The 218,883-nt window shown below is 42.9% G+C and overlaps 5 protein-coding genes across 5 annotated transcripts in view; 1 reads left to right on the top strand and 4 right to left on the bottom strand.

Annotated features, from left to right (window-relative positions):
* Window positions 1-5,278: 5,278 nt before the first annotated feature.
* Window positions 5,279-57,653, bottom strand: VWA3A (von Willebrand factor A domain containing 3A). The gene is made up of 34 exons (XM_021686830.1): window positions 57,566-57,653; window positions 56,177-56,255; window positions 55,760-55,889; window positions 51,575-51,699; window positions 51,398-51,475; window positions 49,507-49,561; window positions 45,379-45,477; window positions 43,631-43,737; window positions 40,856-40,981; window positions 40,441-40,549; window positions 40,141-40,206; window positions 37,141-37,266; window positions 34,661-34,796; window positions 34,448-34,551; window positions 33,054-33,134; window positions 32,541-32,635; window positions 30,627-30,746; window positions 26,245-26,319; window positions 25,937-26,081; window positions 25,098-25,293; window positions 21,541-21,611; window positions 19,026-19,178; window positions 17,412-17,502; window positions 16,598-16,708; window positions 15,473-15,570; window positions 14,480-14,617; window positions 13,451-13,559; window positions 9,925-10,069; window positions 9,061-9,205; window positions 8,491-8,642; window positions 7,639-7,762; window positions 5,840-5,937; window positions 5,556-5,650; window positions 5,279-5,291 (listed from the first exon to the last, which is right to left on the bottom strand). The coding sequence occupies exons 1-33, from the start codon at window positions 57,651-57,653 to the stop codon at window positions 5,599-5,601; spliced, it is 3,627 nt and encodes a 1,208-aa protein (XP_021542505.1). The 3' UTR covers window positions 5,279-5,291; window positions 5,556-5,598.
* A 15,677-nt stretch (window positions 57,654-73,330) lies between these two features.
* Window positions 73,331-136,756, bottom strand: MOSMO (modulator of smoothened). Its single transcript, XM_021686837.1, has 3 exons — window positions 136,645-136,756; window positions 79,084-79,296; window positions 73,331-74,187 (listed from the first exon to the last, which is right to left on the bottom strand). Exons 1-3 carry the CDS (start codon window positions 136,748-136,750, stop codon window positions 74,003-74,005), a joined length of 504 nt encoding a protein of 167 aa, XP_021542512.1. The 5' UTR covers window positions 136,751-136,756; the 3' UTR covers window positions 73,331-74,002.
* Window positions 136,757-143,660: 6,904 nt separating this feature from the next.
* Window positions 143,661-155,935, top strand: PDZD9 (PDZ domain containing 9). The gene is made up of 4 exons (XM_021686829.1): window positions 143,661-143,691; window positions 145,521-145,700; window positions 150,020-150,209; window positions 155,539-155,935. The coding sequence occupies exons 1-4, from the start codon at window positions 143,661-143,663 to the stop codon at window positions 155,933-155,935; spliced, it is 798 nt and encodes a 265-aa protein (XP_021542504.1).
* Window positions 155,936-156,725: 790 nt separating this feature from the next.
* Window positions 156,726-180,704, bottom strand: LOC110577487 (cytochrome b-c1 complex subunit 2, mitochondrial). Its single transcript, XM_021686817.1, has 14 exons — window positions 180,559-180,704; window positions 177,933-178,016; window positions 177,686-177,835; window positions 176,672-176,736; window positions 174,705-174,761; window positions 174,340-174,464; window positions 172,216-172,313; window positions 169,508-169,565; window positions 166,702-166,797; window positions 166,154-166,353; window positions 164,458-164,538; window positions 161,958-162,034; window positions 158,331-158,484; window positions 156,726-157,047 (listed from the first exon to the last, which is right to left on the bottom strand). Exons 1-14 carry the CDS (start codon window positions 180,589-180,591, stop codon window positions 156,964-156,966), a joined length of 1,362 nt encoding a protein of 453 aa, XP_021542492.1. The 5' UTR covers window positions 180,592-180,704; the 3' UTR covers window positions 156,726-156,963.
* Window positions 180,705-204,177: 23,473 nt separating this feature from the next.
* LOC110577498 (phospholipid-transporting ATPase ABCA3-like) overlaps window positions 204,178-218,883 on the bottom strand; it is a 172,571-nt gene continuing 157,865 nt past the window's right edge. The window contains exons 27-28 of the mRNA XM_044915268.1: window positions 204,691-204,764; window positions 204,178-204,318 (exon numbers count right to left, since the gene is read on the bottom strand). Of these exons, the coding sequence (XP_044771203.1) occupies window positions 204,178-204,318; window positions 204,691-204,764 (215 nt within the window). The remainder of the gene's footprint in view (window positions 204,319-204,690; window positions 204,765-218,883) is intronic.

The following is a 218,883-nucleotide window of genomic DNA, read 5'->3' as shown; positions in this document are numbered from 1 at the left end:
CCCCCCCCCCCCCCCCCCCGTGCAGGTGGCTGGCAGTATAGGTCTGTCCAAGCCCTCTGCTGGCTTCAGGGTCAGGTGCGTGAACCCTGGGGTCCGGGACCGCGGGTCCTGCTCTCCTCACTCCAGACTTCAAACGAGCCAGGCTGTCAGTCACTATCACCATCTTCATCCCACCCCACCTCCTGCTCCACCTGAGGACAAGGCGTACACTAGGGGTCAGATCATCATCATTATCATCATTAATCATGGCAGCAACCAGGACTGGTGGGCCAGCCGTTTGTCAGGCCCTGCGGATACAGAGATGGTGTCTCTGCCCTGCATGATGTCTACTGGCTGTAGAAAAGAATGGGCACTGAGTGACTGAGTGATGAGCCCCGTGGTTGTTGTTGCTGGTGGTGTCATGGGGCAGGGACCCTGACAGCTATAGGGACTGTATCTTTCGGTCTCCGTTGTCACTGCCCTGTACTCCAAAGTTCCAGGTGAGGGACCCAGTCACACCCCGCACAAACACTGGCACTCACGGGTTTAACAGTGGGGAGACACCCCAAATCCGAGTCATCACAGGGGATGAGTCTAATTCCCCTGTAGGGAGGGGAGAGGATGCAGCCCCACAGTGGAGCCCTTCTCTACCCAGGACTCTGTTCTGGGGACTGGTCTCTGGGACCAGAACCATCTTGCTAGTCTATGGGGATGCTTCTTTTTGTGATGAAGACTGGGTGTGCCCTTAGGCAAAATCCTTAAAACCTCACTGCACCTCGGTATCCACAGCTGTAAAATGGACCCAAATAACCCTGGTGTTCCGTCTACCTCAGGGGATGGTCATGAAAGACCAGATGCCAGAGCCCTTGGCAAAGCACCGGAAAGCGTGCTCCAGGAGGGCCTTGTTCACTGCAGTGCCCCCAGCACCTGGACCAGCGCTGGGCCGAGCAGGTGCTGAGTAGCAGCTGACTGCATGAATCCGCTAAGAGCTCTTCTGCATCTGGGAGCGCCGCGGCTGAGCACGGGGCTGACCCCAGCCGCCGCGGCACTGAATTCTGGCAGTCCTGAGCATGAGAGGCTACTGTTCCCATCACCCAGAGCTGGAAACAGCTCAGAGAACATTCGCGAACTTTGATGGGATCTCAATAAATGGGTCGGCCTGGATCCAGATCACTGGGGACCCAAAGTAGGATTTGGTGAAAGAAACTGGGGGACGGGCGTCAGGGACCCACCCCGGCCGCATCGCCTCACCGGGGCGGGCAGGAGAGGGTGTCCCCGACTGAGAGCAGCCCCGGCCCCGGCAGCTCCGGGCGTGTCCTCTGGGCACCGCCCCCCCCCCAGCGCGCCCCCTGCCCACGGAGCCCCCGCAGCCCCCCGCAGCCCCCGCTGCGCTCACCGAGCCGGGCTCCCGCGGCGCTGCGTGCTCCCGGCGGCGCTGCGCCCACGGTCTCCGCGCTGCCAGGCGGCCGCCTCCCGGGGCGGGGCCCGGCTGGGCTCCGGGACCGCCCCCGCGCCCGCCGGGTGCCCGCCCCTCCCGCGCCCCAGCGTTGTTTGGGGCGGCGGCCGCAGGCTCTCACAGTGGGGAAACTTAGGCCGGTGGAACAGGGAGGGGGTGCAATGGGTCTAGCTGCGGGTGGGGAGAGGACGCAAAGCCCCTGCGGGCCGGGCCTATCCTGCCGCACAGTGGTCCTCGAACTCCAAGAAACTTCTTCACCCCCTTCCCCATCCGTCTGTTCCCCCACACGTTCCTCTCTGGGCAGCCTGCCGCTTCCTGCCTTCCCGCCCCTCTTCCTCGGCCACCTATTCATCACCCCACCTATTTTTCCATCCACCTCTTTGCCTATTCATCCATTTCCCCACATATTTTGTGTGTGTCGGTTCATCCGTTCGTTTCTTCATCCATCCGTCGTTCTGTCTTTCCACCTATCCATCCAGCCTTCCATGCATCCGGTTCATTCCATGTATCTTTCTTGCCTCCCGTGCACCAATCTGTCTTCTTCCTTTCTTGTATTCTCCCGCCCATCTCTGGGTTCATCCGTGCTCTGATGCGGTCATCCCACGTTTAATGGGGGCTTCTTCAGTGCTGGCCTTTCCCTTGCGCTGGGGCCCCGCTGGAGCACACCTTCCCTGGAGAAGCCGCGGCAGAGGGCCAGGCAAGCGGCCCACAGCTGGTCTGCTATAGTAGCGCTCTGAGGACTGACTCTGAGCCAGGAACACCGAGGCCTGGTCACTTCGGTCTGAAGAGGCTACTGGAAAGGCTTCACCCTTTGGAGCCTCCTCCATGAGCATAGGTGGGTGTGGGGAAGAGAAAAGAAACTGTTAGCCAGTACATGCTATGTGCCTGGTGGTAAGGTATCTTGCTGAATCCTCACAGCTCCGTTTTGGCCCAGTTTTAGAGGCGGGGAAACAGGTTCAGAGAGATGAAAAGAGGCTTGGAGTGTGGTGGGAAAAGGCCATGGGGGTCAGCCCTGGCTGTATATCTTGGCTTTGCCACTTTCTTGCTGTGTGTTTCTGGGCAGCTACGAGGCTCCACGTCCTCATCCGAAAGTCGGAAATGGCATGTGCTTTACAGCTGGGACGTGGTTATATGCGAAGAGTATGGTGCCTGTCCAGTCAGTGCTCAGCCTGTGGCAGGTGTTATCATTATAGGAGAGGTTGGGATTCAAACCCAGGTCCTGTGCTTCATCACTTCCCAAACCATGTCCAGACCACATCCGTCACTCCATTCCCAGAGACCGGCCCCTCCTCTCCCACCAGCCGGGCCTCGGGACTCATATCCCCCCCAGTCCTGCAGCTGCTGTTGTCCTGCCAATGGCATAGTTTCCAACACCATAGTCATAAGTTGAATTGTGTACCTGCCCCTCCCCCCCATTCACATGTTGCAATCCTCACCCCCAGTACCTCCGAGTGTGATCTTGGAGATAGAGTCATTGCAGATATTGCCGTCATTAAAGATAAGGTGATAGAGAGCAGGGCCTAGTCCAGTACGACCAGTGTCCTTATGGAAGTGGGAAATTTGGACACAGACGTGCACGCAGGGAGGGCATCATGTGAAGATCAGAGTTACGCTGCCACAAGCCAAGGAACTACAAGGAACCAGGAGGGAGGCCTGTCACAGATCCTCCCGAGCGCCTTCGAAGAGAGCGGGGCGCTGGCGGGACCTTGATCTCAGACTTCCAGCCTCCTCAACTGAAGACAATCCATTTGTGTTGTTTCAGCCACTCGGTGTGTGGTACTTCATGACAACACCAGCAAAGCAATACAAACACCAGAGGCCATTTTCTCTGTCTGTGGAGGTGACACGGAAGGGCAGCTACCCAAGGCAGTGACCAGACTGAGATCTGCTGAGCAGGGGCTGTGGTCCCTGCTGCTTCCCTGGGCCCAGCACGGAGCCTGGCCAAAGCCGGGGCTTGTCAAGCCTCAGGGAACTGTGGTTTGTTTGTTTATTTGTTTTTTAACAATTGATGAATTTTTACTTCCTAGATGAAGATCTAGAACATTTCCAGCACCCCAGATGTCCTCAGTATGCCCTTTACCAGGGTAACCACTGTTCTGACTTCTATTGCCAACAAGAGTTTTGAACGTGATATAAATGGAATTACACACTATGTACTCTTTAGCCTGACATTGTTCCCAAGATTGAGGCATCTTGTTGAATGTAGTTGTAGCTCATTTTTTTAAATTGACAGTGTAGAAATGTACACGGTACAAATGTCTCACAAATGTATCAGACTATACAAATGTATCACAATGTATTTGTCCATTCTATCATTGGTGGACTATCTAGGTTGTTTCCAGTTTTTAGCTCTGATGAATAAAGCTGCTATAAACATTCTCCTATATGTCTCTTATGGAACATATGCACCTGTTTGTCTTGGAGTGGAATTGCTGGGTCATAGAGGAGGCATACCTTTTCCTTCAGCAAAAGTTGTCACACAGTTTTACAAAGTGGTTGAAACAATTTACACCCCCCCCCCACCAGCAGCGCATGAGAGTTCTAGTTGCTCCATATCTTGATATTGTCAGTCTTTTTACTTTGTGCCATGCTGGGCATGCCGTGGTATATCATTGTGGCTTGAATCTGCATGTCGCTGATGGGTAAGGCTATTGAGCACCTTTTCATATACCTATTGTCCATTTGTACCTGTTTGAGTGTTTCGTCCATTTAAAAGAATTAGGATATTTATCTTTTTCTTATTATCTTATTATTTATTTCTTATCTTTTCCTTATAAATATATTTATCTTATTTCTTATACGAAGAACTTTTGGAGTTCTTCATATTTTATGCATATGAATCTTTTTTATCTTTTTTTTAAGATATTATTTATTTATTTGAGAGAGATGAAGAGAGATAGTGAGAGAGAGCATGAGCAGGGAGGAGAGAGAGAAGCAGGCTCCCTGTGGGGCTTGATCCCAGGACTCTGGCATCATGACCTGAGCCAAAGGCAGATGCTTAACCAACTGAGACACCCAGGTGCCCCTGCTTATGAATCTTTTAATAAAGTTTTATATCACCAAAAACTTACACACACACACAGACAAACCAATCATCACTTCAGCTTAAAAGTCATTTTGATCCTATTTAATTAAATACAAGCAATTTCTCATTTCAGGAAGTGACTGCAGGCCACATAATACATGCATATTCATCTCATATGTACACAGTAGGGCTGGGCCCAGTGGACCCAGCTTGATTTGCACCTGCTTGAACAGACCACTCTCTCTGGACTTGGCTCCAGAGCAGACTTCAATTCAGTTTGATTGAACAGGTAGGGGGACAGGTGGTAAACCCCACTTGTTTCTTCTCCCAAGATGGGCTGATGGTAAATCTGCATCACCCCCGTGGACCAGGGTGGTGGGAAGCACAGAGTGAGGCGATCAGGGTAGAAACAACACCCTCTGGCTGGTTTCTAGGGCTGGTCTCCCACAACTAAGCTGGATGCTCACAGTTTACTACGTCTGCCCTGTGGCAGGTTCTGGGGACCTAGAGATGGTTAGGACACCAGCCTCATCCTGGGGGAGCTCACAGTCAAGAAGAGTTGGCAGGAAGCAAGGAAGCATGGCATGGAGTGCTGGCATAATAAGGGCTAAGTGTCACTGCTATGAAAAGGGATGTTTGGCCAGGATGCAATGGAAGGAAGGCTGGAGGCTCCCAGCTCTTGATGGGTCTCAGGGACATCTTCACAGTGGAGTTGATACCGTTTGAGATGTGCCTTGATGGATGAGCAGGAGTCACCAGGCAGAGGGTACTAAGCAGGGGATTCCAGGCAGGGCTTGGTGCAGAGCTTCCCAGTGAGTGACAATTTTGTGGCTGGAGGGTAGGATGTGTTGGGGGACAGGGCAGGAACATTAGGGTGGACCCAGGAGGACAGAGCCTTCCCTCCCACAGCTTCCAGGGAGCCCTGGCGCCTGGGATCGTGTTTCCTGGGGATGAACTCTGGGTTACAGCTTTCCCAGGGTCAAAGTGTGCTCAGTGAGTGATTATTTGTATTAGAGGAATCATTTCTGGTCCCTCCCCATAGTTACTGCTATCCATGAAACAGAGCATAATGTCTGGCCCTTGGTGGATACTTACAAGATGGAGAGTCTGTCTCCTCCTCTCACCTGAGAACACTTGTCTAAAAAGGAGTAACATTTGGTTCTGTGTTGTTTTTCTTCTGGAGTTGGGACCTAGTGGACAGGAGATGAAGTAAGGTGGTCCCCTTGATGCCCAGGTTTCTGGGCCTGGTCGGGAGAAGCAGGGTTGGAGCTCTTGGAGGAAGGCTGCCATGACCAGGGTGGACCCAGTCTTGAGGAGGCCCAGGGTCTGGGTGGGCTGGAGCCGCGAGGCAGGTGGGAGGGGCTGCTCGAAGGGCATACCTGAAGGACTGGGCCTTCCAGAGGAAGCTTCTGGCCTTGGTGATCTCCTGGGCCAATTTCCTTAAATCATCTCCTTCAAACAGTGGCAACAGGGGATCCTCGGAAAGAAGAAATGAACGTGAAGTTACATCCATTAAATGACTGGATGCAACTGCAAATCCAAAATCTCAGCAGAAAAATTTTAGAGTTTATCAAATGCGGTCTCCCACCCAGAGCAGGAAATCTGTGGGCCTTGGTTTGCATATCTCCAGGGACAAAGAGCTCACCACTTGCCAAGGCAGTCATTCTGCAAATGGGACACTTTGACATAAGGTGTCTGAGGGTCCGTGTCAGGAGCGAGTGGGCAGAGGCAAACTGAGATGCTCACCGAACTTCACTGAAGTTGGCGGCCCCTCGCTTCCCAGCAGAACAGAAGCGGTACCTGCTCCTTATCTCCCTATTACTTGGTGAAATTTGTTCTGCCCTTTCCCTATTGCTTCTAGTAAAACCAAACTTCACAGACATGCTTTCTTTGTTATGTCAACCAGTAGAATTCCAGAGGCTAGCGTTAAAAACACAAATTCTCACAATCAGCGAGAGAATGTAAGAAAGAGAAGAAGCTGCCTCTGCCCTTGGCAGCAGGAGCAGAATGATCCCATTCTGCATCCAGAAACTATTCAAAGACTCTGATTTGTCGAGGCATTGAACCGAGGACCCTCGCAATATTGTCAAGTGTGTTTTCCTAAGTTATAAGGACATGGGTGAATATTTATTACTTTGACTTGTTCTGTTCTCTGAACTATTTGTAATATTTGTCCCTAGAAGAGGTACTTGAACAAAGGAGTCATGCAAAGCGTTTGACTTCAAAAGTTATTCCATGTCCTGTGATATGTACTTTAACTTCCAAAAAGAAATCTGGAGTTCTTGTTGTTCATCTTACTTGATAATTTGTTGCCTTGAAAATGCTAAAATTGACAGCACTGTGTTCCTAAAAGGTTTAAACATGTGCATAACTTTTCAGTCAGATCAGAAGAGGATGGTTGGTATTCTCCTCTTATCTCGTGTGGGTGACGGAACCTGTGACTTTATTAGATTTACTACTTAGATCATTTGAATATCTGTGTTTCAATGAATTGAACACAGGGAGACAGAAATATGCAGGACTCAAAACAAAGAGGTTAACAGCATGGGTATCCGGGCTCTGGCTTTACCATTTGCTATGTCCTTAGGTGTATTCCTATCCCTTGCTGAGCCTATTTATTCATCTGTTTAATGGGTATAGTAATGGTTGAGAGGATTGAAAGGGGTAGTCTATATAGAGCAATGGACTTGCACAAAGTGAGGGCTCAATGAATGTGAACTGTTCTATTATTTTTTTAAAGATTTTATTTATTTATTTATTTTAGAGGGCGAGAGTGTGTGTGTGAGCGGGGAGGGGCAGAGGGGAAGGAAGATGGAGAGGGAGAGAATATTAAGCACACTCCACGCAGAGCACAAAGCCCAATTTAGGGCTTGATTTGATGACCCTGAGATCATGACCTGAGCCAGAGTCAAGAGTCAGCCCAACCGCCTGAGCCACTCAGGCACCCCTGAACTATTCTATTATTAAACAACATACCCATGCTCTGCCTCTTTCCCACCCTGAGGAGCCGGCCTAGAGGAAGAGCATCAGGGAAACAGAACCCCTTCTAGCCAATACTTTCTAGTCTCCAAGAGAAGCAGAGATCTTTCCAGTTAGAGGGGGAAAATAAAACCCCACCTCTGTGGACATTATATTGAGACATTTGAGCAGACTTGGCTCCGTCGCTCCACAAACCTACCCTTTCGTCCACGAAGCCCCTGGTCAGCAGGCCGTGGATTTTGAGGAGTGTGTCCTCATCAACGGGGCAGTGATAGCGGCCCCCTGTGAGGGTGGCCAGGTTTCTCAGGAAGTCAGCCGCCGCCCTAGTCCAGAGAACAGAAGTGCTGGGGCCAGGCCCGCTGACTGGCCAGGCAAGTTGCCTGCACACCCCCAGCCCAGGGGGAGCTCAAGTCTCTGGGGCAGTGGCCCTCGGGCCAGGAGGCTCCGTGTCCTTGAGACCATGTGGGCATCACAGGCCCAGCCCCTGTCAGTTTATGGGCAGTGAGCGTGAAAACACATAGCCAGCACACCGTCCTTAATCTAGCCGGTGCCTGCTCCTATGTGTTAGGCCTGGCAGGGACACGGGTGTGACCTTTATGGAGCTCGTGGTTTAGACAAATATGCACCCAAGTCATCACAGTTTTGCCAATAACATTAAAGTCTTTTTCCGAAGGAGCAGAATCTCTCTGGTCTAACACATGTTCCTCTACGGTGATGATTTATAAAAATAACCATGACAATGCTACTTTAAGCTCCTTTCCCCTCAACATTCACCAGTGGGCTCCTGAGAAAGATCAGGAGGGACAATACCGCACGTGCCATTGGTTTCCAGGCTGGAGACAGGAGAGCGGGTTCTGGGAGGTCGAGAGAGGGCTTTCACTCTGCGTAACACCTGCCCAGGCCCTTCTCATTTCTCACTTACGGATCAGGGCCCAGGCAAGATCAGGGTCTACGGGGAGGCCTTGGACTGGGCGAGTTGCTCAGGCCTTGGCCCTCACACATGCAGCCCCGGGAGAGGAACACAGCTTGGAGCCGGCTCCTTCTTGCCCACCTGCCTGAGCCGTTCAGGGAAATGGTGTGCATTTTCACATTGCTTTTCTCCGTGAGTCTTTGGACTTCACTCAGAATGAGGCTGCAGCTTGTATCTGGCTTCCCGTCGGTCAGGAGGTACAATCCTTCTACATCGTGAAAACTGAAGGCTTTCTGAAAGAGCACGAGCAGGTCGTCTGGCTCGGGGACAGGCGCTCACCGAGAAACCAAACTGCCTGTTGTCCCCAAGGAAAATGTGTCTGATTGGATTCCCCTGACTTGTCCGTTAAGAGAGACCCCCCCACCCCCTCCAGCCTACCATGGACCAAGGAGGCTGCCAAGATTTAGGAGAAAGAGCACAGCCCACTTCCTGACTGGTTAACCCCAGTGAGTCACTTAACCTCTCTGAGCCTCTGTGTCTTCATCTATAAAGTGAGAACAAGAATCCCTTTCTTACTGGGTTGTTGGGAAGACGAAATAAAGTAACACTTAGTAAATCTAAAAGGCTCTTTGTAATTTGAAAGTATCCGTATAGGGGGTGAGGGTATTTCTGTTTGGCGGATGGGGGTGGGCTCAGTGGTAAAGAACTTGCCTGTAATGCTTGCAGGATGGAGGTGCTCCCCTGAGCGCACAGCTGGGTCACCCACTGCATGGCCTCGTGGCATGCTGCATCCGTGGTCTCCACCAGAGTGTCCCGCCACAGTCGCAGGTCCTCCGCAAAGCTGAGCAGGCTGAAGCTGGGGATGGGGGAGAAGAGGTGGGGGGCAGAGAGGAGGTGAAAGGGAGTGGCTAGAAGAAGGCTGGCTGAAGCAACCCCCTTGAGGACTGTTCATGCCCAGCAGAGTCAAGCCCCTACAGTGAGCCCCGCGGCCCCTCGGGGAGAAGGAGAAGGTACACACCGAAGATTCCAGATGCAGACCGAAATAGATTAACATCCCACCTTGGCTGCTTATAGGGTATGTGATCTCTGGCAAATTACTTAGCCTCTCTAAGTCCTAATCTCCTTTTCTGAAAAATGGGGATAATAACGGCAATACCTCGTGGGGGCGCTGTGAGGACTGAACGAAATCATGCACATAAAGTGCTTGGCAAGTGGAAAGTGCTCAATAAATTTTACTCTTATTAATAAGAAGGCAAGAATGAGTCCCAGCCTAGGAGAGTCTCCTGCTGTCTCCTAGCATCCACCTCTCTGGGTAGAGAAAACAAACAACCCCGAACCGCCCCCCTTCTTAAAAAATCAAGTTGAGCTGAAATCCACAATTCAAGGCCACCTGGTGGTTCCTTTGCTCTGCTTGCAATGGTCCCTGGGCCCAAGGTGGATTTCCAAAGGCTGCTTTACTTCTTTACTGCTCAAATAAGCTCTGCCTCCAGGCCTCGGGAACGGTGAAGAGGGAAGCCCCACAAACTGCCCCTTTAATCGTCCTGCCCCCCACCCACTCGTGCCCCTGCCTCTCACCTGTCGCAGTGCTTCCGCAGCTGCTCCCAAATCAGCAGAATCAGCTCCGTCTTCACCTGCTGCAGGTAGGGGCCCATGGATCCCGACGTGTCCACCAGGATGCACACTCTGCTCTCCAAAATGGTGCCAAAGAGTCGGCGGCTCCCTGCTCCGAAGTGGTGGGGGCAGAGGCAGGGAAGGTGTGAGGGGTCGCTCCCTCTCCACCCCCGCAGGGTGGTCTTTCTCACAGCAGCGGTCAAATACAAGGTCTGCCAAATACACCTGTTGCCTGACCGATCACCGATCAGATGTCAGCCCCCTAGGAAATGGCCTTTGTGGTGGTGTTGGCGGGGCGTCAGTTGTCCAAGGGCAGAGCTGGTCAGTGGTGTGGGCTTTGGAAGGTCAAGTTTTCCGCTGTGGCTTTGCCTGTGATCTGTGATCACTTGCACAAGTGGTTATAATTGCTCTGGCCTTGGGACGCCTGGGTGGCTCAATCGGTTGAGTGTCTGCCTTTGGCTTAGGTCATGATCTCAGGGTCCTGGGATCGAGCCCCGCATCGGGCTCCCTGCTCAGCGGGGGGTCTGCTTCTCCCTCTCCCTCTCCCTCTCTGCTCTCTCTCTCAAATAAATAAATAAAATCTTTAAAAAAATCGCTCTGGCCTTGAGTTTCCTCATCCCTACAGTTAAGCGATGGGACAAAGTAGTGTTAAGTATTGTTTGGAGCTGGAAAAGATGTTACGGAGCACAGAGTCCGTCAGCTGGCCAACAGAAATCAGTGGAGCCTGGCGCTGTGCCCTCAAGGAGCCGAGAGTCAGGCAAGGAAGACAGGTGTTAGATCAATGGTTCCGGCTCGGACAGTGTGTCGTGGGGCACATCATGGGGAGAACCCCAATTCCATGGGTAAGCTACCCCTGCAGGAGGAGTGGCAGCTAGTGGAGGAAAGTGGTGGAGGTCTGGAGGGAGCAGCCCGGGAAAGCCTGAGCCGCAGTTGGAGAGCACGGCATGCCCCAGCACCGAGAGAAGGCCCATGCGGGGAATCAGGACCACTGGGATGGAGAGACCTGCGGGGAGAGGGGCAAGAGGTGAAGCTGGTGACGTGGTGGAAGGATTTGGGATTCAACCCAAGGGGAAACAGAGAGGGCCAGTGGCTGGCCAGGGTCACACAGACTGGCGGTGACTGCTGACACTCATACCCACATCCTCTGATCCATACTTTAGTCAGGCGACAGCTAACCCTACCCTCCTGGCTTCCGCAAGGCTAAATATGGAGGTCACCCAGGGGAAAGCCCAAGGAAGAGCAGACGATGCATCCGGCGTTCTCCAATCACGCCTCAGAGACCTCACTGGAGGCAGTAATAGAAACAATGGAAAAACCGGCACAGAAAAGATGGGCTGTTCTCCAGGAAAAGGTGGACCGAGCTGGCTGGAGCCCCTGCCCAGGAATCCGCCTCGGCTCCTCTGGGCTGTTCTCTGGCAACGCTCGCATCAACATGAGGACAAGAGGGAGCCATCCTGAGGCATGGGACACGTTCCGTGAGGATGGCCGGCCAGCCAGCCAGTCGAGGGACCTCCAACCACAACCGGCCGGCTGATCTCTCGTGGGAGCCGGATGGTGGAAACATAGAGCCAGTCCCTAAGCCCTGTCCTTTCTACCTCCGCAGTCTCTCTGACTCTGCCTCCTTCATCCATCTCCATCACCCCCAGCTCTTCCAGCTGGTCCTAGTCTTTCACCTTCTTTTACCTGGCCTACTACGAGGTTACCTGATTCCACTCCATCCCCTCAATAGTTTATATTCCACATGGCAACCAGGGGGATCATTGCCCATGCTAACTTGATCACTTTCCCCTGATTTACAACATGTAGTGGCTTCCAACTGCTCTTAGGACAAAAGATAAAGTCCGGGCAGGGCCTCGTCTCTCTGGGATGGTCTCACCCTTACTCTTCCTCATTCTCAGCCACAAAGCCTTCCTTTTTTTTTTTTTTTTTAATTTATTTAGAGAGAGAGAGAAAGAGAGTGTGTGCGTGAGCAGGGTGTGGGGCAGAGGGAGAGGGAGAGAGGGAATCTCAAGCAGACTCCTCACTGAGCATGGATCCCAGTTTGAGGCTTGATCTCATGACCCCAAATCAAGAGTCAGATGCTTAACCAACGGAGCTACCCAGGTGCCCTTCACACTGGCTTCCTTTTAGTCTTTGTATTCAGCGTCCTCCCACTCCCTGCCAGCACCTCAGACATGCCTGTCTTTCCTCTCTTTGCCCAGCTAACATCTATTCACTCTTCAGATCTTGGCTCAAATATCATCACCTCCTCAGGAAAGCCCTCCGTGATCTTCCTGTCCAGGCCTGCCGCCCCCTTAGAGGCTCGCACGGCACCATGCCCATCTCCTCTCTACGCGTCACTGTGGTGACATTAGACTTATCTGTGAGACTCTTTGGTTAATGTCTGTCTCCTAAACCGTACGCTCCACGAGCTCAGGGGCTGTGTTGGGTGTCGCCGTCCACCATCTCCCCAGTGCCTGACAGGAGAGCAGCACATAGTTGTTGAATGATGAACGAATGAGTGAATAAGTGAAGTAGCCCTGGGTTTTGAAGTGTTGGCGGTGTTTGAAGTATGAGGTGGCACTGGGCTGTGCACCTGTATGTGAGGTGGGGACTCGGCTCCTACTGCGAAAGGAGTAGCGGCCTCTTGACGCCCTTCCCGGCAGCGAACGCGCGCTGGGATTGGAGAGAGGCGTGGGACCACGTCAGCGTCTGACCTGACGACTACACCTGGAGCTGATGGCCCCCTACAGCGACTTTGGGAAGCGCAGTCATCGCTCTACCCCACGGCACATGGTCTGTTTTACCAGGTTCTACTGGCCCAGAGGACTGGACCTAATGAATTTGCACAGGATCCTGGGGGCCCCCTCCCTAGGGACCTCTACAAAAGGCTCCCTCTCTCCTTCCTCCTGTTGTCCCAGGAACCGTCCAGGCCCCAGCACCTCAACACCCTCCCGTCCAGCGCTAGCTATCTGCCTGCCCTCTTGGACTTGATGCTTCTGACCATCTCTCGATCCCCAGCCCACCCTTCTCTAGGATGTGAGCCTGGCTCTCCTGGGCCAGCCCTGCTGTTTGCCTGCCCTGAAGGGGCCCTGGTGCTCTTGGTAAAGAAGAACAGGGGGATTTTTCTCTGTTGGGACCCCCTCCCATATCTACCTTCATGGACCAGTTCTGTGGGGTCTAATCAATACTGAATTGAGCCTCTTGAGAGTGAGCCCCTCAGTCATGTCCAGGAAGGCAAGGGGTGGGGGACGTGGCCTTGCAGGGTGGGCCTGGACAGGCCTGGGTTCTCTCTGGTGCCCTTTGGCCCATGCTCCACCTCCCTGGCATCCAGCAGCTTGCCTGACCTCGGAACCCAGAAATCATGTTGTACCTGGATGACCCTCCTGGCCTCACCCCTGACTTGACAGTTCGTGCACCTGGCCTGGGAAGGACTGACCCTGGTCCCTGGGGTTGACCTTGCACTTCCCCTCATGCCCCTCCCACCCTCCAGGACGGCAGGCAAGCTCACCAGACAGCAACCACTGCAGCCTCTGGACATAGCGCCTCATCACCTTCTCCAGGCACGTGATGTATGCTTCCATTTCCCTGGGCGTCCACTGGATATGTCTCACTATCCCCTGGGTTAAGACAAGCCAAGGCAAATTCCCCCCATCAGCTAGCTATGTTTTCAGATCCCCATCACCCCTGTAAATGGTTCGGGCGGTTGTAGTTAATAATTTCCAAAACATCTATTAGGCATGCATATATTTGCTTACAAGTTTTTTTTCTTTTATCAAACTACCAGATTTATCGTTCTAAAAGGAGTAGGGGAATTGGGATGATGGTTTTGTGGCAAATGCGGTCACTGTGATAATAAAAAACATGGCATCTCTAAATTTTAAATTAGAAAACCCTTAATGGTAGGACAGGAAGTCCATAAATGCCAAACTAAAAGATAAAACTCCCATCAAATCCTTCTGGTGAATAATTTTGAATTTGGTGGCTACTTTTGGCTTTCTAGTTTCCCCTAACATCGATAATGTCGTATCAAATGGCAAGGATAGAAAACGGGATCTTCTAAAGAAAGAACCCACGATTTGTTTTTCATTTGTACTAAATTTCTTTGTTCCAGTGTCAAAGCAACGAAAAAAAAATTACCCCAAAACTACGAACTAGAGAACACCTTCCCCTCCCCACCGGGGAGGAGGGAAGCCCCCCAGTCTCATCATCCTGATAGAACCATCAGCAGAACTGGGGTAGAGAGTTCTGGTGAGTTCTTCAGCCACTGCCCCATTCTCAGCAACTGTTTCTAATTCTCACAGCAGGGAGCCCTTCTAGCTCTGGGGGGTGGTATCAGGCCCTCCAGGGGTTGGCTTTTCTTCCAATGGGATCTGCATTTCCCTTTTGCCGAGAGCCATCCCACTTTGTGGATAGAAGCAGGAAGAGAATCCATGGCACAGACACGCACATGGAGTACCCCCCAAAACTCACCATTTGTGGCTGATCACAGGCAGGGGGTGGGAGAAAGGGAATGAGGGCAATGGAAACCACAACTCACATTGATTTCTATGCTGGGCAGGATGCTGCAGTATTTGGCTGATGCCAAGCCCTGGACTGACTTTTGATGAGCGCAGCTGGGACCCATGTATCTGGAGATTTCCATCTTCAGTTTTTTTAGCCCATAATTTGCTACCCACTTGAGAATAAAGGAAAGAACTATTATCTTGGGTAATGTAGTCTTAATTGAATGATGGTCTGACTCATCTATTAAAACCTTGTGTTTGAAATCTGTCTCGTGTTTGAAATGTGGGGTTTCTAGGTCCTCACTGAGCATCTGTTGCCTGTGGATTCCTTCCCCTGCACTGGGGAGAGATGCACAAGAAATGCGGGGAACGGGGAACACAATTTATTGAGCATCTGCTACTTCCGAGTCTGGCGGGCATTGGAAGTCTGGTTCCCCAATATCCATTTCAACTCTCTCCCACAAAATTTGAGTGGAAAGCCATGATTGGTCTGAAGTTCAGACTCTACACCAATGAGGATAATCTCAGTCTCCTTGTCACCATGAGAGGTACAATAATGGGCAGGCTCACGGCCATCAAGCGTGGTTCCGGGATCGGCCCCATCAGAACCAAGCTCAGACGTTTAATGAATGATTGTGGGAAGAAAGATGTTCCACCTTCAGGATATGAACAAGAAGGGGGATTTCTGCTGCTTGCAACCAAAAGATGGACGCTGCTAGGTGGTCTACACAAAATATACTTCAACTAGCCATCAATCCTATTAGACAGGAACAACTGTCTTCATTTTTACAAATGAGGACACGAGATTGAGTGTAGCTGAATGCCTTGCCCAAAGTCACCCAGCTAGGAAGTGGCGGGCCCAGGTTTCAAACATAGGTCTACTTAACTCTTTCCCCACCTGCCACATTAAGCAGTCATTGTAAGCAGGTTTGTCCTCATTTCCAAGTATGCCCACCTTCCTAGAAGCGGAAAGTTGGTGGAAGGAATTACTGCTTGAGGGACATGTACTGGTGCCGAGAACTTCATACCTCTTTGCTTGAGCACACTGCATCCTTCCTGGGCAACTGGATAGAAGTGCTAACCCTCCGTATGCCCCTTCCTTGAGGGTACTTCTTGTATATGGAGCCTGGGAAAAACAGAGTGAGGTTATCTTTTTTTTTTTTATTTTTTTATTCTTATGTTAATCCCCATACATTACATCATTAGTTTTAGATGAAGTGTTCCATGATTCATTGTTTGTGCATAACACCCAGTGCTCCATGCAGAATGTGCCCTCCTCAATACCCACCACCAGGCTAACCCATCCTCCCACCCCCCTCCCCTCTAGAACCCTGTTTGTTTTTCAGAGTCCATCGTCTCTCATGGTTCGTCTACCCCTCCGATTTCCCCCGCTTCATTCTTCCCCTCCCGCTACCTTCTTCTTCTTTTTTTTTTTTCTTAACATATATTGCATTATTTGTTTCAGAGGTACAGATCTGAGATTCAACAGTCTTGCACAATTCACAGCGCTCACCAGAGCACCTACCCTCCCCAGTGTCTATCACCCAGTCACCCCATCCCTCCCACCCCACCCCCCACTCCAGCCACCCTCAGTTTGTTTCCTGCGATTAAGAATTCAGAGTGAGGTTATCTTGTACACCTTCCCTCCCTCCACCCTTTCCCTCCTTCCCTCCCGCCTTGGGCTTCATGTTGCATGTTAGTTTCTCTGTCAATCAAATCAGCTGCAAAATTCCTTAGGTGCAATTTGCTGAAGGGTAGAAGGGAGGCTGTTAGGTGGATCAGGGGAACCCGGCTGCAAGCTCCGCTCACTACAGCTCAGTGAATCACTCCTGGGTACCAGCACCGTTTGTACCACTTCACAGTAATCAATGGTGGGACGGTAGGGACCCAAGGACACTCATCTCCACTCCCTTCCCCATTTCCCAATCAGCCTGAGAGCGGAGGACACTGCCTCTGATGGGTGGAGGGTGAGTGGCGTCGAGAATTTGCACGCCCATTTCCCCAGGCTGGGAGACCTGAGTGGCTTGAGTGTAGGCACTGCAGCCCATGTCCTGGGACAGCTGGAGAGGGTCTCCCTACCGCGGGGCCTGCTGACCCTACAGTCCCCACAGGGTGACAGGGCTATCCAGATGTTCGTGTAGCCTCCTACTCACCCACGTTATTCCCCGACTCTGTATAAAACAGTGAGAGAGAGGTCTCTGCTTCCCTCCATTTGGTCTTCCTCCTCCGTTCTGCAGTCCCTTCTCTCATGGGCTGGGCTGCAGCTAGGGGACAAGGGGGCTGTTGGCTGGAGCAGCCTCGTGGGGTCACGCAGTGACGCTGTCCAGCTTGTCTTAGAGACTTGTCGATTTCAGCTATGCTGTATCCTCGAAATCGGGCTCCAAGATGGCTTTGAGGTCCTTTGGGACTACCCCAGGTCTTCTGGCCTCCCCTGGAGCAGCAGTAGTTTGAGCTGCCATTTACCCAGTACCCATATAACCCAGGCGCGGGGGTGCTAAGAGCTTTCTGTACCCCTGTCTCGTGTTATCCTCACAGTGCCCCAGGTTACAGACGAGGTAAGGGGGACTCAGAGGCAGTCAGGGCAGAGCAAAGATTCCACCCAGGTCTTGCTGACTCCACCACTCTGCTCTGGACCGTTCTGCTATGTCTCTGACATTGGAAATAAGATACAAGGTCTTGGTGCTGTGCGCTGAATACTTTAATAAACATACTGAAGCCCTGTCACGATCAGCTAGCACCCGTCATTTATCCTTAGCCCCTCTGGGCCCAAATTTCCTTATCAGCAAAACGCGGAACTGATAGATGACCTGTCACACAGGAGGGATGCTTGTAAGCTTTAGATGGGACAATCTTAGCGGAAGGCCTGGCACGTGATCAAGACTCATGATCATCCATCATTTCAGTTACTGTCGTAATTAATTCACCTCTCGGCCAGGGCCGCCCCCACCCTCCACCCACTGGCCTTACCTGGTGGGGCGCCTGCTTTGCTGCTGAGGGGCCCCCAAGTCAGAGCTTGCAGGGAGGAGCTCTTCTCTCTGTCAGGGTTGTCTTTAAGGCTCTAGAAAACAGGCAGTCTTTCCCATCAGTGGCCTGTTCTCTGTGAGAGGCCCAGACAGTGTGTAGCTTACTCCCATCCCAGGGGCTGTGTGTTCAGGAGGTCCTGTCCACACAGGCACTGTCCTCATTCAAAGACCTCCACCAGGTTCCAGGAGCCAGCCCAGAGACCTCGCTTTCCCCTGCCTTCCCAAATTCTGGGATGAAACCCCAGTCTCAGTTTGACCATTAGGAACCTGTGCAGGGAGGAGCCAATGGGAGCAGAATCTCGGACATGTTTGTTCCATCTCCTGCTGCAGATTTAGAGGAGACTGTGGGTTTTGAGGTTAAAAAAAGTGTACAGGTATGTGGGGTATGTGTGCATGTGCGTGTGTGTGCGTGTGTGTGTGTGTGTGCGTATTTAACAGTGAGGGAGGGCATGCTAGGACAGCCATGGGATTTGCCAGAACTTTCTTCAGTTACCTGCCCTTCTTCCTACTGGACTGGGATTTCTGGGCCTCCAGCATGATAAACAACCATTCAGGTAAATTCTATGCCCTACTGGGTACCTTGGTTCTAAGGGAGGAGTTCTTCCTCACTGGGAACAAGGGGAAAGTGACGATGGCTGAACAAAGTCACCCGGGGCCCTGGACCAGCTCACATCACTGGGCGAGCTGTTGTGGAAAAGGCCTGGTTGCTGCCACCCGAGGGAGCCCCCGGTCCTCGTTCCAGGAGGCTCTTGGGAGGCTGAACCAGCTCAGGAAGCACTGAAGGCTCAAGAGGCAGCCCCTGAGATTTTCGGGTTTCATCCCAGAATTTGCCTCTGGGCCGGCTCCTGGAACCTGGTGGAGTTCTCCGAATGAGATGGCAGGAAGCTCCATGGGATCCGGACAGATTCCCTCACTCTGCAAATGCACTGTGTTCACAAGGCTCTGTCAGTCAGTGACGTGCTGAAGGGCTCCAGATATCTGCCTGTCTGCTCACAAGCACTGGAGTCTGGGGTCCTCTGGGGTCCCTCTGATTTCTGCAGTGGGGTGGATATTTTATGCAGGCAGATGTGACAGGCTGTGATGGGGAGAAGACACAGGTGCACCCTCAGGGTCCTATGGGCCCCCGCCAAGCCTTGGGCAGTGGTAGCAGAAGCCCAATACCCTAATACCCTAGTTCCTTTGCCCCCGAGAGACCCACCCGGACAAGCCCTCCTGCCTTACAACCGTCAGATGTCATGGTGCGTGCCAGTTCCATGAGGTCCCTAGTACCGGCTAGGGAATGAAGCTGGGATGGCCAGGCAGAGTCAAAGGTGAGTGAGAAGGAGGCCAGAGATGCCCCCAGAGCTGAGAAGCAGGTCCCCCAGAGGAGTTCCTCCCTTGCGAGGCCAGGGCTGGAGGTACCCTTGAGACACTCACCCCTGAGCACCCTGCCCCTGCCCCCACCCCTGCTGGCCCTGGGGTCTGGGGGCCTGGCCCAGGCCATTTCAAGATCTAGGAGAGACCAGGAGACAAGGTGGCAACAAAGTCCTCTGTGTGTTATTAGGGAGGGGAGTCAAACCATTCTGGCCACCAAGGGAGTTGTAGGTTTGGAAGAACAGAGTTTCTTGGGCTGATTTCTTTGCTTGAACATCTTTGGCTTTTCTTTCAGGAGGACTGCACTTTCCAGTTCTTTTCCAGACTGGTTCTTCAGGGAGGACACCAGTAAGGCACACTGCAATGGGGATTGGGAGGGTTAGCGGTGCCCCAGCCACGATGTGCCTCCAAGCAGGGGATACCCACCGCTTACACACACACACAGCAGGAGAGACTGGGTCCACTGGGGCCTCTGGACTCCTCTTTCTGTCCCTAGAATGCCTCCTGGGGCTGAGAGCACTAGGGATCAACCCTATTAATAATAAGCCCCATGTATTATTGAGATGCCTCAGGCACTGAGCTAGTCAATGCCTGGGGGTCTCAAACCCTCTTGCCAACAAGGCATGCCAACTATGCTTTTAGTCCCATTTTGCAGACGAGGAACCCAAAGCTCCATGAGTTTAAGGGACGTGCCCAAGGCCACACTACTCGTTTGTAGAGGACCTTCAATTCAAATCCAGGTGGATCTGGTTCCAAAGCCAGTGCTTTCCATACGTGGACCCAGCATCCACATATGCCCATCAGCTCACCACATACCCAGGGCCAATGCTGGCAGAACAGTGGTATAATACTTGGTTCCTTTTGCCAACACATTTCTCAACTGCCTGAAAGCTTCTCCAGTAATTCTCAAAGCATGAAGGCACCATTTGAAAGTAAGTCACGTCCGAGGCAGGGTGGGTTAATCCATTATTGCCCACTAACACTTTGTGAACGTTTGTCAGATGAGGGAACAGACTAAGGTGCACTTGAGAAGGGTAAACAAAGCACTAGAGAGGAATCGCTCCAGGGAGGGCAGCTGAGGCATGGCCAGGGTAGCCACAGATGGGCCAGCCCAGTGGCCCTGCCCTCTCAGGAGCTCACACTGTAGTCAGGGGCATGTTGCCCTGCAAATGGCTGCAATGAAAATGTGTCAGGCCGAGTCTCCTTCATGGGCTCTTCCTCCCTCCCCCTCCCTTGACCATGACCCCCTTCATGCTATCTGTCTACCCCCATGGCTTGAACTGCTCCACATCTACCTCCAGCCTCTAACTTCTCCCCCTCTCTCAAGGACCCACAGCTCACAAGCACCACAAACTCACCTTTGTCCTAGGCCCACCCTCTCCGCATCCCCGGCAGGATCCTCTCCTGTTACTTCTCTCTTGGTCAATGGCACCACTGTCTACCAGGTCCCCCAGCAAGGAACTTGAAAGTTACTCTGGAATTCTTCCCCACCCCATGCGTTCCATCGCCATAAATGTGGTCAATTCTTCCTTAAATGCTCTCATGTCCGTTCCCTCATCCCTGTTCTCATGGCTCCTCACATGACCTGGCCCCTTTCTACCCCTCTCATCTCACCCGGAATTGTTCAACACCATTCTCTGAGGAAGTAACATTTTAGAGAGTCTTGAATGATAAGGAGCAACCTATGGGCATCTGGGAGGGGATGGCAGGCAGAGAAAAGAGCAGGTGCAGAGGCCCCAAGTTGAGGAAGGAGTTTGGGAATGAGCTCAGGCATTCAAGGAACTCCAAGGAAGCCAAGATGTATAGCACACAGACCTTAACCATGACTTATAGGACTCCCATGCTTCATCCAAAGCCTTGGGTGTCAGTGGATCAGGACATGGGAGGGAAGCTGACATGGGGTGAGTTGTGTCCCCCAGAAAGATATGTGGTAGTCCAAACCCACCGTCCATGTGAATGTGACCGTCCTTGGAAATAGGGTCTTTGTAGATGTAATTAAGATGTAAGTTAATGAGGTCATACTGGAGAAGGGTGTGCCCTTAATCCAATAGCAGTGGCATCCCTTCAGGAGAAGAGATGCAGACACACACAGGGGGAGGGGAGCCATGCAAAGGTGGAGGCAGAGCTGGGAGCTGTGTTGCCACATCCAAGGAATGCCAAGGATTGCTGGTGACAAGGACTCTGTCCTTGACTGAACTTCAAGTGGGCTCCTCTGAGCGCTCTTCTTGACTCAGCCTTGACTTTGGCCTATTAAACCCAGTTTTAGCAAAGAATCCCATTCAGCCTGTTTGGCAAGAATCCCCCTACCCTTAATATCTAATTAAGTTCCTTTTAGTATATTTCTATCCACTGACCTTTTTGCTATATTGGCTATAAATGGGCTATAAATCCCCAGCTCTCTTGGCTGTATTCAGAGCTGAATTCAGTCTCTCTCCTCTACTGTAGTAGCCTTGGATAAAGTCTTCCTTGCCATTTTTAACAAGCGTCCAGTGCAATTTTTTTTAAACACCAGCCAGCACCAGAAGCTAGGAAGGAGTAAGAAGGGATTCTACCCAGAGCCCTCAGAAAGAGCATGGCCTCTCTGAAAGCTTGAGTTCAGACTTCCAGCCTCTGAAACTGAGAGGATAAATGTCTCTTGCTTTAAGCTGCCTAGTTTGTGGTACTTTATATGGCAGCCCCAAGACAGAAGTGCAGTCATTCAACCCACACCTAAGGCATACCTTCTGGGAGTAGGTGAGAGCCTTCTCCATCTCAGACATGATGGCGTTGATGTCATCGCTTTCGTAAATACCTAGACACAAAGCACATTGTGAGCATGGAGAAGGCGTGCAGATCCTGGCAACCGTCCATATCTGTACACACCAGGGCTGTGTGGAGGTGACCGGAGCTGACCAGCCCCCACCCCTACGCCATCCAGCGGTGAAGGGGATGGGCACGGACAGTGAGGCTCCCAGCAGGGGGGCTGGCCCTAGGACTCAGCACCCTGCACCCAGCCAACTGCTCTCACCCAGATGAAGGAAGGGTTAGGAGCGATGGTCCTGCCATTCCAGTGAACAAAAAGACCCACCTTGGTATTATTTAAAGTATCTAGTGTCTGTAGTGAATATTGGTGACTTATTTGAGAGGGACTGGAGTGTAATGACTAAGAAGACAGCCTCTGAAGTTGGCCTGCCGGGGTTCAACTCCTGGTCCCACCACTTATTACTTGTGTGCTTTTGGGCTCTGTGTCTCAGCTTTCCCATCTGTAAAACGGGGATAAGAGTAACCCACTTCATAGGGTTATTGTGAGGAATGAATAATAATATATGTAACAGGCTTGGAACCATGTCTGGCATATAATAACTGTTCTAGAGTGTGTGCTATTATTAGTAATAATCACCAATGATAACTTAAATGTTAATGTCCAGCACTTTTCATGGGAAGAGCTGGGTAACAGGGCCCCAGAGTTCCAGCCCCAGCTATGCCACTAACTTTGTAACCACAGGTAACTCATGTCCCTGGGAGTCATTTCTTCATTTGTAAATCAGAGAGCGTGGAATGTACTAGTGCATCCCAAACTTCAATCACTGCTGTATCCCCATCACGATTTCCCCTTATCTGCATACCACCTAAACCACTATCTCCTTTATACATTTTGTCAATTCACTTTTGTTTACTTAAAAGTATATATATATGCTATTGACATATGTTAGTTTCATGTATACAACATAATGATTGGATATTTGCATATACTGTGAAATGATCGCTATAATGTCTATCTAACATACTTTAAAAGTATATTTTTAAACAGAAAACTTAAAAAAATAAAGACAGAAAAAACTTAAGGGCGCCTGGGAGGCTCAGTTGGCTAAGCATGGACTCTTGCTCTCAGCTCAGGTCTTGATCTCAGGGTCATGAGTTCAAGCCCTTCATTGGGCTCCACGCTGGGCATGAGCCTACTTTGAAAAAAAAAAGTACATAAATAAAACATTTTAAAAAATAATAAATAGGGGCACCTGGGTGGCTCAGTCGGTTAAGTGGCTGCCTTCGGCTCAGGTCATGATCCTGGGGTCCTGGGATTGAGCCCCACGTCCGGCTCCCTGCTCAGCGGAGAGCCTGCTTCTCCCTCTCCCTCTGCCTGCCACTCTGTCTACTTGTGCTCTCTCTCTATCTATCTGTCAAATAAATAAATAAAATCTTTAAAAATAATAAATTTTAAAAAGAAAAAAATTTATGTCACTTCTGACCGCAGAAAGTTAGCACCTTTTTTAAAAAAAACATTTATTTTTAAGCAGGCTCTAGGTCCAGTGTGGGGCTTGAACCCATGACCCTCCTGACTGAGCTAGCCAGGGCCCCCCAGAAAGTTAGCACTTTTTAAAAAAGATTTATTTATTATTTGGGGGGTGGTGGGGGAGGGGCAGTGGGGGAGAGAGAACCTCTACGCAGCGCTCAGTCTCACAACCCCAAGATTATGACCCTGAGATCATGACTCCAAGATCATGACCCAAGCTAAAACTAAGAGTCGGTTGCATAACTGACTGAGCCACCCAGGTGCCCTAAAGTTAGCACTTTTTTTTTTTTAAGATTTTATTTATTTATTTGACAGAGAGAGAGACAGCGAGAGAGGGAACACAGCAGGGGGAGTGGGAGAGGGAGAAGCAGGCTTCCTGCCGAGCAGGGAGCCCAATGCGGGGCTTGATCCCAAGACCCTGGGATCATGACCTGAGCCAAAGGCAGACACCTAATGACTGAGCCACCCAGGTGCCCCTAAAGTTAGCACTTTTTAATGAAATGTTAAAATAAGTAAATAACTACTTAGGGGAGAAAAAAAAAACCTTTTCCTCTATTCTCTTAGATTTCTCCAGCTGGGAGAATAAAACTGACAAAGATTAACAAGAGAAAAACAGAATTTCTTAACGTGGGCAGCATGCACACAGGCAGGAGAAAGTAACTCAGAGGGTGTGGTTGGAAGTTGGGGCCTATATGGCATCTTAACCAAGGACAGCTTGGGGCGCCTGGGCGGATCAGTCAGTTAGGCATCTGCTTTCAGCTCAGGTCATGATCCTAGAGTCCTAGGATTGAGTCCCGTGTCGGGCTCCCTGCTTAGGGGGGGGGGGGGGGGGGCTGCTTCTCCCTCTACCCTTCCCCCCTGCTCGAGCTCTCTCTCTCTCTCTCTCAAATAAATAAATAAAATCTTAAAAAAAACAAAACTAAGGACAGCTCCTTTGTAGGGAAGTGACAAGACAAAGGGAAGGCGGTTAGGCTCTTGGGGGGGCTGACTGTGGGAAGGCAAATACAGGGAGGGAAATGAGGGAAGATACACGTTGTTTTAGTAAGGTTTGTTGTCTCCAGTGCTTCTCCTTCTCCTGGCGTGGGAGGGGGAGACACCTAAGATGGACATTTATGTCCTGCTTTTAGGCAAATGGGGGTGCAGAGAACTTCTTCACTATTTCTAAGTTGTCTTCAGTTCAAACCAATCCTTATGCCCCAGTGGCATATTTTGGGGTGGCATGTTCTGATCCCCTACAACTATCGCAGTAAAAGAAATTGTTGCTCCATGTTCCACATTTACCCGTCTTGCCAACCTCCTGTTATAAACATATCACCTTTTGGGAAATGTTAAATTAAGAGACCCTTAAGGCCCCTTCCAGCTGTGACATTCTGAAATATTTTTAAGTCAGGGCACCTGGCTGGCTTGGTCCAGAGAGCGTGCAACCCTTGATCTCGGGGTTGTGAGTTCAATCCCCACACTGGGCATGGAGCTTACTTAAAAAATAAATAAATACAATATTTTAACGTAGGCTTACTTTTTTTTTCTTTTTTACTTTAAAAACGTGTGGTAAAATACTCTTAACATAAAATGTACCATTTGAACCTTTTTTTTTTTTTTTAAGATTTATTTATTTTAGAGAGAGAGCACAAACAGGAGGGACAGAGGGAGAGGGAATCTTAAGCAGATTCTGCGCAGAGCGTGGAGCCCAGGACAGGGCTCGATCTCATGACCCTGAGATCAGGACCTGAGCCGACCCCAAGAGTCAGATGTTTAACTGACTGTGCCACCCAGGCGCCCCCCATTTGAACCATGTTTGAAGTGTGCAATTCAGTGGCATTAAGTATGTTCACGTCATTGTGTGGCCCTGACCACCATCCGTCTCCAGAATAGGAATGCTGGAGATTTCCGAATGGGATTTTCACATGCCCCTTTCCTGGAACACATCTACGGCGCGGGGAGCTATGTTGGTACCGAGACAACTTTCTGGAAGGAAGGAGGTGGAGGGGCCTGCCAACCCTCACGCACCTGTGTCTCCAAACCAGTGGAAGCGCCCAGCAGTAGCCTGGGTGACCTCGCGGTAGGCGGCCCTCGTGTCAGTGCGGCTGGCATAGTGGGCAGGGGGCGTGATGTCCATCTGAGGCTCACCCACGTAGAAGAGACACACGTTCAGCTGGAGGTCGCAGCCCCCACAGGCCTCGGCCATGTAGGCGCTGAGCATGGGCTGTGCGGGGAGAGAGGGCAGGAGGGCCCCGCGGCTGAGGGCTCTTGGAGGGACTGGTCTCAGGTCCTCTGAGCCTAATCCTCTTTCCCCAGGGCCTACTGGGTGCCAGGTCTAATACATGGCACCAAGGATAGAAAGATAACTGAGCTTGGGCCATAGTTTCTCTGTCTTAATAGGGCATGGCCGGGGAGTGGACCTGAGAGCCTGCTCATGCTGAGTGTGGTCAGGGGACCAGAAGCATGGACATCTCCTGGGAGCTTGCTGGGAAGGCAGACTCTCAGGTCCCAGGCCAGGCCTTCAGGAACAGGATCTGCATTTTAACAACAACCGCAGGTAATTCTTCTGCACATTAAAGTCTAGTTTGGAGGGGCACCTGGGTGGCTCAGTCCGTTAAACGTCTGCCTTCGGCTCGAGTCATGATCCCAGGGTCATGGGATCGAACCCTGCATCGGGCTCCCTGCTCTGCGGGAAGCCTGCTTCTCCCTCTCCCACTCCCCCTGCTTGTGTTCCCTCTCTCGTTATCGCTCTCTGTTAAATAAATAAATAAAATCTTTAAAAAAAAAAAAAGTCTAGTTTGGAAAATCAGCCTGGAGAAATCCGTTGCTAAGGCATCCACCTAGTAGAAGATGTATGGCCTACCCACCATGTCCTGGTCAGGGATGCCCCCCGTGAAGAGGTAGATGCCCTGCGACTGGTGTTTGTCTTTGTCCTTGAAGTCCACTTCCACAGCCTTCCGCAGGGCGCTGAGGACGTTCCTGCTTCCCTGACAGCGCAGAGTCAGGGCCCACCTGGGAGGTGAGGAGGGCCAGCTGAGGGAGGCCCCGGGGGTGTGGCGGGGGGAGGGCGGAGAGTCCGCTGGAGAGGGGGACAGAGCAAACGGTACCCCAGAGGCTGCCCTCCCACACGGCAGGCGCAATCTCTGACCGTCACCTACCGCCAGGGGTCACCTACCGCCAGGCGCTTTGTAGGTTTTCATGGCTCACGGCAGCCATCTCGGGCCTCCAGCTTTCAACTGTGCTTCCAAACCTTGGGAGGGAAGGTAAGAGGGCGTGTTCTTAAGCGAGAGATATATCCACGCTACACCCCAGGGCTTTGGGCTCCCCAGGCTTTCAGGGGGGCAAAATTCTGATTGCACCCCAAAAGGTTAGGATGTCACTGGCCTGGGCCATCCACAAGATTTCCTTGCTAGTCATGACGTGTCATATACATCTGCAGGGCGAGCAGAGCCGGGGGTCTCAAGACTCAGAGCCAGGACCAGCTCTGGCCAGACTTCTTTTCTGACTTCCCCACCCCCCAAAGGAGGGAGTCATTGCCCCATTTTAAATTCCCCTAGAACAGATTCAACCCCACAACTGACTTTTTTCACTCTGTCTGTACTATAGTTTTGTTTTTTTGGGTTTTTTAGATTTTATTTATTTGAGAGAGAGAGAGAGAGCGAGAGAGCATGAGCCGGCGGGGGCAGAGGGTGTAGGGAGAGGGAGAAGCAGACTCCCCACTGAGCAGGGAGCCTGATGTGGGGCTCGATCCCAGGACCCTGAGATCTTGACCTGAGCCGAAAGCAGACGCTTAACCATCTGAGCTACCCAGGCACCCCTATAGTTTTTAATAAAAAAAAATGCATCATCTCATTTTCCTATGAGACAGAATTTAAATCCTTGAGAAGAGGACTGCTCCTCTTTATCAAGGAAAAGGTGTCCCCTCTCTGGCTCTAGATGAATTCTTCCACCTGGCCTTCTGAGACTCTGCCCACAGATACCTCCCTCCCCCCACACATCCCCTACTTCTCTCTACTCCCTTCTGCCCCACTGTCTCTGCACATGTTTAAGCCTGTCCATTCTTAAAAATAACTTCCTCTTTCTTCCAGGGTCAACTTCTTTAGCCACTTCTCTTTCCCGTGTACGGACCAGCTCCCTGGAAAAACAATGTCCCTCCCTGGAAAAACAATGTCCCACCACGTCCTCAGCTTCTCCTTACTCCAAAACCCACTGCAGTCCAGCTTCTGGTAGGTTCTCTGGCAAATATTAACAATAACCTCCTTCCCCTCTCATGAAAATATCTATTGTAGTTGGATAGTAAATCCTCTATTACAGTTTGATAAAAAATTCTAACAATATCTAGAGAGTAAAAATTCCTCCAATTTTATTCCCCAGGAAAAGTTCTGTTAACTTTATATTCTTTTGGATTAAAAAAATAAAAAGCATAGGCGTGCCTGGGCAGTGGGTAGAGCATGCGACCCTTTTTTTTTTTTTCTTCTTAGCGACAGAGAGGGGCCCTTGGGTGGCTCAGATGCTTAAGTGTTTCCCTTCAGCTCAGGTCATGATCTCAGGGTCCTGGAATCGAGCCCCAAGTCAGGCTCCCTGCTCAGCGGGGAGTCTGCTTCTCCCTCTGCCTCTCCCCTCTCTCCTCTGCTCATGCTCTCTCTCTCTCTCAAATGAATAAATAAAATCTTAAAAAGAGAGAGAGAGAGAAAGACAGGGAGAGAGCGGAGGTGGGGGGGCAGAGGGAGAAGGAGAGAGAGAATCCTAAGCAGGCTCCACACCCAGTCTCTTTTAAAAGATGTTATTTTTTTATTTGTGAGAGAGAGAGAGAGAGAGAGGAGCCTGGGATCATGACCTGAGCCGAAGGCAGCCGCTCAACCAACTCAGCCACCCAGGCATCCCTGAATCTTTTACATATTCGGATGCCAAACTGGGTTGCAAAAAAAAAAAAAAAAAAAAAATGTATCTCATTGTTTCGTTATCAGTGAGCTCTACTGCCAAATTTAGTGGATTCCTTTATTCTTCCCCTTCCTGCTTTGTTTCTGCAGAATTAAACTCTGTTTCTTTCTGAGACGTGGCTTCTCAACACCATCCTCTCATTTTCCTCATCCCTCTTTGGCTGCTCCTCTCTTGTGTTCCTTTGGGGGTTCCCTTCCTCTGCCTGCCCTCCAAACATCAGTGCCTCACCAGTTCTGCCTTCAGTTGTCTTCTCTTCCCTTCACGTCTCCACAGGTGTGTTTCATGCCTGTCTCACCCACCTGACCAGAATGCCAATGGCTTGCAAACCTGTATTTCCTGACTAGAACTCCTCACCAGAGTCCTACGACTCTTGAATCTCCTCTTGAAAATCTTCAATTGTACAGGATTAAAACCATCTTCTACTTCCATGATCTGCTCCATCTGGGACATCTTCTCTTCACCATTCTCACGCCCTATAGCCAAATGGTAACTACGTGTTGTAGATTCTAACTCTCCAACACCTCTCACATGCATCCTTTTTTCCATCCCCATGGCCATGGCTCAAGCTTACTCCACGCTAGTGCAGACCACTGAGCAGTCCCAATGGCCTCCATCCCTCCAGGGTCACATCCCTTCAATGCCTCCTTCACATTGTGACATGAGTATTCAAGATCTGATCATGTTATTACCTTGCTTCAAATCTTCTGATGCCTAGACGTCTTATAGTATAAAAGCTCCTGAGCACATCCTAGATATATAAACCCTCCATCATGTTTGATTTTGTCATGCACAATCTCTTTTTCTCACCCTATTTTCTCACCGACTGAACTCCCTCATGGTCCCCCAAAGTTCCATAGTCTGTGTCCCATAGCTCCAACACCTCTATGCCCCCTGTTGCTTCCTTTACCTAAAATGCCTTTCTTCCCCACTGCCTCCATCATTCCCATGTGCTAGGTAAACACCTACTCATTTGGCAAGACTCAATGAAAGGATCATCTCCTCTGTGAAGATGTTTTCTTTTCTTTCTTTTTTTTTTTTTTTTAGATTTTATTTACTTATTTATTTGAGAGAGAGAGAGAGCATGAGTACAGGGGGGAGGGGCAGAGGGGGAGAGACAGAGAGAGAGAGAGAGAATCTTAAGCAGGCTCTACGCCTGTGGAGCCTGATGCAGGGCTCGATCTCATGACCCCGAGATCATGACCTGAGCCAAAACCAAGAGTCAGATGCCTAACCAACTGAGCTACCCAGGTGCCCCTGTGAAGATTTTCTGACCTCCCTGTGCTCAGGCAGGATAGTCTGATCCTGCCTTCTGCCTATTTCTGCAGAAAGCAGTTAATAACACTTATTTATTAACATGCCTGTCTCCCTGTACTAGACCCTAACCTCCTTGAGGACAGGTATGGTATGTATTCACTTCCGTATCCCCAGTGCAGGGATTGGTACACGGCAGGCTTTCAGTAAAAGTTTGTTGAATGATTAATGGATGGGTAAATGAATGAAAACATTGCCTAAAATATTTCTCTAAGCATTTTTTTTTTCTGTAGAATGTATTAGAAAAAGATAAGGCTCTGGTACAGAATAATATATAATATTAACTGCTGACTTAATAGGTTTAGAATACTCCCTACTTGATACGAAGTGTTATAAACATGTATAGTCTGGGATGCATGGGTGGTACAATTGGTTGAGTGTCTGTCTCTTGGCTTCAGCTCAGGTCATGATCTTGGGGTCATGAGACCGAGCCCCATGTCGGGCTCTGTGTTCAGTGGGGAGTCTGCTTGAGATTCTCTCTCCCTCTCCCTCTGTCCCTCCCCCCCCCACTCATACTCTCTCTCTAAAATAAATAAATAAATCTTTTAAGTGGGTTCCTTTTCTCTCTTTCTCCCCTAATTAGTGGAAAAGGTATGCAATTATAATAAATATATAAAACTATATATATTTAAATTATAGGTAACTATATATAAATTATACACAACTATATATAGTACATAATTTAAATATATGATGTATAGTTATATATAATTTAAATATATATAGTTAGATATAATTTTAAAATATGTATTCTATATACAATATTCATATTTTATATTTTAAACATATATATCAAATTATTTATATATAAAATATGTAATTTAAATATATATAATTTATATATATTCTATAGTTACACATAACTTAAATATATATAGTTATATATATAAATCTATATAGTTAGCATTTGGAATTGGAATCTTAAATGTTTGACATACTGTGGCTTGCTTGACCTGAATTGGGACCTAACACTGGGGCATGCCTGGGGGCCCTTCTTTCTCTTTTTTGTGTTTATTAGCTCAGAATCCAAATGGGGCAATGGGCTGAGTTACTTTATCTTGGCTGATCGAGCAGTGTGTTTGGGGGCCACTTATCACCTTCGCCCCAGTGGGACTGTCCTGCAACCATTTAATTATTCAATACCCCAAACAAGATGATTCAAGTCAGATAAACTGATGGCCATCCTAGGATGCTGGGTGCTGGTGAGATGTCATCTAGCTACCTGCCAGGAACCTCAGCCCAGCGATGGCACAGACCACAGGCAACCCCTGCCCCCAGCACCCCCACTGGGAACTAGGAACCTACGCGATGATGTTGAAGCAGTCCTTGTTGGACAACTGTTCTTCCAGCAGAAGTCGCAGGGAGTGCTGGATATGAATAATGTACATGGAATTGGTCACAGAGATATCCAGCAGTATAACCACCCTAAAAAGAAACACAAGCTTTAAGAAGAGAACTGAATCTCTCAGATAATGTTTATTTTGTTCCATTTTACTATTTAAAGTTTTTTCCAGGGGAGTTTTGCATGCCAAACTCATAGCTGGCCAAAATCTTCTCTGTGGTGTGAGGTCAGCAGGAGTGGGCTTACAATGGTAGACTAAGGGGGCCGTGGAAGTTTCTCTCCCAGGGGCTTCTACCATGGAGTAAAGTCACACGGTGGAGATGGTTTAAGAGGTGGGGGCTGCCTAGAATGATTTTCACACATTTCCCTGTTTTAAAGCACTAGCATTCACTATTATTAGAGGTTGGGGGCTCTGTAGGGGAAACAGAAACAAGGTAAGCAAATGAGATGGGGAATTAGGTGTATCTGGGCCTCTGGGGAAAGAAATGTATCTTCTGTTTCTTCTCTCTGTTTTAAGATCCCTAGTCCCATTTGGCTTTTTTTCACTACTTCAAATCAATTCCCAACTCCACCGTCCACTCTCATTTTGAGACAGCAATTATAGTTCCATTTATTTAATTTTTTTTTCTTTTTTTAGTGTGTATGCTGCCAAAGTGAGCACGAGACAGCAATTATGGAGAGCAAAAGAAAATCTAGTGGATTTAGAGTCAGAAGATCCTGGTTCAGGTCCCACTTCCTGTGTGACTTAGGCAAGTCACAAAACCTCTCTGATCCTTGGCCTATTTAACTATGAACTATTCAGAATGAGACTCCTCACAGGGTTGCTTTGAGAATTAAAGGGTGGAATAGTATGGTACTTTGTAAGTGGTAATGCATCCAATAAGGTATGGAATGGTAAGGATGTTGTAAACGCCACCAACTGTTTCTCCCTGCTCAGCATCCAGCACTTCCCCTCACAACAGCATCCTGGAAAACTCCTCTGCCTCCGTCAGTCCACTTGGATTGAGTGGAACAGACCCGCCCCAAGCTTGAAGGGTGGGCATTTGATGTTAGGCAATTAGAACATCCTACCTCCCAGGCCACAGTGAATAGTTCCTGGACAGGTCCTGCCCCAAGCCCTGGGAGTGCTAACCTGATAGAAGATAAGTGGGGAGCTCAGGGGGCTATCCTGCTACCTAGGCCAAATGGGACTAGGGATCTTAAAACAGAGAGAAGAAACAAAAAGATCCATTTCTTTCCCCAGAGGCTATCCCCTGGAAGGGAAAGTCTGCCTGACAACAGAGCCACCAGGGAAGGACGTGGAGCTGAGAGATGGAGATAGATTCTTCACGCGCACAAACCCCTGGATGGAGCCATGCCTGAAGACAGCTATCAAATCTATTTTAGAATTTTCAGTACCTTCAACCAGACCTCCCTGTTTTGTTTAAGCCAACTGGCCCTTAGTTTCTGTTGCCTTTTTTTTTTTTTTAAGATTTTATTTGACAGAGAGAGACACAGAGAGAGAGGGAACACAAGCAGGGGGAGTGGGAGAGGGAGAAGAAGGCTTCCTGCCGAGCAGGGAGCCCGATGTGGGGCTCGATCCCAGGACCCTGGGATCATGACCTGAGCCGAAGGCAGACGCTTAACGACTGAGCCACCCAGGCGCCCCATTTCTGTTGCTTTTTAACTGAAAGAATCCTGAGTAACCAATGATGACAGTATTGATTTTGATGATGGTAGTGGTGACTTCTTCCTCTAGGGGTTCTGCTGAGTGATGGTTGATCCTTAATCTGAGGGATGGTTTCTGATGCTACCAACAGGGAATTCATGAGTTGGAAAAGTGCTTATGTCACACATGGGACTCACAAAGGACAAGAACACTACTTGAGGGAAGGTACCTTTTTTCGCAGACAGTGCCCCAGATTCTTCGGCTGGCCAAGGAGAGCCACTCGATCCGTCTCTCGTACAACCGCAGAGCTCTGCTGAGCTGTTTCTGCAAACCCATGGGCCACACAGAGTGAGCGACTGACCAAAGGATGGCCGATTAAGGGGTCTGTGGGGCAAGGTTGGCTTCTAGGGATGGGGCCATGGGTATCCAGGCAGTATAAATGTTTCACTGAATCCTGGGTGAGTCTGCCACAAGACCAGGAAGAGAAGAGTCCACATATTTCATTGCCTGGAAGGGGAGAGGAAGCAGATCTTGCCCCAAAAGATCAGAGACTTTCGTTTGTTTGACAGGTCCCTGCCTGGGAAGCAGGTGGAGAAAGCTCCAGAGGTACCTGGAGGCAGAGCACAGTCTGTTTATAAGAGGAAGTTTGGTCAATGGCTTGGTGTCTCCAAATTCCATGGCACCTTCCTCTTGTCCCCTCTTCCCAAACCCCATATGCTGACCAAGTGGACCCATTACTAACCTGGTACTCACAGAGGAAGGGCAGGTCCACGTGAACATTCTTCACTGTCCCGTCATGCCATTCAAACTGGACCATTGCCCTCTGCACTCAGGTGTGGCCAGGATGGGTGGCAGGTGAACAGAGCACATGCGGGGAAGGATTGTTAAGTTTAATTTGGGCACTGGGCTCTCCAAATCAGATGTGTGAGAGGGAAATGGGCTTCGAGCACATCTGGGGTCGCATTATGCGTCCCTGGTCATGGCAGCAGAGGGCCTTCAGGACACTGGTCCCTGAGTGCACCATGCCTGAGAGCAAGCCAGCCTGCCTTCTGAGGAGGGTCTTCCAAACATCGGAGTCTTGATACAACCTATGGTTGGAGGTTTTGTAGTAGCAGAGTCGGAGACCTTAAAACATACTGGGAACCCGGATAGGCCTTCATGGGCACTTGGAAAATCTAATTTTTCATCCTCCACCAAGTCGTCATATCCACCCACCTAGTCACTCATCAATCTGATGCTACAATTATCTATCCCTCTTCTCTTTGGTTCTTCCATCTTTCCATTGACCTTTCTCTTCGCCTATTATGCTCTCCTTCCGTTTCTCCATCCTTCCATCCTTTTCTATTCTATTATGTCATTCATCCTTCCATTTTTACCCCTCCATAGTTCCATATGTTTACATTTCCATCCTTCCTTCCACCCAGTCAGCCGTCTGGGAAACATTCATCGGCTGCTTGCTTGTACTAGATATTGGGGATACAGGGTTGGAGAAGAGAGTTTGTTCTTTTAAGGTCTCCTACTGTGGTGGGGGTTTAGACATGTAATAAGTACACACGTTAACACATTATAGGAGCTAGGGCAGAAGTCTGTACCAGGTACAGTGAGGACACAAGGAGAGCAAGTGTGTTCAGAGTGCATGGAGGAAAACCTTCAAGGAGGAGGCGACTTGCTCCCTTATCCCTGACTTGCTCCCTCTTGCCCCATCTTCCAGAGTTCAGGTTCAAATCTTTGCAAAACTGCAGTTAGAGTAGATATGATGAGAGTTCTAGAAAGTTCTGGAAAGCCTGCATCCCACTCCAGGCCCTCAGACCCCAGCTCCTCGTGCTCTGACTTATGACTCTTATTTCCTGGACATTTAAGAACGGAAAGGTCAGGGGCGCCTGGGTGGCTCAGTTGTTAAGCATCTGCCTTTGGCTCAGGTCATGATCCCAGGGTTCTGGGATCGAGCCCTGCATTGGGGTCCCTGCTCAGCGAGAAGCCTGCTTCTCCCTCTCCCTCTCCCCCTGCTTGTGTTCCCTCTCTCGCTGTGTCTCTCTCTGTCAAATAAATAATCTTAAAAAAAAAAAAAAAAGGAGGGGAAAGGTCACAGAGGAGCCCCCCTGCAGAGGACTGGAAAGAACTCTGAATCTGAGTTACCTCATGGATAGTTGAAGATACTGTTTTCTGGAGAATAGGCACAAATTCCTTCACAGGAGAGAATGCATTGGGTGCCAGAACCTGATAAAGGCTTAGCTTTTTGGCTGTAAAAATAAACAGTGGTGTTTGAGATACAGTTCTTGAAGCCCCAGAGGGTTTATGCCTTTTCGTCAGTCACCTGAGTCCTGGGTTCTGCCCTCTTTGGGGACTTACCTTTTAGGCCATTGATCTTTAGCCATTCTGCAGAAGTCTTGTCCAAGTTTGGGAACTCAATTGTGAGGGGACCCTCATGCTTTGGGGGTTTAGGCAAGAGACCTGTGAGTGGACCTTTTGCAATCTCTGTGGAAATCTAAATTAAATTTAAAAGGCTTCATTACAAAATCATATTTTAGAGCTGAGAAGCCCTTAGTCTCCCCAACCCACCCAGGTCCCCTAAGTGGAGCATCTGAAAACATTACCAGGTAAATTAAAGGCAGTTCTGCCTTCCCCTCCCACCATCCCCATCCCCTTCTCGGGAGATTGCTGGAATTTCCAGGGTAAGAAGATGTCCCCAGCAACTTGCTTCCTCTTTGATTTGTCCATCCTCCTGGCCCCTCCCCACCCTTACCATCAAGATCATCACCTTGGGCTCCAAGATGGCTGGTGGCCCCTCCATGAGCTCCTGACACAAGGCTTCGAAGAAGTAAAAAGTAACTCCTACATTAGATCATTTCAGGAGCCCTGGTCTAGTCCAGCCTCCCCTCACCCACATTTACAGACTGAAAGCCTGAGGTTCTGAGATGTTAAGTCATAAGTCATGTATAAATAAGACAGAGAACAACAATTCCCAAATTTTAGACATTTGAGCACTGCCTTCATGAATTTTCCTGTATCTGAATACCACTGTACTGTTATTTAGAATTTTTAAAAAGATTTTACCCTTTTGTTTTTAAAGATTTTATTTATTTATTTGAAAGAGAGAGAGAAAAAAAGAATGGGGGAGAAGCAGAGGGAGAGAGAGAAGCAGACTCTGTGCTGAGCATGGAGCCCAGTACAGGGCCCGATCCCATGACCCTGAGATCATGACCATGAACCAAAATCAAGAGCCAGACGCTCAACTGACTGAGCTACCCAAGTTTCCCTAAAGATTTTACTTTTAAGTAGTCTCTACACCTAACATGGAGCTTGAACTCAAAACTCCCGAGATCAAGAGTTGCATGCTCCCCTGACTGAGCCAGCCAGGCACACCTAGAATTTTTTAAAAAATAAATCAAATACGGGGGCGTCTGGCTGGCTCAGTTGGTACAGCATGTGACTCTTGATCTTGGACTTGTGAGTTCAAGGCCCACGTTGGGTGTAGAGATTACTTAAAAAAAAATCTTTAGGAGTGCCTGGGTGGCTTAGTCAGTTAAGCATCCAACTCTTGATTTTGGCTCAGATCATGATCTCAGGGTCATGAGATTAAGCCCCGTGTTGGGCTCCATGCTGGGTGTGGAGCCTGCTGAAGATTCTTTCCCTCTCCTTCTGTTCCGCCCCCCCACACTCTCAAATAAATAAATAAACTTTTAAAAATAAACAAATAAATAAATAAAATCTTTAAAAAAATAAACCAAATGCGTAACATTAAAGCTTTTTAATTGTTAATTTGATCTAATTTTAAAAATTGACTCCCTTTTTTATACTCAAATAATTTTAGAAAGAAGATGTATTACCACCATAATGAGTTAGTTTTAAATACACAACATTAAAAAAAATTAATTCATGTACCACTTTGTAATTGTCTTGCAAACCATGAGTAATACATGCATTGCATTGTAGGAAACTCCTGGCTGAGGTTTTGACATCAGACAGACCTGGGTTCAATTCAAACTTCATCTGTCTCTGTTTCTGGGATCTGAGGCAAATTATTTAGCCTTCTGACTTCAGATTCCTCATCAGTAAAATGGGGGTAATAATATATCTACAGCAGACTGTTGTTGTTATGCTAAAATAAGACGTTTAAAGAATTAATCATTGTGTCTATCTTAGAATGAGCACTCAGTAAATGAGAACTCTTCTAATACAACAGTTGTTATGATTTATAGATACTCAGTAGAAGAGCTGGAACCGAATCGGAAGATTCCGGTTTCTAGGTGTGGTGTCTCTTCCACTGCGTCCAGCCGGACCAAGATGTCCTGTACGTCACAGCCATGCCTTCATTTGGTGAAGCTATAAGCGCATTCTCAGTGCCTCCTGTCCACAGTTAAGTTTTCTGCCTGATCTAAACAGCTCAGAGCTCTTATGGTGCTACGCCCATGAGCTGGCTGAGTTATTTTGCTGATGTTACAATAATCAAGCCGCCACGCAGGGACGTTTGCCCCAAATGAAGCGCTGGGTAGCAAAGACCATCTTCAAGACAGCCCACTCTGTGTGGGTGAGGTGTTCATCCTTCTCCAAATTGGGGGGTAGGGAGGGGACAGTGGGAGGTGGGTGGGGTGGCAGGAGCCTGCTGGCCTTTCTCTGAAATACATTTTTCAGTTAGAAAATCCATCAGGATCCTTCTGGCACAGTGGAAGGCCCACACAGCTCAGAGCTGTGGGGTACAGCAAAGGGCAGGGCTTTGCCTTATTTCTCTGTTAGCACATGGGGGCTTTGGCAGCTATGCCCTCAGAGAGACGGGTGAGAAAGGAGGATGGAGTGAGGCCAGCTCCAGAATCTTCCCCTACACCACCTACCTCCTTCGTCATGCTGGTTAGCTCCTCACAGGGGGTCCTGTGGCGCAAGGCTTGGATGTGGCCCAGGAGGCTCTGGGCTTTCTGGATTTCTTCCAGCAGCTGGTCCATGTCCCAGCTGGTATAGACCTGGGGGTGGTAGGAGCAATCAGCCATTAGAGGTCACTTGGCTGCTAGCCGTGGCCGACGCAGGGAAGGGCAAGCAGTCATGTCATTTCCTAAAGCTGAGGGGCGGACTGGTTAAGCCAGACGTTATAAACTAGGGTCCACGTGCCGGATAGAGCCTGCAAACCTGTTGTGTTCCATTTCTATTGTACTGGCCTGCAGTGTTATTAAATAACTGAAGGGTTTTCTAACCTTAAAGATACGAAGAAACATTTTATACCCACTGGACTGGCTATGGAAGCGTTGGTGAGGATGGGGAGAACCAGAACACTTGCCCACTGCTAGTGGGAAACAGACTGGTGGTTCCTCAAAGACGTCTACACAGAATTACCATATAACCCAGCAGTTCCCCTTGTAGGTAGATACCCCAAATAATTGAAAACGAGGACTCAGATACTTGTACAGCAATGTTCATAGCAGTTCACAACAGCCGAAGGGTGGCGATAACCCAAGTGTCCATCAGTGGATGAATGGACACACAGAAGGTTGTGGATCTAGACAATAAATCAGCCATAACAAAGAATGAAGCTCTGAGACAGGCTACAACATAGATAAGCCTTCAAAACATGACGCTAATGGAAAGAAGACAGGATACAAAAGGTGTGTGATTCCATTTATATGAAATATCCAGAATAGGTGACTCCATCGAGACAGAAAGCAGGTTGGTGGTTTCCAGGGGCTGTGGGGGAGGGGAAAGGGGGAGTAACAGATTAATGGGTACAGAATTTTCTTTTCTTTTTTAAAGATTTTTTTTTCTTTTTATTTATTTATTTGAGAGAGAGAATGAGATAGAGCATGAGAGGGGGGAGGGTCAGAGGGAGAAGCAGACTCCCTGCCGAGCAGAGAGCCTGATGCGGGACTCGATCCCGGGACCCCAGGATCATGACCTGAGCCGAAGGCAGTCGCTTAACCAACTGAGCCACCCAGGTGTCCCTAAAGATTTTATTTATTTATTTGACACAGAGAGAGAGAGAGATCACAAGCAGGCAGACAGGCAGGCAGAGGGAGAGGGAGAAACAGGCTCCCTGCTGAGCAGGGAGCCCCATGTGGGGCTCAATCCCAGGACCCTGGGACCATGACCTGAGCCGAAGGCAGACGCTTAACCGACTGAGCCACCCAGGCGCCCCAGGTACAGAATTTTCTTTTGGGGGGATGAAAATGTTTTGGAACTGGATAGAGGTGGTGGTTGCACAACATTGCGAATGTACTAACTGCTGCTAATCGTTCACTTTAAGGTGGGGAACTTTATGTTATGTGAATTTCATCTCCATTTAAAAAAATGTAAAGAAGTCACACATACATACAAATCCAGATTTCTGGCTCCTTGGAAAACCTAGCAGCATGGGGGTCACACTCCTCCAGAGCAACGATGGGGATGGGCCAAGGGCTGAGCAGAGGCGTCTCTCTAGATGGGGTAAGAGCTACCTAGTCTTCCACAGGCCCACCCACTCTCTGCTGCCCCCACCCCTCTGAGTCAGCTTAAGTTTTTTGTTACCCTTCTACTGTTTTCTGCTTATATTAAAATAAGACCATGATATTTGTTGTACTCATATCTCTATGAAGAAAAACAATAGAGAAGCCAAGAGGGCCACGGGTTTTTAGATAAAAGATTTCTTTTTTTTTTTTTTTTTTGATGGTTTATTTATTTTAGAGAGTGAGAGCATGCATGAGCAGGGGGAGGGGCAGAGGGAGAAGCAGACTCCGCACGGAGCAGGGAGCCCAATGCCAGGCTCGATCCCAGGACCCTGACATCACGACCTGAGTCGAAACCAAGAGTCAGACACTTAACCGACTGAGCCACCCAGGCTCCCCTAAAATAAAAGACTTCTTGGGGCACCTGGGTGGCTCAGTCATTAAGCGTCTGCCTTTGGCTCAGGTCACGATCCTGGGATCCTGGATCGAGCCCCGCGTCGGGCTCCCTGCTCTGCGGGAAGACTGCTCTCCCTCTCCCACTCCCCCTGCTTGTGTTCCTGCTCTCGCTCTCTCTCTCTCTCACTGTCAAATAAATAAATAAAAAATCTTTTAAAAAAAGACTTCTTAAACCAGCTGGTTTTGTTCATTTACGGTACCTTCCTAGCCCCTGTGATCTGTGGCCTCAACAAACAAGAGTTTGGGAAATTATGTAACCAGAAGGGGTGTAAACCAAGGAAAATGTTGTCTGACCTTGGCTCCTTGGTGTGAAATGCTAGACTTTGTGACGCTTGAACACTGTAAGATACAAATATTATTTGGCTTAAGGCTACCGATGGTTTCAGGTGACACAGCCTGCAAGCTGAACAGACAGTGGATTCTCAATCGGCCAGTGGTCCACATGCACACTTGCTAATTGTTACCTCCAGTGTGGACACAGGGTGTGTGATGCTACGATTAACTGGGACAAGGATACTAATGGGTGGACTGGTACAGAATTGATCGTTCATTCAGAATTGATTGCTGCGGGTCCCCTGCAGTAGCAGGGACGTATCTTGGAGGAAGACCTGAGGCAGCTGTTTCAGACTCCGCTTGGTGGGAGCAGAGGTGGTGTTGGACCCCATGGTGATGACAACTGGATAGAGATTCAGGATTCGACCAGCTAGGCTTTAAAAGGCCTCTAGGCTCACTGGTGTGCAATCCACTCATCATGCATGCTGAGCAAAGGATCTCTTGTGACTTCATGCTGTCCCTGTTCTTCCCATATTCATCTTAACCTGATTATACTTGTGCAAACCCATTGAACATGGCGGCAGGGAGGGGAAGCAAGTACATAGCATGGTCTGTCCTGGCCCAGGTCCCCCAGGCACAGGCTTGGAGGCAGGCAGGGAGGGAGGAGAGGGGCAGCACGTTGGCAGAAGGGCTTACCTCTGTTTCTGGGCTGTAGCAGTGGTAGTAGCCCCCAAGAGCTTCTGCAAGGTTCTTTAGGACAGCCTGTGGGGATGGTGACAGGGTCAGCATCCTCACCGGGGCAATGCCAGTATTCCCACAAGCTTCTCCTTGACTGAACCTCCCAACTGCCCAAAGGAAGAAGCAGGTACAAGGAGAGTCATGTTCTGGTCCACAGCTTGGTGGGGGGGGGCTATCCATGCATGGAGCCTCCAAGATGGCCCAGCTAGATCACTGTGGCCAATCCAAGGGAAACGTTGGAGAATCCCAGGTACTTACAAGGGGCACCTGATTGTTGCATTTGTAGGTGACGATGTGGGTGATGAGGCCCCTTCCCATGGTGGACTGTTGGATGTAGCTGGACAGAATTTCAGAAGGCTGATCTGGGCTGGGGAGAAAACAGAAGAAGAAAAGGGGGTGCCCCAGGTCAAATCACGTGGAGGACATTCCAGAGAAAATGGGAATATCTACCAAATCTAACTGACCACCTGTGTCCCAGGTCGCTTGGAAGATGCAAGGTAGAGTGGACTGCAGGCCTGGCCTGCCCTGGCTGCCCTGCCCAACACCTAGGGACAGACAGCCTATGAACGAAATCCTTCTCTCAGTGTGTGTGAAGGGTCCTGCGTGATGGTTTTTGGTTCTCCAGCCCCCTTTGTGCGTGTGGTCTGTTACCCATGTAGGAAAGGAGACCTACCAGCTTCCCATTATGGTCACCAGAGAATTCAGCCCCTTCAGGGTGAAGATCTTCCTCAGGGCTTGTAGCAAATTGCTGCCTCCGTCAGGCTGCAGCTTCTTTACCCAGAGCCTGAGTTCCTGGAGGCTGTGGAGACAGCAGACACCCCACCACAGTGCTCTGCTGAGGTGCCAGGCCGAGGACAGACATGAGCTCGTTTCAGACTAACAATTATTTATTTGAGAGAAACAGATCATGAGCAGAAGGGAGGAGGGAGAGAGAGAAGGAGAATCAGACTCCGCTGAGCAGGGAGTCCGATGTGGGACTCGATCCCAGGACCCTGAGATCATGACCTGAGCCGAAGGCAGACACTCAACCGACTGAGCCACCCCGGCGCCCCAGGCTAACAATAATTCTTGAGGGGAATACATTTCTTCCAATTTTATACATGAGAAAACGGAGTTAGGATTTGATCCCGTAAGCAACTGGCCAACTCTGGGATTTCAAACCAGGCTGGACTCCAGCGACTCTGCGATCAGAGGTTCTGGGCTAAGCTCCTTCTTTGCGCCCCAAGCCACCACACACTCCCCCCAATGCAGAGTTCATCCCCTGACCCTGAGGGGGCTCCAAGAGGAGGTGCCTTGGCCGTGTGGCTGCATCTCGCATGCACTGGGATGCACCCCAGCCCAAAGAGGGAAAGCGGCTTCACGCTTTCTTGGTTAAATATCTCACACCATACCAGTGAGAGAGTTCTGCTCTTTCCATTTCTCTTTCTGTCTGACCAATAAAATAAAAATGACAATAAAATTTAAAAAGTCTCAGCTCATGGCCAGTAAGTCTGTCCTTCATTATTATAACCTTTCAGTCTCCTTTCTACACAAAGGGAGAGCAGATCCCAGGCCTACAGCCTTCTCCAGGCCGATAGGTTTCAAGTTGGAATTTGATATCATTGTTTATTTGCTTTCACTGTATTTATTGTGATGACTGCATTCTAATTATGGCAAGTGATACGGGCTTCTTGTTATGGTACTGATAGTTCCCTTCAATAATACATGTAGAGTTGATGTTTTATTCTTTTTTTTTTTAAAGATTTTATTTATTTTTTGACAGAGAGAGAGACAGCGAGAGAGGGAACACAAGCAGGGGGAGTGGGAGAGGGAGAAGCAGGCTTCCCGCTGAGCAAGGAGCCCGATGCGGGGCTCGATCCCAGGACTCTGGGATCATGACCTGAGCCGAAGGCAGACACTTAACGACTGAGCCACCCAGGTGCCCCTAGAGTTGATGTTTTAAAATAGTACACGTCGGGGCGCCTGTGTGGCTCAGTTGGTTAAGCGTCTGCCTTCAGCTCAGGTCGTGGTCGCAGGGTCCTGGGATCGAGCCCCACATCAAGCTCCACGCTCGGCAGGGAGTCTGCTTGAGGATTCTCCCTCTCCCTCTGCACCGCCCCCCCACCCCCGCCACTCATGCTCACTCTCTCTCTAGAATAAATAAATAAATCTTAAAAAAACAAAACAAAATAGTACACGTGGCAGAGATATGACCAAAATCACAAGTGGTCTCTAGGAATCACTGCAGTGAGAAGCTCTTGCCTATGACCTCATGGTGACTTCTAGGTCTGACATCCCAGAGATCAGGGGTCTAACTGGAGCGGAAACCACAGGAGAAAACTGCTCTCATCACCGAGTACCGGCCACCTGCCAGATGCTTATCCCTCACCTCCTGTTCACAGGACTTGAGTGAGGGGTAGGTATCCCTGGCCTCACTCTGCTAAAGAGAGTTCAAGGACTGGTCAAGGTCACCCCGTAACTGTCAGAGCAGGATGCAGAGCCAGCGCTGTTGGAACTGGACCCTGCTCTAGCCAGAACAGCTCCTCTTTACAGCTAGTGCTGGGCAAGGGGACCTCCATCCCAGAAATGCATACAGGTGGTTTCTCCCGGAATCTGCTCCGGGCTTTGGCAGCCAATCCTGGCTCTACCACTCCGGGCAAGCGCCCTCACCTGAGTCCCAATTTTTTCATAGGCAAAATGGGGATAAGAATCCTACTGCATCTGCTGGCCGTAAGTATTAAATAAGATAGTGCATGAAAAGTGCTTAACAGGGCACCTAACACCTGCTGGGCCATCAAGGATATTCTCTTCATGGAAAAGAAATTTTTACTTACTGGCGTAAGTAGAAATTCTTACACATCTTCTCTCTGCCCCCCCCACGCCCCTCCCAAAAAACCCACAAACTAGAAGCTTCCAAATAAAAGACTAGTTAAATCACAGGACATTTATGCAGTGGAATACTATGCAGCCATTAAAAAAGAACGAGGTAGATCTGTGTGTACTGAGAGAGACTGACATTCAAATCAAGTGCAAAGTGCAAGACAGGGTAATGCATTCCTGTTTATGTTTTAGTAAAAGAGGATAAGCATACCGATGCATGTACGTGACACATTGTGGAAGTAGGTAGAAGAAACAGTTATTGGGAGGTGAGAGAGAGATTCTGCTTTCGTACTGTGTGGATTTTTAAAGATGTATTATTTTCAAAATAACAAAATTATCTTTGCTAGTTTGCTGGAGAAAAATGGTGCCTTGCCGTTGTCTTGTCTTTTCATTTTGTGGGTTGCTCACAAGGCTGTCTGCTTTGCCGAAGGTTACGGATCCCTGTGTTTCCGCTTTGTGAGTTGTCTCTTTGTACTCACTCACCTGTTGGGGTCTCGGGTTCACACTGTATTCATTCAAGAAAGACAGCACCATGTGGGGAGGACAAGGAACGAGCAGACAGCCTGGCCAAGGCCGGGAGGTCACTCACGTGGAAGAGCTGACTCCCACCGGGTCTGGCCAGAGGGCGCTGGTGGTGGAGCCGAAGGACAGGACATACAGCTTCTCCTTGTGGCTCAGCTGCTCCTCAATGAGGTCCTGACAGACAAAGGGACATACTGGTTCCCAGAGCCACAGGCCACGTGGGGCCTGGCTTCACTCCTCATGCTGGGGCTGGCTCCTCAGGACCGGGGTGTCAGCCTTGCTGGGATGGGGTCGCTTAGTGGCCCCAAGGTGACATCTGCTTCCTGCCCACTGAGTCATGTGGGGGTGTGAGATGAGTGCCCTGGCATCCCAGCCCGTGTGTGTGTGTGCGTGGTGGGGGCGGGGCATGGGCCTCAGCCCGTAGACTGGCAGACCACCCTGGGAGGTCGTGCCCTCCCTCAGTCCCAGTGACTGCACACTGATGTCTTCTTCTGGAGCAGCTCCTTCGGGCTGCCACACACTTGGCTCACAGACTAGGAGGAGGATGAGCCTCTTAGCTACCCATCTCAGATTGTGCCACCCTTCACGGTGGCATCCAGGGAGGGAGGACAGAGGTTGGGGGCAGTGGTTTCTCGCCAAAGCACAGAAGGTGGGGATGTAGCAGTGGGCACAAGGCCAGCGCATCTGATGCTCTCAAGCTGTAGCCAATGAATATCCAGCAGTAAGATAGCTCCTCCCTCGTCTTCCTGGCTAGGTAGAACTTCATCTGTCCACCGGCAACACAGACCTTGTCCTGCCTAATATTAGACCAGCCCACCTGGGAGATCTTTAGAACCTCAGCCCTGAAGACTTGTCATGAAGCACTGTTTCCTGACATCTGCTGAGACCAGGAACGGGGGACAGTTCTGGATGACTAGCCCATGTTGAACCCTATAAAGAGTCCTTGGACGGGGCGCCTGGGTGGCTCAGTTGGTTAAGCGACTGCCTTCGGCTCAGGTCATGATCCTGGAGTCCCTGGATCGAGTCCTACATCGGGCTCCCTGCTTGGCAGGGAGTCTGCTTCTCCCTCTGACCCTCCCCACTCACATGTGCTCTCTCTCTCATTCTCTCTCTGTCAAATAAATAAATAAAATCTTAAAAAAAAAAAAAGAGTCCTTGGACGATCACATCCAAAGCTCTGGGGGTTCCCATAAGAAAAGAACCCCCTTACATTAGCGCACAGAGGCTACATACAAAGTTTTTTTTTTCTGAGCACTTAGCTTGCATGAACTCCTTTCATCCTATGGCAGCCCTGGTAGGTGGCCTCTGTTGTCATCTGCATTTTACAGATGAGGTAACGAAGGCACAGAGAGATTAGGCAGCAGGTCGCAGCCCAGAAGTGGCAGAGGCGGCTGGGACTTGAGGCCAGTCATCTGGCTCCAGAGTTCTTAGCTTCTTTGTTTGGACATGCCAAAGAAAACGAAACAGCCCTTGGGTCCAGAAAAGGCCAGGAGACCTGTGCCATGCTATGCTGGAGTCAGTCCAACCGATTACTGTTCTTCACATCCTCTTTCCAGGGAACTGGGGGCCCTTGAGGAAAAGTCCAGTTAGTAGGGACTGCTGTGGTGAGGATACGAGAAGCTCACACAGGAACTGAAAATGAACTTGACATAGTTCCTTAACGGTAAGTGCTAATTAAGTGTGAACCGTTCTTTGCAGAACACCCCATTTTGCAGGTGCTACAAACAAAGCCAGTTGGCCAAGCTCACAGAGGGGAGGGGGTGTGTCTGGGGGGGGGGGCGGTTCCAGGTACTTCTTTGCGCCAGAGAGACTTACCAGGAAGTCAGTCTGGAATTCCTCTTTCTGAGAGCCACTGCTGACGGCTGACACATCAATGACAATACCAACTTTGGTTCCCTTGATGAGGCCAAATGCCTGAAACCAAAGAGGGCATGTGGGAACATCCAGCATAGCTCTGTGCTTCCCTTAAGCCCTCTCATGGGGCAGTTCCACGTGACGTGGACGTTGGAACACACACCCCTGACCTCAGAAAGCAGCAGAAGCCAGGTCCATTTTATAGAGGAAAAAAGCAAAACCTGATCCTGACTATAGTTCCGGGCATTATCTGCTCCTAAAGCCTATTCTTTACAAGTCTTTTTTTTTTTTTCCTTAATATTTACAGTCCACCCTTATAAAGTAAGCCACGGCCATTAAAGAAAATTTGGAGACCACAGAAAAGCATCCTTTGTAAAATACAAAGTTGGCTGTCTAATTACATCAGCGGATTTTATTCCATTTCTCTATATCCTTATTTGTTTTCCACCCACTCTACCAATCAAAGGCAGATGTGTCAAGCTCGCCGGCTGCTGCGGTATTTCTGTGAGTTTCTAATTCTGTGTCTAACAGCTAGCACATTCTCCGTGCCCATGCAGTCTGACTCTGCTGAGGACGGTTCATCCTGTTACAGCTGCATTGTGAACTGGGATTTTCATTCGTTCGGGACGGATGATTCTCTAGGGGCAGTGGGTTCCATTTGATGCTTTTTGCCTTAAATCCCACTTTACTGCAGGCCCAATTTTCTCTACTCTCACAGAGGGGTATTTTATATCTCTCACACCTCAACATTCCCTTTCTATGCTCCCTCCGCAGGTGAGTTTGCCTTCAATTTCACTGAGAAAAGAGGAACAAGCCAGAGTTTGGTTTTGTTTTTTAAATCTTTCCACGCAGAATCTACCAACCTGCCTGCCCCTTTGCCCACACCCTGGGCCTTTTCCCCTGTTATAATGTATCTACATTATAGAGCAACTACAGAAGCTCTAAGGCCAACCCTTTGACTCCCATCACCTGCTCTTGTCTTGCCAAATAGGGACTTTGCTACTGTAACCGTCTCTTCTCCTGGACCACCAGATCCTCCTTATCTGTTGTATGGTTTCCATCACCACACAAAGTACAAAATACTATTGCCCATCCGAAAAAGGAAATAAACCTTTCAGGACTCCACCCCTCCCTCCTGCTACCCCACCTCATTTCTCTGCTTCCCATTTTAGCTTACCCCTCGTTTCTCTGTGACTCCCTCAGAGTAAGGCTCTCACTTCCCCACTCCACTGAAGCTACACCTGTCAAGGTGATCAATGACCTCCCTCTTGCCAAACCCAATGGTCAAATGTAAGTTCTCAACGTTCGCTAATTCTGAATGGTGTAGGACGTTCTTTCGCTGTGTCAAGGATGTAACAAGTTGAAGCGTTTAATAAGTACATTTGTCTTTCAGGACATCACGTTTTCCTGCTTTTTCGTCCACTTGCTGGCCAGTCCTTCTCACCCTCCCCCACCTCCGCCCAAAGTCTGCATCGTAGGACATCCTGGGAACTTGTTAGACGCAAAATCTCAAGTCCCACTCCGGATCTGCCCAATTAGAGTCTGCATTTTAACAAAATTCCTCTCCCCACCACCCCCACCACCAAAAGGGATTTGGCTGCCATAAATGTTTGAGAAGTACAGGGCTAGGGCTCCGTCTTCCTTATCTACACGAGGGTTTGTCAACCCCTCAACTACTGACATTTTGAGCTGGACAATCCTCTGCTATGGGGAGCTGATCAGTGCACTGCAGGATGTTTGGCAGCTTCCCTGGCAACCTCCCCTCTCAGTCTTGACAACCAAACATTCCTGCAGATATCACCAAATATCCCCTGGGGGGCAAAATCGCTGCTCCCCCCTCCCTGGTTAAGAACCACTGTTCTGCACTCACTCCCTAAAAGATCTCATGTGTCTTGGGGATTTGAATACCATTTGCACACTGATGATAATCCAAGGTCCATCTGCAGGCAGAACTCTCTGGCAGCTCCAAACATATGCATTCAACTGCCTGCTCCTTGTCTCTGCCCAGATGTCTGGTAAGCCTCTCAGACTTCATATGGTGAAACCCAGACCTCTCGATTTTCCTCCACACACCTGGCCCTCTTGTGAATGGCATTCAACAGGTCCCCAGGCACTTTGGCCCCAAACGCATGCAATCCATCAGCAGTCCTGTGGGCTCTCCCTTCAAGCCATGCCCTGAGTCCACCATTTCTCCTTCCATCCACCCTAGCTCTTGAGCCTAAGTCACCACCATTCTTACCTGGCCTTTGTTCTCTACAGTCAATTTATGAAGGAGCCACAATGATCTTTTTGAAACTTAGGTCAGATCATGACACTCCCCTGCTTAAAGGCCTCACCTGTGGAATAAGATCTGTACTCTGTAAGGCCATTCTTGATTCCAGCCTCATCTCCTCCCCTTCTCCATGTGGCTCACTCTGTGCTTGCTACACAAGCCTGCTTGCCGCTTCTAGAACATGCCAAGCCTGTTCCTGTCTTGGAGCCTTGGCATTTGCTGTTTCCTCGGCCTGGAACATTCTCCCCTAGATCTCTATATGGGAGTGCCCTCATTTCCTTCAGGTGTCTGCACAAATGTCTCCTCCTTGACCATTCTATTTAAGTAGCCCTCCTTCTGGGGTACCTGGGTCACTCAGTTGGTTAAGCATCTGCCTCTGGCTCAGGTCATGATCTTAGGGTCCTGGGATCGAGTCCCGCATCGGGCTCCCTCCTCAGCAGGGAGCCTGCTTCTTCCTCTCCCCCGCTCATGCTCTCTCTCTCTCCCTCTCTCAAATAAATAAATAAAATCTTAAAAAAAATTTTTTTTTAAATAAACAGCCCTCCTTCTATCCTACTCTCTATTCCCCTACCCTGTTCATTTCTCTTTATAGCACTACCAGTAACTTGACCTTGCCTATGAATTGCTAATTATCCATTGTCTGTCCTCCCCCACTGGACTATAATCTCCACGAAGGTGGGACCTTTGTATTGGTCATGTTTCTATTCTCAGTCTGGGACCCGTGCCTGATACGCAGTAGTCGTCCAATCAATATTTGTTGGATGACCCAAACGAACGCTGAGGCCTCCCAGGACATTACCAATCCTCAGGGGCTGAAAGGAGTTCAAATCTGGGGCCAGTTCTATTCCTTTTATAATTTACAAAAACTGCCTTTAGAGCTTTTATAATTGAAAACATTCATTCTCTTAAACAGAGCCATTGGAATTCTAGACATTTATCCTGTAAAATAACTGGATAAGTTCATAAGAGGGAATTGGAGCCTGGTGATGCCAGATATTCCCATTTTTCAAGAGAGAGCTAAAAACAGACATAAACATGAAACACCAGAATTCTAAATCTTGGCAACTAACTCGAGAAATATTTTAAACTATGAGGGCCAAGAAAAACATGGCTGTGGGCCAGATTTACCAGCACGCTACTCGTTTATAAGCCCTGCTTTTCTCCTCCATAAATGTGGAAACAGACCCCCAAAGCAGTGAGGCCACTTGCCCAGGGCCTTGCTGACCGTAGTTGGGAAGTGGGCCCAGGGATGGCCTGTCCATCACCCCAGGCTGTGTCAGCACCCAGAGGACCCACGAGTTGGTTTGTGAGTGATTGCTTCCCTGGGATCTAGTCTGGGCTGGTTTCATGTCTACTCTGTAGCTCCATCAGAAAAGGTACAGTGGGGTGCGTGGGCGCCTCAGTCAGTTAAGCATCTGACTCTTGATTTGGGCTCACGCCATGATCTCAGGGGCATGAGATCAAGCCCCATCCTGTTTCCGGCTCCACGCTCAGCATGGAGTCTGCTTGAGATTCTCTCTCCCTATCCCTCTGCCCCTCCCACTCATGTGCTCTCTCTCTCTAAAATAAATAAATAAATCTTAAAAAAAAAAAAAAGAATAAAACCAACCCAGAAGAAAGCAGACCCCAGAGACAAAGAGATGACATCATCTGAGCCCATGGATACAGCTGTGTTTGGGTTTTTCATTTATGTAGGTTGAGAAATTCCTTTTTTAGCTTAGGCCAGTTTAAGCTGAAGGTCTGTCGTTTGCAACTGAAAGAACTGTAACAAGTACAGACAGAATGAGTAAAAGGGGGCGGAGAATGGAGTCTCTTACCTTCCTGCTGTTTTCTGTGAGCCACTGGATTCTCTGTTGATAGAGTTCAATAGCCCTGGCAAAATACCAGAAAGACTCATCAGCCAAGGTCCCACTTCATCACTGAATGACAGTCACTTACATACATGGGAAGAAGGTGTGGATGGGATTTTGGGGTAATGTCTTGCTCTTCTCAAATCCGTGTCTCCCCAGGTGAAACTTGCTAGTCACCTGGAGATGACCATAAATGCCCAATGGAGGCAGTTCAGCAGCAAGTTCTCAGGGGACTGATTAACAAAAAAACCCCTCAGTTTCCAAAAAGTAGTCGGGAGAACGTCTTGAACTTGCCTTATTGCAAACCAATCCAATGACTGGACAGAGAGAGCATGTAACAGGTGCTCAAGTTCAGGACTCATCACTTGAATTCAACTGAATTGCCCTCATCGAGGGCAGGTGGGATTTGGGAGCCTACAAAACGGCAAACAAGACCTCTGGATGTAAAAAAAAAAAAAAAAAACCAAACCTTTGGATGTGAAATCATGGGGCAGTGGGTAGAATTTTAAGTTATACATGAGTATGAATAGAGCTAAGAGTATGAGCTTCATAATGAGACGTGCTGGTCTTTGAGATCCAGCTCTCCAATTTACTAGCTGTGTAACCTTTCGACAGGTGTGGTAACCTCTTTGAACCTCCAACATGAAGATTATACCAGGGTTCTACCCGAGTCAATTTGCCAAAAGTCAGTTTGCTGAAAGCCAATTCCCTGAAAATCGATTTGAATTAACTGAATGGACTTGAACATTCCTTAACATGCTTGATTCACAATTAAAACCAATCAACCAAAATATTGCAAAATTCTTTAAAACCTGTTTAAACCTTCATACCTGATAAAAATTGCTATAAAAGTTACAGTTAAGAGGCCCCTGGGTGGCTCAGTTAAGCCTCTGCCTTCGGCTCAGGTCATGATCCCAGGGTCCTGGGATTGAGCCCCACATAGGGCTTCCTGCTCAGCCGGGAGTCTGCTTATCCCTCTCCCTCTGTGCTGTCTTTCTCTCAAATAAATAAAATCTTTAAAAAAAAAGTTACAGTTAAAATGTTTTGATAAATCTGGCATATTGGTCAGTTGTCAATTGAATTTTGGATATTTGGCTTGAGAGTAATGTATTTTCGGTTGTTGTGAGGATTAAACAAGATAATGCACGCAGGCCTTAGCAGAATTCCTGACACATTAATAAATGACAGGTATTAATTATTATTATAGCTTTTTAAGAAACCTCAGGCAAACAGTGATCATGGATCATAGATTGCTACATTGGGGATGGAATGTATATATGTGCTCGGAAAATCTGGTTTGGGAGTGGGTAGCCCGCATATTTTTGACATAATTTGCAAAAGTATAAGCCCAACCAATCTGTCATTGAAAGTGGTCCATTTAACTATTATACCTCAGATGATGGTGTGAGGTTTTATGCGCTCATCCAAAGGGCCCATGGATTTGAAAAGGCTGAGAAAAACCGGTATGGTCCAATCTCTTTATTTGATCAAAGAGGCCATTAGGACCAGAGGTGGGAGGGACATGCCCAAGAACCCAGAGATTGTTGTCAGAACAAAATCTCTTTTTTAAGGATTTTTATTTATTTATTTATTTATTTATTTATTTATTTATTTATTTATTTTAGAGAGTGAGAGAGTGTGAGTGGGGGGGGAGGGGCAGAGGGAGGAGAGAGAGAGAGAATCTCAAGCAGACTCCACACCGAGCACGGAGCTGACGTGGGGCTCGATCTCATGACCCTGAGATCACGACTAGAACCGAAATCAAGAGTATGCTTACCAACTGAGCCCCCCACGCGCCCCTGAACAAAGTTACTTTCGGGCTGCTGAAATGAAGAAATTCTTGAGCTCTTGTACTTACTCAGAAAGCTTGGATTCAAATTGGTGGATGATCTGGGTGGAGAAGTACACTTGCCTCATGATATTGCTGCCCTCCTCCCTGAAGAAGCAAAGTCTTAAGAAGGGGTCTCTGGGGCCGGGGAGTGGGGTGTTGCCAGGCTTGCGGGCTTGGGGGTGAAGGGAATGGTGCCAGACTCACAGCACGGCGGTGCCTTGGCTAAGCAGGTCAGCCAGGGTGAGCCTCTCAAACTGTAAACTGTGCCTGGAAAGCCAGTCTTCCGAGTCCTCCCAAGCCAAGGGTTTGGTCTCATCTCTCTGCAGCCTCTGCGAGACAGAGCCAGAGTCACACAGAAAACTGGGGAAAGAGAGGGCAAGGCTGAGGACGCCCTAGGTTCCCCCTCCTCACAGATGCCCAAGGGCTGCCAACTCCGATGGGTCGTCCCTGAACGCAGTCTGTTCAAGAACTCACCTTGCTGAGGGAACTTAGGAATGAGGAGGCCTGTGTCCTGGGCCACTTGCTCTGGAAATACCCATTCTCATCCTTCACCTCATCCCCAATATGCAGCGAGATAATTCAAGGGTCACTCACCACACCCTGCCTCGTGCGAGACCGAATATACAGTGGCCAGACCATATAGGACAACAGAACTCCGACCCATGACTTCCGTGGCAACCAGTCCACAAAACCAAACCACAACTGTAGCAACTGGCCCAGAAGGGTCTGGACTTGGTCAATGACCTTCAGTTTTCCTATTTTTTATCCCACATCCGGCTCAGGACCCACCAGAGAAGGCCAAATATGCCCTCAAAACCAATCACATGAGATGCCTGCCTTCTAGTTAGCCCACCTCCAGCTTCCTCATGCCAGCACCGCTCTTCTGGGCACACCTGAAGCTTTCTCCTTTTTCACTACAAAGCTTTCCTGATCCCCTGCCTTTGAGTCTCTCTACCAAACACAGGTGAAGGTGGCTGACTCCCTTGCTGGAAGCAAACTCGGAATAAATGGCCTCTGTTCTCATTTGGGTGCTCTTTGTTTATTTCCACACTTGCATTTTCTGTATCTTGCTATGAGTTCTGCCTTGCTATCAGTCTGGCGGGTCCTCAACAAACATTTGTTGGCTCATGGAGGAGGGAATGGGTTTATCCTGTCTAGTCCAGAGGCCAGAAGCAGGAGCACCAGGTTAGAGTTTTAAACATAGAATTTCCTCACCATCACAGGAGTCTGGCCACGAAAAGGACCACGCCCTCTTGCTTATATCTCATGACACCTGGATCACTTACACAGCGCCAAGCTCAGGATTTGGGTGGTGGCCTTGGTGGCGGAGCTGAAGTCCTTCACAGCAAGCATTTAAGATTGGGGATGCTTTCTGGGAGCCAGAAGGCAGAGAAAACTGACCTGAGGCTCTTAGCCCATTTGGCCTTGATCACCTCTCCTGGAGTCTGGCATTTCTTCTTCCCCCAGTGGGTGTTTCTGACCCCTTGTATGAACCAGGTGCTGTCATTGGTCCTAGGTCTACAGTGTGAACAAGATAGAAACGTTCTTGCCTTCTTGGACCTTACATCCTAGTGTGAATAGGTAGAGAGTAGAGAAGAGATGAAATCAGTGTATATAGTTTCAGAAAGGAACAGTTGCAGGAAGAACATGGAGCAGGGAAATGTGATAGACAGTGAGTAGGATGGAGACGGGGAGGTCACTTCTGCAGGGGCGGGGGAGGGGGTCGGAGAAGGCCGTTGTGAGCCGAGATCTGGAGGTGAAGGAGGAGCCGGCCCTGTGCATAGCTAGGGAATGCTCATTCCAGGCAGAGGCATGGAGCGGGGAAGCGGTCAGAACGTTTGTAGAGCAGAAAGGTGGCCACGATGGTTGGAGTGTGTGATGTGACATGAGAAGGGGCTGGGAAGGTGTGCAAAGCCTGGTTCAGACGGGGCTTCCAGCGCAATCCCTGTGTGATACACATGGGATGTAAATGCTGCCAGAATTGGCCAGGACTCCCTCTGGGTGTGGTACAGCATCATGAGGGAGGCCGGCTGAGTGGATGATGGAAATTGCCCTGCAGCATCATCTGATGGCTGGGGAATGGGCCTGCCCACTGTTTAACCCACCAGGAACCCCATCTATATTAGAGATGGCTGCACCCATCTCCCGGGCGCCTACTCGAATCCTAGGTGGGTGCTCCTTGGGCTTGTATCTACCAGGGTTCTCACGGTAGTGGGTGAGGTGGTAGACAAGGGGTTGAAAACTCTGCAGGTAGCTGATTGAGCTCCACTAGACAGGGTAGAGGACACAGGAAGAAGAAAGTCCAGAGGAGAGCGGGAGAGAAGAAAGGAGCGCCGTAGGTGGGGTTCTCCATCTACTTGCTCTGTGATGCTGCGCAGGTTGGTGGGGCTCTTTTTTCACCTGTAAAACGGGCGTTTGAAGCTGTAGCAGCACAAGGCCTTGAGTGTTGCTGCGTTAACAGATCCCAGCAATGATCCGTATCTCCCACTCAATAAAAATGAAATGCTGTTATTATATGCCAGCTAGATACTATTGTGTGCCCTCGGTTCTGTGCCTGAGGCCTGCCCACTGCTCTGTTTCAAAGGAGATTAGCAAGTGTTAAAGAAGTGTGAACAATACTAATGGAGCAAACATTTAAATAGCATTTATTACGTGTCAAACACTGGCCATATATTAACTCATTTAATTCTACAAAATCGTTTCCGTCATTACCCCATTTTACTGACAAGGAAACTGAGGCACAGAGAATTTAAGTAATTTTCCCAAAGTCACGCTAGTAAGTGGTACGGCTGGGATTCAAACCCAAGCTGCAGAGCTCACGTTAGCGCCAAACTGTGGCTATCCTCATGAAGGATTGAGGGGGAACTGACTAAAAAGATAATGTTCTCATATGGTTTTATGCTAATTAATGTTCTGCCCTTAAACAACACCCCCTAATATGCATGGTCCCCATCTGGCACTTAGGGAAACGCTGCTTTACATCATATGAACACTAGATGTCACTCTCTTCACCTTTCAGGACTCAACCGACTCCCTGGTTGATAACCCCTTAGACTGATAATTCACCTTTCTTCTGTTTTACTTGCATTTTAAATGATCCATCGTGTTTTAGGACATGGATTTTGTATGATTAATATTTGAAGGTCCACCATTAACTCACAGACATCATACATTTTGACTGTAGGGCATACTGATTACATACTAAAATATGTGCTTCACATGGAGAGTAGGAAGATCTTTGTGTTGGGACAGTCCTTTCTCTCTTTCCCACTGCTATTCATTTGTGAGGGAGAGGAGGTCCCAGCTGTGGCTAATAAGGGTCCGAGTGGTCCTTGTCCATCTGGGAAGTCATGTATTTGATATGAAATTAGATGAAGTGAAGACTCATATTATCAAATCTGAAATCATTGAAAGAATCACCCAGAATCTCAAGACTATTGAGATTTCCTCATTTTCTTTTAATTAAAATTACTTTCCTATTAGTGCCAATACTTGAGGAAAGTAAAACAGGACCATTTTCCTGATTGTTTGATTGCCAGCATTAAAACTGTATTGTTTTTGACAGATTGTCATCTCAAAGATACCATCTTTAAACTCTCACGTAGATTAGGTGGGTGATTATAGGCCAGGCTTGCCCCTAACTACTCCTGATCACAATAGTTTCTATGGTAGAATGAATTCTGAGTTCTAGACCACCCACCCACCATCGTGGGAAAGAAAACAGCTCACTGACACATTGAGAGTCAGCCTAAAACCACAGTTGTGGTTATTCTAGAAGTTAATTCTCTTGCCACGATGCTCTTGCTCTGATAGCACTTCCTGAAACTGATTTTTGGATCTAGGTTTTAGGGAACCCTAAAAGAAAGACAAATCTCAGAAAGGGAAATTTTAGAATTTACATTCCCTAGTCTTCAGGCTTTGGTAACACAGACAGTCTTCATATACTCCTGAATGTTTAATGATACAGCCAAGAAGACTATAAAATTTATATAAACAGCATAGGGATTCCTGTCATTTCTAAAGGCAGAGGATTAGAGATGAATGTTTAACTAATCGTTTTCTATCCCGAGAGCCTACGTGAAGAAAGAAATACCCAGAGTGGGGTGCCTGGGTGGCTCAGTCCCTTAAGTGTCTGGCTTTGGCTCAGGTTGTAATCTCAGGGTCCTGGGATGGAGCCCCGGGTCAGGATCCTTGCTCAGCGGGGAGTCTGCTTCTCCCTCTGCCCCCACATCCCCCGCTCATGCTCTCTCTCTCAGACACATTCTCTCTCTCATAAATAAATAAAATTAAAAAAAAAAAAAAAAGAAACACCCAGAGTTTAACACATTCTGCATTCCCTGACTATGATTTGTAAGCACTGTGACTCAGTTAAAGCACTGTTGTATTTACCAGTAAGTCTTGTGTCTGGTTAACATGTGTAACCAGTAGTCCATTGTCTGGCTTTTGGCCAAGTCCATGGCCATGGATGTCCTTCTGGTCCAACTGCTTCTTTGGATCTCTGTCATTGTTTCTCCTCACACTACAAAACACACAGTGAGTGGATGATCAGTGTCCCAGCACTAGACCTTGCCTCCACATTGCCAGGGTCTCCAGAGCCAACTGGGAAGGGGTCCTGTAGAGTTCTGATAAAAGGTGGACCCCAGGTTCTTAAGACATTTTATTCTACCATTTTGGTAGTGAGAAAATGGAAGTCCTCGGGCATAAGATGATGCCATGACCATTTATCCAGTCTCGCTTTGAGGCAGGCATCTCCCCCCTCAAGTTTTTGCTGTTGTCTTCATTTGAAAAATCAGAGAGGATGCTTACCAATGATCTTCCAGAAACATATTATCTTGGCCATGGCAGACAGGACTAGTATGTGTAGCCATTATAAAAACACCCAACGCTTATTTTCCTAGGGAGAAAAGGAACACCAGAAAAGAGAAAGATAAATGCAGCATAGAGACAACAGCTTTGGGGGTATCTATAGTTATCTCAACTCTTCTGTCGTTCATTCACTAATGCTTATCGAACACCTCCTAGGTATCAGGCTTTGTGCGAGGTGCTGAGGATATGATGGTGAACAAGGGAACAGAGACTTCTCAACTTTAGCATTTTTGACATTTTGGGCAGGGTCATTCTTGGTTGGGAGGCTGTCCTGTGCGTTGTGGGATGCTTAGCAACATCCCTGGCCTCACTCACTCACTAGATGCCAGTTTCCCAAGTTGTGACAACCAAAAATGTCTCTAGACGTGGCCTAACATCTCCTGAGGGACACAGTTGTCCCCCGCTGAGAACCACTGAGCTAGAGTGGGGGAAGACAGATGTTAAAAAAATTAAATATAGTCTATATAGAAATTGTGGCAGGGGCGCCCGGGTGGCTCAGTTGGTTAAGCGACTGCCTTCGGCTCAGGTCATGATCCTGGAGTCCCGGGATCGAGTCCCGCATCGGGCTCCCTGCTCGGCAGGGAGTCTGCTTCTCCCTCTGACCCTCCTCCCTCTCATGCTCTCTGTATCTCATTCTCTCTATCTCAAATAAATAAATAAAATCTTTAAAAAAAAAAAAAAGAAATTGTGGCAAGTGCTAAGAAGGATGTGAACAGGATGATACGATGGAGAGTTATCAGGAAAGGGATCTGTTTTAGCTAAGGTGGTCAGCTGAAAGCTTGACCTTGAGCTTAGACCGTCATGAAGGACAGAAAGGAGGTGGCCATGTTAAAGAGTATGGTGAGGGCTGGACTGTGTGGAGAGGGCAACGAATGACCATAACGATTTTAAGGGGGGGGGCGGGAATACTGAGATGAGGTTAAATTCTTTTCTTTGTGAATGACATCTGCACTCAAAGGGGGGACCCTGTAGCCTACTCCTTACAGTTTAAAGTCAGCAATGGACAGGAACAAGATGGATCCATCTGGGAATTTGGAATTAAGAGCTATGGGGCCACCACGTACATTCAGAAGCGGCAAAAGCCTGTCTTCAGATAAAGAGGAGTAAGTGGTCCTTCCCTGCCTTGGTTCCCCTGGGGCCATTCTCTCCCACCCTTTTCCTCCCTCTCTGCTGGCTCTTTCCTGGTCTCCCTTCCAGACTCATTCTCCTCTACCCGAGCATTTTAAGTCGGTGTTCCTCAAGGATAAATTGTGCCCTCTCTACCCTTCTCTATCCTCTTTTCCTAGGCAGTCTTATCCTTCCCTGTCCATGGCCTCAACTACCACGTACACACATCAGTGACTCCCAGTGGCACGTCAAAAATCTGGACCTCCCACTCTGATGGCAGACTGTATTCATCGACACTGGATATTTCCATCTGGAGTACCTCAAACTCAGCATGTCCAACACTGAATTCATATTCCCTACAAACCTATCCTCTTTTCAGTGTTTCCTAGCTCAGAGAAAAGAGCCACTCTCCATTACTTATATGAGTCAGAAACCTGGGAATTACTCCTGACACCTCATTTCCCATATCCAATCCATCACCTACTCTTGTTAATTTTCCCCCTCTCAAATCTCTCCACTTATCTCTGTCTCCAGTGACATTCTCTGTCCAGGCCACTGTCACCTCTGCCATAGACAACTGTAGTAGACCCTAACTGGCCTCCCCACATTCCCTCAGACCCTTCCCATCCAGTCTGTTCTCACTGAAGCCAGAGTGATCTTTTAAAAATACAAACCCAACATCACACCCCCTCTTCTCCCTCCTGGTTCAAATGATTCAAAGCCTTCCCTTCATTTCTAGGATGAAGACTAAGATCCTTTGGATGGCATTTGAGGTCTTTCATGATTGGGCTGCTGCCTACCTACCTCTCCAGCTTTTCCCTCTTCCCCCCTGCTCCCCATTCTGTGTTCCACGACCCCTCCCTTCAATTCCTAGAATGTTATGCAGTTCCTTTAACCACAGGGCCTTTTCACGTGCTGTCTTTGCTCCGGAACATCCCCTCCCCCTCCCTCAACTCATTCTTGATATTTCAGTGTGTCACTTTCTCAGGGAACTGCTCTTCACCCTCCCACTGTATTTCAGGTTCCTTTAGTGTTATGTAAACTCTCACAGAACTGTGCTCCTTTCTTTCAGAATACTTTTAATTTAGAATGATACATTCTTTAGTGTGATTTTTAAACATTGGTGTCTCTCTCCCATTAGACTGTAAGTTACAACAGAGCAGGAACTGGTAGGTGATACACATTTGGGGGAGGGGAGGTGAAGGGAGAGGAGGTTGAGAAACTGCCTTGGTTCTTTTTTTTTTTTTTTTTAAAGATTTTATTTATTTATTTGAGAGAGAGAGAACACATGAGAGGGGGGAGGGTCAGAGGGAGCAGCAGACTCCCTGCCGAGCAGGGAGCCTGATGCGGGACTCCATCCAGGGACTCCAGGATCATGACCTGAGCTGAAGGCAGTCACTTAACCAACTGAGCCACCCAGGCGCCCCTGCCTTGGTTCTTGAATATCTAAATGCTGATCTCAGGCATTTGTGAGAACTACCTTTACTTTCTGCTCTTGGGTTCCACGAAAAACCCTGTTCCTTATAATCCCCCATCTTTCTGCTTAAGTTAGCTCATTTAGGTTTCTATTACTTGCAACCAAAAAAATATTGGCTAAGACACAGCAAGTGAGAGACTCGGGGGTTGCAGCTTGAAAAATCAGAGTGTGTGTTCTTACGAAATCATTAAATAAAATAGCCTAATGATGGTGCAACTTGCTTTTCTCTCTGGGGTCTTTAATCTTTTACTCAGAGGATGCTTTGTTTTTTGGGAAGCACCAAGATAATCTGGCAATGTTGTTAATGTTAAAAAATGTTTAAAAAACAACTGGCTTTCCTTCAGGATGCTTGGCTGAGAGACCAGGGCCAGAGACTGTTGAACTAGAAATGCCTCGTGAACACTGGACGCCCCACAGTGTCCCAGTTCCCTCTTTTCAGTGAGTGATTAACAATCTAATGAATTCAGAGGCCTGCACGACTGGATTCTAGGGTGACTGGTGTGGCTGTTGGAGGAGGAGGGTGTGGTTGGCATAAAACTCAGGGCACAACGTGGTGTTCTAGAAAGCACCGGACCTTGGGTTTCTTCTGCAGAATGGAAGGGGGTTCCTAGTAACTGCCCTGCCTACTTCAACACAGTCATCAAGAGACTGAACCCCGACACTGAGAATGTCAAAGAGCTTTGTAAATACAGAGTACTATAGAAATGCAGAACAGCGTTAGAAGAATGTGCTGCTTCTTCAAGCGCTTTGGCATAGGACATGTAAACGATCACTCATCCCGTGAACATTTTTAGGATGTTTTCTGGGTGCCAGAAAGAGCTGGTACTGGGGAGGCAGAGATGAACTGGACACAGCCCTTACCCTCCCGTCTTTGCTCAAACGAAACCTCATTAGAGATGGCTTCTTTGATTACCCCACTCAAATAGTAACCCTCCACCCTGCTTTGTTTTCTCCAGAATGTGGTTTGTTTTATCATCTGAAGTACTACATTATTTACTTACTTAAAGGTGGTAACCTTTCTCCCCCACCCATCAACCCACTAAGAGTAAGATCCCTGAGGGCAGGGACTTAGTTATGGTCACTGCTAGAAGACTTTTGTGTAGTCAGTGCCTGGAACTTAGTAACTGCTCAAAAAATATTTGTTGAGTAAGTGCGCTCAGGGCACACCTAGAGTTTAGACAAAATTGGGCCACGTTGCTCTGGGGCTGGGCTCCGGTGGGGAAGAGAATATGTAGGCTGGCCCCTAGGAGATAGCATCACGGTCAAAGGGCAAGAGGTAGTAGCCCTGGTTAGTGGATAGATAAGAGAAAACCTCCAGCTAACTTCTTGGTTTGCTAATAGCTGGATTCTCCTGAACACCCGGGATAAAGCCATCCCCAGGGTTTGTATTTTGAATGGCCAAACAATCTAAGTCTTGCCCCCATCCAATCCATTTTACATTCTGCTGCCAGGATGATCTTTCTGACATGCAGAGTTTTCCACCTGTTTAGAACCTGCCATGACTCCTCAGTGCCGTGGATCATCAAGCTGAACCTTCCTTGCAATGTTTACCGTTCTTTTCAGGACCTGTTTCTTGCTGACTCCTCCCCCTTACCTCTTACCCGTCTATGGTCCCTGGCAACTCCTACTTACATGCACCTTACTATTTCATACCCTTCTTTGTTCAAATTGGACCTGCTTCTAGAAACACCCTTAGCCCTTTTCATTTGACAAGAAAACCCAGCAAGTCTTTCCTGAACCCCATTTGCTGCCCTCCAACCCCCAGGAAGAAAATAATTTCCTCCTACTGCTGCCCCCGGGCTGCCTCATACCAAGTTGTATCCGGAGCAGCCCCGCTACTTCCTTGTCTGCGGTTGCACCCCCAGCACCCAGCACAGCGCCTGGCATGTAGGGAGCAGAGGCCCACGGGCCCAGGCTCCCTAAACCTCTTCCACACTCGCTCCAGAGCTTGGCGTCTGGGTGTGCGCCACCCTCTCTTACCATCCTGCCAACCCTGTGACACTCACTCTCACCTGCATTTCTCCATTTATTTCTCCATCTTTGGGAGAGGGGCCCCTGGTCATCCCAGGACTCTGCTTTTCCTGGTTCCCACCTCTTCTAAGCTCCTCCAAGCAACTCAACAGAGGCACTTGCCCTGCCAGGAAGTGTTAGCTGGTCTCCAAGGTAACAGACTGCACCACTGCAGCCTGAGGCAGGGACAGGGGAAAACTCCCTCACCCCAAGGAAGACATTACCACTTTGTTGTTGACAACAGCCTTTCCCCAAGCACTCTGCTTTTCTCCACCCCTACAAAAGCCTGGAAGCAGGATTTGGACTTCTATTTCTAGAATCTCTGGATGAGCAGAAAACTATGGTTTGGACCAGTAGAGCCGTGGTATGTGCTACCTTCCCGTAGTAGGAACTGAAGACAGGTAGCAGAGAACCTGCGCCATGCCAGGCGGGAAAGCTGGTAACTGTCTCCTCCTCAGATTCCCTGGGGTCCCCGCAAACACACACCCTGAGACAGGTCTGGCATTCCCTCACCTCCACCAGGTCCAGCCCCACCCAAACCTGGCTAATACAGCAGCGGGCTCAGTGACCTCTTAGCGTCGGAAGAGATCATCTGCTGCCGTGCTTCCTAAACCCAGGTGCCCATCGGAATCATCTGGGTTGTTTGCTAAGGACACATACATAACATTCCCATTTGGGAGACTGATACAGAACTGTGGTACAGTGTGGGAACATGAATCTTTAACAATGGTCCCAGGTGATTATGATGTAACCAGCCCTTGGCTCATAGCTGGGGGACCCTCTTCAACATCTTCTTTTATGGAAGTCAAGAGAGATGAAGTGATGTACCCCCACGTCAACCAGCTTGTAAAAGGCTAAGGGACCTCCACTTAGTTTATCTAGGTAATTTCTCAAATGACTGTCTTCACTTTCGGGACCTTTAATTTGATAATTTAGAACATGTGCTCCTTGTGGTAATCATCATATGGCGGAGAACCTCTTCCAGTGTTGACCCCAGCAGTGGCTCCTATAGGCCACATCAGAAACAACAAAACCCCTCAAAATAGAAACTGCTTACCTACCACCAGTCACTGTGGGCAGGAGTCATGGGTTGACGGTGGCATTTGGGAGGGCGTTTCGTCAAAATCAACAAGGCAGGAGAGGAGGGAGATCAGAGAGAGGTAAGGAAGTCAGAAAAAGGAAGAGTTACAAGAGGCTGAGAACAACCAACAAATGGCTACTCTGTGAACAAGGGGTGAGGGTCCTTGTGTCCATCCTACTGGAAATCCTGGGTAGACGGGGCTGGCTAGCTTTGAGACACCATTTTGGAAGACATGAGGGCCCAAGACAGGTAGTTTTATACTTTCACAGTTTCCTTGGCTCCTGGATACACAGGGTCTAAACATTTTACAAGAAGTAAACCCCAACATTGAAAAGTCATTGTTATTGCTTTTTTCTATTTGAGCTTACATGATACACATGCTCTGGATGTATTTGTGCCAAATGGATAAAGCAGAATAAGGCTTTCAGCCTGTACGACCAGGCAAGAGGAAAGCTATATGTGGATACCATCTTTCTCAGCTCTTCTCAGTTTGTAGCTCATTTGGGCCCCACACAAGGAATTAGAGCACAATAGGAATTTGTGTTTCTGACCTTAGGTTCTTGGAACCTGATCAGGGTCAACTCACCTCTGGTCTTTATTTAAGAGCTGTAGCCTGGTCCCATTGCCCAAGATATATTGATTGTGTGATTTCCTAATTCTTCCATTAATTCTATTTTTGCTTCATGTACTTTGACATTCCATTATTATGGAATACACACTTAGATTTGTTATGTTTTTCTCCTTAAATGACCATTTGCTATGGTCTGAATGTTTGTGTGTCCCCACCCTTACCCCTCCGGAAAATTCATATGTTGGAAACTTACTCCTTAAAGTGATGGTATTAGGAGGTGGGGCCTATAGGAGGCAGTTAGGTCATGAGAGCCCTCATGAATGCAATTAGTGCTCTCATAAAGGAGGACAGAGCCCCTAGCTCTATCCTGTGAGAATAAAAGAAGTCTGCAATCCAGAAGAGGACCCTTACCCGACCATGCTGGTACCCTGATCTTGGATTTCCAGCCTCCAGAATTGTGAGAAATAAATTTTTTTAAAGCGATGTTGCAGTGAACACTGTTTTACATCTTTGTGCACTCTGAGATTTTATTTCTGTAAGATAAAGATACAAAAAGTAAAATGTATGAATCTAGGGGCTTTATTTTAAAAGTATAGACCCTAAAAACAAAGTTTTTTCTTCAGTTCACAGCAAGCTCATAAGTACCCTGTTGATTTTTTTCAAATCTGGGGAAAAAAAATGAATTCCAAAGCTCTTTTAACTTGTTGATAAATACTGTAGTGTTGTGCCATATTTAGTCTATAATCCTCCTGTGTTGGAATAAGCAGATAGTGGTGACTTTGATGATTTTATCTTCAGCATTTAAAACCCCCTTTGGGGCCGCCTGGGCGGCTTAGTCGTTAAGCGTCTGCCTTCGGCTCAGGTCATGATCCCAGGGTCCTGGGATCGAGTCCCACATCGGGCTCCCTGCTCGGGGGGAAGCCTGCTTCTCCCTCTCCCACTTCCTCTGCTTGTGTTCCTGCTCTCGCTATCTCTCTCTCTGTCAAATAAATAAATAAAATCTTAAAAAAAATAAAATAAGGGCGCCTGGGTGGCTCAGTCGTTGAGCGTCTGCCTTCGGCTCAGGTCATGATCCCGGGGTCCTGGGATCGAGTCCCACATCGGGCTCCCTGCTCTGCGGGAAGCCTGCTTCTCCCTCTCCCACTCCCCCGGCTTGTGTTCCTGCTCTCGCTATGTCTCTCTCTGTCAAATAAATAAATAAAATCTTTAAAATAAATAAATAAATAAATAAAATAAAATAAAACCCCCTTTGGTTTCTTTTTTTTTTTTTTTTAACTGAGATATGACATATAACATTGTATTAGTTTCATGTGTATACTATAATTGGATAGATGTATATATTGCAAAAATGATACCACAGTAAGTCTACTTAACATCTAATCAGATTTGTGTTTCATAAGCCACCTAGTCTGCAGTATTTTGTGATAGCAGCCCAAACAGAGTAAGACAGTATTGTTGTGCTACATATTTTTTTAGATAGATATTTAGATTTTTAGATATTAACTTGTGTTTTCTTTCTTTCCCCCATTTCAAGCCAGTAGCAGGTGCTTTTTGTTGGGTTGAAAAGTAGCCTGAAGTCAACATTTCTTTCTTTTTTGTAAAATCCTAAGCTAACTGAAAGATTAAAGTGACGTGCCAAAGCATGGGAGGTGAAGGATGTGTTTAATGTCAAGAGGAGAAGTGTGAGTGTATCAAGATTCTTTCAGTTAAAAGAGACAAACCCAACTCAAACTGGCTTAAGGAAAAGAGGGAATTTATTTGCTCAAACAACAGAAAAATTGGCTTTGGACATGGCTTGATCCAAGGCTAATATGATGTTGACAGAAATCTGTCTCCATTTTTCAGCTCCTTTCTTCTGTGATGGCTTTTTTCTTAAGCAGGCTCTTCATGAGTGGTTGGCAAACTTGGACACCAGCAGCACTCAGTTCCCCTCCCTCCCCAACTTAGCAACCCTAAAATAAGAGCACCTCTTTCCCAAGGAGCTCCAGGAAAGGCCCAGGCTTGGCTTGGTCATATGATCCATTCATTTCTGAAAAAATCACTGTGGCTCTGATAGGCCAGACCTGGCTTCTGCATCCAGTCTGGGAGCCAGAGGGTGCAATTAGCCCCTTGAAAAAAGCTGGGTTTGTTTTGTTTGAACCAAAGACAGGGACACGGGTACTAGGCAAACATGCTTCTGAGGGAAGACAAAGGGGAGAAGAAAGAGACAGAGGTCAAGAAATCAGGTATCTGAAAATCAGAAGGAGTAAGGGCCTGCTCAGTGCTTGGTGGCAACACTTTGAGATGGCAAGACCTAAGAGGAATGCGTCCTCAGTCCAGGGAGAAAGTCTTCCCAGCTCAACAAACTTCATCACCATGCCCCAAGCGTGGGATGGACACAGAACTACTGCACTATTCAGACTGGAATAGTTGATGTCTCAGCAGTGATAAGTGTAGACAGATGACAAATGACTAGAGGGGGCTTTCTAATGTTTGAACCATGGACTTCTGCACAACCCTAGGGTAACCCAGTAGCCAGTAGATTTCCTATCAACAAGGTAAAAGGGATCTAGTTAATTGATTTTTTAAGTGCTACAGAGGGGACAAGATATAGCCTGTTTGGGGAAATTTCCCTGGGTGCTCAATTCCCAAAAGGTTCCCAGTAAAATCAAGGGGTGACATCATCTAGTTTAGCAATCAGTGAAGTTACCACGTAGCAGGATAGCAGAAAACTTGACAATGAGAGAGGAATGATGGAAGATTGAACACAAACAGCTCAATAACTTACATACGTTTCTCCCCAACAAAATATATAATATTTATAGGTTGTTTCTAAGCAGGACTACCTTTTATGGTTGCTTGCATTCCACATCCAGAAGAAGCAAACCATAGATTCAGCTGCTCGTGCCTGAGCCAAGAAATCATGCAACTGGGACAAGCTATTTTTATTTCCTTCACACTAGCCAGGACAGAAGTAGTCCTCGATTTTGAAGTCAAAGAACATAGGTTTGAAACCCAGATTCAACATTACTAGTTCCTGATCCTTGGGTAAGTTATTTCCCTTTCAATGCATGGTTTTCTGGTCTATAAGATACCACCTCCACTTCACCTCAGGAGGAGGATTAAGGTGACATATGGAAAAACACATAGCATGAATTTAATATTAGTTTCCTTCTCCAAACTCTTATTGAATGCCACTGTTTCTTAACCACAATATTTTAAAATATATGTACTGCCTTTCATAGGGTAGTTGATACGCTTCAGTTAGAATGTCAGGTTATCATGGTATGTGAGAAGTTCCTGTTATCTAAGGCCTAAGTTCAAGCAGCATTATTTGTCAGAGCAAAAAACTTGGAAACTATCTAAATGAACATCAACAAGGGAGGACACACACACACACAAACGCTCTACAGCCACTAAAAACACAGAAGACTTGTATTTACTGACAGAAAGATTGCCATCATAAAGTAAAAAAGAAAGTAGTGGCAGGCATGTACAATATGATCTTGCTTTTGTTAAAGCTGAACAGGATATATATACACACGATATACATATATTGTAAATACAGCAATATATCTGCAAGAAACCTAATAAACTGTTAATAGTGGTAATTTCTGGAAGGTGGGTTGAGGGGGGATTTTTAATTTCCTATATTCCCCCCCTTTTTTTTTTTTTTAATTTTACAGACATGTTACTGTAAAAAAACAAAAAAATTCCTTTGCCCCAGTTTAGGGTTATGGTAACTTCCTTCTCCACAACAGCACTTAGGACAAGAAAAAGTTATTGATGACCCTGAAACAGCAGAAATGAGGTAAAGTGCTAAGAATGGTGTGTGTGAGTGGGGGTGACATTGCAGTAGGAGTCCACTCTGCTACTAACGACATTAGTAAAATATGAGGTACTTAAAAGCTTTCTTAGATACATGGATTATTTTTCCCCTAGAGCAATTTATTATGCATAATGGAAAGGATTTTCTTTGATTGGTTCTTCAACTGCATTTGCATTTTGCCACGGAGAACAAAGCAATGTAAAAGAATGAGTTTTTAAAATTTATTTAAGAAAATACTTGAATTGTCTAAGACAACCAAATTAAATATTTAAACATGAAAAGATTGCCAGAGTCAGGACACAGCATTTATTTTACTGACTTGCTCTGACAGATAATAGGGATTGATTTAATAGTGACCAAATAAAATGGCAGTATTTACTAAAGGGCCATAACATGGCCGCTTGGGGATAACTGCATCTACAATGAGATCAAATCCTTGAGTCCATTCCTTTTAGCAGAAATAATTAAAACCATCTTGGCAGAACTAAGTCTTTGCAAAACATACCAAATATACGGCTTCAAGATAGCTGAGAACCCAAAAGCTTGAAGAGGCCTCCAGAGAGTTCTCTCGGGATCAACTGGGTGCTTGCATCATCCTGGTCTTCTTTGCATTGGTATCAACATTGGAGCACTAGGAATTCGGTAGTAAAGGCTCTTCAGTCCACAAAGGGTCTTGAGTAGTAAAGGTCTTAGGTCTTGAATCCTAAGGAGGTCAATGAAACTGGCATATTATACAGTCAAATACTTACCAATAAAACAACCACATCTACTTACAAGGGCTGGAAGAATTTCACTGACATAATCCTGGCAGATAGGTGGCTAGGTCTCCCAGATACAGTTTCATAATTTTCCTTTGTAACCTAGCCCCAAATTTAATTATGATAATTCAATTCACATGTAAAGCAATGTGCCCGGTCTCTAAGGGAAATGAGAAAGCCACATTCCTTGCATTCAGGAGTTTATAATTTAGTGATAGGGAGGTGTTTATTAATAAGAACTGCAGCGGGGCGCCTGGGTGGCTCAGTCGTTGAGCGTCTGCCTTTGGCTCAGGTCATGATCCCAGGGTCCTGGGATTGAGCCCCGCATCGGGCTCCCTGCTCCGCGGGAAGCCTGCTTCTCCCTCTCCCACTCCCCCTGCTTGTGTTCCCTCTCTCGCTGTGTCTCTCTCTGTCAAATAAATAAATAACATCTTTAAAAAAAAAAAAAAAAAAAGAACTGCAGCAACTAACATTTGAATGCTTTCTATGAGCCAGGCACTTCCCATGCTTTCTCGTTTAAACCAACAATAACCCTATGACATAGGTACTGTTAACCCCATTCTACAGGTGAAAAAAACAAGGCTCACAGAGGCTAGGTGATTTATCAAGGGTCACACAGCGAGTATTTTGGAATGGAGATTTGAATCCAGGCAATCTACTCGCCTCAAGTAAGTTCTATTACAAAGGTATAAACCAAAGAGAAAGCACAAAAAATTAGTTATGTTTCAAATACGAGAGGGATTAGGGAAAACTGCGAGGAGGAGGTGGTGCAGTCACAGCCAAGACAAGGAGCAGGTGTAGTGCAAGAACGGAGACTAGCTGGTTTGGCTGTATAAGGTGAAAAGATACAGCAGTGGGTAAAAAGAAAAGAGAGACTGAAGCCAGATCATGAAGCTATACTAAAGAAGTTTGCACTTCATTTTGTAGAGTGGGAATGAGAGGAACTCAAAGAAATGATATGCTTTCTTTTGTGTTAAGATTTTGGTAGAAATTAGTTGGAGTAGATGGAGATTAGTTGAAGAAGTCCGGTTCAGACGATGTAGAACATGAATAGCTGTTTGAGGTCAACTGTCCAAGGACATTCTGTCACAGACATTTCTTCCTGTGTTGGGTATTCTGCTATTGTGTGACTTTGGGAAAGGCAGTCTACTTTTCTGAGGCCTTGATTTCCTCATCTGGAAAATGCAAACACTGGATGCGCTCTTTTAGATTTCATCCAGCTCTAAAATCTTCTGAGTCTTATGAAAAATCTCTTCTTGAAATTTAATCTTGGGTGGTCTCAGTCTGTGCGTGGAATTGGGGCTGAATTGCAGAAAACTTGAATGTGCTTGAAAATATCCCATTGTTTTCTCCTCCTGGGAAAAGAACTAAAACTCTAAAAAAAATAATACAGCATTATGCTATCTTTGATACCATTTATAAATACCTACTTTTATTTTGTTGCTGGGTAACTGTGACCCAGAAGAGTTGACTTTGCGTAAGAGGAACCCAGTCTTCCAGTCTTGGGTGTTTTTTCCTGTAATCTCCTCAGACAGTGATTAGAAAAGAGTTAGTGGAAGACTAAGTCAAAATGAGGTGTCTTTGGACTCATGTTATTGTGGGGGTTTTTTTGGGCTCCAATGTGGGGCTTGAACTCACGACCTCGAGATCAAGAATTGTATGCTCTACCGACTGAGGGGCGCCTGGGTGGCTCAGTCGTTAAGCGTCTGCCTTCGGCTCAGGTCATGATCTCAGGGTCCTGGGATCGAGCCCCACATCGGGCTCCCTGCTCAGCGGGAAGCCTGCATCTTCCTCTCCCACTCTCCCTGCTTGTGTTCCCTCTCTCACTGTGTCTCTCGCTGTTAAAAAATAAATAAAATCTTAAAAAAAAAAAAAAAAAAGAATTGTATGCTCTACCGACTGAGCCAGCCAGGCACCCTCACATTATTGTTTTTAAAGTTAGTCTGGGGGCGCCTGGGTGGCTCAGATGGTTAACCGTCTGTCTTCGGCTCAGGTCATGATCCCAGGGTTCTGGGATCGAGCCCCACATCGGGCTCCCTGCTCAGTGGGAAGCCTGCTTCTCCCTCTCCCACTCCCCCTGCTTGTGTTCCCTCTCTCGCTGTGTCTCTGTCGAATAAATAAATAAAATCTTAAAAAAAAAAAAATAAAGTTAGTCTGTTTTTTTGTGAGATATTACCAAAGAGAAGGAAAAGTGTTTTCTCCCACTCTCTTAGAAGTTGTGTAAGTCTACCATTACAAATTTCCAATTGACTTTTCAGAAATATTTATAGAACTCTTCAAATATCTCTCATCTGTGTTATATATCAGTGTAGGTTTGGATGGTGTGAAAATAGGGTGATCAGCTCATCCCTTTTGCCTGGAATTTTCCTAGTAAGAGCACTGAAAGTTTCATGTCCCAGGAAACCCCTCAGTCTCAGGCAAATGGGGATGATTGGTCACCCTAAGAAGATAAGATGCCTTTATGATCCAGAACTCAAGAACATCCAATTCCTATTTTGTCTTTATCTTCCAACTCCCCACAAGGTTCCTATAAAGGCCATATAAAGGAGAAACAGCAGCAAAGGGTAAATGTGGTGCTTAATTTGATTATTAGTTATTATTTGGCTGGGCTAAATCCTGAGACCCCCCCGAGAAAGCTACAGCAAAGCTGTGATGGAGCACAAGGATGAGTCTAGAGACTTAAGGCTTCTGTCTTCTCCTTCAACTCAAATTTTAAAATTTTAGAAGCTAAGATCCTTTGGCCTGCAGTGAAGTAGAAACATAAGACTGGAGCAAAGATGAATGGCCTTAGGTCTACATGTGAGGGAGAAAGGCAAGATGCCTGGCTTTGAGGGCCTTGGCTCAGTGGATCTCTCTCAGTTCATAAAAACATGATGCAGAAGAGAGAGAGCCACATATATGTGGTCTTTTATTGCTGAGTGACTCTTCTTATTCGTAAACATGGCCATATTCTGGAATATTACCGGCATCTCTTCCCAAGGAGGGAGCTGGGAGTGGAAAAGAGGGAGACCTTCTCCCTGCCTGATGCTAAAACAAAACAATACCAAGGGGCACGGCAGTGTCACTGTGTGAATATGTAAAATCTCTAAGAAATCAACTTCTGAAATGAATTTTTAAAATCAAAGCTTACTTCAAAGCAATAGAAGCCTTTTTAGTTTCTTTAGTAGACAATTTATTTTGATAAACTTGCTCAATAACAAAAATACAAGTGAAGAAAATTATGTTCATTTTATACAGTTTGTATTAACAATTTGTTTTGAAACTATTAATTGAAAAGTGTTATAACCAATTAGAAAACAATTCTTAATAAAATTTGGGGTAATATACAGACCTTGATCACAAACTCTAAAATCTCTTGAGGTGATACAACTAATAAGTCCTGTGTAAGGAATCCAACCTACACAGGCCATGTTTTTCCTTCATATATTTTTATCCTTCAAAAATTAGTTCTGAAAGACAGCTTACTGTTTTGAACTGTGAATGTAAATTTAATTTTTAAAAGAAGATCAAAGTGGGTTGATAAAGCAGTTACTAGAGTCGGAGTAACTTGTGGCTAGTAGTCTTTTAATAAAGACAAAATAAATGCAACATGTTCTTCCCATGAAGCCCACGATGCAAAATAATAGGTAAGAGTATATCTAAAGTTAGTTTCCAATACTTTTTCAGGGTCTTTCCTCTAAATCAATAGACTGTATGTCACCAGGACTATTATTTTACTTAAAGAGATTAAACAGTGAATTCACAGAACATCAAGCAGGGATATCAAAGCTTTAGGCAAAAGGGTAAAAACCAATGAAGTGTTTTGGTCATTTAGAACATTAAAAAAAAAAAAAAAGGAGCCATCCTTCAAAAACAAAACAAATGGAAGAGAAAATAGGATAAGAAGGAGAAGAGTCAGAAAAATTACATACACACATTAACAACATAGAACATGGATTACCTTTGGAAAGAATCATACTGAAATGTTTGCTTTTAATGAATTGAAGATTTTTCATGTTTACAGATGTTTAGGCATGTTCAATAGGAGCTTCCAAAAATTTCAAACTAGTTTAAGTCTTGTGCAAATAAAACCTATAAATAGTTTTCAGCAGATTTTACAGTGATGTTCTTAGGTATGAGAAGAATGCACACACTCTAAAAACAACGTTAACAGACAAAAGTTTGACAAATGATTGCACCATAAAACAGTGTTTTATATACAGTTTACAAGCTATGATTTCCTGCTATAAATTAATATTGTACTACATAGTACTCATTATAGTGACCTTTTTAAAAGCAACTGCTGACAGTTGTATATCTTTTCACTTACAGGATTTATAGGATTTTATATGAATGAATCCATTTCATTGTTTGGTCTGGAAGAGTACAAAGATTTGACTTCACATACCACTTGATGGGACAGTCTCAATCCTGGGTTAGAGTGCTGACTGGTTAGAGGGAATGTTCCCCTAGCAGCCCTTTATGCACTGGACCTCCAAGACAATGATGAAATTAAAGACAAGTTAATGGTTTGGGTAATAGATACAAATAAAACCTTAAATTTTGTAATCTTATACGCAATACCACTGTAAGTGAAAGAAGTAAACAGTGGGGAAATTCTTAGCAGCTGAGAAACTTTCTCTCCCCATGCTCATGATCCAGTTAAAAATATTCTGAGAAACTATTTACAATAAAATTCATCTTTTGGAAGAGAAAAGCTCTTGGTCATATCATAAATTAATTTGAACCATACTTTGCTAACACTTTATCTCAGTGGTATAATGGTGACAACCAAAACTTTCCTTCAAAGTGATCCATTTGACTGAGGACCAATCAAATCACAATGGGAACTGCAATCCCAAATGTCCATAGAACACGTCCAGTGGTATTTTCAGAATTAACTAGACATCATAATACTTGGGGAAAAATAGTCTCCTTCAGTCATTTCCCAAAAGGTTTCTTTGACCCTGGGAAAGAAAAGTGTGACATTCCCCCAGAACACTCAAGGAATGCACGACAGTGGTGGTTCACCTCTTACCTGACTCCTGAGTGAGCTGAAACACTGGGGTTTTCTTTCACAATAAAATACTGCTGAATTAACAGTAAGATATATGAATGTCAAACAAGCCAGTGTGAAACACATCAGGCTCCTCCATTTTATACTTTGACTATCTGAGGAGGCAGCCCCATTTCTGAAGTAATCATTTTATAATTTATAATTGAGCTTTCAAAAAAACAGTGCATTCATTTCTGTTTGTGTGAAGCATGTACTACATGGGACTCTAACTCTACTGGGACATTTGGGTTGCTGGTTTCACTAGAAAGAAGAAAAACAGCTCCATTGCCAAGAAAGAGCCTCCTGCCCCACATTTCAAACGAGATTATCTATAGTGTTCATCTGGAAAAACGACTAAGCACTGATATGAAAGCATGGAAACGTGGAGAAGAGAAATACTGTATTTTAAAACTGTTTGTAGATTCGAGCGTTAGCGGCAATGCTTCTTCTAGGAAAAAATGTAAAGCTGTGGGTTTAGTACAGCCCTTTAAAGTAAATGCAAAAATGTTAGCTTTTAGCAAACAAAGGCATATAGCATATAAAGAAAATATTGTATTGCTCAGGTTTTTGATAAAGGAGATGTATTAATAATGCTTACAGATGAAAAGAACATAAATTTAGTTTTTATAGCAGAGTGCAGTTAGTGTTGTAGATAGCCAAAATATTATAAATTGGTATTACTAGTGAACTTTGTATTTATGTAAAGTTGTGTGCTTAAACATAGAAAATGCATTATTCATGTAACAGACTGAGCCAGTAGAAAAAGAGAACCTCTGTACAACAGACGACAGTTGCCAATAATTTAAATAGTGTCAGATTCCCCAAATTATAAGGTTTTACATGATCTTACCTTCTACTATCATATACAAATAAATTAACCCTACAAAGAATTTTAGCTTAACTTAAAATTGGACCTAGAAAGGTATGGGATTATTTGTACCTATTACAAAAACCTGTTAAAATCAAGGGCTGCTACAAAGAATGAGGTAAACTGAAGACTCTCTCCACTATGCAGCCTTCAGATAAATGGCTTTTTTTTTTCTATTGAGTTCTAGGTTTGCACACCACAGTGTTTTGCTAGCAAAGCATTCAGAGTTCTCTTCCAGGAACTGTTTGCATGTGTGTGTATATAAATTTACACACACATACACACACACATATATACACACTGTATACTGCATCAGCAAAATATATATATTATATATATATTTATATAAATATAAGGAATATTTCCCCCACCCACCCACCCCCAACAACATGTTTCTTAGTGTTTGATTTTTTTGTTTTGTTTTGTACACAGAGAATAGGGAATTTCAGGATTTTTACAGACATTTTAGCAAACAAGTTTTGATCTATTGGCTTCTTGGTGCAGTAATGCAACAGCAAATCATTCTGGTGCCAAAGGCTCATATCATTACAAGGAAGCTATGAACACTAATTTCTTAGGTGAGGCCAGCCCCACATGAACTTCTCTTGTAACCCTCTGGTCCACCATGATTCATAAATACTTAGACTTCTTTTCCCCTCAATTAATCATTAGACGTTAAAAACGGAACAACAGAGTCACAAAGGGCCACATGCTTTTCAGTATAAAGCATTCTCCTTCACTAGGTTGCTATCACAGTGCAGACCTGACTGCGCCTGAATATGCTCAGGAGATTTAGTCAATATTGTCTGTATTTGGTTATGGAAAAGGCTCTCATTTTTGTTTGTTTGTTTGTTTGTTTTGTTTTTAAATCCAAAGTGCATAGTGAGAACAAATCAAAGCATTTTTTTTTTCCTTTTCAGCATCAATTTCATCTAAGCATCTTCCTATGAGAGGACTACTTAGATGCCTTGCCTTTGTCCTCCCCCCTCCAAAAATAAAAAAATAAAATAAAATAAAAAATAATAAAAGAGTTGAGCAATTTAGACATTCATCAGCCCGGTAAACAAACTTTGCCAGCAAATAGAAGTCCTACTATTGTAAAGAAAATTGATAAGACAAAAAGTACATATGATGACCCAACTACTGTGTTGTTGGGTAATTTATAAGGTTGACCTCCGACTTCATTGATGTAAAATCCTATCGGAAATATTAGGGCAGCCATACAGAAAAGGATCACTGTAAAACAAACCAAAACATAACATTAGTAACATGGTTTGGTGATTAAGAAAACAATGAAAATTTGGCACAAAGGAAGTTTATAAGAAGGGTTGTGGATTGATAACATGGTCAAACCTGTTAAAACATTGACCACTTGTCAAAAGACTTACATCTTCTACAGATCACATAATATCCCCAAAGCCTAACAATTAAATATAGTAAAAGCTGGGCTAGCCTTTTATATAAGTGTTAGGATGATTTTGAATATCCGAATTAAGAAAGGGGTCCAAACCTACTAAGTGCTTATATAAACTATTCTTTTTTAAACTTTTAATTAAAAAATTTTAATTCCAGTATATTTAACACAGTATTATATTAGTTTCAGGTGTTTGCATAAACTATACTTGACCACTTAAAGTAGTGATTAAGGGCTTGAGCTAGAATCAGAGAGGGGCTATGTTCTGGCTCCACTACTTATTAGCTGTGCAATCTTAGGCTTCTGGTTCCCTTCTAAAAATGGGGTAAATACCAGAAGGATAAAAAAAAAAAACAATGTCAAGTCCCTGGCACGGTGCCAGGTTGATAGTAAGTGCTGAATAAATGTTGCATATTACTATTATCAGTTATTATTCTGCCAATTCTCTGTTCCTCTCAGTTGGTATTAGAAGGAATTGGAGAAAAGGTACAAACATAGTACTATTTATCTTACTCTGATTTAAAATCACTTAGTGGAAAGAACCTCAGGCTTCTGAGATGATTAGTAAACTGTCAGAGTGGTTCTCTCTCATCATGGACAATGTTAGAAAAAAATAAAATCTCTCTCAGGTTTTCTGAGTACACAGGTTAAAATGGGGCAAGGGGGGGGGCTTCTTTGCGTTTTGTATACAAACACAATGAAATGTATTATTTGCTAAAATGTTTCTAGAAAGGTATCAGCAATCCCAGCATCTGGGTAGAATTCCACAGTCCTCTCTGTCTCAGTGAAGAGCTTGTGCCCCTGGGCTACCAAAGAAACATTCTTCCTAGTGAACACAAATTACCCATTGATAGGCTAGCTTTTCCAAGAGAATATTTTATGCTTTTTGAAAGCACATTGGTCAAATGTTCATAGTCCTTCAAATTTCTTTGGAGGCAGAAACGTTTCTTCAGTGTAATGTAAAGACAGGTTACTATACTCACTGCATGTGAAGGGGTGAAGCTTTCCATTATCAACTGAATGAGGAACTTCTTCCGAATTAAACATATCCCCAAGAATACAGACAAAGTCCTGGATAAAAATAGCAGCTGACACTTGTCCTAAATTATTTTTGTGTTAATCAGTCAACAAATTTAATAGGAGTGTCCTTAAAAAGCCAATTAGGAATCTTTTTCTGAAGAAATACCTCCAGGGTAATATCCAAGGTATTAAAAAGTAACATTTTCTTAATACGTTGGTTTATAGAACACATCAGCATTCTTGTTTGCTTTGCACCACCTAGATGGATTATCTTATATTTTACAGACAGCCTACTTCATTTTGGGCCAATGACCACATCAAATAATGTTACATCAGTGAATTTGGATTCTTTCAGGTGCCTACTACAGAACAAATGAAAAATTCAGATTTTAAGTATTAGATCTTTTGGCCTTTCTGTTGTACAGTCAGCAGTAAAAGACTATTAGTGCTGCCAAAGCCCACTTATTAGTGTTATCTGCCACCAATTTCTAACAGTTCTTATGCCTTAATATGGTTTGGTAAGTAAAATGAAACCGTAATCTAAGCAGCTATACACAATCTAACAGAAAAACAATGGGATAAAGTTATTGCTTTAAAAACAATTTGTTTCTTAATGTTGACTCATCTAATCTCAAGAAACACAGATAATTTAGAAGTGCTTTAGAGATATGCAGATATTACAATTGTTTATTCTGTTAATTAATGTGCCAACTTCATTCCTTTTTCTACTTTCTATTGTAAAATAAAAATCTATCCTTCATAATGGAGTAATCATTTAATGATTATATTTAAAGTAGAGTTTAATTTTTTACAAGAGTTAAAGGCTTTCCAAATTAGTTAGGAAAAGCTGAATCAAATACTAAGGAAGCAGTAAACTCCTATTTGATCTAATCCTGGTTTTTAATCGCAAGAGTTAGGTTCTCTATACTTCTGGGAAGATTTAATGTAAGTGGATGAGTTCTCTTTCAAGCTATTGGGACCTGTGAGGTTACTTTAGATCTTAAAATATTATTAATGCTGATAATATCTATCAACTTTTGACAATTAAATTTTGGATCCTAAATAAGCCTATAAAGACCTCACTTCCTATCTTCCATGGCACAGATTTCTCGATGGTAAGAGTCAGATATTGAGTTTACTGGGGGATGAGAATGTAAATTACAGTGGCAGAGTTAAGGATAAGGGTCAGACTTGAAAAAAAAAAAGACACATCTTTGTTACCCTTGCCCCCACAGGCAGGCTGCATCACGTGTGACTCTCCTCTGAGAGAGTCCCCCACTGTGTAAACCTATTAGAAAATGTTACCCTGACATTTTTACCAGAACTACAGTTTAAGAGGAATAGAAATACATACAGTAGAAATAAAGTACATTTTCAAAGGCTGAATGGAAATACCAGGGGGACCTAAATCCCTCTCAGGACTGCCACCCTAGTGGACTAGCTCTGGTAACAAAAACAATGTATTTAGGGGCGCCTGGGTGGCTCAGTCATTAAGTGTCTGCCTTCGGCTCAGGTCATGATCCCAGGGTCCTGGGATAGAGCCCCGCATCGGGCTCCCTGCTCAGCGGGAAGCCTGCTTCTCCCTCTCTTACTCCCCCTGCTTGTGTTCCCTCTCTCACTGTCTCTCTCTCTGTCAAATAAATTAAAAAAAATCTTAAAAAAACAAAAAACAAAAACCAACGTATTTAAGGCAGCTGAGAAGAGTAATGCAGCCCACCCTATGCTTACTTAGATGACATTAACTACAAGTATATTGTTGAGCTAAAAAACCAAGGTACAGAATAGTATAAATAGAATATATATTCATAGAACATTCCCACATATACATATATGTTTCTATGCATAAGACACCTCTGGTAAGAAATCCCAGAAACTCTTAACAATGGTTGCTTCCAGCAAAGAGGTATTGAATAGCTAGGTGATGGAGCCACACATGAGACTTACTTTTCACTTGATGACCCTTTCCTAAGCTTTGAATTATGTATCATATGCACATATTATTTTTAGAAGTTATTATTTTAAATTTTTTTAAAAATAAAGGAAAAACACATTACATTTGGAGGTAGCTACATATATTTAAATATCTGTTGAAAGGAAATGAAAAACAAAATAACCCTCGTTCCTTCTATTTACTGGGTGGCAAGAACCAAAGGCTCACATAGCATTTCAATGCTTTCTTTGACTCATCCTAAACTAGTGTTACTATTCAATTATATTTTAGATCTTTGGTATTCAGAGCATATGCGTTCCCAAATGTTAACTAAATCCAGAAACTAAATCCTCTTACTTTGACTTTATTTTACTCCTTAAAGAATGAATTCTATCTGGATAATTGTTATCTGTGAGTAAAGATTCTCTTTAAATTCTTCATCAATTAATTTAGCAGCACTGTCTCCACAGCTGCCTGTGGACCCTACTACTCAGAAAAGAATGGTCTCAGGAGGTCTGTTTGTTTCACATTTCTTAACAAGAATGGAGAAGACTTTTTTAGTCAAAGTCAACTTGATCTAAATTTTAAAATTAAGGGAGATGTATAGACAGAAATAAAACAGACCCAGAAACATATACATTAAAGAGTTTCACAGAGAGATAGGGAGAAACTGAGATTCATGAACTAATATCCCTATCTTATGGTCTTTAAGGATAAACTGAGCTTTAACATTAATAGGGATTCATGGGATTATGCCTTACCCCTACCATACAAGTTCTAAATGAAAATATCAAGTGAAAGTAAGCCGTGTTATAATATTCACTTTTATGCAAACTTGATATAATTATAAGGCATTGAATTAGAAGTTAAATCCCATGGTATTTGGCATGAGGATTGTTATCCTGTTCTTTAGAGCAAAGTTTCTCAAGAGGGCCCTATTGCCACTTTGGGCCTGATAAGTCTTTGTTGTGGGGAGCTGTCCTTTGCATTTGTAGGATGTTTTGCCATTATCCCTGGCCTCTACTCAAGATGCCAGTAAGATCTCCTTAGCTGTGACAATAAAAAATGTTTCCAGCCATTGACAAATATCCCCTGGGTGGGGACAAAATTGCTTTAGAAAGAAGAAAACAAAATTACAGAAATATCTTTCCTGTGTGCATTTTTGCTGCTTTTAACTTGGGAAAAGCCCCTGATGTGCTGGGAAATTAAACCAATTTTGTAGAGTACAAGAGAATGTATAATATGTATCATACCCTGGGGCATAGCTTAATGGAGTATGAAATGTTGATAAATAACTATTAAACAACCAAATGTGTTGGTTTTTTCAGTGGTCACACAACTCACAGTAGAAACTCAAAATTAATGATATTAAAAAGCAAATCACCACCTTAATCTAATTTATATTTCTGTACATTTTCTTCTAGATTTACCTTTATTTGGTAGAGGATACCAATACTTTCAAGAAGAGTAAAAGACTCAGGTTAGTGATAGCTCTGAGCCCACAGACCTGGAACGCTTATGTCACAATGTGAGCAAAAATAAAATTCATTAAAATAGCATTTCATACAAGGCAATTAAGGTTTTGGATGTCTTGGTCTTGTGGTGAGAATTCTGAAGAACTGATGGGACTGTGCAGAGTCTATATGACGGCCACAGCAAGTGGTGCTCTTTGATGATTATGGAGTCCTTATGACTGATTCTTGATATCTTCATTAAAATACCAGTGTGCACGCCTTCTAGACAAATTTAGTAAGCACAGGTTACTTACTTCCAGTGAATGCTATCCATCGAGCATATTTTGTAGCTTCTCTCCGCCAGTGGGAAGCCACCAGCAAACCACATGTGACAGTCAATGAAATGATTCCCATGATGATAAAAAACAGTGTGGTGACCCACTCTGGGGGAAGCCGAGGTGGGATGCACGTCCGGTCTCGTCCATGGATTGTTTGACACTGTCGCACGAGGCCCACAGTGAGTGCTCCTGGGGAGATGCAAAAGGTGGGAGTATTTTAGTGGGTTTGGCATTCCCAAGGAATATCCCCCACCAACACCGCTGTAGTCCTTAAATCTTATTTCTGTGTAGGTCACTCAGGCATTTAATTCCACTGAGTCTCACGATTCAGCATTCCATTGGAGTTCACAATGTAGTCATACTTAACATACAAAGTGAACTTAAAAAAAACTCGCAAAAACCACAAACACAGTTCTTTCAGTCATTCATTAAACAAATACTTTTCTGAGTACTTGTATCAGGCAATGTTCTGGGCTCCAGGGAAATAACTATGAACAGGACAGATGAGGCTCCTGGTCTTGCTGAGCTTACATACTAGCCGAAAGACCTGGAACTTTTCTATTCTCAGATCCAAGACTTACTGCATATTATTTGATTGTGGATGAGAAGAAAAACACTTTTCAGGAATCTGAAGACAAACTTGAAATATGTCTAGTCATAATATATAGATAAAATTAAATAACGGATTAAGTATTAGAACGAATATATTTTATTAAAGTTAGAAGGCCTAAGAATAGGGGCACCTTGGTGGCTCGGTTGGTTAAGTGTCAGACTCTTGGTTTCGGCTCAGGTCATGATCTCAGGGTCCTGGGAATGAGCCCCATGTTGGGCTCCGTACTCAGCACGGAGTCTGGTTGAGATTCTCGCTCTCCCTCTCCCTCTGCTCCTCCCCCCGCTTGCGAACTCTCTCTCTAAAATAAATAAATAAGTAAAATCGAAAAAAAAGGCCTAAGAATATTATAATATAAACACTTGCATTAAATTCAAGAAAATGTTGGGAAAACTAGTAGGTTCCTCCTTGTGGTAAGTTCAACAATTTCTGTGCAATGCACAAGGGTTCAGATTGCTAAACCATTACTAGCATGCTTCAGCAGAAAAGCATAAAGGCATTAGTGGTAATTTTTCAAATGCCCCCTCTCCCATTTAAATAACATGATGGTGATTTTTGTAAAACATCAGGTGCTATTTTCACATAAACATGTTCTTATGTCAAACCCAGGGAACCCCTCTATCAAATTTGGGGTGAATTAATTTACAGAAAACTAGATACGGTGAAAATACTTATTTTATTCTCTTCCCCATTAAGAACAATTAAAACGTTACTTTTGGGTGAAAAAGAGCAACTGCAAATGGGAACACTGTTGCCTAAAACGTAAGAAATTTCTGGAACATAACAGATTTCTGCATTTTTTTTTTAGTCCTAATTATTTTCTCAGTTTGAACAAAAATAATGACAACACCAACAACAAAAAGACATTAACCTCAAAATCACAGCACTTGCACAAACAAGTGCCTTTTTTGAGGACAGTCAGTAAAATTCCGATGAGAGGCATTTCGGGAAGCTGCCTTGGTGGGAGCAGACAGCAGAGCTGGATGTGTGTATACAGATGTATGTGTGGGTAGGTGGGGCTGCTGGAGGTAGGGGGCTCTCCTGCAACCTGAGTTTTGCCATTGATACACTTTTAGAAACAAAGCAATGTGTTCAAGGAAAATGAAGCAAAAGATCAGTTCTCTCAAAACTCTCCCCCTCTAATGCTAATTCTGACTCTTTTGGTTGAATGGAAGAAGAAGAGTACTCAAAGAGTACCCTTTTCTCTCAAATCATCCAATAATTAGGTCCATCTTGTGATCTCCGCAAAGGTGCAAACAGCATTATAACTGTAGGATCATCTCTGGCAGGATGGAGGCAGATGGGGGTTTGGAGGGGAATAGAAAGTGAGCAAACCTTCATAATAATGCCACACACTATCCCTCTTTCTAGCTGCTGCTTGGAGCTCAGTGACTTAGTAGGTCAAAGAAAAGTAAATCAGTTCAAAGTTTTGACACTTAATTGCCAATCTTAAAATTATCATAGTAAAAAAAAAAATCATAGTAATTGCTTGAACCAGAGAAAGCAAAGGGTAGGGGTGAACTGAATAACTGCTTTTAAATTGAAACACTAAAAAGTTTCCTTGAAAAGAAAACTTGGGGGACAGAGGGTGTCTAATTATGATAAAGCATTTTATTATAATTTAGGAAATAAGGTATTCACAGCAGTGCTCAAGAATGAACAGGAAATTACTCTTGATCATTCAGCAAGACTTTTTTTTTTAAGATTTTAATTATTTATTTGACAGAGAGAGAGACAGCGAGAGAGGGAACACAAGCAGGGGGAGTGGGAGAGGGAGAAGTAGGCTTCCCGTGGAGCAGGGAGCCCATCAGCAAAAGACTTCTAACAAATTACCCTCTATAGTCCCTATCCCATTTATAAAACTGTAATTGCTATAAAAATAGACAACAGGCAATGAAAGATCCTCTGAAAAATGCAATATTGTGGATTCTGATTACAGTAGTAACTTTCTTTACAACTTAATTTAAAATACAAAGAAAGTTTTATTGGTAACTGTATATAACTAATGGACTTAGATTTACATTTGACAATTACTTTTTGCTGGCAAATATGTAAAATTGTAGGTTCAGTAAATCATAACTAAAATATCTCTCCTTCAAAATATTTCTGAGTATCTTATGTTACCTCTTACTTTCCATTTATGGACATGGCCAAGAGCTAGTTAGGGCTCAAATTTAACATAACCTCCTCTGCCTGTAGATTGTTACGCTTTCTGAGTGGGATTGTTCCTGCTTCCCCTCCTGACTGGCATACCACACCAGGTGAATAGAAATAGAACAAGAAAATGAAAATGAAAATGAGAGCTATCACTTCCACAAAGCAAATGGAAATAACCTGACAGATGTTCAGTTTTAAAAGAAGAATTATGTTCCTGTAATTACAAAAGTCCTTATTACCACAAATCGAGACCAAATACTCTGCAGCTACATTCTGGAAGAAAAGAAAGCTAAAGCTAGCTGATAGCCGTAAGATATGCTGTATATAAGAAAATCAATTCACAAAATTGTGGATTATTTAATGTCTTTGTGCCCAGCATTGTTATGGTGGTCGGGATTCCAAAAACTAATACTCTGTCACACTTTCAGTGAAAACAGACTTTCCTTAAATAAATCATACAGGCTAGTACAAAGAGTCAACACTGTTGAAGTTCTTTTTCATGAGTAAGACTCTAGGTCAACATAGTTTATATCATAGTCACATATTTTCCATAAGCTGCCTGGGGAAAGGGATCTGCAAAAGTACCTGTCCTGCTACTATTACATCTTGTAAATTCAGGTACTGTTAGTACCCAAACTCACACCGGTCTTTAAATCTCATCCTCTACCTCAAAGAATTATCTCCTACTTGTAGATTCAAATCCACCTCTAGTGTTGACTAGCCAAGATTTTTTATATCCTCCAAATTCCCTGGACACATCACACAATCGTGTACTTGATTTTAAGGTAACTTTTTTTTTTAATTTTTTTACCTCAAACAGAAAATGGTTTTTTTAGGAAGGAACTGACCCTTCTACTTCATTGGTAACCCCCAGGATGGCCTGCAACAGTGGGCACGAAGCATGAATTAATAAGCAACTGGTGAACTTAAAAGAATGAAAAACAACCTAAATTTAAAATCACATAGCATTAGTTTCTTCTAAAGACCTTGTCTTGGTGTAATTTCCTAAAGCACGCTAATTAATAATTAGGCACAAGCTCAGCCATTCACTGATTTTTGTTTTGTTTTATCCAACAGGTCTTTTGCTGCTGTAAGGGGCCTGTAATTCCATTTCTCAAACAGCCAATCCATCTTTACCCTGCAGCTGTTTCCTAGGTAACCAATCCAGCCGAATAAAAGACTTGCACACAATAGGAAAAAGGAAACCAAACTAGGAACTACAGCATCCCACATGCCTCTCAGTAGCTCACCTGTGTATCATTACACATAAAAGGAAGTCATAATGAGTCTTACCCTGTTGACATGTGACAACTATGGAAATCAAATCCTCCTGTCCCTAGGTTTGCTGTTGTTACTGTTTTTGTTTTTTTAAAGATTTTTTTTTATTTATTTGACAGAGAGAGAAACACAGCGAGAGAGGGAACACAAGCAGGGGCAGAGGGAGAGGGAGAAGCAGGCTTCCTGCAGAGCAGGGAGCCCGATGCGGGGCTTGATCCCAGGACCCCGGGATCATGACCTGAGCCAAAGGCAGATGCTTGACGACTGAGCCACCCAGGCGCCCCTGTTGTTACTGTTTGTTTACTGACTTTCCTGGAATAGCTCTGTAAAGTTTGGATCATTGTTGTGTGTGGCCTCTGAAGTCTCTGTTCCATTAGCTTAGTAGTCAGCTAATGGCTGGAATGAGATTTTTTTTTTAAAGATTTTATTTCTTTATTTGACAGGCAGAGAGAGAGAGCACAGATAGGCAGAGCAGCAGGCAGAGGGAGAGGGAGAGGGAGAAGCAGGCTCCCCGCAGAGCAGGGAGCCCTATGTGGGGCTTGATCCCAGGACTCTGGGATCATGACCTGAGCCGAAGGCAACGCTAACCAACTGAGCCACCCAGGAGCCCCTAAAGATTTTTTTTATTATGTATTTGAGAGAGAAAGAGAAAGAGCACGAGAAGGGGGAGGGGCAAAGGGAGAGGGAGAAACAGACTCCCCACTAAGCAGGGAGCGGGATGTTGGGCTTGATCCCAGGACTCCAGAATCATGACCTGAGCTGAAGGCCGATGCTTAACTGACTGAGCTACCCAGGCACCCCTGGAATAAGATTTCTTTAAATGCCTTGAATCAGTGTGTCTCTCAGCCTTGCTGTCTGTGTCTGTTGTGGTACATTTTCAATGCTCCAACAGGCAATTAACAACTCTGCCTTAGTACTCACTTCCTGCTTGCACAGAGCTTCAAATTTAGCTAGAGGCAACAGATTAATTAAGACCCATCCTGAGGGGTGCCTGGGTGGCTCAGTCGTTAAGCGTCTGCCTCCGGCTCAGGTCATGATCCCAGGGTCCTGGGATCGAGCCCCACATCGGGCTCCCTGCTCAGCAGGAAGCCTGCTCCTCCCGCTCCCACTCCCCCTGCTTGTGTACCCTCTCTTGCTGTGTCTCTGTCAAATAAACAAAATCTTAAAAAAAAAACACAAAAAAACCTATCCTGGATATGTGAAAAGCCCTAAATATGTGTAGAGCCTTCTAGATTCCTAGGAAATATGTTGGAGTTTTTCAAAGACTCCTTTGGACATCCTGTTCCCCAGTTTTCCTTTATGTTTTTTAGTTAGCCTTTTGTTAGTGTCAAATAAACAACCTCAGGTACCTGCAATTTTTAAAAAATTTATTTATTTATTTGAGAAAGAGCACGTGAATGGGGGGGGAGGTTGAGGAGGGGTAGAGGGAGAGGGACAAGCAGATTCCCCACCGAGCAGGGAACCCAACATGAGGCTTGATCCCAGGACCCCGAGATCATGACCCAGGCCCAAGGCAGACGCCCAACTGACCGAGCAACCGAGGTGCCCCACGTACCTGCAATGTTAAACAACTAGTGCTGATTGCTTTTAACAAATGTCCTGGGGGTGAGACAGAGCAAGCTCTCAATCTGGTCCAATAAAGGTAAGGCCTGAGGAGATTTTCAGTGAGCTGACATATCAAATGGTAGCAATTCTCTGAGGATGGGGCTTTAAGGAGCACCAGACCCTTTTGCCATCTCCAGTGGTTGCTGAGCTGCTGGTTTACACTGCTACCAAACTTGCAAGGCTACTGGCTTTCAAGGCTACTATGTAGCTGAGAGGGGGTGTGTGATTAGCACAATTTAAACTGCCACAAAGCTTGCTGTTCTTGCCAAGATTCGGGTGATTTTTTCTTTTCTTTTTTTTTTTTAAAGATTTTATTTATTTATTTGAGAGAGAGAATGAGATAGAGCATGAGAGTGGGGAGGGTTAGAGGGAGAAACAGACTCCCCGCTGAGCAGGGAGCCCAATGAGGGACTCGATCCCGGGACTCCAGGATCATGACCTGAGCCGAAGGCAGTCGCTTAATCAACTGAGCCACCCAGGCGCCCGATTCGGGTGATTTTCTTAATAAATGCTCCTTGGATTGCTGTGAGCCTTAGTTAATTTCCAGAGTTCTGAAAAAGTTGATCTGACAATTTTTGCCAGTATTCTTATTGCATTTATGGAGGAGCAGATTTTCAGAAGTCCCTGGTCCACTATCACAGGAGTTAAACCCAACAAGTCACAATTTGAATCTCAGCTTTGGACACACTTGAGCAAGTCCCTTAATTTTCCTAAACTTGCTTCAGCAGAAAAGTAATATGACTTAACATTTAGGTTTCTGTGAGAATTAAATTAGATGATGAGATAATACTTGTAAGCAACTGCAAGTGTAAGCACTAAATAACTATTACATGTCTTCAGGGAAGTAAGTGAGATATTTTTGTTTTAGTTAAAAAAATACATACACAGGGCAGTAGTAGACAAAATAATTTAACACAATAGTACACTCATGAAACTCATATTCCAAAATAAAAAGGTTGACATCTGATGGTTGCCATGGCTGCTAGTCATAAAAAGTACTCAGGACATCACTTTTCTGCCCAACTGCTTTAGTGTATCATTCAGGATGAAGATGAAGCATAAGGCAAGTTCGGACTTGCTGAAATAAAAGCTCTGGGGACAGATTTTATAGGAATAGCAAGCTGGAAACATTGAGATTGAGAATGCTTTGCTAATAGAATGAAATCACAAAATGTTTTGTTAGATAGCAAGTAAATAGAGAACAATCATTAATCTTTTTAGTTTGATTTTCTTTTCCCTTGAACTCCACTGGCTGTTCTATCTCTTCTTAAAATACAACTGTTACCAGCTGTCTGCAAGTAAGACTGTAGTTCAGAGATCATCTCATTTTAAAATTGACTAAATCATACCAACACTGTCCTCTCATTGTAGTGTATTCTATCAGCCCTTGCTCCATTAACGTGGTCTTGGGTCTAATCCTATAAATACATTAAACATAAACTAGCAGTGAATTTCTATTTTAAAATCCGCCTTATCGACAAGTACAATATGGTACCAGAATCTGTCCTATTACAATCCCAATCATTGAAGCCCATAATATATAATGCATGAAGTCATTAAGGAAAAGCTAACCACAATGTTTAAACTGTCTATACAGTGTATGAAAAATATGTGGAAGAGTATTTATCACATGGCTAGGAGTGGCCTACTTTGGTTGAATAGGATTGGAGGGTGGAGTAGGGTTGAGAACGCTTGTACTTTTCACTGTCTTATCTGAGTGTAGATTAATTCATAAAATTCTGCCCTTTAAAAAAATGTGCATTCACTTTATTTAAGAGAGGGAGGGGGAGGGGCAGAGGGAGAGAATCTTAAGCAGGCTCCATGCCCAGCGCAGAGCTCCATGTGGGGCTTGATCTCACAACCCTGAGATCATGACCTGCACTGAAATCAAGAGTAGGATGCTTAACCGACTGAGCCAACCAGGCGCCCCTGTGCATTTACTTTATATTTTACATATTAGATTTAAACAAAATGCACTAATTGCACTTATACACTGAAATCTTTCAATCATGTATGAATTATTTTAGATCCAGAGCACATGCTCTGGATCTAAAATAAATTAGAGAATGCCAAAGAAATTAAAGTAAATCAGGTAGAGAACGAAAATGGAACTTAAATAACTGTGTCTACATTTTCTATTCCATTTCAACTAAAGTAGCATGAGAAGCCACCGTGGAAGAATTCAGCAGATCATACTGGAATACTCATTGTTTCTTCCCTGACTGAAAAAACCCAAAACAAGTTTAACATTCATTTCACTAAATGAGTAGTCTCGATGTTTTACATGTAAAAGTGAGCTGGTTTAAGGGAGAGGAAACTGGTAAAGGGGATAAAATCAAACAAATTTGGTAGGCCAAATTGTTTTTGTGGGCAGGAAAGTGTTGCAGAATTTACAAAAGTATTTTAACAAAAGGGCTGAACATTAATAACTCTACAGCCTTCAATCACTAAAAAGGTTCATCTGTGCACAATGATCAAGAAGTAAACAAGCAATGCAGCAGAAAAGAGTGGCTCTCAATCATGCAAGATTCCTTCCCCCCTCTCATGCTATCTCATTCTCTCTATCAAATAAATAAATAAAATCTTAAAAAATAAAATAAAATCATGGAGGATTCCCGGCCAAAAAGAGCCATAAAATTAGGGAATTTAGAGCTAGAAGGGATCTCAGAGATCATCAGTCCTAATCTCCCCAAGTTAGGGTTTGAAGAATACTGAGGCCCCGAGAGTGCTAAGTCCAAGGATACAAAGTAACCAGCAGTGCCAGGACTAAAACTAAGGTTTTCAATTAACCACCCCGAACTATTCCTACCACAGGATGCTGACTTCTTGAACACCATTCACTAAATAAAGAATAGTATTCCTAAAAATACCATCAGAAACATTTAGATTTATATCAGAGCAGACTTAATTACAACTTTGTAAGCATAGTGACAGTGAGTCTAAGAGGAACCTTCTTCACAGGAGGTCAATCCAAAGTGGGAGACAATATTTTTGTCAGTTCAGAGGAGTGACTCCTCTGAGTTTTACTCACTCTAAAATATAGCTTCCTCCCACACCCACATTTCTCGTAAATGTTCAAGGAATATGCCACTCCCAGCTCATCCTCCTTAAAGAAATAACCCAATTTCTTAGTCTCAAGAAAAAAAGATTCCCTGTTTCCTATCTCTAAGGAACTTTTTGGTTATTTAAAGTCTACTCTCAAACATTACAATAAGCACTCATATTTGTCTTATTTGCATTGTACAGAAAATGTGCACCCCATCACCTTCTTGGAAAGGACTCTGTAGGGTATGTCATAATAAATAAATAACTTTCCTGAGGGTATAGCAAAGATTCCATTGTATGACTTCCAGGCCTGTCAAAATAACTTTTGCCAACTAGTTGATAATCTCAATATTACATAATTCAAAATCACTTCTTCAATAAATTGTACTCCCTTAATTTACATAAGTAAAATAATTCTGATTAAAAAATCACATTCTAAATTATTTAGTCACATATCCATTGACTTAACTGGGAGATATCATATCACAGTGGTAGAATTCAGGCTCTGGATTCAGATTCCAGGCCCACCACTTACTGGTAGTGAGATTTTAGGCAAGTTATTTAACCTCTGTGTGCCTCAGTTTCCTCAACTATAAATGAGGATAACAACAAAATGACCTCATAGTGTTGTACGGATTATGAGAGGGAATATGCGTAAAACACTTAGAACAAATGCCTGGTACAGAGTAATAAGTTGGTAAATTTTTTTTTTAAGATTTTATTTATTTATTTGAGAGAGAAAGAACATGAGTGAGAGGCGGAGGCAGAGGGAGAAGCAGACTCCCTGCTGAGCAGAGAGCCCAATGCAGGACTCGATCCCAGGACCCTGAGATCATGACCTGAGCTGAAGGCAAATGCTTAACCGACTGAGCCACCCAGGTGCCCAAGTTGGTAAATGTTAAATGTTATTGATGATATATTGCTTTCACCAAAAGTATGTATTTTTACTTTAAGGAAGGAAACAATCTGTGGGATTCCACCTTCTTTTTAAATTTATTGTTCTCTCTTGGGTTTAGATGAAAAATATCATAAATAAGTGTTCAATTCGTGTAGATCTACTGAATTATTTAAAGGTGAATCAGAGTTGTAAAAGTTTAGAGTCTAGAAAATGCAAGGGAAGTGAGTTTAACACTGAGATGAGTGTTATTCTGTGCTGTTAGCACAGTCCCTTAATTATAAAAGAGGATGGATTTAAGAATGGAGAGCTTTGGAGAAAGACAAAAGTTCCGATTCTGACAGCTGCTCTTCTATTTAATCTTTAAGAGGAGTTTGTATTCTCACTGCAGTTATATTTGGCTTCAGATTGAAAATGTAAACTGATATCTCCCTCAATTTCCAACGTCTGAAAACACTACCTAAGCTTTCATAGAAATATATAAAACAACAATCTCCCATTAATTAGCTTACATTTGTGGTAGCTGTGAACTCCTAAGCCAAGATGTGGTGGTCTAAGGAAACCATACATTAGAGAAGGTCTCTGCTGAATTTGAAAAGCCTGGCACTATGCCATGAGATATTCCTGACTTTTCTGTCCAAGTCTGGGGGGCATGGTGCACTACGCCAAGCTTTCCTTCATTCAGCAAATACTGAGCACATGCTCTGTGCAATACAATGTGGGAAGTATGAAGAGAAACATAGACCTGATCCTTGTATTTCCAGAGATTATAATATACAGAGACCTAAGATGAACACTCAAAAGAAAATGATAAAGCATAATTGTGAGATAAAAGAAAATATATATTGGTCTCTACCTCTGAGCCTCTAAAATCTTTGTAATTTCCAACTAGGACCATCTCATGTTCTTACATTGGTCTTTGACCTTTGTTCCTGACACAGGGCTCCAGAAACCTTTGTAATTTCCTGGGTGATAGTAGTGTTTTTTGTTCTAACGAGGCAACTCATTAGACTCCTGGATGAGGGCTGGTCAAGGGAAAGATGGAGCCATGATTAGAAGCCTGGACTCTTCAGCCCTGCCCCCTCACCCCTTCTCTTGAGAAAAGGGATGAAAATCATGCCTACGTGATGAAGCCTCCATAAAATCTCAAAAGTACAAGGTTTAGAGAGCTTCCAGGTTGGTAGCAGAAGAGGAGTATGCACAGAGAGATCATGGAAGCTCCATGGCCCTTCCCACATCCCTTGCCCTATGCATCTTTCATCTCTATGTTCATCTATATCCTTTATATATCCTATGTCCTTTGATAATAAACTGGTAAACCAAAGTAAGTGTTTCCCTGAGTTCTGTCAGCCACTCTAGTAAACTAATTGAACCCAAGTAGGGGGTCACTGGAACCTCCAATTTTTAGCCAGTTGGTGAAAGCACAAGGCTTGCAGGAAAGCACATACGCTGGCATCTGAAGCGTATGCTTGGGGGGTGGGGTGGGAAGGGTAGTCTTGTGGGAGTGAGCCCTTAACCTGTGGGATCTAACATTATCTTTGGGTAGTGTCAGAATTGAGTAAAATTGTAGGACATCCAGCTCGTGTCACAGAGAACTGCCTGTTGGGGGGGTGGGGGGAGGGGGGAGAACCTTTACACATTTGGTGACCAGAAGTGTCAGAAGTGAAGTGTGCTGTGAATAGTAAAGGAGAGTCACAGGAAAGAAAGACATGGTAGGGAAGAACTGGGTTTTTGCCTACACAGGAAGGAAAAACCTGAGTTTTACCTTTGTAACAATAGATAGCAGGATGTGATCTAATGCCAAGAGAATTGTGCTGCCTATGAGACTAGGAAGCTGGAGATATGCACTCTATCCACAGGCACACTATTCATGGAATTTTGAGCAAGAAACTTCACTTCTTTAGGTCTATGCCCTATTTTACAAATGAATTATTTCCTAAAGGGTTTCTGATAACTCTTCACAATTGTTTAAATTAGCTTTATTGAGGTATACTTTAGATACAATGAAATTTGCCATTTTATGTGTATAATTCAATGAGTTTTGACAACTGTACAGTCATCTCAGTCATGACACAGAGTATCACCACAAAAAATTCCCTCATAATCCTTTGCAGTCAATCCCTTCCCCCCAAGCTCCCAAGATAGACCTGCTTTCTATTACTATAGTTTTGCCTGTTGTAGAATTTCATATAAATAGAATCAGACATTGTTTGCTATTATGAATAAACTGCTACAAACTACAAACCTCTGCATACAGGTCTTTGCATAGACATGTGTGGTGGTGTGGGTATGCATCATCCAATCCACTGAGGCCCTGAATAAAACAAAAAGCTAAGGAAGGAGAAATTCACCTTTTTCCTTTCCTTTACAGATATTTTCCCTTAGTCTTCCCTTTTTTTTTTTTTTAAGTAAACTCTACGTCCAACGTGGGGCTCAAATTCACAACCCCAAATCAAGAATCACAAGCTCTATTGATTGGGCCAGCCAGGGGCCCCTTGCCTTTAAATTTTCTTAACAATGGTTTTTGAAGGATAAATGTTTTAAATTTGACAGAGTCCAATTTATCAACTTCTTATCCTGCCTTCTGTGACTACTTAGTAGCAGAGGAAGCATATCCTACCGTTCTAACCCCAAACTGAGACTTAGGTAATCAGAGACTGTATCAGGTAGGGCACCAGAATAATACACTTTCATTGTTTTTAAAGCTGTCTATAAGGAGATTATCAATGGCTCACGGAAAAAGACTACTTTCCTTACTATCTGGAAAGATAGCTAAAAATGATATCTCCTTAATCACTTAAAGAACAAATACATTGTAAGAATAGTTCTTCATTCCTTATTTAAACAAAACTCATTCCTGATTCAGATGCTTAGAAAATATCAATTGCATTACTCTTGGAAGATTAATTCATTGCAAAATCTAGTCACTGAGTAAATAATTGATAATATACAAATAGATGACAGATGCATCTGGCAAGAGGGACAGATACATCTGGTATTAAATCACAACAGCCTCGTTGAAACAACCAAGGTTATTACAAAGTACATTCTTATAAAACCAAACCTTGTCAATAACAGAAATTATAAAAAACATCATTAATGATCTTCAAGTTCATTCCCAAGTCACCTTTTATGTCTCCACATTCTTTCTAGGCAATCTCAGGTTCACAGATTCAATTATCACCTATAAGCCAACGACTCAAAAATCTTTTCCTGGTGAGATGCTTAAGATCTACTCTCTTAGCAAATTCCAAGTACACAGTAGAGTATTAGAAACTACAGTCACCATGCTGTACGTTAGATCCCAAGAACTTATTCATCTGATAACTGAAAGTTTGTAACTTTTGATCAACATCTCCCTATTTCTCCCTCCATCCCCGCCCCTGGCAACTACCATTCTACTGTTTCTAGAAGTGCAACTTTAAAAAAAAAAAAAGATTCTGTATACAAATGACACCATATAGTATTTGTCTTTCTCTGACTTATTTCACCTAGTATAATGCCCTCCAGTTTCATCCATTTTGTCACAAATGCCAGAATTTCCTTCTTTTTTAATGGGTGAATAATAGTCCATTATACATATATACCATGTTTCTGTATCCATTTATCTGTTGATGGACTCTTAGATCTGTTCCCATATTTTGGCTATGTGAATAATGTTACAATGAACACGGAGTGCAGGTATTTCTTCAAGATACTGATTTCGTTTGAGATACATAACCAGAAGTGGAACTGCTCCATCATATGGTAGCTTTTTTACTTTTCTTTAGAACCTCCATAATGTTTTCCATTGTGGTTATACCAATTCACATTCCCACCAGTTATGTACAGGGTTCCCTTTTCTCCACGTCCTCACCAACATTTGTTATCTCTTGTCTTTTTGATAATAGCCATCCTAACAGATGTGAGGTGAGATCTCACTGTGGTTTTGATTTGTATTTCCCTGATGATCAGGGAGAAAATATTGTTAAAATGACCTTACTACCTAAAGTGATCTACAGATTCAATGCAATCCCTACCAAAATTCCAGTGGTATTTTTCACAGAAACAGAAAAAACAATCCTAAAGTTCATATGAAACCACAAAAGATTCCAAATGGCCAAGCAATCTTGAGAAGAACAAATCTGGAGGGCATCACACTTCCTGATTTCAAATTACACTGCAAACCTATAGTTACCAAAAACAGTGTAGTACTCACATAAAAACAGATAAAGGGACTAATAATGGAGCAGAATATAGAGCCCAGAAATAAATCCATGCATATACAGTCAACCAATCTTTGGACAGGGGCACCAAGAACACACAATGGGGATGGTCTCTTTAATAAACAGTGTTGGGAGAACTGGATATCCACATGCAGAGGAATGAAACTGGACCGCTAGCTTACATCATGCCCAAAATTAACTCAAGATGGATTATGGACTTAAATCTAAGACCTGAAACTATAAAATCCCTAGAAGAAAGCTCCTTGACACTGGTCTTGGCAATGATTTTTTTTGAAATGACAACAAAAGCAAAGGCAACAAAACCAAAGATAGACAAGTGGGACTACTTAAACCAAAAAGCTTCTGCACAGGAAAGGAAACAATCAACAAAATGAAAAGGCAACCTTTTCATTTTCATTTCAACCTCAGAATGGGAGGAATATTTGCAAACCGTGTATCTGATAAGTGGTTAATATCTAAAATATATAAGGAACTCATACAACTCAATAGCAAAAAACCCACAAATAATCCAATTAAATGTACCTGAGTAGAAATTTTTCCAAAGAAGATAAATAAATGGTCAACAGGCACATGCAAAGGTACTCAACATCAATCACCATCAGAAAATGCCCTTAATAAATATTAACTGAATGAACAGTGAATGTTCTTTTTTTTTTTTTTTAAGATTTTATTTATTTATTTGAGAGAGAGAGAATGAGAGAGAGCAAGCACATGAGACGGGGGAGGGTCAGAGGGAGAAGCAGACTCCCTGCCGAGCAGGGAGCCCGATGCGGGACTCGATCCAGGGACTCCAGGATCATGACCTGAGCCGAAGGCAGTCGCTTAACCAACTGAGCCACCCAGACGCCCGTGAATGTTCTATATAATTTTTGTGACTATTATTTAATAACCCACATTTTATCACATTATTTTCTCCCTCCAAAATAAAAGATAAATCAGGGTGTAGTTATTTTTCATTTTACTTTCCTGGGCCCGACACTAGTTAATTTTCTAACTATTTGAGAGGAGGGGAAATAGAAAAAAATATTCTCTTAAATAAGCCAGCAAAACATGTTACATTTTAGTGACATATCCTGAAAATGTGCTCATTTATTTCATAAATTAAAGGTATTCCTAAAATAGAATGAGAAATGTATTTTTAACATGGCCAGCCAACTGTTAGTTGAGATGTGGCCTAGGGAATATACTGGTTCCTGGTATTCTTATAGTGAAATGTAAATAAAGAGACCCTCATAATTCTGTTTGTCTAATTTGAAAAGAGAAGAAGGAAGTAACAATAGAGACTTGAAGGAAAAAAAAAAGACTATGCAAGTGACAATTAATGTCTGACTTTCTCCAGCCATCTCATAAATGATAAATGACTTTCCTTTCCTTTTCCTATGCACATTTTTAAATGTTTATTTACTTATTTATTTATTCATGAGAATCAGAGAGAGAGAGAGAGAGGCAGAGGCAGAGGGAGAAGCAGGCTCCCCACCCAGCAGGGAGCCCGATGCGGGACTCGATCCAGGACCCCAGAATCATGACCTGAGCCGAAGGCAGACGCCCAACCATCTGAGCCACCCAGGCACCCTTCCTATGCACATTTTTAAGCTAAAATATGAGTATGTACTACATACACATGCTACAAAAATGCAAAAGGTTTTACAAAAGGTGTAGTGTAGAGCAATAAGTAGATTTCTTTTCAATGACTGGCCTCCAACCACCCAGTTGCTTTTCCTTGAAGCAACAAACACGGTTACCAGTTTCTTCTGTATCTTTACAGAGATAATGTATGATTATATGTGTGTGTGCATTCCTTACTTATAAAAATGCCCATGTAGTCATAGTAACATATTATATGTTTTACATCTTGCTTTCCAAAAAGTATTAGTAAATATAAAGAATATTTATAAAATATACATAAGGTTAAAAAAAATCCATGATAAGGCGCCTGGGTGGCTCAGTTGGTTAAGCGACTGCCTTCGGCTCAGGTCATGATCCTGGAGTCCCGGGATCGAGTCCCACATCGGGCTCCCTGCTCGGCAGGGAGTCTGCTTCTCCCTCTCCCACTCCCTGTTTGTGTTCCCTCTCTCGCTGTGTCTTTCTCTGTCAAATAAATAAATAAAATCTTTAAAAAAAAAAATCCATGATATAATGAACACTCATGTACCCACATACCACATGCCAGTTTTACGGAAAAAAAAAAAAGATTATTTTTTGATCCTCTATATGTTCTCCCTAATTCCTTTCCTCTCCCCTGAGGTAATCACTTTCCTTGATTTTGTGCTTATTAATTTCCTTGCTTGTAGTTTTGTAATTTTTTTCCTAAACAACATATTGTTTCCAAACTTCATATGAACAGAATTTTTTTTTTTTTAAGATTTTGTTTATTTATTTGACAGAGACAGACACAGCGAGAGAAGGAACACAAGCAGGGGGGGGAGTGGGAGAGGGAGAAGCAGGCTTCCCGTGGAGCAGGGAGCCTGATGCGGGGCTCGGTCCCAGGACCCTGGGATCATGACCTGAGCCGAAGGCAGACGCTTAACGACTCAGCCACCCAGGCGCCCCACAGAATATTCTTATATGTATACTTACATGACTTGCTTTTCTTACCCCACACAACTAAGATTCATTCAGAGTGTTGTGTGTAGCTGTAATTCATTCATCTGCACTGCTGTACAGTATTCTAAAATTCGTTTACTCTACTCCAGATATTTCAGGTGTTTCTAGTGGGCTGTTGTTTTGTTTTCAAGATTATAAATGGTACTATGTTTCCTGGGCAAATGAGCAAGAGTTCCTCTAGAATTTATTGACAAGAAAAAACTACTATGTCATAAAGCACATGCACCTTTAAATTTACTAGTGATTCTACCAGCAGTATATGTGTTCCAGTTGCTCTATATCCTTACCAACCTGATACTGTTTGTGCCTTGCTGTTTTACTTCATAATATATTATGGAGAAGTTTATACATTAGAATACATAGAGTTGCCTCACTCTTTTAAAATGGCTTCATAGGGGCGCCTGGGTGGCTCAGTTGGTTAAGCGACTGCCTTCGGCTCAAGTCATGATCCTGGAGTCCCTGGATCGAGTCCCGCATTGGGATCCCTGCTCGGCAGGGAGCCTGCTTCTCCCTCTGACCCTCCCTCCTCTCATGTGCTCTCTCTCTCATTCTCTCTGTCTCAAATAAATAAAATCTTTAAAAAAAAAAATAAAATGGCTTCATAGTATGCTAGCATACAGATATGCCAAATTTTATTTATACAGTTTTATACTGAGGGGACTCTCTAGTATTTCCCCTTACTAGATTATTTCTAGCCTTTTCCTATTTCAAACACGAATGCAATGAACAGCCTTATATATTTGCTACAAAATTCATTTCACACATGAAACTGTATCTGTAGAATAAATTCCTAGAAATAAAATTTCTGGGTTAAACAGTATGTGCATATAAAATGATAGATATTGCCAAATTGTCCTTCCATAATTGTATTACGGAAGTTATATTAATGTACCCTCAACCAGCAAGTCCTATTTATTTCATCATATCTTCACTAATACAACATTTATCAACCTTTTTGATCTCTGCCAATATATGTGAAAAATGGCATCTCACTATATTTTTAATTTGTATTCTCTTACCAGAGGTGGAACAACTTGAAGGGCCAGCTGTAGAAACTTTACTGAAATCATGTGTTCATAACCTTTGCTTCTTAAAATTGAGTTGTTCATATTTCCCTACTTAAGTAGAAGAGCTCTTTAAATATTAAAGAAACTAGCCATTTGCCTGTGATTTGAGCTACAGATATTTTATTTTAGATATTTTGAGATTCCTGTTCTACAGATAGGTTTACTTTCAATACTTGCTTCTAATCAAAGATATGATCAGACCTAAAAAGGAACATCCAATTACATTTGGCAAGAAATAACACTGGAACTATTTTCTTTTGGGATTTAATATTTTAAATAAGCAAGTATCTGGTGCTGGTACTTCCTGGACAGTTCTATCTCTAGCTTTGTAGCAGCTTAAGAGCAACCATTCTCCCATGTCCTTGAGAACAAGTGAAGTATGTTGTTTACAGACCACAAGCAGAATGTTGACAGAAGGCACTCAAGCACAACTTAGTGCAACTAATTTCACTTACACTAGCTTAAGAGGGATTTTCCTTTAACTTCCAAATTTAAGGTCAGTGTTTGAAAAAATACTTCCACGGAGTGCTTTCCAAGGTGAATTCTCTAGCCACAAAATAGATATATCAATCAACAGAACAGAATCAACACACCTCAATAGACCAACTATATACAAGATGGCACTAGAAATCAATGGAAAGAACGGATAACTTAGTAAACTGTTTTGTATAATCAACTTGCTATTTAGAAAAGAAATGAATTAATGCACCAAAATAAAACGGGAGATAAATATAAAAATTAAAATCATTGAAGTTAAAAAAAAAAAAAAGGAAATATTTGAGTTGACTGTGTGGTCTTAAAAACAGAGAAGACCTTTCTGTCTGTATTTGTAAAGTCAGACTCTATTAATAAAAAAACCCCGGTAGTAATTTAAAGGTAAACAATAGCCTTTGTGCAATACACATGAATGGGTAATATTCTTTATATATAATGAGGCTTGCAAATCAACATAAAACCAAACACCAGAGTCGAAAAATGGACAAAGAATATGAATAGAAGATGGCATACAGAACATTAAAAGTATATATATTTTAATGTTCACTCTAGTAATCAAAGAAATGCAGACCAAAACAACATTCCTATTTTTTACTATTAACTTGGCAAAAACTGAAAATACAAAAACTAAACAAAAAAATAGGTTGAGAGGGTGCAGTAAAACATTCTCCAGTAAGACAAATTTCTAAATGTATTCCTTAGGGTAATTTGACAACACCTACTAAAACCTTCAAAAATGGCCATATCTTCCCATCTAATATGTGTAAGAATTTAGAACATGGTAAAAGTGCCATTTCAAAGCATTAGGGAAAAAAAAATGTGCTAGTCAACGAATAGTACTGGAGCAACTGCCTATATTGGGGGAAAAAAATGAAGCTAATTATTTTAAATTATAGATAAAAATAAATTCAAGATGCTTTACAAAGCTAAATGTAAAACAAAAACAAAAACTAAGTTTGGAGTAGGAAAGTCCTTTTTTTTTTTTAAGATTTTATTTATTTGAGAGAGCGAGTGAGCAAGCTCCAGTGGGGGGAGGAGCAGAGGGAGAGGGAAAAGCAAGACTCCCAGCAGAGCAGGAAGCCCCATGCAGGGCTAGATCCCAGGACCCCTGGATCATGGCCTAAGCCAAAGGCAGAGGGTCAACCAACTGAGCTACCCACGCACCTCTGGAGTAGGAAAGTCCTTTTAAAAGTAAGACCCCAGGGGCGCCTGGGTGGCTCAGTCGTTAAGCGCCTGCCTTCGGCTCGGGTCATGATCCCAGGGTCCTGGGATCGAGTCCCACATCGGGCTCCCTGCTCCGCGGGGAGTCTGCTTCTCCCTCTCCCACTCCCCCTGCTTGTGTGCTCTCTCTCACTGTGTCTCTGTCAAATAAATAAATAAAATCTTAAAAAAAAAGATTTTACTTATTTGAGAGAGAGAGAGAAAGAGAAAGGACACAGGGAGAGAGCACAGAGGGAGTTGGAGAAGCCGACTCCCCACTGAGCAGAGAGCCCGGCATGGGGCTTGATCTCAGGACCCTGGGATCCTGACCTGAGCTGAAGGGAGACGTCCAACCGACTGAGCCACCCAGTGCCCCAAATATCCACAGATTCTAACAGCACTTGACTTGACTGCTATTGAAACCACAAGACCAGTTAGTCTAGGTTCTTGTATCTAAAAAAAATCTGCTTATTAAAGTTCTAATGAATTTTGGTAAAACTGTGTAAGCAACTCATTCTCAAGTAGCATCATAATCCAAATAGGTGTATGAGATACTGGAATCTCTTATTTGGAATCTCTATATTATGGGGGAGAAAGAGATTTTTTTGGTATCAGTGTGTCTGCGTTATCTTGTCAAAGTTTGAAAATATTAAGCATTATCCCTTCAAGAAATTTTGTAATATTAGAACTTTTAAAAAACAAGAAACAGAATCTTAATTATAGAGAACAAACAAATGATTACCCAAGGGGAGGGGATGAGGGAAATATGTGATGGGGATTAACGAATACACCTGTGATGAGCGCCAAGCGTTGTATCAAAGTGTTGAATCATTAGGGGCACCTGGGTGGCTCAGTCAGTTAAGCGGTTGCAGCTCAGGTCATGATCCCAGGGTCCTGGGATCAAGCCCTGCCTCAGGCTCCCTGCTCAGCAGGGAGTAGAAAAAAAATTACCCAGCCTTTAACTCAGAAATTTGGCTTTTGATAATTTTTCATAGGAAATAATTAAAATGGCATTTAAAGAGTTAACAAGGTTACTCACTGAAAAAGTATGTTTAATACGAAACATTGGAAATGAAGAAAATTTCCAATAATAGTGAATATGTTCAATAAATCCTGATATTTCCTTTTGGTAGTATACTGTGAAATTAATAAAATTTTCTGTTATATAGGGGCACCTGGGTGGCTCAGTCGTTAAGCGCCTGCCTTCCGCTCGGGTCATGATCCCAGGGTCCTGGATCGAGCCCCGCATTGCGCTCCCTGCTCGGCGGGAAGCCTGCTTCTCCCTCTCCCACTCCCCCTGCTTGTGTTCCCTCTCTTGCTGTGTCTCTCTCTGTCAAATAAAAAAAAGACCCCAAACCCTAAACCTGTAAAGAAAAAAAAAAATTGATATACAAAATTTTAACTTTTTCCTTTATGACAAAAGAAACAATAAATAATATTGGAAAATAAATTTGAAAAACAATGTGAGACTGGCAGAAAATATTTACAACTATGTTATAGCTTAATACCTGTAATTTATGAATAGGTCCCAGAAATCAGTAAGAAAAAATTAAAAACTTCATGTATACAAACAGAAGATGAAAATAAGTGACCAATAATATGAAAAAGATGTTCAATCTCATTATAAGGAAATGCAAATTAAGACAAAATACCATTTTTTTGGTCATCAAATTGGCCAAAATTAGAAAGATTTATGCTATCCAGTACTGAAAAAGGTATGGGGAAATGCATACTATTTTATACATTGTTGGGATGGTAGGGAAAAAAATGGTATAGCCTCTTGGGAAAGTAATTTGGAATAGTAATAATAATAATAATAATGATGATGACGATGATGGCAGAAGCAACATCAGTTAATACTTAATATAGTACAAGCATGTCCCAAGTACTATTCTTTTTTTTTTTTTTAAGAGAAGGGGGTAGGGGCAGAGGGAGAGAATCCTAAGCAGGTTCCATGCCCAGCATAGAGCCCGACTTGGGCCTTGATCTCATGACCCTGAGATCATGACCTGAACTGAAATCAAGAGTTGGACACTTAACCAACTGAGCCACCCAGCTGCTCCCCAAGTACTATTCCGAGTGCTTAAGACATGCTAGCTCATTTCATCTCTTTACAACACTATGTGGTAGGTACTATTATTTCCCTACTTTTTAAATGAGGAAACTGAGTAAACATCTCTGTGTCAGCCTCCCAGAGGATCCAACTAACACAATTACCTTTCTAACAAAATTTAAAGTATATATACATTTCTGCTTAGCAATTTCATTTTTATATATGTAATCCAGAGAAAACCCTGCACATATGGACAAAGAGACAGGTATAAAATGTTCACTGCACATTATTTATAATAGTGAAAAAACTAAATACTTAAGAATAGAGGAACGGTTAAATAAATTATGGTTCATGCACACCACAGACTATTAAAAAAGAATGAGACAATTCTGTGCATATTGATGTGGAAAGATCTCCAAGACATCCTGAGGAAAAAAGCAAACTGTAGAACAGTATGTATCATGAGATCCATTTATTAAACAATACATATTTATTTCTGTAAGTGCACATATATGTAAATGCATAGAAAACTGGTTACTTCTGGAAAGATGGAGTGGGAGTGGAAATGGTAGGGGCAAGAAAGTCCTATATTTTTACTTTTCGTTTTAATATTTAGAATGCATTCAGACACTGAGTCCTCATTATTTGCAGATTCCATACTTGCAAATATGCCCACTCACTAAAATTTATTTGTAACCCCTGAATAAGTAGTTGTGGCACTTTTGTGGTCATCTGTGGACATAATGCATGTACAGAACGGCCAAAATTGAGTTACCTAACACACATTTCCAGCTGAAGTCAAACTAGGTAATTTTCTGCCTTGTTTCAGCCACCATACAGTAAAAATGTGTCCTTTCTACGCTCTCTTAATGACACATTTTTGTATTTTTGTGCTTTTTGTTGGTGATTTTGCTGGTTTTTTTTTTTTTTTTAAGATTTTATTTATTTGCGAGAGAGAGAATGAGAGACAGAGAGCATGAGAGGGAGGAGGGTCAGAGGGAGAAGCAGACTCCCCGCTGAGCAGGGAGCCCGATGCGGGACTCGATCCCGGTACTCCAGGATCATGACCTGAGCCGAAGGCAGTCGCTTAACCAACTGGGCCACCCAGGCGCCCTGGTGATTTTGCTGTTTAAAATGACCCAGGTATAGTGCCGATGTGTTCCTGTCTAGTGTTCCTAAGCACAAAATTCCTTAACACTGAATCAACAATATATAGTAAATAAGGCGTCTTTAAATAGAAACACACATAAAGGGGCGCCTGGGTGGCTCAGTCAGTTAAGTGTCTGCCTTTGGCTCAGGTCATGATCCTGGGGTCCTGGGATAGAGCCCTGCTCAGCAGGGAGTCTGCTTTTCCCTCTTCCTCTGTCCTCCTCCCCCACTCATGCTTGCTCTCTCTCAAATAAATAAAATCTTAAAGAAACACATATAAAACAAGAAAATATAGTGACTGGTTGACAAAATGTGACCAGAGACTCCTAGGAACCTAACCCTGTAATTCCTCTAGGGACAATGATCCAATATTTACTAAACCAGCATTCACGGTAACTTTATAGAACATAACTACCACAAGAGAATATGTCTTAAGATTTATGTTAACCAGAGTTCTTTAAAAATAGAGCAATAAAGTCATCACACAGCTCTCCTGTGTATTCTAATTCCACATCCCTCAGCTGCTTGCTTTTCATGGTGATGATACAGCTGTTTCAACTTTTCTTAACTCAAATTTTTCTTCACAGGGCCCCCCCCAAAGGAATTAAATCAGAATGAGTTACTACTGACACTCAGAAAGACTTAAAATTTTATTCCATGAATGATCCTTTGGACAGCCTGAACCTGCACTAATGTGATACCCACTAGTATTGAGTACTTGAGATATATCTATCACAAAAAAATTTTTAACACTAATGTCTTTAAATTTACTGTCACCCTTTTAGCATAGGAAACTTTTTAAAGAAATGCAAAGAGCAGACACATTTTTATTTTCAGGATCCAATAACTAATCATTTTTATCAGTTTCAAATATTTTTACTACCCATCCACGCCCACAGCCAACATTAGAGACCTCAACACATTTTATTTATAAAGATTATGAAGATCTAGCACAAAAATTGCCCTTCTTACACCTTTCTCACTCTGGTAAGGTGACACCGGAAAACATGTTCATTTTTCTAAAATACCCAAGCTTAACACTATAAATTAACTATAAACATGTTAGAATCTTGACTGTACATAAAAGGCTACAGAGAAGAGCTGTTTTTTTTTTTTTTTTGATGCAGTGTTCCATGATTCATTGTTTGTGCATAACACCCAGTGCTCCATGCAGAACGTGCCCTCTTTAATACCCATCACCAGGCCAACCCATCCTCCCACCCGCCTCCCCTCTAGAACCCTCAGTTTGTTTTTCAGAGTCCATCGTCTCTCATGGTCCGTCTCCCCCTCCGATTTCCCCCTTCATTCTTCCCTTCCTGCTATCTTCTTCTTTTTTTTTTCTTAACATACATTGCATTATTTGTTTCAGAGGTACAGATCTGAGATTCAACAGTCTTGCACAGTTCACAGCGCTTACCAGAGCACATACCCTCCCCAGTGTCTATCACCCAGTCACCACATCCCTCCCACCCCACCCCCGACTCCAGCAACCCTCAGTTTGTTTCCTGAGATTAAGAATTCCTCATATCAGTGAGGTCACATGATACATGTCTTTCTCTATTTGACTTATTTCGCTCAGCATAACACCCTCCAGTTCCATCCACGTCGTTGCAAATGGCAAGATTTCATTCCTTTTGATGGCTGCATAATATTCCATTGTATATATATACCACCTCTTCTTTATCCATTCATCTGTCGATGGACATCTTGGCTCTTTCCACAGTTTGGCTATTGTGGACATTGCTGCTATAAACATCGGGGTGCACATACCCCTTCGGATCCCTACATTTGTATCTTTGGGGTAAATACCCAGTAGTGCAATTGCTGGATCGTATGGTAGCTCTATTTTCAACTTTTTGAGGAACCTCCATACTGTTTTCCAGAGTGGTTGCACCAGCTTGCATTCCCACCAACAGCGTAGGAGGGTTCCCCTTTCTCCCAGAAGAGCTGATTCCTTCACTTAGTTATATTATTGCTATTAAACATAAGCTCATCAAGATAATGCACAGTAAGTTGCAAGCTGTTTAAAAAGTTATCCTTAACATGAGGGCCGTGAAAAGTGGAACAGACCAGTGGTTAGGAGCACATAATATTCCAAGTCTGCCTGGGGCTGTGCCACTAACCAGCTCTGTGACCACCTTCTTCATCTGTAAAATGGGGATAATAAATACTACCCACCTCACAGAATTTGAGGAAATTATTAAATGAGTTTATTCTTGCAGGAAGCCTAGAACAATGCCTGGCACACAGATGTGCTTAATAAATTAGTTGTTGTTCTAGTAAACCATAGAAGTATCTTTTAAGTTGTAAGTCAGGTAAATTTTAGATACTTTATAACTCATACAGTAAATTTATGAAGTTCATTATTCCATGAAGTAGGTCAGGCTAAAAACATCAAAAAAAGGTGTAAATCTGCAGATGATGGAGTCATGATGAATAACCAAGGGAAGGAACAGGTTTTCAGGAATCTCCCTCACTTTGAAAAATGTCAGGTAACATAACTCAGGTAACTGCTGAGTGGATCTACCAGTCACTCCACCTAACCTAACAGCAGCCTGACACTGCTCAGTACTGCTTATGTTCCTCCTTTGTCCACTCTGCCGCATCCCCCACAGCAGCTGTTTCAGACCTTTCCACACTCCTCAAATTCTCAAATGCCTGCCCAGGGTAGATAACGTTTCTTCCCACTTACAGGAAAAAAATCAAGGTCATGCAAATGAAGCAACCTCATTTGCCCTCTTCTCTACCTGTAAACCTCTCTGAAGCTCAGTGCATCATCCCAACTTCTTTGTACCATCTCTACCTGTTTTTGTTTTTTTTTTTTAAGATTTTATTTATTTATTTGACAGAGAGAGACACAGCGAGAGAGGGAACACAAGCAGGGGGAGTGGGAGAGGGAGAAGCAGGCTTCCCGCGGGGCAGGGAGCCCGATGCGGGGCTCGATCCCAGGACCCTGAGATCATGACCTGAGCCGAAGGCAGACGCCTAACGACTGAGCCACCCAGGCGCCCCTGTTTTTTCAGTTTTATTGAGATATAATTGACATGTCCAAATCTTTTTTTTAAAGTAAACTCTATGTCCAATGTGGGGCTTGAACTCACGACCCTGAGATAAAGAGTGGCATGCTCTTCTGACTGAGCCAGCCAGGTGCCCCTCCTCACAGTTTATTTTAAAGAAGATAAATTCCTTTTCCTTCCCAAACCCCCTTACCCTTCATTTTTCAGAAATCTAATTCCCTTCCTTCCCCTTTCTTCTGACTTCAATTTTCACTCCCTGGACCAGTGTTAGTCGTTCTAGAATTTAACTACATCAGAATCTTCTGGGGGGTAGGGCGGAGTGGATGTGCGTGTGTGCACGTGCGCGTGTGTTTGGCGGGGGGGGGGACACTTATTTAAAATGCTGACACAGGTAACCCTTACTTTTTGAAAGTTCGCATTACACCACTTCACTTTTATGAAAAACCTACATTAGTACTTGTTTTCACTAATCAGAAGAAATCCAAAAAGGATTTTGCTTTTACAACAAAAGGTGAAAAGTGAAAATAGCGTTCAGCATTTGTTTTGTAGCAAGCCAGTGCAGAAGCAGCGCTCACCCCAAACTACACTCAGCATCTCAGCATCAAGCCACCACAGCTTTGAACTGTGTCTGTGAGCTTCTGTGCTTTACCTCAACTTACTTTGTGCATCTATTAGCAAGATGTCTTAAGATATCAGAAAAGCCTGTTATTTTATTTATTTATTTTTAAAGAGTTTATTTGACAGAGAGAGCACAAACAGGGTAAGTGGCAGGCAGAGGGAGAGGGAGAAGAAGGCTCCCTGCTCCGGGAGCCTGAGGGGGGCTGATCCCAGGACCCTGGGATCTTGACCCGAGCCGAAGGCAGACACTTAACTGACCGAGCCACCCAGGCGCCCCAAGCCAAAGTTACTTTTTAGGTCTAGGAATGTTCAAAAAATTTTCCAATTAAATCAATGGTAATGGCTTCTTCACTTTATACCATTTCAGCTGACAAAAGGTTTCTTAAGAATGTTCTACCTTCAGGGGCACCTGGGTGGCTCAGTTGGTTAAGCGACTGCCTTCGGCTCAGGTCATGATCCTGGAGTCCCGGGATCGAGTCCCGCATCGGGCTCCCTGCTCGGCGGGGAGTCTGCTTCTCCCTCTAACCCTCCCCTCTCTCATGCTCTCTGTCTCATTCTCTCTCTCAAATAAATAAACAAAATCTTTAAAAAAAAAAAAAAAAAGAATGTTCTACCTTCAGAAGGCAGAGGAAACCTGTATCTTGTATCTGGTCCCCACACCTACTGAATCAGATTCCCTGTATGTGGTGCCAGCAACCTGCATTGTGGACAAAATCCTCTTCCTATTTTTGTGCACTCTAAAATTTGACAGCTGTCTTGGACTATGGATCTTTCTGCTCTCTCCCTAAAAATATGCTTATGTCTTTATATAAAAAACAGAACAAAGCAAACTATATTTCCTCTAAATGACTATCTCACATTACCACATTGCCTCTATTCCTATGGCTCTCGGGGGCGGGGGATTTATCTCATCTACTCATTCCTCACACCCTTTGTATTAGGACTTTGACTTCACTGCTCTATGTAATTTGTTCTTTCCAAGATCATTCCTGGCCTCTCATTCTCTAAATCCAAAGATCTACTCGAGTCTTCACTTTCTTCAGCTTTTATAAAACATGTAACATTGGTAGCTATCTCCTTTGTGGGACTAGCTCTGTCTTTGCTTTCCTGAAACCACACTCTTGTTGTTCTACCTCTGAGGCTGCCCCTTCTGTTTGGTTGGTTCTTTCCTCTTAAATGTTATAAATCCCAACGCCCTTTATTCTTTCCAGAATTTAAGCCTCACCTTGGGTCAGCTTGGGTGTCCTACTGTTACTTTAAAAACACAATGCATCTAAGATGTAAATTTCTGATTTCCCCTATTTTCTCTCATTCATTCAAATATTTACCGCTCATCACTCTACGCTAGGCACTGTTCTGAGTATCGGGCATAAACAGTTATAAAAGGAGATGAAGGCAGACACTTTCAATGACACTGTTGCTGCTTCAGTCACCCAGTTTGGAAATCTTGGAATCATCTTGTTGCTTGTCTCCTTTTGTCCCTTCTACTATGTAAAAAAATATCATTCTTTCTTTGTAATTTTTTCTTATTTGTTCCTTCCTTCTTTTCACTGCTATCATCCCTGTCCAGGTCTGCATATTCTAATACCAAAATTATTGTGAAAATTTCTTCAGTAGTCTTTCTCCTTCTAGTCTCTCCTTATATTTTACTCATCCATTCAACATGTGCTTACTGAATGAATGCCTTCTATGTCCTAGGCACTGGGATACAGCAGTAAGACAGAAACATCCCTTCTTACATGAAGCATACATTTTAATAGAGGGAGACAGAGGGAAAAAAATAAAGTAATAAACAAGGTAATCAGCAGATAGTCACAAATGTCATGAGGAAAATAATACAGGGTAAGGTGTTGGAGAAACACTATCCTAGATTCTCAGGGTGGTTAGGGAAGGCCTAGCTCTGAAGAGGTGGTATCTAGCTGAGACCATAAATCCTATCATACTATGGATAAATTAATATTCCCCAAACACCACTTTTATACGATCTCTCTGCTCATGAACTTTTTTTTTTTTTTAAAGATTTTATTTATTTATTTGACAGCACAAGAGAGCCCAGGGACGGGGAGCAGTAGAAGGAGAGGGAGAAGCAGGCTCCCCACTGAGCAGGGAGCCCGACGCGGGGCTCGATCCCAGGACCCTGGGATCAAGAGCTGAGCCAAAGGCAGACACCCAACCATATGAGCCACCCAGGCGCCCCTCTGCTCATGAACTTTTTTTTTTTTAAGATTTTATTTATTTATTTTATTAGAGAGAGAGAGAGAGAGAGAGAGACAAACAGCATGAGAGGAGAGGGTCAAAGGGAGAAGCAGGCTCCCCGCTGAGCCAGGAGCCCGATGTGGGACTCGGTCCCAGAACTCTGGGATCATGACCTGAGTCGAAGGCAGTTGCTTCACTGAGCCACCCAGGCACCCTGCTCATGAACTTTTAAAGGCTATCTACTAAAGTAGATAAGTATTAAAGTAACAGTAGGACACCCAAGCAGGTGGAAGGTGAGGCTAAAATTCTGGAAAGAAAAATTATTATAAGGCAAAGGCCAAAATTCCCACCTAACTTTCTAATTTAATTTTCTAAAAATCCCCTACAGATTCTGCTTCAACTCACTTTTACCAAGCAGTAAAAAGGATGTGCCAGGCATAGTGCTTAGTATTTTTTTCTCCAAAAGATATCCACCTGATACTCCCAACAAGTACTATAATTTCCTTTTTACAGATAAAAAGAAACTTGCCTAAGTTTACTCAGCTAATAAGTGACAACATTGGGCCACAGATAATAATATAAGCTGTTATTTATTAACATTTGTTATGTGCCAAACTATGTGTTAAGGGACTTATTTGTCTCACTTAGTCCTCATAATTGAAAGAGATAGGTATTATTTTTTTATTTTTATTTTTTTTTAAAGATTTTATTTATTTGACAGAGAGAGATACAGCGAGAGAGGGAACACAAGCAGGGGGAGTGGGAGAGGGAGAAGCAGGCTTCCTGCTGAGCAGGGAGCCTGACGTGGGGGCTCGATCCCAGGACCCTGGGATCATGACCTGAGCCGAGGGCAGATGCTTAACGACTGAGCCACCCAGGCGCCCCAAGAGATAGGTATTATTATGATTAGGCCGCTGATGTGATTATGTGTGATTATTACTAGAAACCTGAAGCTTAGAGAAGGTTAAGTAATCTGCCTAAGTCACTAAGTAGTCAAGGTAGGATTAAACTAAGACCTGACTTCAAAGTCTGTGTATGAGACCACTCGGCTTAGTTCATTTAAGGCTCTTTCTCCTATGTCACCTGGCACAAACTCTAACCCTAGATCAACACGACGGTTTCCTTTTCCCGCATCTCCACCCAGGCTGAACTCTGCCAGAAAAAAAATATATAACCGTAAGACAGGGATTGTTAAAAAAAAAAAAAGGCCTTAGAGGCCCAACTAGGCCCTCATCATGACCTACAAATCTTTTTCTAGTCAGCTGTCTACTATTCTCTACGCAGCTACCTCAACCCTTTCCACTCTCCTCAAATTTCCTACATTACCATGCCCTTTCACTCCTAAGAGATGACCCCCTCTGTTCTCTTACCAAGAAAATATAAGCCATCAGAAGTAAACTCCTTCAACTTTCTACCACCATATCTATAAACTAACTTCACTTGCTTCATCCTCACTTCCTTTCCTCTTGTCACAAAGGAAAATGTATCTTGCTTCATGAAGTTTATCCCTCTGCTATTATACTGTTTTCTGCTCTGTGTGGTATCATCAGGACCTTTGCTCAATCAAGAATTCCTTCTCCTTGGTGCATTATCAACCCCTCCCTCTCCACTGACTCCTTATTATCATCAACAGAAGCCCAACTCAACCTAAAAATGACCCACCCTGGACCCCACATTCTTCCCTAACATTTCTCTCCCTTCCACAAGGAAAATTCTATCTCCACTGTTATCTTACTTCACCTACTAGTCATTTCTCCACCCACTGTAAGGCTCCTACAATACTACTTCACTAAAACTTCTCTCACTAGAGTAATTAACAAACTCTTTAAACCAATGTACTTTTCAATTTCATATTACCTGCTCTTTGGTAACACTGCTGACCACATCTTTCTCCTCCCCATGGCTTCCACAGTATCAAGTTTTCATTTGGCTTCCCTCTCAAGTCTAGCTCTCTCAGTCTCCTGAAAATACTGGTGATCTTCAGGGGTCTGTCCCAGGTTCTTTTCTTTTTCCCCCTCACTCCTTGTACTTTTATTGGAAAATATCACTCCTTGTACTTGTCCCCCTCACTCCTTGTACTTTTACTGGAAAGTATCACCCCCCCCACACACCCATAGCTTCTATAATCAATCATACACTGATAACTACTCTGCATCTTCTAAGTCTGATTTATGAGTCTCAGATTCATACATTTACCTGCTCAGCAGGTATATTGTCTGGTTTGACAACCTCTTCAAATTCAAAATATTAATATTGGGATTAATATTAAAATGACCTCTTAATGTCCTCAAAATGCAGTCCAAATTCTTACCATCCCTTAAAAGGTTAAAAAACATTTTGGCAACTTCTTCAAAAACTAAACATGCAACTAATATACGACCTAGCAATTATACCTTGGGCATTTATCCCAGAGAAATGAAAATTTGGATTCATACAAAAATCTGCACATGGATGTTCAGAGCAGCTTATCTGTAATAGCCAAAAATTGGAATCTGGGATTCCTGGGTGGCTCAGTTGGTTAAGCGTCTGCCTTCAGCTCAGGTCATGATCCTAGGGTCCTGGAATTGAGTCCCACATCGGGCTCCTTGCTCAGCAGGGAGCCTGCGTCTCCCTCTGCCTGCTATGCCCCCTGCTGGTACTCTCTCTCACACAAATAAATAAATAAAATCCTAAAAAAAGGGGATTCATGGGCGCCTGGGTGGCTCAGTCGTTAGGCGTCTGCCTTCGGCTCGGGTCATGATTCCAGGGTCCTGGGATCGAGCCCCGCATCGGGCTCCTGGCTCCGCGGGAGGCCTGCTTCTCCCTCTCCTGCTCCCCCTGCTTGTGTTCCCTCTCTCGCTGTGTCTCTCTCTGTCAAATAAATAAATAAAATCTTAAAAAAAAAGGGGGGGGATTAAAAAAAACAACTGGAATCAGCCCAGACATACATCAGCAGGTGAATGGTTAAATTCTGGTATATTTATACCATAAAATATTACTCAGCAATAAAAAGAAATAAACTACTGACATGCACAAGTTGGATATCTGAACCTGACTGTGACAGTGAACAAACAAACCACACAGGTGACAAAAATGCACAGAACTTATTAATACATAAACACAAGTCAGTATAAGTACAAATAAGGAAATCTGACTAAGCTCTATGGAATGCTTCAATGTCAACAGCCTTTGTGACATTATACTATAGTTTTGCAAAAATGTTACCATTGTGGCTAGGAATAGAAATGACCTTCCTCAACCAGATAAATAGTATATACAAAAAACCCACAGCTACCATACTTAATGGAGAAAAATGGAGAATGCTTTCCCCCTTAAGATCAGGAATAAGACAAGGGTATCTGCTTGTCACTTGTATTCAACACTGTTCCAAAAGTTCCAGCCAAGGCAATTAGGCAGGAAAAAAAAAAACCCACTAAAACACTATAATTAAAAGGTTGCAGGATATTGGGGCGCCTGGGTGGCTCAATCAGTTAAGCCTCTGCCTTCAGCTCAGGTCATGATCCCAGGGTCCTGGGATCGAGCCCCACATGGAGCCCTGCATGGAGCCCTGCATCAGGTTCCCTGCTCAGCAGGGAGCCTGCTTCTCCCTTTCCCTGCTGCTCCCCCTGCTTGTGTTCTCTGTGTCAAATAAATAAATAAAATCTTTAAAAAAAAATTGCAGGATATCATCAATATGCAAAAATTGAATTTCCATACACTAATGATGAGCAATCTGAAAATTAAGATGGTAATGCTTTTACAATAATAGCAAAAAGAATAAAACACCCAAAGATAATTCTAACAAAATAAGTGCGAGCTTCTGGTTTCTGGTCCAGCAATGTAAGGAGCTAAGAAGTTGTTATTCTTGTCCACAAAACAAGAAAGATGCTGAACAAACTTAGTATCAACAACTCTTCCTAGAGCCATCAAAGAGCTGAGGACACAGGGCTAACCACGGCCTCTAAAGTTGGAGGGACAAACAGGCAAATACAGAGAATCACAACTTATTGGAGCTGAAACCTAGAAACTTCCATGGGAACAAGTACCAGGGTAGGAAAACCTAAACTGTAAATGGATAAATTCTTGGAGGTTCCGTGTGGTCAAGTTTGAGTTAAAAATTCCGGGGGCCTGGGGGGGGCCGCCCCACGGGATCTCCCACACTTTTATGAGTTTTACCTACAGAAGCCCTACAGCTCTCACAGTGAAGATAGGAGAAAAATTCCCTTGTCCATCTGGCAGGAAAAATGGGAAAACAGCTATTTTGATGTAAGCCCAGAGCATCCTGTTCTCAATGAGGCTTGGTCTCAAAAGAAACCATTTCACCAGAGCCTAACTGACTGGGGTTTTACCAGGGCCTAATAGAGCTGGAGAAAGAGAAATAGCCAACTCCAAGAATTTTTTAGCCTTCACGTCTCATCCAAGGAGGGTAGGGGGGACTGAGAAACACTTGTGAAGGTCACAGCCCAGGGGCACATGTTCACTAAAAGACTGAGACCTAATCACAGAACTGTGGAATGCTTTCCTTTCCACAGACATAGAGATCAATGGAACAGAATTTAGAGTCCAAAAATAAACCTCATATTTATGGTCAATTGATTTTCAACAAGGGGGTCAAGATTATTTCATGGGGAAAGAACAGTCTTCAACAAGTGGTGGAGGGACAACTGGATATTTACATGTAAAAGAATGAATTTGGACCTTTACTTTATACCATATACAAAAATTAACTCAAAATAGGTAAGAGATCTAAATGAAGAGCTAAAACTCCTAGAAGAAAATTTAGGAAAAAATCTTCACCCCACTGCATTAGGCAATCATTTCCTACATAGGATACCAAAAACACAAACAAGAACAGAAACAATAAACTGGACTTCCCAGATTTAAAAATTTTGTACATCAAATGATACCATGAAGAAAGTGAAAAGACTGGATGGGAGAAAATATTTGCAAAACATGTTTGAGAATGACTTATCTTTTACAACTTAACAATAGAAAGACAATTCAATTTAAAAATGGATCAGCCAGAGGATCAGACATTTCTCCAAAGATACCAAAATGACCAAAAGCATATAAAAGATGCTCAACATTATTAGTCATCAGGAAAATGCAAATCAAAGCCACAATGAGAAACTACTTCACATCCACTAGGATGGCTATAATGAAAAACACAGGTATAACAAGTGCCAGTGAGGATGTAGAGAAACTGGAATCTTCATACATTGCTGGTAGGAATGTAAAATGGTGCAACCACTTTGGAAGACAGCATGTCAATTCCACAAAAAATTAAGGATATGATCCAGCAATTTCACTCCTAGAAATGCAAGAGAAATGGAAACGTATGTCCACACAAAAATGTGTACATGAATGTTCATAGTATTATTCATAGGTTACAAAAGGTAGAAACAACCCAAATGTCCATCAGTTGATGAACAAAATGAAGTTTATCCATGCAATGGATTATTATTTATCAATAAAATAAATGAAGTACTGATACATGGTACAGCATGAACCTTGAAAACATTAAGCTAAGTGAAAGAAGCCAGTCACAAAAGACTACATATTATATGATTCCATTGTATGAAACCTGCAGAATAGGTAAGTATACAAAGTAAATTAGTAGTTGCTTAGTGCAGGGACAGCTGGGGGGGGTGATAGCTAAAGGGTACACAGGGTTACTTTCTGAAGTGATGAAAATGTTCTAGGGCGCCTGGGTGGCTCAGTCGTTAAGCGTCTGCCTTCGGCTCAGGTCATGATCCCAGGGTCCTGGGATCGAGTCCCACATCGGGCTTCCCGCTCTGCAGGAAGCCTGCTTCTCCCTCTCCCACTCCCCCTGCTTGTGTTCCTGCTCTCGCTATGTCTCTCTCTGTTAAATAAATAAATAAAATCTTTAAAAAAAAAAAAAAAAAGAAAAAAGAAAATGTTCTAAAATTGACTGTGGTGATGGTTGTTGTACAACTTTGAGAATATACTAAAAGCCAGTGAATTGTACACTTTATGGATAAACTGTAGGGCATGTGAATTATATACCAACAAATCTGTTAAAAAACGGGGTGGTGGGGGGAGAGGGAAGATGAAAAAATAAGCTCTTCATGATCTAGTCCCGGTTTCCCCATCCAGAGGCATCTAAGCCACTCCTCCCTTCAAATTACTGTTATCAGGCACACTAAGCTTTCAGGTTACCTACATAAAACTTGCTTTTCCTTCTACCTGGACCTTTTTTTTTTTTTTTTAAAGATTTTATCTTTAAATAGATAAAATCTATTTATTTGACAGAGAGGAGTGAGAGAGGGAACACAAGCAGGGGGAGTGGGAGAGGGAGAAGCAGGCTTCCCGCAGAGCAGGGAGCCTGATGGGGGCTCGATCCCAGGACCCTGGGATCATGACCTGAGCCGAAGACAGACGCTTAACAAATGAGCCACCCAGGAACCCCTCACCTGGACCATTTTTACATCCTTCCCTTCTTTGGCCAATTCCTATTTGTTCTTTAGATCTCAGCTTAGACGTCATTCTTCCTGTGGTCCTTTCTAAACTTCCAAGCCTGAATTAAAGGCACTCTGATGTGCTCCCACAGCAACATGTGCTTACTATTTTAGTGCTGTTCTTACTGAATTCCAATTAACTGTTTAATTATCTGTAGCTCTCACTAAAACCAGGTAATTTTTTAAAATAAATATTTTATTTATTTATTTTAAAGAGAGAGAGCATGCGAGAGTAGTCAGGTGGGGGCAGGTGTCAGGAGGGGCAGAGGGGGAGAGAATCTCAGACTCCAGGCTGAGCACAGAGCCCCAATGTGGGCCTCAATCTCACGACTCTGAGATCACAACCTGAGCTGAAATCAAGAGTCAGATGCTCAATCACTGAGCCACCCAGGCACCCCTAAAACTGGGTTTTATTTATGGCATGTTGCTTTAGAGTGGGTAAAAAAATTTTTAAAGATTTTATTTATTTATTTGACAGAGAGAGATAGAGCACAAATGGGGAGGGGCAGGCAGAGGGAGAGGGAGAAGCAGGCTCTTCGCTGAGCAGGGAACCTGATGCGGGGCTCAGTCCCAGGACCCTGGGATCATGACCTGAGCGGAAGGCAGACACTTAACCAAATGAGCCACCCAGGTGCCCCAAAATAAATACTTTTCAAAGGGTGGGCTAAACTAACTTTAAGTCAGAATCACTTCTGTGATCATCTGCCAGCTCAAAAGAATACTTAAGAAAAAAAGTCCCAAGTAACTGGAAATATTTAATTGTAAAGAAAAAAGGAATGATGCATAATTTGCCTAGAAATAAGCATGAAGCACTCCATGTTCAGACACTCTAAGCAAATTTTCAAAAAGAAAAATAGTGACCTGTCTTATCTGGTTAAGCTTTGCACAAACATGTTTAACCTGACCAGCAAATAGAGTTTTGATTTTCAAATACTTCGTATTTGAATTTTCCTGCAGTGATGCATTATAGGTTCTGAATCCCAGTGAATATCTATTTACAGGCAAGTCTGCAAAATAAAAGACCCAAGAGAGTACTAAGGCTCAGTGCATTCTCCCTTATCAATTCTGAATTAGAGCGAAGGCAGAATACACACTATAGATTCTGTCTAGAGTAGGAAATAACAACAAATAATAACTTCATATTTTGCTAGGAAACTTTCAGAATATGGGGGTGTTGTGTGAAGAAACAGGTTTATGAAAGGGTGAGGAATCTGAAAAAAAGTCTTTTAGAAATTTTTTCTTTCTTTTCTTTCTCTCTCTCTCTCTCAGAAATTTCTATAAGAGGTCCAAATAACTGCTAAAAAGCTGTTAAGAATGCAGTAGCATTTTCTGTCCACATGATTTGTGTAAAGTGATACAATGAAAGGAGAGTAAAAGCTTTAAAAAGGAAAGGAGAATGAAAAGAGAATTTTCTCAAACCATAAGATCTATGATAATGTATATGACATTATAGTATGTTAGATATTCTCCCTAGATAGGTAAGGCCAGAAGACTGTAAATGTCAACTCAATTAAGAAAGAACAACAGGCAACCTGTTTCATGTTATGAATCATACATATATCTAATAGCTTAGAGAAAGAGTACTTTCGAACTTGAAGGGATTTAAAATGCTAGGAATGTACATTAAACAATCTGCCTTTTATGACTTAAAAATATGAACACTGCAAAAATGGTAAAGGAAACAATGCTCTGATCATATCTACTCATTCACATATACAGTAATGAGGGAATGATAAGTGGAGTGTAAATGTAGAACATGAAATATATAATTTATATCACCTTTAGGAAAATAAAGTTTTAGAAAGAGAAAATTAAAGGAAATATGACTGAGTACATTATACACAATTCCTAAAGAGGGTAAATATAGTAAAAGGTAAATTAAGAAAGGAAGCAGCCATTTTAGAAATAAGTTTAAAACACCCTTTGGATATTCAGAGTATGAATTAATGTGCTTCTGATGATACAATTTCCTTTCTTTAAATTCCAGGGTCCAGCAGCCTATCCATGATATTGCTGAAATGATTATAATCAAACAAGTACCATAACTTCTACTACTTAGTGGAATTAAATAGTCACATAAAGGATAATTACATTTGTATGTATGTGTATATATGTATATGCATGGATATGTTAGGTGTAATAATTATATTCTAGAAAACTTGAAAATTAGAAAGGAAAACTCCAATAGTTTAACTGATAATGATGATTTTTTTATTGATGTCAACGACATACTTTATATTTTCTGGATAAAAGACATACAGCTCTTAAAATGGATGGACACAATCTAGGAAAAGAACTGAAAGCAATAATTTAGAACTATAGGAATTTAATGACCTAAAAAATTATAGACTTTAAAGATTGAAACTGCATCCAGATGTTCTTCCAAAAGGTTATATTTAGCTAGCTATAATAAAACTCCTGGAGATTGTTCTCTGTTTCTGTCAGGCAAGAATCTCCAAAGGAACAGAGAAATGTTCATACTGAGGCAGAGGAAGTGAAGGCAAGGGCTAGGGGCAGGAAACAAATTAGAAATTCAATCTTCTTGCCACTGCAGAGTAGGTATTTGGCAGCTTTCTTTCTCAATACCCAAACAGAATCTCAAGTGTTTGGATTCAGAAAAATCTAGTTTTATCTTAAATTCTAATTCAAAACCTTGACACTAAAATAAGGGACACTCAAGAAATTTTCTTTCTCCATCACTCATAATCTGGAGGTGGTAAGGTAAATAATAGCTGCCACTATATTTTGGGTGCTTACTTAGTGCCCGTCATGGTGTTAGGTGCTTTACATATGCTCATTTAATCCTTGAAACAATCCAGTGAGGAAACTTGAGCAACAGGTTAAATGACCAGGTGCCAGCTAGGAAAAGCTGGAGTTCGAATATGAACCAGGTCTGACTCGGCAGCTGTGCTTAAAGTTTACTATTTAGGAATATTTTTGTAGAACAGTTTGATTTTTCTTGAATGTTTGTCCAGAGAGTTAAAACCTTAGAAACATCAACAGAGAGGTCTCATAAACACTGACTTCCACAGGCAAGTGGCACATTCTCCACAAACAGCTATTTTGGATAGGAAATAATAAAATAACTTTCTCTAGATGTTAAGAAATTCAGTTAATCTAGTAAAAGACTATACCACTATTTTACATTCTTAATTCTGATTAAAAGCATTTTTTTCAAAATAATCTGATCGCCAACCTTTTTTTTTCTAAGATTTTATTTATTTATTTGAGAGAGAGAATGAGAGAGAGAGAGAGAGCATGAGAGGGGGGAGGGTCAGAGGGAGAAGCAGACTCCCTGCTGAGCAGGGAGCCCGATGTGGGACTCGATTCCAGGACTCCAGGATCACCCCCTGAGCCGAAGGCAGTCGCTTAACCGACTGAGCCACCCAGGCGCCCACCAACCTTACTTTTTAAAAAATTTTTATTAAAATTCTGGTCCTCAATCTTCTGGACAATTTCTCTGGTATATTATATGAAATTATATTTTTAAAGTCACACATTTTAAAGATAGTTCAGAAGTGATTTAAAAAAGAGAATTCCATTTTGATGCTGCTAATTCAAGAAGAGGTTCTTCAGATGCTGTAATTTAAAAAAAAAAAGCTTGAAGATATACTACACAAAGTGCTTTAAAGGAGATTCAACTAAATCTTTGTACAGTTTGATTCCTCCCATCATTTCTACTCAGCAAAATCTCAAATAGCAGCTTGTGTACTCAAGATATCTACATATTTTCCCCCTTCATCATGACCTTTTCAAAGGACATGGAGTTCATTTAACGACCAGTTATTATGTCTTTGTTTCATTGCTATTTTTACTTGCCTTCTCTAATGAATGGATCATTTCAAAACCACAATTTAAAAAGTAATACTCGTTCTACTATCTCTCATGTAAACAATGCAGGTCCGATGATGGCATTCTTTACCACTCTCCCCCTATGTGTCTCACCAAGTCACCATGTGATATCTTAAATTACATATAGATTAATGTCTTTAAGAGTGCAGCTCTCTCGGGGTGCCTGGGTGGCTCAGTCGTTAAGTGTCTGCCTTCAGCTCAGGTCATGATCCCAGGGTACTGGGATCGAGCCCCGCATTAGGCTCCTTGCTCAGCAGGGAGCCTGCTTCTCCCTCTCCCTCTACCCCTCTCCCCTGCTCACACTCTCTATCACATGCTCTCTAATAAATAAATAAAATCTTAAAAAAAAAAGAGTGCAGCTCTCTCATGCACTCCAGGCTTGGTTATGAATACAGACACTATCTGTAAATACTCATGACTTTGACACTAGCTATAATTCAGGAAACTAGTTATTGTTGAAGTAGGAGGAATGTGAATCAAAAGGAAAATCTATCAGGTCATCTTAGAATTCATAAAGAAAAGGATGGGAATAGTTACATACCCTTTAATTTAGGAAGGCAGATTTAAAAAAGATAGCATGATTGCATGGAATGGAATTCTTGAAGCAAAGGAGATTCAAGAGGTTAGGGAGCTCTTGAAAATGTAGTTCTAGGGCGCCTGGGTGGCTCAGTTGGTTAAGTGACTGCCTTCGGCTCAGGTCATGATCCTGGAGTCCCGGGATCGAGTCCCACATCAGGCTCCCTGCTCAGCAGGGAGTCTGCTTCTCCCTCTGACCCTCCTCCCTCTCATGCTCTCTGTCTCTCATTCTCTCTCTCGCAAATAAATTAAAATCTTAAAAAAAAAAAAAATTAAAAAAAAAAAAAAGAAAATGTAGTTCTAATAATTACAGATGATGCCAATAAAAGAAAGGGAGGTAGGTACTAATGAAACGAGGATGGTAGCACAGGAACTCATTTGAACAGCATACTACAAACATTAAAAAAGCAGTGTGGTATAATAAATAGAACACAGACTTTTGAATCCAGCTCTATCACCTAATTAAATGATGCCAGGAAAATCATTTCCCTCTTTGAATATGCTTCTTCATCAGCAACATGGGAATAACATTTCTTGGGGAGAGCTATTATAGAGGGCTTGCTACCTACTAAATTCAGTATTTCTTGCTGTTCTTTTTGTTTTTAGGCTATATCCCATTAAGGGAGCACAGTCAAATCCATGTTCAAAAGTTCCTTCTTTTTCCCTTGGTAGTTACATTACCAATTTGATATAGTTAGGCTCATTGGTTTCAATTTGTATTCAATATTAGGATTTGCTTTCTTTCCATCATTCTTAATTTTTTGAATACGTAAAACACATGCATGGTTCAAGCAAAGAGCACTCTTCCTACTTCATTATAGTAGTGGTTCTATTCATTATATAAGGTAGAAATTCTGACCATTTGTCCATGGGCTAGAATATATATTCTGGTATGCTAACATTACATGTACATCTTAAAGCTACATAGCATTTATAATCAATTTTAAGATAGCCGCCTATGGCAACTGAAAAGATTATAGCTAAGATTCTTCAAAAGTTAGTCCCATTAATTTTAGTTGATGCTTACACTGCTATGTGCCAAGCACTTTAAGTATTTTATGTACATGAATACTTTAATCTTCAAACAGACCTCTGAAGTATGTTGGCCAAGATCATGCTGCTAGTAAGTAGAATAAACAGAACGCGAACACAGACTCCAGAGTCTGTGCTATTAGCCACTTAACTATAATGCCTCCTGCATTCAAAGTGATCACACCTATATGGGGACTATAGAATTTAAACCTTTTCTGGCTTATATAAAAAAATGTGACCTGGGCACCTGGGTGGCTCAGCTGGTTAAGTGTCTGCCTTCGGCTCAGGTCATGATCCCAAGGTTCTCCCCGCTGAGCAGGGAGCCTGCTTCTCTCTCTCCTCCTGCCCCTTCCCCCTGCTTGTGCTCTCTCTCTCAAATAAATAAAATCTTTAAAAAAATATGTGATCTTAGGAAAATTATTGTCATAACTTTCCCATTACTAATAAAAATTTAAAAGATAATAAGCCAATATGGACTAAATCTCTTATATTATAAAATCTGTAAATATTTAGACCAACTCAACTGCACTAGCCATTCACTGATTTATCTCATTCAATGAATACTTATTAAATGCCACTGGGAGGTAAAGTGAATTAATTTACTCTCTTTTCTTCTCCAAACCCCACTGAAAAGACAAGGCAATGTATATATTTTTTAAGAATTCTCTAATAGCATGGGAAAATGACAAGGATATCAACAACAAACAGAATGACTAAAGAATTTCTGGAATGTATAAAAGAACAGGTTCACACAAAAGGAGAAAATGCCACTACAGCCTATAACAATATAGTCAAAAGATAGCCCTCTTCCTCATTAGAGAAGTGGATGAATTCTCCAAAAACAAACCAACCCCAAAAACCTCAGTCAAACCCCAAGCTCAGAGAAATAGGAGCTGAGCACAATATGAGGGTTGTGTGTGGTATCTAAGTGGCATATAAGAAAAGTCAGTGGGAACTGCATCAGTTCCTTGACCATCTTGAAGAGCTGATGACATCTGCACCCCAGACTTTTTTATCTGCTATGAACTGCCTGAATGGCCAAGTTGGGAATTTGTAACAACAAGCTCCTAAAGAGGGAGGGCAGAGGGCAGTAGGAGGGAATGTATAAGGGATACAACACTTCAGTTAACTCTAGGCTAACACAGAGAACAAAACACTAGCCAACAACTTATACAAGCAAGAAAAATAGCACAGTAGGAAAACCCATAATGTACCCAACCTCCCTGACAACTGTGAAGATACTCACAATAAAGGACTATCACATCTTAAATAGAGGGTGGTCTATTTAAAGCAGACATCTTACTAGCTACCGTGGGATTCTAAATGGTTACTGGATGATAGTCACCTATTGGGTGGTAAGTAGGTAGATAATAGTCCTCTAAAGCTCCTGGGCTATTCTTATATCAGAGACATTTCAACATATAAGACTTGTTTGTCTTCTTCTTTTTTAAAAAAAGATTTATTTATTTGAAAGAGAGAGAGAATGAGAGCAGGGAGCAGAGGAGGAGGGAGAGAATCTCAAGCAGACCTCCCGCTGAGCGCAGAGCCCAACATGGGGTTCGATCTCATGACCCTGAAATCATGACCTGAGCCAAAATTAAGAGTCCGACTGAGCCACCCAGGCGTCCCAAGAGCTGTTTGTCTTCTGATCCTAACCCACTAAATCTTAGCTAGAGTGAGTCCTAAAGGTAACATGCTGATATATGACTGTATACATCTGTTTAAAATAAGATTTACTGGGGCGCCTGGGTGGCTCAGTTGGTTAAGTGACTGCCTTCAGCTCAGGTCATGATCCCGGGGTCCTGGGATAGAGCCCCGCATCAGGCTCCCTGCTTGGCCGGAAGCCTGCTTCTCCCTCTCCCCCTCCCCCTGCTTGTGTTCCTGCTCTCACTCTGTGTGTCTCTGTCAATTAAATAAATAAAATCTTTTAAAAAATAAAAAAAAAAATAAGATTTATTGTTTTTTAAGTGATTTAATGATTTTTTAAATTTTATTTTATTTTATTTTTTTTTAAAGATTTTATTTATTTATTTGACAGAGAGAGACACAGCGAGAGAGGGAACACAAGCAGGGGGAGTGGAAGAGGGAGAAGCAGGCCTCCTGCGGAGCAGGGAGCCCAATGTGGGGCTCGATCCCAGGACCCTGGGATCACGACCTGAGCCGAAGGCAGACACTTAACCGACTGAGCCACCCAGGCGCCCCGATTTTTTAAATTTTAAATTAAACTCTGAAATTATTTTATCTTCAGGATAATGAAATATAGTTACTCATCTTATGTTTCATAATAAGCAAACGAAGAGGACTTTAACAAATGATCTTATAGGCTACCTGTAATCATCAATCATGCTTTAAGAACTTTTTATCTAACTTGGTTACTGACTTCAACTAATGAGGTCAAGGTCCTGCTTTATATACTTAGCCAGTTGGGGGGAGATCTACTCTAGGGCCACAGACTACAATCCATAACCCCTTTAGCAGATGTTAGCTAGAGTAAGAAGGTTGACAGAATGTTAATGGCTTATATAAGCTGTCATCATTACTGGGAAATCCCCCAAAACATATTACCTTTGACATGTAGAACAGCACTTTCATATACACATAGGGCCAGGCTGCCTAGTACTCTTTTCTCTTAGTGGAAGAAGGTAGCAATCCAAGTAAGTATCAGGACCACAGTACAGTGTGTATGTTAAAAATGAAATGGGGAACCAGGTCTAACACAGTGATATATCCTAGCTTAAAAAGAATCAGACTGTTTTTGATGACTGTATGATAGGTAAAGAATCAACTGCATTATATTCTATGTATCCAATGTAATAAGAGATTAATCCATTTAGTTGTTAAACAACATTAGCTACTATAAATGCCTGTACTGTGGTAGATGTTTCAGATATACCAACTTTAGTTCTTAGAGCCACCTTGCAAGGTAAGAGGTACTATCCCCACTTATAGATGAGGAAACTAAACCCTACAGAGGCCAAGTAACATGCCCAAAGCCACAGAGCTGGTAAACAGCAGAGCCAGAACTTGAACAGACTTCTGATGTCAATCCCCATTCTATTTTCACTGTGATTTTCTTAATCAGATAACTGTCTAAGAATTTATCATACATATCCACTTTTAAATCAAGTGATGGGATTCATGAGGATTAAAGGGGAACACAAACTATTTTTCAACTGGGGAAAATAAAGAATAAGCATTTAGGTAATTTTTTAAGCACAAGCAAAACATCTACAGCAAAGTCTGAATCAGAAGCCAAGTTTCAACAGAGGTACTCTTCAAGGGGGCATCTGGCTGGCTCAGTTGGAGAAGCACGTGGCTCTTGATCTTGGGGTTGTGAGCCTGAGCCCGACATTGGTTGTAGAGATTACTTAAAAATGGTATCTTAAAAAAAGAGAGAGGCACTCTTCAAGTTAAAAATATTTTGCACCATCTTATACCCTAACTGGCATATAAAATATTGTCTTTCTCCTTACTCTGTCCATCATGGGCCCCCCTCAACAAACAGTAACCATACTAGCCCAGACTAACAGGGCTTTCCATTGAATAAGGAACACTGGATCCAACTTTTTCTGTATCACCTTGTTTCCCCATGGCAGAGATCATTTACCCACTACAAATTCCTCATCCATTCCCCACGTAACACACCACACGTATCACATGCACTTTCATGCACTCACGCACACCTTCTTGGTCTCCACTGATTTAACTCTATCTCAGGCTATTCCACTTGAGGAAATCCTTTAAACATACATTTCTTGCAAATTCTCTCTTCTTCCTCTGATTGACATTTTGGAAGACAAAAAATGACACAAAATAGTATTGACAACTGTAGAAAGAATCTCAGTGAAGTACCTACAATCACAAAGAAGGAATATTATAAGCTTTTTTTTAATTGAAGTATAGCTGACACACAACGTTAAAGTGGTTTCAGATGTAAAACATTGTGATTCAGCAAGTCTATACATTATGCTGTGCTCATCACAAGTGTAGTTACCATCTGTCCCCACAAAACACTATTACAATACCACTGACTATAGGAATGTCATAAGCTTTAAAGTCAAATTGGCAAATTAAAGGATCAGAGAAATAAGCTTCCTTTTCTTCTTTTTATCTTTTTAAAAATGTTATTAGCAATGCAACTGTATTGCTTTATACTATTTTGTTGTTGTTGTTACAGAAGTAAATATTTCAGTTACAACATGGTCTTATGGGCTAACCTAGTAATCTAACTCCTGTATTGATCCAGAGAACCAACCATTCAACCTACAAATTAACTTTCATTTTATAATATATATGTGTGTATATATACACACATTTTATTTATTTATTTATTTATTTATTTATTTATTTATTTATTTAAGAGAGCGAGCATGAACTCAACAGACTGGAGGCGGGGAGGGAGAGAGGGAGAGAGAGAATCCTAAGCAGGCTCCATGCACGGCACACAGCCGGATGTAGGGCTTGATCTCATGATCCTGAGATCATGACCTGAGCCAAAATTAAGACACGCTTAACCAACTGAGCCACCTACGTGCCCCTTACCTTAGAATATTTTTTTAAAATCAAAGTTGGGAATGACTATATTGTAGCTGGGCCTTACTTTCAAAATGGAAACCAACTGATTAAAAAAAAAAAAGCCTGCATTCTGTGGATATGCAGCTACTAAACAATAATTTGATCTATATATGTAAGTATCATGCTTGTAAAAATGAGAAGATTAGGAATGTCAAATATACTCTCTCTTGAGTATTTCTTAGATCCATTTCTACTTGGATATTCTATTCTGACTTCAAATATAACATGTCTAAACCAAACTCATCACTTTTGCCCATAAATCAGTTCACTCTCCCAAGTTCCCAATTCTGTTCCCTACTCTAGGTTCAAAATCTTAATGTCAACCATAACACCTCCTCTTTCTTGCCACATGCAAGGTTGGACTGAGTGCTACCTAAGGTACAGAGATCAATAAATCATATTCCCTGTTCTTAGGGAACTTAAAAAAAAAAATCTACCAGATTTCTACTAGAAAATAGGCAAGTAACACACAAATAACCATGATACAGGCATGCTACCATGAAAAAATGTGCAAGGTATTACCAAGGGGTTGGGAGGAGGAATCACTTTGGTAGGGACTCAAAAAAGATTTTTACAAAGATGGTGGTTCAAATATGCTTGGAAGATGGGAAGGTCTGATAAGGCAAGGACTGGGCAGAGTGACAGGATACTGAGAATAGATAACACAAGCAAAGACTAGAGATGAGAATACAAACTGTATTTAGGAAACAGAAAGTAATACAGAAGAGCTAGATTGTAGATCCATGCAGGGAAAAAAGTAGGATCTAAGGTTGGAAAGGTAAGCTAAAGCCATATTGTGAAGATACTTGAATGCCCTTATGCTGTGGAAGATGAAGAGTCACTGAAGGTTTCTGGTACAAGAACATGAAGTGGTTAATAGCCAGGATTCTGGAGCTAGACTTCCTGGGTTCAAATCTCAGCTCTTCTATTTATAAGCTGTGTGACCCTAGGCAAGTTACATAACTTCTCTGTATCTCTGTGGAGGCCAATAACAGCATCTATATACGGATATTGCAAAGGTTAAATTAGTAAATACATGTAAAGTACCTAGAAAAGTATCTGTCATAAAATAAATGCTACACAAGCATTTGTGATTATTATATTTATCCTTTAGAAAGCTGAATTTAGCAGCAATGTTTCGAAATGGACTGGAATGGAAATTTCTCTGCCTTTACTCATGCCATTTTACCCTCAAGGACAAGCACTGCCCAAACCTTCATAATTATTTAAATATTCATTATTAAGTGTATCATCTGTTAAGCTCAAATGTCATCTCCTCCTCAACCACCTGGGCAAAAAGGAGTTTCATCACATATTTGACACATTTCTTACGTATATAATTTTATCTTCCGAAATACAGTGCGGGTTTCTCGAGGATAAAATACTTTTTCATTTGCTTAAATGCAGTCTCTCAATTCCTTACAGACCACACATACTTCAATAAGCATTTGCTGTGAGGCTGTCTGGAATAAAATCCAGTGGTATAGGAAATATTTATGGGAAGATCTAAGAAATACTCAGAGTAAATTAAAGATTTTATTTAAATGAATGGTACTTTTAAAATGAAATGGTTATAAATGAAATGGTCTTAGAGATCCTTGCCTTTTAAGTTAGTGGTCTGGTCAGCAGAACTAACTTGAACATGGCCTGTTTTCGGGGGGGAAAAAAAATCTTCTATTATAGCTGAAAGTAGACCCAGTGATGTTCCAGGTGAGTAACTTACTGTGAATACAACACAAATGAGGAAGGAGACCCAGTGTGATTTTGCTCTCCTATTTTCTTACTTGACTCAACCAACTGCATTTATCTTTACTCCTTTTACTCTCTAATGATAGCAGTATATAGTCCCTGGTTGAACAGATCTATATTAAAAGTCAACAGCTGACTTTTTGCTCAATATATACAACAGCCAAGTGTCAAAATGCCAAATGTGACCTTTTATTTATAGCAAGGCTAGTAGAAAGAGACAAAAAAGTGCAGCCTTTTCCTCCTAATTAAAAAAGAACAGAGCAGTAGTTCAAAGAAATGTCACTTTGCTTTGAAACTGGAGTCACACATTGAAACGCCATGTAAGTAAATTACACATTTTTGGTATATACTCATAAATACATGTATCATTGATAGCAACACCTGAATCCATACGCTTCTCTATTTTGTCAACTCTAAAGCAATAAATCCCAAAGGAACATCACAGTCTACGTGCTCATGGAATATTTGGTAAGGATTCTCCCCCCTGTAATTTACAGCTAATGAGAGAATACATAGTAAAGTTTGCATAGGTATGTTATGGAAAAATGACTTTGATCCAGATATTTATTTTTAGGCACCTTGTTATTCAAAGATTCTTAGGTTCCTTCATGGCTATTGTTTAACCTCTCTAGTATTATTATTTTTTTTAAGATTATTTATTTATTTATTTGACAGAGAGAGACACAGCAAGAGAGGGAACACAAGCAGGGGGAGTGGGAGAGGAGAAGCAGGCTTCCCGTGGAGCAGGGAGCCCGATGTGGGACTCGATCCCAGGACCCTGGGATCATGACCTGAGCCCAACGCAGACGCTTAACGACTGAGCCACCCAGGCACCCCTAACCTCTCTAGTATTTCAACAATAGCTTTGCTAAATATTACTTTTTCATCCGTCTGTAGCCAACAAAGAATGAAATAATACAGCCACTATACCTAATCTGTTGTGATCAACCGGATCAGGTGTTGCAAGTATTAAACTTTTTAGCAGCCAGCTGCTAGTTGGGCAAAGAATTAGAGAAAGCACTTAGGAAAAACTGTGTAGCTCCAGAGCTTGAAAATAAAGCATTCTGACAACCAAAAAGATATGATGTCATGTTTACATAAATCATCATAGACAGGTAAAGCTGTAAATATGAAATTTATACCTATATACGGTCACTGCTGTCATTGTACAACCTAATCTCCTGGGTTACTTTGGGGATGTAAAAATAAGGTCACTATGCAAATAATTATCCATTCAAGTTGTGTGATTAAGCTCTTATTTACAATCCAACAATAACAATTTCATAAACAGCAATACTTCATTTGATGTGACTAAATTTCCCCTATAAGATTATAATATGGCCCACTGCTTAAATATGCATTAAAATGAAGTATGAAGGGCGCCTGGGTGGCTCAGTTGGTTAAGCGACTGCCTTCGGCTCAGGTCATGATCCCGGAGTCCCAGGATCGAGTCCCACATCGGGGTCCCTGTTCGGCGGGGAGTCTGCTTCTCCCTCTAACCCTACCCCCTTTTGTGCTCTCTCTCTCAAATAAATAAATAAAATCTTTAAAAAAAAAAAATGAAGTATGAAAAAAACCCAAAAACTCACAGTTGCATTATAGAAGCTAAAGACAACTAGAAGAAATTTTATTCCATAGACAAAAACTAAATTTTCAGTTCTACTATTTGCCAGGTTTCTATAAAGAAACAATTATCTCATGTATTCCAAACATATTTCCAGCCTTTGAGGTGAAACTAATGGACTCTTGATACTCAACTGTAAAGTTTATAGATCACTAGCTCTTAGATAAATTCCTTTAAAAATAACTTCTGGGGGCACCTGAGTGGCTCAGTCAGTTAAGCATCTGACTCTTGGTTTCAGCTCAGGTCATGATCTCAGGGTCATGAGATCAAGCCCCACATCAGGCTCCGTGCTCAGCACAGAGTCCACTTGAAATTCTTTCCCTCTCCCTCTGCCAGCTTGCATCCACACACTCTTTCTCTCTCAAATAAATAAATAAACAAAACTTAAAAAAAAAACCAAACTTCTGAACTAAGGATTTTCTCAATGCACTGCAGTTCCTACTCTTTAACCTATAGAAGAACAGAAAGTTGGGAGTCTGAACGTGCCTAACAGTTAGAAGGGCTGAAAAAAGTATTAATCGAGTCTGAATGATATAATTTTTATTAATAAAAAACTCAACTACAACATGTTTAAAATTAACTACATGGCTAGTAAATAGCAGGACTGGCATCTGACTACATGCTGGCTTTGGTTTGATTCCAAAACCCGTGTGCCCTTTCTACGACGCTAGGTTGCCTTTCATTTAGAAAGCCTGTTCAATCTGTTCCAGAGACATATAAACCCAGTGCAGGCCTTGGTTTTGGTATGTATGTGTCCCATCAAGTTGATATTACCACTACAATGGACTTGGCAGTCTTTCTTCCTGGATTGGACTCAGTTATATTCAAATACAGACACACCATGTTGCCTTAAGTCTCTTTTTAGAACAAAGCAAGCTGTAAGTAAGCAAGACAGGTAATAAAAAGGGAAATATTAAAAATTAAAACATTTTTTACTTTTTATATAATAATTATGACTAACACTGGAGCATTTTGCTATGTACTAGACCAAGTGCTAAATCCTTAATACACCAAGGTTTATTTCCTCACAACCATTCTTTGAAATAAATACACGGTCTCCATTTTTTTTTTTTTTTTTAAGATTTTATTTATTTATTTGAGACAGAGAGAATGAGAGACAGAGAGCATGAGAGGGAGGAGGGTCAGAGGGAGAAGCAGACTCCCTGCCGAGCAGGGAGCCCGATGCGGGACTCAATCCCGGTACTCCAGGATCATGACCTGAGCCGAAGGCAGTCACTTAACCAACTGAGCCACCCAGGCGCCCTACACGGTCTCCATTTTATAGCTGAGAAATCAAATTACATGCCCCCAAATCATAAAACTTATAAAAAGGGAATCCAAGAATCTATCTAGAGATGGCTGACTCTAAATCCCGTGGGACCATTTTAATTTTACTTTGTTGCAACTCCAGTACAAACCTAGTATTTATCAGAAGAGGGGTTGAAAGGCAACACTGCTGTAGGTCACACCCGCTGAGTGGAGGGCTGATGTACATGACTACATTATGCCAGCTTTGAAAGCTCTGGCTCTAACAGAAAAGTAACAGAATTTAAGAAGTCTGGTCAGTCTAATAAACGCAACAGCATCATCACTCTGTCATTTCTTTTTTGGAATTTCCTGCCTTTTAGTGATTTCCATTTACTCATGGCTTCTGTCCACGTTCTTGGTCCCAAATGCCCCTTCTCCAAAACTTTTAGGCCTACTAGCTTATATCCTTCATCCTGAAGTGCCTACATCCCTGTTGGTAACGGTAAAAAGAAAGGACTTCTGGAACCAGGGTTGTAAAGGAAATAAATGCTTTGTTCAGGAAATCTAATCTCGTATTGGAAAATCTGGCCTACACTGTGAAATTTACAGCATCATGAATGATTTCAAGCTTCAAGTATGTCCTGTGAACATTATAAAAAAGACTGGTCTTTGAATTTTTACTCGAAGTTCTTATTATTTGCCAAGTATTATTTATACTGATAATGTCATTCTTTAAAAAACCAAATAAAAAAAAGTACCACTTTGCCCATTTTATTTTACTTTATTTTAATTTTTTTTAAAGATTTTATTTATTTATTTGAGACAGAGAGAATGAGAGACAGAGAGCATGAGAGGGGGGAGGGTCAGAGGGAGAAGCAGACTCCCTACCGAGCAGGGAGCCCGATGCGGAACTCGATCCCGGGACTCCAGGATCATGACCCGAGCCGAAGGCAGTCGCCCAACCAACTGAGCCACCCAGGCGCCCAACTTTGCCCATTTTAAAGAAATATTATTCTTTGAAGTAAAAGAAATGTACTGGCCCAAATGTTCAACTGATTAATGGATAAATTAATCTGGCAATAAAAAGAAATTAAGTACCAATATTTACTATAATATGGATAAGCCTTGAAAACATGATGCTAAGTGAAAGAAGCCAATCACAAAAGACCACATATTGTATGATTCCATTTATATAAAATGTCCTGAATAGGCAAATCCTTAGAGACAGAAAGTAGACTGGTTGTTGCCTAAGAACAGAAAGTTGAGGGGTTATGGCTAAGGGATGGGGGTTTCTTTCTGGGGTACTGAAAATGTTCTAAAATTCACTGTAGTGATAGGGGCACAACTTTATGAATATACTAAAAGCCACTGCATGCACACTTTTAAACGGGTGACTTCTATGGTTATGGGAATTATATTTCAATAAAGCTGTTTTTTAAAAAGCAGTTTACCGGGAAAAGACTCAAAAGAGTATTGAAGAAATTTTGTTAATGCGTCTTAAATTAAAGGAGAATACAATCGCAAGATTTTTGCCCTCTTAGGTAGAACCAAATTCTGTCCTTCATTATAAGTCATGTCCAAAGAGATTAACAAAATGAAGTTCTGGATAGACTGCTTTGTTTAAACTGATGTTACAGGGGCGCCTGGGTGGCTCAGTCGTTAAGCGTCTGCCTTTGGCTCAGGTCATGATCCCAGGGTCCTGGGATCGAGCCCCGCATCGGGCTCCCTGCTCAGCGGGAAGCCTGCTTCTCCCTCTCCCACTCCCCCTGCTTGTGCTCCCTCTCTCACTGTGTGTGTCAAATAAATAAAATCTTTAAAAAAATAAAAATAAAAAATAAACTGATGTTACAGAGCTCCTTCATGGTAAAGTACCTCTGTGATCACTGAAGTTTTTACCATTCAGGGGAAAGCGCTATTTAATAATTTTCTAGTATTTAATAAACAGGTCTGCTTGGATAGCTTGTAATTTTAATGTTTTAAACCAAGGACCCCAATTTGTAGGCCAGGATCCACTTGTAGATCTTACATGACAGATGTCAAGTACCACAGTCCCCTATCTGAGGTTTACCAGGATTTCCTGTGGAGAGGGTAGTGGGCAGCAGAATAGGAAATGACACCCTCTTCAAGTCTTTCACTTCCCCAAGCACCTGCCAGTTTTTATACTTGAGCAGAAAGAAATCTCTTTCCCCAAAAGGTCAGCCATCTCCTAGGTTTCAAATGAGGGACAGGGGAGAGGGGGCTGTAGCATAATGTTTTTAGCTTATCTGTGTCCCCTTACTTAAACCTTCCCACGTCAGAGGAATGACTACATTCGACTAGCAGTTTAGGAGAAAAAAACTGGGCATATGTGGTCCATCTTTTTGCCTTTGGGAGCAATCTGCCCACTCATTTCCTCTGTTCTTTCATGCTGGAAGCCTTATAGGGCAGGTGCCTCAGTCCTGCTGGAGAATGGATGGTTAAGTCTATTCAATTTTGAGGTCCAGTAAGAGGAAGATGCTTGTGCACAGATAAAAGCCACATTCTCTTTATCAGTAATAAAATAATATTTTGGATCCTATTCCTTTTTCCCCTCAGTTCAGAATATAAGCAGGAAAGAGTATGTCCATTATTATGACTCCTTAAACACTCTAACATCCAATCTAATCAATTTAAAAAAAGAACAAGAATGAAAATATTTTCAGGAATAAATACACAAACTACCACAGACTACAAAGTGAATGTGATAACCAACAGTATAGAGGGAAATGTGATTAGACACAAAAGAGGAGTTCCTTTATGTACTGGAAGGGACTTTTGGAAAACATCTGGAAATCTTTGTTAAGAACACTAAACTAAGATGATTTAGGATGGCATCACCCTAAATGGTCACTAAAATCCTTGCTGTAAAGGTAAGATGACTCAATGAAGGGATCTCGAGATAATTTTTATCAGAAGCAGCATTGCTGAATTGTTGACTTTCTTAGAATTAACTCAATAAAACTAAAAAACTTTTTTTCCCCCACAAAAATTTGTCTCTTTAGGGATGAGAAAACAGTGATAGGTTAAGGGCCTTGTACAAAGCAAAGGACATCACTTAAGACTAAAAACCAGGGGCGCCTGGGTGGCTCAGTCGTTAAGCATCTGCCTTCGGCTTAGGTCATGATCTCTAGGCCCTGGGATCTAGCCCTGCATCAGGCTCCCTGCTCAGCGGGGAGTCTGCTTCTCCCTCTCCCTCTGCCTCTCCCCACTGCTCCTACTTTCTCTCTCTCTCTGTATCTCTCTGTCTCAAATGAATAAAAAAAAAAAAAAAAAAAAGACTAAAACCCAAATCTCCTTCTTTCCCTCTTCTGAAATCTGGCAAGAACTTCAGCCACTTAAGAATTTTAACCTCCATTAAGTAAATAAAAGGTGTGCATAAATAAGATTTCGGTAATACTTCAATGAAGAGTTTTCCTGAAGGGAGTCTGCAACACTGAAACTCAAATCTCATGTGCAAAGCACTGACATGTGGGAAAAGGTGTGGAAATGACTATTCTACATTGGCTAAATATAAAAAGCCTAAGAAATCATAGTCATGGACATTAGGTTGCTTCAAAAACTATAATGCACTATATAAAATGAAAGATACTGTTATTGATGTTGAGTTCTAGTATTGAGAAGAAATTTGACCCGACACAGCAGAATTATGCAATTTTGCCCTTATATTCACCTGCCATTCAATATTTTTTATTAACAGGAACCACTAAGGGTCCTTACTAAAGTGCCTCCTCATGTACTTTCCTCATACATACAGTATCTACTTCTGTTTCATTATATCTTCAAAAGTCTGTGTATAACCTACAGGCTATCAGAGCAAGCTCAGGAAACGTTACCACATACAAATGAAAATAAAATGAATGTACTTTCTCTGTATTTGCACCAATACAATAAAATCTAACTAAAAATTCTGCCACTATGAAGCATGGTCCACAACCTTATGATAATACAGTTTATTGGCCAGGATTTTAGGAAGTTATCCTATTCAGTTTTTTGTTTTTGGATTTCATTTCCTTCTGTGGTAGTTCAAGTAGAAACTTGAAGAGTAGAGAGACTAGAATATGGTCATGAGAGACTAAATGAGGAAGAACAGTATAGGAGTGATGCAGAAAGTCCAATGCCAAGAGGGAAGATGAATTTGACTTCTGCTAAGCCTGGCCATATTATGCTTGGTATTTCCTTATTACCAAGAACATCTAATAAAGAAAATGTGTCAGTTCTCACAGTAAAAAGTTCTGAGCTTTAATTTCAAAACTGGGATTCTGACATGTTATCATAAACTAGAATAGCAATACAACAATATCTAACCTTTAATGAGCACTTACTATGTATCAGGTACTGTTCTAAATGTTTTACATGGATGAACTCAATCATCATTAACAATCAAATGAAGTGGGTATTATTAATATCCCTATTTTACAGAGGAAGAACTATAAAGAGAGAGGCTAAGTAACTTGCTCCAAATCAAAGAGCTGATAAGTGATGAAGTTTGGATTTGAATTCTGAAATTTTCTGTACTAGTTCACTACAGTGGTTTTCAAATTACATCTGCAGAACCTTTCAGCTCCAGGATTCAATTTTCAAAATATATTTTGTCCATTTAAAAAACTGCAGTAAGGGCGCCTGGGTGGCTCAGTCGGTTGAGCGACTGCCTTCGGCTCAGGTCGTGGTCCCGGGGTCCTGGGATCGAGCCCCGCATCGGGCTCCCTGCTCCGCGGGAAGCCTGCTTCTCCCTCTCCCACTCCCCCTGCTTGTGTTCCCTCTCTCGCTGTGTCTCTCTCTGTCAAATAAATAAATAAAATCTTTAAAAAAAATAAAAAATAAAAAAAATAAAAAATAAAAAACTGCAGTAAAAACATCACCATCAAAATATGCTGTATTTAATGCACTGAAGGGAACCAACACATTAACTTTTTGCTGCTAGGCTGTCACTTCTGTGCAGATCTTAGAGTAAAGCTAGTCCTGTCACTTCTGCCATCTTATTTGAACTTCCTGTAAATGTTTCATTGATTTGGAAGGTGCAATTCTGTCCAGAATTTTTTTAAAAACTCAAGACTAGTTCTGTCTGCTCAGATAAAAGTGTACATTGAGCATACAAATGCTGTACCAGGCAAAGTTCAGGTGCATCTTATCACAGCACAAGTCAATAAAGAAACATCCTATTTAAGTTTTGGGGGCTTACTGTCTGACATATTTAAGGTAAGAAATATAGGTTAGATATGATTTTGAAAAATTTCCTACTATCTCCTATTATTCCTCTTCCAAGTTACAGAATATTTAATTGAAGGGTATCCTGAGATGGCCAAGGAAACTGTTAGGAAAAAAACCACTTCCTCCACCCATTTTAGCCACACATCCCCTCTGTCACTCTGGACCTTGTGTCCATAATTCCCTGCCCTTCCACCTTGATGTATCAATCACTCCCAGTCAGGTCTTCAATTCTATTGGGTCCACAATCCCACTGACCATATATCATCTGCTATTCATTGACCAGTACATCAGCTCTTTCCTTTATTCACTTTTACTTTTTATCCAGCTGAGAATCCATGAGCCATCATTACAACATTTTGGCCAATACGGTAAACATCTTTGCTCCTCTGTCATTTTGTTGCATTTCGTTGGCAAACCCCAAACATGAATGAAACCTTCTACTGGCTTTCACCAGGCACTTGTATCAAAGCAACTGAGCACTACTAGAGAAGGTCAATAAGGCAGGTGGCTTATCACACTCTATGTTCTTGACCACTGATTTCAATGAGGCTTCCATGCTGCTAGACAATCCTCCTGTATCACTGGTTGGCATGCCTTCTCTCCAACTATTTACTTATTTCAAACATGTTCTACTTTTTTCAAGCCTTGAACTTCTGTCCCTCCCATCTCTGCAGCAACTCATAGCTGAAGACTTTGTCTACTGATGTTATTCCTGTCCTGCACAGTTGAAAATCCATGCATAATTTTTGACTCCCCCAAAACTTAATACTAATAGCCTGTAGACTGGAAGCCTTGCCAATAACATAAATAGCTGATTAACACATGTTTTGTAGGTTATATGTATTATACATTGTATTCTTAGAATAAAGCAAGCTAGAGAAAAGAAAATGTTAAGATAATCATAAGAGAAAGTACATTTACAGTACTGTATTTATTTCTATCAAAGAAGATTTGATTTCTTCTTACAGTGATTTCTTCCTACAGTACTGTAAGATTTCTTATCAAAGAAATTCCATGGGTAAGTGGACTAGTGCATTTCAAACCCAAGTTCAAGGATCAACTGTGTATCTTTCCCATGGACATTTACATTGGGATTCACCTAAAAGCACTTTGCAAAAATCATCTTCTATCTTAGAACAGTGAAACCTCTTCATCCCTAAGTATATACAAGGTCCCCAAAGTAAGTCTCATGAAAGAAGTCACTGTACATATAACTAAGATAAAAACAACAGGCCATGAAGTGCATGCCACACATATAACTGTACAAACTAGTAGTAACACTGACATTGTCAACATTTTCAGAAACAGCCCATAGTTTCATCAAATTCCAAACCATCCCGAACATTTTCTTATTCACCTTACAATTTTTAAAAAACTGAGATATAACTGACATACATTGTGTACATTTGATTTGATACATTTATATATTGCAAATTTACCACAATAACAATTAGCTAACAGCTCAATCACATCAAAATAATCATATATGTTTTACAACTAAGAGCTCTGCTAAAACCTGTAAAGGCAAGAAAAAGAGAATTTTTTAGTGTGTTATTTTAATAACCCGTAAATCTGACAGCATGATTTTGTGTTACTAGATCTAGATGGAGGAGAGAAGGGAGGGAGGAGGGAGCAACAAATGTCCCAGCTACAGCTTTTTTTAAGAGCTAAATATACTGCAGGATAAATACAGAACCATAAGTAATACTTAAGAAGTAACTCTGACAGCACAGTGATACATTTTTATAACAAATTATTCACGGAGGGAGTCTGACATTCCCAACCCCCAATATTCCCTTCACCTGCACTGAACAAGCAGTTAGAAAACAAGCTCATTCCTTCATTCCGATCAGCTCTCCTGACAGCTGTGACATTAATTAGAGGTTTGGTCTCACAGGTCTGGGTGAGTGAGAGAGAGAGCGCGAGCGAGCGAGCGAGCGTGGTGGTCCAAGAAGAGAAAAATCCTGCAAGGGCATTCACCTGGGATACCCTTCAGAAGGATGCCTACTTCTCTCCTGAGGGCACCACCTTGTCTCTGCCGCCTACAGCTCCGTGGTGTTACAGCAGACACTGCTACTATTGCTGGGCTGCCTGAAACTCTAATGTGTTATTTAATTTTGTAACTACTATTAAGATCTCTAAAGCGTTTTGTGATGCGCTGGAATGAAAGATGCTCCATAAAACGAAGTTTATTATTAGTATTATTATAGCTCCCGGGCCTAAAATAAAGCAAAATTATAACCACACAGACTTCAAAGGGGAAATCGGAACCCACATGCGTCTTAAACACTGCCAAGCGGGTAGGGGTCAGGCGAGGGCGCGCGGGAGGGAGACCCCCGCCCTCACCCAGCACACCAGCTCCACCAGCACCATTAACCCTCTCTGGTCGGGCCACCTGGAACCCGGCCGCAGCTCCCTCCCGGGCCGGGGTCCGGACCTGACTGTCACGCTGCTCTCTGGGGCTTCTCTCTCTGCCCCACAGGCTGCCTCCCTCCCGGCCCCGGCTCTCCGCCTAGTTTCTAATTCCTTCACAGGCGCCTCCGTTTTCTCCAAATCGCTTTCTTCCCGTCTCCCACCTGGACTTTCTCCCCGCCTCCCCGTCCCCCCCAATCCAGGACGAAGCTCGTTCCTCTGGGGTCCCTCAGGTCCGGTGACTGTCTCCCCACCAGCCCCCCTTCCCCGTGCGGGACCCTCCAGCCCAGCCCAGGTCTCGTCGCCTCTCGGCCACTTTTCGCTCAGCCTGGGGCGCCGCTCCCCTCAGCCCGAGGGTCCCGCTCGCGACCGCGCGTCCTCTTCTCCATCCCCTCTCCTCCCTCGGCCCCCTGGGCTCCCGGCCCCGCAGCCCCGGACGCCCCCTCGTCCCCTCCCTCCTCAGGCCAGCCCCCGCCTCGCACCCTCCAGCCCCGTTTTCCCCTCAGCCGGGTCTCCCCTCCCTCAGCCCTCGGCCAATCCCCCGTCCAGCCCCGCGCGCCCGCCGCTCACCCGCGGACTCCCCGGTGTTGATCCAGTCCGGGTTGGCGATGCTGGCGATGGCGAAGATATCGGCGGCCAGAAAGAGACATCCTGAGATGATGGTCAGTTTATCCATTTCCCCGCCCCGCTCCCCCCACCCCCCGAGCCCCGGGCAGGCCGCGGCCTCACGCCTCCCGCCCCATGGGCCGCCGCCGGGGCCCGGAGTCCCCGCGCCGCCGCCTCGCGCCCCTCGGCCCCCGCGTGCCTCTCGCGCCCTCCGCGCGCCCGGGACCAGCAGCCGCGGCGCGGCCCGCACAGCCGGAACCGCCGCCCGCCCCGGAACTGCTCGTCTCGCCCGCCCCTCACCCGGAAGCGAAGCTGCGGCGCCAGCGAGGCCGGGCCAGCTCCCGGGCCGCGGCGAACCTGCTCGGTCCTCCCGGCTCTGCCGCCCGCCTCGCAGCCCCGGCCCGCAGCTCCGACCCTCCCGACCGCCCCGGGCTCCGCCGCGCTCCGCCGGCCTCTCCTCGGCCGCCCGCCTCGCTGCCCTGGAGCCGGACCGGCAGCCGGCCCAGGCCCTTGCCCCGCGCCCGGGTCTCTTCCGGCAGGCCACGCCGCCTTTTGGCTTTCTTGCCAATAATATTGTTATCGTTGTTAATGACTGTTTCGTGACAAAATGCCCCTCAGTCTTTAGCCTTTCAAAAGGGAGACTAGATTGGTAGGTGGGGGACTCTGCCGAGTGACTCGGGGCTCCGTACAGCTCTTGTCACCTTGTGTTAGCATTGCCCCCTCTGCGTCGGTCAGCTCGGGGACTGCCCCATTTAGGAAATAACTGTCGACACCTAGTGGGGGGACTGGCCTGGACATGCGAGACAAGGTTTCCACTCTCCGGAAGCTTACGTCCTCATGGGGAAGAGACAAACACGTTAAAATTTTATCTTGAAAATAAAGATCATTTCAGGTGTTGCTTTGTGAATCAAATGGGGGAGTCGGTCTGATGGCGGGGAGGAGGAGGCCTGCGGTGATACTTAGGATGGTCAGGGAAGGTTCACTGAGATCACCAAGATCATAAAGACCTAACCTGTGAAGATGTGGGCGAGGCTACTCCAGACCGAGGGAAAAGCCAGTGCAAAGAGGATTAGGGGAAGGGACAGAGAAGAGGTTGGCTTGTTCAAGGAACTGAGGAATAGCCTGTTTGGCTGCAGGGTAGTATGAAAAGACAGACAGGTAGGCGGAGGCCAGAGGTAGAGCTTTGGGAGCCATGGTAAAAAGTCTGGATTTTGTTCTAAGTGGAAAGGAAAGGCACAGGAAGTTTTCAGCAGGAGACTGACAAGGTCTTATTTAATCTGTAAAGATAATGTAGTTAGTAGGGGGGAGGGGCAAGTTTGAAAACAGGGATACCAATTAACAGGCAAAGTACTCTAGGAGAGAGAAATGTAGCTTTGGCTAGGATGAGAATAGTGAAAACGGAGAAAAATGTACAGCTTTGGCTATTTTGTAGGCAAGGAAAATGACTGACAATGCGGGAGGGGTTGAAGCAAAGAAAGGCCTCAGGAATGACTCCTAAGGTTTTGGCCTTAGTTACCAAGTGTTTGGTGATAACTATTTACTGAGTTGAGGCCTGAGGAGAGGCTTAGTTTGGATGGATAAAAACAAGAAAAAAAAAAACAAGACCTTGGCATAATTTGTTATGATCAAATACAGATGATCTAGCCATCCACAATTTTGCTGTCTAGTGGAGGTTTCTTTTTCTTTCATGACTCATGGACCAAATCACCATTAACCCTAACTTTGGATCCAGCTCTTTCCTGGATAGTCTCCCATGCAGCAAACAGGAGATGGGACACTCATTTTCTCCTTAAATGCCACATAGGTCATCTCTAGAAAGACCTGGAAGAGTGACATCTGTCTCTATTTTTGGAATGCCTACATGTTCACAAAACTCAGCAAGTTTCAAATTCCACTAAATCCAACAGCCTTGCAGAAACTCATAGAGTTATCAGTGTCACCACATAGATTGGGTAAAGAGGGATTTGATTGCTAGTCTATAGACTTTCCTGTCCAAACGTTGGTCTCCTGGAGGGAAGGATATTAAAAAAAAAATACATCATTTAGTTTTCTTCTGCCACACAAATTGGCAGAAGCTGATTGATATATTCCAGGGATTCAGATATGCATATCACATTACTGTAGGAGGGCTTCACTTTTTTTTTTTTTTAAGTACTGGAGAAGTTTGATGGAATCATATTCTTGGCTTTTTGTCCAGAATTTCTGTTGCCCAGTAATACAAAAAACTCCAACTACATAGTTCTGAATTCTCAAACATGTCCACTGATGTTGACTACGAGGCAGTTGATGAGGATCCTGAGGTGAAATGTTGGAACAGTTTGCCTATTCTGACCCCAAATGAGTGGAATGATGATCACTTGATTATCGTGTTAAAAAAAATACAAGTATATGGGCCTCCTAGGTGGCTTAGTCGGTTAAATGTCTAACTCTTGATTTCGGCTCAGGTCATGATCTCAGGGTCATGAGATCGAGCCCTGTGTGGGGTTGGAGCTGGCCATGGAGCCTGCTTAAGATTCTCTCTCTCCTTCTCCCTCTGCCCCTCTAAACTCTCTATAAATAAATAAACAGGGGCGCCTGGGTGGCTCAGCCATTAGGAGTCTGCCTTCAGCTCAGGTCATGATCTCAGGGTCCTGGGATGAAGCCCCGCATGCTCCCTGCTCCACAGGAAGCCTGCTTCTCCCTCTCCCATTCCCCTTGCTTGTGTTCCCTCTCTCGCTGTGTCTCTCTCTGCCAAATAAATAAAATCTTTAAAAATAAATAAATAAAATAAATAAATAATAAAACAAGTAGAAATTTCTCCTTCTACCTGGGCACTTCCCAGTCCTTCCTATCTCTGCCCCTCCACAAAAGTTTCTGGATCTAAGATTAAAGGATAAAAACAAGCAGTATGATGGTAACTACACTTATCGTGGTGATCATTTCATCATGTATACGAATGTCGAATCACTCTGTTGTACACCCAAAACTAATATATGTCAACTATACTTTATAGGAAAAAAGGAGCGCGAAGTTAAAAAAAAAAATTGAGAACATTTTTTTTTTTTTTTTACCAGGTTAATGGTCACAGGTCTTAGACAATAGTCACCTATCCCATTCCTTCTTACCAAGCAGGATGGGGGTGGGAGGGGTGGACAGGGACCAAATATTCTGTTTACAGTTTTTTCCTTAATCCTGTTTTTAGCCCCACCATCTCATTCTTGACTTCCAGCGTGTCTGGTGTTTCAAAGTCCCAAGCCTCTCAGAGATCTACAGGACAGATCAGTTCCCTTCTCTATATCCCAGTCTAGATTTTAGTAGATGCAAACCCTAGGGGTTAGGAGAGGTGGTGTGATGGAACAGAAAGGATACAGAACTGTATTGCAGTCCCACCCCTTCTACTGCCTTGAACTTGGTAAAGTCCTGTCACCTCCCTGGGCCTCTTTCCCTCCTCTTACTTAATAGACTCCCAGAGTCATGCACTCTGCCTCAGTGATAGAACCTCCCCATCCCCTGACTCACCCCTAAGCAAAGCAGCTGGGACTTTTCTATTCGGAGAGAAATGAGCCACAAGGATCCTTAAGGCAGAAAATCCTTGGGGACCCAGAAGCCCCCAGGAGGGATCTATGGTGGCAGCCTGGAGTCATAAATAGGCATTTGGTGGCTGTTAAGGGGCTGTGAACACGGTGTGCTTTATCGTGATGGATGGTAGGCCTTGGCCCAGCAGAGGCTGAATCCAGATGGGACCTTGGTGAAAGCTGTGGAGGGGACTGTGTAATCACTCTTCTCTTTAAGGAGTATCTTTGGCCTGACAGAATAAAGAACACACTGCCTCCCCGGGGGAGAGGAGGGTCAAGTTCACCACATGGGTTAGGAGTGTGGAGGATGCACCATACATAAGCACATGGGGTTTCTGGGATTAGATAAAACAAAAGAGCTAAGGGGCGCCTGGGTGGCTCAGTTGTTAAGCATCTGCCTTCTGTTCAAGTCATGATCCCAGGGTCCTGGGATCGAGTTCCACATCGGGCTCCCTGCTCCACGGGAAGCCTGCTTCTCCCTCTCCCACTCCCCCTGCTTGTGTTCCCTCTCTCGCTGTCTCTCTCTGTCAAATAAATAAATAAAATCTTTAAAAATAAATAAAATGCTTAAAAAAAAAAAGCTAAATCCAGAGTTTGTTTGTGCCCTGGGCTCAAATCTCCTTTCCTCTCACGGATTGGGTTCCACTGGAGCTGACTCAGAGACAAGAGAGTATCGATTAGCGATTAGTGAGCAGGGAGTTTATGAGGGAGTGCTGCTCAGGAGCAGGGGAGGGGCAGGGAGGCAGCAGGGAAGGCTGAGGGAGCAGTTTGCAGTGGTGCAGTCATTGGAGGCTTTGGCAGACCCCGTGGGGAACTCTGAAGCTGGGATGGCTGTTCCGAGTTGGGGAAAAGGGGCCAAGCCTTTGTATCCCTGCATGGACTAGTCATCGGATGCTAGCTACCCCAGGAATGGGGCATGACCTTGGGTGAGGCTGCTCTTCAGCCAGGGACAATTCCTTGAGAGGGCTGACAGCTGAGATCTGTCAACCTCCCACCTTCCCAGTAGCTGGGGACTGGGTCCTTCAGTCTTCAGGGGGACCAGGAAGCCCAAGGCAACACTTGCCACAGTGCACCCACTGTGCTATGCAGATCCACCTGCTTCTTTTCAGTTCTGAGAGCGGGACCCTGGTGGGGATGTATTTCTGTGGGAATCTTTTAAGAGGAAGGTTAGCGGGACAAACTACAGCTCCCACCGTTGCTGTAGCTCATCTCGAGGCATAAGTGACACGTGAAACCCTTCCCTCCTCTTCTGCCATCGTAGATTCCTCTCACCTTCTGCTAGCACCGCTGTGGGCTAGGTGGCTTATATGGTGAGATGGCTCAGACCTCCATCCCTAAGGAGTTCGAGCCACTGGTTGCTATGTATTTCTCAGGCTGTGGCTACTTTGTCCATTTACTGTCAAAATAAGGCATAGGAGTACTAAGAGATATGGCAGGCAGATCATGTGGGTGCCAAACCATTCCATTTTACAATGGTGAAAAATTGAACAGCCTTAGTGTTTCCCTGTGCCTCAGGCTATGCACACCCCTCCTCTACTGGGGATGGAACCCTCATTATTACCTGGACAGCAGGGTCATCCAGCTCCCAAATCCCATCTGAGCATCTACTCTTTGAGACCATCCCTGGCACTAGCTGCAGCAGGTTGGGTGTGTTCTCTAGGAAACACTGTTGAGTTGCGGGGAGTGCCCTTGGGACCCACACCTGTGAGAGGGGAAAAGGGGAAGCAGCACCTGGCAAAGGGCGAACTCAGGTGGCAGCAAAGCCACAGAAGGATCCCAGGGGACCCCACAGGAGCTCTGGAGCTGGGATTGCCCTCCAGAGTTGCTTGGGCTGGACTGAGGGAGCCAGGTTTTTACCCGACAGTGACCGGTCACTGGATGCTAGCTGACCTGGGAAGGTGTGATCTTGGGCAAGGAGCTCAGCCAGAAGCAGGGGTGGGGTAGAGGGGCAGGAAGAAAGCCTTCAGTCCTGAAGGGAGGTCTGGGAAGCACAGGACGGCAGCCAAGACCATTTGTATCCTGCAGTTCCACCTGTCGGTGTGATCCGGACACCTGCCCTAAAGAGAGTTTCTAGCCTGGGATGGAGGGAAGGCAGAGAGGACCCCTGCGTGCCAGGTGCTGATATGCTCCCCTCACCAAACCTCCGATGGTGACGTGCTTGAGCCCCACCAACTCTCACCACTCCCCCTGCTCATAGGAACATGGAGGAAAAGGATGCATTTTAGGAAGGAATTAATTTGGTGTCTGGACAGACACCTTGCCAGACAGTTTGGAGGAGGAAATTGGTGATTGATCATGGGAAGCCACCTGCTGGAGACTGCTTGAGGTGGAGAGCGCCAAAATGGACGGCTCTGTTCATTTCCCTTTGTCTCAGTTTCTGCAAGACAGGATTTATCCAACGAAAATCTACCCTGGTTTATTGCCTAGGTAGGGCCACAGAAATGGCCGACTAAACCAGAACCTGCCCAGGTTGACTGTGGACATCTCTGCACAGTGCCTGACACCTAATAAGTGCCTGATAACCATTTGCTGAAAGCATGGATGCAAGGTGCTTACCCTCTGAGTGTCATCAGAGTTGGGATGACAACAGGTCCTACCTCATCACATTGTTTTCTATTTCTTCTAGAATATATTTTTGCTAATTTATAGTTTCCTAAAATTGTCCACTTCATCTGCTTTTTAAATCCGAGTTCCAAAAGGATAGGACCCTTGTTTGTCTTGCCTACTGTTGTGTCCCCAGCCTCAGTACAAACCACAGAGCGGGCTTCCAGTAAATATTTGTCCTATGAGTGAATGTGTGTGGGGGAGGAAAGATTATTTTGGAAAAAAGAAGGAAGAATTAATTCCTCTCCTAATTGTGACTCATTTTTTTCGAGCCACCCTTGGCCTTTCCTCATTCAAAACATCCATGAAAACAGTGCAGTTCCAAAACAGTTGGGGCTGTTGATGCAACAATATTTAAAAATACCGTTACTGGGAGAGAAGCAAGGAAGGGGCTTCTGCGCTCTTCTACGGTCTTCGAGCCTCTGCAGACCGATTCATGTCTTTGCCACACCCTCCTCTGTGTTTGTTCCATCCTCCCCACTTCAGTTGTTTTCCAAGAATGGATGATGAACCCACTGTGAGCCAGGCACTGTGCTACCCCCCCGCCCGCACAGTTTTGTTTTTCTCCCCCCAAATTTCCACTCACACCGCTTTCCGTGGTCCACGGAGGCCTTGCAACCGCCACGGTTGTACAACTTCTGCCCCCTGGCGGCCATCCCGAGGAGCAGCGCCCGAGGTCTCCTCGCCGCCCGGGGGCCGCCCGGTCGCCCGCCGTCGGCCCCGCAGTGCGCCGGCTCCTCGCGGGTTCGAAACAGTTGGGAGTTGGATCCACTCCAGCTTCGGCTCTGGGAGGCCCTCTGAGCGGCCTGCCCTCCTGGGGCCATGAAGAAGGCCGTCCTAAAAAGCAAAAAAGGTAACTGGGGAGTGGGGAGAGGGCGACGCCCTGGGGACAAAGCCTCCATCACTTTGCCTCCCCTGTAAGATGAGAACGTCAGACTCTTGGTCTGGGAAGTAGCCTCTCCCCATCATTTGTTTACTAAACTATGCTTTACATACAATAAGAGCCCCCCATTGTTAGTGTATAGCTCTGAGGTTTGACAAATGATGACCCAGGTTTAACCACCACCATCAAGATGTGGAGAAATTCAACCCCCCCCCCCCCCCCGCCCCGGGGCTTTGCGCTGCCCCTTTGCCGCCAGCCCGCACTTGGGGGCCTGGCACTCCCGATCTATCTCCTGTAGTTTTGTCCTTTCCATGGAGAAGGTGGAATCATCAGGGGTGGAGTCTTTTGAGTCTGCCTTCTGCCGTCTTCGGAGACTGGGCTGCATAGATTATTTTATCCTAAGCACACGTAATTTGCAAGCTGAGGTTGGGACTCAGAGCCTGCCTAAGATGCCACTTCTCTGTATGCTGGGAACTGGAGGCTGAAGGAGGGGTACGGCCTGCTCCAAATCGCTCCTATAATCCTGAACAATCTCCGAATGTGGTACCTTCTTTATACTGGGTTCCTTTATTTATTTTCTAGAGAGCATCTGTGGTTTGAGGGAAGGTGAGGCTGGAGATGAGCAAGAACACTTGCTTAGAAGAGGGAAGGGCCAGGAACCTGGCCAGCCGCTGCAGAGGGACTGGGGGAGCCCTTCCCTCAGCAGTTGGGGACTCCTGGGCCCTCAAAACACCACAGTCCCATGGATTTGGCAAAGGCTCATCAAGTAGCCTTTTGTCCCTTGTCCTTAAGGAAAAGTGTGCTGAAAAAGAATGTCCCCAGAAGCTTCCTGTGGACTGAAAATGAGTCTTCTCAGAAGTTTCCTCTCGGGAGAATAACTTGTTCTAAATCACTCCACAGTCTGAAACTTTTCTTGTGAGAGTTAGCTCTGTAGTTCTGTATTTCGACACCCCTCCACCACCACCCATTGTCCCAGATTTTCCTGCCAAATGATCTTTTCCTGCTATCTCCACTGTCATTGCCATGGCATGCTTGGGTGATTACAGTAACACTTGGATTTCCCACTTCCACTCTGGACCCCACAATCCATGGTTTGGTTTTGTCTTAAGAAAAATGCAAATCTTACTGTGTCCTGTTTCAGTGGCTCCCCGGGCCTTGCAGTGAGCTAAGCCTGTGAAGCAGCCCAGGTGGGCTCTGCCTTTGCTCCTCCTGCCTGCCCCCTCCTCTCCATTCTTTCCTGTCTCAGAACCTTGATCCGCTTTGCTCCCTCCCACCCTCCTTGGTCTAAGTATTTCCTGTTGGTCTTTTTGACCTCAATCCAAATGTTACCTCCTGTATGAAGCCTGAACCACCTTCCCCATGGGATACCTTGGCCTCCTGTCAGTCCCCCTCAGAGCTCTACTTTTCCTTCATAGCATGTGTTATTGTTTGTTATTCAACGTACATTTACATGACCGATGGATATCCGTCTCTTCCACTAAGCTGGAAGATCCATAAGGGCAAGGAATTGTTATTTCCTAGCACACTGCCTGCCTCAGAAAAGATTTGTCAAGTGGATAGATGATAACTGACATTAATTAAGCACTCAGCAAGTGCCAGGCCCTGTGCAAAGCCCTTTACCTGTCTAGTTTATACTCCTAACAAGCCTCTAAGCTTACTGTCCTCACTTTACTGAGAGGGAAACTGAGGAATAGAAAGGTTAAGAAACTGCCCTGGGGGTCTGACTTTAGGACCCCAGCGGTACTACCATGTTGCTGTCTAGGTGACAGACTGAAAAAATGTCTCCCTCTTTTTATTAGACAAACAAATCGACTTCAACGTCAAGTCATCTGTGCATAACTTGAGCAAAACTCAGCAGACCAAACTCACTGTGGGGAACCTGGGCCTAGGCCTGATCATCATCCAGAATGGGCCCTACCTCCAGATCACCCACCTCATCAGGAAGGGGGCTGCGGCCAGGGATGGAAAACTCAAGCCAGGTGAGTGTGGTCTCCCCGTGCCTCCCTCCTGTCTGCCTCCGGGGAGACTCCAGTTAGCAGGTTTTAGGGTAACCATAATAATGATGATGACATTGCTTGAGAGCCGATTTCTGTGTGCCAGCCACTTGCTATCACTTTACCAACCCTCGCTGTTGTGTGTTTTTATTCGTTGAATTCTGATCATAAGTCTCTAGGTAGGAGCCGTTGTCATCCCCCTTTCACAGGGGACGAAACTGAGGCTCGGTGAGCTTGAGTTCCTTGCCCAGGTTCACCCCCACCTGGCACATGGGATACACACACAGGCACGGTGTCACTCCAGAGTTTATGGCTCTCAGTGGATAAACCCTTCTTCTTGCATAGGCAGTATGAATCATCATTAACATTTAGATGCATGATCTCATTTCACCCTCCTGACAATCCCTGAGGTTGATTCTGCATTAAACGACCTTCCAGAGAAGGAATCAGATATTTAGTAACTTGCCTACCAGGCATCAGGGGCTTGAACCCTCTCTGTTAGACTTCCGAGCCCAAGGGCTTTATCAACACCGCCCTGCTTCTCTTGTCTTGGGGTGAATGAATTTTCCATCCAGTTCAAGACATGTTTTCCAGTGTCTGCTCCGGTTCTAAGGCTGTGCTTGGGAGCCAGGGAGACACGATGGACTGCAAGGGTGGTGAGAGGGAAGAGCCATCCGGTTTTAGCCGGGCCTGAATTCCGGCCCAGGCTCTGCCACTTTGTAGTTCTGTGACCTTGGGCAGAGTCATCTGACCTTCCAGGTGTAGGGCCCCTCATCTCTGATTTGGGATAATACCACCTTCGTCAGAGGAAGCTAGGATTCGGAGAGGTCATGTTTATGAAAGTACTTTGAAAACGACAGTTCAGTGGGAATACCGGCAATCATTTCTCTTAGGCTGTTCTTAGAGTTTCCAGACTTGGGTTTTCTTGTTTGTTTGTTGTTGTTTTTATTTTTTATTTATTTATTTTTTTTTTAAAGATTTTATTTATTTATTCATGAGAGACAGAGAGAGAGAGAGAGGCAGAGGGAGAAGCAGGCTCCCAAGGAGCAGAGAGCCCGATGCGGGACTCGATCCCAGGACCCTGGGATCATGACCTGAGCCGAAGGCAGACGCTTAACCATCTGAGCCACCCAGGCGCCCCTGTTTGTTGTTGTTTTTAATAAAAAATGATTGTGGTAGAGGAGCCCCAGTGGGTTAAGCCACCGGTTTGTAACTCTTGTTATCTATTAGAATCACCTGGGGAACTTATAAAACTGAGCTGCCTAGGCCCCATCCCCCCAAAGGTTCTGATTCAATTGATCTGGGGCCAGGGGTCGGGTAGTTCATGGTTTCAAAGCTCCTCAGGTGATTGATTCTAAGTGCAGCTCGGGTTAGAAGCAGTGGATTAAATAAAATAGATAAATGATGTCATTGTGAACGTTTACCTCCCCTTAAAATCCAAAACATCTTCTCCAAATGTCACTACTTGGTGCTGTGGCACGGAGTGCCAGAAGGATAGGTCTGGACCTTCCAGACCAGAAAAAGTCCAGGACAGGTTGCATGAGCTTTTCTGCATGTTCTTAGCTTCTCCGGGGTCAGGGGACAGCTGCTGGTTGTTGGAGTGCGACCGGAGTGTGCTTTTATGCACGGGAGGCAGGACCTCATGGTCAGTGGGCTCCCTGAGGTCAGAGGCAGTCTTGAATTCATTTTTTAAATCCAGGACTTAACCTACAGTGCTCGTGCATTTGTTATGTCTGTGCTTAAAAAGTGAATAATAAATATTTGTCATAGCCATCGTGCAAGGAGTTTCTACATCTATGATCTCATTTAATCTTTGCACCACGCCTGGAAGGTGGGTAATGCAAGAAGCAGGTACTTCATCCTGAGTCTTTTCCTCTTGGAGGTTAGGCTTCAGGTGTCTTGGAATCAGGGAAATTGAGGGGCCCCTAGCTTCCCATGCACAGAGAGATGAACACACCCTTTAGGACTTCACTTCAAGATAAGAGGGTTGGGGAGAGGAAGGAACTAGGCCAATACACAGAGCTAAGTGGGTGGACAGGGCTGGGACTCCAGCCCATGGCCCCGAGAAAGCCCACACCTTTGACTGGAAATGGGATTTCAGTATCAGAGAGAGTCCAGAGTCCCAGATCTCTTCATGACAGGTCAGTCACTTCCCTGCAGGATCTTGGTTTGAGAGACCGGAATTCAGTGCTTTTGACAATGATTGAGAATTTCAGAGGTGACAGTCCCCCAAGCCTATTTCTTTGACCCCATTATCTCCCAGCCCCATTATTTCTCATCCACATGCTTCATATTTTTCTCTTCTGGTGTTTCAAAATAGGGTTTCATCTTGATTTCCTAGTTTAGTTTAGTGTTAAGTTTATTCTGGCTAAACTTTAAATTCCTTTTGGCCAGTGGTTCCTACAGCCCATTAAAACTGAAAAAAAAATGTGTAATGAGGTTGGTATTCATAAATACCAGCTTGGTATTTCTTTATGAAGGGCGATGTTTATATCTATTGCTAGAGTAATCACATTCATACAATGACAGGTTTGGTTTATAGCCAGGATGTCAGGGAATTAAGCTGTTTTCTGCCCTCTTGATAAAAAAAAAAACACCCTTTAACAATGTAATTAAGCAGAATGCCAAGCCTTAGCTTTTAGCTATAAACGCTCCTTTTAACATAAGGCACGTACGCTCATCCAGTGAGGGGTTTTTGTTGTTGGTTTATTTGTTTTTGTTTTTTGCCGTTGTAATTAACCTCCATATGATGAACAGCTATTTCAGACCGCACACCATAGCTGGGAAAAGCTTGTTTCATTTTGAAGTTAGCTGCAGATCCTTGGCTGGTTGTATTACTCTCAGCTACTTTTTAAGACCAAAGTAGGTTTTCTCCACCCTTCTAAGTATTCATTCTGTTTACTACTTTGAAACTTAAGTTTCTGATAGGATCTAGCACTATGTAAGTTTGTCCTTGGCATTCCCCGGAGGCTTCCCTTGAGATTTAGCAGAGTTCTCAACTATAGCATAGTGGGGCGTAGTAGCAGGGAAGGTACTTCATCCTGAGTCTTTTCTTCTTGGAGGTTAGGCTTCAGCTGTCTTGGAATGAGGGTAATTGAGGGGCCCCTAGCTTCCCATGCACAGAGAGATGAACACACCCTTTGGGACTTCACCGGAATCCCTTCATCCAGTGTTAGCTATAAAATCTCCATTACCATTTGGTAGGCTGTTAGTTCTAGTAAGATCTGCTAAGACTTTATCCAATGTGAGCCCTTAAAAAGTAATTTCTTTGTATTCCTTCCTCTCTTGCTGTGTGTCCTTGTGGTAGTCAGGATTCTTCACTGCAAGCAATAGAAAACCGTTCTATTAAGGCACTGAACTTAGAACACTGAGTCTGACAGAATTGCCAGAAAGGCTGGAGAACCAGACTTGGAAAACGATGAGAGATCAGAGGGCCATGTAGAACTACCCCTGGCAGCCGGGTGCTCCTGTCACCCCTTTGCATCTCCTGCTCCGGGTTTAGTGACCCAGGTGGGTGTGCCCCATGGCTGGATCTCCTTTACATGTCCATGCACAAATGAGTAAATTGGTCTTTGTAACATCCACTTTGGGGGTCCAGGGGCTTGCGGTCAAGATGTGGTTTTCTTCCCACTTGCTGGGGGATCAGAAGCTCCATGGTTGACCATTGCGCTTCCCTCCCTGTCCAGCAGTGCCCTAAAGTAGGCAACCTAGCTGTCAAATCCCTTTAACCAACATACTCTGTATAGACATTGTAAGCTTAATTAAAGGATGCTAAATGTCCAGTGTTTTTCATGCAGAATTATTTGTTCAACTCATACTGTGCAAGGCAGAAAATTAAAATCAAAGTCTTGATGTTAATACCAGTGGAGGGCACTGGAAATTGCCAGGCAGGTACAAGAGAAACTAGGTCATTTATTCACTTAGTATAAGTGGTTTTTTCTTTAATAGTAATAGCTATTCATTTTACTTGAAACAAACACATTTTTAGAATCTTAAAGGATGGTTCAGATTATAAATGGTTTTTCTTCTGTCACACCAAGGACTAAAGAAATGCAATAAAAACATGAAATAATATCTACCATTACACTGCTATTAAGAAACATCTTGCATGCATTCTCCATTATGCAAAGGACACTCACATCACTGAGATGACTGCTTTTATTAAATAAAGGCTGAAGCCTGGTTTGGGTTTGAAACGAACCAACAATTTGAACCCTTAAAATGAAACACCTCAGTAGAGCCAGAAGTGGTATGAGCCCACTGACCCATTATCTTAATTTACTGATAATTTTTTCCCTCTTCAGGTGATGTTCTGATTAGTGTTGGCCATGCCAACGTGTTAGGATATACTCTTCGAGAATTTTTAAAACTTTTGCAGCAAATCACCATAGGAACAGTGCTACAAATCAAGATTTACCGAGATTTTATTGAGATACCCCGAGAATGGCAAGAAATCTCTGATTTAATCCCTGAGACCAAATTCCCAGTAACATGGTAAGTAGTTGATTTTAGGAAATCTTTTGTTATGCTAGTACCTTGGGGTCTGTGAAGCACTGGGTCTTGGTTTCATGGGAGAATGAATGACCAGTTGGACCAGAGTGGGAGGGATTGGTGAAACAACCACAATAATTTAGTGGGTTCTAAATCCTTCTGGAAAAGTACAATCTACAGGACCTAATGTGAGGCAGATTGATGAAGGGCGAGAGCCTTGAACCTGGAGCTCTAACAAAGAGAACCATCCAATGGGAGCTCTGCCTGCAGATCTACCAGCCACGTGTCCCCTTGTCCAGTTAGCCTTAAACACGTGCGGTGAGTCCCATCCCTTCGTCTCCTGCACACTCGGCTTCTCTCTGCATCCTTTTCAACAAGTAAGCCTTAGGCCTCTGCCATCTTCCCAAACCCCACCTTGACTCTGCTGCCCTCTGCCCGCCCCCCTGCCACGGTCCTGTCCCTTTGACTCCAAACGGGTAGAAAGAGCTATAGCAGATGTGGGCCATTTCCCCAGGAGATGATTTTCCAGGTGCTCTGCCTCCCACCTCTGTGTAGGCCTTGCTTTCTTCACCTGGCCAAGAGGCCTCTTGGCAGGGCCCCCCCCGCAGCCCTCACGTTCCTGACTCCGGTAGACTCAAGTCTTCATTGTGCTTGGCTTCTGGGCAGCGTTCAACGCCCTACGTCTGCCACCCTCACTCCTGTTGAAACATCATCTTCCCCAGGCTTCTGCCTTGGCGTTCCCCGGGCTAACTCTTTGGCTTCCTTCTCTAGTCTCCTGGGCCATCTCTCACTGGTGCCTGTGGTTTCTATCACTCTCCAAACATGAGTGATTTTCAAATTGTATGATCTTCAGTCTCCCACTTGGTAGCTCCATTTGGGTGTATCACAAACCCCTCACAGTCCTTATGCCAAAAAATCAAAAGCCAGCTTACTGCTGATCTCCCAGTGGCCCTATCTTACTGGGGGAACACTTGCCTAGTTGAACAAGTCTGAAATTTAGGGGTCGTGCTAGATTTCTCCATCTCCCTTGTTCCTGCCCAAAATAATCACTTAGACTTGTCATTTTACCTTCCAACTGTCTCTCACGTTTGTCCATTTCTCCCTGGCCACTACCATCACCCCAGTCAGAGCCACCGTTTTGTCTCTACCATCTACTCCTGTCCCCTATTCATTCTCTACACAGAACAACCCTTTTACAATGCAAATCTGACTTTGACATGTTCCTGTTTAAAATCTTTTCAGACCTTCTGTTCTCGGGACAAATGCCCAAACCCTTATATTGGTCTCTGCTACCCCATGTGGCCAGTGTCTGTATCCCACTGCAGCCTTACCTCATACTGCTCTCCCTTTCCCTCTCTAGTCCACTTTGGCTTTCAGCTTTTTTGCCTTGTTTCTCTTTGCCTCGGGGCCTCTGCACTTGCTCTTCTGTCTGCAACATGCTTAGGACCCCGTCATTACTCGTCCTTGAAGGCTTACAGCACAGACTTTTTCCAAGAGGACTTCCTAAATTAGAAAGCATTAAAAACACTGTCTGGTCCACCCATCATATGCTTTCAAAGCAACATGTGTGTGTATCTCCTTCACAACATTTCTCCTAATTTCAACGAAGTAATCTGTATCATCCATTGTTTACTCTGTTGCCCTGGGAGAATGCAAACTGAAGGCAAGGACTAAGTCTCTGTTGTTATGCTAAATCTACCACAGGACTTTCCTGTGGTTTCCTTTATTCAGAGTGAATGAAAATTAAAATCCAGCTTTCTCAGGCAAATCACTTATCTCTGAGGGTTTGGTTATCTGTAACCCAGGAGTACCAGAGACTCTCCTGCTGGTCACACCCGTGAGGAAGGTCTCTCGAGCATGAGAACATGTAGAACACGAGATCCTTTCCCTTCAACGACCAAGTTCAGTGCTCTGATGCAAGAGCGGTCCTTATTAATTCAACAGGATTTCCAAGCATGAGTTGCTACAGCTGTGTATTGGGATGGGCTCAAGGCAATCTGGCTGGGGACTTACTAAGGCCTAAAAGAGGGCCCACGTTGCATTGACATTACTTCAGATATTCCCACTTGTGGTCCAAGGGACTGATATGGCCAACAGATGTGCTTTGCTAGTCTCCCACAGCACTTTATTTTATTTATTTATTTATTTTTAAAGATTTTATTTGTTTGACAGAGAGAGACACACTGAGAGAGGGAACACAAGCAGGGGGGAGTGGGAGAGGGAGAAGCAGGCTCCCGGCTGAGCAGGGAGCCTGATGTGGGGCTCGATCCCCAGGACCCCGAGATCATGACCTGAGCCGAAGGCAGACGCCCAACGACTGAGCCACCCAGGCACCCCTCCCACAGCATTTTAAAAAGCCAGAATAGGGCACCTGGGTGGCTCAGTTGGTTAAGCAGTCGACTGCCTTTGGCTCAGGTCATGATCACGGAGTCTGGGATTGAGTCCCACATCAGGGTCCCTGCTCAGCAAGGAGTCTGCTTCTCCCTCTGACCCTACCCCCTCTTGTGCTCTCTCTCTCTCAAATAAATAAATAAATAAAATCTTAAAAAAAAAAAAAAAGGCCAGAATAGCAATGACCTGTAGAGAGAAAGGAAGATACCCAGGGGCTTTTCCAGGGGCCAGTACTCTTATTTCTTGACCCCAGGGTGTGTGGCAACTCAAGTGTTTATAACTTTTTTTTTCATTAAACTGCCTGGTTTTTTTTTTTTGCATTTTTCTGTATATTTCAAATTTTTTTAAATGAAAAATATTTGAATTAGCTGCCCAATTTACACATCTAAGATTTCATGGAAAGAATCTGCATCTCTGGTTTCTCCTGAAAAATCAGAAGATAGGCCTGCATCCCCACATGGTGACAGTGGGACTAGAGCTGGGTAGAGCTGTCTGTCCCCTTAGATCAGGCACGACAGGGGACAAGTTTTTTCCCCACTAACCAAACCAATCATGCTGTAGTTAAAAATCATTCACGGTAACATTGCTTACTATGCGGTGGACACTGCTTGCCGAGCGTTATACCCCTAATCCTCAGGCCAGTGCTTTTTATTATCCTGATTACAGATAGGAAAAAGGAAGCCAGGAGAGGTGTCTGTAAACTTGCCAGAGGTCAGAGGGCGAAGTGTGACTAGGTCTGTCTCTAGAGCAGCGATGTTCAAAAAGAACTTACTGCAGTGGTGTAAATGTTCTCTATTTGTGCTGTCCCGTGTGGTAGCCACTATTAAGCACCTGGAATGTGAGGAATTGCAACTGAGGAATTTTAAGTTTTCGTCAAGTTTAATCAGTTAAAACTCGGCAGCCACACACAGCTGGTGGACCCTGTTACTGGGGGGTGCGGCCTGGGTTCTTAATCATTTGTTTACAGAATGAGTATGTTTCTAAGCATTTTAATTGTTCAGAGTTTGAGATTCAGGATATGAAAATCTAAGAATGGCAGACTGACCATTCAAAAACAAAGACGAGAGAAACAGAATAGCACAACTCAAATATGAGGCTAAAGCCCACGGACTTAGGAACAATAGCAAGCACTTTCTGAATCCCTTCCTTAGCTCAACAAAATGCTTGTATGTAAGGCACTTTGGGAATTTATATGGAAGGGGGCAGGGAAGGAGCACAAAAAGGAAGAAAAGGCTTCTTAGAACGCTGGTATGACCTTTTTCAGGAGCAAATGGCACTGTGTGCACACTGGAGAATATTCCATATAATACTCTGGGCAGGCCCAGTGGTACCAAAACTGTTGCCAACTCTCACCTCTGCTGGCTTGTGACTAAGAACCTGGCTCTACTACCTGTTCTTTAAAGTTACCTAATACCAAGGTACAAAGGATATTCTTTGCAGTCTGGAAAAAAAAAATAACGTGGATTCCCCCCCCCTCTCCATTCACAAGCTGTTCAGGAAGTCCTGGGCATGTCTGAAGGCAAAGTGTTCTAATCCTGAGATCTTTTGAATCTCTTAGCACAGCACTAAATCCAAGGATGAAGGAAAGTCCACATTTTAATAAGACTAGTGGTTCTCAGTGAAAATGACTCAATTACTAATTATTTATTACCAGAAGAGAGAAACTTTAGGAAAACCTGTTCAAATTCTTGGAAACAAATAGAACAGTCAAAACTGCAAGAATATTAGTGATAACACAAGCAAGTCTGAAATGTTGGGAGAGGGGGCTGCTGGGGAAGAAAATGAATTCCTATTTCCCCATAGCAGGACGGATGTGCCAGAGGTCCACAATCACTAATACCAGGATGAGGGGGAGCAGGGAACAGCATTTGTTCGGGAGAGTAGCAGGTGCAGGAACGGCAGGCTTTAGAAAAGCTGAAGAGGCCAGCAGCTGCCAGCAGGCCAGCACTGCCCAAGTTTCAACAATCAAGAAAGCCAGTAGTTGGGGATATGAGGGTGATCGGGCTGGCCAGGCAGGTGTCCCTTTCCTCCCTCATCGCTCCCGGAGCTGCATGCTCAAAGCGGACAACTGTCCTCTGGTCAAGGGTGTAGGAGTAGCTGCGCTCCTCTGCTGGAACCTCCAAACAAGCTCTCAAGAGAGCCAATAGTGGGGGCAAGTTACAAAAAAATCTTTAAAAGCATTTGGCCAGAAGCGTGCCTGGGTGGCTCAGTCGGTTAAGCGACTGCCTTTGGCTCAGGTCGTGATCCCAGGGTCCTGGGATGGAGCCCACATCGGGCTCCCTGCTCTGCAGGCAGCCCGCTTCTCCCTCTGCCTGCTGCTCCCCATTTGTGCTCTGTCAAATTAAAAAAAAAAAAAATCATTTGGCCAGCAATGGAGAAGTAGAATACTGAATGAGACACATTTGGGCCTAGAGGGTATTGTATAAATCCATGTTTCTAAACCCAAAATCGAGGCAAATGATAATGCTCAAGAGAAAAAAGACTCAAAGATTTCCTGATGACTAGTGTGCTGAAGATCTTAAGAGGCCCACTAGTTTTCAAATATGCTGGAAATCGGTAATACCCGGTTACTGCTGTTATTGCTGACCCCATGTGACCCATTAGAACAGAGCTCTGTGGAGGACATGGCCAGGCTGACCTGTCATTCTGGAGGGAAATTAACCTACACTTTAAGGCCTGCTAAGATTCTGGTCGGTAGCCTGGCTTAAGTCAGTACAAAGCAACGTGAAATAATTTAAGGCAGAATTCTATTTACACTTAGGAATGGAAACAAACGTAAAGGTACTTTTCAAGAGAAAAACGTCAGCAACACACAAAGTGCCAAAGCTAAATCATATCCTCTCTTTTACGAACCAAAGCGGCTTATAAGACATCTTGTTAGGGGACAATGAATGTTCAGACAATTAAAAATCCATTTATTTCACTATTTTTTTCATTTCAGCCCAACAAAGAAAACTGAGCAGGCAAAAGACGACCCTTTAGCAAGCAGTGATGACAACGAAGATGTAGTTTCAGATAAGAAACTTAAGTATTATAAATATCCAGGGTCCACTGGGCCTCAGTCTGCAACGAGACCAATGTCTATCTCTAGAGAGTGGCATGGATATAAAAAGAAGAACCGTACTATCAGTGTAGGGAAAGACATTAACTGTGACGTGATGATTCACAGAGACCACAAGAAGGAAGTGAGAGCCCCTTCTCCATACTGGACAATGGTGAAACATGACAATGAGAGCTCATCCTCCTCCACAGCCTCCTCCACCTCGGATGCATTTTGGCTGGAAGACTATGCCCAAGTTGAAAAGTGCAAGGGTCAACCTGTCTCAAAAGTTGCTTAGGCAGCAGTTTGCAAACTGGTGATCACATAAGCATCTATCCTGAAAATACCCAACTTTTGTGCATTGCTCTGTACAGGTTTGCTATACTTACAGGAATATGTGCAGACTTAAAAATTCTTTCCCAAGTGCATGGTAATGCCTTCAGAGACCTTCTTCCACGTGCTATCTGAACACTTCCCTGGGGCCGGACAGGCCCCACCACCTTATTCTCAAAAAAGCAACATCAGTCACATCACACTCCCTTCTGACAAGAATGTCTCATCTTTTACAAAATGCAGTGGAGGAACCCAGGATCAGAATGTATGAACATAGAGAGAATTTCACTTTTTAAGGTAAGTACCACATTTTTATTTACTTAGTTTCTCTTGTTTTGCAAATTTCAGATGCCCTACTTAAAATAAATAAGAGACATATTTTTCTGGCTGGTTGTTCACATGTAACATTTTTTCCCCCTTTTCAGCCCTAAGAAACAGAACAGAAAACAGACGAGGGTGAGGGAGATGAGGAAAAAGACAAAACTGTCATACAGTGAAGATAAATCTGACATAAAATGAGGCAGTGGGAATACAGGATATGACTAATAGGGAATTTAAATTTTTCAGAAATAACTCTATTGCAAGAAAGACAGAAAAGGGGGTAAAACCCAGACTACTGAATTATTCTGACTCAAAAGGACAGATTTTTAAACTGGTTTTATCTTTAAAAGCCATCAATAATTATCTTAATAGTTTCTGATGCTTCTGGACTCTATTATTGTATTCCTGTTCTCCTTTACAGCATCTAAAAGACCTCAGCATATAATAAATACTTGATTAACCAATTGCAAAGATGCAAGAAAAACATTTAAACAGAATGTTTTATTTACTTTCAGTCAGCTGGGGATAATTACCTGTATTTACGTGTTAAAACACTTCACCTCATTGAAAAAAAAAGAGATGAATGTTATATTAGAGATATTTGACTTTCATGGGTTTGCCGCTCTGGGTTGAGAACATGTTCAGCTCTTCCCTGCAGGATGTGTTTCAGTATTACAACTCATCAACAAAAGGCGTATGGCTCAGATTTCCACTTGCTGCCATTGACTTCCGGCCAGAAACAAACTTCTTTGCAGCCTTTAAGTAAACAAACAAAAAAAGAAAAAAATTAACAGAGATAAGAGAATGTATTATCCAGCAGACAAACTTATTTACTCTGTTGTTTCAAGAGCGTATGGGACAGGGCATCCTGAGCCAGCAACCCTGTATACTAAGAAGCTCTTGTGAAATTAACTACAGGAGAGCACTGAGCATTATTTTCATTTGTGACGCTGTAAGAAAGTAAGCTCAGGTGTTCCTTTGAATGTTCACTCCTACATGTGACAGAGCAAGTGTGGTGCTCCAGATTTGAGGGTAGCTGTTAAAAAGGGGGATAGGGAAAACCTCACCGACATTGCAAAATAGGGCAGAGGCGGCCTCAGGCCAGGCAGTACTTTGCGGTTTCTGTTTTATAACGGCAAATAGTCTGAGTCAATAAAAATACCCCAACTGTTAAAAGTCACACTTTCTCTCGCTGTGTTCTTCATGCCACTATTTGAAGACCAGAGGCTGGTCGTTTAGGTGTACTGCCACGAGTAGCAGCCCCCATGTTCTCTGAAGCCAGCTTTTTCATGGGGACACAGTGCTAGAGGCAGCTGGGGCCGGGACTCACGTAACGGTCGTATACAAGAGGAGGAGAGCCATCTGGAAGAGTATGAAAATGATGAACTTAGGGGCCAACTGAAATCAAGTCAAGGTTACTGCTTTAAAATAAAATAACCTGTTTCTTTTTTCTAACCCCACTGTCCCTACATAAGGTAGAGCTGTTGTTGAGAAGACAGCCGAGACCTCTATGATGCAAGAGGAGTCGACATTTTTAATATAGAAAGAACTGGGAAAACCCACTGATTTTGGATTTATTCTGTAGTTCATGTATTTGTTAGGTACAATAGGGAATACAAAAAGGTGTAAGACGTCGTCCTTGCCCTCAAAACAGCTGAATCTCACAATATATGTGAAAAAAAAAATAGCAATAGCAGGAGGAATGTCTTGGGCTGAGATGAATGGATATCCCGTGCAGGACTGGCATGACAGAGTTTATTTCTTGGGAGGAGAATCACATGAAAATCACCTCTCAGAATTTTAAATGGTTTGATCTACTGGGACTTTAGCTGAATGAGGAAGACACACACACGGAGCTGACCAGGAAGCCATCTGCAGACTCGAAGGGAAGGAGCCCTCCTGCCTCCGCATCAGGCAGACAGCGACCAAACCGCAGGATTGGGACGTATACAGCCCAAGGGAGCTTGTGCATTCCTTCTGAGACTGGATCATTAAGGTCAAATTATTTGATGTAAAATCAGAAGTTTTCATTCACTCACGTTTACAACATCGGCATCAGCAACGGAGTCTATCTGCTGAAGGACGGTGGCTGGCGGTGTGTACGATCCTGCACCCAGCGCCTGGGACCCGACTTCATCCAGGAACCCCTCAGAAGACTCCACTGACATTAGGTAGCCAGCTTTCAGCTTGTTCCTGTCCAGTAAAAGGTATGTAACTAAGGCAGAAGCCAGTTTTATAAGAGCAAGGCAATTTGAAAGTATGTTCTCAAACTAAATAAAGTATGTTTTCAAACACAAACATGTTTTGGTAAATACACAAATGAACAGTTTTGGAAATCTTACAGGGCTAAAGGCCTCCATTCTGTCTTCAGTTCATCAATTATGTGATTATGTGATTATTTAGAAAGCTGTCAATATGAGATTATACTGGAAACCCAACAGACTGCCTTCTGATTTTAGACTAGAACTTAAGACTATTTTAATGTGAAGTTCTGATTAGTGAAGTAACTCTTCCTCCAAATACTTTTCTGGTGATGATTTTAGGCATTTCAGGCACTGTCCACTTAGTGGAATATTGTGTGCTGATTCTCTATCTACCAGCAACCCCCCAGGCCCATTTCTACAAGGAGCTTGGTCTCAATGAGGGTGGGGAGTGACTGAGAAGACAGGTGGGGAAGGACAGTAGAGGTCTTTTTTTTTTTTTAAAGATTTACTTATTTATTTATTTGTCAGAGAGAGAGAGAGAGGGTGCACAAGCAGGGGGAAGGCAGACAGAGGGAGAAGCAGGCTCCCCGCTGAGCAGGGAGCCCGATACGGGACTCGATCCCAGGACCCTGGGAGCATGACCCGAGCTGAAGAGACACTTAACTGAGCCACCCAGGCTCCCAGGACAGAAGAGGTCTTACAGTCTGTGCAGCTTAAATATGGGCACAAAGCATGAATTTGAAATAAAAATCCAATTCATAATTCTCTCCTGAATAATTTAACTCTCAAACTATCCTTGTTTGGCACTCTGTAGCAAGAGTTCCATTTACACATAATCACAATTTAATGCAGCAATTTTACCACACTGTCAGTTTAATTAAAAAAAAAAATTTACCTTTCCCCCCCCCCCCCCCAAGAGGGGGGGGGGGGCAGAAGAAGGAGAGAGGGAGTCTCAAGCAGGCCCTACAACCCAGCACGGAGCCCAATGCAGGCTTGATCTCACGACCCTGAGATCATGACCTGAGCCGAAACCAAGAGTTGGACACTTAACTGACTGAGCCACTCAGGGGCCCCAAAGAGTTTACAGATTTTACCTCTTCACTCTAGGCAACAAACGGATGGTTACCAGAGGGGAGGTGGGTGGGGGGATGGGTGAAACAGGTGATGGGGATTAAGGAGGGCACTTGCTGTGATGAGCACAGGGTGATATATGGAAGGGTTGACTCACTATATTGTACTCCTGAAACTAATATTACACTGTATGTTAACTAACTGGAATTTAAATAAAAACTTAAAAAACTTTTTTTTACCTACAATAAACTTTACCAAGAGATTATTAGTTTGTCCCTTCAGCAATGACACCGTGCTTTCTTTCTTTCACTACAGGAAGACTAATAAGAATCTTACAAGAAAAAGTATCAACTCCATCAAAATGGCAGAAAACAAACATATCTTGATATTAATAACTGAAATTCCATTTTCTACATGTTGCCATACCTTATAAAAACTGTGCTACGCTTAAGAAAATATATTTTCTTAAATAAATTAGATTTGAAACCAATTTTTCTTAAGTAAATCCAGTGTTTCAATTTATTCTCATCATGTTTTGTTTGTGGTGCAATCATGTAGAACTGCATCCTATTAACCAATCCTTGGTTCCATGTACATAATATTTAATAAACGTACTGTACTTATTTAAGAGAGGCAATTTTTAGTGTGTTCAGTGTAACAAAAGTAATAATGCTAATGGGAACAATCTGAAATGACCAGGAAGCTGTTCCCTTCTGAGTCATAATTTGCCCCGTCATACTTCCTCTGTGGGCAATACTAAACGATTAGGAAGACAGTGTTGAGTTTCACGATTCACATTTTGAACTGTCCTGAATGGATGGAGTCAAATTTCAGTGTTTTAAACTGCTGTATGAAAATGCAAGCTGATTTCCAGCTCGGTCCGAAGTGTGTCTCTTTTGTTAGACTCTCCAAACTACTGAGTGAGAGGTGTTGCTGGCACTCCCAGTGAAAACAGTGGGAATTTAAAAAATCGCCAAATAGGAGAAAAGTACTTCAATCTTTTAATCAGATACAGTGGTCCCCCTTTATCCATGGGGGATACCTTCCAAGACCCCCAGTGGATGCCTGAAGCCATGGTTAGTACCAAACCCTATATATACTATGTTTTTCCTAACATACCTATAGTTAATTTATAAATTAGGTACAGTGAGATATTAACAATAACTACTAATAAAATAGAACAATTGTAACAATATGCTGTAATAAAAGTTATGTGAATATGGTCTCTGTCATTTAAAAATAACTTAGTGTCCTATACTCACCTTTCTTGTGATGATGTGAGATGATCAAATGCCTACATGATGAGATGAAGTGAGGTGAGTGACGCAGTCGTGCTGTGACATAGTGTTCAGCTACTGATGACCTTCGACAGTAAGTCAGGAGGAAGATCATCTGCTTTCAGACCATGGCTGACTGCAGGTAACCATGGATAAGGCGGGGGGGGGGGGGGGGGGGGCAACTAGTGTATCTTTTTTTGGTCTATCACATCAGTAAAGAGGTGAAAAAAAGAAATGGCCAATGGTTATGGCAGAACAGGCACTCTCATATACTGGTGCTGTGATTCTAAACTGGTACAACCTTTTTACATTGGGACTTCGAAATATAAAAATAAAAATATAAACATATATTTGAACAGACTTCTGTGATATTTATTATAACTCCTGACTCAGTTGGGAATCTATACCAAGAAGGTAATATGAAATACAAAAATGTTTTAAGACCGAAGATAGCTTTTATAGTTTATAATTTCCAACTGTAGGAAATGTCCAACAAGTGTATTTTGATACACCAGTTAATACTATTTATAACACATTTTTAGTAATCTGAATAAACGGAAACATCATTATAATGTTAAAAAAAGAGGAATCACTGGTAAGGAATGAGAGATAATTTTTTACTTTTTTTGTGTGTTTCTTATTTTCAAATTTCTACAATAAACATGCTATTAAATAGGATATAAGTATATATAATAGTTAATAAATGTTTAAAATGCATAAAATGGTCAAGAAAATAAGCAAGATATTAACAATGTGTTTCCCTTTCCTTTTAAATACTTTTCTGTACCTTTCAATCCTTTTTTTTAAAAATGTTATAATATGGTGTGTTTGTTTTTTTTTTTTAAAGATTTTTAAAATTTATTTATTTGACAGAGAGATAGAGCAGGAACACAAGCAGGGGGAGTAGGAGAGGGAGAAGCAGGCTTCCCCGAGCAGGGAGCCCGATGTGGGACTCGATCCCAGGACTCTGGGACCTCAGCCGAAGGCAGACGCTTAAGGACTGAGCCACCCAGGCGCCCCTGTACCTTTCAATCCTTTTGGGTGTATGTTACAACAAAAAATACAACTTTCAAATAGTTGAAACACAAAACACACAGTTAATACTGTAACTTACTTGGCAGCTTGGACATCTGCATTGGAAAGGTTTCCTTGAGCAATTGTTTTCACTTGGTTATAGGCAGCCTTGATAACCTAGGACAAACAAGAGACAGCTGGTCATTTCTGATCAGTGCCAGAGTCTCCTGAAGCAATCAAATGCTCCTCTACTGAGGCAAACACACAAGATGGAAGGTCGGTTCCAGAGAAAAGCACAGTGTCCATTTGGAACTCTTGCCACTATGCGCTCCTTATTCTTCCAGTGTTCCAGAAAGCAGCTGTTTGTACAATCTGTAGTGTCCAAGTAGCCAAGCTATCTAATCTATTTACGTATTTATGATGGGCAGCAAACCAAGGTTTATTGAGCGATAGCAAAGTTTATTATCGAGTGATAGTACAAAGCTCCCGAAGAGGGAGGGGATCCAAGAAGGTTGCCTGTAGCCAGGCTTTTTAGAAAAATAAGTGGCAGAGCACAGAGAATGCCAGGCTGGTTTAGGAAAAGCAAACAGGGATTTCTAATTGCCTGTAAAGAATAAATACCTCTAAATTTCCCCAAAGCATCATGCAATTAATAACTGCTATCCCTTACACTATTCATTAAGAAGAAAGTAGTAATTCACACACAGCCGATCTGTAAAGCTTGTCCATGCCTGGGATGCCGGGGTCAAGCAGGAATCACATTCCAGTGATGTGGGTGGGTGTTTGGGAAATACGTGTTGGATAAATAAGTTCATAAACCCGGTCCATGATTTTCTCCATCCCAACCTTGGCACCATCCTGGGTCACTGATCTAACCCTAATCACCATTCTAGGACCTTCATTTCCCCTGCATTTTAGCTACCATTTCAACAGCCACAGCCGACTTGGATATAACCTAAATTTGCCCTTTCTGTGAAATCATCAATTCCAAGACCCCTGGCCTAAGTCTTTAATCACACTATCCTTGTTCCACTTTATCAAGATCTTTAGTTCCTTGATTTGTCTACTTTCAATCCATCAAGTCCCTTGGCTTCACTTCTCTGTCTGGCCAAGATCCGCGAATCACTCCTTCAGTCACTCTCGTCAGTGTGTCCCACTCCCTTGCCATCTGCCCATACTTCTGACTTGCCCACTTCGTAGGCTTCTAACCTTGGATGGAACCTACGACCTGCCCCTTTCATTACTCCATTAGAAATACTACCGAAGGGGTGCCTGGGTGGCTCAGTTGGTTAAGCGACTGCCTTCAGCTCAGGTCATGATCCTGGAGTCCCGGGATCGAGTCCCGCATTGGGCTCCCTGCTCGGCAGGGAGTCTGCTTCTCCCTCTGACCCTCCCTCCTCTAATGCTCTCTCTATCTCATTCTCTCTCTCAAATAAATAAATAAAATCTTTAAAAAAAAAAATCCCTACTGCTTAAAAAAAAAAATACTACTGAAAAAAAAAAACTATGAAGTGATTGTAATACGTGACAGTACGTGTAGGAAGTGTTGTATGTGACTGTCGTATGAATTTGTGGTCTCTCACCTCCAGGAGACACCTACATGGCTGTCAATGCCCCTTCTGTGTGTATCTAGCCCTTCATTTGTCCCAAATTTCATTATTTTCTTTCAACTCTCCTACCTTCTCTTACTCTCAAGACAGGACAGCCTCCTTCCTCCCTGACTGGGGATGTACTGTATCCGCATCTTTCCCACAGCAGCCTTTGTGTCCAAGGCTAAAATGTCCACTTGTACTCTGCATCCCACCTGCTCACGATTTTTCAGACCTGATCCATTTATAATATCCTATATCTGTTCCAATCTTTCTTTCCCTTCAGTATGAATTCTCTCCCAACTTAATCTCTCAGTGTAAACTCTCCTAAAACTATCACCCACCTCCCCAGCAAGTCTGAGCTCCACCTGCCTATACCAACCTCACATTTCGTTCTTCTCATTCATTCCTTAACACTATAAATTTTAGCTCACTACCAATACTCTGGTGAAAACTGATGTTACCAGTGATGTCCTGGTTTGCTATAACTACCAAGGCTCTCCGGTAACTAAATGGATGGTAATCCGGAGTGGATCAAAATGGTGTTAACCATTCTCTCTTTCCTGGCCTCTTAAAAATACCAGTTTCTCTTCTTGTTTTCTGGGCCATTTTCCTTAGTCACTTGGCGGCACTCCCCAGAGCTCGGGCTTCAGTTTTCTCCTCCTACAGCCTTTCACATACAACCCTGACTTCAACACAATCTCTGTGCTGAGGACTCTGAAAGATCCACGTTGGCCTTGACATCACCTGAGTTCTCAATTTAGATGTCCCAGAGAGACAACTCAATGCCACCTGTCCAAACAGAACCAAAATACCAAGGAGACACTTCTTCCCTCTTTCCTGGAAGCATGAGTATACATTTTTAAATTCCTTGTACAGCAGACACATGGTAATGGTATCACACTATACAGAGCTCTGATAAGTCATGGCCTTCAAACACTCCCTATTTTTTACTAAAAACATGTTAATGGAGGAAAAACACTTGTGAGAATTGGTGAGTTTGCAACTTACATCTCCAGCTGCGGCAGCCTGTGAGATGGTGTAAATCCCGAAGAGTCCAGAATCCGAGTAACAGGCGTTAAAAGTGGAAACCTGAAATATAATGAAATTTTACCGTATGTCATTTTACCAGGGAAAACAGGGCACAATTTCCCAAATAGACAAAAACTTGGGGACCTTCACGATACAAGCAAAAGAGATGAATTAATATTTCATGTAACCAGTTCTATCAAGGACTGCAGTGTTTTGGACACAGGTTACTTCTTTCAAAACCATAATGGTTTTAACTTTTTTCACTTAAATCTCCCTAAAACAGACTGCTTGCTTTACTTTTTGCTGGGTATTTTCTAACCTTTGATGAGTAAAGGTTACTGTAAACACTAATTTGTGAACAGTATCATCACTGTTCACTGATCACAGCTGCCGTATGGCTGAGTGGTGGTACAGACTGTGGGCTTTGGCGTCACACAAACCTGCTGTCTTCCCTCCGCTAGTGCTGGTGACTTCTTTTTGGCCAATTCACTTACACTTCTCCTATACACTAAAGTCAAAGGGTTCGGGAAAAATGTCTGCTTAGTGGACGTTATTCAGATACCCAAGGTAGCTGCAAGTTCAGTCTCAGGATAACGGGGGTATTGCTGTCTGCAGTCTGGGCAGAGTGTTAAGCTCCCTAAGGGGAACACGAATGTCAGTGTCCTGTTTCCCAGTGTTTATGTGGGTGATTTACAAAAAGACCACCTGAGCTGTTATTAAAAATACCGACTTTCAAGTTCAGGTAACAGATTTACTCACTCAGATCCCTGTAGATGCAATCTGGAAAGCCGCATTAAAAAAAATAATTCCATGTGATTCTTATGCATGTTAAAATTTGAGAACCACTGGCTTGGCCCATATAAAGCATAAGAAGAAATGTTCTTTAATGATTTGAAGTTTAATTACAATTTTGAGACTATCCTGTTCATACCTCAAATTTCTGGCCAAATGCTGAAGGAGGAATTTCTTTCTTTTTTTTTTTTAAGATTTTATTTATTTAGGGGCACCTGGGTGGCTCAGTCGGTTGAGCGACTGCCTTCGGCTCAGGTCATGATCTCGGGGTCCTGGGAGCGAGCCCTACATCGGGCTCCCTGCTCAGTGGGAAGCCTGCCTCTCCCTCTCCCACAAGCAGGGGGAGCGGGAGAGGGAGAAACAGGCTAGCCTGATGTGGGACTCGATCCCAGGACTCTGGTTATGAGCCTAAGGCAGACGCTTAATCGATTGAGGCGCCCTTCATTTTTCTTTTTTAACTTAAATCTCAAACTGGAGGGATGGGTGTGTAAACAGTTTCTCAGTGTACATGCTGTACGTTTGGTTGGAAAACAGGAAGAGCAGTGAAATTCACGAAATGAACACGAGAGGACAGAAGAAAATCTAGAAAAAAAGACTAATTAGAATCTAGGAAAATGTTTAATATCTAAAACTTTATTCTGAAGGGCCCTGAAAGATGAATTTCTGATTTTTTAAGCATTTCCTTCTTTCTATATTATATAACTGAAAAGAAAGGACGTTTCTGATAGGCCCTAAGGAACTAAACTCAAGCCTGGCTATCTCTTCAATTTTTCAAAGATTTGCTTTGTGTTCACCTTAAATTTTAAGAGCAGATTAACAGGACTACATCATACACACTGAGCCTTTACAAACAAAAGGAGAGATGTTGACTATTCAGACTCACATCAAATGGCTGGTGAACTCCCTTGGCAACAGCCTGGTACAGAGAGCTGGTGGGATTGCTGCCCCTCTTGACATGTGGTCCAGCACCCAGGACATACTGGAGAACACTAAATGCATTTGCTTCTGTACCTCCTGTAGCAGCACTTTCAGCTACAAGAGCAGCATGAACGAGACTGTCTCCATTCTGCTCTCGGATTTCACCTGGTGCCATGTAAGGAGAGAGCGAGGAGGAAAGGGGTTTGGTCACCACTAGCTTTATTCTTCTACGTTCTCTACGACACAGTATTAACCCACTAAGATTAAGGTTTTCTGTGGCCTGGTTCTCCCAGCATACCATCCTGCTCTCCCCACAACACACAAACACACACACACACACACACACACACACACACAAAACATGTTTAATACACAACACCCAAGCAATCTAATCCCTTCCTTCCACACTGAGTCTGTTTGGTGGTAAGTAATCAGGCCTATCCTACTCCAATACACTATTCTGATGGGGAACGTCCTTCTGATAAATCAGCCCTAACAGAACAAAATGCTTACCTCCACGATATTTGGCCTTTGCACCAGGTAAACCAAGCCCACCCCTCATGTTGAGAAACTGTTCTGCAACTTGCTTTAGAACAGGGTGACTCACACCTATTTCAATAGAAACAAAACCAAGCTAGAACCATAATTTTTAAAATACAATTGCAAAACATCTACTGTTTTAAAAATAGTATATGATTATACAAATTATTACAGAAATAAACAGTAAAGAAAATGAGTCCACCCCCCACAATGCTACTTTCCCAGAGATTCCACTTATAGTTTACTAATACATATTCATCTAGAACTTTTTTCTATACTTGTATTAATATTATCCTCATTTTCTTTTATTTTTAAAATGGTGTTATTCTATTCATATTGTTTCTTTTTTTTTTTTTTTTTAAAGATTTTATTTATTTGACAGAGAGAGACACAGCGAGAGAGGGAACACAAGCAGCGGGAGTGGGAGAGGGAGAAGCAGGCTTCCCACTGAGCAGGGAACCTGATGCGGGACTCGATCCCAGGACCCCGGGATCATGACCTGAGCCGAAGGCAGACGCTTAACGACTGAGCCACCCAGGCGCCCCTCTATTCATATTGTTTCTAACTTGTCTTTTGTAATTTTTATCTAGGTGAGTGGTCTACGGCAACCATTTAATGGCTATAAAGAATTCCATTATATGAATGTACTATCATTTAATCAGTCCCTTCTTGATTGACATTAGCATGTTTCCTGATTAATCATTGGCTATTAAAACATCACTGCATTGTGCAAATAACACTTTTTAAAAAATTTTAAAATCAATTAATTAACATACAGCATATTATTAGTTTCAGAGGTAGAGTTTAGTGATTCATTAGTTGCATGTAACACCCAGTGCTCATTATATCATGTGCCCTCCTTAATGCCCATCACCCACTTACCCCACCCCCCTACCCACTTCCCCTCCAGTAACCCTCAAGTTTGTTTCCTACAGTTAAAGAGTCTCTTATGGTTTGTCTCCCTCTCTGATTTAGTCTTTAGTTTTCCTTCCTTTTCCCTACGTTCATCTGTTTTGTTTCTTAAATTCCACCTATGAGTGAAATCATCTGATAACTGTCTTTCTCTGACTGACTTATTTCACTTAGCATAATACACTCGAGTTCCACCCACATTGCTGCAAATGGCAAGATCTCATTCTTTTTGATGGCTGAGTAAAGAACACCTTCAAGAGAGTAAAATGGATCCACAGAATGGGAAAAAATGTTTGCAAATGATACATCTGATAAGGATTTAGTATCCAAAATGTATAAAAAACTCTTACAACTCAAAAATAATAAAAAAAACCCCAACCCAATTCAAAAATGGGCAAAGAACTTGAATAGACATTTCTCCAAAGAAGATATATAAATGCCCAAAAAGCACAAAAGATGAGTTATTAGGGAGACACAGATGGAATGAGATACCATTTCACAGACACTAGGATGGCCACCATCGAAAAGACAGATAGTAGTAAATGCTGGTGACAAAGTGGAAATACTGGAACCCTTGTGTGCCGTCGGGGCCGGGAGGGATGTCAACACTTCAACTGCCACGGACAACAGTCTGGCAGTTCCACAAATGGTTCAACAGTTACCACAGGTCCTGGCGATTTTACTTCTAATAATATACCCCAAAGAATGAAAAACAGGTGGTTCTAACTAAAACTTACACACGACTGTTTTTATTTACAATAGCCCAAAGTTGAAAACAACTCAAATGCCATAGTGACGAACAGATGAACAAAGAGTGGTAACGGAGTATTTTAGCCAGAAAAGGGAATGGAACATTGGCACATGCTACAATATGGACGGACTCTGAAAACATTATGTGAAGTGAAAGAAGTCAGCTATAAAAGGCCACATATCGTAGGATTGATTCCACTTCTATGAAATGTCCAGAGAGTCAACTCTGTAGAGAGACAGGAAAGAGATGAGTGGTGGAATAAGGAGTGGCTATAATGAACACAGGGTTTTTGGGGGGATGATAAAAATGTTCTGAAATTAGATAGTGGTAAGTTATAGCACCTTCTGAATATAATAAAACTCATGGAACTGTATACTTTAAAAAGGTGGATTTTATGGTATTTGAATTATACCTCAATGATGCTGTTATTTACAAAACAAATGAACCAAAAAACAGTATCACAAATATCATCTTTGTGCAACTATTTTGTAAACTTGACCAACTGTTTCTGTATGATAAATCCTTAAAAACAAAATAGCTGGGTTTAATGTATCAATATTTAAAATTTTAATATATTTAAACAGACCTCCAAAAATATACCAGTTTATATCTCACCAACAATTTTTGAGAGTGCTTAATTTCTCCATACCCTGGTTAATACTGGGCAGTGTCAATCTTTTAGTTTTTGCCAATCTCATGGGTTAAAATTTTAACTATTAGGCAAGGCTATCTTTTACCATAATTGGCTACACACACATAAAAACACACATTTCCCCCATGAATTGGTTGTTCACTCCCTTTACCTATTTTCAATTAAACTATACTTCTTTAAAACAAAAAACTTGTAAAAGCATTTTGCTTAGAGAAATTTGCCCTTTATCATAATTTTTCAAATACTGTAATAAACTCAAAGCCAGTAGTTTACATAGTTAAATGCTGGATTCTGCTTACTAAAACCAGACAACCTACCAATTAAAATCCTGTCACACAATGCTTGTCTGACATCAACAGAGGACGGAGTTATCAAATTTGGTTCAATCCTGTGCTCTTATGATTACAACTTAAAAAGACTACTCTTAAAGAAACAGACTGACATGAAAGCAATTCCCAACTTACCGAGTCCAATCAAAGCCATTCTTGCACTTGTGAAATGGTTCTGAACAAAGTAATGCAACTGAGGAAGTTAAGAACATTTATGAGGTTATACTGGTATAAATACAAAAAGCCGTAAAAAATTAAAACTGCAGGTCAACAGAAAATAAATACTCAGGCTTAAAAGCTGCCGTAGTAAACTACAGACTACATAGTGCTGAATTATATTGCTTTTATTTTTTAAGCTATTGATTAAAAGAACTAGAACTTAACGTGGTAATGGTTACATGACTGTGAATATAGTGAAAACTACTGAACTGTGCACTTTATTTTTTTTTTAAGATTTTATTTATTTATTTGAGAGAGAGTGAGAGCATGCCAATGAGTGGGGGGAGGGAGAGAGAGAATTTCAAGCAGGCTCCATGCCCAGTGTGGAGTCTGACATGGGGCCCAATCTTATAACCCCGAGATCATGACCTGAGCTGAAACCAAGAGTCGGACACTTAACTGACTGAGCCACCAAGGTGCCCCGGAACTGTACACTTTAAGTAGGTGAACTGTATGACATGTGAATTATAACTCAATAAAGCTGTATTGAAAAAAAGGAACTAAAAAACGGCCTGAAAAAAATGAGAGCATACACTGGCTTGAATTTTTTTTTTCTTTTAAAGATTTTACTTATTCATTTGAGAGAGAGAGAGGAGAGACAGTGAGAGAGTACAGGCAGGGAGGAGAGGGAGAAGCAGACTCCCCGCTGAGCAGGGAGCCCGACGTGGGGTTCGATCCCAGAACGCTGGGATCATGACCTGAGCCGAAGGCAGATGCTTAACCAACTGAGCCACCCAGGCGCCCCAACACTGGCTTGAATTTGAAAAAAATGAGACTAAGCTTATGATTTTTATTATGTGATTTTAGCAGATGCGCATCAGATTTCGTCTTTATACACATCGTAAGAAAGTATTATTAACATTCTACAGTAGGGCTAAAACCTATTCTCAACAGGAGCACTGTTGCTCCCAAGGGAGTGAAAATTGACTCTTGGGGGCAAGAAAAACATTTACTTCTTTTATGTATAAAACACAAATATATATACATGTATATAAACAGACCGTGTATCTGTAATATTAAAAATTCATTTTGAGTCAGGCTAGAAAAAATTGGCTAAAAATGGTTCCTTGGGAATGGGTCATAATGTTGAGAATCATTAGGCAACGGTAACGTGACTGAATTCAGTTACCAGAATTTGTGCCCTGAAGTGAACGGTGCCTACATCTTTGGAATCACCACGGAATCATTCTTTTTTTTTTTTTCCTCCTGAATGCTGCCATCACTCAAGGTATTCTAGCACCAATTTCTTTAGAATTTCCTTTAGACTAAGGACACATTTAAAAATGCTAGTAACTTTGAGGTAACCATGGTTAATATATTGGTATCTGCCCAGGATACACACACACACACACACCCCCCTTTATTTTCTAAAAATTGAGACCCTATGGTACATCCTATTCATAAATTACATTTTCTAACTTGACAATATGCTATGGAATTTTTCCGTATCAGTATTTTTAAATGGTTGAATAGTATTCCATTCCACAGATACTTAATAAGTTACTTAACTAGTCCCCTAAAGTTGGATGTTTAACTTGTGTCTAATTTTTCATAATTATAAACAATGCTACAGTAAGACATCCTTGTGGATAAATGTTTTGCTATGTATACTCTTTTAGCTACCTCAATAACGTATCTTCACATGGGTGATTTCGATTTCTGAAAAATTTCAAAACTCATTAGAGGCTAGTCTTATGAAAAATTTTCACTGTTTAGGTTGGATGATATCAGTTATAATTTTTTAAAAGTGCCGTATGAATGGTAGGCATTAAACTGTTGACTGGTAAGTGGATAGTTTTCTAACCAGGAAATAAAAGAGGAAAGGGATAGGATATACAGTTCAGTTTTCTCTAGTGGCTAACCAAAAATGAAATGAGAATAAAACCTTAACTTCCGAGTCACATACACTTTGCCAAGTATTGATAGTTGCCAATTTTTCTTTTAATGTCTTCTGATAAATAATTTTTTGCAGGGTGGTAGGAGTAGGAAATTAAGATTATATATAGGCACCCACACTTGCAGGAGATACACTGTGACATTCAATGTTTCACGTTTTGGACCTAAAGTTTTATGTTACATATATGGCTGGGACATGTAACAATCTGTATTGCCAGCAAAGTAAGGCCCGTGTGCTCAAGGAGGGACATGAGCTAGTACGCAGGCTGATGACGGCTGGGGAGGTGACATGGGTTCATTCCTACCTGCACACTGAGGAGTTAAAGGAAGACTTTTGGTCAAAAGATTATGAAATTTAACACTTAAATACTGTTTAAAAAAGATAAATACACACAGAAAAAGGTCTAGAGGAAAATATACCCAGGCATTAACATTCAGTGCCTTTAGGTATGTGAGATGTTTTCTTTTTTGCTTCTTGTTTTCTGGATTTTCTGAAATAAACATGTCTCTTTTATGATAAAAACTTCATTTAGTTAAAAGCTGTAAAATTGTTCAGATAGAATTTTAGTTAAAAAGGCAAGCTGATTTAAAAAAAAAAAAAAGCCAGCAGGTGAATTTTTAAAATTTGAAGAGAAAAAAAATTTAAAAACAAACCTGAAATGGCAGATAAATGTTCAATTTAATGTGAAAACAAGCACATTTTAGAATGTAATGTCTTTTATCAGTACCTCATCTGGTGTCACTTTTCCAATCCTATAATCAGGACAATACAGGGAATTAGCCAAGGCATTTCTGTAAGCTGCAGCATGCAAATTTTCAAGGACATCTGTAAAATAAGTAAAGAAGCATTTGTGGAAACAATTCAAATAAGACAACGTTTTTAGAACCTAGAAAGCAACTAGAATATACAATTTTGGTCACCTTATGGCATTCAAGTGTTATGAGGGCTTGAAATTTAAAAGTCGGCCAGCTGAATGTGCTGAGAAAAGTAAGAAATTAGGAGAGCAGCTTCTACATACCAGGGCTCGCCTGACCACTTCTCTAACTTTAATCTACCTGGTATCATCTGGAGAGTATAATGGCCTGGGTTTCAGCAAGTCTGAATCTAGTTATAGTTCTGCCACCAATGCACCATGTGACCTTGGGTAAGTGATTTACCTCTATTTTACTCGTACGTTCTCTACGTAATGAGGAGTTGTCAGGTTAAGAAGATATATGAAAGTGCCAGTGTTAAGTCCTATCAATAGCTTTCGGGGGGTCCAAGTGTCCTCCTCACTGGAGCACAGGCACTGTCCCTGCTTTCCTGCTTCAGTCAGTGCCTTTGTCAGTACTTGGGCAATCTCCCTATGCCAGGAATGGTCAGGTGCTGGAAATAGAGAGATGAGTAAGACACAATGCCTGGCCTCAAAATGTTGAGCGGGAAAACGGTGAAATAAAGCATGACGGGTGTGATGTCAGCAGTAGATCAAAAGCGCAGCAGGGGCGCAAGGGAAGGGCAGTGGGAACTGGAAAGGGGTAACAGAAGTAAAGTCTGGAATGAGTCTTAAGATGGATAGGTGTTTACCAGGGGAAGGATTAGGGAGTGGCATTTCAGGCAGAGAGAACAGACAAAGGCGTGAAGCATGACAACGGATTCAAAGGGCAACTGCCTGGGAGGGGAAGAAGGTAGCGCAAGAGGCAAGGGAGGTGGGCAGGGGTCAGATTGTGAAAGTTAACATATATGCTAAGTTGAAGAGGTTGAACTTTATCCCACAGATAAGAAGCAGCCTTTAAAGGATGAAGATGGCAGATTTGGGGGCAGATAGCAGCCGGGAGATGGCAGTTAACGGTTCACACAGAAAGGATGAGGGCTGGAACCTCATTGCTGACAGCAGGGAAGAAGCCACAGCTGGTAGGTAAGTCATCTTTTCTACAATTTTCTATCTATTTCTTTGGTGGAGGTCCGGAGTAAGGAAGATCATACTCCTTTGTAAAACAAAGTATCAAAGTGAAATAATATTAGCTAACATAGACCAAACTCTCACTTTGTTCCAGACACTTGACAGGCTTGCTTTCTGAGTGAGGCCCATCCCATGCAGGCCCCTGCAGCTGGTCACCTGTTTAGACCCGAGGGGCCCACCTGCACACTTCTGCTCCTACCGGAAGTTGCAGGACTTCCAAGTCAGTGGTGCTTGTTTACTAATCTGTTTTGCTAGTCATACTTGTCAACATTATGTATTGAACATTATATAATCACAAAGTATGAACACCTAAAAAGTTCTTATTTTTTAAAAAATTAAATTGCTTGCTTTGGGAAGATCCAGTGAAGGTAAGTGGCTGAACAGTAATGCCAGCAGCAACCACGAACTGTTGCCGGGTTTGGTGCAAGCAAACTATTGAAGAAACACTGTATTCTAAATTCTGAAGCCGGGATTCTATAATGAACTTACATACTGTCAAAGATGAAAAATAGTCAACAATATGAATGTTTAGAAACACAAGAACAATACAGTTAAGAAACTAGACAAATTTTTGGAAAAGGCAGTTTTAAACCCAAGCAGAGAAAATTTTCAATGGCAATTTCTTCCCTCTACAAACTGATCTTCTCAAAAACCCAGTATCTTAAAAAAAAAAAAAAAAAGATTTTATTTATTTGACAGAGAGAGAGTGAGAGCACAAGCAGGGGGAGCAGCAGAAGGAGAGGGAGAAGCAGGCTCTGCGCTAAGCAGGAAGCCCGATGTGGGGCTCAATCCCAGGACCCTGGGATCATGACCTGAGCCGCAGGCAGATGTTTAACCAACCGCACTACCCAGGTGCCCCTCAAAAACCCAGTATCTTAGAAAGAACTGAACGGGATCTGAAAATATACTTACGAGCCTGTGGATTCTGAAAAGCCACAGCTTTGTCAATCCTTAGCTGAGACTGAAGGGCAGCCACTTCCCAACGACGGAATTCTGGTGCTGTGGTGACATTGAGCAGGAACTCCATTAGAATATCACTACAGAAGACATCAAGATGAGAGTGTCGAGTCAAAAATTTAAAACCAATGTCCATGCTACGTAAAGGTAATCTTCTCAATATTAAGTTTTACGCCTGTGGTAAACACAATGTTCTACAGTTTGTGAGTAAGAACCCAAAACAAAAATCAGAGGTCACAATGCCACATTAAAAAAGACAAGAACTGAGCAGCTAAGTGTTTCTTTAAAAGCAGGTGTCCTCAACACATGCAGGTACTTACACGTGGTCCCGCAGGCATTCCACAGTGTAGGCCATGTTTTCCCTGGTTGAAGTCACACTGCATCAGAAATAAATTACAGTGAATTATCTAATCAGAAGAATAAGCTTTCCTTATATCTTTGTTAAATCAACCAATTCCTTTGGAAAAATTATTTTGAAGTATAAAAATACACATATTCACCAACTAAAATATAAAATATTTAAGAAACTATTTTCAAGGAAGGCAATCTTGACATATTACACATGGATGCACCTTGAAGACATTATGCTAAGTGAAATAAATCAGTCTTGGAAGAACAAATACTGTAATTCTACTTTCAGGAGGAACCTGGAGAAGTCAAAATCACAGACCTAGAATGGTCACTGCAGGGGGCTGGTGGGTGAGGGGGTGGAGTTTCTGTTTAATAGCTACAGAGTTTCAGTTGGGGAACATAAAAACATTCTGGAGAGGGATGGTAGTGATAGTTTCTTAATGCCAAATTCACGCCAAAGACCCGTACACTTAAAGCAGTATATTTTATGTATATTTTACCACAACTTAAAAAAATGGCATTAGGGACGCCTGGGTGGCTCAGTTGGTTAAGCAACTGCCTTTGGTTCAGGTCATGATCCTGGAGTTCCGGGACCAAGTCCCCACTGGGCTCCCTGCTCAGCAGGTAGTCTGCTTCTCCCTCTGACCCTCCCCCGTCTCATGCTCTCTGTCTCATTCTTTCTCTCTCAAATAAATAAATAAAATCTTTAAAGAAAAATGGCAATTAAAGCTGAAGATCTCTTTGTACCCTTCTTTGGCTAACCTCACTCCCTCCTTCCCACTCTAGAGATAAGCAAAATTATAAGCACTACATATTGTTTAAAAAAAAATTGTAAATGCCCCACACCTTAAAAATATCTCATTTTTCCACAAAACATTTAACTGGAATAATCTAGTTAATCCCTTAACTGCTGTGCACTAGTCTCATCACATCACTAGATCATACTTTATCCCATTTCCCTGAAGATGGCATTTAGATTATTTCCCGTCTTTACAAAAATAAACAGTATCTTTGTGCATGTGGATTAAAAACTTAGGTTGCAAGATACACTCCTTTTTTTTTTTTTAAAGATTTTATTTATTTATTCATAAGAGACAGAGAGAGAGGCAGAGGGAGAAGCAGGCTCCCCGCTGAGCAGGGAGCCCGATGCGGGACTCGATCCCAGGACCCTGGGATCATGACCTGAGCTGAACGCAGACACTTAACCATCTGAGCCACCCAGGCGCCCAAGATACACTCCTTTTCAGTATTACTAGATTTTCCTTGATTCTTTTCTAAGTAGTTTTATCAATTTATTCCACTAATTGTAGAAGAGATTCTCCCTCTTCCTTAACACTGCCAACACGATATATAAATCTGATGGGTAATGGCATCACATTGTGATTACAAGTAGAGATCAGTGTTTCTGGCTTCTTCCTCTGGGAATAGCCTGTTCCTATCCTTTGTCCATCCATTTTCTTTTTTTCTTTTTTTAAAGATTTTATTTATTTGACAGAGAGAGACACAGCGAGAGAGGGAACACAAGCAGGGGGAGTGGGAGAGGGAGAAGCAGGCTTCCCGAGGAGCAGGGAGCTCGATGCAGGGCTTGATCCCAGGATCCTGGGATCATGACTTGAGCTGAAGGCAGACTCTTAACAACTGAGCCACCCAGGCACCCTGTCCATCCATTTTCTATTTGCTTGTCTTCTCCTAATTTGTAGTTCTTTATTTTTCCAAATAACCCTCTCCATGTTATGTATGTGGCAAATATTTACTGCCAGTTACTTAAATATTCACTTTAAGGCATAAAAATGTTTTACATTTTGATGTAGTTAAATTCATTAGCTTTCTCCTCCTTGTGCCTGATTAACAAATCCTTAATCGTGTTGGTAAGTTCCCTTATGATCGAATATTTTCTGGTGTTTTCACTATTTCCTGCTACTTATTTTTAACAAACCTTAATTTGCCACCAACTGCTTCGATTCCACGGGTTATCTTGAAAGATGAAGCTCCTTTTGTAGTCTGGAAAAAGAACTGTATTTTTAGTAATTTTTTAATGCTAAGTTTGCAATCACACAATATCACAATCTAAATGTCTAATTGTCATTAGATTCAAAAAGAACTTTACCTAAACAGCGGATCCCTTTTTAGTTTAAGAATTATAAAATGAAGTTTGCCAAAAAACACACAATAGTTTTTCTCTTCTGTAGGATCAAGATACCATAGCATTCCTAAGCGAAATAAGTCAATCAGAGAAAGACAATTATCATATGATCTCACTGATAAGTGGAATCTGAGAAACAAGGCAGAGGATCATAGGGACAGGGAGGGAAAAATGAAACAAGACAAAACCGGAGAAGGAGACAAACCATAAGAGACTCTTAATCTCAGGAAACAAACAGGGTTGCTGGAATGGAGGGGGGTGGGAGGGATGGGGTGGCTGGATGATGGACATGGGGAGGGTATGTGCTATGGTGAGCGCTGTGAATTGTGTAAGACTGATGAATCACAGACCTGTACCCCTGAAACAAATAATTATATGTTAATTTTTTAAAAAAGGGAAAAAAAAAGAATGTAATGAAGTATTATCCCAGAGTAACACTGAATTGACCACAACTACAAACAAATATGGATAAATATAAAATAGTTTTTGTTAATATGAAGAACAACATTTGTTATTGAAACTATTTCAAAAGAAAAGGGAAGAAAAAGCAAACATTTTAGAATAGTTGTTAATCTGGGGTGAAGAGGGTGGGAAGGGAAGGAGACACAAGTAATATTGATTTTAATGATAATGTTCGAATATGTTGAGTGATACATTCAGAGATGCTTATTTGACTGTATGCTTTATAACCTACATGTTACATAAATCCTTTTGTGTGTTTCGAATAATATGATGCATTATTTTTAATGGGGAAAAAAAAAGATGCCACAGCATTCCTGAACAGAGTGAGGTAGTAAAGATGCTTACCAAACTGGATGCAAGACGAAGCAAATGAGAGGTTCCTAAGTTGTTGGAGTCCTCATATCTACTGCCTGCTTTAATGAACAAACCAATTCTTGATGCAGGAGCATAGTTCTCCAGAGAAGCAATCACTAAGCCATTTGGTAATTTGGTAAACTGTATTTAAGATAAAGTGAGATGTGATCAATGCTTTTCTATTACCAAAGACAGTAAGGAGTGTATGGGTTCTAGTGAGTAACTCAGTGGGACTGACCTCAAGGTCCTGAGGATGTGAAGGTACTCCTGCAGGGGCGGCCGTGGCTTTCACTTTGGGAGCAACTTTCAGGGAATAAAATCGCTAAACACAAAAAAGACAGGTTACACACATCTCTCTCAAGAAGAGTCTTGTATTCTGGTGTGCCCAAGCAACAGGTGTTCAGTGATAATATATCTTCAAGGTTGGATTTAGTGGACTTATTATTTCCCAACCACTCTTAAATCTCTGTATTTATGTGTGATTTGTAGAGCCTGAAGGAATACCTAATCCTACATTTTCATTTTTTTAGAATGTAAAGAACCACTGTATTTTTCTTTTCCCTGTTAACTATCTTATTAAAGCTTCAGGTGGCTCTTCCTGGCTCTAATGCTTTGGAATTTTTTTTTTTTTGACCTGAGTCAAAGGCAGATGCTTAACCATGTGAGCCACCCAGGCGCCCCTGCTTTGGAATTTTTTGAAAAAGTGTAGGACTGCCACACCCATACTCTTTTATTAGATATTAGCATTACTATTTCCCTTATCTGCCCAGTCTCATTCTAGTCTACCTCCCAAGTGAAATGACTTCATCTCCATAATCATTTTAGTAACCTTTAAAAAAGACCAAGTATACCAAGGACAATTCCTCCAAGACACCAATATTTCACATAGTATCTTCACTCTCTTGGGTGCTACAGTAAGACCACACAACCAAGGGCTTTATTTCTTTGACTAATACACATTTATATCATCCTGAGATTAACAATAGCTTCAGCTACAGCAGATTCTCAGTTCATTATATGCAGCCACTGGAAAGGTAAAAAGGTCCTCTTAAAGGCTGGATAATTGATCCAGATGCATAACTTTATTGTTTTTTGGGTAAATGATATACGATGCTATAGAATTCATTCTAAGGCTCATGAGGTTATTAGAAAAGATGTTGTCCCAAAATCAAATGAACGTACTGCTGGAGTTTCCTGAGGACTCCCATCAGAGGCCGCAATGCCCCGACTCCGTGATGTCCTGAAGGGCTGTTTGTTAAATATTCAACATCAGTCCTATACTGAGTTGGTTCCTAGTTTTCACTCGCTATTAGTACTTTTTAACTATAAAACACAATTAGCTTTGTTTTACATCAATTTTGTTTGCTGGGTGTGGTATAGCTAACCCTACTTGTGATTCTAAAAAGTAAAATTTTAAGATATGTGAGCATAGCTGTTCAAATATGAATAATCTATAGTTCCATTGCCAAGGGAGATTTAGGTGCTTTCACCTCAAGAAATAGTGACACTTGATTATATACTGTCTGTAATTTGTCCCATTCAAATCAGCTGCAAAGAATTATCCTCATAATTGTCAATTACTAGATAATTTTAATAACAAGATATATATAAATTTTTTCTTTTGTAAAATAAGGGATATAATCAGAAACATTGCTTTCAAGTTTACTGCAATTGTTTACACTGGTCCTCTCCAACCGTTACCTTTGAGTTCTTTTATCTACTAGACAGTTGGGATGGATAGAATGGAGGCGATTTGGGGGTGTTTTGCCACTCTAGGCTGCTCTCAGCGTTGTTAATCGTTAGTTTGTCTAGGTGTGGCAGTAAGGGTAATTTAGGCTATATTATAATTTAAATTACAACCATTTGTATAATCCACAGTATGTCTATTTAAACATTAGGCACAGAGAAACTCCATTCCCTGTTCTTCTGCATCTCTGTCTAGCAGGTTAGTAGTTACCTAGTAACCCAGATACCGTTGGCATTTCGGGTTAGGTAATTTTTTGTTGTGTGTGGGGAGGATGTGCTTGTGCACTGTAGGATGTTTAGCAGCACCTCTGGACTCTAGATGCCAGCTGCACTCCCCACAGGCTGTTACAACCAAAAATGTATTCAGATATTGCCAACTATCCCCTGGGGGCAAAACTGGCCAAGCTGAGATTTTTAAGTGCTCCTCACCTCCCCTCTTGATAACTACCACTCCGTAGTGGTAGCACACGGACATTTGAGGAGTTTTCCCTAAGTGACAGCTGTGTTTCGCTTGGGCTTGAAGGAGGAGTCTTAAGCAGCTCCCGAGGACTGACCAAGAGCCGCTCCTAGAATTCTCTAACAAGACATGAAGAAAAACACGGCATCCTGCCAGGGCACCATAATAAGTTCTAGAACAGTGATAAGCACTATGCAGGCATTAGCTCGTTTCTTAAGATTTTACTCATAAGCCCACTTAACCGTTGGGGAAACTGATGCTCCGTGACACACTAAGAAGCAGAGGCCAGAGCTGACGGTGAGGGTGGAGGGCTAGGTCTACGCCGGCCCCTTGCCCCCCAGGACTTGCGGTTTCCTCCTCGGGCACGCAAATGCAGCAGTGACCTTCAGAGGTCTCTCCACCGAGTCGCGTCACCTCCGCTCTCAAGCCCTTTGCCTTTTCTCTTCAGGTTCTCCGGAGTTAGGTCTCTTCTGCGCGTAGCACGAGCTGGGCCTCCAATGCCCGACCCACCCACCTTGCAGACCACTTGGCCCGCAGAGTTCGGCTGAAGGGCAGACGGAAGCCCAAGGCCCCGGAGCTCCAAACCAAGCACCTCCGGTCCGTATCACCTTGCTGACAAACTGCTCCCCAACCTTTCCCCATGCCCAGCGGCTGTGCTCACCGAGAAGGACCCGGCTCTGTTTAGCAGCTTCATGGCTCAAGATTGCTCTAACGCACGGTCGCGGCCGGCTTAAAGGAAAGCAAGATGGTGGCTGACGAGAGGAGTTTCCCAGCATCCCCCGCGCGCTCTTTCCCACGCCTTCTACGGGAAGAGGACTCTCTATGCGGACCGCGCTCTACTGCTCCCTGGAGGAGGTTGGGCCAGTCCAATTCCTCCAAGACGCAGTATAGGCGGACGCAAAGTTTTGTAAGTAAATACTCAGAAGATCACTTATGTTACCACTTTTTGGATTCTCGTCCTGGCCCGGATATCCACTCTGTAATCCTGCTCTAATTCTAGGACAGCCCATCACAACCCACCCCTGCCACTTTGGATTCTCCCGATCCGGATTGTCCAATGAGACAGCCCCTTTTCCCCGGGTTCCGCCCGCGGTCTCTCGGCTCCCGTCTGCTCTCGAGCTCCCGCACAGCCAGCGCATAAGGAGAGTCCTCTCTATCTCTTTGCCTTTCTGCCGAGACTTGGGCTTCGAAGCCGGGCGTGACTGCTTCTTGCTTGCTAAAGTCCTCACTAGATCATTAGCTCTATGAGGGTAGAGGTCTTGTCCAATGAACTCACTGCTCTCACTCCCGGAACAGGCGGGAGACACAAATGGATGAATCCTGAAACCGAGGCAGTCCTCACAACTAAAGTCTCTGCTCTCATGAAATTTATATTCTTAGGCTGGGGCTACGTAGAAAACAAAAACTTAACTATAATTTTCGTATGAGAAAACTGAAAATGTTTTGAAGAGTAGGGGTGTGTGTTGGGGGTACTTCTGAGCTGAAAGCTGCATTTTGGGAGTCATGTGACTATCCGGGGGGGAAGAAAGTTTACTTTTCAGTGAGTATTAACCGTGAAATAGCCTTGTGTCAGATACTGCTAAAGATGAAGGCGTGGTCTTTGCCCTTCAGGAACTTACAGTCTGCTACTGTGGCACGGTTGGGAATCCAACAGCATCAATACCATTTGGAGTCAGAAATGCAGAATCTCCATACTTAATCAAAATCTGCATTTTACAAGATTCATATGCACATTAAAATTTCAGAAGGGTTGGTGGTGCTGTAGACATTTACAACGCATAGACAAACTTACGTCTAACTCTTTGGCCTGTGGCTGATTTACTTGACTTCTACAACTGTCTAACAGGATTTCAGGTGACATTTAAGACCCGATCTGGCCATTAAGAATCTGGTGCAAATCCAATTTCTGTGCCTTCAGGGGGCACCCCTGTCTCAAAGTGTGGCAGACTTAACACTAGTGGTGCATGAGATGATTTTAAGTTGTTCATAAATGAACACTATTCCATTTCAATAGTTGTACATTTATTTTGAATATTATGGCAAGCAAAGCTGGTAAAGAGTTTCCTCTTTAAATACATTTGCAAAAAGAGTAAAAATAGGTTTAAACAACGTTGAGTAAACTATTGGTAATAGGGCAAAAATCATGAAGGTGTTCTACCAATGAGTGAGGCTGGAGAAACATTGCTCTGATCAAGTTGCCCACCTGCTTAAAATTTTTCAATGATTCCCCATGTTTTTCAAGATAAAGTTCAAGTTCATTAACATGGGACCTAAATCTGTTTCCAGTACTTTTTAAGCATTACCCCCAAATTAGTTGCATCCCTGAGAGTTCCAGTCATTGGAACTTCCAACAGTTCAGGGTAGATGGTATAACTCCTATTTAGAATGTTCCCTAATTCTTCACCCCCACCTCAAAACATAACTGTGACCCAAACAAAAAATTCTGTTCAAATGTGGTAGGAACTGAAATATAATTCATGACATCAGCTACATAAATAAAATTCTAAGTTTATTTGTATTTTACACCACTGCAAAATTTCCTATTAAGCTGTACACTCCAAAGTCGTACTGCCATCTTGTGGACAGATCTAACACTTTCACGTCTTACCAGTGTCCTACCTACTTCAGTGACTGCTGCTTACATGAGGAGGAAGGTGTGCGTGTAGTCGAGATGGGATGCCATTAGTAACATGTGTGGTGGTGGTAGGTGTTGTACATTTTCCACCTTATCCTTTTCTTCAGCTCCCAACCAGTCTTGTAGCTAATTACATAATTAAGGTGATAGAAGAGGCTGGATCCATGAGCTCCAATTCTCATTTTGTGTTGACACTCCTTATACCTTTTGAATAATTAATGCTTGGAGTAGTAAGTCCCCATAATGGAGGGAAGTAGTAAAAGAGTTGAGAATAGAAGACACAGAAGAAGGGCGCCTGGGTGGCTCAGTTGGTTAAGCGACTGCCTTCGGCTCAGGTCATGATCCTGGAGTCCCAGGATCGAGTCCCGCATCGGGCTCCCTGCTCGGCGGGGAGTCTGCTTCTCCCTCTGACCCTCCTCCCTCTCATGCTCTCTGTCTCTCATTCTCTCTCTCTCAAATAAATAAATAAAATCTTAAAAAAAAAAAGACACAGAAGAAGAAAGTGGGTGACCAAGAGGATACAAAATAAAGGAGAAAAAAGGGAGGGAAGAAGAGCATTCTCTAGATGAGGCTCCAGATTGCTTATATCTCCTTACTCATTACTGTTGCTTAGTAAGTGTATTTTTAAAATCTCTTCCTCTTTTAGAATACCCATGACCCAGACTAGCATAAAAACAAAGTGTAGGTGACAGAAAACCTTGAAATTTCTCCAGTTTGCCTTACCAGCTCATGTCATATTTTTGCCACAATGCTAGAATTCTGTGGAAGAAAATGAGGTCCTTGAAACTGTTTCTGCATAGGAGACATTTCAAGCCCTGGGAGAGAAAATGAACAGACAAGAAGAGAATAGACATAGAAGACTAGAGGAGTACATTGCTGGAAAGTTTTGTCGGTTTTCTTACTGTAGAGTCAAATCTGACTCAATGGAGCCCAACTTCCTGCTTTGAGCTGCAGTTGGGTGGGTGCGTGTGTGTGGAGGTGGGTGGGGAGGAAAGTCATAAGGAAGGAGACTCCAGGAAAGTGTGTGTGTGTGTGTGTGTGTGTGTGTGTGTTTTAAAGATTGTATTCATTTATTTGAGAGAGAGAGAGAGCACAAGCAGGGGGAGTGGCTGGCAGAGTGAGAGGGAGAAGCAGACTCCCCACTGAGCAAGAAGCCTGGGATCATGACCTGAGCCGAAGGCGGACACTTAATGACTGAGCCACCCAGGCGCCCCAGGAAAGTGGTTTGAACTTGGGAACATCACCTTGCCATGTTAGGGCTGGAGGCATTAATCATGGCTCCCCTTTTTTTTTTTTTTTTAATTTATTCATGAGAGACAGAGAGAGAGAGAAAGGCAGAGGGAGAAGCAGGCTCCCAAGGAGCAGAGAGCCCGATGCGGGACTCGATCCCAGGACCCCGGGATCATGACCTGAGCCGAAGGCAGACGCCCAACCATCTGAGCCACCCAGGTGCCCCAATCATGGCTCCTCTTAATCCATTATTCTGACAGTTGGCATTTCCTTCCCTGTTCTTCTCAGAATCCCTTCCCGGCAAATACCACTATAGCCTGGAGTTTTTTCTCCCTTCTTGGAACTTTACTGTCTTCTACTGATAATTAATTTTTTAATCATGTTTTAGCTCCCTTAACTAGATGAAAGAAAAAACAGTATTGGCGTTTTCAGACAAACGAAAGTTAAAGGGATAGTATAATGAATTCCCATTTACCTAATGCCCAGTTTCAACCAGAATCAACATTTTACCTTTCTTTGATTTTAAGCTCCTTAGTGGAGAGAACTATGACTTTTAATAAATGTTTAAGGTGGCGGGGCGCCTGGGTGGCTCAGTTGGTTAAGCATCTGCCTTCGGCTCAGGTCATGATCCCAGGGTCCTGGGATCGAGCCCCGCATCGGGCTCCCTGATCCGCAGGAAGCCTGCTTCTCCCTCTCCCATTCCCCCTGCTTGTGTTCCCTCTCTCACTGTCTCTCTCTGTCAAATAAATAAAATTAAAAAAAAAAGTTTAAAGTGGCTATAATCATAATTGGGGGTGGCATGGTTATTTAAAAATTTTTTAAATAAAGACTTTACATTTTAAATCACTAATTTTTAAATTAGTGCCCTAAATTGTGCAGGGACCAGGGGCATGGCTATTTTTTTTTTTAAGATTTTTTTTTTATTTATTTATTTGAGAGAGAGAATGAGAGAGAGAGAGAGCATGAGAGGGGGAGGGTCAGAGGGAGAAGCAGACTCCCTGCTGAGCAGGGAGCCCGACGTGGGACTCGATCCCGGGACTCCAGGATCATGACCTGAGCTGAAGGCAGTCGCCCAACCAACTGAGCCACCCAGGCGCCCCATGGCTATTTTTGATACCTGACTTAAGCGGTCAAGATCTGAAGTCAAAGCTGCTCTAGTTAATGTTTATTCTCCCACTGTCTCTTGGATCTGTACATTTTATTTTATTTTTTGAAGATTAATTATTTGTCAGAGAGAGAGTGCACGCACAAGCAGGGGGTGCGGTAGGCAGAGGGAGAAGCAGGCTCCCCGCTGAGCAGGGAGCACGATGCAGGACTTCATCCCAGGACACTGGGATCATGACCTGAGCCCAAGACAGACGTTTAACCAACTGAGCCAGCCAGGCGTCCCATGGATTTGTGCATTTTATTAAACAGAAATACACATCCCTTTTGTCTTAAAACTGCCTTTCACTTTTCTCTTAGTTGTATGTGGGATCTAAGTAAGTTTGCTATGCACCTTATTAGTTGATATCAGGTATGAAGGGGAGAACCCAAGTGACATCAGCTGTGTCATATGATTGCAAAGACAGGAAGGGAAGAGACCTCAGGATTAACACTTTCCTGGGAAAGAATACTCTGGAGCCCGTCTAGATGCCAATGCTCTAGTTCTTAGGATGTCCAACTTAGACCTCATGATATCAACAAAAATCTGAAATTGTGCAAGCAAGTTAGGTTGAACTAGCTTCTTTTAAATTATTTTGTGACTCTTAAAAAAAAAAAATTATTTTGTGACTCAAGTAGCCAAAGCTACTTTGGCAAAGAGGTCTTGACACTGGTTAAGTTTGGGAAAGAAAGGAAAGACAAATATGTTTATCATGTTTTCATTATAGCTTTAGTACAAGTCTTATTTGAATGGTGACATTGAATGGTGATATGCTGTCACCTGGTAGTATTTTATACTAATTTTATACTGTCAGGAAAAATTACCAGGAATAAAAATGACTTCTTAGGTGTTTAAATTGCAAGCCTTAATTTGAGAATCCCCTGGAAGGCCTAGCCCATTTTTTGCCCCAAAGCCAAACAGGCATCAGAATCATGTGGAATACTTGTTGAAATGCAGATTCCTGGGTTTGCCACCACTCTGACTGAATCAGAATCTACCCGGTTTGGAATCCAGGAATCTTCATTTTATTTTATTTTTATTTTTTTAAAAGATTTTATTTATTTGACAGAGACACAGTGAGAGAGGGAACACAAGCAGGGGGAGTGGGAGAGGGAGCAACAGGCTTCCTGCAATGCAGGGCTCGATCCCAGGACACCAGGATCATGACCTGAGCTGAAGGCAGACGCTTAATGACTGAGCCACCCAGGCACCCCAGGAATCTTCATTTTAAAGAAATGCCTCCCAGGTGAATCTAGTGCATAGTCATAAAGTCTGGGAACACCGGCCTAGCCTCTCTCCCTATGTAGTAATTAGGATATAGCAGTATATGCTTTTACATTTTTGTTGCACAAACACAAAGCACAAAGGACAGAAAACTTAGTCATTTTTATACGCAGAAGATTGGTGGGGAGGTGTCAGATGGTGGTTGGAACCACTGTTCAATTATCTTTATAATTTGGGTTTTTGTTTATTTCTGTTTGGGCAAGGCCAGGAAAACTTGCTCCAGTGTGATCTAATGAAATAATTTTTTAAAAAAGATTTTATTTACTTATTTGAGAGAGAGAAGGGGGGCAGAGGGAGAGATAGGAAAGGGAGAAGCATACGCCCTGCTGAGCAGGGAGCCCGATGCAGGGCTCGATCCCAGGAACCCAGGATCACGACCTGAGCCACCCAGGCGCCCCTCTTTTTTTTTTTTTTTAAGATTTTATTTATTTATTTGACAGAGAGAGACACAGCGAGAGAGGGAACACAAGCAGGGGGAAAGGGAGAGGGAGAGGCAGGTGTCCCGCTGAGCAGAGAGCCCGATGCGGGGCTTGATCCCAGGACCCTGAGATCATGACCTGAGCCGAAGGCAGACGCCTAACAACTGAGCCACCCAGGCACCCCCAACCCCCCCTTTTTAGATTTTATTTATTTATTTATTAGAGAGAGAGTGAGCGCGTGCGAGAGAACACAAGCGGGAAGGGGCAGCGGGAGAGGGAGAAGCAGACTTCCCGCTGAGCAGGGAGCCTGATACAGGGCTCGATTCCAGGACTCCAGGATCATGACCAGAGCCAAAAACAGACGCTTAACTGACTGAGCCACCCAGGCGCCCCATGAAATAATTTTCTAATCCATATTCATCTTTGATTGACTTCACGATACCAAATACTTTCAAAGCAGCAGAAGAAATCACTGTTATTAAAGGCCCTCAAAGGGACAGGTGAGGAAAAATACTGGGTTGGTAGAGAGAAGGGGGAAAAGGCTCTGTTTACTCCCACCTTGCATGGACCTGGAGACTTCCTATGAAGCTAATAAATCCCAGTTAGGAAATGTTTTGCCCGTCTACCCCTGTTAATGTCAGCTTCCCAGGATACTGTGAATTTATAAACCTCACACCTGTTGAAACAGAACTCATCTATCTATGCCCTCAAATTACAAGTAACTCCTAAGAAGCCAAAATAATTTAGTCTTAAGCCATGTTCTATAAAACTACTATGGTAAGAGCTGGAAAGAAACTGTATTGGCTTTACACAGTACCCAAGAAAGGGAAAAATAGAAATGGTCTCTGATGGAGCCAGGTTTGTCTGAAATATCTCAGATGCCTGAATTTGAATGCTTCATATCATCCACCAACTCTAAGGTCAAAACACCTCCTGTGGCTTTAGGAGGGCCTGGTACCACACTCACCTTTCCTCAGGTAAAGTCCTTGCTAGGTATGTGGTAATGGACCGTCCCTTGGAGCTCATGCTTTAGGGGGCTGAAAAAGGGAAAGAGGTGCTTTGTGTGAGGGATAAGGCGAAACAAGGGCCATTTCTGGGCACATGTATTTTTTAAACCAAAGCAAAGGCTAGAGTCAATTCAAATGAGGAACCAAGTCAAAGCTCCTAATTTAAAAAAAATATATACATGTTGCTTGCAGATTTATTTTTCTAGTCACACGTGACATTGCTGACTACATCCTACTGTCCCTGTTCTATAAAAATGCACAGAGGTAGGAACAGGAAAACTGTTAGAAAGAGGTACAAATCAGTTTTGTGTCCCTGTATTTGCACCAGGGAAAAGTTTCAAGGCAAAAAGGTGCTTTTCTCACTTTATTCTTGACTGTATTTTTTTCTCTGCAATTAATTTTTTGACCTTTCCTTATTATACTTAAAGGGGAAGAACTCTTCCTCTGTTTTACAGTAAAAGAAGTAGGTAATATTCTGGTAAGAACTCTTCCCTTAAATCATAGGGTTTCACCTTTGTACAGTGTTGGTGGGAATATAAAATGGTGCAGGCACACTATGGAAAACAGTATGGAGGGTCCTCAAAAAGTTGAAGAGCAATCCCACTTCTGAGTATATATTCAAAAGAATTAAAACAGGGTCTTGAGGAGATATTTACACACCCATGTTCACAGTGGCATTAGTCACAATAGCCAAGAGGCAGATGCAACTCGAGTGTCCACTGAGGGAGGAATGTGTTGTATATGTACACCGAAATATTATTCAGCCTTAAAAAGGAAGGGAATTCTGAGACCTGCTACAACACGGATGAAACTTGATATGCCAAATGAAGTTAAGTCAGTCATAAAAAAACAAATACCATATCACTCCACTTATGTGAGGTGTCTAGAGTAGTCAAATTAATAGAAAGTAGAATGGTAGCTGCCCGCAGCTGGGGGGAGAGGGAAATGGGGAATTATTGCTTTAATGGGTACAGAGTTTCAGTTTGGCAAGGTGAAAAATTTCTGCAGATTGGTTGCACAACCATGTCAATACACTTAACACTACTGAACTCTACACTTAGAAATGGTTAAGATGGTAAAATTTATGTTATGCGTTTTTTTTTTTTAAAGATTTTATTTATTTATTTGAGACAGAGAGAATGAGATAGAGAGAGCATGAGAGGGAGGAGGGTCAGAGGGAGAAGCAGACTCCCTGCCGAGCAGGGAGCCCGATGTGGGACTCGACCCCGGGACTCCAGGATCATGACCTGAGCCGAAGGCAGTCGCCCAACCAACTGAGCCGCCCAGGCGCCCTGCGTTTTTCTAACCATAATAAAAATAGGATAATGCAATCCTACTTCTAGCACAATGTTTTTATCACATACATGTCAAACTAAGTTTTTAAAAAATCACTGGGATCCTTGCATTCTAGAAGGAGCAATCTTTGAAAAAAAAATTCAGGAATTCACCTCACACTGAAAATATGGACAGAGCTCATATTTTCGATTCATAAGGATGAGGTGAGAAACCACTTTATGTTGATCTAAATGTTATTTTTTGATTAGTTGTATTTTTAAAATATTTGAGAGCGCGCGCATGCGCGCACACGCAGGCGACGAGCGCGCGTGCAGGGGGAAGGGGGAGAGGGAGAGGGAGAGAGAATCTCAAGCAGACTCCCCGCTGAGCGCTGAGCACGGAGCCGGATGCAGGGCTTGATCCCGCAACCCTAAGATCAAGACCTGAACCAAAATCAAGAGTTGGAGTCACCCAGGCGCCCCTTGATTAGTTGTATTTTAAAAATATTTAATCAAAAACACTTGGTCCCTTTAAATAGAGAAGCAGCCCGAGAGAGTGGTCGATCTTTACTATTTGATTCAAATTTGGATTTTATATAATACCCTCAGAAAGCAGAATAAAACAAGGAACAAAATGGCAAAAGAGGCTTTCCTTTTGGAAGACAGGGGTTAAGGATGAGGATAGAGAATGTTCAAGCAGCAGAAAGAAGGGACTGAAGGCAGAAGGAAGCTATTTTGAAAGTTTTTGACCCTAAGTGTGAAAGTGTGAAGGCACAGATGGGATTCTCATTTGCCGGAAGATTTTAGAGCTAGTCAAAGAGAAATGGTTTTACTCTGATATAGAGCAGGAGTGGTTACAAACAGTGAAAGAGAGTTGAGAATGATTCCAAAGTGGGCATTAAGATTAGAATTTAAAGAACAGAAAGAAATATAATTGTTCTATTGAAATGGAGTAAATATGAAGTATTATAAATTAATATTTTAATTTTTTTTCCTGTTTATGGGTCTGCCTTACCCATTAGGCTGTAAACTCCATGAAGTCAGGGACCCCATTTTATTTATCTTTATAGCCTTAGCACCTAGCATAGTGCCTAGCAAATAATAGTATCTCAAAATAATGTCTGTAAATGAAAATTAAACTGGTCACCTGGAAAAGGCACTCGTTCTAAATACCTACCTGAAGTCCCCCTACCTTGGTGAAGCCCTCCATGACTGCTTTAGCTCCCATTTCTTTCTCTATCTCCTAAATTTCTATACCACTTTGATGTAGGTCACATGGCTAAGCATATTGGCCTATACCTAAACCATGTCTACATTGTTCTATAGCTAAACAATTTAAGGAGGAAGACAACCTTAAAACATTAAATACTGTAATTTTAACTCATTGTATTGTTACAGAAAAAAAACGGGAAAAAATAGTATGCTCTATACTAGTCTATCTCAGGTAGGCATGGATACTACTTAAGTGCATGGCCATCTAATTTGCAGAACTATGCTAATGATGTAATTTAGCTTAAAAAGTGCTCACTGGGCAAACTGGTTTTTGTCTGATACTGTAGGCAGAAGAGGGAAACAAGGCTTGAGCCCAGCATCGAGGCAGAAAGCATGAACGGACAGGTAGGAGGCTTCAGTAAGAAACGTTTGCACAAAATGGGAAGAAAAAAGAAAAGTTGCAGAGTGAAGCTTTTTCTTTTGGCCAGCTCACAAATGCCCAGCTGGGCTCACTCTTTTTGTAACAACCTAGGCTAGGCTAAAGATCCGCCCTTTTATATTACTTGTGGAGGAAAATAATCCTCTCGGCAAGAAGGAGTTAGAGCACTAGGATCCTGACAATTCCATCACAATTAAAATGAAAAATTTTTGGAGGGAGGAGGATTTTTTTTTTTTTAATTTTGAAGTCTCTGAATTTCATCCCAGGAAAGCCAGATAGGAGGCAGACATCTGAACTTCATTTTTTTCATCCCCCTTTTGACCTAATTTGACTGGCCAAGCCCTAACATACTGCCATACTGGGTCAGGCTCCAATTTTGTTTCTACTCCAGGATATGGCCCTTGCCATAATGGAATTTACAAGTGAGAAAGACAGCCAATTAGACCAGCAATTACATAGAGTAAGAAAAGAAAAAACACTATGGTAGGACAAGTATGGGAATAGATAACAAAAACATATCACGAGTCTAAATTCTGAAGTTGAATTGGTCTTTCTAAATGCAAATCTGATTATGTCACACTCTTGGCTTTCAGCAGAAGTTCACTGAATACCTACTGTGTGCTAGGCACTGTGCAAACCATGGGGATATGATTAACCGCAGAGAGAAGACAAAGGCATGGGTATATATAGGCTGGTTATCTCTAACAATGGCCTACCATTTACATAGAGGGGACATCTGCACTGTGCAGACATTTATCTGTTGGCTGTATGTATAGTTATGTCCCTCACACAAATTCTACCTGAAAAATGAGAAGAGAGCTGTTAGTGCTAGTTAGCATTTCTTTTTTTTTTAACATTGTTAAAAACATGTATTTTGATATAGTCTATGATAAATAAGTCAATTGAGGTCCCATTCTGCCACAGATTCATCTGAGAGGAGCCCTGTGCCATTCAACTGGTGAACATCTGCGCGATGTCCCATCTCTATCCCAGCCAGAGTGCACACCTTCCATGTTGTTCCTGTCCATCGATTGATTCCAAATCCAGATAACCTTTATTCCCGTTAGCTCAAAACAGTTGGTTCAGGCATTCCAGGATCTGCAACCCCACCCTTGAATCCCAGGTAAATCACGAGAGGAAGAAAGCCCCTGCAGATGGCAAACTGGCCACCCTCAAGGAGCTGCTGCAGCTTCTGCTTGGCCTCATGGCTCAGCTTCACCACTGTGGCCTAGTTGGTGTTTCTTGATCATACCTTGACTAAGACAGCCGGGAGAAATCGTAAATATTGGAACTGATAATTGGTACAAGAGTAATTATTTCATAGCTGGGAAGAATTATCTTGTAGAATGTAGTTAGAATCACAGGGAGAAGAAAGCACTGTAATTGCATGATGACAAAGAGGGGCTGAAGGCCTTACTTACTAACTCTTAATGTCTACATCAATGGGGTGAAAAGTTTGGGAACACTAGGGCTCAAGAGAAGCTTAATTGAGAGGGTCATGCTTAACCTTTAGTACCTGGAAAGGTTGTTTCAATGAATATCTTCAGCTTTTGCACCTCTTTTGCCTGCTTATCCATCTTGATTTTGGCCTGTGGAATGTATGCACTTCCACACTTATTCTTTGGATCCTTGCCTGGATTGCCAAGGCACTTGAACTTCCCATTTACTATAATGGCCAGTCTTGAACACAGAGCCTCACATTCTTCCATCCTGGGAAAATAAGGAACCAGAGGGAGGTAGAGCTGGAAAGGCTCACCATGGCATGGTGAAGGCTAGAACCCTCCAAGAATCAGGGAAGTTCTTGGTTCAGGGAAGTCCTAAATACCACACCAAGAGTCCTAATGTCCAATGTCCACCAATGTCCATAATGTGGTATTTAGGACCCATGTAAGATTTGGGGGACCTCTATTGACTACATTCTCTTATAGTCAAAATAAAAACAGAAACCAAGAGGCAGATGCTTAAACCTGCAGTAAGAGCTCCAATCTCTTTCTACTTTTTCATTTTTTGGATAGAGTGTTCCAAAGAGTTCATCTAAGAACTGTAGGGTATTTCTTCTGGCAGGAATCACAGACTGTAATTCTTCCAGGGACATTAACAGGCCCTGGCAAGGTCATTACTGACTTATGTTCTTGGACACAATCACATGCCCATGGCACCAAGTGTAACTCCCCTCTTCCCCATCCCTCAATCAAGATACAAGCCACACCTATGGGTGATTATGACAATGATCTTGCCAGACTCATGGGTCCATGAGACTGTGTCCCAGAGGAAGTGTTGGGCCACAGGATCCATGCCAGAAGATGGCTTATCGAGGAAGATGATGCCAGGCCCTCCTAACAGGGCAATAACTGTACTTAGCTTATGCTTGGTGCCATCACTACATAGGGAAGGGTTTAAGGAGGAAAGGAAGCAAGGAAGAGAGAAGGTTATAAATTATGGTAATTCCTACCTACACCCAAGATTCGGAGACGCATATAAATACAGTGAAATGTCCCCTAACCTTGTCCCCAACACATACACACACGTATGTGTAAATATATTTAAAATGTAGACAAGCAATCTCGTGTGTCTCTATTGTTGACAAACAAGTAAATGAGTCCTGGAAGCATCTTAGTGTGTTACATTTTTTATCCATTCTGCGTGAGAATTTGACCTTTGGTTGACTCTTTTTATGTTCTCCTGGCAACCAGATAAAAACATAACCCGTGTTACTAGGCAATACTGCTTATGGTAAAAATGATCCCTGATGGACAAATTACACCCGGACAAGGAGAACTATAAACACCTGACAACGAAACTAGACTTTGGGCTTTCTTGAGGGCAGTGATCCTCATCACTTATAATTGGGCCTCTTGTGGGGACTCTGGAAGCTCTGCCTTTGGAATTGCTCCTATGGAGCTTCTAAGCCAGGGAGGTTCCCACACCTATGCGATGTGGGTTTCGTCCTCTTGCATCTGAGTTGCTGCAGGGACTCGCACAAGAGCAGCACCTGGTGCTGCCCTGCTGCCATTTCCTGTCCTACTGAGTAGACTGGTACCAAGCATGGCTTATGATAATCCTGTGAGTTGAATATTCATTGACCCTAAGACCAACCCGGTGGGCTTGCAGAGGATCTCAGAGCTATGGGAAAATACAAATGGGTGACGGTTATAGAGGGACTGGTCAGGTTGGGGTAGTTCTCATAGATGGGAATCTGGTTTGAATGGACAACCAGGGCCTCTTTTGCTGAGAAACATTCTCCTTGCTTGGAACAAGCTTTCCTTCAAATAAGAATGGTTGAGGGAGAGGCTGCGCTGGCAAGGCAGTCCTACCTGAAGTTCTCCATACTTAACCTATACTGAGCCTCTTGAATATAGAGATTGTTTTTCATCAAATTTGTAAAGTTTTAACCTATTATTTCTTTGAATATTTGTTCTGTCCTTTTCTTTCTCTCTTTTCCTGGAACTCCCATTACATGTGTGTTGGTGTGCTGAATGGTATCTTACAGGTCTCTGAAGCTCTGTTCGTTTTTCTTCATTCTTTTTGTTTTCTGTTTTTTTTTTTTCTTTAAATTTTTACTTAAATTCTAGTTAGTAAACATATAGTGTAATATTGGTTTCAGGAGTAGAATTTAGTGATTCATCACTTACATATAAAATGCAGTGCTCATCACAAGTGCCTTCCTTAATACCCATCACCAATTTAGCCCGCCCCCTCCCACCTCCCTCCATCATCCCTGTTTGTTCTCTATTAGAAGCCTCATGGTTTGCTCCCTCTCTCTCCCCCACCTTTACTATATCTTCATCTGTTTTGTTTTTAAAATTCCACATATGAGGGAAATCATATGGTATTTGTCTTTCTCTGACTGACTTATTTTGCTTAGCATAATACGCTCTAGTTCCATCCATGTTGTTGCAAATGGGAAGACTTCATTCTTTTTGATGGCTGAGAGTCCATTGTATATATATGATATGCCACATTTTCTTTATCCATTCATCAGTTGATGGACATTAGGACTCTCTCCATAGTTTGGCTATTGTTGATAATGCTGCTATAAACTTCAGGGTGCATGTACCCTTTCGAATCTGTATTTTTGTATCCTTTGTGTAAATACCTAGTAGTGCAATTGCTGGATCATAAGGTAGTTCTATTTTTAGCTTTTTGAGGAATCTCCATACTGTTTTCCAAAGTGGCTGCACCAGTTCACACTCCCACCAACAGTGCAAGGGGGTTCCCCTTTCCCCACATCCTCACCAACATCTGTTGTTTCCTATGCTGTTAATTTTAGCCATTCTGACAGGTGTGAGGTGAAAATCTCATTGCGGTTTTCCCTGACAATAAGTGATCTTGAGCACTTTTTCATGTGTCTATTAGCCATCTGGATGTCTTCTTTGGAAAAGTGTCTTTTCACGTCTTCTGCCCATTTCTTAACTGGATTATGTTTTTTTGGGTGTTGAGTTTGATAAGTTTTCTATAGATTTTGGATACTAACCCTTTATCAGATATGCCATTTGCAAGTATCATCTCCCATTCTGTAGGCTGGCTTTTGGTTTTGTTGCTTGTTTCCTTTGCTGTGCAGAAACTTTTTATCTTGATAAGGTCCCAGTAGTTCACTTTTGCTCCAATCAGCTCTTTCCCCTGAGATGCTTTCTGTTGACCAAAAAGGAACTATTTGGAAACAACTTTATTGTGGCAGAAGGTTGTTAATTATCAAACTTTCTTGGTGTTGGTGTGTTGTGTCTGTTCTCTAGCCCATTTTGCCCAGCTATTCCAATTTCTGTGGAAGCTGGATCCTGTCTCATTAGACTTCTCTTTGGTTTGCATTCTCATTCAGTATTTGTGTCCTCCTGAAATCCATATGCCTGTCACATGTGATCAAATGTTTGCCTCGACTTCCTCTTATTAGTGATATTCTTACTTCCTCTTCTGACCTTTAACCAATGTAGGTTTCTGGACTTCCAAATATATATGCCAATCATCTGCCTTCTTAAGGAACATACTAACAGCTCCCTAACTCTAGTGTGTAATTGATTTTTGATGATCCAAATGCTCATTTTGAATCTATGATCCTGGAATAGAGAGTATCAGTTACCATAACATATTTACTCATTGGGTATTAGCTCCCCCCCTTATTTTTTCAGATGGATATACTCACTTTTAAAGCAAAATTCTTCCAAAGAAGAAGTGTAATATGCCTAAACACCACTACCACTCTTCTATTTAAGAGGCGATTCACCACTGGTAAAGACTAAAGAGGAGAAATATAGAATATTCAATGAAATGTTACCTGGGATCAAATATCAGAAATCCCATACTCCTATTTTTATATCACTCTTTTATACACATATTACTTCATGCATATATAAATATATATATAGAATATAGATGATATATATATTTATACATAGAATATAGATAATATATATTATTTATATATATATTCATATATAATAGAATATATGTAAAAAAAGAAAAATAGTTAAAAAAGGTCATTGTGTCATTGTTTCTCATTCCCCATCTCCAAGAGTAGAAAAATATCTGGCACACGGTTTATTGAATAATTCTCCTGCCTGAAAACAACCACCCCCACCACCACCACCACCACCACCACCAAACCCTCTTTTTATATTCATACCTCTGGGTATCTTTCTTATAAAACCTGTACAACAAAATCTGATCTATTCTTTTGAAAAGCAGCATCATAAGAAATGGCCATCTACGGGGCGCCTGGGTGGCTCAGTTGGTTAAGCGACTGCCTTCGGCTCAGGTCATGATCCTGGAGTCCCTGGATCGAGTCCCGCATCGGGCTCCCTGCTCGACAGGGAGCCTGCTTCTCCCTCTGACCCTCCCCCCTCTCATGTGCTCTCTCTCATTCTCTCTCTCTCAAATAAATAAATAAAATCTTTAAAAAAAAAAAAAAAAGAAATGGCCATCTTCATAAATGTTGCAGGAAATTAACTGGGTATGCACTAAAGAGAAAATAGAAAATTTCCAGTGATTCTATGGGCTTGAGTTATAATCCTAGTTAATCCTATAAACTAGTTACTAGGGACTATTTACCTCTACAACAGTAGCTACACATATTTTGAGGGATGGTACATTTGCAGTGCCTATGGTAGGACCACCCCAAACTTGGATCTGCTTTAGAGTCCAAGACTGGCCTAACCTTAGTTACTCCCTCTTATCACCTTATTTCTTTTACGGCATTTATCAATCTGTAAGTATTTTGTTTGTTTATTACCTCTGTTACTAAAATGTAAACCAGGAAAGGGACACTTCTTCTGTGGAGTTCTTTACTCCGTGTTCAGTGTTTAGTAGTACCTGGCAGAGAGTATGTGCTCAATATTTTGAAAAAAATGAGTGAATGAACCCCTTTCTGACACACACTCCCACATCATTTTTTCTGCTATGGGCTATGCAATGTTGGTATCTTTTGTATCTATTTGTGCTTTTTCTCAGTTATGGGAAGTAGACTGTAAACTTTAGGCAGGGAGGATCTGTCTGTTTTTTTTTAAATCTCAGTATCTCTAACATCAAGAAAAGTACCCAAAGAGGCTGTTTACTCAATAAAACTTTGTTGGATTGGCTAAGGTAAAGATTTGATTATAGCCACCATTCAAACTGGTTCTGGTGATGGTGGAAGGGTAGAACCTTGTATAGCTGCAGTGACCACTGTAGCCTGGATTCCCCAGGGTAGCCCTGGTCTCTGTAGCTCTTGTTTCGACATTTAACAACATAGTTGGACTGACATTTAGAGGCTCACTAACAAAACCATGGGCCATGAAAAAGCTGTAAAGGCACAAGATTTTGCTGATAAATCTTTCCAAATTCACTTTCCTTAACTTCCTTAGCTCTGTTAATGGTTCAAGTTCAGATCCATGTGGCTATTCTTTAATCATTTATTCCCCACAGACTGCCACTAGTTTTTTTTTTTAAGATTTTATTTATTTGTCAGAGAGAGAGAGAGCGAGAGCACAAGCAGGGGGAGCGGCAGGCAGAGGGAGAAGCAGGCTTCCCGCTGAGCAGGGAGCCCGATGGGGGACTCGATCCCAGGACCCTGGGATCATGACCTGAGCCGAAGGCAGACGCTTAACTGACTGAGCCACTCAGGCGTCCCATGACTGCCACTAGGTTTTGCCACTTGTTCTTTAAAAATGATTTCTTACATTTATGCTACCTTCTCCGTTACTATTTCACCTTCATATATAACGATATCCTGAAAATATTATATGTGCAATTATACAACGGTTACATAAAAGCCTGTGCTAGATATAGTCTTCCAAAATATATTTTATTCTTTTTTTTTTTTTAAAGATTTTATTTATTTATTTGAGAGAGAGAATGAGATAGAGAGAGCACATGAGAGGGGGGAGGGTCAGAGGGAGAAGCAGACCCCCTGCTGAGCAAGGAGCCCGATATGGGACTCGATCCCGGGACTCCAGGATCATGACCCGAGCCGAAGGCAGTCGCTTAACCAACTGAGCCACCCAGGCGCCCTAAAATATATTTTATTCTTGACAATCATCATTTTTCCCTGGGAAAGTTTTTCAAATATGTGGGGTGTGTTTTTTTTTTTTTTTTGATACCACACACCACCATATTGTACCTTTCTCTTAATTTTTTAGTGAAAGACTCTGAGTACTGCATGCAGGCTGTGTAAAATCCTATTCTTTCATTCCCCTTCTTGGCTCTTCATCCAGGCATATTTTAACCTCTCTCTACTTTTTAATGTTTCACCATGACCTGTCTACAAAAACAGATAAAAAACCCCAGCAAACTTCTCTCCTGGCAAGGGAGTTAAATTTCACATAAGGGCTGGGATAACAGGGATCTGACTGAACTAACTTATGAATGGCTTTACCTTTCCAAATTTGTGTTTCTAAAAAAAGGTGACTTAATTTAATGAATCTCTAGTAAAGTAAAAACACCAAAAGATAACCTTAGAAACTAATAAAAAGCTACCCAATTATGTTGCTGGAGAACCATAATTTGGGAAGTATCCAGGCATCTTCTTAAAAGAGTGCCAGTTTTTACACAGTTTCATTCTGTCTTCATAGTTGCTGGGGGTCTCTAAGGGAAGGAGTAAGTAGGTAGAGGATCAAGCTGGTTTGTACAAAAGAGTGGCTGTAAGTTACCTATGCTTATTTAACTAACTTGGGAGGAAGGCAGAAGGAAGCCAGAAAACTAATGGACAAACTGTGTCATCAGAACACTGGTTTTAAGTAGAAGGGAGGTTGGAAGAATCAATTACTTTTGTTTTAATTTAAAATTCTCCTACAGATGAAAATGTGTATATCTTAATATACCACATCCTCCCCACCTTGCACATCATCTGACCCTCCTGAGAATTGCTTCAGTAGTGAGATGGGAAAAAAGGGGTAAAAATTTCAGTGAAAGCTTGTGTAACTTTAGAACACTCCACAGGAAATTCAAATACACACCAGGATAATGAAGATCAACATCTGGAATGTTAAAAAAAAAAAAGGTAGCTGGTAAGCTCAAAGCCCTTTTTCCCTTATGACTGGTTTTCTCAATCTGGACACTAATGAAATTTGGGCCAGATAATTCTTCGCTATAGTGGGCTATATGTATATTGCAGAATGTTCAGCAGCATCCCTGGCATCTATCCTTTAGATGCCAGTGGCACCCACATTCCCAGCTGTGACAACCAAAAATGTCTCTAGGTATTGCCAAATATCTTCGCAGGACAGAACTGGACCTGGTTGAGAACTACAGCCTTATTGGAATAGCAATTCCTTTCTTTTGAGAAGCAGTATGTTATTAATCCCTACAAGAATTGAAGAGACTAGCTCTGAAGCCAGATAAATTGAGTTTAAATCCCAGTACACCACTTTTTTAATCTGAGTAATTGTGGATAAGTTACATAGCCTATCTTTGCCTCTGTTTTGTCATCTGTAAAATGGGTATCCAACAATACCTATTTAACTCGTTATTAGCTGAGTTTATACTCATATAGTGCTTAGTACAGTGCTTACATTTTAAGTGCTCAATATTAATGAGTATTATTAGGGAATTATGGTTCTGCTGGTTTATATGACACATGCAAATTAGAAAAAAGGCACTCCATGCCACATTTATTTATGTGGTGGCCCTTGGAGAACTGATCTTCTCTCACTTTATTTATTAAAAAAATTTTTTAAAGATTTTATTTATTTATTTGAGAGAGAGAATGAGATAGAGAGAGAGAGCATGAGAGGGGGGAGGGTCAGAGGGAGAAGCAGACTCCCCGCCGAGCAGGGAGCCCGATGTGGGACTCGATCCCGGGACTCCAGGATCATGACCTGAGCCGAAGGCAGTTGCTTAACCAACTGAGCCACCCAGGCGCCCTTCTCTCACTTTAGACATGAGATCTAAATGGAAGTTGAGATCTTTTTTTGTGCGTCAAAATGATTGGCATACATAATCTCAGTAAGATCAATCGGAATCCTTCTAGTCCTTTTCTAATTTAAGTGGGGTCAAGTTTTCTCTGATGGTAAAATGTAATGAGGTGAGTCTGTAAGCCAGAAGCAGCAACATCCCGCTCTGGGAGTAAAGACTAATATAGTAGAGGAAATTAAGCTAACATGCAGAGAGAAAGAATGGCCATGATTTAGTGCACAAAATCCTCACAGTTAGCCTAGTTCTTGAAGCTTGGTTGTACAATTCTGGTGGTAGATCCTTGAGATCCGTTTCTTTCAGATGGATCCTTTATTTGGCTGTGCATAAAAATCACCTGGCTGGTTAAAATACAGATTCTGAAATCCCACTGCCCATCTCATGAAAGAGAAGCTCTTCTGGTGGGATTCGGTCAGGTGTATTCAAAGATAACTGTCTAGGCAAGCCTGTCTACTAAAGGTTCTAAAGATGTGTGAAGATCATATAGTGGGCATAATGGGTTTAAATGGCTTCATATGTCTGTCCATTTAAAAATAGCATTCCCCCATTCTGCAAACATTTGTTAAATGTCTACAATGTGCCAGACACAATGCTAGGTCCTAGAGGTACAAAGACAATTAGGTCTCTTAGATAGATGTTTTATTCTCTAGTTCACACTTAAGAAGATGTTCTGTTCAGACACTATTAAAACTTTATGTCCCCAAACACAAAATTATGTCATTTGTCAAAACTGTTGGTTTTCAAAACCATCTAAAAAAACTAGAAAAAACTAAAGGCTGCCAGATTCCTTAAAGTCTTAAAGCATTTTAAAATTCCGTTTTAAATACAAGTTTTTAGAAATAAATTTACTTATTTTGTAGTTACTGCACGCACACACTATATTTTAACACTGAAAATACATACACAGGACAATTTCAAGTAGAAATCAAATTAGATGACACGGAGTGACAGTCCTGTACCGGGTAAAGGGAAAAAAGTCATTTTTATATTTCCTCGGCATTTCAGGAATCAACCTAAATTTTCCAGAACTTTTACAAAGCTAGGGCACACTTTTGCACACCACTTTGGCCTTCGGGCCTTCAGCAAGGTAGGGCTCTGCCCCGAGGAGAAAAGGACGGGAGGGACAGGTGGGAAGGAGCTACGGGCAAGGAGCCTGCGGGCACTCACCCAACAGCTCCAAAACTCCGCGGCGGCGACCACCACTGCGGCCTCACCCCGAGAACTGGGAGAGGCGCTCGCTCCTCCCTTGGTCCCACAGCCGTCACCACCCCCACGCCGGAGCGGCACGCTACGCTCTCTGTCCGCAGCGCCCCAGACACCACGCTCCCTCCTCGGCTCCGACCACTCTCAAAACTGAGCGCACGCCTCGGTTTCCCCAACTGGCCATACTTCGGACGTACCCCGTGACGCCCCTGCGCGTGCGCCCCGCTCCCTCAGCCCCAGCGCGGGTATCCCAATCCCTCGCCCCCCTGCGCGTGCGCCCTGCTCCGTCAGCCCTAGTGTGCAGTCCACCCCCTGAACCCCCGGCGCTTGCGGCCCGCCTCTTCAGGCCGCGGTGGTGGCGTCCCGTCCCCTTCAGCTTCACGCAGTGCGCCCCGCCCCGCTCAGCCCCTGCCCGTGCCTCCGGACTTCTCAGCTTTTCTCCTCCATACCCCCACCTCCTTCCGCTTTCCCTTAGCAAGTCCTATCCCTGCCCATGCATCCTACACCCTTGGTCTCCCACCGTTTTTGTCCGCCTTTCTACGTACCTGTTCTCTATATCCTGCAACAGGTCCTCTTCTTGTGAGGCCCTCCTGCGCCATGCCCTCTTTATCCATTTACACCGGTTAACACTACCCATCCTTGATTAAAGTATTACCTACGTATGCTTCGGAGATTGAATTCGTTTGTGTGTGTGTTTTCTTCTTCAGTTTAAATTTTTAGTTTTTGGATGCCGGAGGACATGGTGTTTCTCTTCCCTAAAATGAATGGAATGGAAATAAACCTCTAACAAAAGAGAAAAAAGGCAAGGGTCATGAGTGGATTAATAATATAAAAGATTTGAAGTTGTAAACAACGGAAGTGTGTTGACAAATGAAAACGAGAAATCAGGGGCGCCTGGGTGGCTCAGTTGTTAGGCGTCTGCTTTAGGCTCAGGTCATGGTCCCAGGGTCCTGGGATCAGCCCCACATGGAGCTCCCTGCTGGGTGGGAAGCCTGCTTCTCCCTCTCCCACTCCCCCTGCTTGTGTTCCCTCTCTCAGTGTGTCTCCCTCTGTCAAATAAATAAATAAAATTAAAAAAAGAAAAGAAAAGAAAACAAGAGAAATCAACTGTCACCATGCAAGTAAGAGGGGATACACTAGATCTGGATGCAGATTTTCTCAGTGGAGTCCTGAAGAGGCCCAGGGCTTGGAGTTGGCATGTGATTTGGAGATCTTAAAAATATGGGGGGGGGGGGGGATATATATTAATTATATATATAAAAAAACATATTTGTATATATATAAATACATACATATATGTAATTTAAAAGTATCTAGAATAGTTGTGCCAGTCAGGTAGGGTACAGTACCCAGATGACTCCAAGTGTAGAATCCTCAGACATTAGAAAAGCCTGCAAGTGCTTAAAGCCAGAGGATGCTTTTTTAAAAAGGAGCCCTTAGTGGGGCAAGAACACTTTGAAATGAAAAATACCATTGCTTAAAAGAAACAATTAAGGGCTGGAAGACAATATGGAGGCTCTATCTAAGAATATAGAAAAAAGAAAAAAATAGGGGAGAAAACAACTTACTAATGTAGGAGATCTCACATTTGAATAATAGTAAATACAGGAGAGAACAGGGGAAGATAGAGGGGAGCAGTTATTAAACAAATAATTGGGTTGGGTAACAGGATAATACAAGTCTTACACCAAGACTCCTCCTCATGAAATGTATGAACCCCACGCATAAAAGGAAAAAATCTTGAGGGGAGGAGAGAGCTGGGTGTGTTCATGTTTGGAGTGGAAACTGTTTACCTACAAAGGAATGCTAATCAGCAACCCTGGATGTTAGGAGACAGTGGAGTAGCATACTATTTAGAGTGGAATTCTGTAGGCAGACAATCCCTTCAGTGTGAAGTAAAAAGAAACACTTTGAGCCAAGCAATTACTCAGAAACTTTACTCCCCACTCTTGCCTAGAAAGTTACTTGTGGTTTCACTCTAGCAAAAAGAGGACAACAACCAAGAAATAGGAAGATACAGTATACCAGAAAAAGTAGAACCCAGGCATGTAATAAAATGAAATACCAGGATTATGTTGTATAGAATATTTAGAAAGCTATCTGCCCAAATCTATGTTCATAGAATGAAAACAGTTTTCTTGAATTATGATTACCCAGTATTGGTATCAAGTTTATATGATTGTTTATATGATTGTTAGTATCAAGGTTATATGATCTCATAAAATGAGTTTGACAAAATTTGTAGTTTTTATATTTTCAGGAAAAATTTATAAAATACAGATTCCTTGAAAATAGTTAAAACTCATCTAGGCCTTTTTTTTTTTTGTAGCATCAGATGGGATGAGTTTTGATTAACATTACCATTTAAAAAATAGTTATTAATCATAGGTCTCTTGCATTTTTGCATGACTTGCAAACAGAAGCACTAACTGCCTTTTTGTTTTGGACTATTTTTGCAAGGCTGATTGTAGAGCAAACAGCCTCGAAGAGCGATCATATCTCCTTCTGGACCAAAGGAAACATTTACTTCATTTTTAGTATGAGAATGTTTCCTTCCAGAGCAAAGGTAGGGCAGGTTTATTTATGGCCCATTATAAAAGATTTGGGTTCCATAAACCCAGGGTTTCTCTCCTGTAACACAGTCCACTGAATGTACAGGAATTACCTGGCTCTCTTTGTGTTGCCTTGTGAGAATTAGGATTAAAGGACTGGCACAAATATAATCTCTGACTACTGCTATTGCTGTAACAAATTCCTGTGACTTTGACCCAGGATTCCAGTGTCTTCTGCCAGTACTCGTGAAACTGTGGTAGGGCCAACTTGATAACTTTCAAGTAGGGTAAAATCTCAGATCCTTTACAGTTCAGTTCTTCACAACAGGTCACTTATCTTAATCTCCAAAGATTACAAATTTTCTTCTTTGGGGGTTCAGTTTGTATATACACATGTGCACACACAGAGAAAAATACAGAGGCAGAGGGAGAAGTCCCTCTGTGTATCTAATTGTAGGAAGCAATCTAGACAAGACATAATGGTCACTGGTTGGAACTGAATCTCATAGCACTTTTATTTCTTGAATACTTTCTGTTTTATCAATATTAGCAATGGTCAGGAAGACTTGCTCCAGTGTTATCTGACTGACAGAATAGTCTTCTAGATTGAATAGCACTTTAGCTTCCTCCAAAATACTAAACACCTTTAACAGGAAAAAAAAAAAGATGGTATTACCATTGTAATTTCCCCAGTGACCTTTTCCCCACCCAGTCATTCCCCAACTCCTGCCAGGCGTATGCTTAGGGACAAAAAGACACAGAAGGAGGAAGCTAGAAAGTAGAAGGAAAAGATGGTTGAAAATAGAGAGGAGGCAGTTTCCCATCCTCATTCTCTTGATAGTATGGAATAATAGAATTTAGGGTCATAAGTCTCAAACTATAGGGGCCTTTGGAAAATAACAAAGGTTCTTCTCTGCCAATGTCAGGTTTCCATTCCATATGCTTGAATCTCAATGCCTCCTTCTATCAGTCCTCTATTACACATAATGCTAGAAGAATCTGATTTCTACAATCACCTTTCCCCAGCAGATTTCCTTTTTGGGAATGTAGTAGCTAATAATCCCTCGATGCTCCTGGTGTATGATGTTACCTAAGAAAGGAAAGTAACAGAAAGGGCCCCGTATGTGATAAGAGTTTTACAAAATTCCCAAATAAATACCATTCCAATTGTCCATACTAATGGAAGAGAGAATATATGTTAATACAAAAGACAACATAATCCCAAAGCCCATTCTCTTTTAGTATATTGTCACTTTGTTAAATATTTCAATAGATTTACTTCCATGTGAAGTATGGTCTTAATACCTATAGTTTGTAAAAATTACAGAGGGTCAGATAATCACAGCAAGCTCATACATTTACTTTGTGAAACCTGACTTATATGAATCCTAATGTTCCATTGTCCTGAAACTGCTCATAAAATTTGGGTGTGGTTTCTTTCTCCAGGTGTGTGTGTATGGGTGTGCGTGTGTGTGTTTAGGGTAGGATCTCTACACTATTCTTATGACTAGGCAGTCTCCATCCTAAAGGAAAGAAAAAAAATCGTAATAATAAAACACAAATGTGAAGGCATTCACCAGGGAGATGGGATATTACAGCTTCTGAAAATACAGTAGTAATACTGTAGCCATTCCTAATTGATAGGATGCACTTATATGTATTATCACACAATTGAAGATAATTGCAAATGGAATTAATTGGAATTAAAATATTTTTTAAAAAGTACATATCAATAATACTGATTTTATCTTGTCGTTAAGTCCCTAAATATCCTCCATGAGGTAAAATGTAAAACTTTTCAAATTGGGAAATACATCAAACATAAACTATGTAATATGTATGGAACATAAATGTACAGCTCAGTGGGGCGCCTGGGTGGCTCAGTTGGTTAAGCGACTGCCTTCGGCTCAGGTCATAATCCTGGAGTCCCGGGATCGAGTCCCACATCGGGCTCCCTGCTCAGCGGGGGGTCTGTTTCTCCCTCTGACCCTCTCCCCTCTCATGCTCTCTATCTCTCATTCTCTCTCTCAAATAAATAAATAAAATCTTTAAAAAAAAAAAATGTACAGCTCAGTGAATTATAATAAAGTTAACAAATATGTAACTGAAACCCAGCATTCAAGAAGTCAGCTATATGCCACTAGCGACTCACTTCCTCTCTCTGGTAAGCATTTATTTTCCTGTTCTTTATGGTTTTTGTTATAGGTATTTACCATGGATTTTCACTTTTGCCATTCTATTTGTTCCATTCTATTTATGGTGTGTGTGTGTGTACGTGTGTATGTGTGTCTAAATATATATTTATAGTAGCCAAGACATGGAAGGAACTTAAGTGTCCACTGGTAGATGAATGGATAAAGAAGATGAGATAGACATATATCTATATATCTATGTCTATACACACAATGGAATATTACACAGCCATAAAAATGATGAGATCTTGCCATTTGCAACAACATGGCTAAACCTAGAGGGTATTATGATAAGTGAAATAAGGCAGACAAAGAAAGACAAATACCATATGATTTCACTTAAATGTGGAATCTAAAAAACAAAACAAATGAACAAGCAAACAAAAAGCAGACTCAGACCTATAAATACAGAAAACAAACTGATGGCTGCCAGAAGGGAATGAGGTGGTGGGGTGGGCAAAATGGGTAAAGGGGAGTGGTAGATACAGGCTTCCAGTTATGGAATGAATAAGTCACAGGGATAAAATGTACAGCATAGGGACTATAGTCAATGATATTGTAATAGCACTGTATGATGACAATGGTAGCTATGCTTGTAGTAAGAATAGCATAAGGTACAGCGATGCTGAATCACTATGTTGTACAACTAATATTAATGTAACATTGTGTGTAAAACGTACTCAAGTAAGAAAATTAGACACACATGCAGGAAAGTGAATAATGATGAAAATACTAACATAAAAACTTTTGGAATGCAGCTAAAACTATCTAAGAGGAAACTTTATGCTTTATATTATAAAAGAGGAAAGATTAAAACTAAGTAAGTTAATTATTTAATTAAGAAGTTAGAAAGGGAATAATAGAATAAATCCAAATAAAATAGAAGGAAGGAAATAATAAAATTAAGAGGAGTTAATAAACAACCTTGTACATATTTTTTAGTGAACATAGGTACTCATTCCTACTATGTATCTCAGGAATAGAGAGTACACTTCACAATTCATTTTATAAGACCCGCATAACTTTGATTCTAAAATTAGACACTATAAATTACAAGGGAAAATTACAGAATGATATATCTTATGAGCATAGATGAAAATATATTTGTTAAAGGGCACCTGGGTGGCTCAGTCATTTAAGTGTCTGCCTTTGGCTCAGGTCATGATCCTGGGGTCCTGGGATTGAGCCCCTTGTCAGGGCCCCTGCTCAGTGGGGAGTCTGCTTCTCCCTCTCCCTCTGCATGCTCTCTAAAATAAATAAATAAAATCTTTTTTTAAAAAAGAAAATATATTTATCAAATACTAGCATATTAAATCTAGCAGTATATACATTAGAACTAAGTGAGATTTATTCTGAGAGGTTGGTATACATTAAAAAATAAAAAGAAAAACCTCAATAATTAGAAGGCAAATAACCCAACTAAAAATGGGCAAAAGATTTATTTACTTATTTTAGATTTTATTTATTTGAGAGAGAGAGAGGGGGAGAGAGAGTACAAGCCAGGGGGAGAGGCAGAGAAAGAAGGAGAAGCAGGCTCCCTGCTGAGCAAGGAGCCTGATGTGGGGCTTGATTCCAGGACCCTGGGATCATGACCTGGGCTGAAGGCAGACAGTTAAGTGACTGAGCAACCCAGGTGCTCCAAATGGGCAAAAGATTGAAACAGATACCTCACCAAAAAAATATGTACAGATGACAAGTCTATGAAAGATGCTCAAAATCATTTGTCATTAGGGAATTAAATTAAACAATTAAATTAAAATAACAATGAGACATCACTACAAACCCATTAGAATAGCTAAAATCCAAAACACTGATAACAAGAAATACTGGCAAGTATGTGGATCAATGGGAACTCTCATTCATTAGTGATGGGAATGCAAAATTGTACAGCCATTTTATTTTTTATTAATATTATTTTTCATTTTTAAAAAAAGTTTTAATTTTAATTCCATGAACAGCCATTTCAAAAGACATTATGGCAGTTTCTTTCTTCCTTCCTTCCTTCCTTCCCTCCCTCCTTTCTTTCTTTTTCTTTCTTCTTTCTTTTTAAAGATTTTATTTATTTATTTGACAGAGAGACAGAGCACAGGCAGGGGGAGCAGCAGAGGCAGAGGGAGAAGCAGGCTCCCAGCCGAGCAGGGAGAACGATGTGGGGCCTGATCCCAGGACCCTGAGATCATGACCTGAGCCGAAGGCAGACGCTCAACCAAATGAGCCACCCAGGTGCCCCTCTTTCTTTCTTTCTTTTCTTTTCTTTTTTTAAAGATTTTACTTCTTTATTTGAGAGAGGGAGAAAAGCAAGAGTGGGGGGAGGGGCAGAAAGTGAGAGGGAGAAGCAGACTCTCCACTGAGCAGGGAGCCTGCCACAGGGCTCCATCCCATATTTTGTCCTATTTTTTTGGTAGGGGCTTTATAGTTTTATAGTTTTACATTTAGGCCAGTAATACATTTTGAGTTAATTTTTGTGAAGGGTGTTGGATATGTGTGTAGGTTCATTTTTTTTGCATGTGGATATCCACTTGTTCTAGTATCATTTGTTGAAGAGACTATCTTTGCTTCATTGAATAGCTTTTACTCCTTTTTCAAAGGTCACTTGGCTTTGTATTTCTGTACTCTTTATTCTGTTCCATTAATCTGCCTAATTTTTTCCCCAAAGCCACACTGCCTTGATTGAATTTCCTTTATATTAAATATTGAAGTCAGGTACTGTCAGTCTTACAACTTCTTCTTTTTCAATATCATGTTGGCTATTTTGGAACTTTTGCCTCTCCATATAAACTTTAGACTCAGCTTATTGATATCCACAAAATTACTTATCCTATCCATGACCATGGCATATCTCTACATTTATTTAGTTCTTCATCAATTTCCTTCATCAGAGTTTTGTAGTTTTCCTTATATAGATCTTCTATATGTTTTGTTAGATTTATACCTATGTATATCATTTTGGGAGAGGTGCTAATGTATATGGTACTGTATTTTCAAATTAAAACTCTACTTGTTCAGTGGTGGTATATAGGAAAGTCGTTGACTTTTATATATTAAACTTGTATCCTGCAACCTTGCTTTAACTACTTATTAATTCCCAGAGTTTTTGGTCCATTGTTTCAGATTTTCTAATGTGTCAATCTTGTCATCAGTGGAAAGAAACCACATTCCTTCCTTCCTAATCTGTATGTCTTTTATTCCTTTTCTTGTCTTATTGCATTAGCTGAGTTCTCAAGTACAGTGTTAAAGAGCAGTGGTTAGATGGGCACCCTTGCATTATTCCTGGCCCTAGTAGAAAAGCTTCAAGTTTCTCACACTTAAGTATGTTGATAGCTGTAGGTTTTTGTAGACATTCTTTATCACATTAAGGACATTCCTCTCTGTTACTAGTATACTGCAAGTTTTAAAAAACCATAAGTGGGTGTTGGAGTTTGTCAAATGCTTTTTCTACATCTATTGATATAATCATGTAATTTTCCTTCTTTAGCCTATGGATATGTTGGATTTTATTAGTTCTCTTTTGAATGCTGAATCAGCCATTTATCCATGGGATAAATCACACTCGAGTGTGACATATTTGTCTGGTTTTTTTCTTTCTTCCTTTTTTTTTTTTTTTAAAGTAGGCTCCCCAGTGTGGAGCTCAAAGCTGGGCTTGAACTCTTGACCCCAAGATCAAGACCTCAGCTGAGATCAAGTTGGCTGCTTAACTGACTGAGCCACCCAGGCACTCCTCTCTGGTTTTGCTATTAAGAAATGCTGAGGGGTGCTGGGTAGCTCAGTTGGTTAAGTGTTTGCCTTCAACTTAGGTTATGATCTTGGGGTCCTGGGATTGAGCCCTGTATTGGGTTCCCTGCTCAGTGGATAGTCTGCTTCTCCCTCTCTCTTTGCCCTCCCACCACTTGTGCACTCTCTCTTTCTCAAATAAATAAATAAAATCTTAAAAAGAGACAATGCTGAATAATTTAGGACATATTCCCTTTGCTTCTATCCATTGAAAGTTACTGTAGACAATTGGTATAATTTTTCCCTTAAATGTTTGGTAGAATTCACCAGTAAATCCATCTGGGCCTGGTGCTTTCTATTTGGGAAGTTCAATTATTGAGACAATTTCTTTAATAGATAAAGTCCTATTCAGATTATTTCTTTTTGTGTGAGTTTTGGCATACTGTGTCTTTCAAGGAATTGGTCCATTTCATTTAGATTATCAAATTTGTGGACAAAGAATAGTTCATAGTATTCCTTGATTATCCTTTTAATGTTTATGGCATCTGTAGTGAAATGCCCCATTTCATTTCTGATACTAGAAATTCGTGTCTTTTCTCTTTCTTAGTTATCCTGGCTAGACATTTATGGACTTTATTTGTATTTTCAAAGAATCAGTTGTTGCAAAGACAATTTTGCTTCTTACTTTCTAATTTGGATGACTTTTATTTCTTTTTCTTGCCTAATTTATCTAATTTTTGAAAAAGATTTTATTTATTTATTTGCCAGAGAGAGACAGAGCGCACAAAGCAGAGGGAGTGGGAGAGGGAGAAGCAGGTTCCCCCCTGAGCAGGGGGCCCGACTCGATCCCAGGACCCTGGGATCATGACCTGAGTTGAACGCAGACACTTAACTGACTGAGCAACCCAGGCGTCCCATTGCCTAATTTATCTAGCTAGGACTTCTGGTATTATGTTGAATAGGAGTGATGGGAATGGACATCCTTGTCTTAATCATGATCATAAAGGAAAAGCTTTGACCTTTCACTGTTGAGTATGATATTAGTTTTGAGGTTATTACATATGGCCTTTATTAAGTTGAGGTACATTCTTACTATATCCAATTTGTTGAGCGTTTTTGTCATAAATGGATGTTGAATTTTGTCATGTCTCCTTTTTTTGGGCATTGAGATGGTCCTATGATCTTATATTTCATCTATGAATATGGTGTATCACACATTCCATATGCTATCCTTACATCCCAGGAGTAAGTCCCACTTGATCATGATGTATGATCCTTTTGATATCCTGTTTAATTCTGTTTGCTAGTATATATTTTTGTTTTTCTTTAAATTCCAGTTAACATACAGTGTAATATTAGTTTCACGTGTACAATATAGTGATTCAACACTTCCATACAACACCCAGGGCTCAACACAAGTGTACTCCTTAATCCTCATCATCTATTTAACCCAGCCCCCCACCCACCTCCCCTCTGGTAATCATCAGTTTGTTCTGTATAGTTGGGAGTCTTTCTCTTGGTTTGCCTCTCTCTCTCTCTTTTTTCCCCTTTGCTCATTTGTTTTGTTTCTTAAATTCCACATCTGAGTGAAATCATATGGCATTTGTCTTTCTCTGACTGACTTATTTTGCTTAGCATAATACTCTCTAGCTCCATCCATGTTGCAAATGACAAGATTTCATCCTTTTTTATGGCTGAGTAATATTCATATATTATATATCTATATCTATATATCTATATCTATATATAAAAGAATAGCCAAACTATGGAAATAGCCCAAGTGTCCATCAAATGGTGAATGGATAAAGAAGATGTGGAATATATATATTCCATATATATATATATATATATATATATATATACATATATATATATATATATATAGCATTTCATTCTTTTTTAACCCCTTTGACAATGGCCATGGCAACCTCTTTCTAGGTAAGTCTCCTGAGGCAAGGGAAACAAAAGCAAAAACAAACTACTGGGACTTCATCAAAATAAAAAGCTTCTGCACAGCAAAGGAAACAATCAACAAAACTAAAAGGCAACCTATGGAATGGGAGAACGTATTTGTAAATTACATATCTGATAAAGGCTTAATATCCAAACTATATAAAGAATTTATCAAACTCAACACCCCCCAAAACGAATAATCCAATAAAAAAATAGATGCGAATAGACATTTTCTCAAAGAAGAATACAGATGGCCAACAGACACATGAAAAGGTGCTCAATATCAATTATCATCAGGGAAATACAAATCAAAACTATAATGAGATATCACCTCACACCTGTCAGAATGGCTAAAATCAACAACCCAAGAAACAATAGGTGTTGGTGAGGATATGGATAAAGGGGAACCCTCTTGCACTGTTGGTGGGAATGCAAACTGGTGCAGCCACTCTGGATAACAGCATGGAGGCGCCCCAAAAAGTTAAAAATAGAACTACCCATGATCCAGCAATTGCACTACTAGGTATTTGCCCAAAGGATACATAAATACTAATGAAAAGAGGCACATGCACCTCAATGTTTGCTGGTATTTTTTTTTTATTCTTATGTTAATCCCCATACATTACATCATTAGTTTTAGATGAAGTGTTCCATGATTCATTGTTTGTGCATAACACCCAGTGCTCCATGCAGAATGTGCCCTCCTCAATACCCACCACCAGGCTAACCCATCCTCCCACCCCCCTCCCCTCTAGAACCCTGTTTGTTTTTCAGAGCCCATCGTCTCTCATGGTTCGTCTACCCCTCCAATTTCCCCCGCTTCATTCTTCCCCTCCCGCTACCTTCTTCTTCTTTTTTTTTTTTTCTTAACATATATTGCATTATTTGTTTCAGAGGTACAGATCTGAGATTCAACAGTCTTGCACAGTTCACAGCGCTCACCAGAGCACATACCCTCCCCAGTGTCTATCACCCAGTCACCCCATCCTTCCCACCTCACCCCCCACTCCAGCAACCCTCAGTTTGTTTCCTGAGATTAAGAATTCCTCATATCAGTGAGATCATATGATACATGTCTTTCTCTGTTTGACTTATTTCACTCAACATAATACCCTCCAGTTCCATCCACGTCATTGCAAATGGCAAGATCTCATTCCTTTTGATGGCTGCATAATATTCCATTGTATATATATACCACCTCTTCTTTATCCATTCATCTGTCGATGGACATCTTGGCTCTTTCCACAGTTTGGCTATTGTGGACATTGCTGCTATAAACATCGGGGTGCACGTACCCCTTCGGATCCCTACTTTTGTATCTTTGGGGTAAATACCCAGTAGTGCAATTGCTGGATCATATGGTAGCTCTATTTTCAACTTTTTGAGGAACCTCCATACAGTTTTCCAGAGTGGCTGCACCAGCTTGCATTCCCACCAACAGCGTAGGAGGGTTCCCCTTTCTCCGCATCCCCGCCAATATCTGTCGTTTCCTGACTTGTTAATTTTAGCCATTCTGACTGGTGTGAGGTGGTATCTCATTGAGGTTTCGATTTGGATTTCCCTGATGCCGAGCGATATTGAGCACTTTTTCATGTGTCTGTTGGCCATTTGGATGTCTTCTTTGGAAAAATGTCTGTTCATGTCTTCTGCCCATTTCTTGATTGGATTCTTTGTTCTTTGGGTGTTGAGTTTGATGAGTTCTTTATACATTTTGGATACTAGCCCTTTATCTGATATGTCATTTGCAAATATCTTCTCCCATTCTGTCGGTTGTCTTTTGGTTTTGTTGACTGTTTCCTTTGCTTTGCAAAAGCTTTTTATCTTGATGAAGTCCCAATAGTTCATTTTTGCCCTTGCCTCCCTTGCCTTTGGCGATGTTTCTAGGAAGAAGTTGCTTCGGCTGAGGTCAAAGAGGTTGCTGCCTGTGTTCTCCTTTAGGATTTTGATGGACTCCTGTCTCACATTGAGGTCTTTCAACCATTTGGAGTCTATTTTTGTGTGTGGTGTAAGGAAATGGTCCAGTTTCATTCTTCTGCATGTGGCTATCCAATTTTCCCAACACCATTTGTTGAAGAGACTGTCTTTGTTCCATTGGACATTCTTTCCTGCTTTGTCAAAGATGAGTTGACCATAGAGTTGAGGGTCCATTTCTGGGCTCTCTATTCTGTTCCATTGATCTATGTGCCTGTTTTTGTGCCAGTACCATGCTGTCTTAATGATGACAGCTTTGTAATAGAGCTGGAAGTCCGGAATTGTGATGCCGCCGGCTTTGCTTTTCTTTTTCAACATTCCTCTGGCTATGCGGGGTCTTTTCTGGTTCCATACAAATTTTAGGATTATTTGTTCCATTTCTTTGAAAAAAGTGGATGGTATTTTGATGGGGATTGCATTGAATGTGTAGATTGCTCTAGGTAGCATTGACATCTTCACAATATTTGTTCTTCCAATCCATGAGCATGGAACGTTTTTCCATTTCTTTGTGTCTTCCTCAATTTCTTTCATGAGTATTTTATAGTTTTCTGAGTACAGATCCTTTGTCTCTTTGGTTAGATTTATTCCTAGGTATCTTATGGTTTTGGGTGCAATTGTAAATGGGATCGACTCCTTAATTTCTCTTTCTTCTGTCTTGTTGTTGGTGTACAGGAATGCCACTGACTTCTGTGCATTGATTTTATATCCTGCCACTTTACTGAATTCCTGTATGAGTTCTAGCAGTTTTGGGGTGGAGTCTTTTGGGTTTTCCACATAAAGTATCATATCATCTGCAAAGAGTGAGAGTTTGACTTCTTTGCCGATTTGCATGCCTTTTATTTCTTTTTGTTGTCTGATTGCTGTGGCTAGGACTTCTAATACTATGTTGAATAGCAGTGGTGATAGTGGACAACCCTGCCACATTCCTGACCTTAGGGGGAAAGCTCTCAGTTTTTCCCCATTGAGAATGATATTTGCTGTAGGTTTTTCATAGATGGCTTTTATGATATTGAGGTTTGTACCCTTGATCCCTATACTCTGAAGAGTTTTGATCAAGAAAGGATGCTGTACTTTGTCAAATGCTTTTTCTGCATCTATTGAGAGGATCATATGATTCTTGTTCTTTCTTTTGTTAATGTATTGTATCACATTGATTGATTGGCAGTTGTTGAACCAACCTTGCAGCCCAGGGATAAATCCCACTTGGTCGTGGTGAATAATCCTTTTAATGTACTGTTGGATCCTATTGGCTAGTATTTTGGTGAGAATTTTTGCATCCATGTTCATCAGGGATATTGGTCTGTAATTCTCCTTTTTGATGGGGTCTTTGTCTGGTTTTGGGATCAAGGTAATGCTGGCCTCATAAAATGAGTTTGGAAGTTTTCCTTCCATTTCTATTTTTTGGAACAGTTTCAGAAGAATAGGTATTAATTCTTCTTGAAATGTTTGGTAGAATTCCCCTGGGAAGCCATCTGGCCCTGGGCTTTTGTTTGTTGGGAGATTTTTGATGACTGCTTCAATTTCCTTAGTGGTTATAGGTCTGTTCAGGTTTTCTATTTCATCCTGGTTCAGTTTTGGTAGTTGGTACATCTCTAGGAATGCATCCATTTCTTCCAGGTTATTTAATTTGCTGGCATAGAGTTGCTCATAATATGTTCTTATAATTGTTTGTATTTCTTTGGTGTTGGTTGTGATCTCTCCTCTTTCATTCATGATTTTATTGATTTGGGTCATTTCTCTTCTCTTTTTGATAAGTCTGGCCAGGGGTTTATCAATCTTGTTAATTCTTTCAAAGAACCAGCTCCTAGTTTCGTTGATCTGTTCTACTGTTCTTTTAGTTTCTATTTCATTGATTTCTGCTCTGATCTTTATTATTTCTCTTCTCCTGCTGGGTTTAGGCTTTATTTGCTGTTCTTTCTCCAGCTCCTTTAGGTGTAGGGTTAGGTTGTGTACTTGAGACCTTTCTTGCTTCTTGAGAGAGGCTTGTATTGCTATATACTTTCCTCTCAGGACTGCCTTTGCTGCATCCCAAAGATTTTGAATAGTTGGGTTTTCATTTTCATTGGTTTCCATGTATTTTTTTAATTCTTTAATTTCCTGGTTCACCCATTCGTTCTTCAGTAGGATGCTCTTTAGCCTCCATGTATTTGAGTTCTTTCTGACTTTTGTCTTGTGATTGAGCTCTAGTTTCAAAGCATTGTGGTCTGAAAATAGGCAGGGAATGATTCCAATCTTTTGGTACCGGTTGAGACCTGATTTATGACCTAGGATGTGATCTATTCTGGAGAATGTTCCATGGGCACTAGAGAAGAATGTGTATTCCGTTGCTTTGGGGTGGAATGTTCTGAATATGTCTGTAAAGTCCATTTGGTCCAGTGTGTCATTTAAAGTCTTTATTTCCTTGTTGATCTTTTGCTTAGACGATCTGTCCATTTCAGTGAGGGGGGTGTTAAAGTCCCCCACTATTATTGTATTGTTGTCGATGTGTTTCTTTGCTTTTGTTATTAATTGGCTTATATAATTGGCTGCTCCCATGTTAGGGGCATAGATATTTACAATTGTTAGATCTTCTTGTTGGATAGATCCTTTAAGTATGATATAGTGTCCTTTCTCATCTCTTATTACAGTCTTTGGTTTAAAATCTAATTTGTCTGATATAAGGATTGCCACCCCAGCTTTCTTTTGGTGTCCATTAGCATGGTAAATGGTTTTCCACCCCCTCACTTTCAATCTGGGGCTGTCTTTGGGTCGAAAATGAGTCTCTTGCAGACAGCATATTGATGGGTCTTGTTTTTTAATCCAGTCTGATAGCCTGTGTCTTTTGATTGGGGCATTGAGCCCATTTACATTCAGGGTAACTATTGAAAGATAGGAATTTAGTGCCATTATATTGCCTGTAAGGTGACTGTTACCATATATTGTCTGTGTTCCTTTCTGGTCTATGTTGCTTTTAGGCTCTCTCTTTGCTTAGAGGACCCCTTTCAAGATTTCCTGTAGGGCTGGTTTTGTGTTTGCAAATTCCTTTAGTTTTTGTTTGTCCTGGAAGCTTTTTATCTCTCCTTCAATTTTCAATGACAGCCTAGCTGGTTATAGTATTCTTGGCTGCATATTTTTCTCATTTAGTGCTCTGAATATATCCTGCCAGTCCTTTCTGGCCTGCCAGGTCTCTGTGGATAGGTCTGTTGCCAATCTAATGTTTCTACCCTTGTAGGTTACATATCTCTTCTCCCGAGCTGCTTTCAGGATTTTCTCTTTGTCTATGAGACTCGTAAGTTTTACTATTAGATGTCGGGGTGTTGACCTATTTTTATTGATTTTGAGAGGGGTTCTCTGTGCTTCCTGGATTTTCATGCCTGTTTCCTTCCCCAAATTAGGGAAGTTCTCTGCTATAATTTGCTCCATTATACCTTCTGCCCCTCTCTCTCTTTCTTCTTCTTCTGGGATCCCAATTATTCTAATGTTGTTTCGTCTTATGGTATCGCTTATCTCTCGAATTCTGCCCTCGTGATCCAGTAGTTGTTTATCTCTCTTTTTCTCAGCTTCTTTATTTTCCATCATTTCATCTTCTATATTACTGATTCTCTCTTCTGCCTCATTTATTCTAGCAGTTAGCGCCCCCATTTTTGATTGCACCTCATTAATAGCCTTTTTGATTTCCACTTGGTTGGATTTTAGTTCTTTTACTTCTCCAGAAAGAGTTTCTCTAATAACTTCCATATTTTTTTCAAGCCCAGCTAGTATCTTTAAAGTGATGATTCTGAATTCTAGATCTGACATTGTACTAATGTCCGTATTGAGTAGGTCCCTGGCAGTCGGTACTACCTCTTGTTCTTTTTGTTGAGGTGATTTTTTCCGTCTTGTCATTTTGTGCAGAGGAGAATAGATTAATGAGAGAACAAAATGCTAGCAGAGTAACAACGTCCCCAGAAAATATACTCTAAACAAATCAGAAAAAACCTGAAGCAGTGGGGAAAGAAAGGGAAAGAGAGAAAAAAGAAAAAGAAAAAAAAGAAAAAGATAAAGATAAAAACAAAAACAAACAAAACAAAACAACAACAACAAAAAAACCAGAATGTGATCGAATATGATCAGGCTGGTATATAGATCAGTGCCACACACTAGATTTGGGGTGTATTTTGGTCTTTTAGAAGAAAGTGCCTCCCAAAATTTTAAAGAAAGAGAAACTTATATATGTACAAAAATAAGGGTTGATATGATGAAGGGATGGAATATGACTGTAAAGATGGAAATTATAAAAAATTTTATAAAAGGAATTGATAAGAAGTTGTTTGAAAAAAGAAAGAAGAGGATTTAAAAAAAGAAAAAAAAAGGGAGAGGATGTGATCAGGCAGGGGAATAGAAAACACCATATACTAGAGATTTAGGGTATATTTTGATCTGTTAGAAGAAACTATCTCAAAATTTTAAAGAGAGAACAACTTATATATATAAGCCAAAAATAGGGGTAACTACTATGAAGGGATAGAATATGACTCTAAAAATGAAAAATAAAAATGTTTTTTTTTTTTAAAAAAGGGATTGATAAGATGTTGGTTGAAAAGAAAAAAAAGAAAAAAAGACAGTTAAAAAAAAATTAACTTTGAAAGACTACAGAATCATGGTAAAAAAGCCATGAATTCTATGTGCAGTAGTCCCCTAGAGCTGGAGTTCTGCCGTTCTCATTGATGGGTAAACTTGGTCTTGGCTGGCTGTTCTCGCTGATCTTCTGGGGAGGGGCCTGTTGCCATGGTTTCCAAATGTCTTTGCCGGAGGCAGAATTGCCCCGCCCTTGCCCCCTCCTAGCTAAGTAATCTGCTCAGGTTTGCTCTCCGGGGCTTTTGTTCCCTGCGAGCTTTCCGTACAGCTTTGGAGGCGGAGAGTGAAAATGGCGGCCTCCCAATCTCCGCCGCGGAGGAGCCGAGAACTCGGGGCCCCGCTTCTCAGTGAGACCCCAGAGAAAAGCCGTCAGTCACTCCCGTCTCCCCGGTCTCCAGCCTCACTCCGTGCTCACCCGGCCTGTGACCGCGCGTTTCTATCTCTGGCACCCGAGCCCGTGTGGAGTCTCCACCCCAGCAGATCCCTGCGGCGCACTCCCGCGCGGCTCCTCCCGGGGGAGGAAGGTGAGTCTCCCCGGATCTGCCGCTTGTTGGGTCCCTGCTGGAGGAGCAGTGGCCCAACTGTGCCGCAGATCACGGTTTATGGCAACCCCGAGCTGAGAGCCCGCGCCTGGGCTCCGCCTCTGCAGCCGGCTTCCCTGCTCCGATACCTGGGAGCTCTGCCACACTCAGGCACCCCCGGTCTTTCTGTGACCCGTGGGTCCTGAGACCACACTGTCCCGGAGGGTTCCACCCCCCGCTTAGCCACCAGAGTGACGTCCCTCAG

This window comes from Neomonachus schauinslandi, chromosome 5, assembly GCF_002201575.2.
Source record: "Neomonachus schauinslandi chromosome 5, ASM220157v2, whole genome shotgun sequence".
Taxonomy (NCBI): Eukaryota; Metazoa; Chordata; class Mammalia; order Carnivora; family Phocidae; genus Neomonachus; species Neomonachus schauinslandi.
Note: the sequence above shows the minus strand (reverse complement) of the source record. Positions and strands in the feature narration are given on the sequence as shown.

Excerpts from the sequence above, each read along its gene's own strand:
- LOC110577487 (XM_021686817.1), bottom strand. The coding sequence starts at position 180,591 with ATGAAGCTGCTAAACAGAGCCGGGTCCTTCTCG. Across the intron at positions 174,762-176,671 it reads GCAGTTGGTGGCAAATTAAG|TGTGACTTCAACCAGGGAAA; the intron begins GTTTGTTAAAAA and ends TTTCTGATGCAG. Across the intron at positions 162,035-164,457 it reads AGGCTGCCGCAGCTGGAGAT|GTTATCAAGGCTGCCTATAA; the intron begins GTAAGTTGCAAA and ends TGTTTGTCCTAG.
- VWA3A (XM_021686830.1), bottom strand. The coding sequence starts at position 57,653 with ATGGAAATATCCAGTGTCGATGAATACAGTCTGCCATCAGAGTGGGAG. Across the intron at positions 56,256-57,565 it reads ACTGGGAGTCACTGATGTGT|CGTTGGGTGTTTTTATAATG; the intron begins GTACGTGGTAGT and ends TAGGAAAATAAG. Across the intron at positions 13,560-14,479 it reads TGCCCAGCATAGAAATCAAT|GGGATAGTGAGACATATCCA; the intron begins GTGAGTTGTGGT and ends GTCTTAACCCAG.
- PDZD9 (XM_021686829.1), top strand. The coding sequence starts at position 143,661 with ATGAAGAAGGCCGTCCTAAAAAGCAAAAAAG. Across the intron at positions 143,692-145,520 it reads CGTCCTAAAAAGCAAAAAAG|ACAAACAAATCGACTTCAAC; the intron begins GTAACTGGGGAG and ends TCTTTTTATTAG. Across the intron at positions 145,701-150,019 it reads GGATGGAAAACTCAAGCCAG|GTGATGTTCTGATTAGTGTT; the intron begins GTGAGTGTGGTC and ends TTCCCTCTTCAG.
- MOSMO (XM_021686837.1), bottom strand. The coding sequence starts at position 136,750 with ATGGATAAACTGACCATCATCTCAGGATGTCTCTTTCTGGCCGCCGAT. Across the intron at positions 79,297-136,644 it reads CAACACCGGGGAGTCCGCGG|GAGCACTCACTGTGGGCCTC; the intron begins GTGAGCGGCGGG and ends GCATCTCCCCAG. Across the intron at positions 74,188-79,083 it reads ATGGATAGCATTCACTGGAA|TGATCCTTTTCTGTATGGCT; the intron begins GTAAGTAACCTG and ends TTTGTTTTACAG.